This window comes from Polyodon spathula, chromosome 4 (genome assembly GCF_017654505.1).
Source record: "Polyodon spathula isolate WHYD16114869_AA chromosome 4, ASM1765450v1, whole genome shotgun sequence".
NCBI classification, from domain to species: Eukaryota; Metazoa; Chordata; class Actinopteri; order Acipenseriformes; family Polyodontidae; genus Polyodon; species Polyodon spathula.
The window spans coordinates 60090145-60320144 of record NC_054537.1 but is presented as its reverse complement, the minus strand read 5'-3'; the positions used below and the strand labels follow the sequence as shown (position 1 = coordinate 60320144).

Genomic DNA, 230000 nt, shown 5'->3' with positions numbered 1-230000 from the left:
TTCTTGAAGGATCCCAGGGTGTCAGCTGCAATAACGTAACCCACTTTCAATAATTCTCATCCCTGACAATGAAACTGCTTTATTAAATATATTTTCATCATGGGAAATACTACTAAGCATATTCATGGAATTTCCCCCATCACCATCCTGTACTGTAAATGCAGAAGGTGCCTATCAGTTTATTTAATAATGCAGTTCTTCTAAGCCAAAACTAGGTGGTGCAATTTGACTGTTATTCTGAAAACCTGTCAAGGCACTCTCAAAGCAGGTGTTTTTCAGTATCCTAGTGGAACCCAATATGCTTGTGAAGTGTCTGTGGGGCTGAGACTTACTTACATTACCTTTGAAAAATGACCACCCTGGAAACAGGTGTGAAGAGCTTGGTATGCAGAAAACACACAGCTATTTTTAAATCCTATTTATTTTGTTTTGCAATGCATGGATTGGAAGTATGGAGAATTGTTGAAAATGTAATATTTTTCTACATTTGTTGCATTGTGGAAGATATTGGATTACAACTGCGGCACCATGCTTCTGAGACAGCTGTACTGTACTGTGCCTGTCTGATACATATGCAGCCCTCTCCTCCATGTTGGTCCGCACGTAATAGTGTCCTCAAGTGCTCTCAATTGAACTATTTTGGGAATTATTTAACCCACCCCTACCATCTACCTGTCCTGTCCTGCACGTTCCCACAGGACATCACAGCAAGTGTTAAAGAGATTCTTTAATTATACCATCTGTATTTGTGTTGCCCTTTATCTGTTTAATATTCTATCATGTGTTTTTAAATTGCTGTTTCTGCTTCAATCATTATTTGCTGTGCTAACATGCTAATCTCTTTACAAAATGACTGTTATGGTGGCTGTGGTTGTGGTTATGGTTGTGGTTGTGCTTGGGTTGGGGGAGATAGGCATTTGTTTGGCAAATGGTTATCTAAGCAGAATGCAAAGCATACACTTATGATATTTAAGAGGCTAGAATGAACAGGCATATGAAAATGGAAATGGTATATCTTGATTATCTCTTTAAGTGGTGAGCAAAGAGCTGAAGTTTCACATGACAAAATATCAAATCCTCAAAAGAGAAAGAACCTATTAATTGTACTTTTATTTCAACTGGTTTACTAACAGCTCAAATGTAAATCAATCAAACTCATTTAATTAAAAAAAAAATGATGTTATGTTTAGTAAGCCACATTGAAAATGTGTAAAACATCATGTTAGAAATATCTGATGCAGTAGATTCCTGTTTGCCATAGTTATGAAAGAAGGTTCTAGTACCGTAAATCATGCTGTGCCCACAGCCTGCGTATCTAGCAAATTCCTGGGGCTGTGAAAGAAACCGTGAATAAAGGAAGCTGTATGCCATGACTAAGAAGTGTATCAGATGGATGTTTCTACCACAGTGTAACAAGTATGGGATTGCATCAGTCATGGAGCACACTCATCATGGCTGCATGTGTCTTACTCATGGTAAAGTATACAGTATGGGAAGATGTGACTGGGAACTCCCCGTCTATATGAATATGTTTGGAACTGGCAGGGAGAGGGTTAAATTTCTCCCTGCCAGAAAAACATGTGAGAATGTGGCTGAAGCTCTAATTGAATAATTATTGATTAATTGGGCTCCAGCCACAGGGGAGGCATGATTATGTACAGTATGGTGTACATTATTACTTATAATATTGGTATTAATATTATGATGCTTGTATGTATCCTTACCTCTTCAACCAGAGAGCTTGCTCTTTAGTTGAACCGTCTTTGAACCGTATGGTTTATGGTCCGTGTCCAGCCCTTGCCTTCCATTTAATTCAATAGGCTGAGATGCCAATTCATTACATGATGATGATGTATTTTTATAATAACTTTGATATACAGCAATAACTAATGTATCTGAAAAGTGGTGGATCTAAATAGTGCTGTTTAAATCGTTAAAATAAACAATGTGAAAGCCAGCATCTGGATTTTTTTAAATAGTGGTGATACTTAAATGTGTCATTGTTTAAATCAATTGACTAGATCCCACAGTAGCCCTAACCCATACCCTATTACAATAGTTTTATCTGGATGCTGCACACATACAAAATGTAACAGAGGAGGCAGGAGGGCCACTATGGCTCAGTTTAAACCAGAAGAATGCATTTAGTCCATTTACACCTCTGCAGGCTTTATGATAGCCTCTTACTGCTGTCAGATTGTCAAATGGCCACAAGTGGCGTACAGTTTTAATGTATGCAACTGTAGGATGGAAATGGAAAAACCTCTTTTGAATATTAGTTTCAGTGGGGACAGAAATAACAGCTGCACATCCCTAGCGGTGTATTCTAAAACCACCTTGCTTTACAAATTCAAATGTAGGGGTCTTTTCAGAGTAAATTGGTTAGTAAGCCTTAAAATAATAATAAACAGGTAAGAAGTGACATATTGGCAAATGCAGATGGTGTATAGCCTATACCTTTAATTTTCTGCTGTATTAACACAGTATCCAATGAAAATTGGGGTGGTCGGTCTAAATACAACAATAAACATGCTTTCTTAGGGTGTGTGTGATGCTTGGCAGGCATACTCTCAGTCATTTAGGGAGGATACCTTTACCTGCTTTCCCTGTCATTGTAAGAAGTGTAAATACCTGTTTCTCAGGTTTCCTTTCACTATCTAACTAATGAAAGCACATCCTGCCAAGGAAGCTTTATTACATTACAGCGTCTCACACCTTGCGGTAAACTTTGCCGTGTGCATTAGCTGTAACTTGTAAAGTGTGAACCTGGATGGTAAATTAATTAAGGGAGATAACATTACATAACAATGATGGTGGAAGACCATGCTCTACAAAACCAGGCCTCATCCAGTGAGGAGGGTGGTAAGTACACATATTATTCAACAATGTGGATTGAGACAATGTGGTAGTCAAGGATTACACAATACAGAAGGCCTGTCAACTAAATTACTAAGGAATTACATCATGGAAAAACATATTTCACTCACCTCTTCACCTAAGTGAAGAATTATCCTGAGCACTCATTGGATAACTCAAAATGGGCACACTTATTCACTGAACCTGCCTATCTGTCTGTCTATATAGTGAACACTTTTTTTTAGTTTACACTCTTACAAACCTGTTGCCAAATTTAGTTCATTTTTTGTTAATGGTTAGTTAATATATAGCAACCTATTTATTGATTTATCAAAATCGATCACAGTTACTGTAATGGTGGTTAGTGATGAGGATCGAATTCAGATAATTTTGTTATGCTGTGCAAACAGTCAATGGGTTGTGGCTATTTGATTTTGGTCAGATTTTTTACCTTGCCACTAAACAACAAATTAACTGCTGTTCAATCAGCACGTAAAGTGGGTGACAATTGAATTGTGTTCAATTGTTTCACTGAGGTGGCAATTCTATCTGGAGAACATCATAACCTGTATTAAAATCATATTGCTTGAAATGTTATATGGTAAACAATATGTATCAAAATAGTACCATTCTGTCGTTATATAGAATTATGCACTCACCTGCACTCTTTCTAATTAAACCTTGGGGTTAAGTTTTAATGTAATACTGTGGCAATTTGGCAGGTGATTGTGAACAGGTGTAGAGGTGATGCAGTGCAGAAGAAATCACAAACAATTGTAATACGGGTCTGGCGACCAAATAATAAATCCGGTCAATACACAACGATGTTGCACGGAGATAACAACAGGGTTACAGTCCCAAACAATAATCACAGAAGTATCTGCCCCACAATAATATGGTAAACGGTCACCAGTTCTGGGTGCGTGTGGTCATACTCGTGGTGTGTGATGAACAATGTTATTTTGTGACTGTAGTGGTGCAGCGATTATCCGGCTTGTGGTGGCCCAAGGCGACAGCTCCGGATACGTGTTAGCTGTCTGGTGGTTCAATAAACACAGACAGTTACTAACAGACAATACAAACAAACACAACACTCACGAATATTCTTTTATGTTATTTTTTATTTCTCCAGCAGTCACTACTGCAGCTCTCTTGGTCCTTCCAGGTTAAAGCGCAAACCCAAGTGAAGGAAAAGATTAGCGTTTCTCTGGCCCCTTTTATGCTACCCCACATGATCCCTTGGTAAACGATTCCAGCTGCATCTATAGCTTGCAGCTGCTACCTCGTTTACCTTCCGGGTCAATACGTTCCTGCAACAGAGTCTCGCATCCATCCAGGCTGACTGACTTCCCGACCTTGGAAATGAACTGTCAGGCTAGCCAGTCCAGATACTTTTTTATCCAGATACTTTTCGAAAGGGAGATTTACAACCAGAACTAATTGTATTTCTCTAACATATCCCACCGCTCAGAGTGGAGCTGAAGATACCCTTGGCTGAATCTACCTTTCCCATTACTCCCCCCTTCTGGGAAAAATAATCCGCATTTTGATGGTCCTTTCCTGCACAGTGTGTCATATGGTACATGAAGGGCTGCAATGCCAGATACCATCGAGTTATTCAAGCATTGCTGTCCTTCATCATGCTTAACCACTTGAGTGGGGCATGGTCTGTGACAAGATCAAACGAGTGCCCCGACAGGGAGTATTGTAAAGAGTGAGTAGCCCATTTAATGGCCAAACACTCCTTTCCGACTACGGAGTAGTTGCGTTCCCAAGGTAGCATCTTTTTGCTGATGTACAGTATCAGGTGTTCTACTCCAGCTGCCTTTTGGGACAAGACAGCACCCAAACCTACATCCGACGCATCGGTGTGGAGGATGAATCTCTTGGTGAAATCTGGTGTGATAACAGTGGGGGCCTGGCAAAGTCTATGCTTAATCTCATCAAACCCCCCTGACACTCAGCTGACCACTTAATTAAATTTGGAGCACTCATTTTGGTGAGGTCAACTAACGGGTTAACTACTGTGGCGTACTCGGGGATAAAGCGGTGGTAATAACCGGCTAATCCCAGTAGTGACCTCACCTGAGTCTTGGTTTTGAGCATCGCTGCGTCAACCAAAGCCTGGATTTTGGTGACTACGGGTCTCACCCTTTCATTCCCAATTAAAAATCCCAAATATTGAGTCTCTGTTTTTGCAAATGCACATTTCCTCAAGTTAGCTGTCAGCCGGGCTGCCCATAGAGACTGAAGGACGGCTGCAATCCTAGTCAAATGCTCTCGCCAGGTGGAGCTGTAAATAACCACGTCATCAATATATACTGCTGCATATTCATGATGTGGGCTTAAAACCTGGTCCATCAGTCTCTGAAAAGCAGCGGGCACACCATATAGCCCAAACGGCATGATTTTAAACTGAAACAGCCCTTCTGGTGTTGAAAATGCAGTTTTCTCTCTAGAGCTGCGGGTTAAGGGGATATGCCAGTATCCCTTTGTCATGTCCAGAGTGGAGATAAACCTCGCTTTTCCCAGTCTATCTAGAAGTTCGTCGACCCGAGATATGGGGTACACATTGAACTTGGCAATAGCATTTAACTTTCTGAAATTTACTTGGCCACTATGACAATAGGACTGCACCACTTGCTCCTGGAAGGCTCAATCACCCCAAGCTCGAGCATGTCCCATACCTCTTTGCGAACGTCACTTCGTTGACTTTCTGGGATTTGGTATGGTCTCTCTCGCAGATGACACCTGGTGGAGAGATAATGTCATATTCAACCAAATTAGTTCTGCTGGGCAAGTCAGAAAAAACATCGCTGAAGTCCTCAATAAGCTTAAGCAGGTCCTGTTGCTGATCTGGAACCAATTGTTCCCCCATCGAAATGATTTTTGTGCTAGGAGTCTTTGGACAGTTGGGGCCTAAATCATCCTCTATATTGCCTGGGACTATGAACAAGACCCCCCCCCCCTTGCCTGCCAGGACTTTAATAAATTTACATTTCAAGTTCATTACGGCGATTGGGCTGTCTAATTTCATAATTCACTTTCCCTATAGCCCAAATCACCACATATGACCCCTGCCATTTAGCACACAAGTTCAATTCTGATGAGGGAAGTAGCAGCATTACCTTGTCTCCTGGTTGAAAGGTTCTAATTAGTGCATTTTTGTTGTAATGCTGCTCTTGTCGGTGCCCAGCCAATCTGAGGTTGTCCTGAGCCAAATGACCGACCAAATCCAGACGATCTCTAGTAGGAGCACAAGCTTCACTACATTTTCGGACGAGCCTTTGTGCTCCTCCCACCCCTCTCTCAACAGATCAAGGATGCTGCAAGGCTGTCAGCCATACAGGAGCTCGAAGGGGGAGAACCCTATCGACTCTCTGGCACCTCTCTCACTGCGAAAAGGAGGTAAGGAAGAAGTGATACCCAATGTTTTTGCTCTTGTGTTACAAACCGTCTCAGCATCGACTTCAAGGTCTGATTAAAGTGTTCCACCAAACCATCTGTCTGTGGATGATAAACAGACGTCCTGATGGGACGTATTTTTAATATTTTATACACCTGCTGTTGCGTTAGACAGAAAATTGGTTCCATGATCAGTCAAAATCTCTTTGGGGTTCTACTCTTGCCATAATCGGTACTAATTCATTGGCTATTGCAGCAGCGCTAGTGGATCTCAATAAAACTGCCTCTGGGTATTGCATTGCATAATCTACCACCACTAATATATGCGTATACCCAGAGACAGAAGGTAGCAAAGGGCCCACTATGTCCATTGCAATACGTTCAAAGGGGGTGGAAATAATCGGCAGTGGAACCAAAGGGTCGGGGTGCACTCGACCAGGTATACTCGCTGGCAATCTGGACATGTGGCTACATATCTCAACACATCAGTATGAAGACCTAACCAATAGAATAGGGCCAATATCCGCTCCCTCTTCTTCTCAGCTGCGAGGTGCCCCGCAAAATGGATATCATGAGCCAGCCTCATGACCTTGGTCCGACAAGACGGGGGAACCAATAATTGTGTTACAGGCTGTCCTGTGCCCGTGGCTAGATTTACTCTATACAGTAATCGCCCCTTGATACTGAAATGTGGATATACTAGCCCTCGCCCTCTCGGTCACATTGAATTCCGACTCCCTTTGACTGATGTTTGTTACCATTCAAGCACTTTCCCACCAGACCCCAGCCTTGTCTCAAAGATGCTCCCTCCCATTTTTCAGTCCATCTCTCCTTATTCATTTTTCTAGGACAGAAAATAGGGGAAAACATTTCAGGGTGAAAAGAAACACATCACCAATTCGTTCCTGTGGCAGAGCAAAGCTCTGCCGTTTAGAAATTGGCAGGGATGGGGTTAGTTTCCCCTACCTGCCTGGGTTTATTATGTTCAGGTGGCTGGGGTTGATTAGTTGATTAAATTATTAACTTAATTAACGATCAATCAGCGCCCAGCCACCTGACATAAAAGGAGGCCTCTACTTCTCATTTGAGAGGAGGGAGCTGAGAAAGAAGGTTGGTGGTTTTTGGTTTGTTTGTATTTTTGAAATTTTGAATGCAGTGAAGGCATTGCCCAGCCTGGAAACCTTATTTTTGTAAGTTTGCTTTTTGTATTGCTTTATTTGTGTTTGAATCCTTTTGTTTTGCTCTTGTGCACTTTTATTTTGTGTTTTTGTAATAAAAGTAGTGTTTTTTTTTAACTGCAGTCTGTCTCTGGGCCTCTATCCACTCGCCAGCCAGCCACAGTTCCCTTTTCTTTCTTCCAGGCCATGTTTACATGTGTGGCTGAGACTGCCATTATTTTCATCAATTCTTGGAATTTTGGCCAGTATCGGACCAGAATAACAAACTTTATTTGTTAATAAAGTGTGGCAAACTTTCCACCACCTCTACTACGAGGTGACATTTTATCGGTCCCACCGATAAGTATACTTTTAGGGTGGGGTTTGCTGCTGTGTCTTCATGGATAAAGGAGGTGGCCACCTGACCTCGTGGCCGCCATGACACACCGCCCAGGAGAGCTGTCCGAATTAAGGTTTGCTCACAACCCATGTCCACTATTGCACGGATTTTCACATTACCTAAACCCACATCTATCATACAAGCCCCCTCCCGACCATTTTCCCCATGCTTACCTATTTCAGGTGCCCTATTACAAGTGGCCACGTCACACTCCATGGCAGCAAGGCATGACCTGGCCATATGCCCTGATTAGTGGCACAAATCGAGGGGACAGAGGGAACAGGGGTTAAGAATCTGTCCCGCTGCTGCTATGGTCTCCATGGGGGGGAGGCAAGGGGGCCCATTGGGGTCAGTGGTCTCGGAGGTCTGGGTCCCTGGACAGATGGTGGGGTTGGTGTTGGAGGAGAGAGAGGTAGGAGTTGGCTGCTCCGAAGGGCAGGGGCCAACAGGATCTCAACACGGGCAGAAGCTACGGAGTTCTCAAAGTTTTCCGCCAGCTGCACGGCCTCCTCCAGGGTGTCAGGGTTGTGGCACCGTATCCACGCCTGGGTATCTGCGCCGACCACATGGCAGAACTGCTTCACCACTATTGCCTCTCGCATCTGTGCTACGGTCTTATTTTCCAGGGTCAGCCAGTGCACCATGTGGTCACGCAACCGCTCTACGACCACCTCTGGGGCATGTTTCCGAGGATGTTCGGTACTCCATAAAGCGTGCCCGATGGGTTTCTGCCATTATGCTGAGGCAGCGAAGGATGGCCTGTTTAATCAGGTCATAGTTGGTGGTGTTGAGGTCACTCATAGCCTGGTAGGCTGCCTGAGCTTCCCCAATCAGGCAGGGTCCCAACTGGCTCGCCCAGAACTCCCTCGGCCAAGCCACAGTGGTAGCCAGCCATTCGAATGCCACCAAGTATGCCTCCGGGTCATCCTCCGCCAACATCTTCATCGCCCGAGCCTTTGGTGCGGACATAACTGGTGTTGCGGTAGGAGCTGGCACTGTGGACATTGCCAGCCCTACCCGCTCAATGAGCGCAATATAACACTCCTCCCTCCTTCTCTCCTCTACGTCCCGTCTGTATTCCAGACCTTCCAGCAGCTCCGCCAGTGCATTGCAATCCATCCCTTGTTCTGACACCACGTGTGGCAATGTTGAACACTTGTCCGGGCTCCACTCCGTCACGCGCAGTATTGTTAACATGCCTCCTCATCCTTCACACAAAATTAACGTCCGGGATGTTAGGGCCCCCTTCTCTCCTCTACGTCCCGTCTGTATTCCAGACCTTCCAGCAGCTCCGCCAGTGCATTGCAATCCATCCCTTGTTCTGACACCACGTGTGGCAATTTGGCCGGTGATTGTGAACAGGTGTAGAGGTGATGCAGTGCAATCACAAACAATTGTAATCCAGTAGGAAAGTGGTTTTAATTGTAATCCGGGTCTGGCAACCAAATAATAAATCCCAGCAATACACAATGATGTGTATTGCACGGAGAAAACACTCATGAATATTCTTTTACATTCTTTTTTTATTTCTCTGGCAGTCACTACTGCAGCTCTCTCGGTCCCTCCAGGTTAAAGCGCAAACCCAAGCAAAGAAAAAGATTAGCGTTTCTCTGGCCCCTTTTATGCTACCCCGCATGATCCCTTGGTAAATGATTCCAGCTGCATCTATAGCTTGCAGCTGCTACCTCGTTTACCTTCCGGGTCAATACGTTCCTGCAACAGAGTCTTGCTTCCATCCAGGCTGACCGACTTCCCGACTTCGGAAACGAACTGTCAGGCCAGCCCATCCAGATACTTTTCCTTTCGCTATTTAGCACCCTCACATGTTGAGAGGGAGATTTACAACCAGAACTCATTGTATTTCTGTCACAAATACTTATTTCTGTTTCACACAGTCCAGTCCCAATTAGACAAATACAGCAAATCAGCAGGCTGTATAGGTCTGATTGATGGAAACGACCCTCACAAGAAGTAATTCCCACCCCCAGACAGCTGTGTGCTTTAGTAATAGTTAGCAAAACAATTCCATTCCTTTAGCAACAAACTCACTCTACACTCACATTACATGCTCAATAAAATCAATTAATTTGTGATTAGAGAGGCGAGTTAAAGGGCCTGACCCGCCTTAAAGTGTCAGTAAGTTCTGGAGTCATTTGGCAACCCTGGTTGCAAGTACCAGAATTGAGGGTTGTGAGGGGGGCCAACCTTTTTCTTCTGGTGTTGAGCTAGCAGTGAAACAGGCATGCCACCAGATTATTACTTTGACTATGGCTTCACAGCCATGTGTAGCAAACAGACAAACCTTTTTTTTTTCTATTTTTAGAAACGTGTGTTGTTCACCAAAATGTTGTAATTTTAAAACGTATCCACATCAAGACAGCACATAGAAATAGTTTGGAAGCTGTGACAAGCGCTTAGAAAAGTGACAGATGACACTGATTGGCTGATAAACTAGCTTCTTAGTTTCTTTGACCAAGGCCACAATGTGAAAATGCTACCATCACATACCACAAAACAAATGGGAAAGTAATGATTAAAACAAAAAAAGAGGATTTTCACAATGTTGTCATTCCAAGTAATAGGATAATATCTAATATACCATATTGGCTACAGATAAGTCAAGAAATTTAACCCCAAAACGCAATTCTGAAGTTGGGGGCTTGACTAATACACGAGCAAAGACCCCCTTATGTCAGCAAACCTTTAATGTCTGCAAAAGACCAACCTGGTGTGTGGTTACTGCAATCCCTGTCTGTACCTAGTAGGGTTTAGGACCCAGGGGAGTCCTGTGGAGGGCATGCATTCAGTGCGTGAGGCAAGTTCACATACAGTACTTAGCAACGCACCTGCAACCTATATTACAATATTTTTGATCCCTCATTTGCACTATACCCTGTTTTTGCGAATTTCTGCAGGAACGCCCAGAATTACATATTCATGTAAGGATAAAGTGCAAATAAGAAATGCATGAGGACCCACCCCCACCTGATTGTGGTCAGTAGTAATCAAAGTGTTTTGGGACAAAGTTTTAGAAGCAGCTTTACGCTCCCTGTGAAACTTTAACCTCTCTTGCACCTCACAGGCTGTTCATTTACTCAGCGACTTGCTTTTAAAAACATAAGCCAATTCTTTGTCCGGACAATTGCAAATGAACATGACAGCAACTTCCAGACTTTGATTATCCAAGACACTGTTTGTTTTGGCTTAGTAGCATAGAAGTTGGCCAATGAAATGCTCAAGTGAATTGATTCACTAAAATGCTGTCTCAAGATGTTAAAAACAGCAACAGAATCATGAGAGCTACTTAACAAAGGATCATTGCGCAGCCAAACTTTGACCACATCCCCACCAATTTGCTTTCCAGCTCCTCAACCAGCTCATGCCCTGTGTAACCCTTCTTCTGGAGATAGACTCTCATTATTTGCTCCCATTCTTGCACAGAGTACTTATCAGACCCTGAGGAGAGGGGTTCCACTCGAGATATTTCATAGTTCCCAAGAAGAATGATGGGTTCCGCCCCATCTTAGACCTAAGATTCCTCAACAAGTTCCTAAAGGAAAGGAGGTTCCAAATGCTGACTCATCGTTCTCCAGTCCGTCTGACAAGGTGACTGGTTTACCACCTTGGACTTGCGGGATGCGTTTTTTCACGTTCGTCCAGAGCAGAGGAAGTATCTCCGCTTTGCTTTCAGGGAAGCGTTTATGAGTTCTCTGTGCTGCCGTTCGGCCTCACACAGCAATGGTGACACGGCATTTGGTGAGGCTGGGCCTCACCATCAACATTGTAAACAGTCGGCTTTTACCAGTGCAGTGCACAATATATTTGGGACTCCAGCTGGACTCCAGTATTATGCACGTATATGTCAGATGACAGAGTAGCAGCTATTGAGAGTTGTCTCTCCCTGTTTCGACAGGGATCAAAGATCCCCTTAGTACGGTTTAAAAAAACTATTGGGTCTGATGGCTGCAGCCGTATCAGCCATAAAGCTGAGTCTACAACACATGTGCCTGCTCCAAGCATGGCTCAATGCGTTCCGTTTACACCCGAAGTGCAACAGACACCGTCTCGCACGTGCTCAGTGGCCCTGAGATGGTGGAGAATATTTTCCCGCCTCCGCAAGGGCATGCAGATAGGAGTGGTGTTAACTCGCCAAGTGGTGATGACCACTTAGGTTGGGGCACAGTCTGGGAAGGCAGAGGAGTCCACGGCACCTGGTTGGGTAGCTGGACATGCCTCCACATAAATATGCTGGAGCAGCTTCGTCTGAATCTCCTCAGTCAGACAGGAGGCACTCTGGCATCCAGAACCTGCCAGATCCAGTTATGGGTCTGGCCCTTGAAAGGCTCACAAAGGCCCCGTTTGAGCCTATTCACTCCACAGAGTTGAAGCACCTGTCTATGAAGACAGCCTTCCTCTTGGCTATCACCTCTGCTAAGCGAGTTAGTGAGTTACAGGGGCTGTCAGTGCACAGCTCCTGTATAGGTATTTGGGATGACAGCAGCAGAATTTCACTGCGTATAAACCCTGCTTTCCTCCCCAAGGTGATTACAGCCTTCCACATGAATCAATCTGTGGAACTGGAGTCCTTCCATCCACCTCAATTTGCTACAGAGGAGGATATGAGTTTAAAATCACTCTGCCCAGTGCGGGCATTGAGATGTTACATAGATAGGACAACAGATTTGTGTCATATTGACCAGCTCTTTGTCTGTTACTGTGTACTAACCTTAAGACAGCCCCTCTAAAAGCAGTGACAGTCACACTGGATTGCTGACACGGTCACTGAGGCTTATGACATTGCGGGCTTGCCCCCACCTGGGAGAGTAGCCGCACACTCTACTGGAGGGTTGGCTACATCTTGGGCTCTCTTCAGAAGGGCTTCGCTATCTGATATTTGTATGGCGGCTAGCTGGACTACGCTAATTACCTTTTTGCAGCTTCAATAGGCACAAGAGTCCTAGAGGTTCCACGATTGCACTGTTAACCTCCGTTAGGCGATTATGAAGTGTCCCTCACATGCTGCCCTTCATTCTCCCTCCTGACGGCTCTGGTATACATTATCCCATATATAATGTTGTTGGTGGTCGTCTTCTCTTTCAGAGAACCAGGATTACGGTAAGTAAACTAACATTACACCTGCCTGATAAAGCTTGTTTGATATTTGTATTTTTAGTAGTACATTTGTGTGGTTATTTTAATATGCAAAATAAAATCTCACCCAAACTGCAACTAATAAACTAAAATGTACAAAGAGATCAAATATAAATTCACAATTGGTTCCGTTCTTTATTATGTACGAAGAACACAGTTACGTTACTGTATTATAAAGGTTCAAAGCTGAAACAATATTCATATTCTTTAAAATAAACTCCCTTCACAGTCTATCAACAGAAATACAAAGATGAAAAATAAAAGTGCAAGTTAAGACATAAAATAGTACAGTATAAATTGTGAAAAGCATAAATCAATGTTGAGTATGAACAGGAGGTATGGTTAGCAGAGGGAGCACCATCATCATCATCAAGACATGCGCTGTATATGTTGCCTCTATTAGCATCGGAAAAGCATTTGGAAGTTAAATGTCTTTAGCAGTTAAAGTAAAAAAAAAAAAAAAAAAAAAAAAAAAAGACTTTTGTATTAAAACAAAAATTTGGTAGAGCGTTCTTCTGTATAATTAAAAAAAAAATTGCAATATTACACTGGATCACCGAGGTAGTTGAGTATTAAAATCTCAGCTCAACTGGTGTAATGCAGTTCTCAGTGACAGTCGAGCTACACAACAACTCCGGCTTTAGCCGAAGTTTTCCCGCACAGAATCGTGAGTGTTGTACGATTGTAGCCGAAAATTGCCGATCGAAATTCCTACTTCTTTGAGAGGCGTGGATCGGCTCTTAGCGGCAGGGCAGTCCTGTATGTAAGGGTGAGCGAGCGAGCGAGCTCAAAGGAAGGAAAGCAGCAGGAGGAGGGGAGAAACAAGCAACGCTTCCTAGTCCCTCTGTCGTACCAATACCTGCCTTTGTTTTCCAGGCGACCGTAAGGTTACATAAACGGGGGCAGTGAAATACACATTAAAAGATAAGAGAGACCAAACTACGAGATTCTGGATGTTGCAGGTAAGGTTATGTTGCAGATAGGTTTTTAAGTTTTAAAAAACAAAACAAAACAGAAGGTACTGGCTGCTTGTGGTGCTACTCCCAGTTTCTGAAGGTGTGTGCACGCAGACGACTCAGCGCTAGTAACGTCAATATTTTTATTATCTCAGACAATTTCAAAATAGCTCTGGGGTTGTAGTTGTCATGTTTGGACTCTGAAGTTACAGTATTGCAAAATAGCTATAGTATTTCTAGAGTCTCAACTTTTGTTTTTATGTTTGTGTGTAGTTGAACAAATCTGTTTGAATAAATCCTACTTTGTAGTATTACTGATCTTGTAGAAAAACGACAACGGCCAGTCGTGTGGCACCGCTGTGGAATATTCCTTTAATGTATTTAAAAATGAAAAATCGTTGGATTATTTCCTATCTGGTTCAAGCCATTTTGGTATTTTTAATGAATACATATAATGAACTGTCAGCTATGTGTGCCTAACTAGAGTTTGTGTTGTTTTCTGATGTTTGGTGAGAATTAATCTTATCCCTAGTAGTTCTACAGGTTTTGTGCGACTTATATGCATTGTCTGCAGTTCTAAATGTTTCTACCGATTATACTCAAAGAAGTCTTGCAAACCGGTGGACATGTAACTATGCATATAAACACTGTTCTTGTAAGCCCTGACCCTATGAGAGTGGCTACTGTATTTCTCCCTTTAAAATATTATACACATATATGTAGCCTCTCTCTCTCTCTCTCTCTCTCTCTCTCTCTCTCTCTCTCTCTCTCTCTCTCTCTCTCTCTCTCTGTGTGTGTGTGTGTATGTGTGTGTGTATATATATATATATATATATATATATATATATATATATATATATATATATATATATATATATATATATAAATTGTGACAATATATCGCCTGTTTATATAGGGGCTCAGTTACCAAAATTATGGGATAGAATGCTATATGTCCATTTTAAGCTGCCTAAATATTTATTTCACTACAGGGTGGCCAGTTAGCGACTATTTATTGACACGGGGTTACATGTGGCATTTGACCACTGAATTCTTTGCAGTGGTAATGGTTAATTTTTTTTTGTAGTTTTGTTTCCTATTGTAGTTTCCTCTGCTACTGTAAGTATGTCCCTCTAGTTGAGCTATAGTAATCTAATCTATTCTGTGGTCATGGGCTTATAATTATACCTCACTACAAAAAAAAAAAAAAAAAAATGCATCATTGCTATTGAAGGCACAGGCTGATCCCAGGACTTAATGAAATGAGTTCGAATTTAGCACAGAGAGAATAACTGGGGATAAAGGGAGGAGTAAAAGTAAGTTTATAGTTATAAATGTTCTGAATAGCCTACCAGGTGAAGTAGTAGGATCTAAAGCACTGGGAACGTTTTTAAAAAAGACTATGTTCTGTGCTTTTAAAATAGTTTTTAAACTGTATAGTGCATATTTTAAGTTTTTGTTATGTTGTGGTGTAGGCACATGTATGTGAATAGTGTTCATGACAAATCCTTACTTTGTTTGGTCTGTGAATGTAGCCTATTTAATAATTAAACTAAGAGCTGATGTGCTAGTCCAAGGCTTCACCACACAGTGTAAATACTGCATGGCTCGGGTCCACAAAGTAACATACTAAGTCTTTTTTTTTTTTTTTTTTTTTTTTTTCTCCCTTTTTAAAGCTGCAGTGTCCCACAAAATCATGTTAAATTGTAGTTCAGCACGGAATCTTAATCTCACCAAGAGAAGGAATGGGTGAAATGGTCTTCACTCTCGCACACAGCAGACCTACATACAGGTCTATGGGGAAAAAACTAAAACCACAGCTCGTTCAAGTGGTGATAACAGCCTACCATTACAGTTGACTTCCTGTCTATTGGTATTTCTTTTCCAGTATAACTTTTAATTAATTAATTAATTATCCAAGAGTTATCTTTCTGTAAAATTACTGTAAGGGTCGAGTGATCAGCCTATACCCCATTGAGTTGTTTCGGGGGAAACTACTGTGCTGTAAAATGATCTAGATTAATCACTAGCAGCTGTGACTTACTGTATACTAACAATTTACAGGTTGATCAAATCGACTGCTTAGTACAGACGATCCTCGACTTAGGACGCTTCGACTTACGACTATTTTGCATTAATACCCTGCTTTGACTTTATGATATCGATACGGCATTTACGACACGGCGAGACACGAGCCATGCGTCATGTAACTGTTTTTTTTTCAGAATTTATTTGCCCTTAACAATGTCTGATAGGAGCAATTGACTCAAAATGAAATCTAAGCTGTGAACTTTGTCACATGATGAGGGGCTTAACGATCATAGTTCCGGCTAGGAGTACTGCATACACTGAACACATCATTGGAAAGCCCAGAGTCTGTACTTTTAAACAAGCCAGGTAGGTGTGTCTGAGTAATATGCGCGTAACCACTGGGCTGAGTGTAAAGAGTTAAATAATATTTGCATGAGTACAATATAACGGGTCATTTAAAAATATATATATTATCTGGCCAAAGAGTTAGGAACGTAATCCCAATTTATAACATTGTTCCTATGGGAAAACGTGCTTCGGCTTACGATGCTTTGAGTTACAACGCGACTTTAAGGAACCAATTGTGCGAAGTGGTGCGAAGACTGCCTGTACTTAAAGAGAACTGTTGTTGTTATTGAGTTCAGATTGTCCCTAAATTGAGAAACGACTGATCGCTTAATTGTTAGCCGGCCTTGATCACATAGAGATAGTTGTTGTCAAGTTTAACTTACTTGTGGTGTTTATAAGGTTTACTTAATTCTAAATCTAATAGCTCAGGAAAACGAACGTCTGTGACGTTCAAAATGAGGTCATGATAATAATTTACATGAAGTGTTAGATTGAACATAGATTAACAGAAATCATTAACAGCCAGTGTTACAGTGTTAATGTATGGCTAATTGTAAGCTGTATAAAGGTGCAGGAGAGCTTTACTCCAAAAATGACCAAGTGGTTTACAAGATAACTGCGCTCGAAACAGCAGACCATTAAATAATCTAATATGAATATGTATGCCTGCTTTTTCAGTACAAGACAATTTTTTATAGTTAGATATCCTAGAGTTGTCTTTTAACCCCTTTACCACCAGGTGTTTTTTGTCATAGATGTCACCCCACAGCCAAGCATTTTATGACTGTTTTTATCTTTAAAGTACTATAAAAAACTTATTTGAGAGAGTAGAATGGACACACTACATTTTCACCCTAACAAAATTTGTAAACCATAACATATATATTGGATGTTTTCATTGTCCTTTGTAATAGAAAATACTAATAGGAATTTTTTGTTGGGTTGAAAAAAAACCTCTCTACAGGCTGACAATGTGGGTGAGAGAGAGGCAGCTGCAGCACCAATCATAGTGATTCTTCAAAGCGAATAGTTCACTCGTGCATCAAGCTGAAGTAACGGGGGGGGGGGGTCCAAAAAATCACAAAAATATTTTTTGGGATAGATGCTGATGAGATCTACAATCTTTTTGGCAGATTATTGGCAGATTTTTGAAGTTGCATTTGTCTTGTATTCAAGCATGGCTTATGGCCACTTTGGTGAGGCTAAAGTACCATGTAGTCCTAACCGAACTGCCGTTATTCTTCAAGTTTGCATTGTCTGGGTTTAGATCTAGAGTAAAAAGTGACAGAGTGTGCTTCCAGTGGCACTATCTTGGAGCTGAGGGGTTATGAACTTGTGTGGAACTTGGATTTCATTGTTTCTGTGACACATTTGAAACTACCAAAACCTCACTTAGGTGTGCTTTAAAAAATACAAACTGGTAGAAAACACAAGTTAAAGGTCTCATTTACCAGTCAAAGTATGGAATTCCGGGTGGTGACGGTGTTGAAAGGCACAGTTGTCCAGGAGGGTCCAGCTCAGCTGCCTCTGCAAGTTGGTGGCTGGGTGAAGGTGTTGTATGACAATAAAATGATCCCTGGAGAAGTTAAGAACATCTCTGATGATGGAGCAGAAATGAAGGTTATGCATCCTGCCAGACTGAACACCTTCAAGTGGCACTTCCCTGGGACAGAATCTCGCTCCCCGTTCTAGTTCACATCCGCAATAATTTAAAATTTGATGGTTACTGATATGTGCACGGTTGTTGAAAGGCACAGTTCCAGGAGGGTCCAGTCAGCTGCCCTCTGCAAGTTGGTGGCTGGGTGGAAGGTGTTGTATGACAATAAAATGATCCTGGGAAGAAGTTAAGAACATTCAGATGATGGAGCAAATGAAGGGCTACCATCAAATTCCTGCGGACTGAATCGTGGTAATTTTTCAAGTGGTTTCCCTGGGACAAGAATCTCGCTCAAAACTTTTAAGTTCACATCCGCATTTATTTAAAACGGTAAATGGTTTACTGATATGTGGTTTGATATGTGGTTTCTATAGCAGTTGTTAACCAACCACATTCTGCAAGCAACTTTTACAATGTTTAAGATCCTTTCCTTTTTGCATAGTTATATACTTAACGTAAGAACTGAGATGTTTAGTTTGATTCCAGTAGGAGTAGAATTAGAAGTTTACCGTGGTAATCTATTTTTTGTGTTTTTTTTCTATCAGTTTGTAATTTTTTTAAAGTGTCCCTGTAACAAAGAAATCAAAGTTCCACATGCAAGTTCATAACCCCTCAGCTCCAAGCTAGTGCCACTGGAAACACAACCTGTCACTATTTGCTCTAGATCTAAGCCCAGACAATGCAAAATTGAGGAATAACGGCACTTCAGTTAGGACTATGTGGTACTTTAGCCTCACCAAAGTGGCCATATGCAATGCTCAAATGCAACTTCAAAAATCAAGAAACCACAGATATCAAAATGTTTTGCGTGATTCTTGTAGATCTCATCTATCCAAAAATATCTTTACATGATTTCTTGGAGTCCCCCCACACAAATTATTACGGCCTAAACTTGGTACAAATAGCAAAAATTCAAATTCCGTGGGGGTTTAGTGACCATTGGTGGGGCTTGAAATCAAAAGTTTTTGACAGAATTTGGAAGACTGGTACCTAAGAGTCTTACAGCAATACTTACAGGACCCACATCCCCTAGAGGGCAAAGGGTTGGGGTGAAGTTCGAATAAAACTCACCAATTACCCCTGGTCTGGCAACTTGCCAAAAGTAAGTTAGGTGCAACTGGTATTTTATTATTTTTATTTTTTTTGCAAAAGTCATATTCATTACGAGTAGAACAAGGTGCTACACAAGATGGTAATATCTAAGTTGATCCCAGGGTGATTTTTCTGGTCAGGGTCACATTTTCATTGCCAGGTCACAGCTCGAAGGGGAAATAAAAAGAACACAAAAAAAAAATTGCATTTCTAAACTAGGCTAGCCTGAAAAATCCCCAGGTTAATAGCTCTGGTTGAGTTGGTATGGAATTACCCATGATTGAGTGCTTGAAGTTATGGATGGAGTCTATGTGGAAATACTGCAGTGAGTTTAATATTATGCCATTGGGAAGGGAACCCTAATCAAAGCACAAAACAGACATATTTGGGCAATACTGCCCGTATGAAGGCTCTACCCGAGCTCTACCTGACTGCGACTGTAGTTATGTGTTCCGAGCCGAAAGCGGTGGCTATAACAAAAGTCAAGGTCAGCTACCACGCGGTGGAGCCTTCGAAGGGGCACTATTGCTATTAAAAAATCACTTTTCTCAGTATTTACTTAGAAAAATAAACACTTTAAAACCTAAATTTACCTTGAACTTACAGTGATTCATCGGGCACCCTTGCACTGAGAAACGTTTTGAGAAAATAGTGTCAAAAATGTTCACAAAGAATCACATACATAATTAAAAAACAAAAAACAAAAAAACAATTAACTTTATTGAACAAATAACTTTTTTTTTACTTTTCATAACTGCTTATAGTTTATCTGGATAGTGCCAGATATTGGAATGGAACATTATTACTGAATTGTCAGTATCTCAGTTTGTTGTTGAAATATGCTGCACTCCAGTCGAGCTGGTACAGTTGCAGGTACAGGACTGGTTGCTTTTGTAGGTGTGAAGTATTGATTGGCTAGGTTTTGGAGGATAATAAAAATAAATTTGGACCAATTGCTTCTTTGTTTTCTATTTGCTGTCCAATAGATTCAATGCAGCAAGTTCCAATGAAATAGCCAGCACTTGAGCAGATTGATTTTAAGTTTGATTCACAGTTGGGCATTGTCTATTAGAAGCCTGCTGGAGCTGGAACCTGATTGGCTGATGATACCGAATCATTTTCTAATAAGCAATCAATGCAGCGCTTCCTTTAGCTACAGAACCCTGTATGATCCATGGTTGTTGTCCTATAATTGTGTTACCAGTTACTGTATCTGGTAAACACTTGCCAGGTTAATTAAGTGAATGGGGTTTCAACCTAATACTATTGCAAAGTAGAAATCCTGAACCTGATCCAAACACCCCTGCTTGCCATTCCTTCCTGGACTTCTGTCGAACAGAGACTAACTATTGTGTTGAATTGGTGGGGGTTTTTTTGTTATGTGGTCTAATGTCCACTCGGGATGTGGCCAGTAAACCATTGAGATCTAATTACAGAAAACCTTCATTATTTATAATTGATTGTAATTTATTGGTTCACCTTTAATGTGATGATGTGTTTTGTTTGCAGTGACTCTTCAGTAGCTTGCTAAAGCTGGTTTTACATTGCTTTATTTTTTCTGTGTTAAAATCTAACTACAGTAGGAACAATTTTGGATTAACAGTGTCTTATTCTGGTTGTCCACATAATTGTTTTGTCCGTCAACTATTGTTTGAAAACTGTTAACCATACCTGTAAAATCGCTTTGTGTACAGACTCTGATAAGATTGGTACTGTAGAGTGTTTTTCTACTGTATCTTAACCAGTTCACAGGGTTAGAAACTTCCGCTCGCCCGAGGCAAATTAAATCTGATGAGGACTACTTGGTGTCTGTGTCTCAGTAGTCCTCTGGGCGAGTACTTAAAACAAATGTACACATGCGCTCTCAAGTTCACAGTATTGCGTTAAAGCGCAGGGAAGTCAATTTTCTAATGGGGTGTAGCAGCGGTGAATAAGCATTCATAATGCTTACAAAACAGTCACTCAGAACGGAACTGAAACCTCCCTTCATCTCCCCTGTAATGCCAGCCTCAATGACGTTTCAAGTTGTGTTCTCCCACTGTGCGGGATGTGAAGTTTGTATGGCGTTTTAATTTACTGAAATAACGTTGCATCTTTTGAAGTGTAATTTCAATTTACAAAAATGTGAACATTTACATCTGGATGTGACCCACCACCACAAAAGGAAAAAAAAAAAGACTAAAGATGTTTAGCAAAGTGTTACTAACAAGGTCAAAAAATAGGCTACCTTTTACTAAACATTTTAAAACTAATAAATAAACAGTTACCATAAAGTTGAGTTCTTGTCTTCAACAGTAACACATTTAAAGCTTGGGACTTGCTGTTTGTACAGCTTGGTGTTGTTTACATTAACGTCAGCATATTTTAAGTGATTGGAATCTGAAATTACTTTTCTTATACCAGTACAGTACTGGTGGGCGATAATCAGTTCATTTGAAAACCAGGATTTAATCACTGATGCATAGGTGGCGATTGAGTGCTCTGGGACTCAAGCATCAATGGGGGAAAAATAAGGTCCCGCACATGCAAATAAATCACCTGTTCTGTCAAATTATAGTGCGGATGCTTCATAATCAGAATGGTTATTGCAACGTTTAAAAAGTAATACGTTCACTGGCGGCTCTGACAAACCGGAAGGCAATGCTTCACATATTCAAATCAAAATCTCTTAGGTTTCTTGAAAAGATCTGCATTTTTCTTTTGTATTTGTTATGCTCTCATTAGTATCCAACCTACTAGATTTAGCGTCCGTCAGATCTGGCAGATTCTACTGTACTTGCTGAAGCTGTTTTCTCCCACTGCTAATTAAAAAACAAACAAAACAAATGTAGCCACCTAGCTAACAATTTCATCCCGAGGGCTGCAGTGAAATGTACTGTTTCTAAATTGGGACTTTACTGAAGACCTTGTGTGTACGTGAGTACATTAATTATTGTAGGTAGTAATTCATGGTTATTTAATCACTCACAGGCTGTAGCCCCCAACCCCACAAACCAGCCAGCATTTTTGTAAATAGCAGCACATGTAATGAACAATAAAATAAACATATTATTTCTGTCTTCAGTGTGAATTTCAGGCAGAGCTTCGTGACATGGTTGAGAGGATGTTTTTTCCTCTGTCATTCCTTCTAGTGCTGTCAGTCAGTTTCTCAGCACACAGTACAGTAATCGCTCAGTCAAAATCTATATTTTACTTATTTTTTAGGAAAATAAAATGGAAGTCTATTTTTAGGGACCCCAACTGTTGTTGATTCCAATAGGCTCTTCACATTAGGACTAGCAAGTTTGGATCAGTACCAGAATAGTGTTAGTTTCTAACCCTAGTTCATAAATGGTGTTTTTTATGGCATAGACAAAGTTAGACTTCAATTAACTGAAAGGAAAAAAAAAATCCATGTTATAAAATGATAAATTTACAGTATGAGTGTGAGTTAGAGATATGTAAGCTACAGTAGGCCAGTAAATTTTAATCCTTAATATCTACTCATTCATTGCCTATAGCCATATTCCGGTGTTTAAATGACTTGAGCAAAAGCATTGGTAATAAGTCCAATTGTATATTAAGTTTGCTGTTGTGTGCTGTAGGCTAATAATTGTCCATGCTGTAGTATTTTAGGAAGACATCAAGTACATACAGTAAAACAAACATAATACATGTTTTAGGTTTATAATAGAGATGGGCAAGTGTAATTGTTTATTAGATTAGAAAACTGTTAATAGTTTAGAAAATTACCAATCGTGTAATCTGTCTTGTATTGCAACAGATATGTGGTCTGAATAGACCCATTAACCACACCAAGCCTGCCACTGCAGACTAATGTATAACTGTAAATTAATATTAAATAAATCATTATTTCTTTTTGTGGCTATAAATTACTCAAGCTCTTGACAGATTCAGAAGAAAAAAGTGTTCTTAAATGCTGTAGCTATGGGTAGTGGAGGTGTTTGGAATGCACCATTGCAGTTATTAACACCATACTTAATAATTGAATTAGTACACAAGATTACAAAATAGAGGTATTTTACAACAGAGATATCATACAATGTGATATTATCGCTTGTCATTGCTTGTCAATTATTTGGACTTAAACTGCTGTTGTTGATATTAGTAAGCAAGCTGATACCATGTTTAACATGAGCGAGATTGTAGCTAATAAACTTCTCAAATTCCAAGTCTGATTTTGAAAAAGAAAGTTTTGTTTGGGGACATTTTACAAAAGTAGACACTAAAACAGTAACATTCACACTTTGCAGTAAAAGACTGAGCTACATGAACAGCATAAAGACAGTAATAACCACCTATCATGCAGGCATGTATCCATGTACCTGCAGAGAGAGGCCCAGTCGTAAGCCTCGGTTGATTGTGAGTATGCCTTGCACAAGCAACAGATGTACCCTTAAAAATCTTAACGAACCATTACAGCTTGCTCCACCAAGTGCACTCCACAAAGCAGCTAATTCAAACCTAGTTGTTGACATGATCGCTGAAGATATGTTGGGTAACAGCACTGCTAGTTAAATAAGCAAACATGTTTTGTAGTTTTAACTTGACTTTTGGTTAATGACATTTAATGATTTAACATCTACTCCAGGGCTTCCCAACCCTGGTCCTGTGGACCCCCTGCATATGCTGGTTTTCATTCCAACTGAGCACTCAATTACTTAACTAGATCCTTAATCTGAACTAATAATTTGCTTAATTAGACCTTTTTTATTTGTTCTCAGCTCCTAAAAAGTTGCAGAGTTCAAGTTACTTCTAAAATGTTATAGCTAACTTGAAATCAACTGTTTTAAGACCTGAAAACAAGTGTCTAATTAAGCAAGTTATTAGTTCAATTAAGGGTTCAGTTAAGTTAATTGAGAGTTCAGTTGGAATGAAAACCAGAAGCCATATGCAGAAACCTGTTCTATGTTATACTACATTACTTAAGACTTCATGTAGCAGGACATATACCAGGGCAGGGAGGTATGTACCATGTTTAATATGATATGTTACTTAATGTAAACATTTATTGATTCATTACCTGTGTTTATTATGCTGCCTTTACTTGCTATTTGGAAATTGTGAATACTTTGGGCTTTATGCATTAGTCAATCAATCAATCTTTATTTTATATAGTGCCTTTCTTAGTGGTCTACCATCACAAAGCGCTTTACAATGCATATTGTTTTACACTTCCTGTTCCTAAAAACAACTGCTTAGTGTACACTGTCAAATATTACAGCGATTATTTACTTAAATTTTGGTATTATGTAAGAAATACTTTTTGCCAATGGGATGTTAATGTAAAGTATAATGGTGTAAATATTTCATTGTTTAGTAAATTAAGTGTATTTGATTATTAAAATATACAGAAATGCCTATCCCTTGTCTGTAATAGAAACTTAATTGTAGCTTCATCTGCAACTGTACTGTGCTGTAAGACCTTAAGTTGCAAGGAAATTGCACATTCAACTTTTTAAATTGATTTCAGTATAGGGTTTGATTTTTCTGTTTTGTTTGCAGTGTAAAACTATTGGTTAATTGCCCTGATAGATCAGAGCTGTGTTCCCTCTGTTAGCAGCTCTGTCAGTTGCTGGACTAGCCTATATCTCCCCCACCCCCCACCCCCCCTGACAGATGAAGTCTAGTCACTACTGAAACCCATTTCGAGAAGTGCACTTGAGCATTAATATTATTGCAGGGTTAGTTAATAGAGATAATATGATTTCTTATTTTTCTAGTTTCATACTTTATGCTAGGACAGGAAACAAGTGCACTCGCTTACTATTTTACTTGCTTTAAAAATTAAGAAATGGGTCATTTCACACCAACTCAACCAGAAAAGGGACATTTCGTTCCCCGTCTGTCTCAGATTTTCCTAGAAAAATTCACCTGGGGGTTTTCTGACATGCTGAGTTCAGAAATGATAGCCATTATTTTTTAAAAAATGTCCCTTTTGAGGTTTGACCTTGCAAAGGTCAACCTAAAGTGAGAAAGGGACCTTGACCAGAAAAATCACCGTGGGTGCAGTTTAGATGCTACCATCATGTGTAGCACCTCGTTCTACTTGTATTGAATAGGGCTTTTCAGAAAAAAAAAAAAAACTAGGATCACCGTACTCTCTTCTGGCAAATTGCCAGACAAGGGGTAACTGGCAAGTTTTATTCAAACTTCAGCCTAACCCTTTACCCTGTAGGGGATGTGGGTCCTGTAAGTATTGATGTAAGACCCTTAGGCACCAGTCTTCCAAATTCTGTCAAACTTTTGATTTCAAGCCCCACCACTAGTCATTAAACCCCCTTGAAATTTGAATTCTGGCTATTTGTACCAAGTTTAGACCATAATAATTTGCGTGTTGGGACTCCAAAAATCATGCAAAGATATGTTTGGATAGATGTTCACATGATCTACAAGCATCAAGCAAAATATTATGGTATCTGGGGTTTTTCGCTTTTTTGCAGATTTTTGGAGTTGCATTTGTCATGCATTCAAGCATTGCTTATGGCCACTTTGGTGACTTTAACCACCTATAGTCTCCCCCTTCCTGCTGATTTTTTAAGACTTTGTTGTGGTCTGGCTGCTGCAGAATGTGGTGTTGATTTTTTAGTTTTCTGTTGCCACTGGCTTGAAGGTTGCTTTCATTGTAACTTAAGCAGTGGTTATCTACCGTACAGCATTTTGTTATCTTCCCTGCATAAGATGGCAACCGTATACAAAACTTATGCTCTACTTCTGCTTGGCCATCAGTCATGTCACATGGGTAAAATTTAGTAGATTATGTTGTGTTTTAAAATAAATCTGTAAAGGTCACAACAGCCTTTCTGTTCTGATTTAGACAACATTTTGCAGAAACATACAGTTACAAACTTGGTTCCTATTGATTTTAAGGTAAAGCCATTATAAACAAGTAGGTCCCTCTCTTGCAAGGCTACAGATTCCAGGAGACACTTTTGTAGTTCAGTCTGAGAGCTGCAGATTATTTAGACAGTATATATAGTGTTTTAGTTGCTTACTGTAATTCTTGAAGTACAGTATCAATCTATTTGGCCTGCTCTCCACATGCTTTCCTTAAAAAAAACAAAACAAAAAAAAAAAACGCAACAACTTTATAGAAGTCCAAAGATTATGTGATGCAAGATTCATTGGTCCTTTTAGGGCTTGTAACTTTCAGTTGATTGGTAGGACTGATAAATCTCAGGATAACGTTGTTGAAAGTACATAGTGCATATACCATTTAAATTAAATAGTCATATTTACAGTGTTTAGTTTACAGTGGGTGTAACCTGTTTAGCCTCCCTACAAACAAGTACAGTGCAGTAGGCCTACAGTATATCTGATATATTATGAGGAATGTTGGGGAGAGAAGAAATTGTGTTCAGTGTTAAGCAAGTGCAATCCATCTTTTTTACTGTCGGTGCCTACATCCTAGTGTTGAATGTAGGTCACCTTTTGGTTTGTGAGAGCACCAGTGGGACCTGCATATAATTATCTGAAACAGGAAGCAGCTCCAGTTTGATGAACAAAATACAGTGCTACAGTGTCTTGTACTTTTTAGGCGGCTTCAGTGTTTAAAATGGATGCAGTACAGTAATTTTCTTTACAGAGACCATTGGTGGAGCATGCAACTGGATTCTAGTTGTACAAGGAATTAGCGTTTTATTTCAAATAGATCACATAGATTATTCTGTATACTGTAGTTCCTCTAATTTTAGAGTTATGCAGTAGAACTGGAAGTATTTTAATAATGTGTTTGCTAGACACATTGAGTGGTTAATGTTAATGTTTTCACAAAGTCCCCTTCTTTTAAGGATTTAAATGGCTACTGTATTTAGATCCACCACCACTAAGATCAATTGAATACACCCAAATATCTATTAAAAAAATGTCCAGAAGAGCTAAAAAAAAAAAAAAAAAAAAAAAAAAGTCAGATAATTGGGGCTTAGTTTCCTCCCCCCTTGCTGTCCAGTTTTAAGAAAGATGCATTGTACTGTATGGTGAGCGTCGGCGGTCCATATAAGCTTCATATCTGCCATTTTTACACATTAAAAAATCTGCAATACGCACAAAATTTCAGTGTAATGCGTAGAAATACGCATAGCAATTTTGCTGAACAGCTTGTCTGCCTCCCCTAAAACTTCCACTAACAACTACGTCTCCCAGAATATAATGTCTTCAGTTACTAGGAAACTTTACACAAGAAAAACCAACCCAACAAACATTATCCTACTAACTCTGTTGTCTTTGCAGCCAATTGCAGTAAGATTAAGAAATTTTTAATGACTGTGTTACACAGGTTGCAGCGTGAACACCGCAGTCCAGCTACAAATCCAACTGGAACGATCGTCGAAGGCAACTGCTTAAAAAAAGGTGCCTATAATTTGTCACGGTTTTATAACTTCTTAATCAATTTCTTTATTTTATTTATCTGTATGGCTGTATATTGAAGTTTTAACATGTTTACAGAGTAAAAATGTAATGTTAAAATATTAGTAGTAATTAATTTGCTGTCAGTGTGATAGTCGGCACTGCTTAATCAGGATTTATGCTTAAATGGGATACAACTCTGGGAGATGGTTCTTCCCAATGGTATTTGTGATGTTTTAATTGGGACATCACTTCATTTAATTGAGATACAGTATTTTCAAATGATGAATGGAGATTGCTTTCAGAGCAAGACAGGTTCACGTAGCACAGTGCAGTGAGTATGTGATTGCACTGTGACTTGCGTAAACCACGTTGAACTCTTGAAGGAGCTGGAGTCTCTGGATGCTGTGGCAAAGAAAGTTGGCATATCAACATCGCAGGTGCATCGTCTTGTGATAAGATGGGGTTTCATTCTTTTTTATTTAATGTAGATATAAAAAAAAGTTTCATTTTGTTTAGGAATAAAAAAAAAACAAATAAACAATTGACTCGTATTTTAAATGTATTTATTTAATCATAATGTGATGTAATTCGAGTATTATTCCAGTATTTTTTATCAGACAAGTATGACCTAAGGTCGTCTCATTTCTCATTTAATTGAGGAAGCCACTTATTCGGGATATTTTTACTGTTCCCAATGCGTCCTGATACAGCGACTACCTAAATAAAAATAAAAAAATGCGCTGAGCTGATAAATAACCTTGTTTTAACACACACATGGTTGTACAGTAGTTCAAAGTAACATTGCAGTTAAAATAGAAGGCTTTTTAAAATGCCTACTGTACCCCATTGCCATTAAAGATTGTACAGTAGTTATTGAGATTCAGTGTTTTGCCTGGTTTTTAGATTTTAGTAGCCACTAGTAACTAGTCCTTGATAAAAACATTAGTCACTCAGGATATCCAGTAGTCACTACTGGTGCACAGCTCAATTCCTCAAGGGTGTTGTGAATCCTGTTTTTATTCTAGCTATACCTTAAATCACTGTATTGATCAAAACAATTAGTTAATTAAACCATTTTATATTGCTCTACAGTATATTTCAATAAATTGGTCATTTCCAGCTGTAAACTTTCAGAACTTTAAAACTTAAGCACCGTATTTAATTTGCTCTAAAATGCGACATATATACACAGACACAAAAACACATTATGAATTACTCATAACAGAATTTATTTTGTATATATTCTTTTTTGCAGCTTTTGCAATTATTTTACACCATATTATACGGCAAAAAAAAAAAAAAAATCCAATATTTCATATCCTACGAATTTCTTTCCATTCATTTCAGATTTCCCTTTTCTAAATTAAAGTACAATATTTAAAAGTTTTGCTACAATGCCTTAACTAAAATCTACCAGTCTATGGTATACGCTAACGTTCAACATGTACTTGTTTTCTGAGTACTGGTACTTTCATGTATCTTTACAGTAAAAAAAAAATTAAAATAAATAAATACATATATACACACACACACATTGTTAGAATGTTATTTAACTATATGTTTTTGTTAATAATACTGTATTTAGTGTTTGGCACAATATGTATGCTTTACTTTTCCAAGAAACACTTAACAACAACATTTTCAACACCTCTGCTATAAATTCACACTACAATTCTGTGTTTTTTATCAATGCACCAATATCTGAAAGCCTTTTCAAAATTGTGTGTTTGAGCTGACAAGACATTTGCATTAGCAGGTTCACACGGATCACTTTAAGTTGGTTTCGTAGGTCTGACTTGATTACATTGTAGCAGCTAAAACCACGCTCACAGGCAACTGCTGACATTGGTACTACACTTACAATAGAAGCAATTTTTGTTATGCTCAGAAAGCTAGTTTTAAAATTATCATTGGCCAACAGTTTTGACCATGTTGCTACAAAGATGTTCTGAAATTATCACTTAGTTTTGGTTTCAGTAGTTTCCTTTCACAGTGCATCCATTTCAGTCACAGGATCAAACCATTGCTTTGAAAAAGCAGCACAAATATTTACAAGTTCAGTTTTCCAATAGGAGGGAAAATTACTTGATGTTTGTGCTGGTAAGTGTCCTTGGTCTAATACTGAAAACGCAGAGATTTCACGACATTCGAAGCGTTTGTGTTTTGAGTTTTGAAAACTTAGCCCTCTGTTCTTGACAGTGGATTCGAAGTTCTTTAAGTTTTTCCCTGATGCTATATTTTTAATTATTCTAAAGCTGATAATGTAGATGACAAGGCCATACTAACATAGCTAAAGTATATGACTTGTTTTTGGAATGTGTGACACAAGATTTCAACCACACCCATAACATCAGCCATGAAATGAAGAACAGCAAGAAATTGGTATGTTCCAACTAACTTCAGAAGCCCACTTGCAAGTGCATTACCAGTTTGCTGCTTATCTTCTAGCAATGCTGCCATGGGGGAGTCTCAGGTTTTCCAGTACAGTCTGCACTGAGCCCTCAAAGCTTAGCTGTCGGGTTTCACACACCTCTTTGAATTTAATCTGGCTAAAACAAGCTGCACATTTCTCAGAGTTTCTCTTTGGACTATTGCTGTAGTATTTATATATATTGATTCTAACACCTCTTGAAATGTGTTGAGATAACCTACATTATGACTAGCTTGACATACAGCTATGCATGGCAACAATGATTTTGAACACCACCTCCCAATCTACCTGTCATCACTGATGCACCATCGGTGGCTGCAGACACACATTTCTTTAATTCAAGATTATACTCCTGAAACACTTCAACAATTTTATTGTATATATGTTCAGCTGTTCCATCACCTTCAAGATTGCACACACACAAGAAATTCACAGATGGATTGCCATTTTTCAAGCATTTTGTGTATATCATTAGTGTTTTTTCATTTGAGCAGGCAGTTGATTAATTTTGTTCCCACAGGCAGGCGTATCACACGGGGCTAGGCAGTCCACACACAGGCGGAGGGCGGGTGCGAACCCGGGACCTCTCATCAAAGCATAGCACCGATACAGCTGTACAAAAGAACCAGCTCCTTTGCAAGGAGTGTATATCAGGCTAATGTCTTTGTATGTGATTACGTCACCTACTAGCCCTGCTGCTACCTTCCCTCGTGCACGGTCCAATATAGTCACAGCTCTGAGAGCTGTATTTGCGTAGTAGTGAGTATAGCTACTTCTAGTAGTAACACGTTTTATCGTGTTGGTTGTAATCCATAAACATAAGCTAGATATTAATATACATAAATTGTCTTTTTTTTTTTTTTAAACCTGATTTCGCTGGAACATAATTAGATCCTTGAAGTCTGAATCTTGTCTGTTCTTCTTGCACAGTAATATGCAGTACGCATAGCTGACATCGCTGCTTCTGCGTCCTTGCTAAATGTTAGTGATGGTTCACTCTGTGCACGGTTTCATTGCTGTTGCTTCTGTTGTAACGATGTGATCTTTTGTATGGCTGTGTTTCGTCAAATGATCCTTCAGGAAATCTCAGCAGCCTTTTGGAAAGGCATTACGTTTATTTGCGGCAGTGCAATAACTACCAGGTCATACGTGAACTTTCGGCATAATAGACAACCCTTGGAAACACCGTTTTCCAGTAAGGCTGAAACTTCGCCACTTTTATCTGAAGCTTGTGAACTTTGTTTTTTCTTTTTTGTCTGGGGTGGCGATGTTGTTTCCATATCAAAGTCTTCATCTTCTACAGGTTCTTGTACTGTACGGGGGGGGCGGGGGGGCACTGTCTTTGAGGTTACCGGACATACAAAGAAGCTCATGAATCGGAAAGAAAACAAAGTTAGTAGATGTTAGAACACAGAGCGGGGTGTTCCACCTCTTCAAAAGTCCAACATAATATAAGGGGGGTTCCGTCGCTGAGGAGACTCGACAAACAGGAGAGGGGTCACCGTCTTTGAGAAGACCCGACAAACAAGAGGGGATCCACCGCTTGGGGCTCTGACATATAGAGGCATCAGAACCTGATAGAGAAGAAGACGAGGGATCATGCATGCTAAAGGAGGGGTTTAGCCGGGGGTCCCCTCTGACTCGCAGAGAAGCCTCCTCTATGAGGTAAATGAAGCAACGCTTAACAAAGGGTTGGAGAAAGTGGAATCACTAACCCCCCAGAGGAGACCGATGCAAAGGAAGTTTGAGATTCCAGAGAAAGAGGAAGGAGGAGGAGGAAATGGAAAAACAAGACAACTAGGTGAAGGTGGCTAAGGTTTAAATATAATAGATTTAATTGGTGGAAGAAGATGATAGGGTGCATGGGCCTACTACCACCCCCAGAACCATACCTATAGGTTAACATATATTTGCTTGTCTTTCCACATTTGTCGTGTTCATGATTTCTGAAGGACCCAATTCCAAAGTTTTAGCTGTAACCCTTTTTTAGTGTTGAATGGTTTTGATGTTTTCTTGACTTGCCCTTTTACTGTAGTGTATTGATCTGACTATTGCACTTCTCACAATGATTTGCATGGTAGTTTTTAAAGAAAGCTTACAGATGTAACACACATCTCTAGAAAGTCAGATATCTGGACAAAACAAGCAAGAGCCACGTCTGCAGTTCTTAAGGCATGAGAAGCAACACTTGCATTTCACCTACAATGAAGACAAGTCTCTCCTCCCAAAATTATAAAATTACTTCATTTATAGTTCATTATATGGTCAGTCCTGATTTTTTAAAATGTTATTGTTCAATAGACTGTTTGCAATGATTAAGAAGTACAGTATTATAGAAAGGTACTGTAATGTGCTTCTCTCAAGTGCAAGATAATGGGTGCACTAAAAATAGTGGCTATACTGCACATGTACATCTTTGAAACAAAGGTTTGTTTTTCAAATTTCTGTGCCTTCTATGTGCTTGCCAATACCACAAAAACTCATTTCACCTTTATTATTCTTTACAATTATCTGAAAAATAGTTTGAATACTTGAGTTGAAGTATAGAGTTGTATTAATAATAGTTGTGTCAAAGCAAGGGTGGGGAAAACATGTCCTTTGTGTAAAATAATTCCACAAGGCTAGTGCCGAATTATGATAAACTATTCAGTGTTTTTAATTTACACATCATGAGTTGATATTCTGTGGTCTTTGCAAACTGATATGTTCTACAACTGGGACACATTAATGGCCAGCAGTGACATAGATTGAATGATTCTTTGTTCTCGATCACCCTCCCAACCTGCGAGGGTGCAGTGTAAAAGGAACAGAGTACCCTGGACTAAATGGCATGACAGTTTATTCCCAGGGTTAGATGGAAGTCGGCCATCTAGAAAGGGAGCAGAGCTACGGCACACAAACTCGATGACCCTGACGGGAAACTGCTGATTGGAGGAGCGGATGCGCTCGTTAACCTAGGCGTCATGAGTGATGGTATAAAAAGGGGACATAATAAAGTTATGTGTTCCTTTGTAAATGTTTAGAGAATTTCCAACTGGTACTGAGCTTGGAAGCTGTAAAACTGCCTGACAGTAGTTGTTCTTTAAAGAAGTTGAGAGCACATCTGTAGCACTGTGACTCTACTGTAGAATAAGACTTCTGGAAATGTGTGCAGTAGGGCAAACTTGTCATGACACTTGCAATAGTGAACTCTGTTCTTCAAATTTCTATGAAAACAAAATGAAAGAGGTTCCGTCCTAACAGCATTGTTAGTTACACATTTTAAATAAAAAAAAAAAAAAAGCACTCCATAAACACTGTACAAATTAATCAGTGATCTACCCTTCATGTATTGTACAGATATTTTATTTTCAATGTTGACATGTTGTGAAATGGCATATACTGATTTCAGTCACGGAAAAGCTCTTATGGGTAGTGTACCGTAGCTTCCTAGAAATATGCTGTGTGAAGTTAAAACAGGTGGCAGTTTTATGCTTTCAGCAGACAAATACAATAGAAAAGAAACAGTGCGTCTCCCGCAGATTGCAGCCCACTTCTTGTAACAGCCCTTTACAAAACCTCACCTGTACACAGTCCTTATCTGATCTCACCTGTACAGTACCTGTGGATGTCAGGGGTTTTTAAACAAGTTAAGGTCTAGACACCCACTGATTTCGGTGAGTCATCTGTAAACAGACCCTGGTCCTTCTATCGGGGAACTATCTGTCTGCCTGCCAACTATTGTCAGATGAGGCTAGATTAAAAAAAAAAAAAAGTATGGTTATGATTGCACTGCAAAAAAAGAATAAAATAAGAGTAGTTAGGTAGGAACAACTATTTTATTTATTTGTTTCTCGAGTAATCTGTGTGAGTGTGGTATAATAAGTGGCAAGTGATAGTTTACAGTACATTGTTAATAACCCTGTTGTACTTTCATTAGTTACACTGTCATCTTGTGACATTCCCACACCATCTCCCCTTTCTCCACCTCACCGCTGGCTCAGTCTCATTTTGAAGGTGCATCTTCATTAATAAACTTTCCGCCAGCCTTGTTTAGTGGTATAGAAAGGTAGTCCTAAAGCAGGGGTGTCAAACGCAATTTTCCCAAGGGCCATACCTTAATTTAACGTTTGATTCGCGGGCCACCTTTTACATATACACATGCTTTTTAATAGGTGATATAGAAAACGCATGACTTATTAATTTAAAACACATGTTATCTATCTTACCTAGTTGCTGCCCTGTGCGTTCTCATTTACTGAAGAAATCTGGCACCTTTTTCATGAGACAAGCTTGTCAGTATCAGGATTCATGTTTTGTGCTGAAGCGGTCTTTAACACGGAGTGTAGATGCTTGTCATTCAGGTGAGATCTTTGAGCGGATTTATTAATCTTTATCAGTGAAAATAGGTGTTCGCAGAAGTATGTACTGCCAAACAGACATGAAGCATGCACCCTGAATGCGGAACTGTGGAAATGTGGCTGGAAGGAACAAGTAAAACTGCTCAGCCGAGACAGAATTGCGCTACTGCACTGCAATTCAATAAATTCCATCTGGATGTCTTCTGGTGCAGTTTCCACATCTATGCTAAATGGGTTTAAAAAAAAGCTGGCGCTGGAACTTGCGAAACTTGCTACTTTCGAAAATCTGAAAAACGGTGCTCAAATTCCACATCTACCAGGAAAAGTAAAATCCACCATAGAATCGGATACAGCTTGGCACATTGGGAAATGGAAAAGGTTTCCATGATGCTTGTGTTTCTCCCACACGTGTAACTTTAGTTAAAGCGCCTTAATACCGTCATACATTTCAGTTATGACTTGTTTACAGCCTTGTAGTTTCACATCGAAATTCGGGTATATCGCAGAGAAATCCCAAATCACACAACCACTTTGCATCTGAAAGCTGTCTAATTTCTTTCCTTTTATTGTGCATGAAAATGTCTATTTCTTGACACAATTCAAAGAACCTTGTAAGTACTGCACCGCGGCTAAGCCAGCGAACTTCGGTGTGGTGTGGCAAATCACCATATAGAGCATTAAGCTCATCAAGCAACTTTTGGAATTGCCAGTGATTCAAACCTTTCGCCCTAATGAAATGTATCGTTTTCACAACTGTGACCATTATGTGATCCATTTTCAGCACCTTCCTGGTGTAGAATACAGTTGTATGTTATAAGTGTCTTTGGACAGTTCACCTCCTGTTGTTTTTTTTTTTGCACAACAAAGCAACAAGCCCATTTTCTTCACCACACATGGGAGGGGCTCCATCTGTTGTTGTCAATCCAACTAATTTCTCCCACTGTAATTTCATGTTGCACGCACACTTCTCATGCTGTTGAAATATATTATATATTATATATATATATATATATATATGTTTGCTGTGGTAGTGAGGTGCATAGCTCCAAAAAGCTCCAAAAGCTCTTGGGTAATAGGGAAGTCTGCATCAACACCTCGGATAAAAATAGATAAAGTAGCGGTATCAGTAATAATTCTGTGCTCTCGTCAACACAAGAGTAAAGGCTACGAAATCGCTTGCTTTTTAAGTGAGCTGTCTTGAAGATAGATATCCAGTTCATCCACTCCTTTAAGCCACTATTTCTTGAAAGGCTGACATTGGAAAACACGCTTTTTCTCAGGACAGACTATTTCTGTGACTTTAACCATGCAGTCATTTACAAAAGGCCAAATTACACTGTAATGAATGAACTTTGCAGGGGGGCTGGATAAAGTACCTCCAAGGGCCGTATTCGGCCCTCGGGCCTTGAGTTTGACACCCCAGCTCTAAAGAGTGAAACAACTGGGACTAAAATATAGCAGCATCATTACCGCAGCATAGAAAATAACTTGTGACAATAAATTAACAAAGTTTAAGTGAAATGATAAAATGCCCCCGATACAAAAAAAAAAAAATGAAATCGGTGGATAGCCAATAAACACCGGAAATGGTGTAAACTATTTACATTGACTTTACCCTTTTCCCCATTTAAAAAAAAAAAATAAAACCTACTACGAAAATAATAATAAATACGTTTTCCAGTGCTGCTGGGCAATGTCTCATCTTCCTGACTCTAGCATTGATTCGTTCTGAATACTTTAAACCCGTCTATACTACTGAGTGACAGCACATAATTATATTTCTATTGCGAGATTTAAAATGAGATTACAATCAAGATGGAGGCTTGTTAGCGGGATATAAAGCTGTATTAAATTAAAATACGGAGGATTTAAAACAGAATTGCGGTGAAATGTACAAAAATGCCTACACACAAAACCCCCAGAAGAATGTGTCTGTGACCATTGGGATTTCGTTGTGGAATACTGTCGAGTTACTACTATACATATATTCACAGAAAAAAAAAAGAAAAAAGCATTTTGAAAGAAACTAAAAACACTAATTTCATGCAGTATATAAAAAATGAAAGCCCCTGAAAAAAAGAGTTAAGTAAAACTCAAAAACAGCTAAAAATAAGCACTGAAAGATACAATTAATAAAATCTGAAAAACAGAAGCCCTAATTATAAATTTGCAGAATTCTTTTTAGCAAATCGAGAGATCTTGTTAGGAACGCAGGATTGATGAGGGAGGCAGTGCCTGTTGTGTGCTGTGTTTCATCGAGTTATCAGATAGTGTTTAGTTTGTCAGTTTTGGAAGGAAAGACAACAAGGTCAGCTGTTGTACCAATTTTTGCTTCGTTTATTTTAGAAATGTAATAACTGAATCAACACGTTATGTTATAACTTCTTTAAAAAAAAAAAAAAAAAAAAAAAAAAAAGTCAATTTCAGTCATCGATGCTGCTTGTCACTTTCAGTACTGTTAAGTCAGAGCAGACGCAGTACAAGGAAAAAATGCATCGGGAACAATAAACGATATTGTATTGGTGAGAAATAAAATAGGCTACTATTCAAGATAAATAACAATGGAGATGGAGTGTGAAAAGTTACATTTAACTCTGGTTTATAATTTATTTTTCTGGTATGTGGTCGTATTTTTCAAACAATAGTACAAAAAACTACCTGGCGATACGCTGCAACCATGCTGCTCAAAACTCAACATTTTACAGGAAACTGAACATATTGTTCATTACACGTGGCTGCGCACAGTGGTTAGTTTTTTAGATTGATAGTGAAAAGTTGAACCTGTTATCAGCAAGAAATATTTAGGGCCAGTTGGAAAAAAATAGGTGTTGGTCGGGTAACCTGAACTACGCTTTTTAAAAAAAATTGGGCCTGACTAAAGCAGGTCACATGTTCACCTGTTCGCATAAACAGCCCTTTTGACTGAAAAACAACATGCACACACACCCATCTGAAATAACAAAATACAGAATATGATCATTGCATTAGTCCTCATTTTGTCAACTTTTTTGTTGTTGTTATTTTTACCCTACAAATAAGAAGATGAATATTACTTATGGACAGAAGAAAATAATGTCACTGTGTATACTATGTATACTAATACAGTATACAAACTGCAAATGTATTTTTATAATACAGTAATTTGGTGTGGGTATCCTCCAGTGTGGTGGCATTTTTGCTTGAGTCAAGGTGCCTGGATAGTAAAGTCTCCAGTCTGCTTGTTGTGAAGTGCTGTTTTTATGCTGTGGTTGAGTATATTAATTGGACAGACAGCTCTACTTTTTTTTTGTGTTTTTAAAAAAAAAAACACATTACACATCTTCCCATGTCCTTGTTTTGTCTTCAATGTTGTGGTGTGAAACGCCATGAAAGAAAACAAAATGTACTATTACCCATTACTGATAAATTCCAACTGAGAGGAGTACATTGCTGATAAGAAGAGTGTAGCAAGAGCATTGTTCAACTTCTCTAGGGGCGGCTGGCGGAAAACTTAACTTAAAATTATATGATTTGAGTTCAACTTGGCTTAATGATTAAGAAAGGCTAGTGTGCTGCTCACTTCCACACACTCGCCCAGCATCTGGGAAAAGCAAATTCCCTTCTTGGCACTGCTGAGTCTGAACTTGTCTGGACATGCAGGGTTTAGTTTTTTGTATGTCAATTATTGCCAGCTCATGTATTGATTTGCTGGGAGGGAGTGGGGGGAGGGGGCAACAGACTTATCTGTTGACAATGGAATATCTGTAGAGAAAGAGGACACACAAATTGCATTTAGAAGAGCTCTTGCAACCATGGCAATTCAGGGAATGTTTGGAAAGGATATTGCATTGTGAACCTGGGAGTGTAACCCTGTAGGTTTAGCTCTAGGTTACAATACCACTGTATTCAGTGATATGTGTTCATTATAAAATGAGTAATTCCCAGGGGTGGAATTTAGACTCTCATTGCATACATGTGAGTAATTCTCTGCAGCTGAAATAGTTCAAAAATAAACCACGAACAACACATTGTGGGGCTAGTCCTAGAGAAACAGATTGGGCCTGAAATATTGCAGGTATAGGCACAAGCAATCCTGTGGCCTCCTAAACAGCTCTCAAACCTGTACTGTATTGTCTCCAATTACTGTACCCCCTGACAGACTCTGCCCCTATTGGGTGTAATAAATACATCAGTGAGAAATACCACATAGAACAGAGGTGCTGTGTCTTACATGCACTGGGGTGGTGTTGCAGAGGGACAGGTTAATGGTTGCTCTGTGGCATAGCAGCTGTTCTAATGCAGAATACATGTTTAAGAGATCAGCTGTTTTGGAGCCACAGGGGTGCTTTTAACTTCTTCAGAAAGTTTTTAAAAAGTCACTGAGACCTGGTGGCAGAAACAGAAAATGATGCACCAACTGATTCTAAACACCAAGACATTATTTGAGGTAACAGTGATACAGTGTTATATATCTGACGAGTTCCAAGTCTTTCAAGCTCAATGTTACAGTAAATTGGATCTCATCAGACTACTACAATTTGCTAAAGGGGTGGTAGTGGTTGTGTGTGGATGATCTCCCAATGTTTGTACTGTAATGATCAAATTTGAATTCTGAATTTCACAAACTACAGTATGTTGTCATGGCAGTTTTCAGACCGTAGCTCTAAGAACGACAATGTTACAGAAACTGTATAGTAAAAATAATAAAAGAAACAAAACGGAAGTATTTTTCAGTGTTTGAAGACTCCTCCTCTAAAGATTTGTCATTGAATGAATTAATTATTTTAATAAAGATGGTGGTGTGTGTTTTATATGTGTTTGCATGGTATATATATATATATATATATTTTTTTACAATACCCACACCAGGAAAACCCAGATAAATTGGCACAGCCAACTTGTTTTCATAAAATACATATATTACACGTTTTGTAATATTTAGGTTTTGGTGTAAAAAGTTCACTTGATTTTAATTAAAAAAAAAAATAAATAAATAAAGTTTGTAGGTTTTGGCAAGCTACGAGGGATTAAAGATTTTCTCAACATAATGTTTGATTTGGGTGGATTTAGATACTCAGTTCAGGTTATAGGGATGCAATTGTAGATCAGAGGGGTTGTTTTTATTGACATGAAACCTGCAAACTATTTTTAGATTCGGTGTCTGCCTCTTTAAGCTTGGTAAAGACTCCAGCTGCTATTCTGTGCCCTCAGTGCAGCAGAGTGGAGCGGTCACCACACAGACATACTGTAGTGCAGACAAACAGGTGCTGTTTTATTGAGTCTTGGCTGTGAGTTATAATATACTTAATCTCTCCTCTGTACGGGCAGTTAGTAATCTTCTCCAAAGGACACACGGCACACCTACAGGGATGTTTTGTTCCTTCCTCTCCCTGTAAACAACCTACTTGTCACATATTTGTTCATAAAGAGATTTGGGGGGGGTGGGGGAGAAATAATATACAGTAACTACATTTACTTGGGAGAAAGTTTAGTTAATAACTTTAAGTAAGAACTTTAAGTGTTGTCTAACCCCAAAGGAAGTGTACCGTACCAACACAAAAAGAGGGTGGTCGTGATGCTGCAAGTACAGTACGAGGTACAGCACAGACTTGTTTTTAGTGATTTGGATGTACTGTAACCTGTAACCAATCAAATGGTAAAATTCATCTATTTCCTGAACACACAGATGTTGTACAGATGTGGACAGTATAGGTACTGTAGCATTCTGCTGCTTCTGATAAATTCAAATAATCAGATAAATACATTTTGAAAAGTACAGATTTGAAAACCAGTAATGTTAGCATTAAAAAAATGCAGTGTATATTGAATTTTGCATCAGATAAGTTTTAAGTCACTTTTTTTTTTCTGAGCCAAGTCTGGAAGCAAAGCTCTTTCCAGGATTCCCTTTGCTGGCTGTTCAGGAGGCACTGCTGGGACAGTTATTGATGTTTTAAATCCTTAATGGTACATTAAAACAGGAGGGAGAGGGGGTGGTGTAACCTTCTGCTGCTGAAGCACATCCTGCTTTCATGGTTTATATTTGGGTGGGAATTTGATTTGGATAAGGAATATTTCAGATTCTTATCATTCCACTTAAGAAAAAAAAAATATAGACTGGCAAGCACAGGCTCAACCTTCTGAAGGTGGGGGATTAAAGCTCTTAGGGGACAGTTTCTTCCCTTGTGGAAAAATAATCTTTATGTGATTCATATAAATCCATACATACCGTAGAATTATCCTGCAGTATCGGCTACTGGGTAAGTAACTGTAATATATTCAAGTTGATCATTGAAACGACTTAAATATACTTTTTACAGTGGTCACTTAAAATATTTCAATTGGTCATTTAATGTACTAATTTGTGAAGGTGTTGGTTTATTTCGAAGTGATTTTGCTACATTTCCCGCTCTGGGTACTGGTTCAGTTTGCATAGTCTGTGATTTTGTGCAGTAGTCGATCACAGCATTGACAGCATATCATTTTCTGTTGTTACACAGGTCAAGTTTGGGTACGCATACCACATTGAGTGTTCCACTTTCTGGCCCTGCACTGGTACCTTATACAATACAAAAGGTCAAAGAAATGCAGATGATGAACTGTATGAAAAGAATTGGGAAAACCTCAAGCAAACAATGGTTGTACATTAACAAAAAATATATAATTGTACAGTGTTGAAATAACTAAAAATTTGCAACAACAAACATAAGTTATAAGATTGCTCTTTATACCGTGAGCCACCACACTCACAACAGTGTGCTTTGCCCAGTGCTTTGACTGATTTCAAGAGCAGCACCTTTCACCTTGGGCAAGTGTCTGTATACAGTAACAGTTACTGCAAGCACCTTCTAGGTATTGTGTACAGGAATTGTGTATTGAAAACTTGGTTCACTACATGCACTTGCCTCTGTCCAATAGTGACATGTAATACATGCTGCTCCTGAACTCGTAGCATCTTAACACAGAACAGACTATAGCACAATATTTGAGTACTTTGAAAATATTAAAACATGTACTCTTACTTGTTTCAGCCTTACTATGTCAACCTCTATTGATCCTTTTATTCATTATTCTAACCTAGTTTCTCCTGTTAATTGAAAAACAAACTTCTAAACATTTAATGCTCTCTGTCTATCTGTCTCAATCTTTGTCTCTGTCTCTCGTACTGTAACAGTAGCTGCTTTTCCTAGAGGAGTGCTGGATTAATGAGGTCTGCCAGGTCTGCTGTTTATTTGGTTTTACACTGGTTTTACAAGTGGAAGTAAGTTATAAAGGAAGCTGTAGAGCTTCCTCAATTCACACAACACAGGAAACTGGTGTCTGGCTCTGAGCCGAAGTGCTGAGCTCTCTTAAGTACAATAGTGCCTGGTTTTCAGTATAGGAGCCATGCCAGTTCTAATGATCTCCAGTGGTGTGCTGTGGTCTAGGTGAACAAAGGCTCCTGCAGCAGCTTCACTGTATAGCAGTAGCCCCCTGTTAGGTCTTTGTTCTTCCAAGCCCTTCATTTTTTTAAATGAAGCATCACACCAGATTGTGCTATACTGTGTACATCTTAATGGTAGAAATTAGCATTTGGTGATCTTTGAAAGTGAGAACAGTTGATCCATAAAAACCTCACCACTATTAGTTTTTCCTTTCTGTTTTTGAAGACAAAAAGAAAGGTTACATTGTAAACTGTATTTTTATTTATACAATAGTGTTTGTATATTCCTCCTACCCATATATATAGTACACTAACTCAATATAGTGGTATGGGTTTTGTTGCAGTACAGATCCCCTCAAAAAAGTTAAAATGAATAAATGTATGTACTGTTTGCCACTGTAGTCTGAGATGTGCCAGTACTTGTACAGTATTTCAGCCGATATTGCTCACATACAGAGTAAAATATTGAATGTGTAAATAGCCCTAAATGCCTAATGTGTTCTTGTGTATGCTGTGTATGTTGTTGAATTGTATCCATGATCCCCAATTTTTATTTTATTTTATTCTTTGGTTTCCTTATAAGTCTGGTGATGCTGTGACCTTCTAACTCCCTTGGCTTCACCTGCCGAGATGCTGTGACCCTTTGACCTACTGCGTACTATACTACAGAGCAGCTGGCACCAACACAGTTCAGAGTGAGGGAGAGAAAGGGTTCAGAGTCTCATGGCAATTTTGAATGATGAAACAGGAGCATGCAGTATTCGAAAACAGGTGAATTGAGCTTAAAGGGTACCTAAGGACCTTTTTTATTTTATTGTGTTACATGTACCCACGTGTTGGTACAACTGCTTACGTAAGGTGTGTGTTTCAATTTTATTTTTTTCTACATTTTGACCACTTTTTTATAAACTTTTAGATTGCATTCCCTGCCTCAAGATGGCTTTCCATGTCCCAGCATGGACCTCTCAGAACAACATTTACCACCCTCCTGCTCACTGGTAAATCCATCTCAGTTACATATGTGAGCAGGAGGATGATGGGAAATGTAGTTCAGACCGGTCCATGTGGCTACATGGGAAGCCATCTTTAGGCAGAAAATGCAACTTAAAAGTTTAAAAAAGTGGTCAAAATGTAAAAAGAATAAATACATTTAAACAATACACACACCTTACGTAAACAGTGGTTAGCAACACATGGGAAAATGTAACACAATAAATTGAAAAGGCCCTTATGTACCCTTTAAAGATAGTTGCTGTAAAGTAGGGAAAATGTGAATTATTACTGGATGGCCAAAGCAAATGTCTAGGTTTGGATCTGAAACCAGTTGCCACTCCCTGACCCATTCTGTGCTTTGACCATTAAGAAAAAAATAAAATGTTGAATTGTAGGCCTACTTGTTGATTTGCAGTATTCTCAATTGAAGCATTACAAAATCCCTTATGAATTACAGGGGCATTTTAAGCAAGTGTGAGACAAAAGGACATTTCACAGCTGCTACCGTATTTAGTGTTTCACAAAGGTTTCTAGTTGTAGCCTCTGTACTGTACTACAGTATGCAGTACTGTTGATGGTGACAATGTTTAGTGCAGCTTGTATTCTATTTTAATCTGTGGACTGTCCCAGTTTGGCTTCAAATAATCCCTGAGCATTCTTGTTGCCATGGCCTATTCTGTTATGATGTAAAGATGCCATCTGCAAAGCTTCTGTATTGGTTTAGTGCTGGCCAAGAGGGAGAGTGTTCCACAACCCAATAAATGTCCTACAACACTGTCTTGGATGCTACAGTACTGACTAGGGTTGGAACTTGTAATACTAATGATAATGTTTTGTGTCCTGATTTTTTATTCATTGTATTGAAAATATGATTATCAATAATCCTGTCTGTGACAAAGCTTCATCCATAACTTAAAAACACCAAATCTGTGTCAAGTAGACAAATATTTCAGCTTGTGCCTCGGCTGAGGAAGGCACAAGCCAAAAACATTTGTCTTCCTTGCTTAGTTTATGATTTTGAGCTAAAAGGGATAAGCACCACTGCTACAGTGTCAAGGTGTTTTGTTCCTCATTCTCTCTTTTCCTGCATACTGTACAACCTACTGCACTTCTAAGGGGCTCTAAAATTAGTCCCATGTAATTTAATTGCTTTCTCGCCCCTTAATACATTTCATACTCATGTCCTTGCCAATAAAAAAGATTTCATGTCAAAATGGAATAGAGTGAAGAACAAATATCCCACCCAGTTATTTTGTATCGATTGCAAATTAATAGTGTTTTAGGTGCCACTGCACTTTTAAATAGGATTGAATATTTGAGTCACTTCACCATACAGTTCTGTTTTTTAACTTTTACACTATAAGGATTTGTCTAAATAATTAGACGCAAAAATAATGTCGTAAGGGTTTATTAAGTTATTAAATTTCGTTTCTGTTCGACAGAAATGACTACTGGAGTAGTTGTTCTTTGTGCTGTGCAATGGTTACCTGCAACATCTCCATCACCTTGGATTCTCATGCTAAGCAGAGTGAGAGAACCTCCAAGAACATCTTCTACTAGTGCTGCATGAACAGATTATTTAGTTCAAGGGTCATTGATGTTGATTGGGCTAATTTACCATTCCAAGTGAAGAAACAGTTGCTTGGATTTGTGTAGATTTGCTGTTCTTCAGTGTGCAAGAAAAGCATCTTGTCATAAATCCAAGCAGCTTTTTCTTCACTTGATTAATTTGGAATGGTAACTTTCAAATGGCCCAATTAGCCCCAGTGACGCTAACCTGATTTCTGTGGAGAGCTTGATTCAGATCATCAAATACAGTATTACTTCAATTTAGCACCGCCCTCGAATTAAAGACGCCGTAGTACTGACACCGCAAGTCATATATCAGCTTTATAATAGAGGCTGCCCTCGAATAAACGCCCCTATCAATAAAGAAACATTAAGGTATTTTTTTCTCCAACCTACTGAAAACACACACAGTAAACAAATAAGCGTGCACCATTGACTATGTATATGTAATGCCCTTGAAAAAACTGGAGCCTCAATCTAGCACGTACATTACAAACTAATGCACACACACATAGTAAGCACTTTTTTTTTTTTTTTTATGGTACAGTTCTGAAAGAAAATGCAAGATAAACTACGTACAGAACAGCAGTCCTTCTGATCCTTCAAGCCTTCAATCCCCTACAAATAAAAACAATGTGCTTACTATCTATGAGAAGATTGAAGTTTTCAATTTCTCTTGCAGAGACATTACAAACAAACAATAGTAGGATATATTGAGTTTTTACAGAAACTCAATATATCCTATATCCTAGGATATATTCTGAGGTAATTTTTGGTGCAGAAAAACATCTACGTCACATTCTTGGACTGAACTGCGACACCAGCATTATCCCGCACCTTAACAACCAATACACACTCCTGATTCATTGGTACAGTACTCCCTGACCTCCCAACTCTACATGTACTACATTCAAGACCCCAAAACACACAAGAGTATAGTGCTGCAGATTGGAGCCTCTCACGCGCCACTTCTTAAATGCCTTAAGTCATATAATAAAATTGCAGCATTTGTAAAGCATGGTATTATTAATAAAGGCTGCCCTCATATAATCGCAGCCCTTGTTTAAGGGCCGCAGTCATTTTGATCAATTTAAAATAAACACCACTGCGCCAAATTGAAGTAATACGGTAATATGTTTGTGCAGCACTATCATCTACATACCTAGTTCAGAAACCCCTTAGGAGATTCTTAATAATAAGCCTCAAAAAAATAACACACTAAAGCAGTTTCTTAATGCCCATTAGAGAGTAGTCTTGTGTAATTGGGACATTGGCAACAGTTGCTCCTCAGCTGTTATATACTAAAATCATTTTCCTTTTCAAAGCCAGTGTATTGTTGTTTTGTTTTTTTTTTCTTGTTTTTTTTCCCCCAATACCACTGAATGTGTGCTTGCCGGAGGTGGGGGGTGGCAGGGTAATAATACATTTTAGCTCAAGAACAAAAACAGAGTTGGTTAAGCAAGGTAATAAGAGTCATTGCATTGCATTGCACTGCCCTCTCCTTAATTCATGTTCATAGGAAGAAGATCTCAGTAATGACATGAAACCAAATGCCCACTTCCTCACAGATCTGCTTGTACTTGCAGATGTACAGCAGACATCACTCTGTTTTGTCTAACTTTAACTGTAAACAAATGTCTGGGGTATTTATAGTGTTCCAGAAAGACTGTATTATTAACAACTAATCTACTTTTCTTGGCAACCATGAATTCTAAAACGTGATTCTCACAGGACTAAAATCAGGTGTCCTCAGAGTTGTTCAAAAGCAGAGGACATCTAGTAACCTCCCAGACATGGATTACTTTTCATTAACGAAAATCTGTAAATTCAAAATGAAATACCATGTTGTGGCCAGTGAAGGCACTTTTGCGAATTGGACTTAAAGCTTCTACAAATACGAATGAAATGCTTTACTATTCTTTTTAGGGGCTGCTGTACGAAAGTGGAATAAATACTGAAACACAGTACAGTTAGTTTGAACTCGGCCCATTGCTAGATCTACACTAGCCTCAGTAGCCAGTAACCTTATAGAACCACTAGTGTAGTATGTTTAGATTGTCATACAATACAAACACATTTTTCAGTCTAACATTAATGATGGATTTATTATGTCCGCTTGCATTACACAGATTTATTTATTTTTGCCCAAAGCTGGATCTCTTTTGAAGGAGCTCTGTAACTTTCTTTACTAAACAGCAGTGGCAAATGAAAGTGATTTAAAAAATAAATAACCAAAAAAATGTAATAAGATGTGTTAAAAGCAGGCAGGCAGCGGGCAGGCAAGCTGTACATAGCTGGGGTTTAGCCTGTGACTGCAAACCACCTTTAGTCTCAATGAAATCCATTCCTAAAAGCAGTTGCTGAGCCCACATTGCAAAGAGATTACCACAATGTAGCTGTGTTCTTTCTTTTTTCATTGTAGCATAGCATGTTGTATTGCCTTTTTACATCTGGAATCATTATTTTGCTACTATACTGTACAGTAGCTGCTGCATTCCTAGCACATTGAAACATTGCAGGGATGGGCATACAGCAAAATCAGTCATGCCTTTGCGTAATAATGACGTGTGTTGCAGGGTCCAGCCTTCCATATAAGAGCAATATTGCAAAATGTTCTCAGGATTATTTTTTTTTTTTTAATAGTTCGTCTGTCACCAATATATTGTTACACAATCTTTAATATGCAAAATTATGACGACATGACTTAAAACTGCTATTTAAACACCTATTGAATCATCAGGACTTGAAAATTTGTGTTCTTTTTTGTTTTAGGTGAGTTTGATGGCTAATTTAATAATCATCATTTTTGTAATATTCCTACACTGTCTACTGATATACATAGATACTGTAGAAGGACAGATACAGTGTTGGTTTTAGGTAGCAAGAGCAATTGCACGTCTTCACAAGGGAAAAGTACTGTAATAACATCAGGTGCAAGAAAAAAAAAAAAAGTCACTCGGCAATACTGTGCAGTACAATTCAATCGGCTACCAGATGTTAAACAAAAATAATATCATGTTGTGTGTGTGCTTTTCTCAGTCGGTCCTTTTTTTTTACCCATATGTTGTGCATTTTTGGTTTAAAAAATGCACACGAGAAAAGAGAAGTAAGGCCCTGTCTCCACTTCAGCTTTTTGTTTAAAACATGTGCCTGGATCAGGTATAGCAAATAGTTAGGCCTACATTGTTTCTGGAATGGGCCAAATGGTCTTAACACATACAAAGGAATATATTCATAGTGCCAAGAATGGTACAAAAGCACACATTATATATAAAGACTACTTGGCTGTTTTGATATTTTTATTTTATTTATTTATTTTTTTTTTTAATAAATAAATGCACAGTGCACAAAGTAAATTAAAAAAGACATTAATAAATACAGTAGTCTACATGTATAATCAAGTACAATGCATGACTAAAGCATTTGAAAATGGAAGTCAAATTCCCCTAAACGGCATGTATGGAAATGTTTGTAGTCATGTGTTGTGTAATACACTAGACCTATATAAGCTGTGTTGCAATTTTTCCTGCAGTATTACAGTAGAGTAATACTTAATGAAAATCAAATTTGCTGCCCAGTTTGCGTTGTACTTCTCAGATGAGTTAGGAATAACTGACAGAATCTGGTCAAGGGGCCATACTGACTGGCAACCATAGAGATATAGGGACTAAGGATAGGCGCAATTGTGCAAACCTCTGCAATCATGATAATGAGGGTCACAGTGAGTGCCGCCTGGGCATCGGGCTATGTAGCGGCCACACTTACAACCCAGAGGTGAGTTAGAAGTAGATTGCAGTAGGTGCTGTATGGGATTTGCAGAGCAGGAAAATCAAACAAAGCAAAACAAAATGCCAGAGGAAGGGCACAGAAGAAAAATGATGTTTTCTGAGGAGTAACTGAGAGTCATTCGCTCAGCATGAAATTTAGTTATTTGGAAAAGCCTCGGCCAACATCAGTTATGCTACCAAAGAGGTAATATGGACTTCTCTAGTGGAGAAAGTCAATGCTGTCATTGATGAAAAGGAGGCAGGACCTGCGGCGGCGAACAGAAAAACGAAACTCACAAGGTAGCACAGGCGTGCAGCAGGAACAGGAAGCTATCCACATCCCAGCTGACACCACTGGAGAGGCAAGCGGAGAGGACAATCCATCCCAAATAAAGTGACCCTGGGTTTGAATATGCGGGATCTTCCCCATCTTGCACTTCATCCAATGGCTTTCCTGTCTGTCCTTGTCAGAGGAGGTGCAAAGTCTTTGGAGGGTGAGCAATTGCCCAAGTGGAAGGCAAAATCCTTACATCTCATTATAATGTTTGCAAACTCTTAGTATTCCAGATTCCGTCCAATTCCGTGCTCTGTTCTTTGTTTGAATACATTTTCAGTATCATTTAAATGGATCAATGATGGCAAAGAGCTAATTTGATATCGGGTGCAGAACGGCAGGTGAAAACCATTCTTTACATACACCACTTTTTTTTTAGTGACCGCTAAAGTCCCACTTTTCACCAGCTAAACACTTTTTTTGGCAGCAATATGGGTGTTTTGCAGCTGCAAATCACTTTGCATGTGTACTTACTTTGGCCTCATTGTATCTGCAGCACTTTTCAGAATCAGGAAATAGAAGCCAAGTTTTGGCAACATTGATGAGAAGCTGGGCTTTTCAAAATGCTTTACCAGATCAAAAAAAAAAAAAAAAACATTATAACTTTCTTAATGTCAGTTCCTCTTAAAAAATTCTGCAGGTTGAGCAAACCACATTTCCATAAGTACTTTTTACTGTAGTTGGTGTAGTGCAGTGGTGGCCAGTACGTGGATCTTGATCTTCTAGTGGAGAGATTTTTGGTGGATCGGGGCAAATCTGAACATCTAGTAACACAAGTATAGAAGCTTTAACAGGGTTGATTTCACACTTAAAAAATATAATTCTTGACAAAGAATATATACAAAGAAAAATTACATTAATTCCAAACAGCAGATGGTGCTAATAACTGTACTTTGACTTCCATACCTCAGTAACCCAAGCAACAAGCTTCCTCAATGCTTTGGTTAATAGTGTACTACAGTTGCGAGTTTGTGTTAAGTGGTTTCAATGGCCTGCTTTGTATTTAGAGTTACAAAAGATGGGTTAGAGTCTTCTGTGCCTTCCAGTAGTACTGATTTTGGATGAAAATATCCCAGTTTCAAAGAAGGAGAAGCCGACGCCAAAGCGTAACATTAACAAAATCAATCGGTCTTTATTTTATATAGCACCTATCATAGTGGACCACCATCGCAAAGCTCTTTACAAGATGCAGTAAAATCAGTAATCCATAATACTTCAAATACAGAGAAATGCATAATACGTGGTAAACAGTTATATATTAAAAAATAAATACAAAAAATGCATAATACATAAAATAGTGTAAAGTACATAATACATGATAGTAGAATAATACATAAAATAGTACACTAAATACAGTGGAAAGGGCGTAATATATGATAGTAACATAATATGTGAAACAGTAACAGCAACTAATAGCAGATATCGGGCTTAAAGAGCAGGGAAAGATGGGAGATGGAATTTGCCGTTATTTTTGGTTCCACATGCCTATGGGAGACAACGTTTTCAGAACTGACTGACCTGCAGTCTAAAAAGCGCGGAAAGCTTTCTGATCAAATTCTCGAGGCTCAGCTTTGTTGTGCTGTAACATTTTTTGAGCCTGAGCTGTAAAAATGGTCAAATCCAAAGCATGCAAAGTTCACACTAAACTGTAGGCAATTGTACAAAAATATCACAAAATACACAGCAGCTTTCAGCATTTTTCATCCTTTCTTAGTTGATGTTTCTGTGTTTTTTGTTTTTTTTCCCTCCATTGCTACCTTATCATATTGGTCACCACTAGCTTAAAACCAGATAATCCCAATTGATCAAAAGGGTTTTATTTTATTGCACTCTTGTTCACTTTATTGCTGGTGGATCGCAGAGCCCATTGAGAGCCACCAAAATGGATCTCGATACTTGGTGCTTTGGCCACCACTGGTGTAGTGCAATCTCTTGTTTGAGTATACACAGTGGCTTAACGTTGAGACCCTCATCAAAACCAAGCCATGTATTTCTTTTTTCTGCTTTAAATTATTATTGGCTGTTTTTACTACAATGCTGATGCTTGAAGATGATATACCTAAACTATATTGACCTCAATTCATTTTATATGAAATCGTTTGGAATAAGATTTCCTAATGTTGCCTTTGACTGTAGCGGTTGAGTGGAAACTGTTGCCATTTACAGTACTGGTTAGACACATTTGATGAAGCAGTCAAATAATTAGTTTCCAATAAACAGTATAATATCTCAGAAAGGTAATACTGTTGTATCCAAGCAGCAGCTAATGAGACACATTCACCCTTGAGCTATACAGTGCATTAAACACTTTACCCATTTGATATTGGTGTGAATGAACTAAAAGTGAAATGCTGACCTGGTTTTGAATGCTGTATTAAGCATCACATTGGCAGGTTTGTGACCATGCATAGTGATGCTTTTTGATTTTAGTTGTAATGTATTCTAAAGGACATAATGTGTGTGTGTGTGTGTGTGTGTGTGTGTGTATATATATATATATATATATATATATATATATATATATATATATATATATATATATATATATATATATATATATATATATATATATATATAATATATTAATACCTATTAAACAACATGGTGCACTTTAAATTAAATTAACCTTATTGGACATTTGTTTTTCAAAATGAGCGTTTGTTTTTGATTACTTTTTACTTGGCTCAGAGAAAACACCTCCATAAGGTAACCGAGCCCATTGTTTATTCAACTGAAGGAAATGGTAAAAGTTCTGTAGGTGAATTAGTGATTCCATCGGTGTTGTCCTGGAACATAGCTGAGCAGTATTACCCTTAAAGGTCATCTATTTCCTGACTCATGCATGGCTAATTTAGTTGTGTATTATAACAGTTGGTCCAGATTTGTTGTATTATCCACCAGAACCAGCCAGTCAATACTTTGCAACTACAGTACCCTCAACTGTCCACCAATCACAAGAACATAAAGTTTACAAACGAGAGGAGGCCATTCGGCCCGTCTTGCTCGTTTGGTTGTTAGTAGCTTATTGTTCCCAGAATCTCGTCAAGCAGCTTCTTGAAAGATTGCAGGGTGTCTGCTTCAGCAACATTACTAGGGAGTTGGTTCCAGACCCACACAATTCTCTGTGTAAAAAAGTGCCTCCTATTTTCTGTTCTGAATGCCCCTTTGTCTAATCTCCATTTGTGACCCCTGGTCCTTGTTTCTTTTTTCCGGTCGAAAAAGTCCCTTGGGTCAACATTGCCAATACCTTTTAGAATTTTGAATGCTTGAATTAGGTCGCCACGTAGTCTTCTTTGTTCAAGACTGAACAGATTCAATTCTTTTAGCCTGTCTGCACATGACATGCCTTTTAAACCCGCAGCCTGTCGGGTCGACTAAAGAGCAGCATTTTTAAACAACAACAAACAGAGACACAGACAGTTCAGTAATGCTGCTCCATTGAGATATCTGACATTGTCCAGATAAACTATAAGCAACTCTTAGAAGTAAAAGGTTATAAAGGCTTCAAATCATGGAATGGCCAGCACTGTCTCCAGACTTAAACCCCATCGAGCTGGTCTGGGATGAACTGGACAAAAGGGTGAAAGCAAAGCAACCTACAAGTGCAACACATTTGTGGGAACTTCTGCAACAGTGTTGGGAAGAACTGTCCTGTTTTTCTCATTATGTAAGTTAACATTAAAATTTTCAGGACGATTGTCCTAAAACTTTTTCTCAGCGGAAGGGTACCCAATGAATTATTACATGTTCAAGGTAAATCTAGCTTTTAAAGTCCTAATTGCGATAGTTCTCTCTCGATAAAGGCTCTACCATGAGGTAGTTGACCTTGATTGCCGTTAGTGCCCTCTCCTTCAGCTCGGAACACAACTCCAGTTGCAGTCACAGATTGGCACTATTAAGTAGATCCTGATCACCCAAGTGATCACCCATCAGAATTTTCCTTGTATCAGATAGTTTATACAGTATCAGATGAGATGGAAGTAATGTTACCAAGCCTATTTTAATTATTGTTAAGGTTTTTTTTTTTATTTGCAGCAGGAGGTTGTCTCTGTAAACCCACTTGTGTATGCAAGGACATCCTCCTAAAGCGATTAAAAAAAATATATATATATATATATATATATATATGTGTAAATGTATGGTTTATATTGCATCAGTTTAATTCAGCGATTATTCTACCTGGCAGGTCTTCCTTAATTTTCAATAGACTATGCATTGACATAGATTCATTTCAAAACCGATTTATCACCTCTAACCTATCCCATGGCCAAGTGAGACCGATGGGAGCCGAATGAAGCCGAAAAAAAAGGGGGCGTATCTGAGCTATACAGATAGACCCTGGACCACAGAGATAACACGGACACATAACAAAGGAGATAGCTGCTTCCGCATTCAGCGCTCAAAGAATATTACAGACATTTGCAGAGCTTTTTGAGACGTTATAGCAATAAAATAATGACTTGGATCGCATTATTGAGGAGTTTGGTGATAAAACAAGTGATTAGGAGAATATTTATCAGTATGCGCGTCTGTAAAGAGGTATGTGAAAAATAAAAAATAAGAACATAAGAACATAAGAACATAAGAAAGTTTACAAACGAGGGGAGGCCATTCGGCCCATCTTGCTAGTTTGGTTGTTAGTAGCTTATTGATCCCAAAATCTCATCAAGCAGCTTCTTGAAGGATCCCAGGGTGTCAGCTTCAACAACGTTACTGGGGAGTTGATTCCAGACCCTCACAATTCTCTGTGTAAAAAAGTGCCTCCTATTTTCTGTTCTGAATGCCCCTTTGTCTAATCTCCATTTGTGACCCCTGGTCCTTGTTTCTTTTTTCAGGTCGAAAAAGTCCCTTGGGTCAACATTGTCAATACCTTTTAGAATTTTGAATGCTTGAATTAGGTCGCCACGTAGTCTTCTTTGTTCAAGACTGAACAGATTCAATTCTTTTAGCCTGTCTGCACATGACATGCCTTTTAAACCCGCAGCCTGTCGGGTCGACTAAAGAGCAGCATTTTTAAACAACAACAAACAGAGACACAGACAGTTCAGTAATGCTGCTCCATTGAGATATCTGACATTGTCCAGATAAACTATAAGCAACTCTTAGAAGTAAAAGGTTATAAAGGCTTCAAATCATGGAATGGCCAGCACAGTCTCCAGACTTAAACCCCATCGAGCTGGTTTGGGATGAACTGGACAGAAGGGTGAAAGCAAAGCAACCTACAAGTGCAACACATTTGTGGGAACTTCTGCAACAGTGTTGGGAAGAACTGTCCTGTTTTTCTCATTATGTAAGTTAACATTAAAATTTTCAGGACGATTGTCCTAAAACTTTTTCTCAGCGGAAGGGTACCCAATGAATTATTACATGTTCAAGGTAAATCTAGCTTTTAAAGTCCTAATTGCGATAGTTCTCTCTCGATAAAGGCTCTACCATGAGGTAGTTGACCTTGATTGCCGTTAGTGCCCTCTCCTTCAGCTCGGAACACAACTCCAGTTGCAGTCACAGATTGGCACTATTAAGTAGATCCTGATCACCCAAGTGATCACCCATCAGAATTTTCCTTGTATCAGATAGTTTATACAGTATCAGATGAGATGGAAGTAATGTTACCAAGCCTATTTTAATTATTGTTAAGGTTTTTTTTTTTATTTGCAGCAGGAGGTTGTCTCTGTAAACCCACTTGTGTATGCAAGGACATCCTCCTAAAGCGATTAAAAAATATATATATATATATATATATATATGGAAATGTATGGTTTATATTGCATCAGTTTAATTCAGCGATTATTCTACCTGGCAGGTCTTCCTTAATTTTCAATAGACTATGCATTGACATAGATTCATTTCAAAACCGATTTATCACCTCTTCACAACCTATCCCATGGCCAAGTGAGACCGATGGGAGCCGAATGAAGCCGAAAAAAAAGGGGGCGTATCTGAGCTATACAGATAGACCCTGGACCACAGAGATAACACGGACACATAACAAAGGATAGCTGCTTCCGCATTCAGCGCTCAAAGAATATTACAGACATTTGCAGAGCTTTTTGAGACGTTATAGCAATAAAATAATGACTTGGATCGCATTATTGAGGAGTTTGGTGATAAAACAAGTGATTAGGAGAATATTTATCAGTATGCGCGTCTGTAAAGAGGTATGTGAAAAATAAGAACATAAGAACATAAGAACATAAGAAAGTTTACAAACGAGGGGAGGCCATTCGGCCCATCTTGCTAGTTTGGTTGTTAGTAGCTTATTGATCCCAAAATCTCATCAAGCAGCTTCTTGAAGGATCCCAGGGTGTCAGCTTCAACAACGTTACTGGGGAGTTGATTCCAGACCCTCACAATTCTCTGTGTAAAAAAGTGTCTCCTATTTTCTGTTCTGAATGCCCCTTTTTCTAAACTCCATTTGTGACCCCTGGTCCTTGTTTCTTTTTTCAGGCTGAAAAAGTCCCTTGGGTCGACACTGTCAATACCTTTTAGAATTTTGAATGCTTGAATTAGGTCGCCACGTAGTCTTCTTTGTTCAAGACTGAACAGATTCAATTCTTTTAGCCTGTCTGCATATGACATGCCTTTTAAGCCCGGAATAATTCTGGTCGCTCTTCTTTGCACTCTTTCTAGAGCAGCAATATCTTTTTTATAGCGAGGTGACCAGAACTGCACACAATATTCAAGATGAGGTCTTACAAGTGCATTGTACAGTTTTAACATTACTTCCCTTGATTTAAATTCAACACTTTTCACAATGTATCCGAGCATCTTGTTAGCCTTTTTTATAGCTTCCCCACATTGCCTAGATGAAGACATTTCTGAGTCAACAAAAACTCCTAGGTCTTTTTCATAGATTCCTTCTCCAATTTCAATATCTCCCATATGATATTTATAATGTACATTTTTATTTCCTGCGTGCAGTACCTTACACTTTTCTCTATTAAATGTCATTTGCCATGTGTCTGCCCAGTTCTGAATCTTGTCTAGATCATTTTGAATGACCTTTGCTGCTGCAACAGTGTTTGCCACTCCTCCTACTTTTGTGTCGTCTGCAAATTTAACAAGTTTGCTTACTATACCAGAATCTAAATCATTAATGTAGATTAGGAATAGCAGAGGACCTAATACTGATCCCTGTGGTACACCGCTGGTTACCACACTCCATTCTGAGGTTTTTCCTCTAATCAGTACTTTCTGTTTTCTACATGTTAACCACTCCCTAATCCATGTACATGTGTTTCCTTGAATTCCAACTGCGTTCAGTTTGAGAATTAATCTTTTGTGCGGGACTTTGTCAAAAGCTTTCTGGAAATCTAAATAAACCATGTCATATGCTTTGCAATTATCCATTATCGATGTTGCATCCTCAAAAAAATCAAGCAAGTTAGTTAGGCACGATCTCCCTTTCCTAAAACCATGTTGACTGTCTCCCAGTACCCTGTTACCATATAGGTAATTTTCCATTTTGGATCTTATTATAGTTTCCATAAGTTTGCATATAATAGAAGTCAGGCTTACTGGTCTGTAGTTACCTGGTTCAGTTTTGTTTCCCTTTTTGTGGATCGGTATTACGTTTGCAATTTTCCAGTCTGTCGGTACCACCCCTGTGTCAAGAGACTGCTGCATGATCTTGGTTAGCGGTTTGTAAATTACTTCTTTCATTTCTTTGAGTACTACTGGGAGGATCTCATCCGGCCCAGGGGATTTGTTTATTTTAAGAGCTCCTAGTCCCTTTAACACTTCTGCCTCAGTTATGCTAAAGTTATTTAAAACTGGATAGGAACTGGATGACATGTGGGGCATGTTGTCAGTATCTTCCTTTGTAAAAACTTGTGAAAAGTAATCATTTAACATATTTGCTATTTTTTTTTCTTCCTCTACGATTTTGCCATTTGTATCTCTTAAACATTTAATCTCCTCTTTGAATGTTCTCTTGCTGTTGTAATATTGGAAAAACATTTTGGAATTGGTTTTAGCTCCCTTAGCAATGTTCATTTCTATTTCTCTCTTGGCCTTTCTAACTTCCTTTTTGACTTGCGTTTGCAGTTCCGTGTACTCTTTCTGCGTACTTTCTTTTTGGTCCTTTTTTAATGCTCTGTAAAGTGCCTTTTTTCGCTGAATATTTTTTTTTAATTGATCTATTAAACCATTTTGGCAATTTAGTTTTACATTTAGATTTGTCTACTTTAGGGATGTAATTGTTTTGCGCCTCTAGTACTACATTTTTGAAGAATAACCATCCTTCTTCTGTGGGTGTTTTCTCTATTTTACTCCAATCTACTTCTGTTAGTCTCTGTTTCATACCTTCATAGTTTGCTTTTCTAAAATTGTAAACCTTAGCTTTAGTCATTTCTTTTGGGGATTTAAAAAACACTTCAAATGAGACCATGTTGTGGTCTGAGTTTGCCAGTGGTTCTCTGACCTCTGTTTTAGTTATTCTATCTTCGTTATTTGAAAAGACTAAATCAAGGCATGCCTCCCCTCTAGTCGGTGCCTTCACAAATTGTGTTAGGAAGCAGTCATTTGTCATTTCCACCATTTCTATTTCATCCTTCGCGCTACCCACCGGGTTTTCCCATTTTATATGGGGGAAGTTGAAATCCCCCATTAGTATGGCTTCTCCTTTGCTACACACATTTCTAATGTCATTGTATAACAGATTATTTTGCTCACCGTCTGAATCTGGCGGTCTATAGCATGCTCCTATTATTATGCCTTTTGAATTTTTGTCTGTTATTCTGACCCATATTGATTCGGTTTTATTTTCTTTGTCCAGGTTTAACACCTGGGCTTCAAGACTGTTTCTTATGTATAGCGCTACCCCTCCTCCTCTTCTGTCCTGCCTGTCTTTCCTATACAGTGTATACCCACAAATATTATATTCGTCCCCATCACTCTCAGATAACCACGTTTCTGTAACACCTATCACATCATAGTTACCTGTTAGTGCAGTAGCTTCAAGTTCTAGAATTTTGTTTCTGATACTTCTAGCATTTAGATAAATACATTTAATGGTTGTCTTACCTGAGTTGTTGTTCTTGTTTTGATGCGGTCTCCCTTCTGTTTTTTTGTTGATTTCTCCCCCCTTCCTTTCTAGTTTAAATGCTTCCGAACCTGCTCGAGGATCTTTTCTCCGAGTAGACTAGTTCCCTTGTTATTTAAATGCAGTCCATCCCGTCTATACAGATAGTCCTCGTTGTAGAATGTGGTCCAATGATCAAGATAGGTGAAGCCTTCCCGTGTGCACCACGTCTTCAGCCATTCGTTTTGATTAATTATTTCCAGCTGTCCATATGGTCCTTTGCAAGGTGCGGGTAGTATACCAGAAAATACCACAGTTTTGGTTTTCTCTTTTAATTTCCTTCCTAGCTCTCTGAATTTATTTTGCAGGGATTTTGGTCTGTCTCTTCCAATGTTGTTTGTACCGATGTGGACGACTACTACCGGGTCGTCTCCTGTTCGTTCTAGGAGCCTGTCCACATTCTCAGTGATGTGCTTGACCGAGGCTCCCGGAAGGCAGCACACTGTTGTAGTAAGGGGGTCCAAACTGCGAATTGAACTTGCTGTGTTTCTCAATATGGAGTCCCCAACAATCATGACCTCCCTTCTTTTTGCTGTCTGGTCACCACTGTCAATAGGGTCCTGGATGTTGTTCCTTTCATTCTCTTGTTGTTGGTTCTGCTCATCACAATTCTGAAGTGACTCAAATCTGTTGGTTGTTTTGATTTCTGGTGGTGGTGTTTGACGAAGTTTCTTTTTTTCCCTGCTTCTGCCTACCTGAACCCAGCTGTTCTGACCTTCTATCTCCCTGGTGGCTTTCAGTCTGTTAGGGGTGATGCAGACTTCCATGAATTGTGGGTGTGCCAGTTCCTCAAGATCCTGTTGCTGTCTCACTTCTTCCAGCTCCATTTCTAGCATACTTACTAGTTTATGCAAATCCTGGATCGCGCGGCACTTTACGCACACTTGGTTTAGCTCCGCTGGGTTTTCTCGGATTTCCCACATCAAGCAGGTGTCACAGATTACAGGCTTGAAGACCATGTTGAGGTTTTTTTTTTTAAGTTTAGTTTCTTCTGCAGCTGTCAACCTGCTTTCAAACTGCTTCGAAACTGCTCTGTACTTTTCCATGCCTGTACTTCTTCCACTCGCTGTCGCTTCCACTCGCTGTCGCTGGGAAGACTGCCTCGTTTAACTGCGTTGTTCTGCTGTGCTGTCGGCTCCTCCCCTCGCCCGTGTCTCAAAACGGCGCTGAATTTGAATCAGCTGCTCCGAGTTTCAGCTTGTTTGTTATCAGAAAAACACACGCGGCTGTTTGACTTTGAGCTGCTGCTGTGTTTCCCCAATGTCCTCTGTTTTCTGATTAAAGCAATTCAAGATGCAATTTCTCCTTTCTGCTTCGAAACTGCTCTGTACTTTTCCACGCCTGTACTTCTCCCACTCGCTGTCGCTTCCACTCGCTGTCGCTGGGAAGACTGCCTCGTTTAACTGCGTTGTTCTGCTGTGCTGTCGGCTCCTCCCCTCGCCCGTGTCTCAAAACGGCGCTGAATTTGAATCAGCTGCTCCGAGTTTCAGCTTGTTTGTTATCAGAAATCAAGGGGTGGGGCTTGGCTGGAGATGCAGTATTAATGTCGTTTTGCCATGCAATGCATTTTAAACATGTTTTACTATTAAAAAAAATAAATAAATTAAATAGTGCGTGTAAAATAAACTGCATGTAAAATAAATTGGACCTGATGCGCCTGACAAGTGCAGAATAAATGGACTGCAAAGGGTTAAAGTTGATATAAAACATGTATCAGTGGCAGTATTGTATAAACTACTGAAGCACAGCTCCATCCTGAATTTCAGCAGTACACCACTGGATTGGAGGAATTTAAGCAAGACACATTAGAAACTAGTCTCATAAAGCATGTTATTTTACTCAAGTGGAATAACAAAAATGTATCCTGTGCTTGTGGTATAAACATGTACAGTCGCAGACAAAAGTATTGGCACCCTACATAATTCAGGGTAACAGATTCAGGACAAGCATTTAGTAGACATGGAGCTCCAGGTTTGTGTCTAGCTGGAACAAAGTGACAACAGTTAGGGATTTGAAGATTAATCATGGGAGAATGAAATGCTTGATGGAGAAGGGACAAGGGCCTCACATTGATCATTACTTTTTACGAAGTCAGTCAAGTCAATTGAGTGAAATCCAGTGACAGGAAGCAAACCAGTTTGCAGGATATCGGCACCCCTGTCATAGATAAAACGAGCACTTTAAAAAACAAACTAGTGATGAACCTAATGATCCTTGTGAACCCAGTCAGATGAACCAGCGTAAGAGAGAAAATAACCTCAATGGGCACAAGCCTGTGGTTAAATGACCAAGATCTTCTGAGAAAACCGTGTGGGACACAGTAAACACTGATCTTTGTTTTGCATTGGAAAGGTTAGGTGGAACAGTTGAAAAGAAGCTGGATAAATTTGGAGATACAATCTGCAAATAGTAAACCCTGAATCTCTGTTTTGCGTTGGAAAGGTTAGGTGGAACAGTCAAAAAGAAGCTGCATAATTTTGGGGATACCATCTACCCATATGGAAGCGAGAGGTTTGGAGTTGAAAAAAGAAAGGAGAAAGTACAAACTTCCTGTGGAAGGAGAGATGGAGGAGAGCAGAACAGTCAGCAGGCACTTACAAAGCGTCATAAAAGATAAGTTTGCAACATTGCGCAGAGCTGAGCACCTATGGAAACGCTACAAAAAGGAGCATGCGCAAACTAACTTTTATAAAGACCAAATTTGCAAAGACGTTATTAACCAGGGAGAAAAATGGCACCCGAAAAGCAACTTAGTCTAAGATGGAGAGAGATCTTGAGGAAAATCACAGGAGCCTATGTCGATTCCTTCAGACATCCCACCTATCAATCCACCAGAATACCTAATGGAGGACTGCGCACCTTAACGTTTCAGTATCACATGAATTACTTTGGGCAGCATTTGATTTTTTCAGAGTACCAAGGATAATAACAAACTTAGTGAACACCAACTTCAAAGATTAGCAATTTGGTTTTTCAGCTTTAGAATTCACCCATACATGGCAATGTACAGAAATTAGAATAATAGCAGGAAGCACCATTTCTCCACTGGCTTTTACCATGGCAATGGAAGTAGTTATTAGCGTGTCAAAATGGGTAGTGGGAGGAGAACTCTCGGCTTTTGGAATGCGACTGCAACCAATTAGAGCATGCATGGATGACATGTCAAACATGACTGCAACAGTAGCCTTCACTAATCGGTTATTGGGCAAACTAGTCAATAACATTGAATGGGCACAAATGCAATTCAAGACCACTAAGTCAAGGACCATCTCTATATTTAAAGGTAAAATAGTGGATAAGAGTTTCTACATTAATGGCTAGGGAATACCAACAGTGTATGGGAAGTCTTGGGAGATGGTATGATGGGACCCTAAAGGACACATTTCATGTGGGAGAAGTGACAACAAGCAGTGCAGGGGCTGAAGAGCATAGACAGCAGCGCTTTGTTGTTTTAGTTTGGTCTACTGCCAAGACTTCTGTGGCCATTCACTGTGTATGAGGTTTCCTTGACAACAGTAGAGAAGCTGGAAGTGTTGGTCAGTTCATACGTTAGGAAATTGTTAGGAGTCAGCAGAGTTGGACTATAAGGTAAAGGGATACTGCAGCTGCCAGTCTCGGCTCTAAACGAGGAGTTTAAGTGCGACAAGGTTCGATTGGAAATTACATTGGTAGAGTCACACAATGAATGTGTGAGGGAGACGGCACCTGTGTTGAAAACTGGAAGAAAGTGGGTGGCAAAGGCTTCTCTCCGTATCAGTGATGTCATGGGGCAAGTACAGCATGGAAGAGGAGGCCTTGGTCTCAGTTCAGCTCCTCCTACATGGCACAAAGCAGCCCCATCTCAACGGAGGAAGCTAGTAGTCAACAAGGTGCAAAAGCAGGAAGAGAGGATGATGTGCATACAGGTAGTTTCCCAGGCCAAGCAGGGTGAATGGATGAGATGGAAGAGTGTGGAAAAACGTAAGGTCGGCTACTAAGATCAATGGACAATGGAACACAGCAGGATAAATTTCTTCATCAGGTCAACATACGATGTTCTGTCATCACCACAGAATCTTAATCTATGGCGAGGAGTGGATCTGTGTTGTCCTTTTTTGATAGGATGTAAGTTGGGTCTTAGCCAAGGATGGTTTACTTGGCGTCATGACCAGGTGCTGCAATGTTTGGCCTTACCATTGCCTTACCTCTGTCCAGAGGAGCAACCTCCAAGAAAAGGTATTAAAACCAAAACTCGTCGAGGACAACTAGAAGCTACTAGAGACTGGAAAATGCTGGCAGATGTTGGACAATTGGCTTATTTTCCCACATGACATTTGCCACCACTAACCTTTGACCTGATATTGTCTTGATGTCTGGATCAACAAGCTTGTTTACCGGGGATGATGCGTAAAAAAAGGAAGAAACTTCAGTATGCTCAACTAGCTGCTTAAGTGCAACAGTGAGAATGGAGAGTCCAGGTTTACCCAGTGGAGGTGGGTTGTCGAGGATTTGTCACACACTCCACAACCCGGTTTCTCAGAGACGTCGGATTCAGTGGTCAGGAGTTGCACTGTGGTTGATCCCTGGAGCCAGCATTACACTTCAGCCATCCACACCAGGCAGAAGGAGATCTACATCAGATGGAAGGAAACACAGATGGATCACATCAATTTACAATAAGATAAACTATGTTTTAGTTTGTGCGAGTGCGGAGTCCAATATCAGCATGAAGTTTTAACACCTAAACTCTCATGTAATGGAAATCGTTTTTAACCACTTTTTAATAATAAAAAATAGTAAATCTAGTAATTCAATTTATCAAAAAACAAACACGTTTTATTATTAGTTCATGACAAAATTATTTTGTGTGCCCTATTTTTGCTTTTGTTATGACTATCGGACGCTTATGATCATTCTGAACTAGCATGTTATATCTTGTTGGTGAAATCTGGGCCCATTCTGTCTTGCATATTTCCTTCAGCTCGGACAGATTGGATACTCAGTGTTTGGCTACAGCTTTTTTCAGATCAATCCAAAACATTTCTGTTGGATTGAGGTCTGGTGATTGCGAAGGCCATTCCAGAACTTATCTCCTTGTTTTCTTCTAGATTTCCAGAGTTGACTTAGCTGTATGCTTTGGATCTTTGTCGTGAACACCCCTATATCATGACTGAACCAGCAATGTTTTCTTCTCCAAACATACCGTGGTCAAAATTTTGGGAAAGTTTATATTTTAGTCTCATCAGACCAGAGAATTTTGTTGAAGAATGCTTCAGATTCCATATGTATGTACTTTGCAGCAAGGTCTAGGGTACGTGCATACAACTCTTCTGTGTTCACGTGCCCTTGTTCAGTTCTTTTGTGCACTATTATGCCTGATGTTTCTACATTTTTTCTTTAAGTCTTTGGCTGTTCATCTTGGATTTTTCTTAGCTGCTTGGACCTGCTGTACACCCAATTTTCTTTTAAACGTTCACTTCTTGATTCAGTTGAATTTGTTCCGTGGCACTAATTGATTATTTCTCTGATTTTGTGGGTTTTGGTATTCCATATTTCTTTGATAGTGCTCTGTTGCTATTTTATTTGATGCAGTTTGCTATGAGTGCTTTTCTCTTGACCATCAGCTGCAGGAATTATGCATTTTGGTCTTTTGTCATATTGTACTTTTGTCTGCGGCCTGTTAGAGTGTCCTTCATGCACATGCATCCTAGAGCCTTACAATACATATTTTTTAGTGTAGAAATAGGTCTATATCTTAAGAACAAAATTAATAATTTTAAACAGAAGGCAGTTGAAAAAGACGAGCATAACCTTAAAAATATCAGCTGTCTCTGTGGCAAGGCCAATTACTGTAGTTGGTAAGAGAATACCAGAGCTGCTAACCATAGCAACTGAAATCCCTGGAATTGCAGCCCTCACGACCTTGCCTCTGTTGAGCTGAGGAGAGAGTCCCAGTGGCTGAACTGGTTGGGGAACAAATGCTTCTCAGGAGGTCTGTTGTTGTTGTTGCCATGGTGTTGGACTTCATCAAAGGGCAAAACACTGATTTTAAATGAGCTAGATATTTGTTTGTGCTGATTTGGTGTTGAAATGTTGAAAAATGTTTTACCAATTTTAGGTTATACAAGAATGGGGGGGTGATATTTGATTAACTATTTGGCTGATTTCATCATACACGGTTAAAGGTATTCAACCACTCCTACTTGTTTTGTGGTGCTTGGGGGTGAAATAGCTTATGTATTTCAAGATGGGACGCATCAGGATTTTCAGTAAAGGAAAACAAGGGGTCTAATTACTGGGGTTAAATGAGCAAAAATAAATAAATTTATTATTTCCAGATGCATTTTTGTAATTTTCCCTTTTCATAACAGAATGCCTGGATTGTCTCTTTTAAACAGTTGGATACTTGATAGTGCTGCAGGAATTTGACTGTGTTTGTAACTCTTCACATATGATTGTGGCAGCCTAGCAGGAAAACCTATTTCTAGGTACACAGGTAAATGCTTGAGAGCATTTTAACAACTTCCACTGACAACCTTACTTTGTATTATCTCAAGTGCAAGCTCCGTCTCCTGTTACAAGATTTCCTTTCTTGATAATATTGACTAATGCTGACCTAACTGTCACAGAGAATGCCACACTGCTGATGTGTCCATTAACAGAGAAAGCATGACTGTGTATTTAAGACAGGATTGCTTTTTAATACTTCAGAGTTACTGTAGTGTGCGAAGTCTGTACCATTTTAAATGTGTGGTTTTTTTTTTGTTTTTTTTTTGCACCATGGAATTTGTATGTGTTGGCTGTGATCCAGAATTGTCAACCATTTCTTGTTCAGCAAAGCACAGCCTGTAAACTCACCTTCCAACCTATTCAATAGTGAGGTTGCATTATACAGAATGTTCCTGTTCTATTGCTTACTGTAGTTGCTGATAGAATGGTACGGTGGAGAGGTCAATGTAATGTGGTGGCATTACGATCTACTGCTCTTTTGAATCATTAAAATAGACTGAAATGTGTTTCTTTGTCTTCAGTCGCTGGTGCAGTTGCTGCATGTCTACAGTAGAAGAGGCGTGTGACGTGTGTAAAATGAAGTTACACTGAGTCAGAGATCTACAGTACAGTACTGTCTATTGCTATTTGTTGCATTGTATGCTGGGTTTCACGAAGAACTAAATTGTATGTCACCATTTGGTGTATAAACAGAAAACACATACTGTACTGTGGCCCCATGCCCTGGTGCTGATATTAAACTGAGACTACTTTGTTACTGTTAGTACCAAAATGATCAAATGCCTGCAGTCTAGCCTACAGTAGATGCAACATCTTTGGTTACAGTGTTTTCTCTCTGTGGATCTCAGGATCAGGTGAGACTGTATACTCTGTGGATAAGTGTGGTAGCAGGCTATTGCACATCTCATCTGTTCCTTAATGTCATCATTGGTAGATTAAGAACAAGATTATTTAACTGCTGTTTACATACTAGAATATATATTTACAATCAGGATCGATAATGAACAGTAGAAATAACTTTTTTGGTTAAATGAGTGTGACGCATATCTGATTATTTAATTTTTTGGCCCGTTCCAACCCTTATCTGTTTTTCAGGGAACACAAAAAATATACAATATCAAAAATACATATCTGAAAAGACTGTGTTTTAAAATCAGTAGGCTTCCATTTAGATGTACTGTATTGGTTTTGTTGGTAAAGTACTATATTTTTAGAATAAGTATTTTAATTCAGAACAATACGATTCTAAAAATATCACTTGCGAAAAGAGACGACACGTGGATTGTAATACAGTATACTTTTAAATCTGATACGTATTGTAGCAGTATGTAAAATTACCCGTTAACACCCAACCGCAAAATGAAATCAAAATGTTACCCATGCACAAAACTGCATGCAACATAAAAGGTAATGCAGTTTAGCAAAAGAAAAAAGAAAAACGACGACGCAGTTTCCAGAATTAAAATGGTATCCAAAGTCAGCATTCAAAATTGCATAATATTACTCTAGTTACTTTGCCAAGTGTGCCAGTTATAACACAGGCCTATGTACAGCTGTCTATTATTATTATTATTATTATTATTATTATTATTATTATTATTATTATTATTATTTTTTTGTGGTTGGGAGGGGGTTAACTTGAAACATCATCGAGTAGGAGTAACCTGACTTTGTCTCAATCCATTTGTAATGTCATTGTTGGTATATCCCCCAACCCCATGTCTGTCTGACTGCCTGTTTGTCTGTCTGTCAACCTTACTTAACTCGACTGGTTGATAACTCGACACCTTCGCTTAATTGAACAGAAGTTCTTGGTCCCGAATTTCCTCCATATAAAATATGCATCCTACCTCTCTTTATTTTATTTATTTATTTATTTATTTATTTATTTTTAATTCGACACCGCCCTTTACTTGACACCTATTACCGGTACCAAAGGGATAAAAAACTATTAAAGAGACTAGTGGATAAATCAACACTGTTGTTTCAGGTTACAGTGTCTGTTCATAATGAGTGAAAAGTGAAAAATGATTTATCGATCAATTGGCTTAAAACTCAGGTTATTCGGGATAACAAGCTTGTCAGCAGAACTTTTAAAGCATGTGAAACAATCGAGAATGTTTGTTTGATTTCTGTGTGAAACTGTAAGTAGTTTGTTTATTATTGTTTTTGTTCACAGAGTTAATTCTGTATAATGTACATTTTGTTAACTTTTGCTATTTTAAGCCTTCGAATTAGACAGTTCAAGCCATTACCTAGAAGTATAGTCAACAGTTTGTGCAGTTTCTGGTTGGATTGTTTTCATAAAAATAACGCATAGTTATTTTATTTCAATTGAACTATGAGTTGTACTGAGTTTGTACAGTACTGTATACTGTAATTGATTCATTCACTGCAGTTCTTTCAGTCGTTTTCATAAGGACATTTAAGTAAAAATAAACTTGTGAATACTGTAATACTGTAGACGTGTGAGTTCTGTTACTTATATGCATGTTAATGCCATGGCTCGTGCACCCATGGTTAACTCGACACCTTGGATAAGTCAAAACTAAATGGCATTCCCGTGGGGTGTCCAGTTAACTGAGGTTGGCTCTGTGTCTATATTATATTTTATATTTATAATCAAAACTCTGGGTGGCCTACCAGTAGGCTACAGTTCTTAAAATAAAATAAAAACATTTATTTTAAAGCTTGCTTGCAGAAAAAATAACACATGATGAAAATAGAATGTTAGCCAGTGGGCTATTAAAGCTGTTGCCAAAATCTGTAATTAAAGGTTTTATTAAATACAGTTATTTATGGTAATCCTTGACTGCGTAAGAAAGTGCACCCGGCCCGTTTCTTAAATGTAAATCCTAGAGTCTTTGGTTTGCCACCCAAAAAAAGGTAACAAACCAAGTAATCTGTAATTTCTAATTCTTACAGATAATTTATAAATGTATTTTTTGTATTTTCTGTTGTAGGCTATTCGTCTCTAGTAATGAACTCCAGGCTTCGTGTGTTGGGCGGGAGAATAAGCAACATACGAGTATCAGAGCTGCCAAAGGACAAGAACAGGTCGGAGGTCATCTGCAATGTGCACTTCCTGGATGGCACGGTGCAGAGCTTCAGAGTCAATGTAGGTGCCTGAAGAATTTAAATCAGGAGTTTGTAATGATCCCTTATTAGCTCTGCACAGTATAAGATGTAGGCTTTTTTGAAGTCTAACATCTCATCCAACAAGGAAAAACTGCATTGTGAGTGTGTTATTACAGTGAGTGGAGTTACACGTGCTGTTTGTGAACTAAAGCATGTTTAAAAAACTGATGTAGAGTAGTTGAATCAGTTTGATGTTGCTACATGGCATAAATTAAAGGCATGGCATGCAATTACAGTGGAGCCTGGGGGATTCATTAGTGTAGGTTGCAGAGTAAATAATTATATAAATTAAACAGTTAGACAATGTGTATGCTTCAAGCCATACACAGTGGTTGGCTGTAATACAGACGGAATGGTTCCCTTTCAAGTACAAAATGTAACTGTTACCGAATGGGTATTTAACTCCTAAAGACCCGCATCCTGAAAATTGTATACCAAAGTTGCTCTTTGAACCTGTGACGTAGATGTGGCCCTGCGCTCACAGATCTCAGCATAATTTTTCCTTTCAAGACTACTCTGATTGGACAGCCTTGTTCAGATAAGTACATTGTTGCTTCTAGCAGTATATATTTAGCTTTTTTTTGTGTTTTACACAAATAACATGTGCTATTTTAAACTAATCGCTGTACTAGTTTGTGGCTAATTACGCATATATGTGTGCACTACAGTCTGTTGTTTGTTACGACCTGCTGCGGCCTTGTGCCCTGCGTGAAGCCAGCGGCTCGAGCTGTTTCTACACAGGGATCCAGCAACATAAGTCGGTTGACTTTGTGCTCTCCTCCCAGGCTACATAGCTCTGGCTGGAGCTTATTTTATTTCTCTTTTTTGCTGTTTAGCACCATATGAGTCGTTTTTATATTGTTTATGTAATTGTTTAATTACTGTTTTTTGTTGAGTATCTTCTTCTTGTTTATTTTCTGCAGGCCTGTCTGCAATGTGGTGCTCAGCTTTACTTCGGTTGTTGCTTGCAATTCAACCACAGTATCTTGATGTCGTTTTAGTGACAGCTTTATAGTATCACCATTGCAAAGTGTCTTAGTTCATTCTAACATGCAGGCTTCCCTCAGTCTCGTGTGGGTACTGACTGAGTGGTTTTTACAGGTGGGCATCCCTGTATGTTGTCATCTGCAGTGACTGAGAACCAGGGGACCCGTACCGAACCGATACCGAGGTCACAACCTGCTCTGCTCCCAACCTGGTACTGAACCGGGACCGAGGCAACCAACAGCTTCTCGGATCTTTCCATTGGGTCTCCTGCGCATGTGCCCTCTGCAGGCCTGGTTCAATAGAAGGGTTTTTCAGCCCACAAACCGCAACCGTCTATTGACTGTGTCCCACCACTGTCTAAAGGCACTCTCTTGGTGGAAAAAGCCGGCCCATCTACATCTAGGCGTAACGCTGAGCAGTGTCACCAGAAGGGAGGTCTAGGCGTAACACTAAGCAGCGTCACCAGAAAGGAGGTCGTCACCATGGACCCGCCCAGCCTGAAGACAGGTCGCCCAGTCTTCATCGCGTCGAGCAAGCTTTTGCTGTGGGTGCACGAGAACCTCCACTTTCATTGCGGGCACTGCCTGGGGTAACAAACTGGGCAGCAGACCTTCTCTCAGAGTCCACAGCAGCTCAGAGTGGAGGCTTCACCCCGAGGTGGTGAGCCTCATATGGGAGAGGTTCAGGAGAGCAGAGCTAGACCTCTTTGTCCCCTCTGGTTGTCCATAATAGGAGACAGGGTACCACTGGTAATAGATGCCTTGGCACACCAGTGCCGAGGCATCTGTTATATGACTTCCCACCACTCACGCTGCTCCCGCTGTGTCTAGAAGAAATCAGCCAGGACCGGAGAATGTCAGTCTGGAATTGGAGGCTTTCCATCCACCTCCTTACCAGTGTGACAGAGTGACAGCTCCATACGCTCAACCCAGTTCAGGCCCGGGGGTACTATGTTAACATTTAATGCGCTTTCTCTCCTCTCTCTCTCTCTCTCTCTCTTTCTGCGAGTTTGCTTGCATGTATGGAGGAGCAAGACTTTTTGACTTCAAACTTTTTTGGAGAGAGAGCGAATAGAAACAGTCGCTAAATTGTTGTCAGAAGTGAAGATGAGACAGGTACCCCAGCACACACTTGGAAGCTTGAAATTCAAAATCCTGGATTTTGTAAAAAAAAGTGGTGTGTGTGTGTGTTTTCCTATAATCATCTTATTGTCCGTTACCCAATATGATACATTAGTGGGTAACATTAGCTCTGCATTGAAGCAGTAAGCAGCTCTGAACTGCTGGTGTGAGGTTTCACAGCAAGCACGTCGTGTCAAAGCATCAGCGTAACAGTCGTTTTTTAGAATACTGTACATCTTATGGAGGCTTTCACACCGTCCTAATAGTGTTAAACCGATGCCATCTAAAATATACTGCGTTTTTATTTAACTGTGGGCATCTGGTGTAAATTGTTTTTATTACCGTGCTCAAAATTAAACCATGTTTTATGTAGTGTAGTGGAGCGGCATTGAAGTCGACAAAATTATTATGAACCGTTGTGTTGTGTTACCATAGAAATTATAACAAAAAAAAGCTGGTTTGGTAACAATGATGAAGCATTAGAACATTCATGTTAAACTGCAGCGGTTTGTTGGCGGTGTGTTACATTTAAGTTCCCATTGTGTTTTCAGTGGTCATTTTGTCTCATAAAGGCTTTCGTCTGATACAACTTAATAGTAATGGATAAAGTGAGTCCTACTTTTTGTTTAAATCTGTTTGAACATTACAGTTCAGCAGATGCAGCTTGCAGATATTGTTACACAGTTACTGATATGTGATTTGTAGAAGAAAGAAAAAACCCTCACCTGGTATAATTAGGAATTATGTTCAAAATAATAATTAAAAACTATAAGAATAATCACATTTTAACTTCTCTCTATTCACAATTTAGTTTAATTTACATGTGCATTTACAGAAATAGAACAGAAAAACAATCAAGCAAAATATTCCTCAAAAATAACAAATTCAGAACAAAAATGATGAGTAATGTTAAATATTACTAATACAATCCTATATGTACATATTTAAGAATAAAGTTTATTTTATTATATTGGGGGAAAAAATGCTGGTAAATCATGTGGACACTAAAAAACACCAATACAGTTTTTGATAGAAAATATCATCTGTATATTATCTTCTGTGTGTTGTCCATCAACATTCTATCTACCATTTCTACATACTATACAATATTGTCCCTTTAAATTTGAAGCAACAATGTAGAAGCAACAGATTTAATTCTACATTCTCTAACATCATGTAGACTAGTGTTCCCTTGGCTTTATAAGCAGCACCTTAAAATCAATCCGGAACCGAACAGGAAGCCAGTGTAGGGCTTCTAACACAAGCGTAATATGATCATGCTTTTTTTGTTTTTGTTAAAACCCTGACAGCAGAATTTTGCACATAGAATGTAGCTTGGAATACCAGTATTTCCATGGTGACAAAAAATACATTTAGTTACATTCTTAATATGAGTTTCGAATGAAAGATCTTGGTCAAAGATTACACCCACATTTCTCATTTCAGCCTTCTGTACAAAAGGGAAGCTGTCTTCTGTAGAAGCACATAGATTTGTTTTGTTTAGTTCATGTTTTGATCCCAACAACATTACCTCTCTTTGAAATGAGTTTAACATTAAAAAATGTTTTGACATCCATTGCTTAACACAAGCAAAACATGTAGTCAGTATTTTCAGATGTGGAGTCACCTAGTTTGAGATGGATATAGTTGAGTATCATCAGCTTAGCAATGAAAATGTACTTCATGTCTACAGACAATATCTCCCAGGGGTAGCATATATAAGCAAAACAAAATTGGTCCAAGAACAGAACCCTGCGGGACACCACATGTAACTTCAGATAAAAAAAAGAGTGATCTTCCCCAATTCTAACATATTGTAGCCTATTTGAAAGATAAGATTTAAACCAAGACAGGACATTACCTGACAATCCTACAAGGCTGTCAAGACGTTCAAGCAAAATTGGATGATCAATATTGTCAAATGCTGCATTAAAATCTAAAAGAATAAGGACCGAAGATGAGCTTGTATCTCAAGATAATGACACATCATTTACCATTATGATAAGAGCAGTTTCAGTACTATGACCCGGGCAGAAACCTGACTGAAATTTCTCAGTTATATTATGTGCTGCAAGGAATGTATTAAGTTGGATTGCTGCTGCTCTCTCCAAAACTTTGGATAGAAAGGAGTTTGGACATAGGCCTAAAATAATTTCATTCTTTTGGATGTAGAGTAGGTTTTTTAAGCAATGGTTATACCATAGCAATCTTAAAATGATTTTGGAACAAAACTAGATAAAAGGGAACTGTTAGCAATATTTGAAACAGTAGTATCGATCCTAGAGAATACTTCTTTAAATAGTTTAATGGGAATGAGGTCTGTTCGTGGATTTTGTCTTAATAACTAGGTAAGTTAATTCTGACTGGTTAATCAAGGAAATAATTACAAAGGTTTGATCTGATGAAGCAGGACCCAAAGCAGTAGTTTTGTGAATGTTGTAAGATGACAATTATATAGATTTGGGTTTTCCGTGACACTGTATCCAAATTATATTGTAATAAATAGGATTACAAAAAATATGTTATGCATTTATATAAGTGTGTATAAGAGCACATGTATTTGTTTAGTGTATGCACTGTTAAAATAGTCTAGTTTAACAAAGTATTAATACAGACATCTCTTCATTCTTAAATTAGGAGTGACATTAATCTCTCGTCAAAGGTACCGAAGAGATTCATAAATGGCTGTGACTGTTTCAGCAGTGTTGAGTTTAATTGCAGTTTGTAAATGTTAGTTTTACAGTTACAACTCTACATTCTTTTTTGAGAACTTGGCAGAATCGGTATTTGTGTAAATGTGAATGGTGTAGTTATAGTTGGTGTTCAAGCTTCCATACATTGTGTGAAGCAGTGCAGACAAAGTGTGGGGTCTTAAAGGTTTGACAAATATCAGTGTTTAATAGAAAGCCTTGCTGGCCAGCACATCCCATTGTTACTCAGTTCTGTTGAGGTTAGTGTGGGTTATGCTGGGTACTTGTTATGGTTATCTTGTTTAATTTTCATTATCTTGGTGCTGTTAATTATCTTGATGGCAGCATTTAGATCAATTGAGTTGATGCCACTGTGTGTACAGTTAGTCACTGAGGTTACTACTTTAATGTGACTTCTTGGCCACTTCAGTTGACAACTGGAGAGGGTTTTGAGAAGTGGGTTGCACAGTTTTCACAGAACAAAGAGAGACAACCTGTTACTGTATGAGACAGCTTGGCTGGAAAGTGGAACTGTAATTATCCCCTTGGGGTTGTGTTTTCAAAAATTAATCTTGTTGCAAATAATTTCAGATCATGTTTACATTTAAGAGTACCTTCACCACCTGCTGCATATATAGTTGAAGAATCAATAGTTACTGTGCACTACAAATGGCTGTCATTTTACTTTTAACTGCTGTACAAAAACTTGGTCTTGCAATAAAAACAAAAGCAACAATAATTATTTGCTTTATTGACCACAAACAATATGGCTGTGAAGGAAACGCAGAGAAACTGAATATTTGTTTATTTATTTATTTATTTATTTTAATTCCTACACTCAGATGGAATATATGTAACAAAAGGCCTGCATGCATGTACTATATATTGTGACCAAGATGGTCTTATTTCAGGTTTGTGCCCCTATAATAATGTGACCCAGAAACTGAAGCTTGATTTTTAGGGCTTTGTGTGTACACTTTTATTTTAAACAACAAAAATAATCAAACAAACAAAACAAAATAAACATGTAGCTCTTCCGAGCACTTATTACACATTTATGCAGGTTCCCCGACTAACGTACAGGACAGCTAAACTGTTTAGCTGGCATAAAATACAAAAACATAGCATCTTCTTTTTTCTATTTGGCTGTTTCTTCTTTAGCCAGGCTGCACAGGACTGTTCCTCTGTTAGCCTGTTTTCAGCTGCAGCCTAGAATGAACTAACTCTGGGGTTTATATGCCACAAAGAAACAGGTATAGGCAGCTGGCTCAAATTTAACAATAATGAGGCCAACAGCCAAAACAATATAACAATTACCAATTAATAATGAAACAATTAACACAAATGAACACTTTAGGCTGGCAGGGAGGCTTTTAACCCTGTCCCTGCCACAAAATACATGTATTCACAATATTTGTAAAGAAACGATAATGTAGTATTCCAAAATCAAGAATCTAGTCTCTTATTCACCAGTCACAAACACGTACTGCGAGTGAGTGGCTTCAACAGTATAATTTTTATTTTTATTTATTTTTTTATTGAAAACACAGACTTATTGGTCATGTGTTTTTGGCAATTCACCGCCAAATTACAATTACCTGTCTCGGCATTTCTAGCTACCACATGCAGTATATTCACAAATGACCATTGAGATGCCGGGAATCAACAAAGTACAAGAAACTTGATAACACGCAAACTCTAGCTGTGCAGCAAAATTAATGTTTTTATTTGTTACGCATTAAATTTAAATATAATATGTAATTCATATTTTTTCAACGCGTAAAACACCCAGTACCCAGTAGGTTATCTGGAGCACTGATTACAGTATGTTATATTGCTTGTAGTCAGTGTTGTTTTGGCAGAAACAGTTTTAACTTTTACTAGTAAGTATCGGGAATACATTGCAAATATGTGATCCCCTTGTGGAGAATACTGGTGGATCTACACTGCCTTTACTTGGTGGTTTTTCTGTCGCAGTTGGGTCCAGGTGCTGCGATCAGTCTGTTTGTAATGTTAGATAAGCAGATAAGTACTTGCTACAGTATGCATTATGTCTGATTTAGTTTGACTTATTCATACAGTTTTCAGCTTTTAAACTCTTGTTATTTTAGGCTTTGTACGGTGCAGTTCAGTCCCGTTATAACTTTACCTTAAAAGTCCCAAGCCTGACACTGCATTTGTAATAGAGCGTGCTCAATTCCTTTTGCTTTCAAAGCCATGAAAGGGGGGGGCGGAGGGGTGTAGTCTAAATCAATGTCACCGTTGCTTTAGATTACATACTTGATTTGTAAACCAATGACTTGCATTGCCCAAACATACTTTTCAACAGGCGTGGTTTGAAAACGAGTAGGACAACAAATGGTATTATTCCCAAGTCCCCAGGAGCAAACTTTTTTTTTCTGATTGACAACAAAACACATCCACCACAACCTTAAATACTGTTTACACATTGCTTGTGTGCTGCTACTATATGACTGTTATTACTGACGGGTCATTTTAAAAGATGGTAGTCTATATTCCCACAGCGTGACTCATATATTTTTGTATTCCTCTGTCCCTGTGTTTATACAAGTCTGTGGTTATCTGTACAATGATGTTTGAGGTGTGCTAGAAGGGGCTTGGGGGGCAGGGAAGGCAGTGGTGGGCTCCATATGGCTGGTGCTGAACGTTGGTTAGATGAAACGGGCAAACAAGGAATGTCTAAGGCTACTGTAACATTTGTTGCTGATGAAAATACCAGCATGTTTTCAAGTTTAACAAAGGAGTACTAGTGCTACAGTTAACCTCTGTATCAATAAATGTAGCCTTTACACCTTTTCAATGCACTTACTGTGCACTATGTTAGAGTATTTGCCAATTCATTGCAGTAAGTGATAGGCTTTGTTGCATTACTTAATCGCATGTTTGGAAAAATACAACAAGTGCGTGTCTCTCTGAATAAAGACATTTTGAGGAAACTTCAGCAAGCTATTGGTTCAAAATGTATGGTTACAGCACAAGGTATGGTGTACATGAGTATGTGTTGCATATTGTTTGAATGCATTTGCACCGTTGGTGTGAAACGAACACACACTATTACAGGACTGTTACAATATGAGTAAGAAACAAGTTAGGAGGACTTCACAGTTCTTTTAATTAAGCTTCCTTCTAGTCATATCATTGCTCGGTGTGAATTACACAGTGACTAAAAAACATTTATCAAGGTGGGTCCTTGTCCATTCCCTTTCCAAACCAAAGAACTAGGTTTCAAATGAGTTTAGGTATGGCATAACTTTCATTACCATGTCATTCCAAGACTTTGCATATCCTTTTAAACCAATTATAGTAACTACTGGGGGTCACACGACAAGTAAAGAGTTGGGGAATCTGTAACACTGGTCAGTAACAGACAAACCAATGACATTTGCCATTTAGAGGAACAATGATGTTTTGCTGATAGCTGAGGCGAAGTGTTTGTAACCTCGGAGAAACATCTGGTTGCCTTTGCCTTTGCTCCCAGTCTGCCTGCCAGTTTCCTAATGCAGGGCAGGCATTGGGAATAGTTTTCAACTTTATTCATGATAGAGGGGCGTGCGTTGCAACACATGTACATTGGCTTTCTTAACCATTGTATTGCATGCAAGGTTGCCCAGTGTTCTCTGGTACCAAAATGTTTTGTTTTCAGAAAGTAAACCAGGAAACTACTTTTCTAAGGTAATAATTTGCATTCACACCTTCGGAAAGTTTCATGACCGCTGCTATCCTTTCTGTGAACCCTTGTACTTGCAGTAAACAAACTCCTAAATGTTGAAACACTTGCACAATTGTTTCCTTAGAGGCAGGTTGCCCATACTTATTCCTACTTACTTAATTAGTCAGGTTGCCAATAATGAATCAGTTTACCAGGGATATCGCCTACAATTTAAATCGGCAAAATAAAAGTAAAATTCAATAACAATATAATCACAGTATGTCAATGTTATGCAACAGGCAAAATTATCATATTTAAGCCCAAAGCAGCATTAGTCATACTACACTGCTGCACTGTAACTAAAAAGAAATGACAATTTTTTTGTATACAGTTTATTGATGTAAGCAACATGCACTTACATGAGTAGAATCATTGTTCTATAAAGTACAGTTTCTAATATGGCTTGGGTTAAATATAACTAACATTGGAATTGTACATTTCATTTAACTATGTAACTGTCTGTCTGCCACAGTCAGCATGGTGAACACCATGTGTATTAATTTTTTGTATTTATCTTCACCAAACCTACCTACCCTCCTGTAGAAATTTCACAGTGCATTTGACCGTTACCTTGTACTTCTTAAGGGATTATGAGGACCCTCTATGTGCGTGCACTGGTTCAGACTACAGTGGGCAACAAGTCTCGGTGTGTATTTATATAGTGTCAAAACAAGGAGCAAAAGAAGTAAATGTTTTGTAATGTGTGTGTGTGTGTGTGTGTGTGTGTGTGTGTGTGTGGTTTGATTTACCTGCCTTCTGAATTAATCACCCTCATGTCCCCAAACCAAACGATAAGCCATTTGTTATAGAACAGCTGCATTTTTAAATCTTGTAAATAAAATGTATGCACAAAGCTTCCCATTTGAGCACGCAGACAACTGTGTTTAATGCCAGCACTCACTCCTTCAGCCTGACAGAAGGAAGATAAAACTCTCATATCAGTTGTGGTTAGGCTTCTGCGTTCCTTTGGACTGACAAACAAAGGAATTCATTTCACATGCTCATTAAGGTATTTATTACACCTGAAGCATCCATAAAATATCTCAGTAAAACCTGTGGTTTATATTCTTGGAGGACAGTCTAAAACTTGTACTTCACTATACGTGTGTGTAATTCTTGTGATCTTGAGTTCTGGAAATACAAATTTTGAAAACTCAACAGTCCTTGTAACTGGCTTTTTCAATTCAAGACAAAGTGTTTCTGTTAGGGCCTTGCTAGGGCTACACTTCACGTAACATGTTTTCATATGGTTGATTCACACAAAGGGCGGGGTATATGCGTTGAAACGTGATATGAAAACCATGTGGGCATGGTTTAGTAGAGCGGATACAGAAAAACAGGGAAAGGATGACGGATCAAGTTTTTAACCTGTGCAGGAACAAAGACTGGCATTTCTTTGCAAAACCCTGCCTGAACTTTTTTATACTTGACTGTTTTGTTGCATTGTGTAAGATAATCTGAAGTAAGGCTGTGACTGGGGGAATATTTTACAGGAATTCCCAAAGAAAGCTGTACTTGGAGTGAGAAAGGAGTAGGAGTAAATGCATATGGGAAGCAAAGCTATATCATGGATAGTAGTGTCACTTAATTAGATAGGCGTGTATGGATAAAATATACTGTAAAGGACGATTGAGTGCGAACAGCCAATCAGCTTCAAGATCTAGCAGGCTTCTGTTTTGCAATTTTAGAATGAATCAACAGTTATAATGAATCAAAAGTTTTCTGTGGATTCGTAGCACAATCTGTGGATTGTTAATCAGCCATATATCTGCCCCTCACTCCCCTTCTCATCAAAGCCACACAGACTCTTTCAGTTAAAAGATTTGTAGAATTAATCAATCAAAAGATCAAAGGTTGAAGTCATTGTTTAATCCTCAATTGTTTGGCAATTTAGAAAAATTAAAAATGCATATATATGTGTGTGTGTGTTTTTTTTTTTTTTTTTTTCTGGCGATGGCTCCGTCTACTCAGTTTACTTGTTTTAAAAAGTGTAAATTTGGCAATTTAGTTTCGTTCAATATACTCTTGCGACCCCCAGTGCATTTTGTGATGCAGAATATACATGAGAGTTCCGGCTTTTGTTAAAAAGTTTTACTCATAAATACCTGCCAAATTTCAAATTAGGTTACTAGCATTTAATTTGTTGAAACTGATAAAAGCGGAATTACGGCATGTTTTTATCTTTCCAACTGAATTGAAAAAGGGGAGAAAGAAAATCTGTTGAAGAATATGCAAAATAATTTACAGAATTTGCAGTAGATACAGTGAATGACAAAAGGGACCTTGCATGTAAAAGCTGCAGTGTGTCAGTGGACATTTTGGGGAAATCCTCAGAGAATAAAAGACCACTGAAGAAGCTAGAGGCATGCCAAGACTTTCTGCACCACCCGAACCAGAGAATAGAGCAACATCAAAACAATCCTCGGTGTCTGTTTCCAGATTGAAAAGATAAATGTGCATTTATTACAATAAAAAAAAAAAAAAAAAAAAAAAAAAAACTCCATTTTAAAACTGTGTTGGTGAAAAGGGAGTTATGATGTAATTAAATTGGACGTTTCTGTTTTAAGTCATGTGTACAAAGGAGATGAGGAAACTGCCTGGCCTTCAGGTGAGTTAATACATTCTACTTGTATCACAAGCTACATTTCTAAGATGTTATTGGTGTCAGTGCTGTTAGTACTGTTTAAGTTGTTTGTTTGCAGACTTTTAGCTATTTGTGTTGTGGATTTTTAAACTGATGTTTTACCTGTTTCATAGTCCTAAAAATAAGTGCTGATAAATACCTGCTGAATTATGTAAAAAAAAAAAAAAAAAAAAAAAAAAAATGTAGAAAACTGGAAGCCCTAAAACTATACTGTATCATAGAGTGATCCTATTTGTGTTTCTGATTTATTCTGTTTGTTTTTTTCCCCCAGAAACAAGATGCTGGTCAAGTTTTGCTCGATATGGTCTACAACCACCTGGGCCTGATGGAGAGAGAATATTTCGGCTTGCAACACAATGAAGATTCAGTAGACTCTCCTGTTGGTAGCAAATTGGTACGTACTTTTCCCTATACTACAGTATGAATTCAAGGTGTTCTCAGCCAACTTTCCTAGCTAGTCTTTACCTTTTACTTTGTTATTATTACAGAGATGGCTTGAGCCTACAAAACCAATCAGGAAACAGCTGAAAGGTAATAACATACAAATTGATATTGTTTGCATTTGGAGTTGGTGGAGCCCATGAGCAGTATAGGAAAATATAGACAGACAGAAATGGAAACTCTATACTTCGATGTACTTGCTAAAGAAACAATCTTCCTACTTCCACAGTTTTGTTGTTAAAATGCAGATTCCCAAATGAGAGTGTAAGAATTGGCTCCTTAGCTACAGGAATGCATCTGTCTGTGTGCCCTAAATGTTCAGTATTGACAAATTATCTTATGCAAAACAATAAATGCAGTTATTCCAAACCTACTTAAAATGGCCAGTGCGTAATGTAGCACATTTATTATTTATTTTTAACTTTTCTAGGTAGCTTTCCCTGTTCGCTACGTTTCCTGGTGAGGTTTTTCATCCCAGACCCTAATATGCTACAGCAAGAACAAACTAAGTAAGTGTCTAATATAACATGCTATCTTTGGTAATCCTTCTCTCTCTCTCTCTGTCTCTCTCTCTCTCTCTCTCTCTCTCTCTATATATATATATATATATATATATATATATATATATATATATATATATATATATATATATATATATATATATATAGGTTAAAAAAAAAAAAGTTTAGGTTACCAAAAACTGAAAAATAATGTACATTTCGTAGTTATACAAAAAGGCTTTTTTAGGGAACAAGTATTGGGTTAACAACTTACAGCTGTTCTGCAGCAATGGAAGTAAATTAAGCCTTAAGAGTTGATGCTAACAATTCCTGCATGTGTCCCAACATTTGTTGATTACTTACAAACCCTCTGTCTGTATAAAAGCAGTGTTGGAACAGACTGTGTTACTACACCCTGTGAAGCATTATTTGGACAGTATTGTACTGCAGGAAGTAGTATAGTGCTATCATAATGGCGAGAAAAAGGCAATTAACAAAGGAAGACAGAGAGACCATTATAACCCTTAAAAGTGTAGGTCTTTCCTTTAGAGAAATTGCAAAGAAAGCCAAGGTGTCAGTGAGTACAGTTTCCTACACCATCAAAAGGCACTGGGAAACTGGAGAAAACTCTGACAGGAAGAGGTCTGGCAGACCCAAAGCCACAACAGAATCAGAAGACAAGTTTCTGAGAGTCAACAGCTTGCGTGATAGGAGGCTCACAGGACAACAGCTTCAAGCACAGCTTAACACTGCTCGAAGTAAGCAAGTCTCAGTTTCAACTGTGAAGAGAAGACTTCGAGCTGCAGGTTTGACAGGTCGGGTGGCTGTAAGAAAGCCATTGCTAAGATGGCAAAATAAGAAAAAGAGGCTTGCCTATATATTTATTTTCATTGTAGAAAGAATGCCACGAGTGTGTTCGGCTGTTATATCTGCAAAAGGTGGCTACTTTGAATCAAAAATTTAGATTAAATTTTGTTAAACAAAACGATTCCATGCCTTATTTTTTATCTCCAATTGTTTATTTGTTCTATGCTTTAATTTCAGAGTACACTGAGACATTAAACTGTAAATTTCAATAAAAACTGGAAAAATGGAAGTGTTCTAAAACTTTTGACCGTGTGTGTGTGTGTGTGTGTGTGTGTGTGTGTGTGTGTATGTATATATATATATATATATATATATATATATATATATATATATATATAGAGAGAGAGAGAGAGAGAGAAAAACTGTGCTAAAGTAACGTTAAGGTTACTCAAGCAAAACCCTCAAAAGTGAGGAAATTGCAAGTTAAGGTTGACACGCCACCTTATAACTCTGCACCATTATGTGCAAGTAGGACATCACTAATGACAGAACTAATCACATGACAAATGCTTCCCAAAGACTGGCCTTAGGAACATAACCTGGGTTGGCCTGCTAAAATGTATGTTCTTAAAAAGAAAGATGGGGAGGGGGTTTCCATCTTTTTGCTACTACTCAGTGAAGAAATATAACCATGGTTGAAATAAGTAACAGAAGGTACAATACTTCAGTCACTTTTAAGTGACAGAGTCCGTTGATGCGAGCTCTACTGTGTGGTAGATGACCGCGACGAGTTATGCATCCCGAGCCGTAGACGAGGGCTCTAACGAAAGTCAAGGCCATCTACCACACGGTAGAGCCCGTGTCGAGAGGTATTAGAAAACTATTTATTTCTTTATTTTCTCTTTTAAAATTTTTTTTAAAACCTATACTTACCATGACAAGCCCTGCTGTGGAGTGGACTGCAAGTGCCAAAATTGGCTACACTGGAGTGTTTTTGTAAATTTAAGGTAGAAAAATGTTAGTATTCAGGAATAATCATATATATATATAAGAATTAACTTAATTTACTTATTAGGATTATATATATATTCTTTAATTTGAATTAAAAAATTAATAATAATAATAATAATAATAATAATAATAATAATAATAATAATAATAATAAATAATAATAATTTTGCAGAGCATTTTATACATTGCGCGACTTTGTTTCAACCAGACTTGTCCTTATTTAATTGACCTTTTAGGACATGTCTGGTTGAAACTTAAGTCCTGCAGTGGAATGGATTTGAAGTGACAAGGTTACAACTGATACAAGTAACAACACACACGTATGCAATTCATAATCAATATATTTATGGCACAAACAATATTTTGAAAAAGCAACTCGCATAAGTTGTTTAAACTGTTCATAGCACACAGAACACGTGGTGTTAGAAATATATTTTAAAGTGCAGATCACACATGTATTATATAAATTACAACACAGATTTATTTAAGTATGAATTTTTGTTTTTATGTAGCGCTTTTATCAAAGTGCTTTACAATGCATACAACACTTAAAACCTACTATGTTTACATTACTGTATCATTAGGCCTGTAGGCTACATTTAGGGTTACCAGATTTCCAGATTGAAAAACTGGGAATTTTTTTGTTCGATTCACTGCTTCATTTTCTAAATGGATGAAACCACACAAAAGTATGATGCTGTAATATTATTTTCATGGTACATACACAGAAGTAGGCCTATTTCATTACATGTCGATAACTGTGCCTTTAACGTGTATAGGCATCATATCATTAAGAGATCGTCTGTAGTGTAAACTTGCATATTTTTTTTATCGTTCACGCTACAGTACTTATAATTGTTAATTCAAAGTTCTAGGATAAAAAGTGTGCTTATGTAAGTAGGCTTTGCACTTTTCTGCACTCCACTCTCCATGATAAAACGGGCTTACAGTTTTCGACAGGTAATGAAATACTTTTGTTTATGTACAATTTAATATCATATTGGTATCATACTTGTGTGCTTTCACCTGTGTTTTGCTATATTACTGTTAATTTTCTAAACTCGGTGCGTCAGTTTACCACGTCTCTGTAAATGGGTTAGTATGTAGGCAAACCTAGTGTGATTACATGGTGGTAGTAATAGATAATAAAATAAATGATAGTCTGTTTCTTTTATTATATTCATTGTTATGAAATTGTTATTAATAAAATGTTCTGATTTATATATGTAGCGTAGATTATCAAAACTTTTTTTTTTTTTAACTTATCCTTTTAATAAAAAATTTTTCAACAAAACTTTAAAACATGTATTTAAAATAAAAAGTTGGTGCAATGGTGTATTTGTTTACCAGTTGGTGCAGTCTAACAGATACCCAAGAGAGGCCATCTCACAGACAAGCCGTGCAGTAGATTTTAAAACCTTTGCAACCACAGTTTGCCCGAAGCTGGACTTGAATGTTTCATGATGTATGCCTAGTCCCGGTGAAGATGGCAGCATTAATTGACTTTTCAGATTGAAAACTGCTCTCCCCACCCGAGCAGAGTTCACGAGAATTATGGGAAATGTAGTCTTCGCATTGAAAAAGGGATGAACTGCACTGGTCCTTTATCAAAAAATTGTTGCACGTCCGATTTTAAGTCTTTGCGCATGTTTTTTTTTAATTTTTAATTTTTCTTTTTAAGTAAAAGAAGATAAAGTCTTAATGAAAATAGCAAAAGGCATGTCTGGTAATTTTCATTTAAATTAACCTGGTAGTTTTAGAGAACCACGAGGGTGAATGTTTTCGTAATGCTACTCTAGGGGGAAAACACTATTTTCTCAACGTGTTAATAAAACAAAAACTACCAAACACAACTACACTCCATTTTTTGGAGAAAGATTGAGCCTGCCAATCTGTCCTGAAATCCGAAATTTCAGCCAGATCGATTAACGTTAACCCCTCTTTTTGAGTTTTGCAACCAATTGGTTTTAACCTTAACTACAGTGTGTGTGTGTCTATATATATATATATATATATATATATATATATATATATATATATATATATATATATATATATATATATATATATAGACACACACACACACACATAAACCCATTGTTGCACAGCTCAAAAAGAGGGGTTAACATTAATCGATCAATTGTATATAGCTAGACCGACTATAAAGCATATATATATAATATTCAATATATATATATATATATATATATATATATATATATATATATATATATATATATATATCGTGTGTATGTATGTATGTATGTATGTATACATATGTATATATCTTACACTCAGTCAGGATTCGGTCAGTGACCGAAAAAAATAACCATTTCGTGATGTTAGCATTTACAAATTATCAAAGAATGAAATTAAATGTCATTTCGGTCTTTGAGCAAATTATTTTGATCAAATTGCAACATGGAATTGAATGAATCCTGACTGAGTTTCAGTTTTGTATTTCTTCAAATACTTGTTTACTTAATGAAATGTGTCTGCTTAAACAGTATCTACTTTACAGAAACTAGTTAAGCATATACAAGGTCACTGCAGCAACTTGGAGAACAACAAGGCCTTGTAAAAATGAGTTACAATAGTTATCGTTCTTATATGGCCCTTCAATTTTAAGATATCAGTAATTAGAAAGGATTACTAACTGCAGTACATTTTAACAATAGGCATTTGCTAACTCTCAGTTTAAACACTTAGCTATGGTTCATTAACATAACACAGTGGAATGATCACAGAATCATGTAGTAATTGTAGGACTGTATTGCACATGTGAAAACTAACGAAGCTGAAACTAAAAAGCTTTAAATTTAAAACTGGTAAATAGACTAGCAAGCACTGGCAAAGTCATCCTTTTTTTTATACGGTGGATAACTGATTTTATTTTAACATATTGTTTAGGGACTTTGCGATACCTGCACGGTGGATAGTAGTATCTACACATATCGACAATAACAATTCAAAGCAAATTTGCACCGTTGTTGCAGATTTTCTGTCATGTCTGGCATAAACAATTTTGGCTGCTACTTAATTAACCCCTTGTAAAAAAAATTAAATAAAATAACACAAAACTGCTTGACCTAAAAAAGAACAGTCCTACAGGTACCACAGCAGCAGATGCAGTTTACACAGCCTCAGAGTTTCTGATCGCTTCATAAATTCCAGATTTCCTAAATCCATTAATGGAAATGTCCGGTCAGCTTTGAATTTTTTTAAGCAGATTAGCTTCATCACTTGCTGCCGTTTTCATGTTCACTTTGACATCTGACACATTCTTTCCCTTGTGCTTCTTTAACCTGTTTGGCATAGCACCAGTCTGTCAGAGGGTGGGATCACACACTGTGTGCCACACTCTGATTGGTGGAAGTATTATTGGCAATCCAATCCAAACCGCCAGTAAAGCCAAAATAAATTCTACTCCAAAATATCCTGTTATATGGTATGTCAAAGAAAACATTAAAGGAAGGCTGGTGTTTCTTATGCGCTTCACTGAAAACCGGACATTAGTGCATCCGGGTTTGTTAATTCCTGCTACCTGGACACTGATGCCAGTTCTTGGACTGTCTGGGTCAAACCCGGACAGGTGGCAACCCTAGGAGGCATAGATGCACAGCGCAAATTTTCTTTATTAAGACAAAAGAGTTTACTTCACTGCGGAGGTGGCATCCCATGCGTACAGGCCAGGTTCATTATAGCCGAAGGTTCATTATAATGAAGGGCGTTATAGCGAGGGTGTACTGTGTGTGTGTGTGTGTGTGTGTGTCATATAATATATATATACACAGTATATCTCTATATCTATACACACACACACACACACACACACACACACTCGGATATACGACAGTCGCGTTTTACCGCCCCTGTATTAAGTACCAATGACAATGTTTTTTATAATATAAAAAACAAAGTAATACATAATTACCTTTTTATGTCTTTCAGGCATTTCTATTTTTTACAACTGAAGAATGATATCCTAGAAGGAAGGTAAGGATTTTCATTTTTCTATAAAGAGAAACTCTTGTATGAGTGCTTTTCTTGCAACTTGGCATCTTGTGTTTTGATGTGTGTTGTGTTGTACTGCACTGGGTGCAAGTGTAGGGATCAGTTGACTCCCATTGTATAGCAGTAAATAAGACTCCCATTGCATAGCAGTTTGATCCAATTCTGGTTTTACCCTGGAGTTTAATAAGACACAGAGTTGCTTGTTACCTATACAATGCGGCCAATAAAGCTTGTATTAAAACCTGGAATGGGTGAAACAGCCATGGAAGTTGTATTTCCATCCCTGATGTGAAATGGGCTGCCTCCAGATTTCCCATCTTTAAAAATTGTTTTTGCTGCTCGATGACTGTATAATGGGAGTCCTGTCATTTCACTGAAGTGCTGTAGCACCAAAGATGAAGGTCTGTCAGTTAGGTTAAGCTTGTATTGCTATCAGCAATGTTAACAAACTGGACACTTTACACAGTCTGTTTTTGATTAAGTACAGTGCACAGATGGGAAAACTACAAGGGTGCACAATTTGGGTCCTCTAGGTCTGGGGTTCTCCTGGTCTGTATTCCATCTGTACCATAAGTTATGTAATTGAACCAGTTTCAGTGGAGAGTCCTTTCAGTTGTTAATCAATTTAATGATACCTATAAAACCTGAAGGATTCCGGACCTCAGGGTCCAGATGTGTGGTCTATAGTAAAGGTCCTGAGTGAGGCTGATGGACTTTGCTTGTTCGGAATAGCAGTGTCTGTGTTACCCGATTGCTCTTTTTGTGCCACAGGTTAAACTGTCCTCCCAGTTCAGCGGTTGTCCTTGCTTCCTACACAGTGCAGTGTAAGTAACATCTTCTATGGCAGTGGTTCTCAAACTGGGGGGAGCAGGTGGGGTATGAGAAGGTTCAGGGAGAAAAAAAAATATTGCACACATCTTTACCTATGTATATTAATTTAAAGCAAATCTTACTGCTGACACCTGGCATATCAAAATTTCTAAATAGTGCTGTGAATGTGACTTGTGCCTTTTTAAGCTTGCATATTATTAATGGATGTACATTGTTTATCAACTTACCACATGGTGTGCACATTAGTAAGCATTGGTCACAATCAGTCAACTATTATTTGCAGTGTTAAGCTTGCACATACTATGATGGATCGGTGGCTGGTTCGTGCAAAATAAAAAAAAAAAAAAAAAAACACAACTGCAGTGATATCATGCAGAGAAGCCAGTAAAACTGATTCTTGTGAGGCTACACAAGCAGGGAAGCGACACAACGTAAAGATAAGTGGAGGTAATATCAAAAGGAGTTCATACAGCTTTACGTACTTGATTGAATATGAGCAGTACCCCCACAGTGCGTTTTAAGTTTAGAAGTGAAAGGGGCAGGGTGGGGGTGGGGATCAGACAAGAGGAAGGTGGGCACGGGCTGAAAAGTTTGAGAAACACTGTTCTATGCTACTTTGCTTAAAGAAACTTACCGATTTTTTTTAATTTATTTATTTATATATATATATTTTTAAAGCATTTTTTAGTACTGCAGGTACAATGCCGTGTTCTAACATGTTAGGATTGGAATCATGCTCATGTTAAATGAGTTGGGAGTTGTCCACTTAACCCTCCGTGGACTATAGTACTCACAAAAATCAACACACTCACTGGTAACATTTGCATATGATCGACGAATGAGAGGCCAAGTGTTGGATGTGCATGTAGACTGAACTCTTTCCCTACCTGCCATTTTCTGTCTCCAGTGCTGCCAATCCGGCACATTTTTCTGAATGCCGAAAGAAAGAAAGAAAGAAAGAAAAAGAAAGAAAGAAAGAAAGAAAGAAAGAAAGAAAAATGTTCTGGTCTGATTCATTTCTGTGGGCTATTCAGCATTTTCAGGTTTTGTGTCTGTACGTTTTAAACAATTGCTTATACCTAGAACTGAACAAAATCAGGCCACTGAAACTGGAACAACCTGGCATGCTTCCACTAGCAGATAAAAAACCTTTCTGATCCATTTCTTAATAATGCATTTAAGTGGAACAGTTCCATCATTTAAAAGTGCTGTATTCAACATTCTTGTAAAGTTCGCCTTTGGTTCACATACAAGATGTACGCGAGTTTAGAAACACTTGTGAAATTTAGCACACATTTCTGTGTAAATGGTCTGTCCCTTGGACTGGTTTGTTTCTGAAGTTTTCTTGGATCCAGCAAACACTTGTTGGAGCTTGAGCCTTTCTTTGCTTGCTTCTTTTTCTCTGAAAATACCTGCCAATTAAGACTGAAGTGCAATTCAAGGTGTATGGAAATATTTTTTTAACTAGAACCACTTTAACAATTTATATATATGGAATCACATAATAAACTTCAGTTATGCTGTAGATACAACCTGTTCTGCATAAAGATCCCTCAATAATACAACTATGTTCATCTATGATTATATATATTATATATTATATATATATATATATATAGAGATATATTATCTATATATATATATATATGTTGTGTGTGTACAATAATGTGTGACACACACACATATATATATATATATATATATATATATATATATATATATCTATATATATATATATATATATATATATATATATATATATATATATATATATATATATATATATATATATATATATATATATATATATATATATATATACACACACACACACACACACACACACACACACACACACACACACACACACACACACACACAATATATCTTGTTAGTTAGTTAGACAGATATAAATTACCACAAATTATTAAATAGTTTAATTCAAAATGCACATAAGTTTACCTTAAGGCTGGCAGTTTGCTAAATGTACTGTTTAGGATCAAGTACATTTCTGAATTATTGGATATAACTAGGGCTTCTAGTTTTTTGTTTTTATTTTCCTTCTCTCGACACACTACTAGGAACTGATGCAGTGGAAATGAATGAGCTGAATTCTGCGATTAGAGCCAGAACGAAATGCAGGTTCAAATAGAATCAGGTGAGATCAACACATGTTTTGTTTGTTAACTCAATCAAGATATGAGAGTAAAAAGAAACTTAGTGTTTGATTAAGAAAGCGAATTGGTCAAAATATGTTTAAAGGGGCATCACGTGATCAAAAATAAAACCCCAAAACTAGAAGCCCTACTCATAACTGATGACTGGATTTATTTATTTATTGATTGATTGATTGGTTTATTTGCTAAAATAAAATATTTAGCTTTCTGCTATTTGTATTCTTTGTTACATAGATTGAATGCGTTGCTAGTGATTATTTTAAATTCAGTGGTCTCTAAGTATAGGAACACCTAAGAGAAAACTTTGGCTTAGGGAACAATTTTGTGGTGAAACGGAATTTTCCCATTGTAAATGCTCTGTCTAAAGGAACAGGAACTTCGCTTAAAATAACACGTTTTTGGCACCGACAGTGATTTGTAACCTGATAACTCATCATCATCAAATTGAGATTCAAATGGTTTATTCAACATTTTTAAAATTGGCTTGTCATCGCGAGTGTAAGCTAGAGCTGCTGCTGCATTTTTTTTAACGTGTGTTGTGCGGTGCTGTGTTAATAACCATTGCTAAAATTAATTATTGTATTCATAATTACTGTTTGAGCTGCTGTTGCATTTTTACCGTATGTCAGGGTGTTTTGTTAATTTAGTTAGTCAGTTAGTTTATTAACGTTGGTTTGTCAATGAATGATCGCCCCACCCCAACTTTGTGCCGAAAGTCAATTTTTTATCATGAATTTCCGGTTTTTAATAACCGTGCGTAAATAATGCCTGTGCATTTAATGATTCAGGTTTAGGACTGTCTTCTGTTCAGATAACGAAGACGTGGAGTTTGGTCTCGGATCAGATGATACAGACTCCGCAGTCTGATTTGATTACGCTTTCCTGTTGTGACGCAACAACCCATATTTTGTATTTTATTTTGCACTGCAAGAGCTTGTAAGTTAGGCACTTTTTTTTTTTTTTAATTTTAGTGCTATAGTGCTACTTAGGATGTTAATTTATTATTTTGTGTTTTGTTTTCACACTGGACACTGCCATTTCTTACTTGCAAAGATGATGTAAAGCCCTTTATTTTAGTAGAACATTTCATGTGTTTTTATATATTTATAAATGTACCAACTTTTTTTATTAGTGTTTTTCACCTGCAGATGTGTTCTTTACTGTACACACGGTACAGTACACAATGCACAGTATACACGGTACGGTACACGTTATGGTGCACACGGTGTGGTATGGTGCAGAGCACGGTACACTACCATTTCGGTAACCTCACTCACTAAGAACGGTGGTACATCAGTGACCTACAGTTAAAGAAGAAGCAAAATACATGGATTCCCACCTATTAAGCTTCTGGTTTAACCAAACACAACTCTGACTGGAGGAAGCCCGCTGTCAAAGCTATGACAGTCTTCGCACTGGCACTACAAACAGAGACCAGAGCGGCAACAAAACACTGCGGGAAAGACTGCAAGCAGTCAGACCCGAAGCAGAGTTCAACAAGCAACTGCTAGTGAATTGGCAAAGGTAACCTTGTTCCTTGTACAAAATTTACCAGCGGGAACGGGATCAGGTCAGAGAGCCTCAGCCACTGCGGGAGCGATTATAGGGATGCCCACCTATAACGCTCTTGGGTAAACAGCAGTTCGTAAACTGAGGAAAGTCGACTGCTAGAGCCTTAACAGTCTTCACATTAATTCTGCAAGCAACTATTAATGTGGCAACGGGACACGGGGAAAAACTGCAAGCAGCTTGACCCAAGCGCGCATCTCGGTCTAACGCAGGACAGCTGAGCCCAGCAGCCGCGTTAGTATTTCTGTGAAAAAAAACTGAAAAGACACAGAGGAAAAACATGTTTCCTCACACAACCAAACAATAACTGTTATTTATATGCAGTTTTTATAACAAAAAGGTTTGTGTTTTTTTATTATTATTTTTGAGATTCAATCGAAGCAGCTTGAGAGAGAGCACAAGTAGCCGACTTAAGGTGTTCGATCCCAGGAAAGGGGCGGCAGAGCTGCCAGCTTCATACGTGGCACAAGGCTGCTGAGGGACTTCCACGAAAAACAACGGCTGAGTGCACAAAACGTGAAGTAAAATTACCATAGCACGTAGTGATCGCAATAACTGTAATACACAAGCGATAAATCAGATATAAGCGTGTCACTTATCTGTTCGTAGATCTTTGCTTCAGGTCGGTGAAAGGAAAAATTATGACGATGCCAGTGTCAGAAGTGTTTTTATATTCTCGGGGCCGGGCGCGACTGCGTTACTGGCACTGTGTGGCAGCATTGATATTTCTGTTCAGGTTAGACGGTATTAAAGGAGTAATACCCATGAGGTAATGGTTGCATTTCTATTTCAAGGAACCAGGGTTATGATAATAACCTAATATTTTTCATGATCTTTTGCGCTAGACACTGCAGCTTTGAAGTTTAGTGTTTGTTTTGTGAAAATATTTGGAGTGACAAAACAGTGGACACAGTGCAGAAGTTTCGAATTGTATTTCACCAGTCATTAAATATGTTAACTGCACTTCTTGATTCTTTGTCGTTACTGTGTGCTGTGCATCTACCTTTTTAATTTTAATCATGCCTAATTGTAAACTTAATTTACCTAATGTTAAAATGTTTCCCCTGCCTGAGTCAACACCCCCTAGGCATTACGCCCCCTGGCTGTTGACTCTGCAGAAACTGGTATTATAGTTTTATTAACATGCACTTGCTTATTGCTTTTCTCTTACTTACTCTATTCGTTTAATATGTTAATGCATTTGCATCATGACATAAATAATAAATACATTTGTATTTATTGATTCATATCGTGATTCGCCTTGGTAGAAAGTGTCTGGTGGTCAGCTTTGTCTTAGAGGACACTTCACTTGCTTCCAAATACTACTGTATTAGATGTTTGATGATAGTCTTTTCTTTTGTAAGCACTGTTTAACAACCAGAATGGATAGTAGAGTATATAAATTAATTAATTAATGACTCATTCACATATTCAGTGGAGGGCTTAAAAACTTGATTGAACCAATAGATTTTTATTTATTTATTTATTTGTTCAACAGCCAGGACGAGCTCAATTTAAATTGTGATACATCAAACATAGACGACTGGAAAATTCACAAAACAAAATTAAAGTTAAAAAAATTTAAAATTAAAAGTTAAAGTTAAGAAGTGCACACAGACCCAGTAGGATTGGGTTAATATTAGTACTGGATAAACATGAACACGGGCACACTGACCAGTCGTCAACTTCATCTTTTTTGTCTGCTGATGTTTAATGGGTCATAGGGTCTACTTTTAAAACTCTCTTCTCTGTCTCTTGCTTAGTTAATTGTAGCATTGTGGAAATCTAACATGACCCAACTTCTTTAAGCTCTGTGGCTATAGCACACAGTCAGGGCAATACTTTCAGATTTTGGATTAATACTTATAAGATTTTGGATATATATATCTATAGATATATATAGATATATATATAGATCTATAATATAATATATATATAATGTATCATTATATATATTATATATATATTATCGGAATGTAAATCGATTATAAAGGTATAGTGGGTGTATGTGTATGTGTGCGCGCCTTACATATTTAGCAAAACTAGTATACTTTTCAAATAAATACAATCCATATTTAGATTTTGCAAGCTTCAGGATTTGGCTGAAAAACATCTCAAGCTGCCAAACACTGCTGCAGTACACTTGTTACACTATAACCCTTATGTAATTTTCATCAAAATCCAGTTTATTGGTAATTGGTTGATGTTTTTTTTTTTTTTTTTTTTAATTGTATGCTATTAGTTAATGCCCTTATATTTTTCAAGCTATGGTCATCGTGCATACGAGTTAACAATTCTAAAATGTCTATTATATAATACAGCCCAGAGTTACCTAATTGTAAACAAACTTCAGCGTCATAGCATAGCACTAACAACAACACACCTTTTTTCTGCTCACTTCACTTCAGCACATACAACTTCACACCTGAAATTCCAAGAGGCTCTGAACGCTTATTGAATAATACCACAATTGTAAATCCCTTTTCATGTCAAGCATCCAAAAGATGTATGTGCTATATGAAAGTAAGTACACTGTAAAAGCGAACAACTTTGACTAATAATAATAATATTATTATACAGTATAATCGTAAATCTCGAAAAACTACTCACTTCTAAATCTTTTGTAGTCATTTTTGTATTACTTTAGTATAAATACATGTTAATTTGGATTCATATGTTGTTTTTTTCTGACTTTATGTGAACGAAAAGACACACATTTGCCCGTTTTCCCATGGGAAATAGTGATATTTGGTCACAAAAGCAGTTTGTGGGGAATAATAGCCATTTTCTGTACTTTTGAGGCATAAGCAATTAGGAAATAACACTTACTACCCAGGAACAAAAATTGGGTTACATAGTGAAAACAAGCTGTTAAGGAGGGTGCGTTTTTGCGCTTTGACCATGTCATCTGGTTATCTATGTAATAAATAAGTAACAGTGTTTTAAACACAAACTGTTTTTAAACTGAATATTTATGTAAATTTAATTTTTATGATTAAGAACTTCAATTGTACATATTAAAAAATTATTTTCTGGTCAAAGAGCTAAAACGCACCCAAAAAGATAATCGCCAGTGCGTACAAGTGGCAAAGCTTTTGCGTGCCAGTAAAGGTACGCGTACCACACGTTGAAAACCACCGATTTATACCATTGGGATTGCTAATAACTGTACTAGTTGTTAGTCGGGCCTCATGACTTTAATTGTTACTTTTGTAAACCAGTATTACTATCAATATAATGCATTTTCTTTCAACAGCTGAACTTGGAGACTACAGTTCTTCTGAGCACCCTCCTGGATATCTGTCTGAAATCCACTTTATACCTGATCAGGATGAAGACTTTCTCACCAAAGTGGAATCACTGCATAACCAGCACAGGTAACCCATTAAAATGCTTCCTAAAAGCTGAGCTGTTACAATACCTGTACACATTCTGTTAAAAATAAAGTAGAACTTTTGGTTATGTGAACTTCGATTTATCCAAACAGCCCCTTGGTAACCTGTCTTGTGTACTTTGTTCTTCTGCCGCCTTGTCATAAAAAATGCAATCAGCAGTCAGTCTCTTGTATTAAAAGAACTGTGTTGTTCTTTGTTACATATTTAAAGTTGAAGTTGTATTATATATTATATTATATAGGCTTGCGACTTCTCAATATTAGTCGGTAAAGCTTGTTAAATGTCGAATTCCCAAAAAATGAGAGTTTGACAAACAAATATTATATAGGATAAACGTCAGCAAAACCACTAGCTAGTTTTTATTTTCGTACCAAAAATCACAATTTAGAAATCATCTATAGTATTTATACTTTGTCTGTCCCGTCTCTGTTCCATTCTGAATGGCTAGGGGTCGCTGTCAATCATCCCAGTGATCTGTTAGTATAGTTTCACTGTCATTTGACACAGTTCAGTCAGTCGTTATCTGAATCAGTGCCAGAATGCTGTCATTTGTTTAAATAACAGCCAATCATAAAGACCTGTACCTACTGTACACTTTCATTTGCCAGCTCAAGCTCCTGTCACTCAAATCGCCTACTTTTGAAAGTAGCAGGTTAAGGTGTTGGTAGGCTTGCTATGTATATGGTAACAGTTACTACCAATAGTTAGACTTGAAAATGGGGCGCAAGAGGAAAACATTTAATGAGTATTGTGCACAATCCCCTGACCGACGTCTCTGTGGCAGGACGAAGTGGGCCCTTCTGCCTTACCTTCTAGTGACTCCAGCTGTGCTGAAGAATAAGTGCAAGTTAGTTCTGTTCAACTATCTAATGTTTTGTTCTGTGCATATTATTTGTACTCATAAATTTAAGCTATGAAAGTCTCTGTAGTACACTTTTATATGGTGCGTTTTCTGCGGTTTATTTGAGACAGTTTTTTAAACTGTGTAGGATATTTATCTTTACAAGGTATGTCTCTGCTGTGACCAGACATTATTTCAGTAAGAATGTTGGTAGCCATGGTTTTGTTGTATGTTGAATATAATAAAGGGGCTTCACTAAATGAGGCGTTTCTCAATGGAATAAAAAGTCTGTTTTTTTAAAGCATAAAAGTCGATTTCACCCATTCTCTGCTTGAATTGAAAAATAAAGATAAAAAAAAAAAAACAGGTAAATTATTTCTAAAATAAACATCGATATTAAGCATTGATTTGGCAACAAAAAAAAAAAAATTGAATAGTAGCAAGCCTAATTACACTGAGCATTTCTCATTTGCCAAGATAATCCATCCACCTGACAGGTGTGGCATATAAAGAAGCTGATTAAACAGCATGATCATTACACAGGTGCACCTCGTGCTGTGGAGAATTAAAGGCCACTCTTAAATGTGCGGTTTTGTCACACAACACAATGCCATAGATGTCTCAAGTTTTGAGGGAGCGTACAATTGGCATGTTGACTGCGGAAATGTCCAACAGAGCTGTTGCCAGATAATTGAATGTTCATTTTTCTACCATAAGCCACCTCCAACGTCATTTTAGAGAATTTGGCAGTACGTCCATCCGGCCTCACAACCACAGACCACGTGTAACCACATCAGCCCAGGACCTCCACATCCGGCTTCTTCACCTGTGGGATCGTCTGAGACCAGCCACTCTGACAGCTGATGAAACTGTGGGTTTGCACAACTGAAGAATTTCTGCACAAACTGTTAGAAACAGTCTCAGGGAACCTCATCTGCGTGCTCGTCATCCTCACCAGGGTCTTGACATGACAGCAGTTCGGTATTGTAACCAACTTCAGTGGGCAAGTGCTCACCTTCGATGGCCACTGGCACGCTGGAGAAAGGTACTCTCCACGGATGAATCCCAGTTTCAACTGTACTGGGCAAATGGCAGACATCGTGTATGGCGTCGTGTTTGCTGATGTCAGCGCTGTGAACAGAGTGCCCCATGGTGGCGGTGAGGTTATGGTATGGGCAGGCATAAGCTACGGACAACGAACACAATTGCATTTTATCAATGGCAATTTGAATGCACAGAGATACCGCGACGAGGTCCTGAGGCCCATTGTCGTGCCATTCATCCGTCGCCATCACCTCATGTTTCAGCATGATAATGCATGGCCCCATGTCGCAAGGATCTGTACACAATTCCTAGAAGCTTAAAATGTCCCAGTTCTTCCATGGCCTGCATACTCAAGACATGTCACCCATTGAGCATGTTTGGGATGCTCTAGATCGACGTGTACGACAGCGTGTTCCAGTTCCCACCAATATCCAGCAACTTCGCACAGCCATTGAAGAGGAGTGGGACAACATTCCACAGGCCACAATCAGCAGCCTGATCAACTCTATGTGAAGGAGATGTGTTGCGCTGCATGAGGCAAATGGTGATCACACCAGATACTGACTGGTTTTCTGATCCACGCCCCTACCTTTTTTTTTTTTTTTTTTTAAGGTATATGTGACCAACAGATGCATATCTGTATTCGTCATGTGAAATCCATAGATTAGGGCCTAATGAATTTATTTCAATTGACTGATTTCCTTATATGAACTGTAACTCTGTAAAATCTTTGAAATTGTTGCATGTTGCATTTATATTTTTGTTCAGTGTGTGTGTGTGTGTGTGTGTGTGTGTATGTATGTATATATATATATATATATATATATATATATATATATATATATATATATATATATATATATATATAGTAACGTGTGGTGTAAAGTAATGTGTTTTTTTATTTTTTTTTTCAGAGGCCTCAAACAATCAGAAGCAGAGCTTTGCTATTTGAATATTGCCAGAACCATGGAGTTTTATGGTGTAGAATTGCACAGCGCTAGAGTACGTGTTATTTGTTTTGTTTTTCATATTAATTCACATACAAGTCAGCCTAATGGTGTATCAACTCAAAAAACCACAATGGAATCTCTCTTTATCCAGCAAACAAAAATGTATTAGAACTCTGAAGTTCAACTGCACAATTAAAAAGAGTGTAGTATAAAAGGTAACAAGGTTATTAAGGGTAAAGAATGTTGATTTTTTTTTTTTTTTTTTGGCTTGCTTGTCTCTCCTTAATGTACATAACAAACCCTAAATGTTTCTGAATGCCTGAGACTCAATAGGATCACTGATGATCTGCCTTCGCTTTTCCCAGGCTTTTAATTGAGCCCCTGTGAGTAAAGATCACAGAGTCTGATCTTGTGTTTATTCGGTTGCACGTCTGCACATACTGTAACAGAGGCGGTGTTGAAACGTTCTCGGAATTTTTAGAATAGGAAACTTGTTACACATCAGCTCTGCACCACCTCCAAGAACAGCTCCCTCGAGACCTTGAACAATATCTTTACTAATGGGAACAGCTTGTGGCCAGTGTTGGCCATTATGTGGTAAGGTGACATCATACATTTTCTGGACACAATTCTTGGAACATTCCTTTTTCTCCCCCTATATAACTTTTGAAAATGATACTCCATATCTCATGTCGATAATATTTTCATACACAAACCATATGTTCTAATGAGCCAGTAGCTACAAATGACATTTTACATTGAGAAGTGATTTTTTTCAATCATATATGTGTACAGGTTTTTGTTTAAAATGGGATCCAAATATTTTAAATCTGCATTGCTTTACTGCCTCTGTGGCTTTAGCTATATAGATAATTTGAGTATATCAGACTGCAGTAGTAATAAAAATCCACTACTGGTAGCCGTCTCAGAAGAGCATTATTGAGAACCATTGTAACGTGTACTGCTTGGTGCACTGATGATTTTCTTAAGTTACATTACCAGTAAGGACCCCACAAGAGCATTATTGATAACTGTTGTAACATGAACTATGTTTTATAGCTGTTACACAGTTATATTTTATGATTATCTTAAGGAATATCTATTAAAGGTCATGTCCAGTGGGTATTAATGATTTCAGTGCCAAATTATTTTAAACTCTTACCCTCTCAGTGTCTTCTTTGCAGTCTGTAGTCTATGATTCTCTCAGCATAATTCCATTACAGGTGGTGCTCAATAGAAATTAATCTTTCACTTACATATTGTTTTTAACCTCTGTATATATCTTAGATACATTATTTTTCACATTTACATTTTACTTCATGTTTACAAACCGTTCGATCTGCTATCTGACATGATCTTAGATTATAAAACCGCGTTCACAAAAACTCAAGTTTGGAATTCAGTTTCACTTTTGAGTCAAGCAGCCCCAGATGAATGGCAGGTCACTCTGCCTTTGTACCATCTCGCTGTGCATCACAGGATACTTCTTTGGCTATAGTGGTTGACATAAAGACCATCTCTGTAATGCATGCCTTCACATTCTAGACAACTTTACTCTAATAAAGCACATTTGCACATGTTCTTTTCTGCTGCAGGATCCTAACAATGCAGAGCTGCTCATAGGAATAGCCTCTGGGGGGCTCCCTGTCTTTCGGAATATGATTTGTACAAGTTTCTACTCCTGGTAAGGCAATTCTAGGCTTGTGGTTTACGAAATGGCTATTGTGGTTTGTGCTTCTTTCAATAAGACTTGGTATTTACAGCTGCTTTTTTAGCTTTAGTAATCCACTCTATAGAATTTGAAATGCAGGAGCCTCTGTTTATAAGAATCACATCTGTCCCGGGTGATTTGATTCTTATAAGCGGTTGATTCTTAAAAGCGCACTGATTTATGATTCCTATTAGCAAAAACGTGCTTCCGCATCAGCAGTTTAAATATAGTATACAAATGTCGGTGGTGCACAATCACTGAGGTCAATACATCAGAACAAGTACTCGTGGGTAAGCAACTTGTTATATGATCAGGATTATGTTTACACAAGGCTGCAGTCCTATTTTACTCCAGTATACTTGAAGCAATTTAACTGCCTTTGAATTGAAATGACATTACATTACCGTATTTTACTTTCATGACTACCACTGCATTTAAGAATCTGTGGCTTATTATTTTAAGTTGTGATGCGAATCTCACAGTTTTTCACTTAAGTGGAGATGCAAAGCTCCGCAATCCCCCCCGCCTCTACCCCCACCGCACCGCAACACGATAACAGTGCTGTACTTGGTATGTATTCAATGAATGTGTATTCACTTTATTGAAACACATTTTCAGTAACAGGGAACATAAAAAAAACATACCTGCACAATGCAGTGGCACAGTCACTGTTTGATTACAAACTTGCCCAGTATTCCCTGCATCATTGCACGATCCACGCTGCGTACGTGCCTAATCCTGCGAGATGTGATCAAATTCAAAAACAGCTTTATTGGCTGTACACGTCATTGCACCTGGTACCGAATTACTTGTACATCCACCCCTCATTATATCGCCCCTCGCTATACTGTGAATTCGGATATATCGCGGTCCTGGAGTTGGCTCCCCATTTTTACTGTCTAACTGCACATGTCTTAGCGTCGTTTTATTTCATCCTGCACATCATAAACAAATATATACAAAACAATTATAAACAAAACATTAATATCTTACTGTTATGTGCACACACTTTGCACAATAACACAAAGCAAATTAAATATCTACTTGCTGAATCATTTTTTATTTTAGCCAACAAGGTGTTCACTGACCCTGGCACCCGTGGTATATCGAGTGGGTGGTGTAGTCAGTTTGCCCCAAAATTATTGCTTGAGTCTTACAAGCGGATTATTTTAGTTAGTGTAAAAATGATTTTATCCCAGTGGTTTTGATCACTATATGCTGTTGATTCTTATGTCAGTGATTTGTTATAAACAGAGTGCACTGTAATATAATCAAAACTGACCAGGGCACCAGCCTGAACCTACTAGACTACACAGTTTTTTTGTTTTTTGTTTTTTTTTCCTTGAACACACAGGTAATTTGGAGAGAGGGGAAATGTTCAGGCTATTATTGCTACTTTTCTCAATATTGTTTAGACAGTATTGTGTTAGTAATGAAAAAATATAATAGAAAAGACTTGAAATCAGTACTATAACCCCAATCACGCAGGATAACAAATAGCAAAGAACACCACATGAAAACTAAAATAGTGTCTTCTACTTAACTGCACTCCTGCCTCTGTATAGTGTTGCATAATGGAAAGGTACTTCTTAAGGTGTATAAATTACTTGCAGAAATTTGCATTCATTTGTGCTGAAGAATACCGCTCTGAGACAAAACCCCTCAGGATTGAGCCAGTGATTCTTGTCTAATCAAACTGGAAATTAACTTGAAGAGCCCATCCAGCTTTTATAATTAGGATTGATACAGTAACATCACACACACTCATTAAGTACAAGTTAGCAGAGGATTATAAATGATCTGGTTTTGTGGTTTGATGATATTTAAAAGGGGATGGTAGCTGATGATCAGATTCTGGAAACCTGTTAATTCCTGAATTGTGACAGCAAATTACGCCATTGTGCTGCTTTCTGGTAATAGATGGGTACTGTTTGGAAGTTTTGGCAAGTTCAGGTTTTTCCCTGATAAAAATGCAACTCAGGCTTTAGTTTGTATTGCTGTCAGGGCTCCTGAAATCAGCTGTAATGTTGTAATAAAGTATAGTAAAGTACATTGTTTTATTAGCAGTGCCAATCTATAATCAAGTTTCACAGTAAAATAGATTTTCTACTGAAAAGCAAATATTTATATAGACAGTGGATCTTAGTTTGTTAGTTAAATGTTTCTATATATACCTAACAGTACTCAATGTGAACTCTTCTAAATTTTGTAATGCAGTTATTGTAGAACATTCAAAACCAAAAAGTTCTTTAAAACCACTAAACTGAGCCATACAATTTGAGTTATTCAAGACATATAGTTAATACTAGAATGTTAACTATAATAATTATACTAATGTTGTTATTGTAGTTATTGTAATTATTTTAAGCAGACTAAACCTGAGTTCCTATCAATTGAAGTATGCAACACAAACAACATGTCACTTGGTGTACATCCACACATGTTTGTTGTTAACCAGAGCTTTCTGTTTGTTTTTGTCCAGGGTCAATATCATGAAGATTTCCTTTAAAAGGAAACGGTTCTTTATACAGCTAAGACAGAAACATGTAAGTAATGTTTTTCATTTTAATCAGTCCGGTACATGAAAAGAAATTAGTCCGTTTCCAAATGAGGTGTTTCGCAACAAACAAACAAAACCTGTATCATATTGAGCTGATTCCAGGGCTGTTACCCTCTGCACACAGCAACTGAGTGGTAGTTTAAATTAAATGAGACTTTAGGGCCATGCAGTTCAAAGAGGACGTTCCCACCCATTGAATTTTGAAAGTTGAACTCTATTAGAACCCACTTGGTTGTCTACGGATGTGCTTTTCTTGTTTCATGGTACGTACAGTACTATACACATGCAAAATAGTAATTCTCGTGACTTTTAAAATACGTACATGTCTTTTTTATGATTTTATAAAAATACTCCAGGGCATGTTTTAGCAGCAGCCGACCAGTCGGATTGGCTGATCCTGATTCATATGCTGTAGTCTCCAACTGCCTTTTGTGAGATTGCAGTTTCACCTAGTTGACAACACATTATATTGTATTGGAGCCCAGGATATTTTAATACTAAAGTCTGTATATATATATAATATATATATATATATATATATATATATATATATATATATATATATATATATATATATATATATATATATGTGTGTGTGTGTGTGTGTGTGTGTGTTTACTGCAAATGTGAATATAGCTGTATGATTCTTAGTTCTTGATTTAAAATGTTCTTCAGAGTTATAACACCAGACATCAAATAATATGTTACAATAGTTATTTAATAAGTACAGTTCTTTGATATTGTCAATATCTGTTTTGACAGTCCATTAAAAAAAAAAAAAAATGTAATCCCTGTTACTATAATCAGCATTTTGACTAGTTTGAATGTTGTTTAAATGTGTATTTGTTGTATTCACTGTATATAAATAAGTTTTACATTTAAAAATGATGACTGCAAGTGGCCAATGCTTAATTGCACATGTTTTATTAGTTAATAAGTCTTTTTTCCTATCAGTTTTGCCCCACACTTTAGTTTCCAAAATGTGCATTCCTGTCTGCTGCAGCCCACTTCGTGAGCAGAAGGACTGAGGGATCAATCGACGTCCCTGGCTGTTGAACAATTCGCTTTTTTTTTTCAGCCACTGAATTTAAACAATGTTTCAAATGTCTTGAGTCCCTGGTGTTGAGGCCCAGCATGGCTCGTCAATGGCCTTGTTGAGCGCCTGACCACTAGGGGTCGCTGAAGCGTGATGATGTTGTCAAACATCCCTAACCCCATAGGACCCTGAAGACCACTACAGCCATTTGGGCCTCCAGCCAGTATCAGCAACAGTGCAGAAAGGATTTGATCTACACTCCTTTTTTTATATGATATGGTAATATTGTAAAACTGTCTCCTTATTGCATTGGTAGGGTGAAACCCGAGAACATAACGTGGCCTTCAGTATGTTGAACTACAGGGCATGCAAAAACCTGTGGAAGTCCTGTGTGGAGCATCACACCTTCTTTCAGGCCAAGAGATCAGTACCTCGGGTCAAAAAGCTGCTGTCTCACAACTGGACCCTGGGCTACAAGAATCCAGCTAAGTAAGATGTTTAACACACCACTTTGAAAAGCTTCGTAATAACAAGATACAGCTTATGTGTGCTGGGGCCCGTGCTGGTACAGTATATTACTGGAGTCATGCAGTTGAAGTTCAAACCCACTGGTGTTTAATTATTTCCACAGGGTAAGGTTATTTTCACAAATACAGGAAAGCAAAAAAAAAAAAAAAAATTTAATACTATATTTACTGGTTCCTTTTCCCTCTCTCAATGGCTAATCCGTTTCCCTGACAAACAACTCGTAACCAAACAAATATGTTTTCCCCGTGTTAGAGTGTAGTGCTTGTCAAACTCTACACCTTTGGTCAGGCCATCCTCCACACCCTTGACCCAGGCTTGATGTTATTTTTATCTGTTCTCTTTTTGTTTTCTTTTCCTTGCTTCCAAAGCTCTCCTACGCATCAGTCAGAGCCTTTTTATCCAGGTGTTCATAATTGGTTAACCAGATACCATTACGTCATTAATCATTACTTTAATTATTCAATCCAATCCCACTGTTGTAACTCGGTGAGAGCCAGAGACCACTTCTGGTAATGTAACATTGCAGGGAATAATGCCTTTCTCATTCTCAGACTGACATATTGATTTTGTAGCACTTTACCACAATATATACACAGACCGTGTGAGTATTCTCTCTGTATAGTTACTGGTGCTATCTTGAACAGGCTGTTGTGGGAAGCGTTGTGGTCAGTGACTCCTCTCAATTAAACCTATGCAGGTCCATAAACAATCAGTTTTGCCAGAAAGTCATCGGTGGGATGGTCTGGAACCCAGTATTGAGAAAACCGTCGTCAGTAGAGTATCTAGAGACCAAAAGCCTTCCTTCACGCTCACCGCCTCTGACGCCAAACTGGTAAGAAACAGAAGCCCAAATAATGGAAGACGCACAAAACTAGAAGTAAACATGAAGAGGAGTCTTCTCTGCGCTTGTACTCCCACGCGTGTGCACCCTTAATTCAGCAACTGCATTTCAGTCTAGATTTCAAGTGCTAAATAGGTTTTATGTTTGAGATGCCTAAAAATAAATGCATCCATAAACATATAAAAGCAATAATAATAAAAAAAGAAAAACTGCAAATGTACAGTAATCCTCCAAAGTTGTTGTGAGAATCATATTCTGGTCAAGGCACATCTTGGAAGCTAAGGAAATTCAAGACCTCCAAAGAATGCCAAGTAGTGCAGGAAGCAGCGGGCACAATGGTGTTGGAGGTTACCTACTCTTGCAGAAATATAATGCCAGTGTGCAAACCAAATTGGGAAATAAAATATCGATAGAGCAGTGTGTTTTATATAAACAGTTTGGTTAATTCACCATTAGACCATGTTGACAGTTAATTGTACAATTACTATATTTTCCTGTACAAAGGTCCTTCATTAATTCACTATTTTCAATATTTCAAGTTTAGTTTGATGAGTAAATCACATAGCAAAATAAAGAGGGAGCTCTTTGTCGTGAAGTTAAGTGTTTTACCCACATTTTTGGGGCTGCTTGGTCATCTGCTATGTGTTTGATTGCCTACAGGCGGAGCCCTCGATTGCGCCATGAGATCAGGAAGCCACGACACTCCTCCATGGACAATTTGGCAAGTGAGATGACCTACATCACCGAGACGGAGGATGTGTTCTACACCTACAAGGAGCCGCCCAGCTCCAGGGACAGCGACATAGAGTCCCCCCAGAACCACAGTCCCTGTAGAAAGTGAGTCAATGACTGCCTGCCTGTGTACACTGTTGTGTTGACACGTACTACATTTACTTGCACAAGGAAGCGGTCCTTTTTCTATTGCTTGTTTTGAATATGAAAAAATGTACAGTGATGCTTCTGAACCTGTGTGCACTTGTATTTGATTAAAGTCCCCCAACTCAATTCCAGCTCAAAACTGATTTATATGCAAAATACATAGGGAATTTGGGAATCGATTTCTCAAGAAGGTACTGAATACAATTAGATTGTGCATATAGCTAAGGTAACACTGGTTAGGAGAAAGTGGTTTGTCATTCTCATTAAACAAAAAATTCTACACAAAAGGAAAAAAATACAATACAGTAACCGTAAATATTCTGTAGTGGAGAATGAGTGTAATAAATGGAAGATCGAAGTTAACATTCTGTGGCTTTGAACCTAGAAAAACAAACACACAGGTAAACAGCAATAACAAGAGTGACGTGTTCCCCAAATCCAAGTAAAGTACAACATCAAGTAACCAGACTAATGAGAGTGTGAGTATTTCCAAAATTTTGTCAAGTGACAGAGAGAAAAAAGAAAGTTACTGCAGATCCTATAGAGACTGAAATTGAAACGGAACTGCTTCCAGCAAAAAGGTAAATCTAGCCTTACAATTATTGCAGTCAGTGTATCCATGTCAAGTTTATGTACTTCATGGTCCTCTTGATGTCCAGTGGGCTCCATGTAAAACTTCCCCGGTACCATGGGCACATCACAGTATACCGTGGTTATGGTGATGCTAAACCAATACTTTCTTTTTCCAGCAAAGTGCGCCAGGGAGCTTTTAGGAATTTAATGGGCTGTCTACTGTTGTTTTAACAAAATGATCTCTCCATTTAGATTTGTTTCTGTCTCAGTAGGAGTCTTGTGTGAGTACTGCATTTTTTACAAAAGCAAAAAAAATAAATAATCAATATTAAAAAAAACATTTGGCCTGATGTATTTAAATTTATATATATATAATAATATATATATATATATATATATATATATATATATATCCTATAATATCCTATATTTATTAATGGGAAAACGACAGTCATATAAAAAAGATAGAATTTCAGTATTATTATCCAGTATCTGAAAAACGTTTCACTATTGGGTCGCAATTAGTGCAATGTGATAACAACGCTAAATGTTACCGTACTTGATACAATTTTTGCAGTTACTCAATCATTAGTTAACAAAACCGTTGGCAAAATTTCAAATTATACTACTCGGTAGTAAAAAAAAAAAAAAAAAAAAAGTGAGAATTCTGTCGCTATGGGTGGTTCAGCAGGTTCAATTATTGTGTATTCATGCAAGTCTATGCAAGTGATCTGTTTCTATAAACTGTAACTGTAAATCATTTATGTAGTTTCCTGTAAAAGGTATCCCACTGTTACGGGTTTGCATAACTTTTTTTATATTATTCTTTAAATCTGAGAAATGGCCCTTTTTAGAATGTTAAAGATTTCATCAATCTGTTTAAAATTGTTGAATGATTTTTGAACAGTAATGTGAATATTATTGTCGTGCAGTTCACTTAATGATCTCAGGTGGTAATTCCGAAACAATCAATCCGAAGTGTACCGTCTAAGTAACATCAAAGCATTGATCCTTTTAATTATTTGGCACTGGCTTGCACTAAAGTTCAGTGTCATAAAGGAATTAATAGTTCTGTGAATAACAATGCCTTAATAAATGCTGTATACAACTCTTAGAACTGTTTTAAACAATAATGTAAACTTACTTTTTAATTGACAATGAGGCTATTAATGTATCGGTTTGACTGTATTGTCTGCTATTTCATCTATCTACGATTGTATTGTTTAAAATTGTTATAGTTTTATAATATATATATATAATATTTCTGCTTGTATTCAATCTTTTTTAAAAAATACATGTAATTTAGTTGTTTTTGGTAGAATTTCAATACATAAATAAAATGAGTTAAAGTGGTTACTTCAACCACAAAATATAAGCCATTACAAATATATGGTAATGTGGCACAAGCTGTTGTGGAAGGCCATTGAGTAGTTGCCCTTTCCCCACTCTTACTAGATTTCTTCTTTTGATTTATGTTTGGAGAAAATTGAATCCCTTAGTCATTCAGCTGATAAGTCTTGTAGTAAAGACCCATTATTAAACATTCATATCCCAAATGTTAAGATCTTGAAAAGGAACACTGTCCTAAAGCATCCTTAAAAAAAAAAAAAAAACATTTCATTTCACAGATCATTCCTCTAATCTTAAGGGAAGATCATTGAAAATGCTGTATTGTGTTCTCAAGCTTTTTGTGGAGGTTGTAGTTTTTTTTTATAAATGATTATTTAGTGGTAACTGAGACCTATTTAAGGCGTTTAGACAGTGCCAGCTTAAGTATTGTGTAACAAACCCAGGAAATCCATTCTTCTAAGCCACCCATAGCACAGAGAGAAGGGTGTGGCAAGGATTACAGGACAAGCAGCTTTACCCTGGTAATCCTCTATTCTTGCAAATCCACCTGTGTTGTACCAAGTGCGCAAAAGGCTCCGTAGCCTTTTTTTGGATACCTTGGGCAACTGCTCTTTTTGTGTAGTGCCCAGTCAAGCATAGAAGACAATGTGGCAAGCCTACTTTCGTTAGCGGCAGTAGCTCTATTGATGGAAACGTGGTTAACTAGGCCTGGGTAGTGACAACATTGCTGCATCTGGTGTTTAAGACTTAGGGAAGAGCTACTGCAAGATCTCAGGACAGACAAACCTTTTAAAATAACTTGTTGACGTCCAAAAGCAATACGTATAATTTACATTTTAGCATAAATCAGAATATAACCATATTACAAATATTTAGAGGATATATGTATGTTATTTACAGGTTGCATGTTACAGTGTATATAAGGTGTGCAGTAATAGTATTGTATAGTATTTGATAAGGTAAGAATTTTTTTTGTGATTTATAACAACCATCCTGTGTGTAATGCACATCTGAAAACACCAAAATGTACTATACATATTGCAATCTTATATTTATGTATACTTCACGTTGTATTCTAAAAAGTATGGCTTTACAAGGCACGAAATCCAAGTCTGCTCAGGGTGTGCCTTATATACACAAATGATATCCCATTAGCAATATAAACAGCACATCACAGGTTTCCATAATCGTAAGAAAGGGGTTATTGTAGGCTGCATTTCAGTGTTTCTTGTTGATTCTTTGGATTGTACTTTTTAAGGGCTAGTTGTTATTGCTATATAAATACAGTGCACATGTATTTGGGCTAATTAATGTTTGTCTCTCCAGTGGTTGTTAGAATAATGTGTGATGTGTTTCTCCTGGAGATGCTTAAACCAGCATCTTGAGGTCTAATTAATATTTATTTTCTGTCACACAGTAATCTCAATATTTGCTTGAATATGTGGCCTTTGTGACTGTCTTAAAAATGAAATTTTAGTGTTTATTTCTGACAATTGTTTTTTTGGTTTGTTATTATATTTCTCCTATTTCCCAGGATTATAACACTGTTATTTTAAATGAGTTTCTTTAATGGGAGGCAGGGGAATAAATTTCTGACCTCCTTACTTTTCTACTTAAATCTCTATGTAACATTATGCATACCAAAAAACATATTGTTTTACCAGTGAAAACAATGACTATGAACACAAAATAATTTAGCCTACACTACTTCAAAAAGCATTTGTTATTATTATTTTTTTTTTTAATGACTTTTATTGCATTTGTATTGATAGACTACCCATATTGGGTAACACCTTGTTTATTTAATTCACAAACAACAGTAGATAAATCTTAGACCTCTCTCAGCAGTATAAAATAAATCTTTACCTTGATCATGCATAATGAATCCATGGAGACAAGTAGAAAGTGTGATCTGCATTTGATCAAAGACTCTGTGGCTGTTTTGACTGTAAAAGTATGATGAAAAGTAAATGATGAAACCCGAACCGCTCAGAATGTTTGCATATACCAGAAAAAATAAAGTAAAATACGGTAAGCGGTTGCGCAGGAGCCTGTCACATATCCACCCTAACCGTTTATCCGCCATGATGAATCTCTTCAGCAACATTAGCTTATTATTGAACAGAGAATATTAGTTTAGAGATTGTAGATTCTACCAGTTTTCGTACACTGTGTTGTATCTGCTCCGTGCTGCAGTTGCTGATAGTGTTACGTGAGATGTTCAGTGTGATCATTTGTAACAACTTCAACCTCCCTCTCGATCTCATTCCAGTCACTCAGCAGCAAATGCACTCACCCACACGGCAGACTGCTACTCTGTCACAAGCGTTAATACCCTGTATCTTTCTAAACAAGGGATTTAGGGGAGCTCCCTAATAAAAGATGAATCTCAGAACAATAGTTGTGTGACTATAGTAGTTGTTACAGCTGTGTATAATGTTATTTAAAACAGGATTCATTCATCTGACTTTTTACATATCCACCCTTACTCTGGTCCCACCGCAGTCAAAACTCAGAACATGTGATGTTTTCTTCAAAAACAATTGTTCAGAAAAGTGGTAGGAAATTATTTATTGCAGGGTACTTTTTTTGTTCAATGCAGTTTGAAGTATGGAATAGATTATTGTGGCAGGTGTCTAATTTGACTGTAAACCAACGTTTATATAACACCGCTGTGATATTGCTAGAAACACTGAAGAAATGCAATTACTATAAATGTGACTACTAACTTTTAAATTCTCCTTTTTTTCCCATTTTCTCCTAAACAGGTCACCAGACTCAGAAATGCCAAGGTAAGTGTTTGTATTATACGTATGCATGTTTAACAAATTGTAATACTATGTATATATTCCCAGATACAACAGTAAATACAAAGTTGACCTATCCTGTTAAATGTGATCAGTGACCTACTCTAAATAACATGTGCTGAAGAATGTACTAACCAAGTTTCACCACAATTGGTAGAGCAGTTCTGTAGTTTATAGGGAAAAGTCTAAAATGTGACTTAATTACACACTGGCGCCCAGTGGGTACAATGCAAATAAACTGTGTGTGATGGAGAGAGTTTGAACACGTTTGCACTACAGTAGAACCTCAATTATGAACACCAAACTTGCAAACTGACCATTGGGACTCGTATAAGCGATGTGTTATGAAGAAGGCTGAATTATTGTAATAACAAATGTATCCATACAAAGGAGAAATGGATTTCAAAGCAAGTACAGGCAATTCTACTAGGAACATGTTTGTTTTTTTTTTTTTTTTTTTTTAAACTAACATGTTCCTAGTGTATGCATTTTGTTAAAAATGAAAGTTAAAACAAGCACTACGTTAACCCGTGTTTTCCTGGACATTTAAATCTGTGTTTTTGCTATAGTTACAATTTCAACGGCACGTTAGAGAGAGTGTATAGTGCTGTTTTTAAAGCCTTTCAGACAATAGCAATATCAGAACGGTATCACAGTGCTGCATCCTTGTATTATTCGCCAGGTTAAGATTGTAGATAGCTGGTGTACGCATTTATTAAAACTGTTGAAAACTCATTTTCGAGTTACGAACAACCTCCATTCCCAAGGTGTTCGCAACTCTGAAGGATGCCTGTATAGTAAAAGCTTTCCCAGTTAGAATTTGTATTGGTTACGTGACTCGTGACTGCAAGTACCGGGCTTATAAAGTTCCTTTCAGTAGCCCATTCCCATTAAACGGCTAGCTGTAGCATTGACGTTGACACCCACTAATAGAAGTAACTCCTCGATTCACCCACAGCCCTGTGCATTAGCAGTAAAACTACTGATTTTATAAAAACATGCAAGATTTACTGTGTGTAATGCTCGATGCTGTCATTGTGCTGTTGAATGGATACAAATACTAAGATTGGTTTAGTAGCTCTGCATGAGCTAAAGTACAAATACACACACAGTAAAGTCTGGAGAAAGGAAAACAAAAAAATACAGAAAACAATAAGGGACTTGGTATGCGCATGAGAGGTTGAATTATTTTTTTTGCCTTTGCCAGTGCATCTTTCAATTTGGCTGCAATCCCAGTTTATGATTGGAATCACGTTTTATTGTGGTGTTGTTTTATTTTTATTTTTTTACAAGGAAACTACTGGAAAGCAGTGACACACAACAAAGTTCCCCTCGCATATCCCACGGCCATTCTCTGCCACCTTCCCCCAATGGCGTGGGAACTCAGGCACAGGTGAACAACAGACTGTCCGGGACACACCCGCTTGACGGGGTGGATAAACAGTTCCTGGCAAGCTACGATAACACGATGAGAGCGAACAACACCGATGGAGACTGCCAGTACTACTGTGACAATGTTTGTCAACTATCATGCTGTATAATCCTGTGTGCATGTATCACTCATTAAGCATCCCTGTTGCTCCCTCCTACCAATTAGAGAGGCAGACTGCATGTTTGCTACATTAAATTAATAAAACTTCTCAAAATTCCATAGAACGTTCCATGTTCTTAAACTTTTTTTTATAATTCTAAAAAGTGAACCTTCACCATGCTTTCACAAAGATCCACGTTATCCCCTTCTTCACACCAAGAAGTTTGAATGAATTACCCTGCACTGACACAACAAATCAGGCACACTCTCTCATCGGCGTTAGAGGCAGCCAGAGAACATGTATACATTTACAGTTGAATGTTTTCAATTGGAGGTGTTTCCTTGGCAACACAATAGGCTCTGAGAAAACCTTCTGTGTGTCATCACTAACTGTCACACTGTCTAATGGGAGTGACAGTAGCACAGCATTGTGGGGTCAATTTTCACAAAAAATGTTGACAACATGTCATCTTACAGCATCAAACCTGCATTAGTGATCATTACAAACACATTTTAATGGTAACCATATGCCCACAATATAGGACAACTGCATAATGTTACTGTCAACTGCTTTTTCCCCATTCCATTATGAAACTTTAAAAATAAAAACAGAACATTCAAATTCATAGACAGATTCATGAGAAACATTCTCCAGCTGGAAGTTGTTTGGAAATTACTGATGCATTGTATTGTAGTTATGGAACAAATGATGAGCCATATTCAGAAAACATTAGCATTCCTGTAATGTTAGCTATATGCATTTACCAGCTTGTTGAATACAGATGCTGGATGTGTTATATGTGACCATTAGCATTAAATTGCAATTCCTATTAAAAGTTGACCTAAAGGCATGTACAATACTTAATACAGTGTTGATTTTTTAATTCTAAACAGACATGCAGCTGTAATAATTATGCTGATGTTTAATGGGCTGCATGATTTTAACATGTCAATCTTTTTTTTTTTTTTTTTTCAGAATGAGCTCATAGACGCGGAACTGCTGCTGCTACGGATAACGCCGGATAAAGAAGGGAGGTTTGGTTTCAATGTGAAGGTGGGTAGAGAGTATGTAGAGCTGCTGTACTGTATATAATATTGGATTCAGTGTATGTTGAAAACCTTAAAACTCTTCTTGTTTCATTTACATAAACACATCTGCCAAAGATCCTTCTCAAGAATATGAGCATGCTTATTGAGTTCAGCAGAGTAGCACAATATCAGTGTGCTGCAGTGTGTTTAACTGATGTATTTATTAGTATGCAGCAGGCTTGCAAAAAGAGAGCCTTGGGTCCATTACCCTGTTAGTCTACATAAGCAAGTAAATGTGTTTGTATGTAGTTAATTAAACATTCCCATGAGGGAAGCTTTTATACATTTTCAAGTCTGACTACAGCTGTTAATATGATATTTTCATTGTTACTGAAACTCCTCTGGCAAACTATAACGGCACACTTCACTTTAACCCATTGCCTAAAATGACATTGAGGTCAGGCACTTTTTTTGCTTTTGGGACAATACAGGCCAGTCCCTTTGAATGTAGTACGCTGCTATATTCTATCATTTTCTCAATAGAATTGCATTACATCTGTTGTTCAGTAGAAAGTAAACATTTCACTGTATTTAATCTCAGGACAAATCAATCTTTTTAAGATTTCCATTTTGCTTCATGCTTACAAACCATTACATTTTTTATGACATTTCTGTTTAGATTAACCCTCTTTTCACATAAAACTCCCATTTTTAGTTTTTCATTAATACAATTGTGATCATTTTTCAAATTTTTTTAAAAAATTGTCTTATATCTGATAAAATCTCACTATCAACAGCTCATAATCGGTGAAATGTTATATTAAGTAAACTGTTATTTTTTTTTATATATATATATATATAGGGTGGAGTAGATCAGAAGATGCCCCTTGTAATATCCAGAGTGAGCCCAGACTCCCCTGTAAGTACAAGTGATTTAATCTCTTTCTGCCACCAGAGGGCCCCCTCAATCCATTTAATTAAAAACAAGCCAAAAAAAAAAAAAAAAAAAAAAAAAAAAGATAATCGAATGACTCTGTCTATCAAAGCTAGCTGGAGCACTGATGAAACAGGCAGGTGATCTGTAACTGATGAAATGACAGCCAGAATCCTTGCGAAAATGTTTGCAAGTATAAAATAAACAACATAAGCCTTGCGTTCCAGTCAGTGAAGCCAACAGAGGCAATTTGGTGCCTGATAACAAAAACTTGCGCTGCATGTATCCGTGAATAATTGGACACCGATTTAACTGACCTTTTAAAATGTTCAAAAGTAAAATACATCAGCTTGGATAGGAAATAACATTTCTTGGCTGTGTGTATTGCAAATAAGCAGTGAATGGGTCAATTTAAAAATCTCATTCAGTAGTGAAAATACCTTGTGCCACGGTAAGATTATTTGATTTTTGTGTGTGTGTGTGTGTCTCTCTCTCTCTCTCTCTCTCTCTCTCTCTCTCTCTCTCTCTCTCTCTCTCTCTCTCTCTCTCTCTCTCTCTCTCTCTCTCTCTATATATATATATATATATATATATATATATATATATATATATATATATATATATATATATATGACACACACACACAGTGCCTATAGAAAGTCTACACCCCCTTGAACTTTTTTCACATTTTGTTGTGTCAGTGCCTCAGTTTCATGCATTTAAATGAGGATTTTTTTCCCACATATCTGCACACCATACTCCACACTGTTAAGGGGAAGAAAGGGTTTTATTGAGAAAAAATGATATATTATAAATACAAAACTGAAAGATCATAATTGGATAAGTCTCCACCCCCCTGAGTTAATACTTGGTGAAAGCACCTTTGGCAGGAATTACAGCTGAGACTGTTGTGATAGATCTCTACCAACTTTGCACACGTAGATTTGGCAATATTTGACTGTTGTTCTTTACAAAACTGTTCAAGCTCTGTCAAGTTCCTTGGGGAGTGTTTATGGACAGCACTCTTCAAGTCATGCCACAAATTTTCGATTGGATTTAGGTCGGGACTCTGACTGGGACACTCAAGGACATTTACCTTTTTGTTCCTTAGCCACTCCAGTGTAGCGTTGGCTGTGTGCTTTCGGTCGTAGCAAGTTTTCCTCAAGGACTTCTCTGTACTTTGCTCCATTCATTTTCCCTGTTGTCCTGATAAGTGTCCGAGTCCCTGCCGACGAGAAACATCCCCAAACATGATGCTGCCACCACTATGCTTTATAGTAGGGATGGTGTTCTTTGGGTGATGCGCTGTGTTGGGTTTGCGCCAAATATAACGCTTTGCATTTAGGCCAAAAAGTTGCATTTTAGTTTAGTCAGACCACAAAACTTTTTGCCACATGGCTACAGAATCTCCTTCATGTTTTTTTGCATACTTCAAATGGGATTCAAGGTGAGATTTCTTGAGTAATGGCTTTCTTCTTGCCACCCTACCATACAGGCCAGATTTGTAAAGTGCTTGGGATATTGTTGTCACATGCACACTTTGATCAGTCTTGGCCATAAAAGCCTGCAGCTCTTGCAAAGTTGCTATTGGCCTCTTGGTATCCTCTCTGATCAGTCTCCTTCTTGCTCGGTCGTAGAGTTTGGAGGGACGGTCTGATCTAGGCGGGGTCTTGGTGGTGCCACACACCTTCCACTTGTTAATAATCGTCATGACTGTGCTCCAAGGGATATTCAAGGCCTTTTGATTTTTTTTTTTATATCCATCCCCTGATCTGTGCCTTTTCAACAACAGGAACTGCTGAATTTATCCTGAAATCATGTCAATCACTACAATTTAACACATGTGGAGGCCACTTAACTTGGTGTGTGATTTTGAAGGCAAATGGTTACACCTGAGCTAATTTAGCATTGCTGTTACAAGGGGGGTGGACACTTATCCAACCAGGCTATTTCAGTTTTTATTTTTAATTAATATTTTACAAATTTCTAGAATATTTTTTTTCACTTGTAAGTTGTGGGGTAGGATGTGTAGATAAATGAAAAAAAAAACTATACTATACTATACTTTTAATGGATTTTAATTCCAGGCTATAAGGCAACAAAAGGTGAAAATTTTGAAAGGGGGTGTCGACTTTCTATAGGTACTCTCTGTGTGTGTGTGTGTGTGTGTATGTATATATGTGTGTGTGTGTGTGTGTGTATATATATATATATATATTTTTTTTTTTTTTGCTGTGCACATTATCATATACTTTTATATTAAATGAAACATCACTTTGCTGTTTATTTTTAATGCGTTATTTTCTTTAACCATTGCTACACTGCTGAATTCTATGATTGTTGTCTAAACCTCTAGCCCTAGTGATGATGCAGATCACATGCGTTCTAGTTCTAGTTTACACATTTCTCTATGTGGGAGACGCACATGGGCAATGTGTATGTTGATTGACTGTGATATTACTATCCTGGATCCTTAAAATATGGAAGCAAATGCTAAGTTTAGATGGACCAGTCAACCAGAAGGCATCTAAAATTCCAAGTGAATGCCAACATGATGACTGTTAATAGCAGCAACGCCACCACACCTGGTCTAGAAGGTAGATTTTGGGGGGGGGGGGGGGGGGGTTGATCCAAAATTATTGTGATCCACCTTAAAATGCATATGCTTTTAAATGATCATAGAAGTGTGATATTTTGTTTGAATTGACATAGCAAACACACACTCTGTCAAAATCGAGTGTTATAATATCATATTTACATATTTATTTAAGTTTTGTATCCATGCAAGCAAAAAGTATTTAGCATGTATTTAGTGGTATAGCTTTAATTTAAAATAAATAAATAAATAAATAAAAAAGCATATGCATACGCCTTCACATACACCTCCTTAAAAGAAAATGATCCAGATAAAAGTAATCTCGATCACAAAATAGAGGATTACAAAATCCGGAACACTGTTACCCAGATTAAAAGTTTAGAAAAACTGGCCCCAGGTGATCTCTCCTTATCCTGTCAGCTTTTTAAAGACTTCAGTTCATTGCCCCTTCCTTTCCTTTTGATATTTTTCAGAGAGTTAGGTTCTGCTGTTTGACTTGTTTTTTGCTGATTTCAGAGCAGGCTCAACTGCGAGCTTTGATCAGAATAAAAAGTGTCTGCTGCAGATAGGGGTTCCCGAACCCCCGTTAATCCGCGCTCACTTGAGTAATACTCTTGTGTATTAAACAGAAGCCAAGCGTGACCACAGTCCACTAATATGTTGTATTTTTTTGTTTGTTTTTCACCTACTATTGTTTTTCATACTAATCACAACTGTAAAATTAAACCGTGTACATAATAATAGTTACGTCTCACAAAATAAATACTTGCAGTTTTATGAGGTCTAACTTTTTTGTTCTCTGCACTAAATAAAAAATAAATAAATAAAATGTCAGATGCCCAAGCCTCAATTTGTATCTTCTTTCACTTAGTCAACCATTAACTTTAATTATGTTAATGTAATACATGCTCAGTATGGCTAGCATTTCAACCTCAAATCTAGTGTTTATAGTTCAAGGGTACATTGAGTGATGATTTAATAAACAGTGCTGGGCTGTTTGCCACTGGCTATCCTTGTTATTAAATCAATGCTTCAAAAAAGCTTCACCAAATCTGTTGAGCATTACATATATACATGTCAATTTATTGTAGGAGGCTTGCTTTATTTGGGACTTGCATTTCAAAGATACTCCTAAAGTGCTACAAAAGCTGTAAAAATACTTTTGACCCTTTCAGTAAACTATGAACTGTTGAGGTTCACCAGGATGCTGTTTTCATAAACCTTTATTTTTTTTTTTTTAACCTTCTGTGTTTTTTTGTTTTGTTTTGTTTTTTTAAACAATATTAGAGAATGTAAGTAAAATTGGAAAATACCCTAATCTGCAAGCTATATAAGTGTATGTGATAGGTCACATAATCTGTCATGTAATCCACTTGAGTTTTGTATAACTATACAGCAACAATCCTGGAAAAGCAAAAAGATCTCTGACTTCACAGGGCATGATAGCAGGATGGCTGCATTCTCCCAGGTCCTCCATTGTGTGAATGTTTGCAGAAAACCACCAACTTCGGTCCAAGCAGATCACAATAGATAAAACCTGCAAAGCATTCTGACAAGCAAGACATGTTAGTGGTCCAAAACAAAAAAGCACTGGGCAAGACGAAAGCAATGCAAGGTGATTCTCATCTTTTTCTGAGCCAAGTACCAGTTATCCAGCTTCGTTTTTGCATATGCAGAGTTAAGAGGGGGGTGACCCAATGCTCTCTAGAATGCTTGAATGATTGGTTTCTGTCTTCTAGGCTGACCTGTGCACGCCGAAGCTTCTCGAAGGGGACCAGATTGTGCTGATCAATGGCAGAGACATCTCGGAGCACACCCATGACCAGGTTGTAATGTTCATCAAAGCCAGCCGAGAGTCACACACCAAAGAGCTTGCACTGCTAGTCAGGCGGAAAGGTAACTTCCATTTCCTGTGTCCATTTCCACACTTGTAGGATCTTTTTTTGTGAGTTGCCTGGTACCTATAGTAAAATATGCAATCCTTAGATTTGAATGCACTGCAGTAATAATGTGTAGGCCTGATCAAAAAAAGAATGCAAGTGATTTTTTTGCATTTTACACACAGAGATAATATGATATTCCTATTCCTATTCCAGCAATATTTCTACAGTAAAATGCCTATGGCCCAAGAGCCAGAACTGAGTTTAAAATCTTTTGAAAAGAAAGTGCTGCAATAGTAGCAGCAATAATAAAGTGTTTTATTGTAAGTATTGATGTATTTCAGTTGTAAAACTCCACATGGAGCAGATGCTTGAGGACGAGATGGATGTCTCGTTACCAGGTGACTCGATCCTCTCCACCTACCCCCAGTATGGGACTCTAGAGGAGTCCATGCAACAGCTGAAGAGAGGGCTGGAGAGCGGGACTGTGCTCAACCAGTTTGAGGTAGGAGCCGAGACTAAAGTGATATTAAAATAAATATATATATATATATATATATATATATATATATATATATATATATATATATATATATATATATATAAAATCAGGTGTATACAGTACCATTTAACATAAAAAAGTGTACTAAAAACTTGGTGTTGTACACGCCCATTGTAAATTCATTCATAGACAAATGCTTCCAGGGTCATCTACACATAAACATAATCCAATATCACAAAATCCTAACCTAAAGTCACAATCGGACAAAAAAAAAAATAGCAATGCAGTCATATTTGTCAAATACAGCAGATGCTGTCAAAAGTGTAGAGGGGGAAACGAATACAGAAAAAGGTGTGGTATCAAATAATCTGAAATGAAGTGATTGAGTGAGTGCTGCCAGTCTTTGTTTATAGCCCAGAACCATGGAAACTGTTTTCTTACCATTACAGTTGTGATCACTACTGTGTCCAGTTCCTGTCTTCTATCCACAGTTCCCTCCAGTTTCAGTGTTTCCCTTATTGTTCAACTCAGCTGTTAGTGCGTAATGCATTGGCTTTTAAAGGCATCTGAAGGTGCTACTCTACAGAGCACTAGTCTCATTCATATGTGTTGGATCCCCCACCATTTCTGTGCTAGACAAATAGAACCGTATTTTCAGTTACAATATAGCTTCATTAACCCATGCTGTGCCAACCTGCTTGGCAAAAACCGGAGGACAGGTTGAGTTCCATGCATTCTCTGATAGGAACACTGTCTAGCAGAGAGAAATTAGAACACATATTAGAAAAGAAAAGTTCTACACAAAGAACTACACAATGAAAACAGAGCTAGACAAAAATAAATAAATAGGGGTTGGAAAATTACATTTAAAACCTTAGTTACTACCCTTTTTTAAAGTGGTTGTAAATAGTTTCATATTTCTAATTCATTTTTAAAAAGTCATTTGTGCACAAAAAATTTAATTTGACAAGGTGCTTACCACACATAAATAGATAATTGTATAATTGTCACTGATAGAGCTGGTTGTAGTATCCACTTGTCCCCAGTTACAGAAACCGGTCTGGAGCACACTCCAGTAGATCATTTACATTTTGAACAGTTCAATAAGGTGAAATACTTGATATCTCATTAAAACCAATCTTTTATTGACATCCATTTGTTTTAAAAAGCGTAGAAAGTGTTTTGACACATCAGTGTCTTCATCAGGTTACAAACTATCAATGCTAGCAACACCACGATTCATTGTGTTATATATTTTTTGTCAATTAGCAATTGTATTATTGATTGTATGATCATTAATTAGCTAACATTTAAGTTAACAATCAAAAATGTAAAAAAAAAAAAAAAAAAAAGTCAAACTATAACAACATACAAGGAGAACACATTCAACATTCATTCGACAGTACATCTCGGCTTCATTACAATTAGATGTTAATGAATACTCTTAATAGAGTTCAGTTCTAGCGTCTCATTGAGACCAGTAGGTTCAACCGTGTTTAATGTGTGTATCCAGAAGCATTCTCTTTTTAATAATTGGTTAACAATATTGCCACCTCTTACTGATACTGTTAACCTTTTCCATCCCTATAAAGTTAAGGTTCGGCGAAGATCTATGATTGAGTGATTTATAATGTCTGGCTATTGCATAATCTCTATTATTATTCCTTAGAGCCGTTTTATGTCCTGCAATTCTGATTTTAAGATTACGTTTCTGTCATTTCTTTCACATTTCAAAAAGAAAAAAAAATACCAGGCTTAGTCTGTCTGTACTTGTCAGGATGTCCAAGTTTGGTCAAATGTAACAGATTTGATATGTTTGTGCAATGAAGCCTATTACAACTAAACCTATATAGACAGACCAAAATCCCTGCAAAACAAATTCAGAGAGCTAGGAAGGAAATTAAAAGAGAAAACCAAAACTGTGGTATTTTCTGGTATACTACCCGCACCTTGCAAAGGACCATATGGACAGCTGGAAATAATAAATCAAAACCAATGGTTGAAGACGTGGTGCACACGGGAAGGCTTCACCTATCTTGATCATTGGACCACTTTCTACAACGAGGACTATCTGTATAGACGGGATGGACTGCATTTAAATAACAAGGGAACTAGTCTACTTGGAGAAAAGATCCTCGAGCAGGTTCGGAAGCATTTAAACTAGAAAGGAAGGGGGGAGAAATCAACAAAAAAACAGAAGGGAGACCGCATCAAAACAAGAACAACAACTCGGGTAAGACAACCATTAAATGTATTTATCTAAATGCTAGAAGTATCAGAAACAAAATTCTAGAACTTGAAGCTACTGCACTAACAGGTAACTATGATGTGATAGGTGTTACAGAAACGTGGTTATCTGAGAGTGATGGGGACGAATATAATATTTGTGGGTATACACTGTATAGGAAAGACAGGCAGGACAGACGAGGAGGAGGGGTAGCGCTATACATAAGAAACAGTCTTGAAGCCCAGGTGTTAAACCTGGACAAAGAAAATAAAACCGAATCAATATGGGTCAGAATAACAGACAAAAATTCAAAAGGCATAATAATAGGAGCATGCTATAGACCGCCAGATTCAGACGGTGAGCACAATAATCTGTTATACAATGACATTAGAAATGTGTGTAGCAAAGGAGAAGCCATACTAATGGGGGATTTCAACTTCCCCCAAATAAAATGGGAAAACCCGGTGGGTAGCACGAAGGATGAAATAGAAATGGTGGAAATGACAAATGACTGCTTCCTAACACAATTTGTGAAGGCACCCACTAGAGGGGAGGCATGCCTTGATTTAGTCTTTTCAAATAACGAAGATAGAATAACTAAAACAGAGGTCAGAGAACCACTGGCAAACTCAGACCACAACATGGTCTCATTTGAAGTGTTTTTTAAATCCTCAAAAGTAAAGACTAAAGCTAAGGTTTACAATTTTAGAAAAGCAAACTATGAAGGCATGAAACAGAGACTAACAGAAGTAGATTGGAGTAAAATAGAGAAAACACCCACAGAAGAAGGATGGTTGTTCTTCAAAAATGTAGTACTAGAGGCGCAAAACAATTATATCCCTAAAGTAGACAAATCTAAATGTAAAACTAAATTGCCAAAATGGTTTAATAGATCAATTAAAAAAAATATTCAGCGAAAAAAGGCACTTTACAGAGCATTAAAAAAGGACCAAAAAGAAAGTACACAGAAAGAGTACACAGAACTGCAAATGCAAGTCAAAAAGGAAGTTAGAAAGGCCAAGAGAGAAATAGAAATGAACATTGCTAAGGGAGCTAAAACCAATTCCAAAATGTTTTTCCAATATTACAACAGCAAGAGAACATTCAAAGAGGAGATTAAATGTTTAAGAGATACAAATGGCAAAATCGTAGAGGAAGAAAAAAAAATAGCAAATATATTAAATGATTACTTTTCACAAGTTTTTACAAAGGAAGATACTGACAACATGCCCCACATGTCATCCAGTTCCTATCCAGTTTTAAATAACTTTAGCATAACTGAGGCAGAAGTGTTAAAGGGACTAGGAGCTCTTAAAATAAACAAATCCCCTGGGCCGGATGAGATCCTCCCAGTAGTACTCAAAGAAATGAAAGAAGTAATTTACAAACCGCTAACCAAGATCATGCAGCAGTCTCTTGACACAGGGGTGGTACCGACAGACTGGAAAATTGCAAACGTAATACCGATCCACAAAAAGGGAAACAAAACTGAACCAGGTAACTACAGACCAGTAAGCCTGACTTCTATTATATGCAAACTTATGGAAACTATAATAAGATCCAAAATGGAAAATTACCTATATGGTAACAGGGTACTGGGAGACAGTCAACATGGTTTTAGGAAAGGGAGATCGTGCCTAACTAACTTGCTTGATTTTTTTTGAGGATGCAACATCGATAATGGATAATTGCAAAGCATATGACATGGTTTATTTAGATTTCCAGAAAGCTTTTGACAAAGTCCCGCACAAAAGATTAATTCTCAAACTGAACGCAGTTGGGATTCAAGGAAACACATGTACATGGATTAGGGAGTGGTTAACATGTAGAAAACAGAAAGTACTGATTAGAGGAAAAACCTCAGAATGGAGTGTGGTAACCAGCGGTGTACCACAGGGATCAGTATTAGGTCCTCTGCTATTCCTAATCTACATTAATGATTTAGATTCTGGTATAGTAAGCAAACTTGTTAAATTTGCAGACGACACAAAAGTAGGAGGAGTGGCAAACACTGTTGCAGCAGCAAAGGTCATTCAAAATGATCTAGACAAGATTCAGAACTGGGCAGACACATGGCAAATGACATTTAATAGAGAAAAGTGTAAGGTACTGCACGCAGGAAATAAAAATGTACATTATAAATATCATATGGGAGATATTGAAATTGGAGAAGGAATCTATGAAAAAGACCTAGGAGTTTTTGTTGACTCAGAAATGTCTTCATCTAGACAATGTGGGGAAGCTATAAAAAAGGCTAACAAGATACTCGGATACATTGTGAAAAGTGTTGAATTTAAATCAAGGGAAGTAATGTTAAAACTGTACAATGCACTTGTAAGACCTCATCTTGAATATTGTGTGCAGTTCTGGTCACCTCGCTATAAAAAAGATATTGCTGCTCTAGAAAGAGTGCAAAGAAGAGCGACCAGAATTATTCCGGGCTTAAAAGGCATGTCATATGCAGACAGGCTAAAAGAATTGAATCTGTTCAGTCTTGAACAAAGAAGACTACGTGGCGACCTAATTCAAGCATTCAAAATTCTAAAAGGTATTGACAGTGTCGACCCAAGGGACTTTTTCAGCCTGAAAAAAGAAACAAGGACCAGGGGTCACAAATGGAGTTTAGAAAAAGGGGCATTCAGAACAGAAAATAGGAGACACTTTTTTACACAGAGAATTGTGAGGGTCTGGAATCAACTCCCCAGTAATGTTGTTGAAGCTGACACCCTGGGATCCTTCAAGAAGCTGCTTGATGAGATTTTGGGATCAATAAGCTACTAACAACCAAACGAGCAAGATGGGCCAAATGGCCTCCTCTCGTTTGTAAACTTTCTTATGTTCTTATATAAAGCATCTGGATAAAGACAGTGGAGTAAGTGGATAAACAAATCCTTTTGAAGCATACAGCAGTAATGCTGTGAACAGGATGGCTGCCAAAGCAAAGGGATTTGACAAATTAAACACATTGTTGTACAAAAAAATTGTCATGTTTTCTGTATTAAGTGTTAATAGTTTTAAAATAGCTTTTCTTATTTTAGCACTAGCTGGGTTATGTTATCACTGCCCCACCCCCCACCCCTTCTTCTGCCAAAGATATTTGAACTTGTGTGTCGTACTTTTAGTTTGTAATGTGCAGATACCTTAAAGGCCGCGTTATAGATTAAAAGTTTCTGTTGCTTCCTGGTACATGATGATTTCATGTGTTGTTCAGAAGCACTCCAGTGGTATCAAGCCCCCCTGCTAGGTACTAAAACAAAACTCGTCTACAATAGCTGGAAGCTACTAGAGACTGGAAAATGCTGGCAGATGTTGGACAACAGCTTATTTTCCCACCTGAGATTGGCTCTACTAACCTTCGACCTGATGTTGTCTTGTGGTCTGGATCAGCATGCCTTGTTCACCTAGTAGAGTTAACAGTGCCATGGGAGGATGCTGTGGATGAGACATATGAAAGGAAGAAACTTTGGTATGCTCAAATAGCTGCTGAAGCAGAGCAGCGAATATGGAGAGTCAAGGTTTACCCAGTGGTGGTTTGTCGAGGATTTGTGGCACACTCCTCAACCCAGTTTCTCAGAGACATTGGATTCAGTGGTCCACAGTTGCAACGGGTAGCAAAAAACTTACCTGAAGCAGCAGAGAGGAGCAGCAACTGGCTTTGGTTGAGACGAAAAGATTCTGGTTGGGGACCTCTAGCATAGTAGAAAGAAAGCAACGTCGACGTAGTGGAAGGGAAATAAGCTGGGCTTACCTGACTGGGGTGCGGAGGGGGTGATGCTGGGACACCAGAATCACTGTCAAGCCCTCTTAAGGTGTCGTGGGCTAATCGATGAAACCACAAGGATGGCAGGTGCCCACTTGAAGACCCCAGAGAAGTATCTTGCTCGGCTCGGTGCAGACGGTTGTTATGCTGATGCGCTAGGGAGGCCACACTGTGGTTGATCCCTGGAGCCAGCATTGTAGCCATTGTGTGTGTACTGATGTGCCAGGGAGGCAAAATAGGCTGATCCCTGGAGCCAGCATTACACTTCAGCCATCAACACCAGGCAGAAGGATATCTGCATCATCAGATGGAAGGAAACGCAGATGGATCACATTAGTTTACAGTAAAAAATGTTTTTTTAAAAGCTATGTTTTAGTTGGTGCTTATCTTGGTGAGAGCAGAGTCCAATAACAGCGTAACGTTTTAACACCTACTGTCATGTAATAGAAATCATGAAGATCTGGGTACATCCACTGACTGCTGTGAATAGTGCAGCTAGCGATGAGGTAAAGACCTTGTGACAGCCTGGAGAGACAGCTGACAGGAGGAAATAGACCCCATTGGGGCTGGCAGGGGTTAGCAGTATCCAGCTCTGTGTTTTCAAATGGAACAGGATTCTGGAGACACCCGCCCAAGACTTCTAAGAAATTTAAGAGAAAAATGCCCCTAGAGTCTGCAGGGGCGGAAGGTTTGGAAACGGATATGAGAACGGAGAGTATTTTGCAAAGGACTAGCTCAAGATCTGCAGTTAGCAAAGACATGGAGCTTCCTTCCTTCCTTCAGGATTATGTCTGTGGCTGGAGCAAAGTGGCAATGGTTATTCATCAAGGGAGAATGAAATGTTTGAGGGAGAAGGGACAAGGACATTGCATTGATCAGTACTTTTTACAAAGCCAGTCAAGTCAGTCAAATGAAATCGAGCGACAGGAAGCAAACCACAGTTCACAGGATATCAGCACCCCTGTCATAGATGAGAGGAGGACTTGAATGTGAACATGGTCATATGAACCAGCGCAAAAGAGAAAATAACCTCAACGGGCACAAGCCTGGAGTTTAATGTCCGAGAGCTTCTGAGAAAACACTGTGGGACACAGTAAACCCTGAATCTCTGTTTTGTGTTGGAAAGGTTAGGTGGAACAGTCGAAAAGAAGCTGCATAATTTTGGGGATACCATCTATCCACATGGAAGCGGGAGGTTTGGAGTTGAAAAAAGAAAGGAGAAAGTACAAAGTTTTCCTGTAAAGTCTAGACGACAACAGGAGATTGAACGCTTAGAGAAAGGAGGCAGCTGAGGAAGCAATGGAGGAGAGCAGAACAAGCTCAATCTATTTCAAAGGGTCATAATTGATAAGACTGCAACATTGTGCAGAGCTGAGCATGTACTGAAATGCTGCAAAAAGGAGGAGCGTGTGAGAACTAACTTTATAAGCAACTAAGTCTGAGCATTAGAGATCTTGAGGAAACTCTCATAGATTAAAAAAGGCAGGAGCATATGTCGATTCCTTCAGACATCCCACCTATCCATCAGAATACCAAATGGAGGACTGAACACCTAAGTGGAAAGAAGTAGAGCAAGCTGTCAAAAAGGCAAGGGTTTAATGAAGTTCTGTACAAAGTTTACAAGAGTACCCCTGGTGTTCTACGAATCCTGTGAAAATTGGTGAAAGTAGCATGGGAAAAACAGGTTGCACCAAGAGGTGAGGTCTTTATAACGAAAGAAAATGTTTCTACGAGTATCGGTCATTTTTGTTCTATTTCCCTGTTAAATGTGGAAGGCAAGATTTTCCTCAGCATTGTTGCACAGAGATTGTCAGCTTACCTATGAATAACTGCTTCATTGACGTTTCAGTACAGAAAGACAATATTCCAGGTTGCTCAGGATGTTTCGAGCACGTCAGTGTGATCTCTCTGGCAGCAAATTCAAACAGCTAAAAAGAAGAGGAAGGAGCTCTGTTTTGACATTCTGGATTTATCTAATGCATACGGTTCAGTACCACGGGATCTTCTTTGGAAAGCATTTGATTTTTTTTTCAGTGCACCGAGGTCAATAACAAACTTAGTGAAAGCCTACTTCAGAGATTTGCAATTTGGTTTTTCAACTTCAGAATTCACCACTACATGGCAAACTAATCAATAACATTGAATGGGCACGAATGCAATTCAAGCCCACTAAGACCATTCAAGCCCACTAAGTCATCTCTGTAATTAAAGGTAAAGTAATGGATAATAGGTTCTACATTAACGGTGAGGCAATACCAACAGTGTCTGAGAAGCCTATGAAAAGTCTTTGGAGATGTATGATGGTGACCTAAAGGACACAGTTCATGTAGGAGAAGTGAGACAGTAAGCAGTGCAAGGGTTGAAGAATATAGAGAGCAGTGCTTTACCGGGCAAACTTAAACTCTGGTGCTCTCAGTTTGGTCTTGGTCTTCCTTGACAACAGTAGAAAAGCTGGAATCGTTAATCGGTTCATACGTCAGGAAATGGTTAGGAGTTCCACGCTGCCTCAGCAGAGTGGTACTGTATGGTAAAGGGATACTGCAGCTGCCAGTCTCGGCTCTAACCGAGGAGTTTAGGTGCACCAAGGTTCGATTGGAAATGGCATTGGTAGAGTCACACGACAAATGTGTGAGGGAGGCAGCACCTGTGTTGAAAACTGGAAGAAAGTGGGCGGCAAAGGCTTCTCTCCGTATCAGTGATGTCATGGGGCAAGTACAGCATGGAAGAGGAGGCCTTGGTCTCAGTTCAGCTCCTCCTACATGGCACAAAGCAGCCCCATCTCAACGGAGGAAGCTGGTAGTCAACGAGGTGCAGAAGCAGGAGGAGAGGATGAGGTGTGTAAAGGCAATTTCCAAGGCCAAGCAGGGAGAATGGATGAGATGAGAATGTTTGGAACAACGCAAGATCGGCTGGAGAGATCTATGGACAGTGAAACACAGCAGTATCAGTTTCTAAGAGAACACTCAGCTACTAGAACAACCTTTTGGTGAAACTGATTTTTCCCATTGTAAATGGTCCACCTAAGGAGCAGGAACTTTGCATAAAGGTAACACCTTTTTTGTGCTGCTAATGATTTGTTCACAATTGATACATTACATTTTTGTAACCTGATAACTCATCATCATCAAACGTTAATTCAAGTGGTTTGTTCAATCTTTTTATTGGAGTGTCTTGAGGAACACTGGTTTGTTTATTCAATCTTTCCAGAACCAGTCATTTAGCATTGCCTCGTTGTGTATTCTGATTTCCACAAGTGCACCTCATCACTACAAAATGGCATGTAAACAAGCGGCAAAATGTGCTGCTGTTTCTCTTGCAACAAAAAGTTAGAAATTGTATGAGCTCTTGAAAAAAACCTTAATCAGACACAAGTCCCAGAGCAATTTGGAGTTTCCCATTCTGGTGAGTTGCTTCACCATTCTGTTAAATAACTGTGTGTGTGTGTCTTGAACAGTGCTTCTGTACATGTATTCATAATTAATCTACAGCTGCTGCTGCTGCATTTTTTAACGTGCAAGGGTGCTATGTTAATTTATTGTGACAGTTTATTACGTTAGTTTGTCTTACTTTATTATTATAGTTTATTAACATACACTGGTCTATTGCTTTTCTCTTAATATTCTGTTAATTTAATATGTTGATGCATGTGCGTCATGACAATTAACATTTATTTATTGATTTATAAATAAATCAATAAGTGGTCAACTGAGTCTTAGATAACACTTCGGCTTAGGGTACGCTTCACTTCCTTTCTGAGGGGTGTTCTCTTAGACGGAGATGACTATAAAGAAAATTGCATCACCTGTCGGTTCTTCTGGGGAGTTTTCTCTAATGTAGTTGACGCAAACCCAGTATGACACAAATGGTAGATTCCATTCTGTGTACAAGATATAGCATATACTCTTTGCATTCAGAACATACAGTGCCGTGAAAAAGTATTTGCCCCGTCTGATTTTCTGCATTTTTGCATATTTTTGACACTGAATGTTATCAGATCTTCAATCAAAATTTAATATTAGATAAAAGGGACCCTGAGTGAACAAGTAAAACAAATGTTGATACTTATTTTATTTATTTATTAAAGAAAGTTATGCAACACCCAATGCCCCCGTGTGAAAAAGTAATCACCCCCTTAGACTCAATAACTGGTTACCAAATACTTCCTGTAATTATTGATCAGTCTCTCACAGCGCCGTGGAGGAATTTTCAACCACTCCTTCATGCAGAACATGCCTCAATAAGGTGACATTTGTGGGTTTTCGAGCATAAACTGCTCGTTTCAGGTCCTGCCACAACATCTCAGGGTGGTTTAGGTCTGGACTTTGGCTAGGCCATTCCAAAACTTTAAATTTCTTGTTCTTCAACCATTCTTATGTAGACTTGCTTGTGTGTTTCGGATCATTGTCTTGCTGCATAACCCAGCTACGCTTCAGCTTCAGCTCATGGATGGATGGCCTGACACTCTGTTGTAGAATTTTCTGATACAGAGCAGAATTCATGGTTCCTTCAATGATGGCAAGTTGTCCAGGTCCTGATGCAGCAAAGCATCCCAAATCATGACACTACCACCACCATGCTTGACCGCTGGTATGAGGTTCTTGCTGTGGAATGCAGTGTTTGATTTTCGCCAGACATAACGGGGTCCATGTTGGCCAAAAAGTGCCACTTTTGACTCCGATGTCCATAGAACATTGTTCCAGAACTCTTGAAGATCATGCAGGTGCTTTTTAAAATGTGTATTTTTATTTAGGTACGAGTATTGCACAGCACTTCACGTCCAGGTAAAATGAAATATGTGAGCATGGGCAATTGCACTTCATTAATTTACGTGCAGTTGTACCGAGACTCCAATTGAATGATTGATTAGCAATCGAGTCTTGGTACAGCGGCATAAAAGCAGCATGTTTTCACTCACTCGGGGTTGTGTGTTCGGTGAGTGAAGAACAGATGGGGAGAAGGAGAAACAAAAACAGAAGTAAAAGTAAATTTTATTTAGCTCACTGTGTTTGTCTGTTCAACTGCTGTTTGTCCGTGTTTTGTTTAGTGTTAATTCGTTTTGTTTGTCTGTTTATTTTGGCCTCAAGTGCCGTGTGCTGTTTTTGTTCAACCTTTTATTTTCTGTTTGTTCATTTATTAGCAAGCGCTCAGCTTCACCAAACCTCCATGTCTCTCTGTTCTGTGTGTTACTCTTCCGGGTCTGACGTCACCACTCAGCCAGCCTTGTGACGGTGCCCGAGTCCCTGCCGATGAGAAACATCCCCATAACATGGTGCTGCCACCACCATGAATCACAGTAGGGATGGTGTTCTTTGGGTGATGCACTGTGTTGGGTTTGCGCCAAACATAATGTTTTGCATTTAGGCCAAAAAGTTCAATTTTAGTTTCGTCAGAGAACAAAACTTTTTGCCACGTGGCTACGAATCTCTTGAGTGTTTTTTTTTTTTTTCTTTTTTTGCCTACTTCAAACGGGATTCACGGTGGGCTTTCTTGAGTAATGGTTTCATTCTCGCCACCCTACCATACAGGCAAGATATGTTGAGTGCTTGGGATGTTGTTATTGCTATTGCTGTCACATGCACACTTTGACCAGTCTTGGCCATAAAAGCCTGTAGCTCTTGCAAAGTTGCCATTGGCCTCTTGGTAGCCTCTCTGATCAGTCTCCTCCTTGCTCGGTCATCCAGTTTGGAGGAACGGCCTTATCTAGGCAGGGTCTTGGTGGTGCCATACACCTTCCACTTCTTAATAATCGTTTTGACCGTGCTCCAAGTGATATTCAAGGCATTTGATATTTTTTTTATACCCATATTTTGAAGGCGATTGGTTATACCTGTCAGCTAAGTTAGGTTTGCTATTACAAGGGGGGTGGACACTTATCCATCCAAGCTATTTTAGTTTTTATTTTTAATTAGTTCTCAACAAATTTCTAGAATAATTTTTTTCACTTGGAAGTTGTGGGGTAGGATGTGTAGATAAATGAAAAAAAAGTATTTTAATGCATTTTAATTCCAGGCAACAAAAGGTGAACATTTTGAAAGGGGGTGTAGGCTTTCAATAGGCACCTTTTCGTGTTCAAGGTGGGGTTGTCTTGGGAATGACCTCATCGCAATGCAGAAAATTCACTGAACCCGAGCCCAATCTGAAGAAGATCATCCGGAAACGCAACCTAACTTAAGCAGCGAGCAGCAACGTCACCATGCGATTCGGTTTTCCAATTAAAGCTACAGTACCACATTAGTTGCACAGTACATAACAGAGTACCATCATTTTTACTGCATTCAGAATAAAATAACACATCAAATAGCAACCACAATATTCTACATTTGTTTAATTCTAACAAATAATAACATTAAGAAATGTAGCACACACAATTGTTTCAGATATCATTTAAGTTAGGTTAAAACTGAGTAATAAATTCCATTTAGACTTTTCTTTCCTGTTTTAATTGAAAAAAATACATTTGACCACCCTAATGGTTCATTTGGGCAGCTTTGGTGTACAGCTAAATGAGAGGAACTACACCAGGCTAAATCCCATGAGCAATGGCTATTTTCCTTTTGCTTGAAGGAGAACCATGGTTATGGTAAACAACCCTACGTTTTTTTCATTTGACACGGCAAAGAGTGAGTGAGAAATACACTCTCAGCTTGATTAACAGTAGCCACCAAACACTTATAAACATACCCTGTAGACCCTGATATTGAAACATCAGAAAGCTTGTATAACAAAGACTACTACGCGGCAATTTGATTCAAGCATTCAAAATTTTATTGACAATGTCAACCCAAGGGACTTTTTCCTCCTGAAAAATGAAACAAGGACCAGGGGTCACAAGGGGAGATTAGATAAAGGGGCATTCAGAACAGAAAATAGTAGGCACTTTTTTGCACAGAGAATCTTGGGAGTCTGGAATCAACTCCTCATTAATGTTGTTGGAATTGACACCCTGGGATCCTTCAAAAAGCTGCTTGATGGGATTCTGGAATCAATAAGCTCCTAACAACCAAATGAGCAAGATGGGCCAAATGGCCTCCTCTCGTTTGTAAACTTTATGTTCTAAGATGGAAATGTTATAATCACTTTTCTGTTTCTGTGTCATGTAAAATATAGACTAGGGTGATGTGGTAGTCCATATTCATATTGTTAGAATATTTCGAAATGTATGGTACTTTCAGTGGAGAGATATTGAGCACAGAGTTTAGGTGGGGTATTTAGGAATGCAGGGTCTGTTTCAATAAATTGTAGATTGATTAGAGGGAGAGCAAATATGACCATTTATGGGCATTTTTGAAGGTTCTCTGTTATGGGGTTACATGGGGGGATGGGAGAATCCCAGAGATAAGAGATGCAAAGGAATGTGAGGGGCCTTGATTGCCTGTGTGGTGTTGGTGAAGTAAAGGAATGTTTGTGAGGCTTGGAAACTTAGCACGTATACAGGTATAGTGAGGAGGGGTCATAAATGACATCATTAAAAGGGTGTGTTTTGGAATCTACAAAACTGAAGTGAATGCATTGTCTGGTGCCCAGTTCTATCAATCTCACTGCAGCCCAGAGTGACGCAACTCTGTTCAATGCAATTGTCTATTCTACGCTATACCAATAAACATATATAGTTGACAAAACTAATATTGTTTATCAGTTTCATTATTTCTTGCATGTGTAATATACAAGCTGCTTTTCACCCTCTCAAGGTCAGAGTGGCCAATAAGAGTGTATATTGCAGGGGTCTCAAACACGCGGCCCGCACAGCGCTGCAATCCGGCCAGCTAAATAGTTACAGAAAAGTAATTTAATCTGGCAGTGTGATAATATTGTGGGGGGGTGGGGGGGTGGGGATTAGTGTTGCAGCAACAGCTTTTTCAGAAAGTGAGAAAAGCCAGAGGCAGCAGCTTTGGCAAGTTATGTGCTGAGTGAAATGATTGCTAAGTCTGGGAAGCTGTTCACTGATGGTAAATTTATTAGACTGTATAATCAAAGTGTCTGAGGTCATATGTCCTGACAGGAGAAATGTTTTTAGTAATATTAGCCTGTCTGCAAAAAAGTTAATGGATGAGATTAATATGCCTCTATCAGAGTTTGAGGACACAAAATGGATGATGGATCGTGCTTTCCTTGTTGATATCACCCAATAGTTGTATAACCTAAACCTGAAGCTACTAGGTCCTGGTCAGCTTGTAACAGCAGTGTTTGATCATGTGAAAGCATTCACAACTAAACTGAAACTGTGGAAAAATCAAATTTCTCAGAGTAATCACACTCATTTCCCATCAAGCAAGTCACTTCTGTAAGAGCTGGACATTGAAATGCAGTTCAGTGGTGCTGAATACGCTGCTAAAATTGACCTGCTTTTGGAAGAATTTGATCAGCTGTTTGCAGATTTCAGAAAGCAAAGAGTAAGCGTCCAGTTGTTTGCTGATCCATTTTTAGTTGATGTGGAAACAGGACCAAGTGATTTACAGATGGAGCTCATTGATCTTCAATGCAACACACCTCTGAAGAATAAATTCAAGGAAGCCCAAGGAGATGTCACACAGTTCTTCAAGCAGCTATCACCATCTTTCCCACAGCTTTGCAAAAGCTTCAGAAAAAACATGGCTCTGTTTGGCAGCACATACATTTGTGAGAAACTTTTTTCCACTATGACTATAAACAAGTCAAAATACAGAACAAAATTATCTGATGCACACCTTGCTGCAATCCTGAAAGTTTCAACTACTCAGTCACTGAGGCCAAACATCAACAGACTTACAGAACTGAAGCGTTGCCAGGTGTCTGGCAAACAGTAAAAAATCTTTGGCAATCCCAAATTGTAGAAAAGTTCTATGACAGTTCAGTGTAATACTTCATGAAAGAATTTTTTTTTTTTTTTTAGACCAATACCATCTTTCGTGATGTCATTGGCCCTACATTAGGATTTCAGGGTCAACATTGCCCCACATGTAAATTGAGTCTGAGACCCCTGGTATATTGGCTTGTATCATACAGCATCGTAAACGATATTCTACTCTGTGTGTGTGTGTGTATAATATATATATATATATATATATATATATATATATATATATATATATATATATATATATATATATAATCACTTTGCTTCTAAACACTGCAAATACTGTATAAATAAATGCAGCATTGGGTTTTCTCTCTTGACAGCAACTGTACAGAAAAAAACCTGGGATGACCATTGTGTGTGCAAAATTACCTCAGAACATGGACAAGAACCGTTACAAGGATGTGTTGCCATGTAAGTACAGTACACTGTTTCTGTGAAAACAAACCCAGTTCAAACTAATGTTGCAAGCTTTTTGTGCTTTTAGTAATATTTCTGCATATTTTGAGACATGTCAAAACCACAGGGATTATGGATAGAGACTGGAAACCAGGTAAAAGAGGTTTTAAATCTCAGATATGTCATTTTTTTGGGGCCAATTCCCTTAGTTATGTCCGTGGATGTGCAGACTTGGCATCGCATATTGTCAGAATTTATAGTAACACTGCAGTTTGCTTTAGTATCATTTCCCTTCCTAATCTAAACACTATCAAACTTTTTTTTTGGTTTGTTTTTTTAGTGTGTATTTTAAAGTTGTTGTTTTTTTTCTTGTTCTAATAGATGACAATACCAGAGTTGCTTTATTAGTTGGAGAAGAGGATGATTACATAAATGCCAACTTTGTTAATGTAAGTTTTTATTATTTTATTTCTTTTTAATATCTTGTCCTGTGTTTTTTTTTTTTTTTTTTTTTTTTTTTTTTTTTTTAAATGTACTTTCTTTTGTAATACATACTGTGAACTGTGCGAGTGGTGTGGTGAATAAAACAATGTCCAAACAGTTACGTTTCCCAAGAAAATGTCTGTGTTTTAACAAAACAAAACAAGTGCAATCCTCCGTCCGGTAATTACGTTCTCAGCACAAGGCAGCGTACCAACGTAGCTGCTTCCCCTTTGTACCCGTACACTCCTCCCTGCAAACAACCCGTCGCCATGGTTTCTCCAATAGAGGGCCGTCCTGCAGCTGCTTGTTATGGAGTCGTTCCAGGTACTTGCAACTACTCGCCCCTCCTAATGTGGTCATCTTCCGGTTTCCACCTACCATCAAGGTGGTCCATCTAGGAGGCAGCATACCACTGTCCTTACACGGCATCCTTTCTTGTTGGGACGGAGATTTGCAACATTGATTCTTTTTCTCTCACACGTGTAAATAATTCATTGTCGTCATACAACCTCAAATGTAAAAAAAAAAAAAAAAAAAAAAAAAAAAAAAAATTTGATTTGGGATGTAACAATAATATATTACTATCATTTTCAAAAACTATTGACTGTTCGGAATGACTAGGTTTCTGGTTGGGATCAGGGCACAAGATGATAACACTGGTTCTGACCTCAGCTTGCAACCAGAGCAATCTTGGTATTTAAATTACTATACAATTACTGTTGCACTAGACATTTTACAGAAATATAAAAGTTACGTTTTAAAGAAGTCTAAAAATAAAAAAATAAAAACATGTCTAAAACTGATAGACCAATTAGTTCATTGATCCAAGATGACACTGCTGCATGTGACACCAGGCAAACCGTATCCTAGCAACCTAGTCTATAAAAGTTTGTTCGAAACACTGAAGTGAGAATAATAGATGTCCCAACCCACTTTTATCAGGGTGCACCTGCTACACATCTGCCCTGAAAGAACGAAGAGACTAATTCTGTGACTGCAGCCCAAAATTCAAGCAGACCACCAAGCTTCGGGATAGTTCAGAGTTGCCCAAAACAGTTCATAGGGCCAAAAAAGTATTGAAAATGATTTCAAGTGATCCAGGAAGATAGGAAACACTGCAGCAAGGTCCAACACATCTAACAGGTATTACCATAACCTGTGGATGTGATACTGGCTTTTTAAACTAGGTGTCAGAAAATCATGATTATTGGGATTATTTTTAGCCGATGACATAGCCAACCCTACATTTAGATCATCTACTTCTAGTATAGTACATGTGCATCCTAAGTGGCAGTTGTAGGTACCTATGTAAGGACTGGGGAGGTTGTTTATGCTGGGATCAGTGACAATGAAAGGTGAGTTAAAGCACCTTTGCACATCTCTGTGGAGTTCTTATGTGTGTTCCACAGACTGGAGAGAGACATTGTTAGTATTTTTTCCTTACCAGGGTCCGCCATGTGGGAAAAATGCTGGAAATACTGTACATTATATATATAATATATATATATATATATACATACTATATATATATACATATATATATATATATATTATATGATATATATATATATGATAATATATAAAAAAAATGTTACCAACTACTAAACAATAAATACTGTAGTGTAGAATCTAGTAAAAATCAGGGTCTTGTTAGAAAAGCTAAGTTACCTTGAAGATCAGGGAAAGTTTATTTTATTTTATTTTTTGGAAATAATTCTTAAGAGCGTGCAAATTAAATGGCAAAATGCAATTCAACTGCTTGCACTCTGATTCGGGCAGAAAGTGAGTGGTGATGCAGACACGGCTCATAAAGCTTCTGTGCTGTCAGTTTAACTCAGGCTGTCAGTGGCAGAGAGCGGGAATTTGCAGAAAAGAAAGTATTCCGCGACCTTATCTGATGGACAAGTCAGACGAAACTGATAACTCAGTGTGGTATATGAGTTTCAGGGTGTAGAATTTAAATGTAATTAACGGAACGAGTATCCCAACGCCGGTATGTAGCATCCCAGAGACAAGACTGCACCATCCTTTCTGGGCAGTGTAACAGAGTGAGGTGTTACGTGTGTGGGTCATCACTGAATAATACTGAGGCAGACGCAGCGCTTTGAGTGTTTGCACGCTGCACATATGCGCATATTTAATTAACACAAGTGCTGACACTAGGGTACCAACAATGGTAGCACTAGTGTCACATTTAATAAAGAAAACAAAGCTAAAAATAAAAGTTTGCCACACAAATGGTGAGCGCTAGTCCCACTGAAAGGAACATCCAGTTCCAGGAACCTACTTCTGTACACAGACCCTCTGTATACACTGTTTGGGATCAACCTCTCCTAAACTAACTTACTTCTGGGCTCCCAGAGTCCCGACATTCTCACGGCAACGTTAATTGGCCTCGGCTGGGCAATGCCTTCACGAACACAGTCTTGCAGTTAAAGGCTTTTATAGTAGTTAATCCTGTGGGGCGGACACTCTCCTTGATATCAACAAAGCTTAGAAAGGTAACTCGAAATTCTCCTGTCAGGACACTGCACTCTGGCGATCATATTATCGTTAATAAAACTATGAATAACCCTCTCCCTACACTGAAATCCTAACCTTAAGGTCAGTATCCTATCCTATGGTACCTTTGTAAGCACTGCGCTTAACTGCTCAATTTGTTGCCCAGCAACGTGTCTCCTGTTCTGCGTCCCAGCTGCACACATTTGCGCAGGAACCAGCAACAGCGCCCTCCCTGTCACAGCAATCGTCTACAAGTGTAGCAAGCATGAGTATAGATCTTGGGTACAGAAATGCGTACAGGTTTTATCCCTGGCTCGTCCTTGCTCTTTTACTGTTTGTACTCTGTAACAATAACAAACGAAAATGTAGCTCAGGTAAACTATTAATTTATTAAGCTACCATTACAGAACACAACATAATATAAAATAAACTTATAATGGGACAGTCTATAGATTTAGCAAGGGATGTATTTACGTTTCATACAGATAAATAAATAAATGCTGGTGCAACAGATGCTTTCACACCAAAGCATTTTCTTTGTCATAAGAAAATGTTACTGTGTAGTTACTGAGACTCGATAGTCCTGTTTTTATTTTACATTTCTGTTCCGTATTTTTTGTCAACTTTTGTTAAAGGCCCAGCAAAACATTCATATTCTGAGGAGTCTATGCCATCGCTTACTACTAATGTGTGTATTAATAAACAGAGGGCACATATTTTTTTTCTTTTATTTTGTTCAGAATTTTTCAAACAAATCGGGGACTTTTGTATTTTGTCCACTGCTGGCAGTCTTGAAATAGCAGAGTACATTTTGCTTTTATGTATTTTTTGCCTTTGGTAATGCTGCACCAAACAAAACTGCCTATTGTGCAGAATAAACAGTTCTCAGGTTCTTGTAACAATAGAAATAGTGATGTACTGTGTGTACTGTATGTATTTCCAGTCTTATGAGAGAGGGTTCATGTTAAGGAACCATGATACATGGAAACCCAAAGATGTTTGAGTCTGTTGAACATAGTGTGTTCTAAATTGAACTGTTTGTTGATATGGAGATGCTCGAACTAAGTGGGTTGGGGACACTTCATACCTGGTACTCATTTCCATACATGTCCACATATCAAATGACTTACAGGGAAAAATGTGTGAGCTCACAAATCAATTTTTTTTTTTAGCTCCCTCATTGATGGCTGTTTTGAACTGTATGCACATACAAGTAATTGAGCTGTTTTTATTTTATTCCTGATGCCTTTGTTTGATTGATTAAAATAACTGCAATGCTTTCCCCCAGCAATGAAGTATTTGACCCATTATTAACGTTAAAACGTACAGTGAAAATACTGTGAAATGAAGCCTGTAAAAATGTGATTTGTAAATGTTTAGGGCAGTGGTATTAAGATGCACTACTGTTTGGATCATTAACAAAGACCCCCCAACATGTTGTTGAATGAGAAATGCTCTACTGAGTCTGTTATCTTGGAATTCTCATAATGGTTCCCTCTAGCTAAAAATAAATAAATAAACAATCTATTTAATTCTGGTCAACTTAATTAAAAGTATCCCAATTAGCACTAACATTGGACTACCTAATGTTACTTTAGGTAAGATAGTCCAAGATTTATTTATTTTTTTCAAAACCACATAAAAGGCAATTCCTCTAAACTGTATGTAAAGTGGTTCTTGTCTTGAGATGTACACGGTGTGGCACATTGAGCTCAACAATGTGGCTCTTTTACTCAGAGGTGATGCATCCCATTTAAGGCTGTTATGAGTTTTAAAAGACAACACCTATTGATAGTGTGGAAAGAGTTGGTAGGGTGAAAATGTAACAAAATGAATGTTATGTTTTAAACATGCAACATGTTTAATGAGCACAAAATCTACTGAAGCTTTGTCTTGGTGCAATCTGGTTAAACCTTATTCCTGGTCATTGGTATGACTCTTTAAGCCAAAATATTTTGACATATTCCACTAAGTAAGGTATACTGTGGAGGGTGCATATTGCGTAAGTACATGGTTTTCATTGCCTTGTCTGTTTTTCCCTCCCCTTTTCAGATGACAATCCCATCAGCCGGCATTGTTAACAAGTACGTGGCGAGCCAGGGCCCCCTGCCACACACCTGCTCGCACTTCTGGCAGGCTGTGTGGGAGCAGCACTGTGCCGTGATCGTCATGCTCACCACTCTTACAGAACGAGGGAAGGTGAGTCCAGTACACCATACAATCACGCAAGCAGGAACATGGTCCACTGTAACTTTACACTGTCATTTTGTGCTTTTCCCATGGTTATACTATAGTTTACCATGGTTTGTAATATGCATTAATATACTTCTCTGTGTTTTACAGTGCTTACCTATGCTTTACCATGCTTTCACTACTATATTAAAATATTATAAGGGTATACTTTGGTATACACTTTCAGCTGTGAAAATGTTATTGTGCACCATGTTAAGATTACTATAGTGTGTCATGCTGGTAGCACTTCTTGTCATACCCCATACAGTTCACATGAAAATGTTTTAAAAAATAATAATAAACTCTCTAAATGAAGGTAAGTGGAACTACCTGTGGAAGGTACAGACTGTATGTAGCAGATCAAAATTCTCCTAAAAGGCAGTAACAGGGAATATCTATTATGCAGAAATCTGCCATAGCAAATTACCCAATGCACTCATCTCAGCAGAGGAAACCAGCCAAGCTGAGTGTTTGTTTCTGCTCCACATCAAGTGACATTACGATTAGAACCAATTAATTATCAACTCACCACATAGGAGACATCAGAGAATATAAGACTGAATTAAAAGAAAAAAGGTGGTTAAAAAAATATAAATGGAAAGAAACTGAACCCCATTCCTATCTTCCAATCTACCCTTGTATCTGAATCCTGTATCCTTGCTATGTGATTGTAAAAGAAACATATACCTGTTTTAAAAAACACAATGATGAAGATTTAGAAAGATCAGCCTGCTGCTATCGGTCCCCTGTAAATGTTCTGTGTTACGCTCATGGTTGATCACATTAAGTCCTGCACGATTGTGCAGTGAATTAAAAAGCTCTGTTCAGCTGCCAGCTTTGTGTGAAGCAGTTGGCACAGGCCATCTCTCGAACAGCTTTTTAGGTTCACAAGGATCAGTGCTGTGTAAAAACAAGGTGAGATATTCATTTCCTGGATGAGGTAGAAATAATGAAATCACAAAAAGGTCTACAATATTTAATGGTGAACAAAAGATTGGATTGAACAAATGTAACATTTATAGGTAGTGTTTACCCTTTCTTCATTAAGAGCTGTGCATGTATTTTAGCAAGAAGGTTGCTGGGAAACAAGAAGACATTTTTTCTGCTGGGAAGTGACAATTCACTGCAAGAGCCATTGTTAAAGCAGAGCTGTTTCAAAGCAACTGTTTCATCTATATGATCGATCAATTGGAAGGATATGTACGTTTTAATTTATTTGAATTCTTCATTATTATTGTAATTATCAGTCTAGACACTACAGGAAACAATATGAGGCAGAGCTATATGTACCTTTCCCTTAAAATGATTTGGCTGTTGGACTCTACATGTTCATTAATTTATGCACAGTAAATTCTCAGTTCTTCTATTACAAACATTCTGCAACAAACAGTGCAGACACTACTCCCCCTCCCTTTGCAATAATCTGTGTATTGTGTGCAATAACTTTTTATGTACTTTATTTATAGGTGACACTCTAAATAATGGCAAAAGATAGTCAAAGGGGGTCTTATTAGGGCTGAAGCAAGTGGCAGTTCATAGTTCCGTTTTTTTTTCTACATTTATTTGCATGTCCAAAACAAGCAAAGCAGCACCAATATTCCTATTTGTTATAGAAACACCAATATTCCTGTTTGATATAGCAGCATCAGTATTATTATTTGATATAAAGCACCAATATTCCTGTTTGATATAGCAGCACCAGTATTCCTTTTTTAAATAGCAGCACGAATATTCCTATTTGTTATAGCAACACCAATATCCCTGTTTGATATAGCAGCACCCATGTCCCTACAGAATAATTACGATATGTAAGAGCTAAAATATGTTCAAAGAGTACAGAATAGGAGACAGGCAATTACAGTCCTGGCTGTATCCTATATAGGCATGTACAGAGGTAAAGAGGTTAAAAACGAATGATATTGGGCTGCAAGGCTAAACGGCCTTGTTATCCCCCACTCAACCCACCCATGTCTCATGATAGCTATTACAAACCTCTTTCAGTGTTGCCTCCCAAACTAGCCTCTGCAAACTTTTTTTTTTTAAATATTCAAGCCAGCTTCCTGTCTGCTGTGTGGCTGTAATAGAGTGACTAAATCAAATATACAGCTCTTGTAAGTTAGCAAAGCTTCTACTTGGTAAAATAATTTTCTGTGTTTGTGACTCGCATACACAAACAAACAAGTCCTTGGACAGATATGACTACGTCCAGACGAGAACTGGAATCAAGGTATATATATATATATAATTTTAAAAAGGAAAACTGCGGTGTACCATAAGGTGCAAAATCAAAAAGAAAAAGGTAATGTAGGCAAAAATTTGAATAATTGATAAATCAATTATATCAGGATGTTTCTGACTACAAGTCATTCAGCTGGGTGGAAAAAGCAGTTTAAACAAGCTAATAAATAATAAAGACCTGTAGGATAACACAATGGGCAGTATTTAAGAAAAAAAAAAGTGTTACTGTATTGTGTAGGCAAAATCCATGTCAATGATCTTGATCACATTCCTAGTGCTTCACTGCGTGTTCTTGGTGCCTGTTCTTCGTTCTTGTCTGGATAAGACAGTGTTAAAAGCCAAGAACACATTGTAAATCACAATCACCCAAGGAAACTTGTGATATCTAATATGCTGTTTTCTATACCAAGATTTCAGTTGTATAATTCAAATAAAATCTACAGTAGATCTAGAGTCAGTTGTCATATAATGTATGTATCCAGTGTTCAGATATGCTACAGTTGCATTGTTGGTAGTAACATTACACTGGTTGCAAATAACGGTATATCATTTTGGCAATACATCAAACTTTCCATAAGGTTACAAATGGTTAAAATAAGTGATTAAATCTCATTCATAAGTATAGAAAGTATAGGCTACAATATTTTCATAATTACAAATGTTGAATTATCATGGTAGTCTTTAAGAAATTAACCCTGGTCCTGAACACTCTACTCTGTATCTGCTAAATGTATGTTTCAAGGTGAGTTATATAGTATTTCATTAATTTTCATTTGGAAAAAGAGGGTTTTAATTAACTCCTGATAAATGATGACAACTAACACAGATTTGTTTTTAACTTCCAACGCAAACAAAAGAAATAGTCACAAGAAGCACTGCTCTTTAAGAAGTTAACATTATTTTCGGAAAAATAACAATTATTAAAAATCAATAATTTTGAAAATCACATTAGGACAATTATTTAATAACGAAATGGTGATAACGACCGCTTGACAATCCCAAATCAATGTGAAATACCAATTTCTTGATTAACACTGGAGTTGTCATTTACAAACTTTTGAAAATCCTCAAGGACTGAGCTCAGAAAGTAGATGCAAGAAGTTTCTTTCTGGTTGTTTGTTTACTAATATAATTAAAGGTCTATTAAACACTCAAGTTCGATTTTTAGTTTTATAATATTAACATAGAATGTAACTGGGGGATGAGTAGATGCTTTGAAAATGTGTGCTTTTTTGATCTTTTTTCTTTTTTTTTTTTTTTTTTTTTGTATCTACCAATTTGCTTTTTATTGTGCTTCTTTTAGCCAAAATGTCACCAATACTGGCCTGATCCCCCTGAGGTTAAGGAATATGGCAACTTCCAGGTCTGCTGTCACTCTGAGGACTGTAACATCGCCTATGTCTTCCGGGAATTGACAGTCACCAACAATGAGGTACAGTTTGTTACCATTTAAATGTGTTTATTTGTTTAATAGTTTTTACATTGCTTGATTGTGCTCCATGCTCTAAATGCAAGACCAGGAATATAATGTAGTGAAGAGATGTTGAATATGAGCTTTACCTCAGGAAGCATGGTGTCCTTTGCTGACATTGTAAAAAATGTATTTAATTTCATCGACATTGTGAGCTGCTCATTATGCGACCTGTTGTTGTGTTCTGTGGACTTGTCTAGTTGTTGTACTGTATGTGGAGGATGTTTTAATACTGGATGATTTCTGTATCCCAAAATATCAAATATTTAAGCTGGTCCTAAACTAGAGATAACATAACATTTACATTATGCTTCTGAAGAAGGTGGTCATAGTCCTAAGTACTTTATTTTAAAACAACCGTTGGTTCTCTTAGTAATTTTTAGAAGCAGCTGTGATGACTCAGTGCTTGGGCTTAAAACAATGGATGTATTGCTAAAGCAATAAGCAGCAAAACAACATTTAGTGTGCTTGTATATTTACATACCACGAGTGGTGGAAAGGCATATAGCAGTTGCCTCGACCATTGGTGTGTCAAGGCATATAACAGTTGCCTCCTGTTATGGAGAGCCAGAGGGGACAGTGGGTTGATTCCTGGGAGGCAAAGAGATCCATGTCTGTTCTCCTGAGCCTCTCCCAAATGAGGCTCACCACTTTAGGGTTAGCCTCCACTGTGAGGCACTGGGATCGTCCTTGAGAGGTGGTTCACCACCCAGTTGATCATCCCTAGCATATGTACTGCCTGCAGTGAGAGGAGGTTCTCGTGTGTCTAGAGACTAGGTGACGTGAGGCCGCCCTGGTGGTTGATGTAAGCCACCTCTTTTGTGTTGTCTGTACGGTCAAGCACATGTCTTCCTCGAACCTCCTGCAAAAAATGCTGCAAGGTTATTTAAACATTTATTTGGAGACTGTGCCAAGGGGGGTTCCACACCCCCTGCCATTCCACACAGAGCCCCAGTGGCGCCAACATCCCTTCTGGTGACACTGCCCGGCGCTACACCAAGGCATAGATGGGCAGGCTGTTTGCACCAAGAGCATGCCTTTAGACAGTGGAAAGGCATGGACAGCATAGACCTGGAGTCCAAGCACACTCCTATATAGGAGGTTGTCTGAGTAGACAAACTGCAGAAATAAATTCAAGTGCAATAGCCAATATGTACAGCATTTTTATTCAATACATTAGTATTTCAAACACCTTTCTACCATCCCATGACCACTGTCTTGTTTACATTCTGTGAGGAAAAGAACGTTATCTGTGAACTATGAATCATTGACACTGCACAGAGCGAGGTTTCTAACTCTGTGTGATGAACTCCACGTGCAGAGTGAACTCCCAGTCTCCATGTTGCTCAGGTCAGGAAAAAAAAAATCAAACGATCTCTTCCCCAGAGATCCTTCATATAATCTTTTTTGGCGCCAAAGTACTATCCCTCCTCTGTATAACCTCCCACATCCTTTAGTATTATAGTCCAAATTTCTCCTGCATATTCTTGGGTCTGGACATAGTTATAATTGCGCTTTATTTGCTTTATGTAGTGCTTTTTGGTTTCTTTTTCTCCTTCTAATAGTTTATGTTGTTTTCTATCTGTGTGTTATACACATGCCTTCTGTTTGTTCAACTTCTTGTTTTAGAAATGTATGTCTATTGTGTGTTGACATGTCGGACACAAAGGGGAAGGGCTCTTTCGTCCCCAGTTCCACAGTCTGAAAGAACCCACTCTTTATCCTCAACAACAACAGCAAAAAGACCAAGCAGTTCTAGGGAGAAACAGAGCATGTCTCGCCTGAAAAAGAGAACTGAAAAATCCAAATACACCAGAGACAGCAGGGAGAAAGACGTGCTTCCTAAAACAGTGACGGACATTACTGAAATTCCAACAGCGTCTACTCAACCAACTCCTGCACAGATATCAATGCCAACAGTAACCAAAAATGTTTTTTTCCCAGTGGCTGCAGGAGTTTGAGAGCTAAAGACAGGCTCTGCCTCCCCAGCATGTAGACCAGGTGGTAGTTTCTGATACCACAACAACATGGGGTGCACAGGAGCAGGATTACTCTGCAGACAAACACTGTCTGGGAGACGATGACCGGCCCTGATGAAGACTCTTCAGTGGCTGGAAACGGTACTACAATGGTGTATAGAAATGCAGATGTGGTTTTAAAGAGTGTCATCGTCCCTCAACATTACTACCCAGACATTGTCCACTCACAAACCCGTATCTTTCCAGCCCCTCATCTGCCAACAGGGGGAAGAGTGTCACATTTTCTAACAAATTGGCAGAAAATAACATCAAACACCTGGGTCCTGGGGATTGTACAACATGGATACAAAATATAATTCCAGCATCAACCACCATCAACAGGTACCATCCGTACACAGATGGAATGGCCACGCCCACAGGGTGTCTTTCTACAGGAAGATAAAATCCATGCACCTTTCCCTCGCCATAGAACGGGTCCCTTCATCTTCTCAGGGGCAGGGCCAGGTATTTCATAATTCACAAAAAGAATGGGAAGTTCAGACCAATTCTGGACCTCAGGTGTCTGAACAAATACATTCTGGCAGAAAAGTTCAAGGTGGTATCACTGGCCACCATCATCAAAGCAGTTTCTATAAACCTGAAGGATGCATACTTCCATATCTCCATACACAAGGATTTCAGGAAATACCTATGGTTTGCCATTAAAGACTTTTAGTACCAGTTCAAAGTACTTCCCTTTTGGTATCTCCACAGCACCCAGGGAATTCACCAAAGTAAAGGACAAAGTAGCAGCACATCTTCAGAGCACCAGTATCCACATTTACACGTACATAGACGACTGGTTAGTACGTGCTCCATCAAAGGAAATGGCTTTGAAACATAGAAACACGATTCTTCATCTTTTTCAGGACATGGGTCTGTTGGTAAACATGGACAAGTCATCGCTCTGCCTGACACAGTCATTAATCTTCCTGGGGGCATAATTCAGCACAATCTCAGGAAGAGTGTATCTCACGGATGAGAAAGTGAACACCATTCATCAAAAGGCAAGTTAATTCAGCATAGGAGCCAAGCCAAGACTAAAAGTTTTTTAACCATTTTTGGAGCACATACAATAGCAAGGATGCACATGAGACACACACAGAGGTGTCTCCTTTTGTCATGGAACCCAACCCTTCCAGACTCCCACCTCATCAAGATTTCACCAGGAGCTGCAACACAGGCAAGATGGTGGAGACTCTCACCTCGAGTGAAGATGGGACTGCAGCTGTCCCAACTACCTCTGATACCAAAGGGTGGTACTAGTTCTACCGACAACACCACAGCTGTAAAATACATAAACCACCAGGGGGGCACAAAATCATGGACTGTATGCCTTCTAGCCATAAGAATCTTGAACTGGTGCAGGACACAGGACATCTATCCATGCAACGTACATACCCGGACTTGACAACAGAATTGCAGACCTGTTCATCAGAGAAGCGGTGCCTCACGAGTGGCAAATTCAACCAGAAGTGTTACAAGAGGTATTCAGCAAAATAGACCTATTTACCACAACACAAAACACCCAGCTGCCACTGTTTCACTCCTACTTTCAGTCATTCAGGGACAGGGTTGTCTGTCGACCAAATCTCCAGTTCCTACCTGAGCTTCTTCCATCTCAAAAGTAACAGCATGTATTGACATTGATTTTTGATAGTCAGGCAGTAGCCCATAATGATTTGTCAAAACTCACACATCCACCTCCATTAACAGCTTCTGACAGCTAATGAAAGCAACCCACGGATCATATATGACCACTCTTTACTGTTGCAAGATGAGGTTTTTTGTTTTTGTAGTGTTTTTATTTTATTTTAGGCCTTTATGTTGTTATGCTTTGTGTATTTTCTTTAACTCCTTGTAAAGGCAAGCTTGTGGAAAGTTACTGATAAGGACACGTTGCTTATCTGGAAGGTTGGAGGTTGTCATGTCTTGTAATCTTGTGTCTGGGTCTAATCCCTTGTAGTAATATATCTTATTACCAAACTGTACTAGAGAACAGTTACAAAAAGAAAGATTTTTTTTTTAAGTTGATATGATATCGATATAGCAAAAATAATTTTTATATTGTGATATCATGGGATTTTAAAATGTTTGCTTCATCAATAACTTTTTTGATGCAACTTGAGAGCTTTTGGAGAAGTAAACATGGTATATCTAACTAGTTTTATATATAGTGTGGCCAATTATTATTTTTATCCCAATTTTGTCCCAGTTTGGAATGCGATATCGCTTTTCCCCTCGACACACAATTTCCCACATGGCACATGTCTGTCCTTGAGCTTGGCCAGCAGGGTTCAGTGTAGCGCGATGAGGAGAAACAGTCCCCGACAGTTTTGCCTCCCTAACGCATAGGACCACCAAAACTAATGCGACTCTCCCTTCGGAGTCCATAGCAAAGACCGGCCTACTTCACTCAGCAAGGACATGACTTATTTATATTAAAAAGAAGAACGCATCAATTTTTCAGCAGTTACATGCTTTTATTGCTAATACTGCTAAAATACTAATGCAGTATGTGACAGAGATGTTTCTTGGTGTTAGATCTCCCTCCTGACCTGCGATGGCGCTGTGTAAAGGAAACAGAGTACCCTGAACTAAATGGTACCACAGTTTATTCCCAGGATTAGGTGGAAGTCGGCCATCTAGAAAGGGGGCAAAGTTGCGGTATCCGAACTCAATGACTCGAACTGGAAATGGCGTGGCATCCGCGGATTGGAGGAGTGGATGCGCTCGTTGACCAAGGGGGCATTGGTGACGTTATAAAAAGGGGATGTAAGGATGTGATCTGTTCCTTTGTGAATGGTTAACTTAAATGACCAGAAAGAGAACCTGTGTTGCGAAACAATTTTTTTCTTTTTTTCGTTTGTCATTAATAATACGGTTTGTGATTATTTGGACGGTTAACACGATCTGGAGCTATCGCCAAAGGATCAACAACACTGCACTTTTGTTTGCACTAAAGAATTATATTCACCACGAGCACTAGAGCACGCACTGTGGACTGGTGGTTGTGTTTGTGTATGTGTCGTGTGGGTGAACTAAAAATGGGAATGTTATTATTTCGGAGCCAACCTGCGGATTACAAATAAGCAATGCACACTGCTGTATTGCTTCATTACCATTGTTATTATTTACTTTTGTTTTGCCATTAGGCCATTGGATTTAAAAACCATTAAACAACATTGCACCTGGATTACAATTGTCTGTCTGTTTATTAATCACTAGTGCATTACCTTCACCTTTACACAGTTAACCACTTTGCCACAAGTAGAATCAAGTTTATTTTATATTGAGTAACAATAAACCCTATACATACCAATCATTGTCAGCCTCGAAGGCAGGGAAACACCATTTAAACTATTTAAACATTGTATTTCACTGACTAGCATTTAGGTACCAAAGGCTGATGGTATTCTGCATTAAGTTTGGCACTATTGGCCACCCGTAGGGTGTTATTTCATGGATATTATGAAGCAAATGATGACTAAGAAAGTAATTTTATTGCTTTTCATCGGTTAATATCTGTTAGCACCTACACCCTCGCTATAACGCACGTCATTATAACAAACCTTCGGCTATAACAAACCAGGCCCCTGGACCCCAAATAAAAATAATAAAAAAGCTAATATATAAACATACACTGTCAACATTCCGGTCTTTACGCACAGGATGCCAGCTCTGCAGTGGAGTCAACACTTTTGTCTTAATAAAAAGCATGCGCTGTGTAACTATGCCTATGAAACAAAAATCATTTGATGTTGCAACAAAGTTGGAAACAGAGATCAAGAGTAACCTGTTTTGTTAATGTATTTTATACATATTATTTTGTTTTAAATCAGTCCCAACTGTAGCCGTCTGTCTTGAGCGAAACAAATAATATTTACTGTCACGTGCTGCTGTTTCAGCAAAAGAAAAATTTTGTTTTGAAGCAATGCACAATCCGCAACCGTTTTTGATTGCTGTCTCAGTCTAAATGCCCCCGGATCGTAGCTCGACGTGTGTGATCCAGTGAAACATTGCAGGTTGTACAAAATAGTTTGCCACCAGTAGAATGCAAAATTATTGTACTGGGAAGTTTCTGTTGACTGCAATCAGGTAACTAGCCCTGACCTGCTTTCCACTGTAACCCAAAATAAGTCAAATTGGCTAAAAGGTCAAATCAGCGCTCCCTGTGGGAGTCTGGTCTGTCTCAGGCTACCAAGGCCTTGATTGGCCTCAATTAACTACCAAGTATGAGTAACAAGTTCAGATGTAGCTGATTAGACTGACAGTAAAACCTGGAATGGCTTCAGACGGCTATGCATTGGGGGCTTATTTCCATCTCCTGTATCTGTTTCCAGACTTTGGTCATCAAGAAATCCTTAATGGCATCCGCAACTTATCAGTGGGTGTGGTAATGGTGTCCTCTCCCAAATGGTTGATGTCCAGGGCTTGTAACCAGAAGTTCAAATCCCACCTCTGCCAGTGACTGACTCACTGCATGACCTTGAGCAAGTCACTTACCCTCCTTGTGCTCCATCCTGTGGATGATATATTAAATGTCCTATTGTAAGTGACTCTGCATATAATGCACAGTTCACCGCCTACCTCTGTAAAGTGCTTTGTGTTGGTGGTCCACAGTGAAAGGCACTATATAAAAATAAAGTTAGTAGTAGAGTAGTCGTAGTACAAATACCAATACTGTGTTTGCAGTTCCTGAAAAAGACCCTAATGCCAGTACTTCTGCTATCCTTGCGTCTCAGCAAGCCTGGTTGTTCCCCATTTACTTCACGTGTATAACCTGGCAAACACAAAGTCAAGTGTCTCCTCCCACATAAAAATATCAGGAACACACTGATTTTTGTCTTTTTATAGAATTTCAAGGTCGCTTTTTTCAGATCTGTCCCAACTGGCAGAGCATGCTGTGCACCAATGGGACTGCATCCCAGAGACTGCCCTTCACTTTCAATTCTGCCTGTTATATTTACATATATTTACACTATACTGTTTATAGTTACATATTCTGCAAGTAGAAAAGAAAAATGTGACTTATGGATGTACTGAACTAAGCTAATTCTCCCACTGTCTGTTAGCCAGATTAAAGCTGGAACACTCTTGGGTAAAATCAGAACAAAATTGTATCTCCTCTTTTTTTTTTTTTTTTTTTTTTTTTTTTTTAAACGTCTGTGGCAGATGTCGTTTAATAACCTAAAAGAACATCCCACACGCTGTTTCTTTCTCTGACACACACACACACACACACACACACACACAATGATTTTGTAGGCAGGATTACTGTAACCATCCATCTGTTGCATTGGCCTGACCTTTCCTTGGCAGAAACAATCGGTATTAATTAAATTGGGGACTGCCATGATGAAAAATTAGGAAGAGCAGGCATCAAGTTAATTAATTATGTTTTGATTAAGATCTCCAAATGGGTTTATAGGCTCAACAATACACATGTAATAAGATACCTTTTTGGAGAGGGGAATTTGTGATCTTCCAATTGCAGAGTGTTGGATACAATAAAGAGTAATAGAATTTGAAATACCATTCTCACATTGACGTCCAAAAAGAGTTTGAAACTTGCACTAGCTGTGCACCAATCTTACAGCAGGTTTCAGGCTACAATGTGTTGTATAAGAATTGTTGAGTCTTTCCTGCATCCTTAATTTTGAATGTTTTCATGAATTTCATTGTTCAGCCTTGTGGGGTCAACACCAATCTCTGCATCTAATGTTTCAGTGTGTGTCTAGCTGACCGGTTTCCCAGCTTGATCTGGTCAGGCTGCGTCAGTAACGTGCGTTTCCCTCTCCAGACAGGGGAGGAGCGCAGTGTCACTCACCTGCAGTACGTGGCCTGGCCTGACCATGGGGTTCCAGATGACCCCACTGATTTCCTGGACTTTGTGAACTCTGTGAGACAGAAGAGAGTCGAGAACGAGCCCCTCTTTGTCCACTGCAGGTAAGCGCTTCATTGCAGAGCTTTGTGCACAGTGGGATTCCCTTTCAAGTACGAAATGTAACTATTACATAATGGGTGATCATCTCCTAACCTGAATATTCTATACCAAAGCTGGTCAGCCAAGTCTGTGACACAGTCATGGCCCTCCCCGAGGGCAGAAAACAGCACTTGCAGATCATTTTTCCTTTCAAGAACTAACCTGACAGGAGGAGCATATCAGATAAGTACTTGTTGCTTATGACCTGTATAATTTTCGCTAATTATTGTATTTACATAATTTATTTCCGCTGTAATAGTTGTTTGTTGTTTGTTACGTCTCACTGTGGCCTTGTGTCCAGCGTGAAGCCGGCTGCTTGAGTTGCCCCTTCCCAGGGATCAAACAACGTAAGTTGGCTGACCTTGTGCTCTCTCCCCAGGCTGAGTCTGAATGCATGCTTGTCTGCAGTGTGTCCTGCAGTACACATGTAGTGAGAGCAGCTGCTGGGTTCGGCAGCGCTGCACTGGACCAAGAGGCTACTTTGGTTGTGGTTGCTTGCAATCCCTTCCACAGCATCTTGATGCTGTTTTGGTGACAGCTCTACATCACCATTACAAGGGCTGTTAGCTCATTCTAACAAGCAGGCTTCCCTCAGTCTCGTGTGAGTACTGACCGAGTGGCTTTGCCAGTAGCTTGCACAGATGGGCATCCCTGTACAGTGCTGCCCGCTGTAACTGCGAACTAGTGAACCTGTATCGTACCTGTACCGAGGTCACCGATCCGCTTTGGTACCGTACCAAACCGGGACTGAGGTTACCGCACCGGTACCATACTGTACCAACACGGTGCTACAGTCACCAAACCAACCCAGTACCGTTCTGGTTCCGACCCTCTACCAACCAGGGCTTACATCCCCAGTCCAGTACTTGCATAATGCCTGAGTTTTGTCCCTGCGAGCCATCAAGGCCAGTCTGCTTACTGAGGACAAGTACAACAGATGCTCTTCCTGCCTGGGGCCACAGCATACAAAAGAAGCGCTGGTGAACCGCAGCTGCAAGGTTTGTGCAAGTTTCTCCAAGTGCACGCTGCAGAAAGGTCTCTCCCGCTTTGATTTGATTTGTCTCTGGTGGCTTTGATTTGAATATTGAATAGGTCCCAAATTAGCCCTGTGGAAACATTTATGGTGGTTGACATCAATAAACCACCATGTTAAAGGAACACTTGTGTATTGACTTAGTACCTTATAGGATCTAAGTTAAGGCAAAAAAAAAACTAATTGAACCTATTTTTACTACAGAAGAAGAGACTTTGTGGTGACTTATGTAAAAAAAAAAAAAGTGTAATTGCAAAAAAAAAAATAATAATAATAATTGAAGATCCAGGCAGATGCTGTTGAAGATTTCATGAACAGAGAATGTAATCTAAGATATGTTCAAAAACAGAAGAGGAGTGACTTGGCAGGATTTGATGTGATTTGTGGCACCCTTGCAAAGCAGTCTGATGCAAAGTTTCAAGCAGTTCTTAAATTAATGACCATCAAAAACGTAGAGAAAAAAAATTCAATCAGTTACTGGTGATACATTTTTAATTTTGTTTTTGATAAGCAGAGTTTTTTTTTTTTTTTTTTTTTTTTTTTTTTTTTTTTCAACCAGCTTGACAGCTTGTCAGATTAAATTCCATTGTAAGAAAATGACTGTGACAGGATGGCTGAGGGTTTTTGAAACTCTGAGACAGTAGCTGTGATTTTATGCTTTGGGGAGCACATTTATTAAATAAAATAAAATAAAAACTTTGCTCACATAGCAAAATGAAAAGGTTAAACAACAAAAAGAAGTCTCAAACACAAAACAAAAACGGCCCAGTGGCCAAAATAAACAGATACAATAAGGTAAAGAAGTATCGTGCTGGTCATAACCCAGCACATGTAGCAATTGTTTAAAGTTGGTTTCCTTCTTACTTTCTCTCTCTATATGGATCCAAAAACCTCTTCATTTTCCAAACACTCCACATTAATGGAGCTTCCAGCTATCTTTTTATATCACATGGCTGTTCCCAATTAGCAATAATTATCTAATTTGAGAACAGCCACATTCTCACATGTATTTGGCAGGGATAGGAATTAACCCTGTCCCTGCCAGCCACCACCACCAATACACAAACCGCACTGTCTACATGCAGAGCGCTGCCCTGCTACAATGACACATAACCTTTACGCGAGTTATGCTTTTGTAAGGCACTGTTCCCTCTAAGCTTTTTAGATACTGAGAAACTTATTTTGAGTGAGAAAGTATAAATTATCAGTGAGAAACCTTCAGCCACACATTAACTCTTTTCAATATATTGTTTTTGTTGCATTATGCAATTTTGAAACAATCTTCCAACACAATTATATCAGCAATTTTACAATTTGCCTTACATTTAAACTAGTCATTTATTGTGGCTCTGCCTCTGATTCTGAATCCTCCTCTGATTATAGATAGATAGATATAATAATTTTTATGAAGCTTATATCTACCTTTTATGAAGCCTGTCTGAGCTCTTATCATAAGTACAGCCCTGTCAGTAGACTGCATGCTTAACTGGTGGCCTGCATATAATTGCTTTACACTACTGTATAAAACACTGGCGTCTGCACTGCCTTCAATTGTAACCATCTTTATGGCTACTGATTTTCCATTTTTATTAAAGACTTTTTTAATAAAACTGATCAAGATTAATAAGTTTCTGGAATACAAGTAAATCACCTGAAGACAATTCATACCTGTCATAATGTTTATAGACATCACTTGGCTCGTTGCCGGCCTTAAAATAAGGAAAACCTGAGAATTGTATTACAACAGTTCAGAAAACCAATGTCCAGCACTGTGAGACTCATATTTACAGTCTTCCACTGACAATGTAGTTCAGTCTACAAATGAAGGGGTTTTGAAAAGACCTGCTTACCTTATTGCTGGCATTATAATAACTAGGTTTACCTCGAGATGTTGGAGTCTCGATTGAGGTTGATATTTATGATTATTTGCGAAAGTTAGTACTGAGTGCGAAGGTTGTTGCCAGTTATTGCGAAAAATGTGCGCATTTTAACCTTAGAGGGACTGTTAGTAAAACAATAATATAACACATTGTTTAGGTGCCAAAGGTCAAAGGTAGTGCATTGTTCTATGGCTAATCTTTGGAAATTAGTTCTCTCAAAAGGGTTTGTCATTCACTGAATTTTTTTTTTTTTTCCTATCATTCCCACATTTCTATGAGCATTTATGTATAGTTGCTGCCATTCAATAACTCTATTCCCACTTTACTATGGTGTAAATTTAATGTTACTTGTGATGCTGCTTGTTTCTATGCAGCGCAGGAATTGGTCGAACTGGTGTCCTGGTTACCATGGAGACGTCATTGGAATTAATTGAAAAGAACCAACCGGTTTACCCGCTAGATATCGTTCGAACAATGAGGGACCAGAGAGCAATGATGGTGCAAACTGTGGTGAGTACCAAGGATCCTGTCTGAACAGGCTTTAGAGGTTCCCTTTCAAGTATGAAATGTAACCATTACCGAATGGGTATTTACCTCCTAAAGACCCAAAAAATGAATTATGCATATATTGTGCACTACAGGCTGTTTGTTACATCCCACTGTGGCCTTGTGCCCCACGTGAAGCTGGCAGCTTGAGACACCCCTTCCAAGTTGACTTTGTGCTCTCTCCCCAGGCTGCAATAGCTCCAGCTGGAGTTATTTTATTCTCATTTTGGCTTCGGCCAGATGGTTTGTATAATTAAAGTAATTGTTGTTCTTGTATTTTGTATGAGAGAAATATTTTCTTTTCTCATTGTGTTTTTAGAATAAGTGCAGACTTGTCTGCAATGCATGCTGCAGCACACCTGTAGTGAGAGCAGCTGCTGGGTTCAGCAGCGCTGCGCAGGACCAAGAGGCTGCTTTGGGGATCCTTCCCACAGCATCTTGATGTCATTTTGGTGACAGCTCTGCATCACCATTACGAGGGCTGTTAGTTCATTCTAACAAGCAGGCTTCCCTCAGTCTCATATGAGTACTGACTGAGTGGTTTTGCCAGTAACTTGCACAGGTGGGCATCCCTGCATAGTGCTACCCGCAGTAACTGAACTGGTGGACCAGTACCGAGGTCACCTACCCACTCCATTCCCAGTACTGTACTGTACCGTACTGAACCAGGACCAGATTACAGCACGGGTACCGCAATTACCTGGTCCAGTACCAAGCTGGTCTTGAACAGCCGGGTTGCTGACTTTTAAGCAGACTGAGGCAGCACTTAGATGGTGTTACTGTACACTGCATTGCTACTTGCATCATGCCTGGGTTTTATCCCTGCGAGACATGCAGGGCTAGTCTGCCTGTTGAGAACAAGCACGGCAAATGCTCTTCTTGCCTGATGCCATAGCACACTAAGGAGGCACTAGTGAACCGCAGTTTCTGTGCGTTTTGTGCAAGTTTCTTCAAGCGCACTCTGGAAAAGTGCCTCTCCCGCAGCAATACAGAGCACTCTGCAGTTAGTTCTTCAGTTTGCCGCCCACATTTTTAACAAAGTTAGGTGCCTATGATTGAGACGCAGAATTCTTGGACTGTTGCTTCTGGCATTGGTAAAACACTGAATTGTTGTACTGCTTTTAGAATGAAACAGGTATAGGTACTAAAACAGACACAGTGTTATTGAATAAGAAAGTTGGTCCAGAGCTTATCTACACTCAAAGTGAGTATAATTTAGATTTTTATTATACAGTTAAAAAAAAAAAAAAAAAAAAAATGCAGGGCCGACATTACAATTTTCCCTTTCCAGTCAGATGTCGGACATCATCAAAAAGACATCAAGCACAGAGAAAACCTTTCAATGGCCGAGTGAGACCGATTAGGAGCGAGAGAAGCCAAAAAAAACAAGGGGGGGTGGGCATATTTGAGCAATACACATAGCCCTGCACCAGAGAGATAACACGGACACAAACAAAGGAGATAGCTGCTTCCGCATCCAGTGCTGAAAGAATATCACGGACATTTGCAGAACTTTTTGAGATGTTATAGTAATACAATAATGACTTGGATCAGGAGAGGACTTAGCATTATGCACAACTATGAAGAGGTATGTGAAAAATACAGCGAACAAGGGGTGGGGCTTGGCTGGAGATGTAGTACTGAGTGTCCTTTGCTGTGCCTTTTAAACCTGTTTTACTCTGAAAAAAAATTATATTAAACAGTGTGTGTAAAATAAACAGTGTGTGTGAAAATAAATTGGACCTGACAAGCGCTGAATAAATGGACACTGGAAAATGAACAAACAGAAGTACGAATTTGTATTTAAAAACGGAATTAGATTTATTATTATTATTATTATTATTATTATTATTGTTGTTATTGTTCAACTTACTCACCCTGTCTTTTATTGATGGGAATTATTGAGTGTGCGTATCCAGCTGAAATTTCACTGTGGTTATATTAATTTCAAGCCTGTTTATTTTTTCTAACCAGCTGGATGGTTAACCTGGAAGAAACCTGTAAAGGTGTGTGTGTGTTCCATTTCACAAATACTGCAGGAAACCCACAAACCAATCATTGCTGGAATATTCCTTCTGTATTACTTCTGTAATTTCTCCATTAAACTTTCAGTGACTATAGCAACGTGAAAGGTAAACGTAGCAGCAGCACCTGTTGCCATGGGTTGACACAGCAGACACATTTTGTCTAATGGATATTGACACATTTTTAATCATCTGCGTAGACTTATAAAGCCAGCAATTTTCTGTTATACTCTGGAAACTTTTGGTGGGGTTTGCCACAGTCCTAGTTCAGGGGCCTGAATCTTATACAATTATACCTGCTTGCTTTCCAGTTAGCACTTTGCCCATGTTAGTCTATACTAGTAGGACTTAACAATCATTAAGTGAGGGGTGGGTATTGAAAATTAACCACAAACAATGCCATTTTTGTGGGACCATGTCATAACTCACTTTTGTTGTGCAACACTGTTCCAGTGTGCACTGCTATTTATGACACTCCAGGTATTACTGTGAGCTGGGAATCACTGGCTCTCTCACACCACCTGAGGGCAATGGTTCCTCAAGGGCAGGCTTAAAGCCAAGCAGCAGCAGCAGTAGAGAATAAGATCAATGGCCCTGCTGTCTGCATTAAGACCTTTATTTTCAACACTTCTTTAGTCCAATGTTGTTTAAAGCTATGACACTTTCTCAGTAAATGCAACCGAGACTGATGCTGTCAATAGAGTTTCCATTACTTTTACTTTATGTATTTACTTTTCTTCATTTTTGACATTATTATATATTTCAGCAGCACTTATAACTGTGGAAAATAGAGGATAGTCTTTGTAAGGATGACCTGTAATGAGTTGTGGAAGGGTGGTGGGTAATTCACTGACACAGGAGACAGACAGGTGAATTTGGCAACACTGCACAGGTGCCCAGTTTTATTTCGGGTTGCTATTTTTTCTTTTCTCCCACAGATGGCGCTGTGGGTCTGTGGTCTGATTTACCAACGATGGTAAACAGAACCACGGGCATACCAAGCGATGGTACACAATACCAGCACCCTTGCAGGTGCTTCGAAACAATAATTCAAAACAGAAGGCACAAAGAAACAGGGAAAATAAAACAGTAACAAAACTACAAAGAAAAGGTGCTGCATGTGACAGCTATATCCCAGTCGCCGCTACCCGTGCGACCCAGCTCACCGTCCTACACTGCTGGCTAACTAGCCTGCTCTTTTACAATGCTTCGGGGTCTGCCCAAGGGCTCCCCGCTCTCACTGTGAGACTCTTTTTTTTCTCCCGGCTGATTCCCACTCCTGGACCTGCTCTTCTGCACTCTCAGCGTGTTTTAACAGGACAGACCTGAGGAAACAGCAGAGCATTTTTTTATAGGGCTAGCAATCTCCCAAGACTTGCCTCTCAGCCATTCAGAGAGGGGGAAAGTCCACACACCCACTTTCCCACCTCCCCGTGTCACTGCCATGACTCACAGGCGGTTGTTGGACGACTGCCACCCTCTTCCTGCAGTACTGTGAACACGCCAGCAGAGTCAGCACAGATCTCTCCTGCTACATGAGTATAAACAACCCATGGAAAAAGAGTGTGTATTATGTGTGGGCCACATCTTGTACACAGGAAAGTACATTTTTAGTGTTAAATTCATTTCACAGTGAAGGATAGTATGTTTTAAATAACCCTAATTCCAGCAATGAAATTAGACTGATTTCACAACACCCTGAATGTGCTCTCTTTAGAACCAAATTTCATAAGGTTCTAAATTCTGGTTTTTTTTTCACAGCAACATATCTTGTGAGTCCGTGTCCATGGAGTTGCAGGAAACATTTTATTGCCATAAATCATTCCTCCACATTTTAAAATAAAGTAGTTCCTTGTTTACTATACTTCACCAGGCATCATAAACAGTGATGTGTGTTAGTGTAACAACTGTGTAGTAATCTTGCTTCTGTGTTGTTGTGTTTATCACAGGGTCAGTACCGGTTTGTGTGTGAAGCTATCCTGCGCGTCTATGAGGAAGGGTTGACGAAGCTTCAAAATTCCAGTTAGTACTTATACTGATGAAGAAGCAGCAGCAGACGAGGGGATTAATCGCTCCTCCTGTGAATTTCAATCAGAGCAGGATCCTCAGTGATTCCAATTACCATCGGGGATCAGCAACAGAAAGAGAGAGACGGTGATGACGTCTGAGACATTTGAACTGTGGCACTTTAAACACATTGGGAGGATCACTACTAAAGTGTGTGTGTGTGTGTGTGTGTGTGTGTGTGTGTGTGTGTGTGTGTGTATAAGTGTCTTGTAAGTTTCTTGTATTTTTGTACTACCGTAAAAAAAAACAAGCACCCAACTGCTGTTGTCACAGTCTTTACTGTTGATAAGTCCCTTCGGACTTAATAGGCAGTATTGTTTATGGGTGAGAAAAGAAAATAACTGGCTAAAGTGATTGGGAGGGGGGGTTATGTAGTCACAGAACCTATAACAAACCATCACTGCTGTACTTATTTTATTTTATATTTTTTTAGACCAACACCAAGTAATGCTGGAGTCAAGTATTATATAAGGTCCTGTTATAGCCTATGTTTGTGAATCAGCATATATGGTATTATAATATATAATTTCTTCTGTATCATTTCATGTGTATCATTTCTTCACTTATATATGTATCTTTACTTCCTTATCCTGCTGAAGACATAATGCTGCTACACAGAATTTGAATTCCCTACAGTATATTGCCTAGATGGTAACATACAAGACTCATTTTTCTTGCTGCTTCTGCTGCTGAAATAGAAGCTTATGTTTTATCCTGATTGTTGTTAATTTGTTTTTTTTATTATTTTTATTTACTGGCAAAGGGTAGTGTTTTATACCAAACGGTGAAAAGGTTACAATGCTCTTGTCTATCCAGTCCTTCTCCCCTCTGCTGACACCTGACCTCTGTACATAGTGACCAAATCTAAATGGTCCTGTCTAGAGCTGGACCCGTATGTGGAAAGCCTGATATTGAAATGCTAAAATGCAGCCACTTCTGAGAAAAACCTTTAACCAAAGCCATTTGTAGTAGTGCTGTGCATTCAGTGTGTAATAAAAGGAATTGTTTGACAATATGATCTGGGGCTAAAAGCTTTTTACTCCAAATTGTCATTAGTGTATTGTTTTTCTGTGAGATTATTTTTTTTTTTTTTAATGGCTTAAGACTTAATTAAATGCCTGCATTGTTAATTTTATTGTGTGCATGTTTCATTTCTGAAAAGAAATTGTGTTAATGACACTTTGTAGTAAATAGCTTTGAGAATGTGGCCCTATCTTCATTCCTGATGGTGAAGGATAAATATTTCAATGTACTTAAATACCCTGTCTTTTTAGATACACTTTATTTTATAAATATATACAAAAAGCTTGTGCTGTATTTATTGCCAAAAAAACTACATCTAAATATACAGCTCTGGAAAAAATTAAGAGACCACTACAAAATGATCAGTTTCTCTGGTTTTACTATTTATAGGTATGTGTTTGGGTAAAATGAACATTTTTGTTTTATTCTATAAACTACTGACAACATCTCTCCCAAATTCCAAATAAAAATACTGTCATTTAGAGCATTTATTTGCAGAAAATGACAACTGGTCAAAATAACAAAAAAGATGCAGTGTTGTCAGACCTCGACAAATCTGCCCGATTCCAGCCTTGCTGAAGCACCCCCAGATGAGTCCAATTTTCAGCTTTGCCCAACACCTGGTAGTCTAATGGTTAGACAGAGAAGTGGAGAGGCCTACAAGCCACAGTGTCTCGCACCCACTGTGAAATGTGGTGGAGGATCGGTGATGATCTAGGGGTGCTTCAGCAAGGCTGGAATCGGGCAGATTTGGCATGAATCAAGCCAAGTACAAGGTTGTCCTGGAAGAAAACTTGCTTCCTTCTGCTCTGACAATGTTCCCCAACTCTGAGGATTGGTTTTTTCCAGCAGGACAATGCTCCATGCCACACAGCCAGGTCAATCAAGGTGTGGATGGAGCACCACCAGATCAAGACCCTGTCATGGCCAGCCCAATTTCCAGACCTGAACCCCATTGAAAACCTCTGGAATGTGATCAGGAGGAAGATGGATGGTCACAAGCCATCAAACAAAGCCGAGCTGCTTGAATTTTTGCGCCAGGAGTGGCATAAAGTCACCCAACATCAATGTGAAAGACTGGTGGAGAGCATGCCAAGACGCATGAAAGCTGTGATTGAAAATCAGGGTTATTCCACCAAATATTGATTTCTGAACTCTTCCTAAGTTAAAACATTAGTATTGTGTTGTTTAAAAATTAATCTGAACTTATTTTCTTTGCATTATTCGAGGTCTGACAACACTGCATCTTTTTTGTTATTTTGACCAGTTGTCATTTTCTGCAAATAAATGCTCTAAATGACAGTATTTTTATTTGGAATTTGGGAGAGATGTTGTCAGTAGTTTATAGAATAAAACAAAAATGTTCATTTTACCCAAACACATACCTATAAATAGTAAAACCAGAGAAACTGATATATATATACAGAGCTGTTTATATATATATATATATATATATATATAATATATATATATATATATATATATATATATATATATATATATATATATAGAGAGAGAGTAATTATTGAATTTAACAAATATAAGTATTAATGAAATGACCAAAAAAAGTTTATATTTAGGTTCTTTTAGCGCGACTGCCTCAGATCTAATATTTGCTTTAGAATATAAGCCTGTGCGTGTGTGTTTCCTATGTATCCCTATCTGCCTTCACTTCCCTTTCCTAATACTGAGCTCATGGTGGTTGTGTGAGTGGTTTTGGGACATGGTTAGGCAAGGTATACTGTTGGCTTGTGGAGATGGAAACTTTTGACTGATAATCAAACAGGTGTGTGTTCCCAGTGGACATTGCAGAAGGTATTCTCGGTATGAAACTATCGGGCATGCTTACTATACTTTTGCTCCAGTGCAAAATGTTTTAATAGGAATAAAAGCTGTTACTGGATCCATATTCGTAGATCTCTAACTCTTACCTCATTGAAAGATTTGTGATTTTTAAACCAAGAATAAACTTCAAACTCAAACGGGCAGAAAAAGATCGGTGAATGAATGTCAAACTACTGTATTGTTAAATTCAGTTAAAGTTGAATGGAAAACTGAAGGGCTCTTGTTTGCACCTATATTGTTTATTTTATTTATTTATTTTGCACTGGAGCAAAAACTTTTTTTTTTTTTTTTTACAAGCAATTCTGTTGGTCCTGCTTTTCTCTTGTACACAGTCACAGTCCAGATGCACAATGAGACTAAAAGCAGACTGCATCAAAAGGCTTTTTGCTTCTTGGTATTTATGGTAGTACAATGCAGACAATACATATGGGATTTGTATTGTATTAAGCAAGTAACTACATTAAATGTAACAAATACGAATTGTGTTTCCTAGCTCTCTTTCTCGATTTGTATTGATTCATACTGAATAAATCTATCATTGCAATCTATGTGGTGGACTCCGTGAATTTTAAGCTTCAGTAAAGGCTTGAAGAGAGGGGGTGGTGATCAAGGGGGAAAGTATTGTATTGTAAATAAAATGGCTAGTTGTGAATACTGTATGGAAGAAGAGTATATCTCTGGTTTATCAATTAAAGTACAATTTATTGTAAGTGGTGTATTTTGTATATGGAAAAATACTTGCTAACCTGTCCCAAATAATTATTAATGTTAATATTATGAAAAGTTAAATTATTGTTTGATAATGTTATCACACTCCCCCACCCCCCCCCCCCCCCCCGTGAATACTAACAAAATTTTTATAAATATCTAAAATATTACCATGGTTATTCTTATTATTAATATTATTCTTAATAATACAACTATTTAACTGAAAATATAATCGTGTAAATAGAATTTCTTGGGTTATGGAATTGATCTGTACATTCTTCAGGCAAAGCCTGCTTAGGCAAGTGCATTTCTTGACATAAATGAGTTCTTAATATCCTGATTTAGTTAATAAGTGGTCAAAATAAAGTATTGTTTTGTTTTCATCTAATTGGAAATGATTTGGCTTAATGTGGTGATAATTACCTTTTTACCAGTGTACCATAGCGGGCCGACAGCGGGACCTTGTTCCAGTCTTGGTTTGTTTGACTGAACATTCCTAGCATCAATTAAATATTGAAGAAACGGGTTGGAACAAGGTCCTAGTCTGGTCTGCACCAGAGGAGCCACAGGTAGGATACTAATGTCATGGGAATAGTTGATTGGGGCTTTAACTCTGTGTGTTCATATGGAGCCCTCTGTGTGTAGCCTGTTCATCCATCACACTTCCCATCCAGTAAACATAAACTGCAGCAGTCCTGGTCAGTGCATCTTAGCACAGATTACATTAAAGACCAAAGACATTATTTTGAGTAATTGTATAAAATTGCATTAAGAACAGCTCAGGTTTAAACAACTTCAATGTTCCCTGTGTTTAGCATTATGACATTTGATCAAATATTACAAGATTGCATTGATTAAAGATGGAGCTCCTAAATGAGCAAGGTTGCTTGTGGGCCTGCATATGATTTGATACAGATGGGTAAAAAATAAGAATGTGGCAAAAAAAAGAGATTAACACATGGAGTGTGGTAACCAGTGGTGTACCACAGGGATCAGTATTAGGTCCTCTGCTATTCCTAATCTACATTAATGATTTAGATTCTGGTATAGTAAGCAAACTTATTAAATTTGCAGACGACACAAAAGTAGGAGGAGTGGCAAACACTGTTGTAGCAGCAAAGGTCATTCAAAATGATCTAGACAAGATTCACAACTGGGCAGACACATGGCAAATGACATTTAATAGAGAAAAGTGTAAGGTACTGCACGCAGGAAATAAAAATGTACATTATAAATATCATATGGGAGATACTGAAATTGGAGAAGGAATCTATGAAAAAGACCTAGGAGTTTTTGTTGACTCAGAAATGTCTTCATCTAGACAATGTGGGGAAGCTATAAAAAAGGCTAACAAGATGCTCAGATACATTGTGAAAAGTGTCGAATTTAAATCAAGGGAAGTAACGTTAAAACTGTACAATGCACTAGTAAGACCTCATCTTGAATATTGTGTGCAGTTCTGGTCACCTCGCTATAAAAAAGATATTGCTGCTCTAGAAAGAGTGCAAAGAAGAGCGAGCAGAATTATTCCGGGCTTAAAAGGCATGTCATATGCAGACAGGCTAAAAGAACTGAATCTGTTCAGTCTTGAACAAAGAAGACTACATGGCGACCTAATTCAAGCATTCAAAATTCTAAAAGGTATTGACAGGGTCGACCCAAGAGACTTTTTCAGCCTGAAAAAAGAAACAAGGACCAGGGGTCACAAATGGAGATTAGACAAAGGGGCGTTCAGAGCAGAAAATAGGAGGCACTTTTTTACACAGAGAATTGTGAGGGTCTGGAAGCAATTCCCCAGTAATGTTGTTGAAGCTGACACCCTGGGATCCTTCAAGAAGCTGCTTGATGAGATTCTGGGATCCATAAGCTACTAACAACCAAATGAGCAAGATGGGCCGAATGGCCTCCTCTCGTTTGTAAACTTTCTTATGTTCTTATGCTCTTAAATGACATTTATTTTATTTTTATCACCTGTAGGCAAAATTACCATTTTTATAGAACCTTTATATGTGAAGGATGTTAGCAGTTTTACTTTTTGTTTATGAAGTCCTTAACAGCTTTAGTCCTGCATCAATATTTCCAATTATCCATGTGTTCCAGTTTCCTATGATTCAGGCCTGTGACGGAAAGATGAGTTCTGGTGATGAATCTTCCTCCCAACCTGTGAGGGTGCTAAAGAACGGGAGGAGAAGTATCTGGAAGGGCTGGCCTGACAGTTCGTTTCCGGGTCAGGGAAGTGGGTCAGCCTGGAGGGAAGCGCGACTCTGTTGTAAGACCGTATTGATTTGAAAGGTAAACGAGAGGCAGCTGCAAGTAATAAGGCAGCTGCAACCGTTTATCTCGATATCATGCGGGATTACATATAGGGGCCAGGGTAACGCTAGTCTTCTCCTTCGTTTGGGTTAAACGAGTGGAGAGAGAGAAGGACTGAGAGAGGAGCTCTCAGAGTGGATTGTGTTAGTGTTTGGTATTGTTGTGTCTGTCCGTGTAACTGTCTGTTTTTGTATTCAGCACTAGACAGTTAACGCACGTCTCCGGAGCTGTCGAAAGGAGAGCACTATCCGGAGCACCACTGCACTGAGCACCTGCACGTTTTCGATCACCCAGGACTGGTGACCGTACCGCTGTTTTTGTTCAGGACTGTGCCCTTGGTTTCATTATCCCCGTGCTTTACACATTGTTGTGTATTGCCGGGGATTTATTATTTTTGACGGTCGCCAGACCTGGAAAGGAGAGACGGAGGGAGGAGCGCTATACGGTGCTCATTGAATGGGTAGGGCTGATCGTTGCTGCAGGAGCGACCCCTACCGGAACATCATTGATGTCGGCCCCGAAGGCACGGGCCATGAAAATGACGGCGGAGGATGATCCGGAGGCATTTTTGGTGGCGTTCGAGCGGCTGGCAACCGCGACGGGATGGCCTAGGGAGTTCTGGGCAAGCCAGCTGGGACCTTGCCTGGTCGGGGAAGCGCAGGCAGCCTACCAAGCCCTGAGCGACCAGTACGCCACTGACTATGACCTAGTCAAGCAGGCTATCCTCCGTCGTCTGAACATCACCGCGGAGACCCACCGGACGCACGCCCCAGGGTGGTGGCACAGCGGTTGTGCGACCACATGGTCCATTGGCTGACCCCGGAGAAGAATACCGCTCAACAAATGGGGGAAGCCATTGTGGTGGAACAATTCTGCCATGTGGTCGGCGCCGAAACTCAGGCGTGGGTACGGCGCCACAACCCTGACACCCTGGAGGAGGCGGTCAAATTGGCCGAAGATTTTGAGGACTCTTTGACGTCAGCCCGGGTCGGGATCCTGTCAGCCCCTACCCTGCTCAGGGACCAACCTCTCCCTCCCTCTCCTCCAACACCACCACCATCACCCTCGGTCCCGGCACCCAGACCTCTGACCCCGTTGGGCCCCCTTGCCTCCCCCCCATGGAGACCGAGGATGGCCCCCAGCTGGGGTAGAGGTGTTGCCCCTGCCCCGTTGCCCTACCAGCAGTGGGACAGATATTTAACCTATGCCCCCTCTGTCCCTCCACTCTGTTTTAGGTGTAACCAGCCGGGACATAGGGCCAGGTCATGCCCCGCTGCTATGGAGTGTGACGTGGCTGCATGCAACTGGACACCTGGAACGGGTAAGCAGGGGGAAAACGGTTGGGAGGGGCCCTGTCTGATTGACGTGGTTTTAGGGAATGTGAAAACCCACGCGTTAGTGGACACAGGGTGTGAGCAAACCTTGATCAGGACAGCTCTCTTGGGCGGTATGTCGTGGCGGCCACAAGGTCAGGTGGCCATCTCCTGTATCCATGGAGACACGGCGGCATACCCCACCCTAAAAGTATATTTATCGGTAGGACCGATAAAACGTCACCTTGTAGTCGGGGTGGCGGAAAGGTTGCCGCACCCAGTTATTCTGGGCCGAGACTGGCCAAAATTCAAAGAATTGGTGCAAATAATGGCAGTCTCAGCCACACACGTAAGCGTGGCAGAAAAAGGGAAAAAGGAACGGATTGGTGATGTGTTTCCTTTTCATCCTGAAATGTTTTCCCCTCTGTTCCGTCCTAGAAAAACAAATAAGGAGAGACGGACCGCGAAATGGGAGGGAGCGTCTTTGAGACAAGGCTGGGGTCTGGTGGGAGAGTGCTGTAATGGTAACAAACGCCAGTCGAAGGGAGTGGGAACGCAGTGCGACCGAGAGAGCGAGGTTACTGGGCCGACTAGGGCAGAGGTTATTCCAGCCCCTCTCAATATACCGGACCCGTGGTACTCAAGCGCGGACCTAGTGTGGGGCCAAAAGAACGACCCGTCACTGGTGCACGCTTGGGGGCAGGTCCGGTCCATTGAAGGTAAGGATGTTGATGGCGCTGGGCCGCTAGTATATCCACATTTCAGTATAAAGGGGCAATTACTATATAGGGTAAACCTAGCCGCGGGCACAGGACAGCCTGTAACACAATTATTGGTTCCCCCGTCTTGTCGGACCGAGGTCATGAGGCTGGCGCATGATATCCCTTTTGCGGGGCACCTCGGAGCCGAGAAGACGAGGGAGCGAATATTGGCTCGATTCTATTGGCTCGGTCTTCATACTGATGTGTCGAAATATGTAGCCACATGCCCAGACTGCCAGCGAGTAGCGCCAGGTCGAGTGCGCCCCGCTCCTTTGGTCCCACTGCCGATTATTTCCACTCCGTTCGAGCGCATTGCAATGGACATAATGGGCCCGTTGCTACCTTCTGACTCTGGGTATACGCATATATTAGTAGTGGTGGATTATGCAACGCGATACCCAGAGGCAGTTCCATTGAGGTCCACTAGTGCAGCTGCAATAGCCACCGAGTTAGCGCAGATTATGGCTAGAGTAGGGATCCCCAAGGAGATTTTGACTGATCACGGAACCAATTTTTTGTCCAATACGTTACAGCAGGTGTACAAAATATTAAAAATACGTCCCATCAGGACGTCCGTTTATCATCCACAATCGGACGGTTTGGTTGAACGTTTTAATCAGACCTTAAAGTCGATGCTGAGGCGATTTGTAACACAGGAGCAGAAACATTGGGCATCGCTTCTTCCCTACCTCCTTTTTGCGGTGAGAGAAGTGCCGCAGAGTTCAACGGGGTTCTCCCCCTTTGAGCTCCTGTACGGCCGGCAGCCTCGCGGCATTCTCGACCTGCTGAGGGAGGGGTGGGAGGAGCACAAAGGCTCGTCTAAAAATGTAGTGAAGTATGTGCTCCTACTACGAGATCGGCTGGATTTGGTCGGTCGTTTGGCCCAAGACAACCTCAGATCGGCTCAGCACCGACAACAGCAGCATTACAACAAAAATGCACGGATTCGAACCTTTCGACCAGGGGACAAGGTAATGCTGCTACTTCCCTCATCTGAATCGAAACTGTGTGCTAAATGGCAGGGGCCGTATGAGGTGATTCGGGCTATAGGGAAAGTAAATTATGAAATTAGACAGCCCGATCGCCGAAATGAACGTGAAATTTATCATGTCAATTTGTTAAAGCCCTGGCAGGCAAGGGAGGTCTTATTTATAGCCCCAGGCAATATGGAGGATGATTTAGGTCCCTGTCCAGAGACCCCGAGCACAAGAGCGATTTCTATGGGGGAACAATTGGTTCCGGATCAGCAAAGAGAGCTGCGTAAGCTTATTGAGGAGTTCAGCGATGTTTTTTCTGACGTGCCCGGCAGGACAAACTTAGTTGAATATGACATTATCTCTCCACCAGGTGTCACAGTGCGAGAGAGACCGTACCGGATCCCGGAAAGTCGACGAAGTGGCGTTCGCAAAGAGGTATGGGATATGCTCGAGCTTGGGGTGATTGAGCCTTCCAGGAGCGAGTGGTGCAGTCCGATCGTCATAGTGGCTAAGAAAGACGGCACCAACCGCTTCTGTGTGGATTTCAGAAAGGTGAACGCTATTGCTAAGTTCGATGCATATCCCATGCCTCGGGTCGACGAACTTTTAGACAGACTGGGAAAAGCGAGGTTTATTTCCACTCTGGACCTGACGAAGGGATACTGGCAAATCCCTTTAACCCGCAGCTCCAGAGAGAAAACCGCATTTTCAACACCAGAAGGGCTGTTCCACTTTAAAACCATGCCGTTTGGGCTACATGGTGTGCCCGCTGCCTTTCAGAGACTGATGGACCAGGTTTTACGCCCACATCATGAATATGCAGCAGCGTATATTGATGACGTGGTGATATACAGCTCCACCTGGCGAGAGCATTTGGCTAGGGTTGCAGCCGTTCTTCAGTCTCTAAGGGCAGCCTGGCTGACAGCTAACTTGAGGAAATGTGCGTTTGCCAAAACAGAGACTCAATATTTGGGATTTTTAATGGGGAATGGAAGGGTGAGACCTGTAGTCACCAAAATCCAGGCTTTGGTTGATGCAGCGATCCCCAAAACCAAGACTCAGGTGAGGTCACTACTGGGCTTAGCCGGTTATTACCGCCGCTTCATCCCCGAGTACGCCACAGTGGTTAACCCGTTAGTCGACCTCACCAAAAAGAGTGCTCCAAATTTAATTAAATGGTCAGCTGAGTGTCAGGGAGCGTTTGATACTATTAAGCGTACACTTTGCCAGGCCCCCACTCTTATCACACCGGATTTCACCAAGAGATTCATCCTCCACACCGACGCATTCGCATCCTCCACACCGACGCATCGATGTAGGTTTGGGTGCAGTCTTGTCCCAAAAAGTAGCTGGAGTAGAACACCCGATATTATACCTCAGTAAAAAAATGTTACCTCGGGAACGCAACTACTCCGTAGTCGAAAAAGAGTGTTTGGCCATTAAATGGGCTACTCACTCTTTACGATACTACCTGCTGGGACACTCATTTGATCTGGTCACAGACCACGCCCCACTCAAGTGGTTAAGCACAATGAAGGACAGCAATGCCCGGATAACTCGGTGGTATCTGGCATTGCAGCCCTTCATGTACCACATGGTACACCGTGCGGGGAAAGACCACCAAAATGCGGATTATTTTTCCCGGGAGGGGGGAGTAATGGGGAAGGTAGATTTAGCCGAGTGTTCCTTCGGCTCCACTCTGAGCGGTGGGATATGTGACGGAAAGATGAGTTCTGGTGATGAATCTTCCTCCCAACCTGTGAGGGTGCTAAAGAACGGGAGGAGAAGTATCTGGAAGGGCTGGCCTGACAGTTCGTTTCCGGGTCAGGGAAGTGGGTCAGCCTGGAGGGAAGCGCGACTCTGTTGTAAGACCGTATTGATTTGAAAGGTAAACGAGTGGCAGCTGCAAGTAATAAGGCAGCTGCAACCGTTTATCTCGATATCATGCGGGATTACATATAGGGGCCAGGGTAACGCTGATCTTCTCCTTCGTTTGGGTTAAACGAGTGGAGAGAGAGAAGGACTGAGAGAGGAACTCTCAGAGTGGATTGTGTTAGTGTTTGGTATTGTTGTGTCTGTCCGTGTAACTGTCTGTTTTTGTATTTAGCACTAGACAGTTAACGCACGTCTCCGGAGCTGTCGAAAGGAGAGCACTATCCGGAGCACCACTGCACTGAGCACCTGCACGTTTTCGATCACCCAGGACTGGTGACCGTACCATTGTTTTTGTTCAGGACTGTGCCCTTGGTTTCATTATCCCCGTGCTTTACACATTGTTGTGTATTGCCGGGGATTTATTATTTTTGACGGTCGCCAGACCTGGAAAAGAGCAATAAAGCACTTATTCACTGAATCACTGTTGTCTGTTCATCACTCCTGCACCTCATCACCGCGACATCTGTTCCCCTTGCCAACCACTTTGCCACAAGGCCCTTTAATTATTCCTATGCCCCAAGACTATGGAGAATATATCTAATATGCCATTTAACAACAATGGGTTGCATTCATACAGCATGCTTGATCTGTAAGGTGTGTGGAATTGTAGCCAGGATTAGGGACATGGGTGGAAACTGAGTAGAGACAGAGATTAACACAAAGAATGGGGTGTGTATGGAATGAATTAGGTGGCCACATTGTTGATGTTGAATCATTATGATTCTTTAAGAGCCAACTAGAAGATGTTTGAGGATCAGTCAGCTTTTAGGAACCAGACCAGTATTGATACGTTTCTGATGCTAAATTAAGTTACATTTAGGGGTATCCAAGTCGAATCAAATTGTCTTGTCAAACTCTGTTGCCTATACCCTAATCACTACAATACTTTTTCACTTTCCTTTTTAAACCAGAAAAGTGTATCATAAATTAAACATTATTCATTTCATTTTGTTGTATTTAGAATTTTAAAATGGACACTATTTCTTGTACATATACAAGATGAATGCATGAAAAGCATCTGCAGCGTTATCTAGGCAGCCCACATCCATGCATTGAATGGTACGGCTATATTCATGAAGATTGTTGATTGGGTCTTTAAACAATGCTCAGAGTTGCACAGTTGAAAATACAAGTTCATACTATGTGTGACTGAAACCATGACCAAGACTAGCTATTAGATTAGATATTCAGAATCATCTAAGAACTGAAATAACTAGAAACAGCTGACGAGTCATTGAAGTGATGCCTAGCTGTTTGATAATCCTCACAAGGTGAAGCTTACAGTTAACTCAGGGGTATCATTTCAGAAAAATTCGGGTGGGGGGGGGGCAAAGTTGTGTCAACATTGATCATTCTTTGTCGCAAATAGCATCATGAATGAGGAAAAATGGCAGTAATTGGGCCAATTTACAACGAGATAGCGTGCTGTGCTTTATCAAAATCATTCTTACTCTTTAAAACAAATTATACAAAATATGCAACGCAAGTATTTTTAAAGGACAGCATTGGTTTATAACAAACTCAGAAATGTCCTTCCACTTAAGTCTTATTTTATAGTAATAAAGTGTGTAATGTTATGGTCCTCATTTTCACTGAGACTTGTGATTTTATAGTGGATAAAAGTAAAGGCTTTAAAGCTAACTGAATTCAGTATCCCAGAACAGTAAACATTTAAGTTATACATACAGTAACTATTGCTACATTAAACAAATAGCAGTACATATATATATATATATATATATATATATATATATATATATATATATATAATATATATATATATATATATATATATATATATATATATCATTTCATTTTTACAGTAAGAGCTAGGGACTTCAGACTATTCTTAGATCACTGAAAAAAAATTGTCATGCATGGGCTTTACAAAAAGAGCCAGGGATAAGATCGCAGTTATTTCAGAGGGTCTGTCCGAATACATCTCACCAGATTTGATACATGCTTACAACCTTAAGTTTGAAACATTTTACCTGCTTTCCACAAAGAATGGCACTTTGTATCAAATATAGACCAATGAACATAAACTGCTAAGTTTTAAATAAAATGTTTATACAGATAATCACAAATAAACTAAAACTGGGTGCCTTCTTGCATTCGTCTTGGCAAATTTATCAACACCAGCCTGTATTTGTAAGTCTAATGTTTTTGCTTGTTATGTTAGCTTGCAATAACCAAAAGATCACTCAATCTCTCAACCCCAGTAGCTGTACGCAGGTATTGTAGTGTTTAGCAGGCAGCAGAAAACAGTCTCTGGTTGCTTGTTCAGATCCTTTGTCTTTATTTCTGTGGGCCCACTTCCATCACTCAGACCAGAGACCACAGCTCATGATGGCAACACAGGATTCACATATAGGAGCACAGCAACCATGGCAAGAAGCACAACTCCCAGAACAGCCCTCCTTATAGGCTTAGCCCACCCCCTTATGCAAAAGTATACCAGGCTTAGGACACATCCCACTGACCAAGACCAGGACCATGGGCACAGACAGACAAACAACCAATGAGAACAGACCAGGGCAGACAAACAAACAGCGGGTCGCATGGTATGGAAATACACAAACAAAAGGCAAGCAATGGCAGAATACGACGAGGAGGGAATAACACACACAGTATGCAAACACAAAACGGTACATAAACACAAATGCATAGATCGCTACATTGCCCCCACATTAGTCTCTTTTTGTACCTAAAAGTCTGCAGGGTGCAATGCAACTCATGGCCACAATCGGCCACCTCCCCCCTTAAAACGTAACCTCTCTACCCTCATGTCTGGTTTTATCCCTACGGATCCTTGCGGGTGGGTTGTAATGGAGGCAGTCTCCTCTTCTCCTGTCGGAGTGATCCTGGGTCTTTAGTCGGGTGCCCGTTTAATCCCTCTGATGACCCCTGGCGTCTGTAAGGGGGTGCCCTCACAGAGGATGGCAATGCTAATGGTGGCGCAGTGCACTCCAGCAGTGTTACGAGCAGTAGTTGCCGCTTCCGGTCTCCACTGGTGCCTGCTCTTGACTAGCGCCCTTTGCAGGAGCCCTTGAAAGGGTTGGCTCTTGTAGCAGCAGCTCGTCTCTCTGGCAGTCGGGCAGCAGCACCTCCCTCTCCGGGGGTTGTTTTGGTGGCTGTCACTGCTCCTGCTCTCCGCTGGTGCTCCACTCCTAGCTCATGTCTTTTGTAGGAGCCCTTGAAAGGGCTGACGCTTGCAGAGGTGGCTCCTGTCTCTCCAGCAGTTGGGCAGACAGCACCTCTGCAGGGGTTGTACTGGTGTCTGTTGGCATTCTGCGATTCTTGCTGACTACCACGCAAGATACTTCGGCAGTTCACCATGAAGTGCCCACACTTTCCGCATTTGGGGCACGAATGCAAGCCCTCCACAATGCCCAGGTAGTAGTCCTGTGTAGCTGGCAGGGGTGGAGAGTATTTCAGCAGCAGTAACACCTCTTTCTCCAGCACTCAGTTGGGCAGCTCCTCTGACTCCAGCACTCGTGTAGGTAGCACCTCTCTCTCAGACACTGGAAACAACACCAGCTCCCTTGTTTGCCACTGGGAACGGCTGCCCCTCCTCCACTTTCGTTTTAGCAATATTTTTATTCACAGATGTCCACTAAGTGTCAGCTGGGGGGGGGGGGGGGGGGGGGGGGGCGCTTAGCTTTTGGGAGCTGCTGCTTGTGACTGAGGGCCTCATTTTTAAAGGAGATGTGGTGTGAAAAAAAGCCTGAAAAAAATCACTGCGCCATTGCATGTTTTAAAAATGAGGCGCTGATCCAGCTTCATTTGAAAGGCGTCCATGAGTGCCCAAGGAAAAAAGTCATGCAACCTCAATTCAGCGGGTAGTTGAGGTGTGATTGTGTTTTACACTTCAGACTACACTTGATTACTTTCTAGTCTTTAAAAATAAGTTTAATATAAAATATGTACAAGAGCACAACTAAATACGATGTACTAAAACAGGCAAGTGCTGCTTTTCACTCCCCCCTTGTTTTTTTAACTGTCCCTGTAATCTTGTGGCGCACTCTAGCTGCTAGTTCTAGTTTTATCCATGCTAATTCTCAATTCATGAGACCATTAATAAAAAAATAAGGATGAATACCTAATAAAGTTACCGAAAAAAATAAGTGGAAAAAGGTAATTCATCCAGTGACAGTCAGAATTTGACACCCGTCTTGCAAACTGAAGTAATACAAAAGAAAGATGTACAAGATGAGAAAAGGAGTTTTCAACAGTCGTGGTTATCAAAATCAACGTGGCTGGAGTATAATAAAGAATCAGACCAGGCTTTTTGTTCGTTGTGCAAAAACTGTTCCGAAAAGAAGCTCAATATTTTCTATAAAGGCTGAACCAACTTTTATTTCGGATTTCAAGATTGGAGACACGCATCGCATGGTTTTACATCATACAAAAAAATCATCATGTCACAAGGAAGCTTTAATGAAGTATGTGTCTCTGTAATCTCAGGTAAGTGTTTCATCATAAATGTCAGCCAGTTACAAAAAAGAATCCCAATCAGCTAGGAATGCCCTGCACAAAATGTTTACCACTGTTTAACACCTAACTAGGAATAGCGTTGTGTTGACATAATAACAGTATGCAGCTCTTGCTGCTGCGCAGTACAGATTCTGAGGAATTAAGACAGTGGTGTAGTCGCACAAAATAAAGTGGCTGTCGCATGATGTTGTTAACGAGATAATCAAAATGATGGCAATGTCAATGCTACGAAATATTGTGCAAAAGATAAAGGCCTCTAACTTTTATGCCATTGTGATAGATGGACTTGTCAAGAAATGAACAAGTAAGGTTATTTGAGTGAAGACTGGGATATTTATGAAGTATTTTTATGGGTTTTTATCAAACTGATGCTGCTTCTCTTTTCAAAATTTTGGAAGATATGCTTTTCAAGTTTGAATTGCCTTTTTCTGATTGCCGGGGGCAATGTTACGATGGAGCCAGTAATGCAACTGATAAATTTACTGGGGTCCAAGCCAGATTGAAAGAACGAGAGCCGAGAGCAGGATTTGTTCACTATGCTGCACATTCCCTTAATGTTGTCACTCAGGATGCCCTACAAAATAATTCAACATGTCATGATTGTTTTTTTTTTGATGGTGAAAGACCTCATTTAACGCTATCAGGGAGCCACCAAAACGTAAGGCAGCATTCAAAGAGATGCAGCATGAAAGAAAGCTTTCTTTACGCCGACTGTGCCCAACAAGATGGACACTGAGGATCAGCAGCATAAAATCGTTGCTCGACAACTATGAGGCCACGATGAACTGCCTGGATGAATTTAATCATTCTTCTGATGAATTTGGCTCAAAAGTGGAATCTCAAAGCAACTTCATTTTTTCTCAACCTACTTTATATTAACAGTTCTTGTAAAAGCCATGTGTCCATTAGAAGAAGTTAAAGCAAAAACTAACAGCCGAAATGTGTAGTTGTCCAGTGTTCTCAAGAAAGTTGACCTCCTGCAAGAGGTGTTGAGTGGGATGCGTATCGACCCATCATACAATCACTTTTGGGATAAGATAATAGATAAGGCAAAAAGTCTGTATTTAGAAGATCCAACTTTTTTGTCATAAATGAGAAACATATAATAAAAGGCTTGCAAATATTTATGGCTTTATAGTATATGTCTGGATAGTTGATGCTTGCAAAGTTTCAATTGGATAGAGGCTTTCCAAGGTGATATTAACATGGAGAGGCTGTCCCTTCACTTAGAAACACTGGGTGATATTTATAAATCGAGAAATTGCCTGCTTAATTCAGTGAGCGAAGTGAAGCAATTTCTGAAAGAAAACAAAGGTTTGAGTGACGTCTTGTCAGAAGTTGTCTACGCAATTCCGACAACAACCAGTGATCATTCAGTTGCCTATGAAAACAAAAAAACTATTTGCGAACCACAAGAACAAGGGCCAAGAACGTCTCAATCACTTGGCAGTTCTGCACATTCAAAAGAGCCTTACTGCTGAATAGGACATCGCAAGTCTCCTGGATGACTGCATTTCAAGAACCCAACAATGCCAAAAAGCATTTGCTGCCTCGTGAATTGTAAGAATTAATTTGTATTACTTCTATCTACCTAGTATACATGATTCATTAATGGGCTTTATAATATTAGTGTCCATCTTGGAGTTTAAATTTTCTGTCTGTATGCTGGTTAAATTATTTTGGTGTACACTTTTGAGCTGTACTATGGCCTGTCCATATGAATAAAGTATACAATGGTTGTGTTTTAAAATATTTTTTATAGTTTTATAGCAAAAGTTACACATGGCCTAAGGTTTATATGCAGTCAGACATTATTATACATCTGTTATTTGTTGCTTTCATTCTTATGCTTTATTTATGGGACTACAATCAAAATTCTTTATTGTGTACCATATCAGCTATTTCTATTTCTGTCTGTTGTTGCTTTTAAATGACTCTGAAGTGTTATTTACACTCTTTGCTCTTTTGAGATTAGATGCTGGTTTAATCTTTTCAAGTTTAAATGCAGTGTTTGGGTGGCCAGAGCAGAAACACTGAGAGTTTACCTGGAAACAATTAGAACATCGCAAAAGTAAGGGCTACTTTGTTTTAATTTTAGGAAGTATTTGTTTTTGTGGGTTATGGGTCCATCAGTACTTGGTTGTTACTGTATTCAGCAGAGCTTAGTCATTTATCCTATAATATACCATTGTATAGGACAATGTACTCCAACTCAGTATGTCACAGGTAAGCAGTAATATATAATATATGTAAAATAAATTTCCAATATATCCATCCATTATTTAAAACAAAAAAAGATCAGACTGCAAGTGGGACTGACCCCTGCTGGGCACCACCAAAATTATACAAACCTGGTGCTTATGCTCCCAGAACAGCACTGCAGCCCTCCTTATAGGCTTAGCCCGCCCCCTTATGCAAAAGCCTACCAGGCTTAAGACACATCCCATTGGTCACAGACAGACAAATTACAACTAATGATAACAGATCAGGGCAGACAAACAAACAGCGGGTCACATGGTACGGGAATACACAAACAAAAGATAAACCAGCAATGGCGGAATTCACCAGGGAAGGAATAACACACACAGCAAGCAAAAACACAAAGCTGTACATAAACACAAATGCATGGATCGCTACAATATGTTTTGACCCTTTTCATGTACGAAAATAACCTTTCATTTGCCGAACTAATACCAACAAGTGAATGCAGTGAAAATCTGTTAGAAAAATAAACTTGATTTTCATGTATAACATTGCCTAATCATTTCTTTGAGCATCTTTAAGCACTGTAACATTTTAACAGTACATGTCACCCAGAGTGTGTCTAATACTGTAGTGTACCATTTTAATTAAAATAGAATTTTCCACTGATCCACTGTGAAAAAGACATTTATAGAGCAGGTATATGCATTCCGGTACCAAACCCAAAAGCACAGACCTACACATGAGCCTAAATCTAATTTTAAAATCTACGGTACATTTTCTTTAGATCATGTATATGTAATTGTACCTGCAGCATCAGCAATATTAATAGTTTCTTCCACACGTGAATCCCTCCTTGTCTTCTCGCTGTGTTTCATTTCTTCCGTTTTCCACTTGCTGTGGCAAACATATCCAACATTTCCCTTTGACTCATCAAGATAGCAATAATATTATTTTGTAGAAACAATAAAATGCCATGTCATTCTGTGTTGTTGAGCAATTACATCACCATGGCAACAGTTGCCTTCATTCCAGATCCAGGTTAGATTAGAAAAGAATGAAAAATGTATTTTATTCGTTTGGGAAGAAAACTTCTACCATCTTAGATGTGATTACATTATGTGTCACTGAGTTCACAATCTCATTAGAGTCACTTTAAGCTTCTATTACCCCGTTACTCAATAGGAGATGTCCAATGGGACAAATACATTCTGCAACAAACTTGTAAAGTACTCCTCCAGTTAATATCAATTATATTTAAGAAAATCAAGTAGACAAACAGTTCAACAAGAACTACCTGATGCTGGATCACAGCATCATTCCCTTGCAGTTTAAAGGTTAGTCTACTTGACGCAAGTTTTACCTTAAATTCGTGATTGTTTTTTTAACTAAATAATAGAATATGGTGTATTAAGTAAATCTATAACTGGTTACATTTATGGCAATCTATGACACAAGATATTGCATATTACTGTGGAAGTCTCATCAAGAAATCTATCGCTGCTCTACTAAGTGGTGATTTAAAAGGCAAGAAGTACAAACTTCAAATGTGTAGGAAACATGTTCTATAATGGCCAAGTGGCACTGGATTAAACCACTGTGTATATGACAGCAGCACAAATAATGCTATTCTAGAAATATAGTGTCCTGCTGTTCCCTTGACTGTTCTAATCATTTGAGCCTGTGAGGGCTGGATATTCTAATTTATAGATAACAAGATAATTGCATATCAGGCTTGGAATTGAACGTCCGATTAAATGAAGTATCAATTCAGCAAACAACTCTTGCTTCCTTCCGTTAAACTCTGGCTGCTTTGAGAGGGGCAAGAGGGAATGACAACCATTAGATTATTAATCTCTCCCAGATATGAATATGTATGTCTTTTAATAAAAGCACTTTCCTGCTATTGAGGGGACAAAAAACAAAGATGAATGTGGCTTGCGTTAAACATAGTAACCGCCCCACACAATAAGTATAGTTATTAACTCACTATTTCCGTCATTTATCTTCAGTAGGCTTTTCCTAAGTACCTAATTTTTACTTCAACCTTATCACAATGTGTTCAGTTTTAATTTCCTCACTATTACCAGAGTCACTTACTCCGTTCAACAAAATGGCCCCCCAAATCTTTCTGAGCAGACTTTTTATATCCTCCAACCTGATTATTGATTAATTGAATTTCCCACCTTTCCTCCTGAAAGCATAGAATTTCTGGAATTTACAATTAACCAGCTACCCAAAGAAACAATTACAAATTAACCTGAACACATTTATTTTTAACATGTGACTTCTATCAGTTCCCTGCAGTCCTTTCTCGGGTTCTTAACAGCAGGCAGACTTTATTCCTGGTCCACTTTGTTTATTGTGCAATAATCACTGCCTGTCCTACTGTTACAGCCACATAATCAATAATGGCAAACTGCTCAGTACATCTGTAACTTCACAAACACTAAATTATAAAGTTACTAGACTGCTGGGAATCTTTCAGTCAATCAATGGACATGTTTCATCTACTGTATGCCAGGGCTCCTCACAAGAAACTAATTCTTGACCTCAACCATACCATATCACTTGCTTTATTCTATTCCAATATTCTCTTAAACACAGACGTTCACCAACAAGAAGTCAATAGCTATGTCTTCAAATGAATAGCCAGCAATTTAACCATAGTAAACAATATTTTGGTAAAGCACACACTCTAGTGGGAGCTGTATCACGTGACCTGAGCATGAACGAAGAGGGAATTTTTTTACGCCATCTCTATTGTCCAGCTTGGACACTAGATCAAGGTTCCGGAATTATACACAGTCACACCTTCATTGAGATTATAGCTCTGTGCACTGCGTAGTCGAAAAGGAAACTTGATCTACATCGGCTGTGGGCACTAGCTCTTAGGCTGTTCTGATCTGTGTTAAGTAGGTCTATGACTGACAATTAGAAGGTCAAGAGTCCTTGCAATAAGTATCACTCGCAATGGTTGCAAACATCAAAAAAAAAGGTAAGAAGAGATTTTTTAAATAAATATGAATTTTTTATTGAAGTTGCTTGATCTTTTTATGAGCACTTCTCCAGACTCCCTAAAATATGTGGCACCCACAGAGGGACGATGAGTCCCTCAGAATGTGCGTAAAGACATTGGAAGCAAAAACATATACAAGCCAAGCCATAGATCTATTAGATTAGTACTACTTTTAAAGATGATTATATTTATCCAAAACTATAGTCTATACCTGTGTCTTCATGACTAGCCATGCTGAGGGTTACAGATAATTAATCAGCAAATAGAGCATAAAGTAAATTAATTAGCATTGCACTCTAATCTAAAAAAAAAGATTATTTCTTAATGCGAAGATAAACTGTGTTGCTGCTTGGTGGATGGTTAATAACAATATGGTGTCAGTATTGTGCAACGTAAAAAAAGAAAGAAAGAAATTCAATTAGATTTAGTGGGCTTTTGGGGATTTTTCTTTAAAAGCATCGATACAAATCAAATACTCTGAGGTTATTTATGAAAGGAAAGGTCAGCTTTATGAATAATAGTGTATTGAGTCTCGTTCAATATAGTTCTAACACAAATCATGCACTAACAAGTCATGAAATCGCTACAAGTAACAGCATGTAAAACATGTGAATTTAATTTGATATGTACTCCGTATAGAATAAGAAAAACTCATTGGGTCCCCTCTGAGATAAATAGAACATAATGTAAAATTTGCAAGAACTACAAAGCTCTGATTACATACTATAGCAAAGACTTTACTAGTACTATATAGTACTATATGCATGCGAATAAAAAAAAAAAACTCACACATCTATATGCTCCTAGAAATTAGAGGCAGAAAATCATTCAGAACAGTCATAGGAATGCACCTCTGCAGGAATATAAGCATGTGCACAAACACATCTTGAGGGGGGGAGGGGGGCACTTTTCTAAACAAAAGAGAAAAACTGCATTTGCAACCAGAGGAACCATTGTGTCCACACCAGAAAAATCTTGTGTTAATTGCCCTGGATTTACACTGTTGCGTAATGATTGGTTCCCTTTCAAGTAGGAATTGTATCCATTACCACATGAACCTGAAAAAAGATGTATCAAAGCTGCTCGCAAAGAATGTGACGCAGAATATGAAGCTTCTATTTGAGCCCATGCAATCAGCTGAGCTGAAATATTTATTGTCTAAAGCGGCTTTCTTGCTCATTATCACCTCTGTAAAGTGGGTGAGTGAGATGCAAGCATGGTCCATTGCAAAAGCAGGCTTCATTTTTACAGAGGCTAGGACAAAGGTTACGCTCCGTACCACCTGCCTTTTTGCCAAAGACTTTCATGTCACGGCATTTCATGTCAACCAGTCTGTGGAAATAGAGGCTTTCAATCCACCTCTTTCCAGTCTGACAGGGAGCGACAGCTTCATATGCTCTGTACAGTACTACGTTGACAGGATGAAAAGTTGTCTACTATGTGGCTAAATTCCATGGTCAAGCCTTATCTAAGCAGAGGCTGTCCAAATGAAGAGCAGACACAGTCATGACTGCCTATGAGCTGGCTAACTTGCACCTTCCAGAAAAGCTCAATGCCCATGAGGGACATGGACCAGGGGCATGGAAACTTTATGGGCTTCATTCCAGGGTGCATCTGTCAAGGACATTTACAATGCAGCCGTGTGGACTACTCCTCATACCTTCACTAGATTCTACAGAGTGAATGTCTTGGATCCTCAAAACCCTGGCTTTGGAACTACGGACAGCTTCTCAGTCAACCCTTACAACGCAGGCATAAGGTTTTTTAACCTTAGCTACTTGTTACTGGGGTTCTGTATGGTAGCACGCAAGACAGCCTCTCAGCTTAGCTTTGTAGCATTCCAGTCATTCTGCAAAGTTGCCCTTGCGACAGCTTTGGTACACTTACCCGTGTGATAATGGTTACATTTCGTACTTGAAAGGGAACACTAGGTTATTATCCTAACCCTGGTTCCCTGAAATAGAAATATAACCGTTACACTTCAAGTTTGCTGTGTCCATGATTGCAGCAAGCTTGAAGGAAAAATAATGCTGACATCTATGCCCACAGTCTTTTTCTGTCCTCTAGGGCAGGCCATGACAGGATTTGCAAGCAGCTTTGATATATCTTATTCAGGTTTTGGATCGTTAAGAGGTAAATACCCATGTGGTAATGGTTACATTTCTATTTCAGGAAACCAGGGTTATGATAATAACGAGATCATGTGTTGGTAATTACAATTTTTATTGCTTCTACTTTACACCTTCCACATTTTTATAATATTTAATATCTTAACAATTTAATATCCAGCTTAGTTACTGTAATCTAACAAATTTTGACTGTCCAACTTCACAGATCTCAAAGTCTTGTCAAATAGAAGCCTTCCTGGTCTGACTCTTCTGGGTCTGAGTTCTGGTGTTAAGGTTCCATCTTCTGATTCCTAATGCCCTCAGAATTCCAATTGGAATCATGTGCAAAGTAAAGGAAGCTTAAAGAGATTTGTACATAGATGATAATGGGCTCCTTATGAGAGATCAATGCTGTGATTAGAGAGAGGGCTGCCCTCATACACTCCTCTGACTTGAATTGACTCTGGACAGGTCATTTTATACTGTGTAGTATCTCTAATCAAACTGGATTCAGAGCGCATCTCATCAACGCTGGTGGAATATTATCTTGGTGTTCCAAATAGTGCAATTAGTACACTTTTATTTTTGTCATCTACTTTGCAGTTGTTTTTCCTGGTTTCCTTTTGAGCTGATTGAATTGAGCTCAGTGTCTGGGTGAGAGTATTTAGAGAGAATGGTGCTCAATAGCAGGTACCAATGCCCCTTTATAAACCAATCTGAACCAAAATACAGGACTCTATGTAAATGAGCTAGCAATGCATTGTGGTACGGTGCCAAAGCATGTTAAGAAGTAAGCTGGTGAAATACTGGTAAATGAAATGATTGGCGCAAAGAGTGTGGCACAATATTCAATATATATTTTAATACAGATATACTGATATTATAGGGTTATAGGATGAGGAATGTTTATGTACGGCAGAATATAGCCACGACTAGAAGTAAATTGACCAAGGCTGAAAGCCAAGGCCTGTTTAAGATCTATGAATGTCAATATAACCCATAAACAGACTTTTGTCATCCTATAACCTAGAATTATATATGGATTTATTATTAATACACACTTTCAAAATCCAGATTTGATTTCTAATCATTACTCATCTGTATTTACCATTGTCAGTTGCATTGGAAAGAGGGAATAGGTAGATGAAGAGAATACAGGTAAGTGACCGAGATACGTGGCCGATTGTGATGTCGTGATTTAGCATTTATATTAATGATGTGATACAGCTACCTGAAACATCTTTCTATCAGATGGATTTTATCTGATTGAAATGATGTCATAATAAAATTATCTATACTTTTGAATACTTCTTATTAGCTATAAAAATATATCTGTAATGTTTATATTATACATAATTCATAGAGAGGTGTCACAGAGATGGCCTTAGTAGGTGACTTCAGATCAGAACCAGGAACCAACACAGAATAAACAGAGAGGTGGAGTTTGGTGAAGCTGAGCGATTGTTTTCGCTCAGCATTTAATAATTAAACAGAGCAGAAAATAAAAGGTTTTAAAACAAACAAAACACAGGACACGGCACTTTAGCCAAAATAAAGGGAGAAACAAAACGGACTACAGAGACAGACACGGTTAGCTGATATTTGAACTACTATGATTATTACCTCCGTCTCCAATCTCGTTCTCCACTCACCGAACACACAACCCCGAGTGAGTGAAAACATGTTGCTTTTATGCAGCTGTACCGAGACTCGATTGCTAATTAATCATTCAGTTGGAGTCTCTGTACAACTGCATGTGAATTAATAAAGTACAATTCCCCGTGCTCGCATATTATTACATTTTATCTGCACGTGAAGTGTTGTGCAATTCTCATGCCTAAATACAAATATACATTTAAAACACTTGTGCTCGTAATCCATATTACATCCCATGTGCCACTGCTGCTTGGCAGTTTTCTTCCGTATTCCCCTCAACAACCTATGCAGGGGGCTGCTGAGGACTGCCAGCATCCTGTCCTGGTCCCTCCAGTGATTAAGTGAGAGGCAGTGAAGGTGGTGGTGATGGAGGTGAGGGTAGTGGAGGTGATAGAGGTGACGGTGGGGAAGGCAATGAAGATGGGGAGACCAGCAGGCATCCTCCCTCTGCTGGTGGGGCTGGAAGCAGAGGTAGCTCCTGCTCCTCTCGTGATTGTGGGGGTGGTGGAAGAGGTCTCTCTTCCTTCTACTGGCAGCGATGGGACCAGCAGACTCTCTCTCTCTCTCTCTCTGTCTCTGCTTGTAGGGGTGAAGCCAGCAGGCATGCGCCCTCTACTGGCTGAGGTGGAGGCAGAGTCAGCTCCTGCTCCTCTCCTCATGGTGGTGAAGGCAGCAGGGTCTCCTTCCCTTTTGATTGCAAATGCGGCAGGGGCTCCTCCCCTTCTGGTGGCGGGCAGCAGGTGCTCCTCCCCTTCTGGCTGCAGCGGGGGAACCAGCAGGCATGCTCCCTCTACTAGTGGAGGTGGGAGAGGCAAGTAGTCATCCCACGACGGTGACGGCGAAACCAGTAGGTATTCTCCCTCTGTTGGTGGAGGTGGGAGTGACAAGCAGTCCTCCAACAGTGGTGGAGGAGGAACCAGCAGGTATTCTTCCTCTGCTGGTGGAGGTGGGAACAGCAAGTAGTCCTCCCACAGCGGTGGAGGTGGAACCAGTAGGTATTCTCCCTCTGCTGGTGGCTACCTGGGCTGTGGACATTCGGTCTTCCCCCTCTTGGGCTGTGGATGCACCAACTCCCCTCACTTTGGCCGTGGAAGCACCGACTCCCCCCACGTGGGCTGTGGACGTTCGGGCTCCTGCCACTCAGGCGCAGGATGTTCAGGCTCCTCCCACTCAGGCGTAGAATGTTCGGGCTCCTCCCTCTTGGGCTGTGGACGCACCGACTTCTCCCACTCCAGGTCCGTGTCTTCCTCCTGCCATATGGGGAAAGTACCAGGGGATATGTGCCAGGGTTCCCCACAATTAAAGCACCACTCCTTCCCCCACAGGCAGGACTTGCTGTGGCTGTTGCTGCTTCTCCTTCCCCTTTCCTCTTCTTCCTCCCACCTTTCCTCTTCTTCCTCCCATCTTTTCTCCTCTTCCTTACTCCAAAAAATTATATACAAAAAAATGAAAAAAAAAACTGCAGCACCCTTATCTGGCCTGAGTCCCACGCTGGACACCACGTCTGATAGGCTGGTGAGTGGTGATGTCAGGCCAGATGCAGGAAGAATGACAGAGAACTGCAGGTATGGTGCAGTAGCACTTGCACTGTTTTATTTTCAAATAACAAAAGTAAATAAAAGGGTTTGACAAAAAAGACTTGCTCACAGAGCACAAAAATAAAACAGGTAAACGAAAACAAATACCGTACACAAACACAGGTCAGGCTGAGCAAAGAGCTTTCATTGATCCTGTAATGTTTTGTTTTCAATTTCTGCTCTCACTTGCCCATATTCTCCTCTGTACACACCCACCCTGAGGGGAGAAAGCACACCCAAAACTATATGCTATATGTTATGATGTACAATATATTTAAATTAAACAACAAAGCAATTTATGTCAAATTACCTTTAATTAATCGTTGCAAGTTGGTAAATTAGATTGCCATAATTGATACTGGAAGACATTATGTTTGTTACATAGTTTGATTCACTCATTATCCCATATAAGTCTTTAGGTCAGTGCTGTTACTGTCATATAAATATGCATAGAAATTAGAAGATTTGAAAACAGTTGGAAAAAAACTACATTTATCTAGCTTTTGATCCAGCATGCAGCACTGCTGTCTCTTACAGTTTATCGTAATTTCATATATAGGACAGTGTTTTATTATCTCTGGTAATACTCAAGCCCCATGAATAGGTCACATCTCCTAATTACATTAGCTGAAAATAGATTATTTAAACCTCATCAAAACTATCCTGGCGGTCTCTCTTGCAACTTATTATTTTAGTATGACATACAGTAGGTCACACCCATAACCTCCTGCTGCTGCAGGTCTTGGCATGAGCAGGTCTGTTTAGTTCACACCGTGAACTGGTAAGAAGGCTTCAACATTGCAAACAGACACTCAGGAATCAACACTATTCAAACCACTTAAGATGTAAAAGCTCTACAAAAATGTATATATTTTACATATAGACTACATTATTTTTATAATAAGAGTTCCTCACTGTAATTATCAGTGGCTTTACCATTCTGGGGTAAGAGTCTCTCTTGATAGGGGTGACAGGATTATTGACCTGTGAGATATCTGCAATCAGGTTTTCTTTTATGGATAAATGCTTTCAGATTCCCATCACAGCTAACATATTTTTTGTCATTAATCTGTTCCAAGTTGTTTTTGTTTTTTTTCTCAATACTCATCTGCTGCTGTCCAGTCAGGATTATGCAGGGCACAACCAGTCATTGTCCACAGCAACAGACAGCAGCATAGACCAAATCAGCAGCAGAGTGACAAATCAACAGACCTGTGTGAAGACCAGCTTTGACTCTATGATACCAGAACTTGTATCAGTTCTGTATTAGCGATGGTACTATAAAGTTTAAACACCCTCATCCAGAAGCTTGTGGACCATTATACAAGTTTATCACAAGTTTATGGTTATGTGTAGTCTGTTAAGTCCCTCCTGAATCAAGGCTCACAAGGGCAGGTCATGTTTCAGGTGCTGGTTTAAGACTACAAGGTGGGAATGATCTGGCAATGATTCAACTATATATTCATGCTGTTAGGAATACCCATAGAACAGTTAGACGAACTCAGCTAAACTGTGAATGATCTTTTATTTTTTCAGCTGCACAAAAACCAGCTAAAACCAATTTGCCAGTTGTGCGCTTAGCTTTCCAATTTCCAGCGATAGTCAAGGTTCCTCCTAATTTTGCTATGGCGAGAAGACACTCTAACCTTGACGATGTTCGATAAGAGAACTCCGCTCTTTGTGCCAACTATCCCTTTACTTTCTGGCACGACTTCAAGACAGGCTCACAAGTTATAAAGTTTTTACTTTCTTAAAACCCATCTATTCTTTTTCTTAAAATTACCTTTTTTTATATTTCAACATCATAGTAAGCACGTCAGGTATTTCATTCCATTCACCTTCCCCATTCCCCAACTTCCCAATATAGGAATAGAAGAGATGAACTAAGAGAAACCCCATAGTTGTTTAAATGTGAAACAGTTTTTATATATTTTATCATAACAGGCAGTGTTTAAGCATGTGTGCGCATTTTAGGCTATTGTTCATAGTACTCCTTAAGCAAGCATACTATACAAAATCCTACTTCATCCTACTTCACACAGTAAAAAAAGTGCTACAGAAACCTGCCTTTTAATTCTGGGAATCAAGCCCATCTTGATAAGAAACTGCTCAAAGACTGACCACTGCCCAAAAGCTGGCTATGTATCAAATTATACCAGTTTCTTACTACATTATTTTATACCAGTTTCTTACAGCATCATTTTATACCTAAAGAATGCATGATTTTCACAATTATTAATTAGAGTAGCATTAAACATTACTTTTGATTACACATTCACATAATTTTCCAAACTAAAAGATTATACAAATACTACAAAAGATTATAGCACATATCATTACATTAATATGTTTCATTTTAAATTCTCCAGTCCATGTCTCGCATGGAGTGACATAAAGTCACCCAACATCAATGTGAAAGACTGGTGGAGAGCATTCCAAGACGCATGAAAGCTGTGCTTGAAAATCAGAGTTATTCCAGCAAATATTGATTTCTGAACTCTTCCTAAGTTAAAACATTAGTATTGTGTTGTTTAAAAATTAATCTGAACTTATTTTCTTTGCATTATTCGAGGTCTGACAACACCGCATCTTTTTTGTTATTTTGACTAGTTGTCATTTTCTGCAAATAAATGCGCTAAATGACAATATTTTTATTTGGAATTTGGGAGAAATGTTGTCAGTAGTTTATAGAATAAAACAAAAATGTTCATTTTACCTAAACACATACCTATAAATAGTAAAACCAGAAAAACTGATAATTTTGCAGTGGTCTCTTAATTTCTTCCAGAGCTGTGTATATGTGTATGTGGCAGGCTGGTGAGTGGATAGAGGCCCAGAGACAGTCAGGAGTTCAAAAAAATAACTATTTTATTATAAATAAACACAAAAATGAAAGGGCACAAGGGACAAAACAAAGCAATTTAAACACAAAATAAACAAAATAAAGCAAAAATACACTCACAAAAATAAAGGTTTCCAGGCTGGGCAATGCCTTCACTGGATTCAAAACATTCAAAAATTACAAACACCAAAACACCAACCTACTTCCTCAGCTCCCTCCTCCTCAATGAAAAGCAGAGGCCTCCTTTTATGTCAGGTGGCTGGGCGCTGATTGATCGTTAATTAAACTAATCATCTAATCAACCCCAGCCACCTGAACACAATGAACCAAGGCAGGTAGGGGAATTTAACCCCATCCCTGCCAATTTCTAAAGAGCAGAACTGTGCTCTGCCACAGTGTGTGTGTATATATATATATATATATATATATATATATATATATATATATATATATGTGTGTGTGTGTGTGTGTGTGTGTGTGTTGATATGGTTATATAAATAAATAGCATTACACTCGTCATTTCAATAAAATTCCATACGCTGTGGAGCTTTTTAACACTGAAACATCTTTCTGCAGTTGCAACTGTGACAGGTAGCGTGGCCAAAAGCACGAGTAGGTCGAATACATCAGGATATAGAAGACCGAACGTGCTTCCTCGCATTCATTTTTACAGTTAGATGATTCCTTTATCTCCCTGTCACAAAGACTGCTGAAATGGGGGACGTCAGACCAGAAACAGGAACCAGGAAATAAACAAAGAGAGATGGAGTTTGGTGAAGCTGCGTGTGAATGGTCTCGCTCAGCATTTAATAATGAACAGACAGACATAAAATAAAAGGTTGCAAGACAAACAAAAACACACATTTTCCACACCGGCTACACTGACCCCTGCGGCTAAGCAGAGCTGACTGCAACCCCTGGCAAAGCAGTTCCAGTGACCCCAGGCGATGCGGAGCAACAGGCAACCCCAGGCAATGCGGAGCGGCAGGCAACCCCAGGCGATACCAGGGAGGCATCCTTGAGCGAACCGAGACAGGGAGTCAGGACAAGCTGGGATGCAGGTTTTGGCCCTCTTCTCGGCCACTGCGGCTGGACGGTTCTTCCCCGTGCTTTCCTCAGCAGCTTATGCAAGGGCTGTTGAGGACCGCCAGCATCTATTCCTGGTCCTTCTGGTGCAGGGAGAGGCAGATCCTGCTACTCTCCCCCTGATGGTGATGGAGGCAGAGGCAGCTCCAGCTGCTCTCCTCGTGATGGTGGGGGAAGTGATACCAGTAGGTATTCATCCTCTGCTGGTGGAAAGGGACCCAGCAGGCATTGACCTTCTGCTGGTGGACGGGGACCCAGCAGGCATTCACCCTCTGCTGGTGGACGGGGACCCAGCAGGCATTCACCCTCTGCTGGTGGATGGGGACCCAGCAGGCATTCACCCTCTACTGGTGGAGATGGCAGAGGCAGAGGCAGCTCCTGCTGCTCTGCTCCTGGCGTTGGAAGTGGCAGAGGTGTATAGTCTCCTATCAGAGGACAGAGGTCTCCATCCTCCTGACGTACATGTCTCCTGGCGATGGATGAGGGAGCAATGTGTAGTCTTCCCTTGTTACAGGGGACTGATGCGGTTGTCCCTCACTTGCAGGGGACTGGTGCAGTTCTCCATCCCTTGCAGGGGGCGAAACCAGCAGGCATTCTTCCTCTGCTGGTGGAGATGGGGACAGCAGGAATTCTTCCACTGCTGGTGGAGGTGGAAACAGCAGTCTCTCGGGCTTTGGATTCCCGCGGTCCCTCTGTCTGGGCGCTGGACGCTCACAGTCCCCCGTATGGGCGCTGGACACTCACGGCCATTTACACCTTTCTTCTAAAGACCTCTTACAATTACAGTTATTGCCATATGTAAAAGGGATTTGAATTTTGATGAGATTTGCTGGGACACTATGGAGGTTGCAGCTGCGACCATTGTCAGGTTATTATTGTAAGGTCCTGTGGGGTGAAGACCATAGGGGAAAGGGGGTACCAACGGGGTTGGGGGGGGGGGGGGGGTATTTGTGTTTGGGGTTTTATGTTACAATTTGCTTTGCACTTCTGTACTCTTCTTCTTTTCTAAATAAATAAAAAAACAAAAAAATTTTAAAAAAGGATACAGAATTCCCAGGTGGTGTTCTTTACAGACCTTTATGAGTTCTGGTAAAGTCATTGCATTGTCCGATTCCTGAGCGGTGTTCCTTCAGTGTGGTGTACAAATAAATCATACTGCATTTCAGGAACTCTGCATTGAAATTCTTGATTCAGCTTCACAAGTGCGTTCCCTTTAGTATATATTAACTCTTTTCAGGTTTTCAGTTTAGCATAAAATAGCATAATTAAAAAATTGTGCAGTTTTTCCTCAAATTGTACTACTACAGCTGGACTCAAACATTAAGGTGACACACACACCAGTCCATAACTGCACGTTATGGAGCAACGTGTGCATACAGTGTACACGCATGCCCATAACTGCATGTTATGAGGAAATACTTTCAGTTTGTGAGTGTCAGTAACGGCCCCTGTTTGCATTCTTGTATATATATATATATATTTTAAATACCTTCAAAACCAAAAGCTGCAGCACTTTGAATGCAAACACATACTATTCGTGCCCATCGTCCTGGCTGAATTTCAGAGCTTTTCAAAACGCACAATCAATCTAAAGGTGTCATGTGTATGTCATATGTATGCTGAGCATGCAGCTTCATGTAAAGTGGCTTTCAGAATCTAAAACTACCTTCAAAAAGATTCCAGAAACCATTATGTGATAAGATTTAGTATGTAATCTTTTCAAATATGGTATCATTTTTGTATTTAATTATTTTTAAATTGGGGAAATTCAATCCTCAGGGTTAAAATGTAATATTAGTGCAGATTATTCTGTTTGCTTCAATTCTATATTTGAGACTGAGATACATCTTTGGGGATTTAAAAAAAAAAAGTAATTGAATTGAAATTGATTGCAACATATATTAAAATGGTTTAATTGAAAGACACTGCTTATAAATATGAATTGATTGTTAACAATCACATCACTCGTGTATTAAAATGACATTGCAAAGGTGTGGTTTATAATTATCACATTGATTCTACACAAATAAAGGTTATCACGAATCTGAGTTCAATCACAGCTCCTCTTCAGAACATCTGTGCCATTTCGTTTTCATCAAGCCAATAACACTCCCAAAAGGATGCAGACTGTAACCTGCATTAAAGAAAGCTGCTCAGTGCGTATTCAGCTGAAACATTTAATTACAGTAAAATCTCTATCTGAACTAGCTGGTACTAAATGTTGTTCAGATAATCAATTTGCAACTGAAAAATGGCTTATACCACTTCTCAAATCAAGAAACCTCTTAAAAGAAGATGATAGAATACTTTAATGGAATATCTCACTGAACTGTATCTAACTGAGATAGCGTGCTGGTAAGTGCATTTTCTACACACAACAGTGCAGGTTACAAGGGGGATCTTCCAAACACATTTGGTTTTTTTTGTGCCTTTTTGAAATATTGTAAACATATTTTCTATATGTATATTCATTCATACTTTCAAAACAATCAGATCATACATTTTAAAATAAAAGGTAAAAGCAGAGTAAAGGTTGATCAAGTCACTTAGGCACATAGACAAACATTTCAGTAAATAGTCTTCTTCAGTGAAGATTTTGAGGCACTAGCCAAAGCATTTGTTATTCGTAAACCAAACCAAGATGTTTTGATGTTTTGCTCAAATGTACAGGAGCTCTTAGAAACTGAGTTGCACCAGCCTAGATATTGGTGGGTTAATTCAGTTTTGATGTTACAGTCTGTCACCTAAATTAAAAAAAGAGCTTAAAATCTTCATAAATCTCAACCCCCTGTAGAGATAATGTTTTCTGTGTTTTTGGGACAGACAAGGTCCTAATACATCTTTCTAGGCTGGGTATGGTTTTCATGTAACTTGCCTGAAATTAATATTTAAAAAAGGATAGGGGAGGTGGTAAGACAAATGCCAGTAACTAGAGTTTTACACAGTAGCACTGTGAATTGAACGAGTGGTGTGATGAATAAAACAATGTCCAAACAGTCTTTTCCCCCAAAATGTCAGTGTTTTTAATGACAGAACTGAAAAAGAACCACCCCTCTACCAGCAATAGTATCGGGGGGAACACGGCTGGTTTGCAGACCAAAACAAAAACAATACGTCGCACTAATCCCCACTCCAAAGGTCCCGTGCACGAAAGTGTGCTTTAATCCGCAGGGTGGTGCTGGTGTCGTGTGGTGATGTGGGCTGGCTCCGTGGCTGCAGCCACTGACTCCGTACTCCTTCTCTGCAACGAAAAGACAAACAACACGTAACAAAAAGAAACCGCAATACTCCGTCCGGTGGTTACGTTCTCAACGCAAGGCAGTGTACCGACGTAGCTGCTTCCCCTTTGTATCCATACACTCCTCCCTGCAAACAACCTGTCGCCATGGTTTCTCCAATAGTGGGCCGTCCCACAGCTGCTTGCAATGGAGTCATTCCGGGTACTTGCAACTACGCGCCCCTCCTAATATGGTTACCTCCCAGGTTTCCACCTATCATCAAGGCAGTCCATCTAGGAGGCAGCATACCACTGTCCTTACACGGCGTCCTTTCTCATTGGGAGGGAGATTTGCAACATCGATTCTTTCTCTCTCTATCACACACACAAAAATGGTATCCCTGCATTGAACAACTCATCTGTTTTTATTTAATATGTTACAGTGTGGGGTAATAGGATCATGTGACATTAGCAGAGGTCAAACGTCACATTTTGAGCTGTTTTTGGACTTTGAAATGGCTGAAGAATGTATTCCACCAAAGCTTGAAGGATTTCCATAGATGTATAACTTGCATGGGTTTGAGACAATCAGAATTCTGCACTGTGGGTTGACATTTTAACAGAATGTCTGAAAAAAAATTAAACATTTTTGACACCCTGCCAATGGTAAGGTATAGATCACATCTTTATGGTAAAAATCTGACACATCTCACACAAAATCTGAGGAATATTATGAACCTTCTTAGACTTTTTACTTAATAAAAGCACAGGTCTTGTTCAATGCAGGGATGCAATTTTTGGGTTACTCCAAAGTGTAAAACTCTAATCACTGTCATTTGTCTTTCAGGTAAGTTACATGAAAGACGGCCCATTGGTGATGACATATCCTGCCTAGAAGGATGTATTAGGGCCTAGTCTGTCCCAAAAACACAGAAAACACTATCTTGAGGACACGTGACCTGCGAAAACAATGGCAGCATAGGATTTTCTCTCCTCACCTCCTGTTGTCTTTTTCAATATTAATGGCTACAAAATCTCATTCTACTTATTCAAATTGCTCGTACTGATCGCTGGTATTCCCCTCCCGAAAAAGAGACCTTCTGTGCACTCTTCCTCGCTGTCCAAGGAAAAGAATAAGATGGACTCGGACCCATCCGCCATCATAGAGTCCTGTATGACAATGCACCTGTTTTTGTGCATTGAGGGCATGGGTCTCAAAACCGCTGCCAAAATGACCACGATGCAAAATTAATTCCTAACTTTCACCCAGGAATTCAAAGCCCTCAAGACAGACCTGACAGCTCTCTGCTCCTCTATAAACCACAATAAGAAAGCAATTACATCTTTTAGAAGCTAGAACTGACCGTTTGGAATTTAAGATGGCAGACCTCGAGGACAGAGACCGACGGAACAATCTTCATCTTGTTGGACTGAAAGAGGGAGACAAAGGCTCTGATCCCATTGAATTTCTGAAACAATCTCTCCCTGTGTGGTTCCCGTCTCTCTCTGGCAGGGCTAATGAGATAATGTGTGCAGATTGCACATACTCTAATCAAGATAAAATAAGAGATTCTGTAGGATTATCTTCAATCTCCGAAAGTATTCTGATCGTCAGGTCATATTGCATGCTACCAGGATGGACTCCTCTCGCTCTGTTGCCGGTAATATCAGATTCTTTCCTGACTTCAGCAACTTCACAGCCTTTTCCCACCCTACTAGCTTCTCTCGCTACCATGGTCTGCAGGTGTTCCTTCTTTACCTGGGGGTTCTCAAGATTCACCACGACTCTGCAAATCACCACTTTCATTCTCCTGAGGATGCCCAGGCCTTTCTGGACTCCCTTGGGATCGTTGTTCTGTCCCAGGACCGAAGTCTTTCTCCTGTTCCTGCTGATGAGCTACACCCTGTCGGCGCAAGGAGGACTGGACTTGCTGCATGGCGTCTTGAGGTGAAATTATTTTTATACCGAGATGCGGTCCTCTTGATTAAGGTTTCATCTGCTCTTGACAAAAGGGATCACCGTCTGGGAGTGGTTTTACTACAGGCGTCTACGAATTTGGTTGTTGATTATTATTTTGTTACCGGGCATCTCAACTCGACCACCGGCTATTTTCAACTTCTTCTATGGTCTTCTGTTTTTTGTTTTTTTGGGTATTTTTGTTGTACTTTCTTTTACTTTATTTTGACTTATATTTTGTTTGGACCTAAAGCTGCTGCAACTTGACTCAGGTTGAATTTGACTTTTTTGGGAAGCTTGTTATACCTACATTGGCTATCTGCTTTATGATGTTTAGATAACATTTCTGAATCTGTCATGATGTGAATGAGGTAGATTTTCACCTCTCTGAGAAGCTTGTTGTACTCATTGTATTACCAATTTTCATTATGGGGTTTATACTGCACTTTTGATAGTGGGAAGGGGGGGTAGAGCTCTGTTTTCCAGTGCCACGAGTACTCATTGTATGGGTTGGGAGGTACTGGATGTTTTCTTTTCCAGTACCATAGTTTTGATTCTTTGGGGGAATATGGCTGTGTTGGGGGGATTTGGCTGTTGATGGTGGCTCTATTGTGGGAGAGGGATGGGAGATAGTGTTGGTCTTAATCCGATTGAGCTAGTATGTTATGACCTGTCCTTTTTATCTCTGAGCCGTGGATTTATTTTCTATCTTCTTGCTTGTCTCTTTCTGAACTTAGATTTTTCTTCTGACACCCATGATTGATTTAAGCATGTTGTCCTGGAATGTACATGAGCTTAATTGCTATCTCACTGGAGCCCCTAGCACAAGCAGTCTGTCAATCTGTTACTTTTATCCCCATTGATATCAAGAATACTCAACACTCCATCTTACTGTATGCTGTACTATTATTTATAAAAAATATTTCCCAATTGTTCCCTCATTTGCTTGCCCTTTTTGATGAGTTTAGTGCAGTATCGGAATATAAAATTAATTGGTCAAAATCTGCAATGATGCCTTTGAATGCTGCAATCGCAGATATAGCGCTGCCCACAGACATACAGGTAGTAAAACACTTCAAATATCTGGGAGTTGAAATGTATTCATCTTTACATATGACTGTAATCACTAACTTTAATAAGTTATTCAGATAGGTGGAGGATGATCTAAACAGACAGACACAACTCCCTAACTAATTTCAAGCCCGTATTCTCATAATAAAAATGAATATTCTTCCACATATAAATTACTTTAGTTTGGTGTTTCCACTCCCTCTGCCCGTGGGTTATTAGGACAAATTGCATTCAGAGATCTCCAAGCTTCTGTGGCGGCCACGCATTAAATTTCATCCATTACATCATGAAAAATCCTCAGGAGGACTGTCTTTGCCAAATTTCAAATTTTACTTCTGGTCTTTTGTGTTGCAACTGATTACAGTCTGGTTTGATGCTAATATTCTTGTATTGTGGCGACAATTAGGAGAAAACTTAGTTTCTCCTGTTACACGACAAGACTTGGTTTATTCTGACATTTCCCTTAAACAGTGCAAATTATGTTTTAAACCCATACCTTCTTGTTTGATCATGGTATGGTGTTTGGTGGAAAAGCACACTAAATTTCTAATGAAATGCTCTCCTCACTCATATATCTTTCATAATACTTTGCTTTTATCAGATGGCAACCCTTTTTCTTTCCCTCACTGGGGAATTGGGTGAGGGGGGAGAATGAGAATGTTCTTTTGTTACATTTTGATTTTGATATATATATAATTTCTCAAATAAAAATGTGATCACAAAAAAAAAAAAGAAACCGCTCAGTGGGGGTAGCGGTTCAATCCCAGATTTGGTGCTCAGATGATCTATTCAACCAACATTATAATCAAGGTTGAATTTGTCAGAACAGTAAGATTTAAATATAGCCTGCATGAGAAAAACAAATCAATTAGTTTATTATGATGGAATTTTCAAATACAGTATATTTCGAAACACAAATAGGCCATTAAACATTATGTAAGTTAATTTTATCCATTACCAGATTAAATGCACCTGAGACCAGTTCAGTCTCACAGCGTATTGTTTCTTGGATATTTAGTTTGGTACTGACACAAATATTGATTTATAGTCTATATCGTATTGTGCATGAGAACTGTTGTGAAGCAACTACTTCTGATATCTAGGCTGTATATGGAATCTGGGGAGTTTGTGCAATCTGCAGAACAAGGGTAGGGGGGCTTGGCATGGACTTTATTTGAATAAACAAATTCTGTTTAAATGACAGTAAAATGTGGATTGATTGCGTAAGTAACGCCATCATTAAGTGTTATCAAACACCGCAGTGACAAAAAAAATGCTTTGTCTACAGATGCCCAAAACGTATTATCATTATAGCTTAAGAGAATCCAGGAGTGGGTTTTACACCTAAACAGTGCCGTAATCAATTGGTCATTGCAGAGACCAACCATGCGTCATCTCTCTCCACACAGTATCACCTTGTGCATAGGGAAGGAATTGCCTCCCATACATAGTACACATATGTATATTATGTATGTTTTGAAAGTTAAGGAATGCTCTTTACATCCCTTTAGAGGGATGCAAGATTGTGAAGGGGGATTTTTATTTATGTTTTGTTTGGTTGAATAATTAAAAAGACACAGAACATTTCAGAAAAGCACAACGTATTACACTTTCTTAGAAATAAAATAATAAGCCACATAATCGCAATTCAGGGAACAGTAATGTGTTTGTTCTCCATGGGGAATAGTGTGTAATATTCCTTCATAATTGTGTCTCACAGAAATGTGAACGCCTTTACAAGGAATCCTTACATTTTTTATTCCAGGTTTTGTTTTCTCAACAGTGTCTGGAGTTAAATAAGTATTCCAATTGGATTTATGGAACAAGATAAAAAATAACACTGCAGATATTGACAGCATATGGAGTAGACCCTCTCTACCAGCTGATATAGGAGGGTGCTTGGTTCATGTAACACACCACCTTCAGCCATGGGTTAGGTCTCCTGCAATCCTGGGCCCCAAAACACATGTAATGCTTCTATTATTACATAATTTACTTACATCGGTCTGGACTGACTAATCTGGACAGTGCTTAGACTTGACTAGGAGTGCTTGGTTTCTCCACCTGCTGTAGACCCCTGAGCTATCACAATATTTAAAATTTTGGAGAAAAGGGGGCAAACCCTAATATAGAAGTCAATGTTAAAATCTGGCCTACACAGTACAGTTTTTACATGTCAATCGGTCCACAGTTCTTCACCATTATCTCCGCTCCTTACTCGGATACAGAATAGCCTTGCCTAGCAACCCAAAATATGCTACAAGATATGCATTTCCCAGCAGAGAATATACCCAAGACTGATATCTTAGAAGACCAAATAAGTAACTGTAATGGCGGGGTTGCGTGCTGGATTTTTTTGTACAAGAAAGAAGAACTCAACCTAAACCAAGTCCAGTAGATGACATCATTTTTCTAAACCGTAATTTGACCAGGGGCAGAAGATATTAAAGTGCGTATGTTGTCCACAAAAGTGGCAAATGGATGGACAAAGAGAGAGGAGGATGCACTACGTTGATCTATCCAAAGCACAGGAAACTGGTTTCAGTTTGTAATTCACCATAGCTTGTGTTATTTACTAATGTTATCACACTGAGGTGTCTGCCTACTTACAGTTTAACTTTTAATTTTCAATTGAAACAGTAAACTTAAAACAACAAAATAACCTTTGTGTCTTGTGCAAATAAATATAGACATCAATATAAACTAAATACATTACCAAGAACATTTTACACAATTATTATACCAAATTAATAATGATATATTACTAATTCTAAATTATTTTGCGTGTTTAAATACATTGCTCAGACTCTCGCATCTCTATTTATCAATGTCCAAAATCTCACTCTTGGTCACATTTTACTAAACATTTTTAAACTAATATTATTTTTTATTATTTGTTTATTTAGCAGATGCCTTTATCCAAGGCGACTTGCGCATAAATCATATTGACTCAGTATCCCGGACCCATTTTTTGAAGGGTGATGGTGGTTATACCCTCCCAGGAGGGCCATTCTCCCCGAATGGAACCTTGACATTGCCCTAGAGGCTAGAGTCCTGCATTGGGTTGGCTAACCCTGGGTGACCCACAAAAGCAGGTCGGGTCAGAATGTGAACATTTTCGTGGTTTGCGGTTCGGGTGTGGGTCAAAAAAAAAAAAATTGGGGTCTGAAGTTGAATCGCCTAAAACGTTTTCTGTCCTTTCAGCATACTCGTCTGTAACCCTTTCCCAAATAATGTATTAGAAGATAAATGTACCAGTATTTCGTGCACTAAAGCAGAAGGTGATTAGGGAGGAGTCAGCTGACTAAGCAGTGTTCTCACTTGTTTGATACATCACAAGATCCTTTTATCATGTCTGCTTGGTGATATAAAAAAAATGTTTGTGAATGAGGTGAAACAAAAGATAGTGCAGGGTTTATACCATGTAGTGGATATTAGTTCAAGAGATAAATCACAAGTGTGGAATTCTATTGGAATCATATCGAATGAAAATAATAAACATGCGACTAGATTATTTGCTTGTAAAACCTGTCATTATGTTTTTGTGAACGACAGCCACAAAACTCTCTGAGAAAGCACAGGTGTAGCTCCCTTTCAACTGGTGGCATGAAAAGAATAAACAGGTATTTTATAGTAAAGTAAGTAGAGATAGTTAATGTTACAGTGTTAAAATATATTCAGACCACTAGAAAAAGCTACCACGCTGTATAGCCTATTGTATAAACTCAATCCATGGAGAATATCTGTGCGTGAATGTGAGAGAGTGAGAGAGCCAGTTGATGCAGGCAGTAGGTAAAGGACAAACACTTCCGGGTTCGGGTCGGGTTGCAGATCTTATTAAAGCGGGTCAGGTTGGGCCGGTTCAGGTCGCAGGTAAGAAGACGGTGTTGCAGCGCGTTGCGGGTTCAGGTCGGGTCCTGTAGTATCGGATCCGGGTCGGAAGTGGATCGTAAAAATGCAGCACTCTACTAGAGGCTCCCACGAAGGCCCTGTTTGAGCCCATACACTCCATAGAGTTGAAGCATCTGTCTATGAAGACAGCCTTCTTCTTGGCTATCACCTCCACAAAGCGGATCAGTGAGCAATAGGCACTGTCTGTGCACAGCTCCTGTATGCGGATTTGGAATGATGGCAGCAAGATGCCTCTGCGTACAAACCCTGCTTTCCTCCCCAGGGTGATCACAGCCTTCCACATGAATCAGTCTTGGAACTGAAGTCTTTCCATCCACCTCCGTTTGCTTCTGAGGAGGATAGGAGATTGAACTTCCTTTGCCCAGTGCGAGCGCTGAGATGTTACATGGATAAAACAAGAGGTCTGCGTCATTCTGACAAGCTCTTTGGTTGTCATGGTTTACGGACCCTAGGACAGCCCCTCTCAAAACAGCGACTGTCCCACTAGATTGTGGATACAGTCTCTGCGGCGTATGACAGTGCTTGCTCACCCCCACCTGGGAGAGTAGCTGCGCACTCTACTAGAGGGTTGGCTACATCTTGGGCCCTCTTCAGAGGGGCCTCACTGTCCGATATAAGTACTACGGCTAGCTGGGCTATGCTGTATACATTCTCCAGGTTCTACCTATTGAATATGGTATATCCTTCTTTGCCTTCAATAGGCATGAGGGTCCTTGAGTTTGCACGCTCACATCTCTAACCTAGGGTTAAGTGGTACTGACGCATCCCTAGTAAGCTGCCATTCCTTCTTTCTCGTGACAGCCTTGGTATACATTTCCCACATATAATGTTTGGGAACATCTTTGAATTGAAAGGGAACGTTAGGTTACATACCATAACCCTGGTTCCCTGAAAGAGAAGACGACCAACAACTAGCAAGGTCACATCGGTCGTCCTCACGGCTTCGATACAAAAAGAGACATGGCTTCCATTGAATGATGGTTTTAACGCCTCTGTAGGCGGGACAGAGGGTGTCATCATAGGAAGGAGCCTATCAAAATCTCTGGTATAGAGAGCTCAGAAAGTACCTACCAATAGGCAGGTATAGCCCCGTAATGTTTTGGTGGTCATCTTCTCTTTCAGGGAGCAGGGTTATGGTAAGTAGCCTAACGATTTGTGATATTGTTGAGATCTCATGTACCTAACTTGTTCAGGGATGCATTGCATAATCCGCTAGGAGGCTCTCTGTGCAAAGCTAGACAAGAAAGGTAGGTTAAAGGCTGTGATGGACAAAGTGGTGCATATTGTTAATTTTATACGAGCTTGACCATTATACCACTGGCAGTTTATCAAACTTCTGAATCAACGGGATACTGAAACTGTGGACCTCATCTAACACGTTGAAGTATGTTGGCTGAGCCGGGATGAGGTACTGGAATGTTTCACTGCACTACTCCCATCTACACGGCAGTTTCTTATTCACTGTTCTCATTCACAGGCTGAACTTGACGATAAACACTGTGTGTTGGATTTGACATTTCTCATTGATATCACAGGTCTTCTCAACACGCTAAACTTGGCTACGCAGGAGAAAAAATCACCTCCTACCTACCCTAATTGCCAGCATCAGGAAATTCACGCTGCAGTGTGAGGATATTCATGCTGGTGGAAAATATGATCACCCAGAAGTCGCATTAAGTAAGTAGTTTAAAAAAAGCTTTAAATGCTTTTTCTTTTGTATTGATGTGTTCAATCCTTTATTACATTCTTAATGTTTATAATGTAATATACAGCTCTTTTAAAATTAAAATGTAACATTTTGGCTTGTAATTGTGGTACTCTGGTCCTGCAGCCCTCTGATTAGTTTAGTTTGCCCACCACTGTCTAGGGGTATTTTCCTTCTTATTGTATTAGAAGCATCAAGCAGGTGTCTCCAGCTTCTTGTTCAATCTGGAACCGCAGCGCTGGATAGTATATGCATGTTTCCAGAGTTTCTTGCTTCCTGGTTTTGAATAACTAAGTGTTCTCAATGCATTGATTATTGTTGAGTGTTACCTATATTGTTGGTTGCTGATTGAACATCTACCTCTTTTGAAAAGGTGGTTCCCCGTCCAAGTACTGTGCCAACCAGGTCCATCCTTGCTTGGCTTTTGAGACAGGGGGCCAAACCAGAATAAAGTATTATTCAATGTCTGACACTGAACACAAATACAAAAAAAACCTTTGGAAATCAGCATCTGGTAAATTTAAGCACTTAGTAAGCAAAGAAGCAATCAACTATATAGCATCTGTACTATACGCCTCTGTGGTAGTGGTGACCAGAGGCGTGTGGTGTTAGCGCAGGAAAGCAGGCAGGAAACAAAGGGATTGGTGCAAACTCAAACTAAACACACAAACACTAAGAACTATTTAAATTATGTGAAAACAGTGAAAACAAAATAAATCTTACAGCAGGTTAGAAATGAGCAACAGCACAATAAAAAAGAGGCTTAGAAGGGTCAATAAGCTATCTCCTTTACCTCCATGGTTTGACTAGAACTGAAGAACTGATCAAAGTGGCCAATCTATATACCTAACCATAAGTGCCTTGCTCCATCACAGCCTTGATAAGAATACTAGGATTTATTTGTGAATTTCTAATGCATTTCTAAGACCCAGTTTAAAGAAGCAGCTACAGTCCTCTATTTGTAGAAACAGTTTGATTGAAACTGTATTATGTAATCAGACATGGAATAGAAAACCTGTCTTTAAAAGGTGCAAATGTCCCCCATTCACAGCCCCCTCCTGTCTCCTTAAATTGCAGCTAATAAGAGAAGAAGCATCTCGAAAGGTCCGTTTTATCGTGAGTAAATCTGTGTACACCACATCTCCTCATCCCTGTTCACAAAGCTTTAACCTGCAAGGTATTTTAAGAATGTTTTTTAAATTCTGTTTGGATTAATTAACCAAAGTTATTTTTTATTTTTTTATTTTCTTTTAGCGTATCCTATTATTTCCTGAGTCTGCTGTACTGTAGCTCAGAGAATAGAAAAGTTCCCTGATGATTTTGCCACTCTAACCCGTAGGAGCGCCATAGCCAATGTGATGCTTACTGTAGAAACCCTGTGAAGAACGAAGACTTTGCTGAGCCAGGATGTTCCTCATGTTGAACACGGCCCATAATATGAATTCAAGTTTTTATTTAATTCATTTTTAAAGCAGGCTTATTTAAATAACTCACAAGTTATAGCTTTGTGCATAGGGCTGTAGTGTGAAGATCTCAGACTCAATTCCTGCTATATTAATATTTCCCGTGTATTTTCAAAACTTAGTGAATGCAATCTTTAACACTGGAATGACCAAGGCGGTCATTTTAACCGTTTATGGAATTAAAATTTAAATTGCATTGAGTGTGTTTAAGATACAGAGCTGTGCTGTCCTGACTTACTAAATATGTAATAATTACCCTGAGAAAGAAAGAATCGCGTAGCTGCAAAAGTATAGAAAATGGCTAAAAACAACATATGAATCCAAATGAACATGTATTTATACTAAAGTGATACAAAAATGTCTACAAAAGATTTAGAAGTGAGTAGTTTTTCGAAAAACTACTCACTTCTAAATCTTTTGTAGACATTTTTGTATCACTTTAGTATAAATACATGTTCATTTGGATTCATATGTTGTTTTTTTCTGACTTTATGTGAACGAAAATACACACATTTGCCCGTTTTCCCATTGGAAATAGTGATATTTTGAAATATCACTGTCTTGGTCACAAAAGCAAAGTTTGTGGGGAATAATAGCCATTTTCTATACTTTTGAGGCATAAGCAATTAGGAAATAACACTTACTACCCAGGAACAAAAAAAAAAAAAAAAAAAATTGTTACACTGTGTTATCATACCTATTCTGACCAGGATCAGTCAAATTGATCGATACATATAAAACATATTATTATTTGTATTTATCAGTCAGGACTTCCTTATATGTACTGACGTTTGATTATATCAGTCTGCATTCTTCAAGTGAACAGTCTACTGACATTTGTATTGTTTCAATGAACCTCCCGTCAATTAGCCTTGACAGCTCACAGCCAGGGTTGCCAACTATTTTTACAAAACCCCATCCACTTCTTCCTGAAAATCTGCACAAAACCCACCCAATCAGGAGCGTAAGTTGTGACATCACAATCACCTCTGATGTTGCACCTTTTTTGTGTTTTATGTGCTTAATTACCAGGGATCCTAGGAATCCGTCTGCTGTGGAACAACGCAGAAAAACACAGATTTCTATGCCGTCGGAGAATATTTATTTTTACACTTGCAAAAGCCATGCAAGGCTTTTTTTGATTGTTTGGTAACCAAATCAATACACTTATCAACACAGGCAATTTTGCTTTAAATTTAGTAAACATACTTGTTCAATAAAACTGCATCTGGTGAACGAGGCACACTGTCAGTGTTACATTCATGCTGAAACGTAGCTGCAGTTTACTCCAGTATCCAGTGCGTTTTTACTACTCAACAAGCTGTTTAACCTCTTAAACCCCAGCCTCCCACAGGCAATTTTCGCCTGGAGGGCTATGGCCTTAAATAAATCATATTATCTTCCAAAGTATAGACAGCACAGGCATGGTTCAGGGCTTGAATCCAAGGTTACCCCCTGGCCATTAGGACTAAAACTGAGATTTGACATAAGTCTTTCTCAGTACCACACTGGAAGGAGATATCCAGAAAAAAAAAAAAATAAAAAACAAGAAACGCTTTTCATTTCTTTATATTCTATTGTCATTTTTTCACCTTTTAGCAAATGAAAAGAGCCAGGTTTTTTTCCAGTGCTTCCCCAACATGTCTACTACACTGGATAAAAATCCGAAACTGATTGAATAAAGGGATCAAATTCTACATGAGTTTTTACAAAGCTAGGCCCAAGGGTCCCCAGACCTCTCCAAAAATGAATATTGTGTAAATCTTTATGCCCAGACATACATTAATTTATTGAGCAAGATCTAAAAGGAAGGTTACCTTCTGGCACCTCAAATGCTATACATTGCCACATGAATTAGATTTTATAATCCTCTTTTTTACTTATTTGTCCAATATTTCATTCAAAAGGTGGTCTTTTTGGAGAGCTTTGGGGTGCCCGAAATGTATCCATGATGAGTATGCATGACAAATACTCTCAGTTCATATGCCATAACTGTCAGGCACATTGCTCTCACATAACTGTGTGTTTGTGCAGAAGAATGTTGCTACTGAGATTTTTTTGTAGCTCTGAATTTTCAGTACCTGACTGTATTTTTGTTACTCACTTGTTTGAAAGTATGTAAATGTCAAGAAGCAAAATAATGATTTTTTTTTTCAAAATAAAGTGGTTACACTCATTCAAGCACTGCTGACACGTGAACATATGTTGATTATTGGATAAAGGCATCTGCTAAATGTCTAATAATAATAATAATAATAATAATAATAATAATAATAATAATAATAATAATAATGAGATTGCAGACACCTTTGCTGTTCTAAATCAGGCTGCCAGACTGAAAACACCTCGGTTGCTTTCATCTTTACTTTGATTGACATGTGGCAAACAAAGGAACTGTGCGAATGATTCTTGGAGCAGGCAGACAGCTTGTCTTGAAAGGCTAAGAAACCTACACTGCCTCTAGGTGAAATATAAAAAAGTTTGCTAAACACTCCCATGCAATAATCTAAATCAATGAACATCAATGAGAAATTAATAAAGACGGCCGGGAAGCAACAATTACTTCTTGCAACTTGTATTGCAACGTAAAGATCAGGGACCGTATATAGCAGCACAGCACAGATGAGACATAGTGTTGCTCTTTACTATGCAATAAAAATTATTTTAAAAAATGTTATTTTTATGTGCCTGTGAGGCGTGTGAGTACAAATGGATTTTCCAGACAGTGATTTACGTGTAACAATTAAAATTTTATTTAATATTACACGAGAAAAAAAAGAAAAATAATAAAGAAGGATGTGAGGGAGGGAGTGCTGGAGTAATCAAAAATAAAGGAACGGAAGCCTCTTAGTCCTCTTCGCGTTCTGCTTTAATCCAAAAATAAAACAAAAGGAATAAAAACAGAAAAGAACCAGTTAGTAAGGCCCCCGTTCGTGACACAGTCCAAAACAACCAAGTACTTCCCTCCAGCCTTTTTTTCCCCGCCTCTATTCCTTAGGACCAACCCCGAACACAGTAGCACGTTCCCTTTAGTATGCAAACCCCGCCCCGGTAGTCAGTGGATCACCAATCCCAAACTGACAGGTATCCTTAATTTCACTTGACTCCAGTGGCTGGAATTTACATACTCGTACTTCCGCCCCTCACCAAGGTGCCGCCCCTTAAAAAGATGACTTTTGTCATGGTCACAAGACCTTGGTAAGGGAAATCCCGAGTTGGTTTGATGCCTTCTACTGTTGGGAGGCTGAATTGCAGACCGAAACCCCTTTGACTCATCACAGTGCCCCTTGAGAGTCAAATGGTTGCATTTTCTAATAACATTTACTGTAAAAATGCATATTGAAAATTACACAATAAGAAGAAGAAGAAGAAGAAGAAGAAGAAGAAGAAGAAGAAGAAAAAATGTAGTGTGGATCCATTATACTTACAAATCCTGAAGCGGCTCCAATCCATCTTCAAATGTTGCTTCACGACGCTGAATCAGCGCTCTCCAACCCAGAAAGTCATTTTCGCCATCAGTTTCATTATTATCCATCTCCTCCAAAACTTCAAAAAGACTGACTCGACTTCTTTTGGGATGCTTTGGGGGACTGCTTGCCATTTCGTTTGATTTTGTAAATTTTACAAATTGAAAAATGATCAGAAAATGGTAAGAAACCTTGATCCTATGTGCGTAACACTGCGCTCTAGCTTGCAAATATGTGTCTTTTTTACGTACGCACGTCGATTACTCTTCAATGGATTAGGCTACAAACAAAGTCAAGGTATGAATGGACAGCTTGTGACCTCCCCTACAACGTGATCACCGAGATTTCATCATCAACAAATACATGTAAGGCCAGAGCAGCGAAACGCACAGCTAGTCGATCAGAGTTGTTTTTGAACCATGAGGTACTAGATACATTGCGAAGGGAATATCTCAGCGGTGAAATGGTGAATTCGAAAAATTCTTTTGCTGTTTGATGGTAGGAAAACAACGTTTTTGATATTTAGTCAGTTTTTTTTGCTGTTTTGCTTTGGTAATGATATTACAGATGATTTTTGAAATATAATGTGTAATTGCTGTACCGATGCTCCACCCGCGGAACAGGGGGGGCGTAAGAGGTTAAAGATGCCAAAAACTATATAAATCACCCCTAAATATCGGGTCAATGAGTTTGGCAATATCCATCCAGGTGACAAAGACTAACTTGAGATAAACTAATATAAATACTACTTTTATTATTAGTACACAGATGTATTTGTAATGTGTAAAGTAAAATGGTAGGCTTACATTTGTTTATTATTGATTGATTGGGGGGGGGGGGGTCAAGTAAAACCCTTGAGAACAAATTCCCATTTGCAATAATGCCTGTAACCAGACTATGCCTTTTAGAAGATGCTACGTTTGTAGCCCAAAGTAATAATGAAATGTACGTCATATAACAGACAGCGATACATGTTATTGTTACAATGTTTAGCAAGTGATGTAAACACTAAAGGTTGTGTATCATAGAGCTTAGTATTTTGCTTAGAAATATCGTAAATATTTGAATGTAATAACTGCACAAATGCCCAAAACTAGCCCAAAAAATAGGCACCCGCCCAAAGCCATTTTTTCACACACAATACAAAAAATACAAGCCCAATTGGGCGTGAACTTGCCCAATGTGGCAACATGGCTCACAGCATCTGTCTGCACTGGTTACTATAAGTCACAAGTTTTTCTAAGAAATTCATTATTATCCCAATACACATTGCAAATGGATCGCTAAGACGCAGGACAGCAAAGCAGTGTTTGGAATTACTGCACATTTTACCAAACATCGATTCTGTGGCAGCAAAGACGGACAATGACAATCTGGCTCTGAAGCAGACAAGCAACAGTCCCTATATGGTCAGGCTAGTCCCGATTTCCTAGCAAATGTACCGCGTCCCAATGCATAGGAAGAAAGTCCTGATATTTACACGTAGATTAATTTATTCTACACAGTAGAGTTAGTGAAAAACACATGCTGTGCTCTTCGTGCGGCTGACACATCTGCTGATCACTAACTTACCGGTATACAAAGAACGCTTCATTGAGTCTATGTTTAATGTCTTGCTGGGCGTGTGGTGTTGAATTGAGAGAATACGTCTATTATTGTATGTTAGAGTGTCTTTTGCGTATGATCCTCCGATGTGTACAATGTTGTGTAGATGTTTTATATGACATTTTGGAATCAAAATACAACTTATATTCAATTGTTTGTCCTTTCATTATAATATTTATGTTGTTTTTAATACACCGGTCAAATTGACCAGTCATGGTTTTCTAGGTATGCGTATAAACACAGTCGTTCCAGTGTTAATGATTTGAAGGAAAAGTTGTCACATTGCAGGGTTTGTTTATTTTTTTATTTATTTTTTATAACAGGTGTTCACATCAGAGATCTTAAGCCACACAAGGCTGAGTGAGGAGCTGTCAAAGCTTGCCTTTCCCACAGGGATAATTAAGCCAGATGCATCTGATGCATGGCAAGCTGATTAACAGGGACATAATGATATTCACTCTGTTGTTTCAGCTACACTGGCATAAATTGAAAGCTCTGGGTTTGTATTATTCTCTTACCCATGTTGTAGTGGATATTTACCTAATTTAGTTATCTAGGGAATTAATCCCAACTACTAATTTTGTTTTAAGTTGTATTCCAATTATTGCGCCAAATGTAAATAAATTGCAATAGGAATACACCCTGTGGACTCTATAGAATAATTTCCATTGAGTTCAGATCCATCAATTTAATATCGATACAATATTAGACTGGATTATTAATTAGTACAGTGTGTAGTAATATATCAAAGACAAATGCAGACACTGGTTTAAAAGTATAAGTACATCAATGTATTTATAGCACAGACTAACAACACAAAATACATAATTCCTAAATCCTAGTGGTTAAACTAGCTTAATGTGAGAAGAAAGGAGATTTTAACAGTCAGTATTACATATCAAATCTGAATTCATACCATACATTCAGAATATGTAACAACTTGGAGTAATATACATTTCAACAAACATTATTTAGATAAGGAATCATATGCTTAATCTATGCGCCAATTGAAGTGATATGAAAAGTAGAGTTTATATTTAATAGTTACGCGACAAGGTTCCCAGTGGTGCAGTCAGCAGGGATCCAATATCATTAATTAGTTGCAACTGGATGTCTTGTGGTGATGTAAACAGCGGGAAGTTCAAACATAAACGCAATCTTGCAAACAGGAACAGGATACTTTAATTGATGCACAGTCATCTAGAGATACAAGACCACGGGTACCCAATTGTTATGGATCTTGGAAGGTTCACTGAATTACTTGAGTGGAGAAATGGCAGTTTCCAGAACAAAGTACTTTATCTCCCTCACATTTCTTTTGGAGAGGTACTGCTTTAATGGTGTCGACCAGCAGACAGGCAGGCAGTCACGTTCCTTGAAAGATCGTATCAGATGGTTTCCATAGCAACGGGTACTTCACTCAGACTGTGACGTAGATTTCTTTTTCGTAGAATGTTGGCAGTGAAAGGACAGCACGTTCCTTGAAGTTATCAAGTTTTAGATGGTGTGGCAGGATGGCTAGAGTGGATCCTCTGGAGGCAACGACTCTAGACCCTCTAGCAGCAGTGGTCCCAGACCCCCAGACAGCGGTGGTTCTGGACTCCCAGACAGTGGTGGTTCTGGACTCCCAGACAGTGGTTGTCCCGGATCCCCAGGCAGACACAGATCCAGGCCTTCAGGAGGGGAGCCCCTAGCCAAGACAGCGGCAGCGGGAGCTCCACTTCTCCCTTTTGCTCTGTAGCTGGTGGCCTCCTTTTCTTGGGCTCCGGCCCCAAAATTTCCGGCAGTGCAAATGCTGATTCTGGACTTGACAATGCCCCGGGTGGTGTCGTGCAGGCATCCCTATGCAGTGGGAAATTGACCTCCCCAATAGATAGCGAAGAGGCATCCCCGGGCGACGACGAGCTGGCCTGCCTGGGCGATGGCGGACAGGCATCCTTGGGCGGTGCAGCATGGTAATTTCTGGCCAAGGCGACAGAGGACAGAATTCTCCTGCTCTGTCAGCTGGTGGAGACAGAGGTAGCTCCATCTCCTCTCCTCCCCATGGTGGGAACTGTGGCCCGTCTCCCTCGTGTGGCGTAGATGGGTACAACAATCTGTTTCCTTTTATTTGTGGAAGTGGGAACAGCAGCCTGTCTCCCTCTGGTGACGGAGGTGGGAACAGCGTGATGTCTTTCACAAGCAACGGCAACAGGAGCATCAAGGCTTCCTTCCCGGGTGACGGCAGGCACAGCAGGTGGTCTTCACCTCGCGGCGGAGACAGGGCCAGCGGCAGTCTTCACCTGGCAGTAGAGACTGGGACAGCAGGCAGTCTTCACCTGTCGGTGGAGACAGGCACAGTAGATAGTCTTGATGGTGGAGACTGGGACAGTAGGTGACAGAGGTGGGAGCGGGAATGGTAGACAGCCTTCTTCTAGCACTGGAGAAAGCGATGCCTCTCCCATTCTTTCTGGAGACAACAGGGCTTCTCCTTCTGGAGCTCAAACCTGGTGCAGTTCCCTTCCGGTTGCTTGGTATGGGCAACAGGGTGTTGGATGGTCACTCTCCCCACAGTCCAAGCAGCACCATCGGCTCTCCTTTTCTGGCTTTGCTTTCATGGGTGCTGGACACTCAAGCTTTCCCCCTCTGGGCACCGGACACTCTGGTTCCTCTCTTATGGACCTGGGTGTAAGCACAGACCCACTCAATGGTAATGTAACTGTTGGAGCACCTCCCATATCTGCAGCCAAGTAATTCAGCACCATGACTGCAATATCTGGGACAGCTGGAATGACCTGACCCTACGTCGCACTCGGACGAAATTGTGAGGTAATTATTTTTAGTACGTTACGTCGATCCCGACGTAACATGTGGTTACCCACCCTGTACACTTATTTTCTTTCTCAATTTGCACTTTGCTTTATTAAATTTTTTTTCCCAAAAATAAAAAATTAATACAAATAAAAAATTATTTTTTATAAAAGTGTTACTATTTTATTGAACCAGATTGAACTCCTTGGCTGGCTTGGAATCAGCCTGCCATGAGTTTGAGTTAATTGAATGATAGGCAACAGGTGCTGCTAGTACAGAACACAGAGTTTGCTTATTAATTAGTAATTGCCTCATTTTCCCAGCACCTGTGGCCTATCTGGGCCACAATAGAGATCCTTTATATAAGGTTTATTGTTCTGTTTTCAGAAGAGGGCTTGGATCATCTGAACAGAGTGGTGAAGCACCATATAAACCGGGAAGGGTCTCATTGGAAAAGAAGTACTGGAGGTACGGTGAATGAACATGAGCCTGTGGACATTGTTGCAAGACTACTAAGAACAGTTTGTGTTTTGTTTTATTTTTTACTTTTGGAAAAAGACTTGCCACCAGTTTGTTTATTTATTTATTTATTTTTTTTGTTTGTAATTCTTTTCTTTTTGGATCCTTTGTTGAGGCAGAGCCACTATTAAAAAACTTTGTTGTCCATGTCCTCTGTGTGCAACCAACAACAACATGCGTTACAATATATATATATATATATATATATATATATATATATATATATATATATATATATATATATATATATATATATATAGGGTGCTGGATATTCCCACCCACCCACAACAGTGGAAGTCTCTCTTCTCTCTTGGATGGAATCTTAGATCGTGGGAATAGAGCCATAGAGCATTGATTAGCAATCAAGTCTTGGTACAAAAAATTTAAATGACTCTTGTAATATTATTAACACCCCCAGTGTTATGGTTTTACATGCAAGAACATTTAATTGCTATGTACATTTATATTGTATTACAATTAATACAAAACAACAACAAATATATATTTTTAAAAGTGTCAAATTTCTCTTAGTTGTTGTTCACTGAGACTATTACCAGACTGTCCATTTTATCCACTAGATGTTGCTTAACCCTTAAAATGCTAAAAAATGCTTTCAAATTCCTGGTTCCAGATAATAAATTATACTGGAGAGAGAGTTAAACGAGGCAGTCTTCAGCGAGTGGAAGCAGCAACAGCGAGTGGAAGAAGTACAGGCGTGGAAAAGTACAGAGCAGTTTAGAAGCAGTAAGGAGAAATTGCATCTTGAATTGCTTTAATCAGAAAACAGAGGACATTGGGGAAACAAAGCAGCAGCTCAAAGTCAACCAGCCGCGTGTGTTTTTCTGATAAAAAACAAGCTGAAACTCGGAGCAGCTGATTCAAATTCAGCGCCGTTCTGAGACACAGGAGAGGGGAGGAGCAAACAGCACAGCAGAACAACGCAGTTAAACGAGGCAGTCTTCCCAGCGACAGCGAGTGGGAGCAGTTTAGAAGCAGTTTGAAAGCAGGCTGATGGCTGCAGAAGAAACTAAACTTCAAAAGAAAAAAACCCTCAACATGGTCTTCAAGCCAGTAATCTGTGACACCTGTTTGATGTGGGAAATCCGAGAAAACCCAGTGGAGCTAAACCAAGTGTGTGTAAAGTGCCGCACGATCCAGGATTTGCATAAACTAGTAAGTATGCTAGAAATGGAGCTGGAAGAAGTGAGACAGCAACAGGATCTTGAGGAACTGGCACACCCACAATTCATGGACGTCTGCATTACCCCTAACAGACTGAAAGCCACCAGGGAGATAGAAGGTCAAAACAGCTGGGTTCAGGTAGGCAGAAGCAGGGAAAAAAAGAAACTTCGTCAAACACAACCACCAGAAATCAAAACAACCAACAAATTTGAGTCACTTCAGAATTGTGATGAGCAGAACCAACAACAAGAGAATGAAAGGAACAACATCCAGGACCCCATTGACAGTGGTGACCAGACAGCAAAAAGAAGGGAGGTCATGATTGTTGGGGACTCCATATTGAGAAACACAGCAAATTCAATTCGCAGTTTGGACCCCCTTACTACAACAGTGTGCTGCCTTCCGGGAGCCTCGGTCAAGCACATCACTGAGAAAGTGGACAGGCTCCTAGAACGAACAGGAAAGGACCCGGTAGTAGTCGTCCACATCTGTACAAACAACATTGGAAGAGACAGACCAAAATCCCTGCGAAACAAATTCAGAGAGCTAGGAAGGAAATTAAAAGAGAAAACCAAAACTGTGGTATTTTCTGGTATACTACCGGCACCTTGCAAAGGACCATATGGACAGCTGGAAATAATTAATCAAAACGCATGGCTGAAGACGTGGTGCACACAGGAAGGTTTCACCTATCTTGATCATTGGACCACATTCTACAACGAGGACTATCTGTATAGACGGGACGGACTGCACTTAAATAATAAGGGAACCAGTCTACTTGGAGAAAAGATCCTCGAGCAGGTTCAGAAGCATTTAAACTAGAAAGGAAGGGGGGAGAAAAAAAAAACAGAAGGGAGACCACATCAAAACAAGAACAACAACTCGGGTAAGACAACCATTAAATGTATTTATCTAAATGCTAGAAGTATCAGAAACAAAATTCTAGAACTTGAAGCTGCTGCACTAACAGGTAACTATGATGTGATAGGTGTTACTGAAACTTGGTTGTCTGAGAGTGATGGGGACGAATATAATATTTGTGGGTATACACTGTATAGGAAAGACAGGCAGGACAGAAGAGGAGGAGGGGTGGCGCTATACATAAGAAACAGTCTTGAAGCCCAGGTGTTAAACCTGGACAAAGAAAATAGAACCGATTCAATATGGGTCAGAATAACGGACAAAAATTCAAAGGGCATAATAATAGGAGCATGCTATAGACCGCCAGATTCAGACGGTGAGCAAAATAATCTGTTATACAATGACATTAGAAATGTGGGTAGCAAAGGAGAAGCCATACTAATGGGGGATTTCAACTTCCCCCATATAAAATGGGAAAACCCGGTGGGTAGCACGAAGGATGAAATTGAAATGGTGGAAATGACAAATGACTGCTTCCTAACACAATTTGTCAAGGCACCGACTAGAGGGGAGGCATGCCTTGATTTAGTCTTTTCAAATAACGAAGACAGAATAACTAAAACAGAGGTCAGAGAACCACTGGCAAACTCAGACCACAACATGGTCTCATTTGAAGTGTTTTTTAAAACCCCAAAAGTAATGACTAAAGCTAAGGTTTACAATTTTAGAAAAGCAAACTATGAAGGTATGAAACAGAGACTAACAGAAGTAGATTGGAGTAAAATAGAGAAAACACCCACAGAAGAAGGATGGTTGTTCTTCAAAAATGTAGTACTAGAGGCACAAAACAATTACATCCCTAAAGTAGACAAATCTAAATGTAAAACTAAATTGCCAAAATGGTTTAATAGATCAATTAAAAAAAATATTCAGCGAAAAAAGGCACTTTACAGAGCATTAAAAAAGGACCAAAAAGAAAGTACACAGAAAGAGTACACAGAACTGCAAATGCAAGTCAAAAAGGAAGTTAGAAAGACCAAGAGAGAAATAGAAATGAACATTGCTAAGGGAGCTAAAACCAATTCCAAAATGTTTTTCCAATATTACAACAGCAAGAGAACATTCAAAGAGGAGATTAAATGTTTAAGAGATACAAATGGCAAAATCGTAGATGAAGAAAAAAAAATAGCAAATATATTAAATGATTACTTTTCACAAGTTTTTACAAAGGAAGATACTGACAACAAGCCCCACATGTCATCCAGTTCCTATCCAGTTTTAAATAACTTTAGCATAACTGAGGCAGAAGTGTTAAAGGGACTAGGAGCTCTTAAAATAAGCAAATCCCCTGGGCCGGATGAGATCCTCCCAGTAGTACTCAAAGAAATGAAAGAAGTAATTTACAAACCGCTAACCAAGATCATGCAGCAGTCTCTTGACACAGGGGTGGTACCGACAGACTGGAAAATTGCAAACGTAATACCGATCCACAAAAAGGGAAACAAAACTGAACCAGGTAACTACAGACCAGTAAGCCTGACTTCTATTATATGCAAACTTATGGAAACTATAATAAGATCCAAAATGGAAAATTACCTATATGGTAACAGGGTCCTGGGAGACAGTCAACATGGTTTTAGGAAAGGGAGATCGTGTCTAACTAACTTGCTTGATTTTTTTTGAGGATGCAACATCGATAATGGATAATTGCAAAGCATATGACATGGTTTATTTAGATTTCCAGAAAGCTTTTGACAAAGTCCCGCACAAAAGATTAATTCTCAAACTGAACGCAGTTGGGATTCAAGGAAACACATGTACATGGATTAGGGAGTGGTTAACATGGAGAAAACAGAAAGTACTGATTAGAGGAAAAACCTCAGAATGGAGTGCAGTAACCAGTGGTGTACCACAGGGATCAGTATTAGGTCCTCTGCTATTCCTAATCTACATTAATGATTTAGATTCTGGTATAGTAAGCAAACTTGTTAAATTTGCAGATGACACAAAAGTAGGAGGAGTGGCAAACACTGTTGCAGCAGCAAAGGTCATTCAAAATGATCTAGACAAGATTCAGAACTGGGCAGATACATGGCAAATGACATTTAATAGAGAAAAGTGTAAGGTACTGCACGCAGGAAATAAAAATGTACATTATAAATATCATATGGGAGATACCGAAATTGGAGAAGGAATCTATGAAAAAGACCTAGGAGTTTTTGTTGACTCAGAAATGTCTTCATCTAGACAATGTGGGGAAGCTATAAAAAAGGCCAACAAGATGCTCGGATACATTGTGAAAAGTGTTGAATTTAAATCAAGGGAAGTAATGTTAAAACTGTACAATGCACTAGTAAGACCTCATCTTGAATATTGTGTGCAGTTCTGGTCACCTCTCTATAAAAAAGATATTGCTGCTCTAGAAAGAGTGCAAAGAAGAGCGACCAGAATTATTCCGGGCTTAAAAGGCATGTCATATGCAGACAGGCTAAAATAATTGAATCTGTTCAGTCTTGAAGAAAGAAGATTACGTGGCAACCTAATTCAAGCATTCAAAATTCTAAAAGGTATTGACAGGGTCGACCCAAGGGACTTTTTCAGCCTGAAAAAAGAAACAAGGACCAGGGGTCACAAATGGAGATTAGACAAAGGGGCGTTCAGAGCAAAAAATAGGAGGCACTTTTTTACACAGAGAATTGTGAGGGTCTGGAAGCAATTCCCCAGTAATGTTGTTGAAGCTGACACCCTGGGATCCTTCAAGAAGCTGCTTGATGAGATTCTGGGATCCATAAGCTACTAACAACCAAATGAGCAAGATGGGCCGAATGGCCTCCTCTCGTTTGTAAACTTTATGTTCTTATGTTCTTATGTTCTTTAAAACCCCTTTGAAGCTTGGAGTGGGTGACATTTTCTTGTGGTCTGGCAGATAATAAGTTAGATCTGTTTATTTCTTCACGTAAACAAATTAAATGATTAATTAGCAATCGAGTCTCGGTACAGCTGCATAAAAGATGCAGTGTTTCACTCACTCGGGGTTGGATGTTCGGTGAGTGGAGAACGGGTGTGGATAGGAGAAATAAAAAGTAAAAGAAAATAACAATAGCTATGATGTGCTAGTAGCACCACCACAGTCTATTTGTAGTGTCTTTTTGTTTTGTTTGTCTATTTATTTTGGCCCGAAATGCCGTGTTTCATCTGTTCAACTTTTTATTTTCTGTGACCATTTAATAAATACTGAGTGCAACAATGCGCTCAGCTTCACCTGTAAATCCAGTCTCCACTATTTCCTGGTTTTGATGTCACCCACAAGGAAGCCTGTCCACAATTACCAAGAACTTTTTACACAATTATTATACCAAATTAGTGACAAGATATTATTGATTCTAAAATATTTTGCGTGTTTAAATATATTGCATAGAATCTCACATCTCTATTTATCAATGTTCAAAAATCTCCGTCTTGGCCACATTTTACAAAAAAAAAAAAAAGAACATTATCGCATTAATGTCCCACATGTCCCATCCCAGAATAAACATGGCAAATACAAATAAATGTTCGCTGTGAAATCCCATCAAGGCACCTGTTTTATATTACTGGGGGTGAAGTTAAAAAAAATAAATAATAATGAAACTCTGATGTATGAGTATGATAAACTAAGATGCATAGTAAACGGTAGCCTGTAAGACAAAGAAAGACACATACTTGTTGTCCCGAGGGTGGTCTGCTGGTGGAAACCTGTGAGGGAGAAAGAAGTAAATGCATAACTGATTTAATAAATACTAGATGTGGTTAAAAAGAAGCTACTAAAGCACATGTTCAGAGAGATACATGATCGGCATGAAAGTAGTAAAGAAACAAAAGTCCTGTATTAAAACTAATATCTAATTTCTTGGTTTATAATTTTAATATATTCTAAATTGGGTGTAAAAGTTAGCATTTGTAATTATTTTGAAGTTCACTGAATCAAGTGGAGTTACCTTAACTTTGGCAAACTTGATTAAAAGTTTGTAGTTTGTATTGCAGCAACGTGTCCTGAGCGGCATCATGTCTGTGAAGGGCAGCAATGCCTAGAGGTCGCCATGTTTGTTGGAGGTGCTGCCAGGAGAAAACACCCAAATAAATGTATGTGCGTCTAAAATAATTGTATTGCAAATGGATTAAACCAGAAGAGCACACAAAGGAGGAGATTGGAGAGTCAATTACTATGGAGCAGTTTCTGAGGATGGTGAACCTTGAGGTGTTTGACTGGATCACGAAGCATGACCTTGCTTCAGCCTTGGAAGCTGCTCGGCTTGCTGAGATCTTTGTGTTGGCACGGAGAGGACAGAGGACCTAACAGTACTCCAGAGGGACCAGTATACCAGACCCAGGTAAGTCTGAGGGGTTGGGGAAAGGTGTTCTTCATGTTAGTAAAATGCAAACACATCCCAATGCAACTGATAACCCTAGTAAAAACAAGATTGTGTGTTTTAACTGTGAACAGGAAGGTCACATCAAGTCTATATATAACACATATAGTCAGATATATTAACTGTTATAGAAACAGTATTCTTATGACCTCATAAATTTACAAACATAGAAAATATAGTGTACTAAAAATTAAGTAACTGATCTTTCAGGAAATGCATTACAATATAATTAATTCATTAGAATGATAATTAGGGACTTATATGATTTATTTTGTTACTGCAATGTGTGAAATCACGTTAGGAAAATATAAATGTGATTATTAAGTAAAAATGAATAACTTAGGAAAAGTTATTTCACAAGAGTATTTATAACTGAATGCAATTTGTAAGATTTATGATTATTTGTTTGACTGAAGATGGGGAGGCATCTTTCTGATGAAGTTATGATGTCACCTGCTTACATTCAAAACAGCCAATAAAATTACCTGATGAAGAGTTTACCAATGGAATGACTAGGACAGTCGACCAATTAATGACAATAATCAGAGGACACGCCTATTCTCAAATGTTATAAAAATGCTTGCAGCATGGAAATACTACTCTCAAAGGAAACTCTCAAAGCAAATAAATCAATTTAACAGAGAGAAATCTGCCTCTTGGAAAAAGCACACAGAAACATCTGTGTACAATTGGACTAAACCAATTGGACTTAAATATCATGGAACTAAAACACAGCTACTGGACAACAAGAAAACAACATCTCGAAGAAAAGACATTCAGTTAAACGATGAATAAGAAAGACTGTTGCTATTAAATCTGAATGCTAAAATGCACAAAGAAGTAAACAGAATAATACTGAAGTTATTTAACACCAAAGTGTTTTTTAAAACTTTTCACTTTGGCGCTGCATCACTGGGAGCAAACAGCATTGAAGCACACACGAAGAGGAAACCATTTGGTGTGTCGCATCATTATATTGTGGGACGTGGAGCCCTTAAGAAAAAAACATCTTTTTCTTTAACAGCCTTGAATGGAGAGGACTATAGATCTCAGGTTTCTAATTGGAAACGTTTTAACCATGAGGAGAAAACTTTATACACTAATTCTTCATTGCAAGGCTGTTTCAATTTTCTTCACATATAAGGACTGGTAACAAAAACAACTTATGAATTTCCATGTTGCATAAATCAGTTATATGATTAATTCTGTTTAAACTGAGTATGAAGTAATACTAACCAATGATGAAGGCATTGGTGCATGTTGAATATATTTATAATATTAATTACAACTGAATATATGGATTTGTCTTGACCATACTTAGTATAATACTTGATTATACATTGAAAACAAATTATTACAATCTAATACAATCTACTCTTATACTTTTTACTTTTCTGATAAAATAAGGTAATTACTTTCAACAAGATTTGTTGTTTTGTTTTTGTATGTTGAAACATGCATTGATATATGAAGACATTAAATTGAATCAAAGCTGAATATTGTCTAAACCTTAATTCATATGCCAAATTAATCAATCTAATTCATAGTCAGAATTTGATGATTACTGTAAAATTATATATATATATATATATATATATATATATATATGTGTGTGTGTGTGTGTGTATATATATATATATATATATATATATATATATATATATATATATATATATATATATATATATATATATATATATGTTCAGTGTAACTTATGATTACACCTGAATATGAATGCAGTTTTGATGATAAGATAGAAGGTATTGTGGTAACAGCCTAAATCATTTATGGTAAAATATTGTTTATACATAGCTAAAGGCATGTCTTGAGATAGCATTCAAAGACATGTTTACATGTCTTGAGATAGCTTAAGGATTAATGTTACAATTACTTTATCATAACTTTTATCCCCACATCACTTCTGACTTAAATTCAACTAAGGTTTCAGCCTCTATTTATGCATTGGTCAAGGAATCCCATAGCTTTCGATAGTTGATGGAACAAATTCTAAAATTGTATTAGAACTGGTGGCCAAGAAGTGCAAAGAGGTAGCAAATTAACACAAATATTATTATTTCATTTAACAGGTTGCTTGTTTAGTTAAGAAGACCGTATTTGTTGCAGAATCCATTTATGAGATATAAACAGATAAATATAAAAGAGAAATATTTCTGCAGTGATAATATTGGAAGTGTTGCAATACTAAAACGACATTCATCAGAACCTTTCTGGCATAAAACTGAATTTCCGGCACAAAATGTAATATCTGGCAGATGTTTTCCAATGATGAGCCTACCTTCTGAGCAGTTTTGTAGATGTCACCACCCCGTTTCAGTCCCCTGGGATTCCACTCTACAAATACTGTATTTTGCTGGGAGAAGTCAGCAGAGTTGAAAATTACATTGTCACATGACTTGAGGAAATCCTATCAGTATTGTCCAGGCAAGCTCAAATGAAAGTTCAAAGCCAGGTATAAGCCCCTTTCACTTCGGCAAGGAACATTTTTGTTTATTCTGTTTAGCCATAGTTTTGTTGCTTGAGGCACACCATGAGTCAGATTGCAGCAGGGATGAAGAAACATTTGCTCTAATCAGTATTTGGGCCGAGGGTTCAACCCAGAGAAGCTTGGATGGAAGCATCAGTAACAAGCTGCTTCCGGGGCATTGATACATTTATTGTTTACTTGCGTCTGTCACCGAGGTCAACCCTGCTTTATCAAAAACAATGTGAAATCACATACCGACCCGCATGACACCAAATCTTGACCTGGGTAGAGCATGCCAGTGTGAAAGGGGTTATAGATAAAATTACGATAACTCTATGTAGGAATGACTGCAGACACTAGAAAGTTATGGAAATGTAAATAATTAATTAACATTACACCTGAAGCTACTTACTGTGGGGATTTCTGCTGTTTATGTCATTGAATTAATTACATTTCTTTTAGTATTTCTAAAGATGGAAAGTCATTGGTAGGGTATGCATTATATATATGTATGGGTAGCGCTTTATTCTTTATTTTAAGGGGCACTATTTTAGTTTTTAGCTTTAGCAATTTGTTTATTAAAATTGTAACAAATATATATTTCATTTAATTTATTGCCAGTAAAATGTACAACATTTACTGTACCGATTATACTTTTTTTAAAAAAATAATATAAATACATTATTTTGCAATAATTTACATTTGTTTAAAAATAGATGAAGGCTGAATCCAGTTTGAAAAACAACAGCTGCCAAAATTGTTTTTCGAATAATACAGGTCTCCCTCCCAGCTTAGCCATTGATTGAGCTCAGTGTAAGAGTGTGTGGGAACGTGTTGGAGTAATGAAAAGGAAATTCCACAGCATTTGAGTGTGTGTCAGCCACCGCAGGTCTACAGATTCATAGCCTGTCTTAAACTTGTGCAGTAATGTGGCAAAGTGGTGCGTGCGTGCAGGTGAGTGCAGTGCAGAGCGGATTAATCACAAAGACAATCATTCACAGGTGCAAGGGTGTTTATTAGGATTGACCCGCAACCAAAAGTCCAGTCTTTTCTCACCCACACAAAATACAAAAACAAAGACACATTTCCTACAGTGTGTGAATCAAGTGCTCGTGGTGCAAAGACAGTTCCTTAGTGAAAAGTGACTGGTGGTGTCCGGGTTGATGACGGCATACTGCTGCAGCTCCTGATCATGCTAGTAATCTTGAAACAGACAATACAAACAAACAACGTTACAAGACAAACTAACAGAACACTCACGGTTTTTCTCACAAACAACGGGACCTTCTAGGTTGTTGCTAACCATATACAAAAGAAAAGATCACTTACACTATGCCCCCTATTTATACCCTCACCCATGACCCCTAGGTTAGCGAGCGCTCCTCCAATCCTCGGATGCCACGGCGTCTCCCATCCGAGTCAATGAGCTTGGGTGCCGTACCTCAGCCCCCTTCCTAAATGACCGACTTCCACTTACCCTAAGGAATAAATTGTTGTGCCATTTAGTTAAGGGTACTCCGTTCCTTTTACAACAGTGCCCTCACAGGTCGGGAGGGAAATCTAACACCAAGAATCATTCGATCTCTGTCACAACTAACTATAGATAAACTGCTAAATCCTGTACTTTTGTTGTTAGCTAGATTGCAGCTACACCATCGGAGTGAGCTTGAACAAAAACACATAAAATGATTAGGTACAAGGAAGCAGCAGACATTTTTCCTCTAAGGTGTGGCCTTTGAAATATTTTAATATTCCCAATTGAAGTATAAATGAAAAGAAAAATCTTCACAACAAGGGGAACCAGTTTGTATGCTGCTAGTGCAAATACATCATAGGAAAACTGATTTACAACTTTGGTTAAGACTGCTTGAAAGGGTTGGATATATTTAGTATAAATGTGTGCAATTGAAATGTAATTGTGGTAGATTTGATATGGATTTTGTGGTACAGACAAATTAACATTTATAACAAAATCAATTCAAACCAAACAACAATTGATTATCAAATAATAACGTATGAATTAGAATTTAACAAATGAAATGGAGCAGTAACTGAAAAAAGAGAAGATCAAAAGAGAGGGTGGAGAGAGAGGGGGGAGAGTCCAGCTTATTGCCCAACCTTCTTGAGGCTTTCCTTGGCCCAAGATGAACAGGCAGAGAAGGTGCAGTGCAGGGTGAGTGTGACCGAGCCTCTGGAGAAGATCCGACAAGGGAGAAGACATGCCAAGTCCAGCCTTGCAACAAGGCTAACACCGCTGTTACCCCCACCTGGCCTGCGGAGGTCATCATGTTGATCAAGGCTGCATTTACAACCCCACACACGGCTATGCTGGGGCTGTGAACAGCCTGGCCACCTTCGACGCAAGTGCCGTGCCATCAAGAACACCGTCTCCCACCTGAGACAGCAACAGCAGGGAAATGCCTAGGGGCCTGTGTAAGCAGGATGCCATCGGCTCCTCATCCAGTCCCCAACCAACTGCCTGTATCAACATTGACTGGGGTCCCCTGGTCAAGCTGGGAGAGCAGGGCCCCTCTTTCCCCAGAAGCCGCTGCCAACCACCGATACAGGCCCCCATTGTAGTTGGGAGGGTTACAACAGGGGACTATTGCCATATTCCGGTCCACATTGATGGGTTCCCCATGCACAGCCCTTGTCGACACGGGATCGACACTGATACTGGTCTGTCTCGACATGCTGCCAGCGGGAGTCTGACTGAAGCCCACCATGGTTCACCTGAGCACAGTGACTGGAGAAGCTGCCCGGATATTGGGGAAAAAGTAGGCTGGCCATTGAGGTAGCTGGACAGATAGTCTACCACCCTGTCTGGATAGCAGCTGTCCAGGATCCCTGCATCTTGGGCCTGGACTTCTTGTGTTACACAGGGGGGCAGCTGGACCTCCAGACCGGGACTTTGCATTTAAAAGGGAGGACCACGTTTGGCCTTATCATACCCGGACCTCCCTGCACAACAGATCCAGACCCCCCCAGTCTCCACCTTGGCCCCAACGACCAGCCCTGCCACACCCCAGCGCCACTCAGGACAATGCCACTTACCGATGGGCCCAGTGCTGACAAAGGCTCCAGCCCCCATCAATTCCTGCTTGCTCCCAAGGGACCTCAGGCCGCCCCCAGGCTGCCCAGCAGCCCCATCCAGCACCTCTGACCGCCACACTGCTACAGCTGGAAAATGCAGCCATCCGGCGTCATCCACGCTGCCAAGGCCTGCAACCCTCTTCCTCCCCTTACCTCCCTCTCCAGTTATCCTCGAGCACCCCCGATGGGACCCCCTTGGAAGATCCCATGGTGACCACGGTCTGGCTTCAGAACCATGAGGGGCTCTGCCCGGAGCAACAGAGTCGGCTGTGGGAGCTGTTGTTCGAATTCCGTCACAGCTTTGACACTTCAAGCAGCGCACTCACCGCTTACCACTGACATGCCAGGAGGCTGTGGAACAGGTGCTGCGAGAGATGAAGGAAGCTGCCATCATTGAGGCCTCGGAAAGCCCCTGGTGCCCAAGAAAGACAGCATGTGTGGATTACATGTGACGGTAAAAGATTCCTAACCCTTCCCTCGCATCGATGAGTCTCTGGACCTGGTGGTTGTTTCCAGTTGGTTCTCTTACCTAGACCTCCGAAGTGGATACTGGCAGGTGGCTCTTCCCCTTGCTGCACACCTTCTCCATCAGCCGTGGTCTGTGGCAATTCACTGTAATGCTGTTCTGGCTAATGGAAAGAGTCCTAACTGGGGTGCCCCCCATGGAGTGCCTGGTGTATCTCGATGATCTGCTGGTTCACAGGGGACCTTCACAACCGCCCTGACCTCCCTGTGAGAGGTGCTGAGAAGAGTGACGGAGCCGGGACTGAAGCTGCACCCCAAAAAGTGCCACTTGATGTGGCGAGAGGTCTCGTTCCTGGGCCACTGGGTGGGTGAACAGCGGATCAGCATGGAGGCAGACAAGGTCGAAGCAGTCTGGGACTGGCTCGTCCCCATCAACCCCCATCAGTTGACAGGCTTTTTGGGACTCGCCTCCTACTACAGGAGTTTGTGCAGGGTTTTCCCACCATCACTGCCCCCCTGCACAGCCTCCTGAAGAAGGGAAAAACCTTGTGTGGACATGTCATCAAGAGCTCTTGCTCTGCCCCCATGAGAGTAATGGTTGGCACTCTTCGGTGTGTGTGGGAGGGGACTAAAAGACAGCTAGAGCCTGTGGGAGGTGTTTAGAGTGAGAGAGTGTGCAAGTTTGCAGGATAGAGACAGGAGAAAATATTTATTGTTTTTTTGGTGTGGTCCTGACCCAAACACGGACCTTGTTTAATAAATAAATGAGTTTGTTTGCCCCTGAATCCTGTTTCCATCTCTAGCTTTGAGTCTCAAGACCAAAGGTTGATAGAATATGTTTTGTTGGGAAAAAAACCAAAAAACAAGTTTTTGACCAATTTCAGATTTTGCTACTGACGTATTTATTTTCAAAAAGTTTAGGTTGTACTGCAGCAGCGCTGCACATTTTTTTCTTTCAGTCTTGCATCAGGGCCCAGTAAATCCTGGCCTCAGCAATGGCGCCAGTTGGGAAGTAGAAGGGGCTTCGAGATGTGAGGAATGTGGGCACGTCAACTAGGGGTGCCGATGGTGAGACCCCCTCTAGTGGGAGGTCTACAATCAGGGTGAGCTGAGCACAGTGGAGGAGTGGCCCCTTTTGGAGGTCCAACCCCAGCCACCTGCCCAAAAGAGCTAGAAGGAGGACCCACTTTCATGGTGCCTCGGCTGTGTAGAGTCCAGGCACTTTACTGGCTGCTGTCCCTTTCAGGGTGAAAGGGAGCTTCTATTTGCCAAAAGAGGAAGAAGGGGAGGAGTGGCCAGCGAGTGCCAACACTGTCGGAGTGCCCCGTGCTGTTATCAGCATTACTGCTGCCAGCACTGCCACCACTGTCGGAGTGCCCTGTGCTGTTATCAGCATTACTGCTGCCAGCACTGTCACCACTGTCGGAGTGCCCCGCGCTGTTATCAGCATTACTGCCTCCAGTACCACCGCCACTGTTGGAGTGCCCCGCGCTGCTATCAGCATTGCTGCTGCCAGCACTGCTACCACTGCCAGAGTGGCCAGCTACAACACTTTATAAGTAACTTGAACTCTGCAACTGTTTAAGAGCTGAAAGCATTACAAAGGTCTAATTATGCTAATTATCAGTTTAGTTAAGGGCCTGGTTAAGTAAATGAAAGCTCAGTTGAAATGAAAACCAGCAGACACATGGGGTCTCCAGGATCAGGGCTAGGAACCACTGCTCTAGGTCACCACTCAGCCAATCAAAGCACCACAAATATGCCTGCTCGGTGATGTAGAAATTCAACACCAAAGATCCAGCCACACATTCATGAACAAGACTTGTTTATAAAGGGTTGATGTTCATTGGGTCTGTTTACCAAAAGATTTTAGTTTCACATAATGTGAAGTGTACACACAAACACACACCCACACACACACACAATGCATTTTGATCTTTAATGGAAATCTCAGAATTTTCAATATGTTGACTCCTTGCTTCCATAGTTTTGTCATTACATTTTCTAAGAAAGTACACAAAAAACTCTCTTATGAGCTGACCTGCTATATTCATTCTGCATAAAAGGATTCAAAGCTTAATGGTTCTTCAGCTCCAGCAACTTAGTAAGTGCTATATCATGGAATTCAGTGTTGTTGGGATACAAACAGTGTAAATGCAGCTGCAGAGTACAAGAATAGTGTGCAACATGTACAATTTATTTGTAGGTAGTACTCATGTCAAAGGATAATTTGAAACATATACAATGTTATAAAATATCAATACTCTCAGGTACACTCATACTTTACAAACACAACTCTTAGCCCACCCTGTACAATTAGCTTGGAAGAGTCCTGTAATATAGTAAATGGCAATGTTAACAAATACAGCAGTACCAGTGCCACTGTGTCAAACTGCTCGCAATGCTGTAGTGTGCTAATGGGTGTGCCAGAGTTTTTTCATGGTAATACATTAGTATTTCAAAAGTATTACTTTTGTACAGATTTATAGAAATATTTAAGCAATGCATTTAGGGCTGGTTGAGTGTACAAACAAACATTCATCCCTAAGTTTATACAAGCGAGAGTTACACACAACCAACCCTAAAGTGATACAATCTGTTTGATGGCCCTTTTGCTCTGGGATGTACTGTTCTCCCATTACCACAGAACCTTAATCTATGGGTAGGAGAGGATCTGTGGTGTCCTTTGCCAGCTAAATTAAGACACATTTTGTCAGGATGTAAGGTGGGTCTTAGCCAAGGGTGGTTTACTTGGCGTCATGACCAGGTGCTGCGATGTTTGGCCTTGGCATTGGAAGACAAGCAAAGCATTACCATCAGGTTGCCACCAATTCCAGCAATATATGACACATAAAGAACAACATTCTTCTATCCAGGGGAGCAATAACCAAGAAAAGGTATTAAAACCAAAACTCTTGTCTAGGACACTGGAAGCTGCTAGAGAATGGAAAATGCTGGCAGATGTTGGACAACAGCTTATTTTCCCACCTGAGATTGCCTCTACTAACCTTCGACCTGATATTGTCTTGTGGTCTGGATCAGCATGCCTTGTTCACCTGGTAGAGTTAACAGTGCCACGGGAGGATGCTGTGGATGAGGAATACAAAAGGAAGAAACTTTGGTATGCTCAACTAGCTGCTGAAGCAGAACAGTGAGGCTGGAGAGTCCAGGTTTACCCGGTGGAGGTGAGTTGTTGAGGATTTGTGGCACACTCCATAACCCGGTCTCTCAGAGACATCGGATTCAGTGGTCAAGAGTTGCGTCACACAGTGAAGAACTTATCTGAAGCAGCAGAGAGGAGCAGAAACTGGCTGTGGTTGAGACAAAAAGATTCTGGTTGGGGACCTCAAGCACAGTAGAAAGAAAGCAACGTCGATGGAAAGGAAGGTAAGTAAGTTAGCTGGGCTTAGCTGAGTGGGGATCAAAGGGGGTTGATGCTGGGATGCCAGAATCACTGTCGAGTCTTCTTAGTGTCGTGGACTTGTCGACAAAACACCAAGGATGGAAGGTGTCCACTTGAAGACGCCAGAGAAGTACTCTACTCAGCTCAGTCCAGACGGTTGTCTTGCTGATGTGCTAGGGAGGCCGCACTGTGGTTGATCCCTGGAGCCAGCATTGCAGCCATTGTGTGTGCTGATGTACCAAGGAGGCAAAATAGGCTGATCCCTGGAGACAACATTACACTTCAGCCATCAACACCAGGCAGAAGGATCTCTACATCATCAGATGGATCACATTAGTTTACACTAAAATAAGCTATGTCTTAGTTGGTGCTTATCTTGGCGAGAGCCGAGTCCAATATCAGTATGAGGTTTTAACGCCTACTCTCATATAATGGAAACCACAGCTTATTCCAAAAGAGCAAAGAAAATGTAAACATGAGAAATCCTTTTTTTATTCACACATTACACGTATTTAAAAAAAAAAAAAAAGATTTAGAAACCATGAAAAATTAAAACAGGGTTAAGAGGCAAAGTCCTGAAAGTATCCTCTTCTATCCCAACCCCTTAATGACTTACGTCACAGCCCAGTCCTGACCTTCCTCACACATGTCAGAGATGGAAATAAGACTCCCATTGCATAGCAGTTTCACCCATTTCAGGTTTTAGTAAAATTGATCAAAATAACAAACTCCAGTGTATCTTACTAAACTCATAGTGATACCAGGGATGATTCAAACTAATGTAATGGGAACCTTATTTCCATTCCTGCATGCGCAGAAATGGAAGTGAAACCACAGGGGATTAATTTAGCAAGGCCCCATAATTATGTAAGTCCAAAGAACTCCCCCAGATGGCCAGTGATTTCTCTATGGACTATACCAGAAACTAGTGCCCAAATTACTGGGGCTAGCGTAACTCATTATTTAATAATGAGTTCATCTTTAAATATGGTCTTGGTGGCCATTAAACTGAAGCTGATAAAGGCAATCTGGCTGTGCAAGAAATCACTTTCTTTGATGTTATTAGTAAGTACGTACCACAGTTAGAAACTCATTATAGTGCAATCAACTGAAGGTTTGTGTAAAGGTTCCCTTGAGAGCAGCAATGCAGATCCTGCTGAGTCACTGAACTGTGGGCGCAGCTCCTCTTGCAGAGCAGAAATCCATCGCACACAATTCTAAATGCAAAATGGTGTTTGTTATTTACATCAAGCAGCTGTGTGTGAGTTGTTGCTCGCAGTTGTGTGGGATAATCAATCATTAGGGTGGATCTGCTGTCACCCTGTCAGTGTGTCCCAGAGGACGAATCAGCATTGCGAAATCGGTTGAGGCAGAGCAGTTATTAACCAGTAGTAATCCGATGGTGATGGAAGTCTGATGTGTTTTTAAATAAAGCAGACACATAACCACACAGGCAGGGGAACATTATGTCCTTGTAATTATCAGAAGCATATCATAAGAGGATCTGGGGCACAATCACTGCCCACTTATTTTATTTAATGTCTACTGGTTACATTGAGATGAACTGGAATTAAAATACAGGATGGTGACAGGTGAGATATGGAATTCTATAATCAAAAACTATGATCAGAACACTCCCACAAAACTAACTTGTAAACCGGTAACAAACCCCTAGTGAAAATGCAAGGGATTGTACAGTAAGTCTAGTGAATTCATTATAAAGAGAGCAAGTAGCTTCAGATTTCATGGTATTCTTTTTATGAGGCTTGCACTCGTTCTAAGGGGTTCATATTGCAATTACTCCGCAATTATACTTACACCGGAGTTAGGGAGCTGCTCTTCCATCTAGTTGCCTACCATAGATATGTAACATAGGTTAGATCACCCAGAAAAATCTTTTTTTTTGGTTTTTTTTTTGTTTTTGTTCATGGAAGATCAAAAAAGTAGAACTACAGGATCAACAAACAGTGCCCTCTAAAAGTATTGGGATAGCAAGGTCTAACCTGTTATTTTTGCTTTACAGTCAAGCAATTTGTATTTGTGATACAAATACAATAATATATGTTTTATTGTTGGGTAATTCCATGCATACAAGTGATCATTTTAGAACAAAAACATACTTTTTGTTCAACCCATTTATTTCAAGTGACCATAAGTATTGGGACACATTCACTTGAAGTAACTTTCAGGGTGTAAAAGTCAATATTTGGTTCCATATCCCCTTGAAGTAATAACTGCATGAAGTCTGCGACTCATTCAGCTCACCAAACTCTTTGTGTAATAATTTGAGATGCTTTGCCAAGCCTTTGCTTCAGCCATTTTGAGTTCTTATCTATTCTTGGAGTGTTCTGACATCAAATTTTTCTTTAGCATGTAAAATGCATGCTCAATTGAATTCAAATCTGGAGATTGACTTGGCCAGTCTAAGATTTTCCACTTTTTTCTCCTGATGAACTCCTTGGTTGCACTGGCTGTATGTTTTGGGTCATTGTCATGCTGCATGGTGATGCGCAACCCAATAAGTATGGAATCATTTTCTTCCATGAATGCCCAGACCATGACATTACCTCCAGGTCTGAGGTGGTCTGGGGTGCTTTTCTTTGGAGCATCTGCAGTTCCTTTCTTTCTCCACACTTTAACCTTTCCATCACTTTGGTAAAGGTTTATCTTGCTCTCATCTGTCCATAAAACTTTGTTCCAAAACTCTCCTGGCTCATCTTTGTACTTCCGAGCAAATTCTAATTTGGCTTTTCTGTTCTTAATGCTGATGAGAGGTTTATATCTTGTGATGTAGCCTTTGTACTTCTGCTGTCTCAGTCTTCTGCAAACTGTGGATTTTGATACCTTCACCCCTGCACTCTGGAGGTTGTTGGTGATTTCACTGACAGTTGTTTTAGGGTTTTTCTTGACAGCTCTAACAATTTTTCTGTCATCAACTGCAGATGTTGTTCCTGGCCGACCCAGTCTTGACTGATTGATAATTATACCTGTGGTTTCTATCTTCTTCCGTATATTCCAATTTTTGTGCTATGGTTCTGATTGAGTTTTTCTTTTCTTTCAGCTTCAAAATTGCCTGCTTTTTTAACAGTGAGTTTTTTGTTTTTAATATTTAATTCTCGACTACAGACTCCAAACACTGATGTCAAAGTGAGACAGGTTGACCAGTTGTTCACAGCTCTTTTATGAGAGCCTAATTACCCAACAACAAACACCTGACCAACAAGAGACACCAGTCAGCCAACTGTCCCAATAATTTTGCTCTTTCAAAATAAAGTGGTTCAACACTATCAATTTGTTTAATTGACCCAAGAGGGTAGAAATGAATTGACTTTATTAAAAATAAAACACTTATGAGTTGTACTTATCACTCATATTTTTTTTTTTTTTTTTTCAGGAGAAATGATTATTATTAGAGTTCATAGTGAAAATCCCAATAATTTTGTAAGTATTAAAAATGTATGGATGAAAATTAAATAAATCAGTTATCAAATACTTTGTGCTTACTGTGATTTATAATATATCTGACACACTGGCATAATTGGTAGACATAGGTAAGAGTGTGCAATATAGTATGTGTCTGCACACGTTATATATACATATATATATATATATATATATATATATAATATTATATATATATATATATATATATATATGTATTATAGTTATATACACACACCCACACAAACACAACATACTATATATATATATATATATATATTCTATATATATATATATATATATATATATATCTATATATATATATACATAATACTTACTGTCAGTCTGTTCAGTACATTTTTTTTTTACCATTTATACTTTCACAGTATGTGTCTGTAAACTTTGTTGACAAAACAGTTTAATTAGCACGACAGTTTTAGCTAAAAGAACACATGCTACTTTCTTATATAACCCCGCTTTCCCCAAGCTGTCGTTCTGTGAAACAGACTGGCATGTTCATCTATGTGCAGCACTGAGAGGTTATAGGCTACTTAGTTATAGTATTCAGGGATTGGTCATTAAAAAAATAAATAAATAAATAAATAAATAAAAATACACCGATTTCTATATCCAATCACAAATGCTGTAACATTGCAGTTATTGGAATATGTTACAAATCACGATATACACTAATTTAATAATAATAATAATAATAATAATAATAATAATAATAATAATAATAATAATAATAATAAACAGCTGTTTTACAAAAAAAAAAAATAGCAACTATATATCAAATCTATAAATGATCAAGAAACATTCTGCAACAAGCTACACTCAATGAACAAATAAACAAACAGGACTTACCTGTTCCAAGGTTTAGCGAGGCGTCATTTCCTGGACTACACCTCAACCATTTCTGCGTTTTCCCGCTAGGTGCCGCTGATCGCCTCAAAGGCCCCTCTGTCCTTCGTCTCCATAAAAGTTGCCTGTGTTGTTTGTTTTACGCAAGCGCAGTATGAGCTGTTTGTCTTGTTTCTCTGGTCCAGTTACTTGCGAAAGGGAATCGAGTGTCAGTTTCGGTGGAGAAAAGCAAGTGTACCCCGCACTAGGGCTTTCTCTGTGAGGAGCGGAGAGGTGGCGGGGGGGGGAGGAAGATCCGGGTCCACTGCTGGGGATTCATAATTGTAGCAGCAGCAGGTGACGAATAACTTACAACCGACAATCGAGGGAAATACAAAGCTATATGTTATTTTATCATTTTTTGTGTTGTTTTTTTTTTGTTTTTTTTTTTAAATAAAATAAAGCAGAGCGGAATTGTGCGTTCAATTTTGCTTTGGCAAATGGAGTAACTATTCCTAAGCTCATACTCTGTTTAACTATTATTTCTGCTAGTGTTTGGAACCCGATATTGCTGTATTGAGCTCGGCTTTTGGATTTTAACAGTACAGTGACGCGGACCTTGGATAATTGAAATAGCCAAGATGATGCGCTTTCTGCGTCGGACCTTCGGCCGGCAGTCGATGAGGCGGTATCAATCACCAGATGAGCGGGACGGGAAAAGCACAGGCGGTACTGGGACGCTGCCACACCCGCACTTGCACCAGCAGCAACTGCATCACGTCCCGACCGTGGTGACTGGAGGAGCCGTGGTTCACATCCCAGCGGCGGGCAACAGTAAGTCGGTGCTGACCTGCCGGGTCCTGCTGTTAGACGGGACAGATGTCAGTGTGGATCTGCCGGTGAGTCTCCGTTTTTCATAGCGCTGCTAGTTGTGCACAGTTTGTGCATGCAGCCTATATAACACAATAACTAGATTTGGCGTTTGCAGAGTTTTATTGCCCATGCACACTGCTGAGGAACTCTTGCATGCAAAGAAAAGTGAATAATTATTTATAACTGTTCATCATGTTAGTGTGGAAGTTATAAATCTGTTCTACTTCATGATAGCCACGAATGCCAACTTGCTGGATGCCTTACTTTTAAACACCGTGATTTAATACTGTTTCTTTTATCACAGCTTGGCAAAAGGTGGTGATTGGTGACGTGTAAGGCCAAAAGGCCATTCCGCAAAACTGTTTTTACCTCACTTTCGTATTCTGTTGTCATTAATATGTATGTATTTATTTTTACACGAGGTATTAGATATTGTCTTTAAGTGTTTTATTTAGTTTGTGATTTGTGTATAGTTTCTGACAGTAACCGTAATGTCAGCTTAATGTAACTGTAAGCCTAATGCCTGCGCGTAACTTTTTACCAGACTTTGCGCTTTGTGAGTACATATTTACTTTCTCCCCTCTACTTTTTGATCTCTCTGTTAGTTAGGCTGTAGTGCATGGATACCCGATTACTTGAATGGAAAATGACCTAGCAACCAGGGGCACATACATGTGGTCCCTGGTAGATATTGTGTGCAAGAATATCGTTGTATTACTTATTGGCACTCTGCCTGTCGATCTCATTTGTTTAACTCCGTTAGCCTTTTAGTTTCGTTCAGTGTCTATGCAAATCATTACTTTGTACATGCATTGTACAGTATGCAGGGAGAACATCATAAACACGATGTGTTTAAAAAAATGTGCGTTATAACCAGAGAGAGAGAGAGAGAGAGAGAGAGAGACAGACAGACGTGGAAAATGCTGACGAAAATGCGTGAAATGGTCTGTGTATGGTCATGCCGAATTTATATACGGCAAGTAAACGACGAATACATTGTGTACTGTGAATTGCATTATGTCTGAGCAAATGCAGCGTGTAGATTGCTGTGAATGCCATGCAACAAGATCCTGCAACTGGGTTGATTGTAAGGTTGTCTCTTAACCATACTGTGTTTCCCTGTTGCACATGGATTTACAGTGTAGCAGTAATGTTAGAGCACTTCCCCTGATTACAGTCAGTTACTCTTACTGTAACTTTATCAGTAAGCAGATGATGCGGGCTG

The 230000-nt window shown here is 39.1% G+C and overlaps 2 protein-coding genes across 7 annotated transcripts in view; both read left to right on the top strand.

Annotated features, from left to right (window-relative positions):
* The first annotated feature begins 2711 nt into the window (after positions 1–2711).
* On the top strand, positions 2712–157282 carry LOC121314699 (tyrosine-protein phosphatase non-receptor type 3-like). 4 transcript variants are annotated; one of them, XM_041248223.1, is made up of 28 exons: positions 2716–2862; positions 13846–13931; positions 66770–66924; positions 78388–78510; positions 78605–78647; positions 78988–79066; positions 84827–84871; positions 85661–85713; positions 92723–92843; positions 95661–95748; positions 97292–97380; positions 99890–99953; positions 101320–101492; positions 102229–102363; positions 103033–103209; positions 107943–107966; positions 109275–109497; positions 110489–110566; positions 111404–111460; positions 115811–115967; positions 116296–116456; positions 131597–131687; positions 132054–132121; positions 136710–136856; positions 140431–140559; positions 148420–148565; positions 151890–152025; positions 156035–157282. In XM_041248223.1, the coding sequence occupies exons 3-28, from the start codon at positions 66787–66789 to the stop codon at positions 156110–156112; spliced, it is 2823 nt and encodes a 940-aa protein (XP_041104157.1). In that variant the 5' UTR covers positions 2716–2862; positions 13846–13931; positions 66770–66786; the 3' UTR covers positions 156113–157282. The 4 variants fall into 4 exon arrangements, with proteins under 4 accessions (XP_041104158.1, XP_041104157.1, XP_041104159.1 ...); XM_041248224.1 differs by lacking the exon at positions 13846–13931 and having other exon boundaries at positions 2712–2862; positions 109275–109374; XM_041248225.1 differs by lacking the exons at positions 2716–2862; positions 13846–13931; positions 151890–152025; positions 156035–157282 and having other exon boundaries at positions 148420–148569.
* Positions 157283–228057: 70775 nt separating this feature from the next.
* The window catches only part of LOC121314698 (band 4.1-like protein 4B), a 188329-nt gene continuing 186386 nt past the window's right edge, over positions 228058–230000 (top strand). The window contains exons 1-2 of one of the 3 annotated variants that reach the window (XM_041248220.1): positions 228058–228259; positions 228506–228801. In XM_041248220.1, coding sequence (XP_041104154.1) covers positions 228544–228801 — 258 coding nt within the window. In that variant the 5' untranslated portion in view covers positions 228058–228259; positions 228506–228543. Of the gene's footprint in view, positions 228802–230000 lie in introns of all 3 variants that reach the window. The other 2 variants (XM_041248221.1, XM_041248222.1) reach the window with 2 other exon arrangements.

What these genes read in the sequence shown, in the direction of transcription:
- LOC121314699 (XM_041248223.1), top strand. Translation starts at nt 66,787, where the DNA reads ATGAACTCCAGGCTTCGTGTGTTGGGCGGGAGAATAAGCAACATACGA. An exon ending in ACTGCTAGTCAGGCGGAAAG is followed by an intron (nt 115,968 to 116,295) that starts GTAACTTCCATT and finishes GATGTATTTCAG; the next exon opens with TTGTAAAACTCCACATGGAG. An exon ending in TAAATGCCAACTTTGTTAAT is followed by an intron (nt 132,122 to 136,709) that starts GTAAGTTTTTAT and finishes TCCCCTTTTCAG; the next exon opens with ATGACAATCCCATCAGCCGG.